General features: G+C 57.0%; 5 protein-coding genes and 1 long non-coding RNA gene across 22 annotated transcripts; 2 read left to right on the plus strand and 4 right to left on the minus strand.

The window, feature by feature from the left end:
* Window positions 1-54,034: 54,034 nt before the first annotated feature.
* Window positions 54,035-69,527, plus strand: Lrpap1 (LDL receptor related protein associated protein 1). The gene is made up of 8 exons (XM_047567257.1): window positions 54,035-54,275; window positions 59,111-59,255; window positions 62,050-62,174; window positions 63,123-63,243; window positions 63,824-63,979; window positions 65,483-65,565; window positions 66,889-67,065; window positions 67,959-69,527. The coding sequence occupies exons 1-8, from the start codon at window positions 54,060-54,062 to the stop codon at window positions 68,019-68,021; spliced, it is 1,086 nt and encodes a 361-aa protein (XP_047423213.1). The 5' UTR covers window positions 54,035-54,059; the 3' UTR covers window positions 68,022-69,527.
* Window positions 69,528-74,179: 4,652 nt separating this feature from the next.
* Window positions 74,180-110,588, minus strand: Dok7 (docking protein 7). 3 transcript variants are annotated; one of them, XM_047566367.1, is made up of 10 exons: window positions 104,359-104,497; window positions 104,243-104,288; window positions 97,397-97,627; window positions 95,485-95,685; window positions 87,108-87,227; window positions 85,229-85,348; window positions 82,834-83,561; window positions 79,304-79,346; window positions 77,099-77,251; window positions 74,180-76,773 (listed from the first exon to the last, which is right to left on the minus strand). In XM_047566367.1, exons 1-10 carry the CDS (start codon window positions 104,410-104,412, stop codon window positions 76,637-76,639), a joined length of 1,833 nt encoding a protein of 610 aa, XP_047422323.1. In that variant the 5' UTR covers window positions 104,413-104,497; the 3' UTR covers window positions 74,180-76,636. The 3 variants fall into 3 exon arrangements, with proteins under 3 accessions (XP_047422323.1, XP_047422325.1, XP_047422326.1); XM_047566369.1 differs by having other exon boundaries at window positions 104,383-104,483; XM_047566370.1 differs by lacking the exons at window positions 104,243-104,288; window positions 104,359-104,497 and adding an exon at window positions 110,365-110,588.
* On the minus strand, window positions 110,495-118,125 carry Hgfac (HGF activator). Of its 4 annotated transcripts, none has more exons than XM_047566363.1 (14): window positions 117,963-118,121; window positions 117,250-117,442; window positions 117,037-117,133; window positions 116,827-116,906; window positions 116,124-116,246; window positions 115,881-116,012; window positions 115,589-115,699; window positions 115,321-115,495; window positions 114,980-115,065; window positions 113,566-113,821; window positions 112,331-112,470; window positions 111,963-112,103; window positions 111,746-111,894; window positions 110,495-110,802 (listed from the first exon to the last, which is right to left on the minus strand). In XM_047566363.1, the coding sequence occupies exons 1-14, from the start codon at window positions 118,068-118,070 to the stop codon at window positions 110,623-110,625; spliced, it is 1,971 nt and encodes a 656-aa protein (XP_047422319.1). In that variant the 5' UTR covers window positions 118,071-118,121; the 3' UTR covers window positions 110,495-110,622. The 4 variants fall into 4 exon arrangements, with proteins under 4 accessions (XP_047422319.1, XP_047422320.1, XP_047422322.1 ...); XM_047566364.1 differs by having other exon boundaries at window positions 110,497-110,802; window positions 117,310-117,442; XM_047566366.1 differs by having other exon boundaries at window positions 110,497-110,802; window positions 117,859-117,964.
* LOC124994451 (uncharacterized) lies at window positions 113,828-114,973 on the minus strand. The gene is made up of 2 exons (XM_047566371.1): window positions 114,762-114,973; window positions 113,828-114,721 (listed from the first exon to the last, which is right to left on the minus strand). The coding sequence occupies exons 1-2, from the start codon at window positions 114,885-114,887 to the stop codon at window positions 113,921-113,923; spliced, it is 927 nt and encodes a 308-aa protein (XP_047422327.1). The 5' UTR covers window positions 114,888-114,973; the 3' UTR covers window positions 113,828-113,920.
* A 1,285-nt stretch (window positions 118,126-119,410) lies between the features above and the next one.
* Window positions 119,411-216,885, minus strand: Rgs12 (regulator of G protein signaling 12). 12 transcript variants are annotated; one of them, XM_047566323.1, is made up of 18 exons: window positions 216,801-216,885; window positions 194,916-196,869; window positions 185,972-186,088; window positions 159,692-159,713; window positions 139,168-139,337; window positions 138,531-138,623; window positions 137,729-137,872; window positions 136,639-136,818; window positions 136,212-136,365; window positions 134,421-134,497; window positions 132,534-132,728; window positions 132,219-132,292; window positions 131,371-131,497; window positions 129,930-130,026; window positions 128,465-128,544; window positions 127,936-128,089; window positions 125,897-126,481; window positions 119,411-119,828 (listed from the first exon to the last, which is right to left on the minus strand). In XM_047566323.1, exons 2-18 carry the CDS (start codon window positions 196,770-196,772, stop codon window positions 119,599-119,601), a joined length of 4,356 nt encoding a protein of 1,451 aa, XP_047422279.1. In that variant the 5' UTR covers window positions 196,773-196,869; window positions 216,801-216,885; the 3' UTR covers window positions 119,411-119,598. The 12 variants fall into 12 exon arrangements, 10 of the variants coding, with proteins under 10 accessions (XP_047422279.1, XP_047422280.1, XP_047422281.1 ...); XM_047566324.1 differs by lacking the exon at window positions 216,801-216,885 and adding an exon at window positions 216,402-216,653; XM_047566325.1 differs by lacking the exon at window positions 216,801-216,885 and adding an exon at window positions 198,361-198,380.
* Window positions 216,886-217,410: 525 nt separating this feature from the next.
* LOC124994439 (uncharacterized) lies at window positions 217,411-222,674 on the plus strand. The gene is made up of 3 exons (XR_007110496.1): window positions 217,411-217,698; window positions 220,087-220,274; window positions 221,791-222,674. It is a non-coding gene; the product is annotated as an uncharacterized LOC124994439 (long non-coding RNA).
* Window positions 222,675-239,000: the final 16,326 nt, after the last annotated feature.

A 239,000-nucleotide genomic window follows, 5' to 3' on the forward strand; every position in this document is an offset into this window, starting at 1 on the left:
ACTAGGCAACCACTGCCCAAAAGCCAGGTCCAGCCCCAGCCTCAGTCTGCACAAGCACATGAGGACCAGTAAGGCCCCAGAAGGTTCCAGGGGCTCCCAGGCCAGGAAGGCAAATGGATAAGGAAAGAGACATTGAGAGCCGCGGTGGCTCAACACTTGGGGCACATTCGTGTCCTAGCCACTTGACAGAGGGTCAGGGGAGATGAGCAGCTCAGGCCTCCAGGGGAATGGGTGGAACGAGGCCATCTCCCCAGCTGGGCCACTGCAGCAGAAGGCCGAGGCGAAGGCCTGGACTGGGGGCAGCTGGAGGCAGATGGCATGCAGAGCACCAGCCACCAAGAGGCCCAGGGCGGCTCTGTCTGGGGCTGGCTGTTCCCCGGCCCCCCACTTCACGTCCTGAAGGTGAGGTGGGGTTTTGCAGGTGGGGAGGTGGCCACTGCGACACTGTGCTGCGGCTGAGGTGGGGGCCGGGCAGGATCCAGTGCCTGGTGGAGAGGGACAGGAGAGAGCGGGGAGAGAGGAGCAGGGTGAGCCCTTGGTCCAGGGGCCAGGGGTCAGAGCTGCACTGACTTGCCAGACTGTCCACTGCAGGGACTTGAGAGAGGCTTCTCCTTGGCTCTTCTGCTTGGCGTTCTAATATTATCGACCCCGCACTCTAGAGTTTACCAACCCCTGCGTGTCCTTTCCAGCCTTGGAGGGATGGGACTTCCCATCTTGGTCACGTGGCTCCAGGCCTCCCTGCCCTGAGCAAGTTCCCCAAGGCAGCTGCAGGGTCCCTCTAAAGTGACTGACCCCCCTCCCCCCCAAGACAAGGGGCTGTGGGCTGGCCCTGAGCCACGTGCCGGTCTGAGTCCTGACGGGTCCCTGTGCCTTTGGTCCTCAGTGCTCTCAGGCAGGCCCAGGGCCTCACTCAGCACAATGGCACAGCCTGCAAGGACAGGGCAGCAAAGCACCAGCCTCTGCCAGGGACCAGCTGGTCACTCTGCTGAGCTCCTCCAGGCTCAGGCCAGGGGCCTCCCCGCCCCCTGCTGGCTCCCCACACCCAGCTGCCCTGGGAACCATCCCTCAGCAGATGCCACGCTTGCCCACGGCAGACTCGTCACTTCATGCCAGGAGCTGAGGGCCCTGCAGCAACTAGAAGTGACAATGGCCTCTGCTTCAGAGACTCCCCAAGACAGGAAGGGGCTGTGAGGAGTCCCGTGCTGGGGCACATGTGGGCACTCACAGGGGACAGCTCCGCACCAGAAGCCCCAGAGAAGCAGGTGCAATCCACACCTCGCACAGAGGCAGGCGGGAGCAGGCTCCCAGGCGCTCGGAGGGAGCGGCAACCTGCCCCACTGGGGTCCACGCCACCATAGAATAGATGTGCTTTAATTGGGGTCCACCTGATGACCTGTCCCTCCTGATCGACTCTGGGCTTCAGACCACACTCCCCAGGCCCCGCAGGGCTGGGCTCCCACCGGCGTCCCTCCCTCCTCTGACTTCTCCTGAGGCAGCCGTGCAGGGCAGCATTTATGGATCTCCTACTGCACACCAAGCCCTGAGCTAGAGGAAAGCAAAGGGGTAACGTGTGAAGTGCTGCTGGTGGCTAAGCTGGACCTGAGTGACCCTGAGCAGGCAGGAGCTACACCTCTGCTCTAGGTCCCCGGAGCTGTCCCTGCAGTGACCCCCCAGCACGTGGGGAGGGGTCCTTCTCAAGCCTTCACACACCAGCCGCCCTCCTGCCTCCCAGAACCTGGCCACGGGAGAGCCCTGAGCGGCCGGGACCCTGCCGCCACGTGCTTGGGAGAGCTGCGCCCACACGCATCTCACACGCGGGCCTACGCCACACACGTGGGCACGTACATGCACTCCTGGGCTCCCTGGCTCCTACACCACAGGCTGTGGAAAGGGATGGGAGCCAGCGCCTCTCTGGCCGGTTTCCTTGGCAACCTCCTGCACGCGTCCTGATGACTCTAGGGGAGGTGGCGCTTTCCATGGGGACCTGGGGCTGATTAGCAGACCCCAGGACGCTGTTGCCTGGAGGACGCGGCCTCCCAGAGCCTCAGCTTCGGGGATCCCAGCTGGGCAGGCTGGGTCAGCCCTGCACGCGCAGAGGGTCGACTGCAGCCTTCCCCCACCTGGAGTGGTGGCTGCGGTCCACACGGGCAGGATGGGAGAGTTTGGCCTGGGGCCCAGAGGAGGGTCCACGCCACACGTCATCGTGGGCAGGGTGCCACGGCAGAGCTGGCACAGGGCCTGTCTGCTTGGGAAGAGTCACGTGGCCCAGTGAGCCTCAGTTTTGCTGGCCACCCCACACCTCGGGCCGGCAGCTCTGGGAACAGGTGTCATTGCTTGGCCAAGGGTGGTTGGGACCAATGTCCCGACCGTGGCCCTGAGCCCCTCCCCTACCCCGATCCATCCGCCCCAGCTCCTCCCTGAGCCCAGACCCTGCCCTGGCCCAGCCGGCTCTGCACCTGCTACAGGGAAGCCCATGTCCACCCACCTCCTGCCACGGGCAGAGATCTCCACTGTGCACAGCAGTAGGGCTCGGCCAGCACCACTCTTGAATGGTCAGCACCTCTGCGCAGGTACTGGCCCTGTGAGGGAACACAGTCCACCTGGCCCTTGGCCTCCTACTGTCTCCAGAGGAGAAGCTCCAAGACAGGGGGCCTCAACTCAGGACGGGTGAGGTTGGCAGGTGTCCCAGGAATGGATTTAAACACATCAGTCAGGGCACAGTCAGGACAGCAAAGACCCCATCAAGGAGCACGTGGGCTCTCTTGAACAGGATGTCTCAGAATCTCCTTCCAGAAGACACTGGTGGGGAGGCATCGGCCTGGTGATCGCGCAGCGATCCCGGGTCTGGCAGTCGGGACCCTCAGGCTGACGCAGCCCCTTTGCTGATCAGTCGACAATGCTGGAAAGGCTCAGGTTATAGGCTTCCCAGAACGCCCTCTCTCTTTGCTTCATCCATTTATTATGTTGGCTAATTAACGATGCCCAGGGCTCCTTTACAAAGCAGGTGGACAAGAGCTCGTGTCCCGGAGCCAGCCTGGGGACCCGTGGGAACCAGGCACGTTAATGGGGTCCTGGAAGCCATGGTGCTCCTCCCAACACCTGGCTCCACTGAGAGGCAGAGGTGCAGCCCCCAGGTGTCCCAGGTGAGCCCCAGGTGGGTGTTCCTGTCTGCAGTGAGATGGGGTAGGCACCCCCTCAGCTGGGGCAGGAACGTCCAAGGTGTCTTGGACCCACCTGCCCTGGGAACAGCCCAGGAACATCCCACGTGGAGTCCAGAGCCCATTCTCTCCCTGCTCATCCAAACTTCCAGTGCCCCAGATGACAGTCAGGGTGGCCCAGCATGCACTGTGGGATGGTGAGCGCTCAGGGACCCGTTCCGTCCCAGGGTCGATGCAGCAGGCACAGAGGAGAGGCTGCTGGGAAGGAAAGTTGCTCCTCGCTGCCCAGGAAGGAGATGCGGGGACAGCGGAACAGCTTCTGCTGAGGACCCGGTCTGCACAAGGTCCAAGGCCTAAGAGGGCTGGTGCTCCTGGGAAGGAGCCTCACCATGGCTGGAAGGAAAGCTCAAGGCCAGCAGGTGACATCAGAGGACCCAGAAGTCTGCCCTGCAGACCCAGCAGGAAGGGCCTCGGCTTCAAGTCCACAAAGAAAGAGCAGGACCACTTCCATTTCTAGAAGCAAGACAGTTTTCTGGAGAAGCCAGAGAATCAGTGAAACTGCCATCAGAAAGCAGCAAGAGAGCTCCAAGAGGAAGGAAGGTGACAACCTGACACTCAGGGCCCTCCGGGTCCAAGAGCCACTAGCAGGACAACACTGCAATTCACCTAGAGAGGTGTGTTAGGAGGTGTCAGAGACAAAGGAACAACCAGTGGGTTTAAAGATCTTGGTTTTGTTTGAGATTCCAGAATCAGGCAGTGCCTCACTCTGTGAAGACCGGACTTACAGACGGGCAGGCTGGAGGGCAGCCCTGGGCTGGACACTTCAGTGTGTTTCATAAAGGTTAAACACCGGAGTTCCTTATTTGGTTGACCCAGGTCACCTGAGATCTGCTCTTTGGAAAAATCAGTCTATTTTTGCAGCTCTCTGCCAATGTCTGAGACCAACTGGCTGATGAAATATATTTCCAATAAGACGTGTCCCGGCAGAGCTAGGGTCAACGTTAGTGAACCTACTGAGGGCCTCGGTTGTCCTGAGAGCATAACAGGACTGTCACCCTCTCCTGGGTGCTTCTCTGACCTTCTCACAACTTACATCTTCTTTACTCCTTCGGTTAGGTGAGCCTTGCACAGCGACCTTGGTGTGCCCTGAAGGACAGGTCCAATTAGGGTCTGCAATTGAGGGGGGCCCCTTGGGCATTCTAGGGCCACATCCTCCAGGAGGTCTGCTTCCTCCTGGACCCTAGGTGAGGGGCGTGGGCATGGAGAGACCTTTGAGTTCTGAGTCCTGGCATAAAACCATGAAGGCCTAGACATAAGGAACTTCCATCCATTGTTCTTCTCTCTTGCAAAAGAGACCCAACTGCAAAAAATTGTTAAAATTTAGGGCCCCATTTTTGGACCAAATTTCCTTACTTCCCAACTTGTACTGAGGCCCTGCAGTGTTACAAAAGAGAATCGACCTCTATTCCGTGGCATCCCAATTATTTAAAATGCAACCCACAGAGGGATGAGCTAGGAAGAAGAGAGCGCTCCCATCTGGGAAGTTTCGTGCTCTTCCACCATGTCTGTGCCCTCTGGTCTGGAGGTAGAAGTGAAAGAGGGAGAGGGAGGGAGAGGGAGGGAGAGAGAAGTGTAGTTTTGATCACCAGGTGTGACTTACGTTACCATAACTGGTGTCCTGCCTCAGAAACCTGACACATCTCACCTCTGACGGACACCTTTGCTTCCGGGTGTCCCAGAGCCCCAGGATCCATCAAGCCTGCTGTAGGTCCCTCATGAGAATGAATAAAAAGACCTGCATAGGGTCAAGAGCTCCGCCGGCAATGGCAAGAGTGACCCCTTGTCCTTGTATCAGCCCAGCTGTCCCTGTTTAAAGTGAGACAAAGGCTAGCCACAAAGCATCTCCCCCCAGGCTACCCCAAACCTGGTGCGCTCTTTGGAAAAATCTGTTTTGCAGCTCTCCACCAATGTCTGAGACCAACTGACTGATGAAAGACATTTCCAACAAGACGTGTCCTTCGGCATAGTTCTAAAGTGGAACCAGATGATTCCTCAAGAGCAGGTGTTCATGGATGAAAAGAAAATGGCTGCCTTTAGGGGCACGGCAGAGGCCTATCTTGGCTGCCTATGTAAAGGGCTGAGCAAAAAAGGAGGGGACAGGGAGGGCTAAGGGAGCTCCGGAGGGCGTCCCTGGTAAACCACATCAACCCACAAACGAGAGCTCGTGGGAAGAGGGTGACAAAGGGGGCGATTAGAGATAGGTGGGGAAAGAATGTGGTGAACATATGGGCACAGTTAGGGAGGGAACCGGCTCTCCAGGCAGAGCTCAGCTCGCCTTGAAAATAGACACGAGGTCGGGATTGCAGCAGAGAAGGAAGAGGGCGAGCAGGAGAAAGTGTTTGTAGGGAAGGATTGCATGCCATTCCTCAGATTGTCTGGTAGTCTGTATGTTTTGGATCCACCTACGGGTGCTGGTTTGGGAGGGGGCCTTCTTACATCCCAAGGCTGGGTCTTGGTCGGGACGCCCATGTTTGATGAAACGTGAGGGTGACCAAGACACTGGTGACCAGCCCCTACGTGTGTTCTGTCTGATGAGCTCGTTGAGTTCCATCTGGCCCGGCAATGCGTTACTTTGTTTGAATTCTTCCCTATGAGGATGTTGCACACCCCAAGTGTTCCCCTGACATCTCCACTCAGTTGGGTTGAAGGGAACAGTGTTCTTACCTTTGGTGTCTTTATGATCAGATGCACATTGTCTCCCTAAGTTGAGGAAGGAATCTGCAGCCAGGCAGGAGCAGAGAAAGAGGGAAAGGAGCCAGTGAGCTCCTACTCAACCTGGGACCAGTCAAACTCTAGGATGATGTCAGTTGTCACCCAGGTGGACCCTGAATTGCTCTGCATAAGGAACTAGTCTTCCACCACCCTCCAAGAAGGGGAGATGTGACCAGGCAGGTAGATTGAGATTGTGTTCTAGAGCCCAGGAGAGAGAAAGAGGACAGAAGAAGTTGCAGTTTCTTATAAGAGTGTGGGAAAGACCCAGCAGATCCCTCGCCAGGGTCTGCTGTCTTCATTTACCTCCTGGTTGGCTCACCAAAGATATCAAGGCACAGGGTGAGGTTGTGTCTAGGAGCAGAGGAGACCTCTACTCAGAACTTCCAGGTTCTTGAACATGTCACAGAAAAGAGTTTAAGGACATATCAGGTGTGTAGAGCAGAGCAAGAGATTTATTATCAAGGGGAAAGCACACTCTGGAGAAAAGGAGTACAGGTAATCAGGGACAGAGAGGGAGAGCGTGTCACCTTGTCTTGGCCTGAGGTTTAGCATTTACAGAGGACAGTGACTGGGGCTGAGCTAGAGGTGGGATTGGTGCCTGGTTACGTAATTTCACATCTTTCTTGCCCTCCTGCCTTGTCCTGGCATGTCCTAATCCTGCTACTTCCTACAGCATGTCTCATTAGCATCCTAAATCCCCTGTGGGGGCGCACATCTTATGATTCTATAATGAGGCTGGGGTCATTTCTCAGCCACTGAAGACTTTAATGTCTTCATGGCTCCCTGATGCCTATGGTTACCTCGCAGATTCGTGGCTTTCTCATCAGCCAGTTGGCAAGCCGTGGGCGAGGCTGCAGGCACCAGGACGTGGGGTGGGCTGCCCAGGAGCCATTTGTTCTGCATTGCAACCATTTATGAACATTTTCCTTCTAAGACTCAGTGTTCTCTCTGTAACCCTAAGTTCCTAGCTCAGGTCATTTCATAGCTCAGTTTGATGAGGTAGCACTTGACAAAAGTGACTCCATTCTGGTTTGGTCTGTTCTCCTGTGACCTCAGTCCAAAACTGTGGCCTCCTGTAAACTCTGTTTTACAGAGGAAAGCTTTTAAAAACTTTTAAAGATGAACAAGGAAGATGGGTATGGTGGCACACACCTGTAATCCCGGCAGCTCAGGAGGCTGAGGCAGGAGGATCGTAAATTCAAAGCCAGCCTCAGCAACTTAGCACAGCCCTAAGCAATTTAGTGAGATTCTGTCTCAAAATAAAAAATGGAAAAGGGGCTTAGATGTGGCTCAGTGGTTACATACTACTGGATTCAAGCACAATTAAAAAAAAAAATACAGATGATCAAGTGAACACAGCAGTTTTGAACAATTAAAAGTACATCCTACGTCTGGCATGGAGAGACTCACGTGGACAAAGTGCAGATCCTCCACAAACCAAGACCTACATTCAACACGATTGCAATTAAAATAGCACCAACTTTTCCTAGACAAGTTCAAAGTTCATTTGTAAAGCAAAGGAGGTGGCCAGAAACCCTGAGGAACGGAACACGGGAGTGGCACAGGTGGAAGAGCATCAGGCACCCCTGGGGTCCTGGAAAAGGGGAGAGAGGGCCACAGGGTACAAGGGTCTCTATCTGCACAGGCCCACTCGGGCACACACCCCACCAAGGCACTGTGTGATCAAGGACTGAAAGCAAAGATCAAAGTAAAATCTTTTTTAAAATTTTTTAAATTTTTAATTATTCTTCATTTGTTCTAATTTGTTACACATGACAGTAGAACGCACTTGACATATCATACATAAATGGGGTACACCTTCTCATTCTTCTGACTGTACATGACATAGGATCACAACAGCCCTTATATATGCACATAGGGCAATAATGTCCGATTCATTCTACTATCCTTCCTACCCCATGCCCCTCCCCGCCTTCACTTTCCTCTGTCCAATCCAAACTACCTCTCTTCTTCCCTAGCCACCCCCCTTGTTGTGAACTAGCACCTGCTCAACAGAGAAAACATTTGACCTTTGGTTCTTTGGGATTGGCTTTTCTTGATTAACATATTCCTCAGTTCCATCCATTTACTGGCAAATGCTATACTTTCATTCTTCTTTAAGGCTGAGTAATATTCCATTGTGTATATACACCACAATTTCTTTATCCATTATTTGTTGAAGAGCATCTAGGTTGGTTCCATAGTTTAGCTATTGTGCATTGAACTGCTGTAAACATTGATCTGGCTGCATCACTGAAGTATGCTGATTTTGAGTCCTCTGGGTATAAACCAAAGAGGGGGATAGCTGGGTCAAATGGTGGTTCCATTCCAAGTTTTCTCAGGGCTCTCCATACTGCTTTCCACAGTGGTTGCACCACTCTGCAGTCCCACCAGCAATGTATGAGTGTACCTTTATCTCCACATCCTCGCCAACACTTATTATTGCTTGTATTCTTGATAATTGCCATTCTGACTGAAGTGAGATAAAATCTTAGAGTAGTTTTAATTTGCATTTCTGTAATTGCAAGAGATGATGAACATTTTTTCATATGTTTGTTGATCAATTGTATTTCTTCTGTGAAGTGTCTGGTCAGTTCCTTAACCCATTCATTGATTGGGTTCTTTGTTTTATTGGCATTAAGTTTTTTGAGTTCTTTATATACCCTGGAGATTAGTGCTCTATCTGAGGTGTGTGTGGTTAAGATTTTCTCCCATTCTGTAGGCTCTCTCTTCATGCTGTTTATTATTTTCTTTGCTGTGAAGAAGTTTTTTAGTTTGATTCCATCCCATTTATTGAATCTTGATTTTGCTTCTTGCACTTTAGGAGTCTTGTTACAAAAGTCAGTTCCTAAGCCGGCATGGTGGAGATTTGGGCCTACTTTTTCTTCTATTAGGTGCAGGGTCTCTGTTCTAGTGCCTAAGTCCTTGATCCACTTCGAGCTGAGTTTTGTGCAGCGTGAGAGACAGGGGTTTAATTTCACTTTGCTACCTATGGATTTCCAGTTTTCCCAGCACCATTTGTTGAAGAGGCTATCTTTTCTCCAGTGTATGTTTTTGGCCCCTTTGCCTAGAATGAAACAACTGTATTTATGTGGGTTCGTCTCTGTGTCTTCTATTCTGTACCATTGGTCTACGTGTCTATTTTGGTGCCAATACCATGCTGTTTTTGTTACTCTTGCTCTGTAGTACAGTTTGAGGTCTGGTGTTGTGATGCCTCCTGCTTCACTCTTCTTGCTAAGATTGCCTTGGCTATCCTGGGTCTCTTATTTTTCCAAGTGAATTTGATGACTGCTTTTTCTATGATGAATGTCATTAGGATTTTAATAGGAGTTGCATTATATCTCTGTAACGCTTTTAGTAGTATGACCATTTTGACAATATTAATTCTGCCTATCCAAGAGCATGGGAGATCTTTCCATCTTCTAAGGTCTTCTTCAATTTCTCTCTTTAGTGTTCTGTAGTTTCCACTGTAGGGGTCTTTCATCTCTTTTGTTAGATTGATTCCCAAGTTTTTTTTTTTTTCAGGCTGTTGCAAATGGGGTAATTTTCCTAATTTCTCTTTTGGTGGATTCATCTGATGTATAAGAACACATTTGATTTATAAGTGTTAAGTTTATATCCTGCTAAATTTGCTGAATTCATTTATGAGTTCTAGAAGTTTTCTGGTGGAATTTTTTGGATCTTCTAAATATAGAATCTTGTCGTCAGCAAATAGTGATAACTTGAGTTCTTCTTTTCCTTCTCATATCCCTTTAATTTATTTCTTTTGTCCAATTGCTCTGGCTAGATTTCCAGGACGATGTTGAATAGAAGTGGTCAAAATAAAATCTGAAGAACAGCCAGAGGAAAATAAAAACTTCACACACAGAGGAGGAAGAAACACGCCCCTCTCTTCTCCCGGGAGACTGCGTAAGACACAAGACAGTGGAGTGACATCTTTGAAGTTCTGAAATAAATTATCACCCTGCAATCTGGCAAAAATACCTTCAAAAATGAAAGAAAAGTTAAACAGAGACTTCCAGTTTCAGCTTGAAGATACAGAGAGCTGAACCAACTGCCTGAGGTCACAGGAAAAACACCAGGCCAAAACTGGGAGAGACTGGAAGGCAGAGAATTCCCCGGGAATCCTGGGAAAGTAGAGAAAAATCAGCACCACGGGCAGAGGTCCCGTCAGGTGGGCGGAGGGGAGAAGAGGGACAGAGCAGGCCCAACTCACAGGGCGGCCCTGGGAAGAGCGGGGACACCAGGTCTCTAGCATGCAGGGCACTGACCAGCCAGGAGAGAGCGCAGGGCTCGGGAGAAAGGGGGAAGAAGTGATTCCGGGTGGACACCAGGTCTCGGCCAGGAAGCCCAGAGACCACTGCAGACGGATGCAGGAGGAAGCCACCCTGGAGAAGGGGCCAGGAGGAGCTGGGGAAGGTCTCAGAGACCCCTGGTGGGAAGCCTGCAGCAAGGGGTGGTGAGGAGATGGCTTGAAAACTGAACGGGAGTGACTCATCCTCGAGCAGACCTGAGGCCCCTTGCCTGGCCTGCCCAGCAAGCCAGGATGCTGAGCGGGGTCCTCAGGCAGAAGGACGTAAGAGGTGCCCGGGACGGGACGGCCGCACGTGAACCCCACGACGTGGATGGTTAGTTCTGCCTGCTCTGCAGGACCACGGGCCGTGGGAGGCCGATCACAGCAAGATGCCTGGCAGAGCAAGGACCCCAGCAGTGGCTCGGAAGGCCCCGGGCTGGCGCTGCCCGCCCGCACGCCACCCCGGGGGGCACCACTCGCAGTATCTGAAGGTAGCTCGGACTGTTTGAAACGGGCTGGACTGTGGGAAAGCCAGCGAAACGCTGGTTACAGAGGCATCAGTGAGCCACGCCGGAGAAAAAACAGAACAATCAAAAATGGCCACGCAGGGGCTGGGGAGATAGCTCAGTTGGTAGAGTGCTTGCCTTGTAAGCATAAGGCCCTGAGTTCGATCCCCAGCACCCAAAAAAAAAAAAAAATGGCCACGCAGAGGGGAAAGCCCAAGAGAAGGCCGTGGGCCCTGCTGCTGCCCGGCACTGCCACCAGGGGAGACCCTCGCCTTCCAAGGCCTCAGTTCCCACTCACAGAGAAGACGGAGGGCGCAGCAGCCGCCGAGCCATGCCACGGGGCAGTGGACCACCCTCAGAACCAACAGCATCAAAGATGGGTGGACCACAGCTGGCCCAGACCTGGAGTCCAGCAGGAAACGCAGCTCCCTGGGTAAAGATGCTGGAGACACGCCAGCGGTGAGTGGAGGACACTGGGGACACCTGGGTCCCCTTAAAGGGCAAGAGGGATTCAGGGTGTTTGGCCACTTGGACTCTGGAGAGGACACTCGGTGACACTCGGCTGTCAGTTTTCCTAGGTGTGGAACGTGGAGCGTCTTGTCCAGCAGGTGCAGGTGAAGGAGTAGGAGTGAGCTTCGCGGAGCCCAGAGCCCGTGGCCAAGGCTCAGCCAGAAGGGAGGGCCAGCAGGGAGGGAGGAGAGGGCCGCCTGGCCACAGGCTGGCGCCTGCTGAGCCCCTCACCCTGCCACTCTCTCATAATTAAGGAAAATCCTCCAATTTTCCCCAGATCAGGTCTCCAGGAGACTCAGCCGTCTGGTGCCGGGCATAGGCCCAGAAGTAAGCAAGAAGGACCGAGGGGCCGCCGGGAGGGCCCAGCCAGCCTCCAGCCGGCAGCTCCCCCTGGGCATCTGTTGTTGGAGCCCGCCATCTGCACCCCTTCCCATCTGCTCTGCTTTCCGCTGGGGGATCTGTGTGGCTTAGGAGACTCCAACCCAATCTGGACATTTCATGCCTCTGACCAGAGATTAAGGACACCCAGGTGACCCAAACCAGTCTCTTGAGAGTGGGAATGAATATGAACACCACAGCCCCCACAGGTGCTGGCACACAGCTCAGGGACATCAGGGACCAAGGACAAAGCCCAGCCTGCAGAAGGGCAGCACGAAACCCCTGGAGCATGCCTCACCTGAAGCCATCACTACCACCAGGTTGATCTGTTGCATTTCTGTCGGTTGAGACCAAAAGATGTGACATCTTAGAGTTCTACAGGACACTCCTCGGCCCTCCCGTATAGGCTCGAAACAGTACTCTTCTAATCTGCATCTTGTTCTCCACAACTCAAGAGTGTGGGCCCTGCAGACCTGAGAGGAGGGGACAGCTGCAGGCAGGCTGGAGCAGGGAGAGCTGACAGCACATGAGCAGATGGCCCCTCACGAGGTCGCCCAGACACCCTGCCTCGCAGCGCAACCAGGGAAATGCAAATTAAAGCCAGACAAGCGTCCTCCTCCCGCCCACCAGGCTGGCAGAAGTTCAAACCCAGGACGGTGTCAAGTGCTGGCAAAGTGTCTGACAGCCACAATGCTCACTCACTGCCGCAGCGTCAGGCGTGGGACACACAGGCCCACTTTGCATGGGTGCGTGCGTGTGCATGGTGTGCGTGGCAGCAGGTGCACGTGCACTGGGCACAAATAAGTGCAGTGCTGACGATCCAAGGGCGGTCCCATCTACAGGGCAAGCAAGGGGCCGGGACTCAGTACTTTCTACTCCTCTGCTGCTTAAAGATCCTCAGACACAGCTGGGAAAAGGAATCCGAAGGACGACAAGAAAGGAAAACATGCGCAGAATCAGGGAACAATAGCACTAAATAAAACAGACCCCTAACCTAAGGGACAGTCGTGGCATCCTGCAAACCAGACGGAGGCTCCAGCTAGAAGCCACCACTGCCAAGAGACTGCGGCCACCTGCAGGAAAGGAGGGCTGAAGGCCAGAAGCCCGCGGCGTGGCGTGCTGCGGGAAGGTCTCCAAAATAGTCAATGCAATGCATTCGCGTGCCGGCGACAGCTGCCGAGGTCATGCCTTGGGTCAGAGTGGCCAGGGCTGACCCAGTGCCCCCTCCGTGGCTGCTCAGCACCGTCCCCTTCGAAGGTCTCCAGGCCTGACCTCTCCAAAACTCCCCACAGGCACCCTGGGTCCGCCTCAAGGGCAGGGCTGGAAAGGGCATACCCATCCCGGGCCAGTGGAGTGCTAGGCCACCATGCTGCCACGCTGCGCAGCCTGAGACAAGCCGTGCAGGCAAGGCAGCCTGGAGCCTGGGTCAGGTGGGACGGTGAGCTGCAGCGGCCAGCGCCCCTCTCCAGGCACAGCAGGACTGGCATCCCCAGTCCTTGGACTCCTGGCTGAATGTGGAGTGGGAAGAGCTCCAGGCAGGTGGCCCTGTCCCCTCTTCCTTCCAATGTCAAATTCTTGCAGGCTCCTCCTCTGCGTCTGTCACCTCCGTGCTGTCTACCCACCCTCCACTCCTCCCCTGACTGTGCTCAGGGTCAAAGGCCACAAAGGCTGGCCGTAGGAGGAGTGGCCTTGGTCCCTCTGCCCACATTCACCTGGGAGCCCCCTGAGCGAGCTGGTGCCGCGGGAGATCTCCCCGACTGGAGTCACGGCTGGCCCCTCAGGTCTGTGCCTAGGCTGCCAGCTCTCATCCCACCCCTGGCAGAGCGCTGAGCCCACGGAAGCTGCCTACTCCAGGTCACACCGGTCACAGGGCCAGGCTTTCTGCCAGCAGTGTGGGCAGCTTTCTGCCCATTGCTAAGGGTCCTGTGCTTTGGGGGACCTCCCTGGACGTGTGCCTCTCTCCTGCCTTGGATTTGGTCCCCACAGGGCCCTAGCTGTCGCTGGAGACCGAGTGGCCAGGCCTGATGGGTGTGGCCACCTTGCTGCCCCAAGCTTTACCCCACTGTCTTGGCGCCTGCACCTTCAGGACGTCGGCAGAGCCTGTGCCTGGGCAGGCGGCTCCGGGCTCGGCGCACACGGAGAATGGGAAGAAGGCGTGGGCAGACACGGAGCTGAGAGTCCTCAGGTCCCTGTGGCTCTGCTGTGGCTACTGCCCAACCCAACGTCCACCTGTGAACGGGAACCTAGGGGACAATGCAGCGATTCTGTTTCCACAGCAATGGCAGCAACACATCTCCATGTCCAGTGATCCCTCAGGGTTTGGGAGTTGTTCCTGGACCCCAACCCACAATCCAAGACGCTCCAGCCCCTGTGCAAAAGGTGCCCCCCATCACACGGCCCCGCCCCTCACAAGGCCCCGCCCCTCCTCACAAGGCCCCGCCCTCCTCACGCGGCCTCCGCCCCCACAACGGTCCCGCCCCCTCACACGGCCCCGCCCTCCTCACGCGGCCCCACCCTCCTCACGCGGCCCCGCCCTCCTCACGTGGCCTCCGCCCCCACAACGGTCCCGCCCCCTCCACACGGCCCCGCCCTCCTCACGCGGCCCCGCCCTCCTCACGCGGCCCCACCCTCCTCACGCGGCCCCACCCTCCTCACGCGGCCCCGCCCCCCTCACTCGGCCTCCGCCCTCCTCCTGCACACTTCCCAGCACGTCTGGACCAGGAGCTGGAGATGCTCTATGAACAGCTGCCAGGCTGGTTTGTTAGAGACGAGGAGGAGAATAAAGCCTCCCCGCTCACTGCCCATGAGACCTCTGCCAGGGGTTTCCGGGCATCGGTCCTTGACTGAGGGTGCAGAACCTGCTAGTGCCTAAGGCTGGCGGGGTTGTCAAAACCTAGAGCCCGCATGGCGCCGCGTCAATCTGCTCGAACTGCCATAACGCTGCAGAAACACTTCCCAGAGTGCTGAAGGCCAGAGGGCGCAGGTGATTTGGTTCCTGATGGGGACTCCTCCCGCCTGCCTTCTCACTGTGTCACCCCAGGGGACAGAGGGACAGAGCTCTTTCCGGTGCCTCGTCCTGCGGGGACACTAGTCCTATCAGATCAGGGTCCAGGCAGCCCCTCTCCAAACACGGTCCCACTGGAGGCTGGTGCGCCAGCTGGTGCATGGGGGTGATGCAAATGTCCAGTGCACGAGAGCCACCAAGAGTGAGCTTCATCGTGTGTGGCCCTTTAAGACCTTGACCATGCTGCCAATCCCCCCACCATTCCATCCCACTGACACCCCACTCCCAGGAGAACAAGGACATGTCAGTGGGCATGGGGAGACCACCACCCAGCACCAGGAACCGCAAGCTCATCCCACAGTGGGTAAGCAGGCTGGACTCCCGAGTTTGATGGTCCTGGAATCCATGGCAGAGCTCAGCAGACACTGGTGGAAGAGAAGCAACACACATCCCTCTGCACCCCAAGGCCTTCACTGTGCCGTAGTGAATGCTCGCGGTGCCCCTGCAGTAGGGCAGTGCGCAGCCCTCACGACCATACAGAGCCCCCTTTGAGTTCGCTTGCTTCTAGGCTTTAAAGGGTTTCCACAAATACAATTTCAATTCTATGAGTGCCTCACCATCAAAAATACCTAAACACACCGGAATTAGTCAACAGAAAGGAAAACACCAATGCCAAGGAAGACCCTCAAGAACTTCAGATAATGGCATTATCACACACAGAGGGCAAGAAACCAAAAGGTCAAAAATAAGTAAAAAATACACCCCCAAAAAAGCCTTCTAGAATGAAAATCCATGACAACTGAAACTGAACTCAAGGAGCACCTTTCACTGCAGACCAGGCACAGCAGAGGAGGGAGCAGGGCACAGCTGAAGACCCCACCTGACCGCAGCACAGAGAGCCCGAGGGGAGAGGGGAGAGGCCTGACGCGATTGCTGGGACCCCCAGAAGGGGTAGAGGATCAGCATGTGACTGTAACTTGTGTCCAGGACAGTTCAGCCGAGCCTGCAGGTGAAGCACAGGCTTCAGAAGAGGTACCGGCCTTTCTGGGTGCAGAGCAAGCATCTGCCTGCTCTGTTAGAAATGGACCTTTTTGGTTTTGAGATGGGCCTCACTAGGTTGCCCAGGCTGGCCTTGAACTCTGGAACCCAAGCAATCCTCCTGCTTCAGCCTCCCAAGTAGCAGGGACGCCAGGTGTGCGCCACCACACTGAGCTAGAAAGTGACATTTAAATAGAGTCTCCCCGCTACCCCGTATCAATAGGAGATGTGTGCCAAGACCCACAGTGGACACCTGAAGGCCCAGGAAGAACCAAACCCTACATGAACTACTGCCATCTCCCTAGTTTCAGTTACAGGTCACTGTAGTCCAAAAATATTAAATAGAAAATTCCAGAAATAAGCAATTGATAATTTTCACTTTGTTCACTGACTGAGCAGCATGTTCTGTGACATCCCACCAGACTTGGAATCATCCTGTACTCCGAGTACCCCTGCTGTGTACTGCACCCACCCTAGGACACTGGTCACACCTCACCTATCAGATCAATTGTTGCAGCCCCTGTCCAAGTGAGCCTTATTTTACCTAATAATGACCCTAAATCTCAAGAGCAAAGATGTTGGCTGTTCAGACATGCCAAAGAGAAGCCAAAAATTGCTTCCTGCAAGTGGAAAGTTGAAAGTTCCTAACTTAATACAGAAAGAAAAAAGACCAAAAACTGAGGTTGCGAAGGTCGACAGTGAGAACCAGTCTGTCTGTGAAACCATGAAGAAGGAAAGAGAAATGTGTGTCAGAGGAAGGCAGGCAGGCAGCCTGATATTTTAGGAAAGGGCACATTCATGTAACTACAATCACAAGATGTTGTTCTGATTGCTGTATTTTATTATTGCTGTTCATCTCAACTGTGCCTAGTTTAAGAATTACACTGTCCTAGGTATGTACAAAACTGTACAAAGTTCAGGATGACTACTCAGGGTTCCCAGAGAAACAGAATCAACAGGATGTGAAGATGATAGATAGGTAGGTAGGTAGGTAGGTAGATAGATGACAGATGAGAGAGGACTGACAGCTAACAGTAGGTGATAGATGATAGACAATAGATAATAGGACAATAGATGATAGAAGATAGATTATAGATGATAGATGATTGGTAGATTGATAATAGAGGATGGATAATAGAGGATAAATGATCGATAGATGATAAATAGATAATAGATGATCGTCAGGCAGACAGGCAGTTGCTTAAGGATCGTGGCGTGGTGGTGAGTCCTGCATGCGCAGGGAAGGCTCGCGGACTGGGGACGCAGGGAACAGTTGCCATGAGCCAAAGCCCTCGTGCTGCAGGATTCTTTCTTCCCTTGGAGAGGTCACCTTGTTCTCTTCAGCCCTTCAGCTGATGTGACCCACCTCTTGACAGACGACCATCTGCTTTGCTCAGAGTTCACAGAAACATCCTGACCAAACGCCAAGCGGCCCATAAACTCCGCCTCAGAGAGCGCACTTCTTCAGTACTGGCGGCGTGAGGGCTCGATGAGACCCACAGCACACGTGCAAGACACGCAGAGAAGAAACACAGATGCGAGTGCGTGTCACCACAGGGAACCCAGGAAAGGGAGCGAGGAGACAGGCGGGCCTGAACAGCGCGGCCGGTAGAACTCCGCGACACCACGGAGACGCCATTTCCCTGGATGGGTAGAGCCAGGGCGAGGCCTTCACAGTGGAGCACACCCACGTGTGCCTAGGCGTGGGCGCGGGTGGGTGTGTGCACGTGTGTGGGATTTGACGATCAGTTCTAAAATTTCTATGGAATTAATTACAAAAAACCAGGCATAACCAGGACGCTCCTGGAAATGAGTGAGAAGGCTTGTCTGCAGGAGCCCAAGACTTGCTTCCGAGCAGGCGCCAGGGCGCCAGGCTGGGTGACCAGCGAGGGCTCGGCACATGGGAGCCTCTGGGTCCCTCCCCAGCACTGCAAAAAAAAATGTCTAATTAAAATAAAACTGTCACAAAACACAGTGTGGCCCAAGTGTATCCTGCACACACATGGAATCAGAACCTTGCCTACTTTCTGGCCAAGAGAGGCAACAATTGGAACAAACACCTAAAATCATTTTGGAGAACTGATCATCCATAGAGAAGGAAAATATCAATTAGACTCTCGCTCACACTGTCCCCAAAAATCAATGCCAGGAAAAAAACAATGAATCAATTAAAAATCAGCACCAGGTGGATTAAAGATAAACGCATAGATCTTCTAGAAAGCATGCAGAAGAAACTCACACGGCCTCAGGGGAGGGCAGCATCACTTAAGCAGAACACAAAGGACCCAAACCAGGGAGGAAAAGAAGAATTAATTGGACGACATTAAAATTTAGTGCTTCTTTCTGATCATCACGGCATCAAAATGAAAAGATAAGCCACAGCTGGGAGACTCTGCGGTGCAGATAATTGGCAAAGACTCATTTAGGAAATATATAAAGAACTCCTAGCTATTCACTATGGAAAAGAACAAAAGCATTTTTTTTAACACGGACAAAATACTTGAGCAGGTGCTTCACAGAGAAGGAAATTCAAATGGCATATCAAAATAAGTGGTTTGCAGAGCCCCGTTGGCACCCAGGGACACACATCAGAACAGGAGCGAGCTCCCTGCACGTGGTCCAGACCTGAGGGTCAGAGCTCAGTGAGCAGGGCTGGCCTAAAGCATGCTGACCCCATTCCTCCCCGGGAAAGAAGTCGCCATCCGGCAAAGGCCAGCGTGGTGCTATCGCACCTCTGGTAGCTGTTAGCCCTTTGTGGGGTGGGGACGTGGCAGCCGCCACTGCAGAATGCAGCCAGTAGCACCGGCAAGTGACCCTGCAAACCCAGCTCCGCCTCGGTGTCTCCAGTGAGCTGCTCTCCACAGTGCGGACGCTGGGAAGAAGCGTTTCTTTCCTTCCCTCTGCTTTGAGAGGGGGCCTCACTCTGCTACCTGGGCTGGGCTGGGCCTCCCGTCCTAGGCTCCCGTGGACCTCTGGCCTTGGCCCCTGAGGAGCTGGGACCTGGAGCAAGCCACCACACCCAGCAGGAGGCCACTGTCAGATTTCATGGTGGTATGGTTTTAAAGGCAGGCCAGGCAAATGATGGCGGACGACCCCCATCAGCAAGAACAAGCGGGCCATAGCCACATGCGTCCAGAGGTCCATTCCCCCAGCCAAGACTGTCCGAGGAAGCGAGTCACAGCAGAACCCCAGACAATCCATGCACACAGAATTCAGAGACGCACCAAGGGTGTGTGCTCGGGGGGTCATAGTGCCACAGGAAGGCAGGAAATTACCATCACTCAGGTCCAGTGCGTGGTTCCGGGCTGGGGAGAAGCCCAGGTTCACACCACCGTCCTCCTGTGTCTGCAATCTACTTCACAACAATAAAATAAAATCAACGTCCACCTTCTCTGCCCATGGACTGGGAGGGACCACCCAGTCCTTATGGCCAGAGAATCCAGGTCCCAGGGGGCCAGCAGAGCAAGTCCGTCCAGGAGGCACTGCTGGGAGGCCAGGAGCACAGAATGCTAACCCAGCCTGACCTCGGCCAGCGGGACAGTGCCCGGGAAGCTCAGGGGGCCAGGCCGTGTCCCTGGGCCAGACACAGAGGCTTCCACCAGTCTGACAGGCCCCTTCCTCCGGTATCTTCTCTTAAAGGGCCGAGGGGGAAGGAGCCCCGACAAGGCACTCCGGCCCGAGGTGTGGCCACGTCCTGACCACAGAAGTGGGAGGGACCCTTTTGTCTTGATTTCTTGTCAGCCAGGCCTGTACCACAAGCTCAGACCCAGGTCCCCTTGGGGGCTTTTCAGTCACTTCCCTTGGCAGAAGCAAGAGCCTGAGGCTCAGTCAGCTCTACACCTGCCCCAGGCACATAGCGGGAGGTCAGGAAGGCGCTGCTGCCCCGCCTCCTGGCCTGGGCCTGGCCCTGTGCTGAGATGCAAGGTGGGAGCAGCCCTGTCCTGCCACCTAAGTGGAGGCACTCGGTGAGGCGGGGCTGGGACGAGGGGCAGGACAGCTCCGCACAGGGCGGACCAGGTCAACAGATCGAAATAGACAAGGACAGCGGGTGTCCCTGCACAGCTGCTGTGCCCTGTAGCCGTTGGGCAGGCCTCAGACTGGCCTCATGCTGGGAAGGCGATATTCACTGTGAGGACTGGAGCCCCAGGGCTGCGGGGCAGGGCAACCAGGCGGAGAAGACGCAGCTTCACAAACCCTGCGGGGACACTCGCCCCTTCCCGAGGCCACAGGGCTGTCCCAGGGACCACATAAGGAGACAAGGGTGCTCCTGCAGGGCGGCCTGGCTGCCTTCTCCTAGGGGCTCTTGAGAGCGCAGACGCAGACTCCTGACGCCTCGCCTCCCTGCCCTCTCAGAGGGACAAGAGCGCCCGGGGGACCAGGAGCAGCAGCCGCCTCACCAGGCCCTGTGCCCTCCACCTGCTCTGCCCCACCTGGCCAGCTCCCCAGCACACAGGGGGCTCCAGGGCTCCTCCTCAGGCAGCTGGTCAGCCACGCACTGTCCTCCACCTGATGGCTGGGCTTCCTGTGGGCCGTTTGCTCTCCTCCTCCTCCTCTCAGCCCCAGGCTTCCCCTGAGGCAGCCCTGGGCCAGCGACTGCAGATCCAGAGGGGAGGGAGACCCCGCCGGGTCGCTCCGGAGCGGCCGCGGTACCACTCAGTGCACATCGTGCCTTCGAGAGCTGCACAGGCGCCCCTCCTCCAGGGGGCCTGCCCAGTGCCCTGCACACTCGCACTTCCCTGGGGACCCCAGCCCGCCCCTCCAGCAGACCCTGGGGCCCCTGGGGAGGCGGGCCCCTCGTCCTGCCCCGTCACAGCAGGTGCGGGCACCTGTGAGCGGCGTCTGCTGCTGTTGCCACTCTTGTGTGGGCAACATTGAACAGACCGGCCCGCTGGCGTGGGACTGGTCTGTGCTGCTGCCCCGGCCTCTCTGGTGCGCACCAGGCACAGGCTGTGGGCAAGGCTGCCTCGCTTGCCTCTGGAGGCCAGCTCATTCATCCTGGGCAAGCCCTGCCCCCAGATCCAGCTCCTGCCCAGCTGCAGGAAGTCCAGTGCTGCAGGGAGAGCCGCCTCTGGATCTGGAGTCTCAGAGCCGCGTGCTCGCCCCCCTACCCCGCATCTCCCCCACAGTCTGGCATTCGCTGTGTCCCTCACCCCGCAGATCAGCCCGTCCAGGACACCTGGCTATGGTCCCAGCATAGCAACAGCCAAGGGCTGTCCCACGGCCTCACCATGAGCCAGGCACACAGGGACCCCAGGGCCTCTTAATCTCCACAGAGCAGTGTCATCCAGGTGGATGGTGGAGAGAAGGGAGGAGAGGAGGGACGGGTGGTGGACAGGAGCCAGAGGGAAGTGAGGGTGAGTGGGCAAGTGGGTGGGTAACGGGTGGGTGGGCGAACGGTGCATATGCGGGCTTTGCATGTCCTCAAAGTTATGTTTTTGTACAAAGAAAAGATTATTCAGAAATACTTTGGATTTTTAAAAATTAAATTTTCATTTATTACTGTTAAAAAGTCAGAAAACTATGGTTTTTCCCCTTGAGCTATTAAGTTGAATCTTCAAATCTTCTTGTATGTATAAATCTAATAAATCTCAAAATTATTTCTAAAGGGTTTTTTCATTAACATTAAGTCCCACTTTCAAACTTACTTAATAAAACACTTTCAAAAAATTAATTACATTAGCAGATCTAATGTGTTATATTTTGCCTGACAAAACTTTCCAAATTAGTTCTCAGAAATCTAAAAATGTAACTATCTAATATGATGGAACTTAGGTTCTCTTAAATGTCCCAGCACCCGTCAGATACCTGATGAAATTTCAACTTAAAATTAAGTCTAGGCGCTGGGGTTGTGGCTCAGTGGTAGAGCACTTGCCTAACCTGTGTGAGGCACTGGGTTCAATTCTCAGCACTTCATATTAATAAATAAAATAAAGGTCCATCAACAACTAATAAATATATTTATATGTGCATGTGTATATATAAATATGTATGTGTGTGTATATATACACATATATACACACACATTTTTTTAAAAATTGAGTCCAACCAGGCGTGGTGTACATGTCTGTGATCCTAGCCACTTGGGAGGCTGAGTCAGGAAGATGGCAAGTTCAAGGCCACGCTCAGCACCTGAGCAAGGCCTAAGCAACTTAGTGAGATCCTATCTCAAAATAAAAAATAAGAAGGGCTGAGGTGTGGCTCAAGTAGAGCATCCTGGGTTCAATTCTCAGTATTGGGGAAAATTCCTAAGTCTAAGTCAAGCAGCTACGTGTATTTTAAAGTCGTGAATAAAAGGTCGACCCGTCTTTCTGACAGCCCAGACTCTCTGGAGCATCTCAGCTGCTTACGGCACCAGACGACCCTTCAACAGACCAGCAGCACCGTGGGGGTGAAGCTTGCCTGTACTGACTGCAAATGGCCTTTTAGGTTAAACCTGCTTCTTCACTAAACGGCCAAGACACCAGGGGGCACATCAGGGTTCTTTGAGGTTGCAAAATACCAGCAGGTGGTATTTCCACCCACCACGCCTGGGACTCCCGAGGGAGGCGACGCTAACGACACCTCATTATGGGGCTTCAGGTCTGGAGGCGGGTCTGGAGCCCTTGGCCACAGGCAGAACACCATCCTGCTCCTCAGGCACGCGGGCCCACCTTCCCAGGGCTCTACTGGACTCGTGTTCAGTGAACTCATCTGTGACTCTCACGACCTTCCCGGTGAGACACACGCTGGAGATGTGAGGTGATGCTTCCTGGACACTGCAGATCCCACAGCTGAGCCGGAATGTGTGGACTGCTGCTGGGTGGGGTGTAGACGGGTGGGTGGGCCGCCTGCAGGTCGGTGAGCTGGGAGCAACTGCATGGATACGCACGCGTGTGGACGCCAGAAGGTCTCTGAGGTGTGTGAGTGGGTGGGGACCGAGTGGTGACAGGCAGGTGGGCAGGCACCCAGGACGTGATGCCGGGTGGGAAGGGACATGAGAGCGTGTGTGGCCGTGTGAACGCAGGAAGGGCAGACGGCCCGTGGTGAGGAAGGGCGGCGGGGGTGTTGGGGGCAGGTGGATAGATGGCTAGGTGGGTAGATGAAGGAGACAGTGGGCCTGAGAAACAGGCAGACAAGCGAGGGACACTTGAGTAAGTGCAGGGACAGACGCTGGCGGGTGGACGGGTGTGGTGGGTAAGTGGACGGACGGGAGGACAGACAGACGGATGGACGATGAGGGCAGCTCTCTCGCGGGCTGTTCCAGAGTTGCTGTGACTTGCTCCCCTCTGGGTTCTGTTTTCCACTGCTCCGAATGCAGGGCCATCTGGTCGGGTTCACGGAGATGGCTCCCCCTCCAGCCCTCGCCAGGGGCCTGGAGTCACACTGGGGACACTTGCCTCCTACTTTTGAGGCCAGGGTCGGCACCCTTGGCCGCCCCAGTCTGGGGTGGGACAAGCTCAGACAGGAAGCCACTCTGTCCCTGCTGCTGGTTGCTATGGAAACCCTTCATGGCTTGTGTTTCTCCCTGGCTGATGAAGGAAGGAGCCTTGTAAAATGACACATCACTGGGCCCTGCCACGGGCCAGCTCTGACTTACCCCGACACTTCCCAAGAGCCAGCTGGCCTTTCCTGCCACAAATAGCTTGATGTGGGTCCCTCAAGGGGATCTAGCCTGGCCAGGGTCCTGTCTCAGAGGAGTCGGGACCCAAGGGAGCCAGATAATGGTCACCAGGCAAGAGAACAAACTGTTCCCTGGACCCCAGGGCACAGTTCCCAGCAGAGCGGCTGGCCGCAGCCACCGGGAGCCGCAAGCACCCACCCTGGACACGGAAGGCAACAGCTCAGCAGCTCCCTCCCAACTCCACGTCTGGGACCCTGATGCTCTTACAGAGTTCTGGATTCTGGGGTCTTTCTGCTTGGGAAGCAGAGAACTAGGCAGCCATTGTCTTGTCAAGGGGTGAGGCAACGAGAGCCGGGGCAGCTGGGAGGGCATCCAGGAGGAGGTGGAATTTCAGAGACCCCTAAAGAATGAGAAGAGGGAATCTAGCAAAGAGCTGAGGGAACAGTATCGAAGGCACAGGGAACAGCATCGTGATGGCCTCAGGCAGGACAAGGTGATAAATTCATAGAGGGGCTGCTGGAGCCCAGTCAGCAAGGGCACGGGGAGCATGGCGGGCCTGCGGGGGCCTGGGCAGTCTGCCCAGGGGAGAAGAACCAAGCGGCAGGCAGCTTCCTGCTGCCAGCCCTGGTCTGTCTCTGATGGTGAGTCTGGCCAGCGGCCGAGCCTGCCCAGTGCCCTACCAGGCCTGACAGCCCAGTCAGGGCCGCAGCTGCTCTTCCCACACACCCAGCTCAGCAGGGCCCTGCCGCCGGGGCTGCCACCCGCTGCTCCTGACGGGGTGAGCAGAGGGCAGATTCAGGCACCTCGCCTCAGAACCAAGGCACTTCTCAGCAAACTCCACCTCACTGAGGGGACAGGGTTCTTCTTGGGGCAGCAGGCGAGCGTGCAGGCCTGACACAGATCACACTGTGTGAGTTGCAGCCCACAGCCCCGGGCCTCCAGGACCACCCTGGCCCACTGTCCAGACTCGGAGCCGAACAGCAGCAGCCGACCCAGGCTCGCCCAGGGTGGAGTTGCTGGGCCCACGTGACAGGAGACGGCTGCCTGTCAGAGGGAAGAGGCCCTGGGGCCCACTGGGAAGCAGGTGGGGCGGTGAAGCTGCCTGGCGGCCCTGGACACTGCAAGGCTCCACAGCTCCCTCTGGGCCCGAGGGCAAGTCAGGGAGTGGGGCCAGGTATCTGGAGGGGCTCAGCAGTCCATGAGATCCAGGATGCAGGGGAACAGCAACCGCCTCCCTCCTGGGCCCCAGGTGCTCCAGCATCAGGCCTTGCTGCAGGGTTAGAAGGGGCTTCCTGGCAGTAAACTGAGGCCTAGGGGCTGTGGGTGACCTCAGAGAGGCTCCACCCTGGGCCAGACCTTGACTGACCCTGCAGCCCACCCAGGGGGCCCATCTGAAGACCCCGCTGCCCTGGCCTTGCTGGAGGCTCACAGACCAGAGATGCAGCCTGCTCCTGCCCGAGGCACCTCCCCCGCCCCTCGGGCTGTAAATCAAGGACGATCACGACAGCGAAGATTAGTGAATGGAGTCAGCTTGAGTCTCCCTCTGGGGCTCTGGTTACAGCCTCAGGACAGAGACTGCAGCCCTGGAAGGCCCGGCATGAGGTCAGGCAAGCAGACCACTGGCTTCTGCCTGGCAAGGGGGGGGAGAGCCCGGGGGCACAGACAGGAAGTCACCAGATGGAGCTGAGTGACCAGAGCTTGCCCTGGTCTGCAGCCAGAAGAGGCAGAGCTGGGACAGAAGCCAGAAGTGCCCGCCTGCCCCAGGTCCCAGCACCACATCACCTGCACTGTGCCCTGTGGTGTTCCCAGGCCAGCAGAGGCTGCCACCAATCAGGGGCTCCGGAAGGCTCACTGCATGTGTGCACAGAGCTCACAAGCTGGGCCTGATCCCTCTCCTTCTTGCTCTGGTTTCAGGTGTTGGCCCCAAAGGTTCATGAGTTGAAGCCTAAATTCCTCAAAGCAATCCATCCGGCAGAGATCTCTTAGATAATACCAAAGGGACAGGCAATAAAACGAACGAACGAACAAATAAATAAACTGAACTTTCTGAAAAGTTAAGAATTTTGTGCCTCAAAAGGTAGTATCAGCTGGATGCAGTGGTGCACACCTGTAATCTCAGCTGCTCAGGGGCCTGGGGGAGAAGGATCACAAGTTCAAGGCCAACCCAGGCAACTTAGCAAGAGCCGGTCTCAAAATAAAATACAAAGGGCTAAAGGGGTAGCTTGGTGGTACAGCACTTGCCCAGCATGCACAAGGCCATGGGTTCCCTCCTCCCAACACGCATGCACCAAAGTAGGGTCCCATTTGTAGAGTGCCCACTTAGCCTGCCTAGGCCCCGGGTCCAGTCCCAGCATAAGAAAGAAAAGGAAGGAAGGAAGGAAGGCTGCACGGAGTCTCTCCACCCTGGATGGAAGCTCGGCTGTGTGGGTCACTGTAGCCAATTAGGTACAGGCAATGTGCCACCCACAAAGCTCGGGAAATGCCAGCACCTGGGCAGGCTCCCTTGCTCCTGGAGCATGCAACCCCTCCCTGGGAGAGAAGATGCCATGGTTGCCCCAGAGGGAGACACCAGCCACACCAACCCCATGTCACCTGCTGACTCAAGCCCAGATACGGGAGGTCATCTAAGCAAGCATCCCAGCCGAGCCATCCGCTGACGGCAGAGACCAGCCAGCCAGTCGGACCAGAGCAGCCTCCCACTTGGTCCAATCACTAGCCGAACAGGTCAGGAGGCCCGTCAGGCCCCCTGGCTGCCCAAGCTTGGGCAGCACTCTGTGCAGCCAGAGCTGCCAGCACCTTTCCTCCGGGCTCACAGGCTGGAACCTGACCTGGAGCCCTGCTCCTGGAGCCGGGCGCTGCAGCCGCCAGCCACCAGCTCAGCTGCTGGCTCCTTGGTGGTGGGACAGAACCAGCTGACGGGCTTGCTTGGTATGAGGAATTCCAAGTGGCTGTAGATGTCTGCCATCTGACATCCCGCCCGCCCTCCAGTCTGAGGAGCAGATGGTGTGGAGGTTTTCATTTCCTTGCTTTTCAATGAAACCTCCGAAGAGGAAGGTCACAGGAACAGCAGGCGGAGAGGGGGCGGCACCCCACAGCCATGCACTCAGAAGAGAGCAGGAGCAGCACGGCCAGGGGCTCAGGCTGGCCAAGCCCGGGGACAAAGACTCAGCCACCCTTCCTCCTCAGGTCGGGGCCCACAGTGCAGGCTGCCGCCTGCCTGGGCCATGGCAGGGTGTGTGGACGCCCAGGCCAGGACAGAGCTCCGCAGCTCAGGAGCACTCCTGCCCCCGTGTGCCTCCTCGTCCTGGCTGTCCTGCCCCAAACCTCCCAGGCTCAGGCCACCGACTCATCCTATGACCATCCCTGGCTGAGGCCAGAACAGGACGAAGGACGAAGCCACTGCGGACAGGGAGGGCCCAGAGGAGAATGCGATGTGCACAGCACGCAGCGCCCACCAGTATCAGCGCCAGTCCCGGGCGCCCGGAGTCTGTGGCAGGGGCTCCCAAGCTCGCTTCCTGAACATTTCAGCCTTACAACCCAGAGAAAAGGGGCAAGAATAGTACAGCGACCACCCGGGCCCCATGCTCTGCCCTTGACCCTTGACACGTGCAGCTGACCCTCATCTGGGGACTCAACAGAGCTTGGTGCAAAAACATGTTGGGAACTAATTTCGCACCTATATTGAACATGCACAGACTTTGCCATATCGTCTGAACAACATGGTGTAACAACTCCTCACACAGCACTTACACTGCCTGGGGTACTACGTAGCCCAGAGTGGTGTGAAGTGTGCAGGAGCGTGCAGGGTGTGTGCACAACCACACCCTTGGGGTAGAGGACTTGAGGATCTGGGCATCCATGGGCTCCTGGACCTCGCGACCCCCAAGGGTGCTGAGAGACCACTGTTTGTGAACAGAGATAGACACACACATAACTTCCCTGGATCATTTTCAAATTTTTTTTAAATGTCCTTCCAGTTACACAAACATAACTTTTTAAAATCTGAACCCCATCAAGGAACATGCACTGTGTTGGAGCATCGGGGCTGGCTGGTCTCCTCCACTTTAGAACAGCTCCTGCCCTTTAAGGACACGGCCAGCTTGGGAGGAGTCAGACCGTGGTTCTGGGAGCACACTGTCCAGTCGGGATGGCCCCACGTGCAACGCAGGTGAAGCACCTTGAGCCACACTGATCCTAAGGGACACCACACCCTTCCCAGCTTATCACTCCCGGGACCCTGGTTTTGGCCTGGTCTGCATGGTGGACACTAAATGACCTCCCAGGGAAGGGCTGCCAGCTGTCCCACCATGAAGTCCCCTGTGCCCTGGTGACCCATGTCCAAGGACAGCAAATACCCTGCCCCCACTCCTTCCCTCAGTGGTCTGAGCGCCTCAGTCAACTCCCTGTGGCTGCCATAACATCACCACCAACTTGGGGCCTGTAGCCAAGGTCCCAGGGAGGGTGTCTCGGGGTCACTCTGGGCTGGGGAGGTGGCAGCAGGTGGCGCCCAGTCCTAGGGAAGCCCTTCCCTCCTGGCTGGGCTGCGGGTCCTGGCAACCTCCCTGCTTCTCCATGGCCTCTCCTCACACCTCTGCTTTGCTCCTGTGCTCCTCTTGGTGGGTCACAACGTCCCTTCGATGACACTGGGCCACTTGGGTAACCTGGGATCACCTCCCGTCTCGAGGTTCTCTGCAGATCGCATCTGTCACATGCGGTGGGGTCAGGATGGGGGCAGGTTGGGCCACCACTGAGCCGACTTCGGCACCCACCGCCGATTCTAGCCTGACTGCCAATCACCAGGCGGGGCTGCCAACGGGGTGTGTCTAACCGTGCTGCCCACCGTTCACCCCTGGCCCTCCGTACAGAAGTCCTCCTCCTGCCCCAAGTCCGGTGGCTCAGGACACGCCATCCAGTGTTCACCTCCAACCCGAATCTGGCCATTGCAAGCCCGGGGCTCGGGCCGGCGTCCTGAGGGTCCCTGCCCATCCTGTGGCACTCCAATACCTTGTGGCGGGCACGCACTCCCCCTGCCCCAGCTCACCCTGTGCTCTCCCCGCGGGGTCTGGAGGTGACCTTCCTGCAAGGAGCCCTGCCCCGAAGAAGGGCAGCTGCAGAAGCCGCGCCGCCCTCCCCTGGGGGACCCTGGCTCGTAGCAGGTTCCCTGCAAGGAGCTGGGAAACAGATCCTTTGGCTGTAAGTTCCTACCACTGCCTCCACTTAGGTGCGGGCCCAGGATCTTTCTGCACCCTGACGCGGGGCGGCAGGACACGGCCCAGCCTCTCACGCAGGGCCGTCCAAAGCCACCACCTCCTGTCCACGTAATTAGCTTCTTGGCTTCTGCTGAATTCAGTGTCAGAGCTTTTGTCCTTGTGATCTCGGTTGATTTTCTGAACAGACAGAGACGGGTCAAAAGTGAGGACAGCCCCAGCTGCTTGGGGTGCTGGGCACCCTTCTCCCCAGGGTTGCGGGCTTCCGCCTGCCTTCCTGTCTGCCCCAGTCTCAGCCCCAGGGCATGCCTGCGTACTGCTGACCTGCACGTGTGTCGTCCACGGGCACGTGCGGCTTGTGTGTGAGGCGTGTGTGGCTGTGTTTCCATAGTTTATGTGTGACTTGTGTGTGGTTTATATGTGGTGGTTGTGTGTGTGCATGTGGTTTGCAAGTGTAGTTTGTATGTAGTCTCTGTGTGACATGTGTGGTTTGCAAATATAGTTTGTTTCTGTGGTTTGTATTGTATTGTTTTTGTGTATATTACTTGTATAGGTGTCATTTGTGTGGGTGCTTTGTGTGTATGATTTGTGTGTTTGTGCTTAGTGTGTATATAGTTTGTGTATGTGGTAAACCTGTGTATTTTGTGTATGTGGATAGCTTATGTGCATGTAGTTTATGTGTTCAATTTTCGTGCACTGGTTTGTGTGTTTGGTTTGTCCGTGTGTGGTTTGTGTATCATTTGTGTGTATCTTTTTTTCCCTGTAGTTTGTGAGTATGGTACATATGTGTAGTGTGTTCGTGGTTTGAGGATGTGGTTCATGTGCGTATTTTGTGGAAAAATATGATTTATGTGTGTGTGGTTTCTGTGTGTAGTGTACGTGTATGGTCTGAGTGTTGTGTGTGTGTGTGTGGTTTGTGTGTGTGTGTGGTGTGTGTAGTGTGCAGTGGGTGTGTGGTGTGTGTATAGTGGGTGTAGTTCAGGTTGTGTGGTATGTGTGTGTGGTATGTAGAGTGTGCGTATGCACACATACACCTGCAGAGGGAACAGGAGGTTAAGGGGACAGTTCTACAAACCGGGTCCCCTGTGCCGACCCCCACAAGCTTTTTTTCCCAAGAAGCAATTTAGCCCTGCCTGGCCTCAGTGGACAGGCTATGCCACATTCCTCAGCAAACTACCTGCTGCCTGCAGGAGAAACGCAGGCCTAGGGTGATGTCAGTCAGAGGAACCCAAGTGACCCCAGCGGGGACTTCCATGACTCTTGACAGACCAGATCCTGAAACTCTGAGCGATAAGGATGTTTCCCCTACCATAAAATCTGTAAGAACAGGTCCAATTACAACTTGCCAGCATGGGCCAAGGTGACCGAGAGAGGTCATAGCAGTGGGGACTTGAAAGTCTGATGTCACCCTGCTGTCAGTCTAAAGCCAAGAGGTGGAACTGGGCAGAATTCTCTGGAAACTTCCCTGGGACCCCAATAAAACTGGAGTGCAGGAGGGGTGTGCCGTCCCTCTCCTGAGAGGCCCCCTCTCTCCCTTGAGAGTGTCCCTCTTCCCTTTCCCATCCTTTCTAACAAGCTCTTGCCCGCTACTCTGGGGGACGTGTCTGAGATCGTTCTGACTTGATGGCAAAAATCAGAGCCTGAAGCAGGACCTTCGCACGGCCCGTGTCCCAGAAGGCCCAGCCTGCGACACCTCTTCCTACCAGAGGGTGGCCCCTCAGATGCTCCTGCCGCTGCCACCGGCCTGAGGGCCTCTGCTGGAGCCTCACCACCTCAGCTCCCAGGTCTCCGCGTCTCGGGCCCCCAGGGCTTCTCCCAGGCAGACCCCGCGTGCCGGGCCTCAGCTGGGATCCTGCAGGCTGCCGTGCCTCGCAGCCTGGCCTCCCTTCCACAGAGAGGCTGCCTGGGAGCTCCCAGCAGGGGAACCCCCTGGCTAAAGGTCGACGCCCATGTGACCGGCAGACGTCTGGGCCTCGGTCCCTCGGGGCTGGAGGGGCCCGTGTCTCGCTGAGGACAGCGCATTTCCCAGAGCCGCCTGCCGTGCTGGTCGCACTCCCGCTGGTTGCCAACTTGGTGGGAGGCAGCTTCCCTCTCGCAGCTTTCTCTGCATCTCTCCATCGTGTCCACGTATTTCCGAGCGATTTGTTTGTATGTGTCTGCAAGTGGTCCGCGTCCTTTCCTGTGGAGTTTCTGGGGTTTGTCCAGTGAGTTTTAATGGGTGGTGCACATCAAGGGCAGTCCGGGCGGCGGGTCCTACGCCCTCCTCGGCTGCACACCCCCGAGGAGGAGTCCTGAGCAGTGCCCAGTTAGGGCAGCTCCCAGGGAACACTGGCGAGGGAGGTGGGGGAGCAGGACAGAAAAGGGGAAGCCAGGCACAGCTGGGATTCCTCAGCCAGATCCTGCAGGAGGCGCCGGAGTGTGAAGCCCACCTTGGCACTGGAACCCAGGGTGGAGCAGTGGCCACTGGTCAGCGGTGATCCTCAGCGGCTTCTCAACAGCCAATGGAAGCCAGAGATGCTGGAGTCCCAACTCGGAGTCCTGGGAAGATAAAGGCCCATCTGGAATTCCAGACTCATGGAAGCTATCAAGAGTACCTAGCACCCACGGACCCTCAGTAAAGGACCAGGGAGGGTTGCCCTTCGGGGAAAAGCAGCACAGCCTGTAAGCTGGCGACGCCCCATCTAGGATCGGGGCAAAGTGGAAGATGCAAGTGAGGGGGCCACCCGGGGAGATCCAGGGTCCCACTGCTTGTCTGCCCCGCTCCCCGCAGGGTTAGGACTGGAGGCCAGAAAACCACATGCCAATCAGATGCCAAAGACAGGAGCAGCCCGAGTCCCCAGGCATGGTCAGCCTCCAGCCATGCTGGGTGCCCAGAGCCTCAAGCCCCCAAGGACACTGGCACCCAGGACATGAACACATCCTGCGCTGTTCCCAGAGGGTCTTGGTTAAGGGAACGACGCGCAGGCACAACCTGGAGGAATCTCAGGCAGAAGACGCCTCAGGGAGCTGGGTCCCAGGCGGGACCGGGAAAAGGCACATTAGGGACAAGAAAGGAAGCCAGGACAAAGCCTGGACCTCAGCTGCAGACATGCAGTGGGATTCGTCTGCATGACCAAAGTGTCATGCTAACAGAAGGTGACGGCGAGGGACAAGCCGGAGCGGGAATGGGGAACTCTGCACCATCTTCACAAGCTCTCCTTGAAATTCTAAGTTTAGAAAGTAGGGTATAAAATAAAACAAAATGGTTTTTTAAAGTAATCTCCTGCTGGAAAGCCCCTGCAGGTCCCCATCCCACGAACAGAGTCCCAGCACGCAGCCTGGACTGCCCCCACCACAGCCCCCACCAGCCCTGCACCCTACTCCATCCCAGGGGCGCCCGGCGCTCACCACAGCAGGCCAGGCCACACCTACAGAGAGCAGATGCCCCTCCCTGCAGCGGGAACACCCGTCTGAACTGGACAGCAGGAAAACCAACCAGGACACCATGGCCAGTCAGCAGACAGCTGCCCCTCCAGAGACTTTGCCTGGTGCGTCAAGGGACACCTGGGAAACACTGGAAGCTGGGACACAGGGGGCTGGTGCATGGTAACAGGCCAGGGGAGCTGGGGCACTCTGCACAGTGCCGTGGTTCCTTCTGCTGCACCTCTGGCCCACCATTTGTGGCCGCCGTGGCCTGGAGGGGTGGCAAACAGGTGGGCTGCACCTGAGCGCCACACTCACTTCCCTCTGCAGCCAGCAGGGGCAGCCCTCCCTGCCTGGGCTCCTCCAGAGCCCCACCTGGGGCCAGCTTGTCCCTCCCACTCTGGAGCTGGGAGGCTGCCAGCCTGGCCTTCGCTCCAAGCTATGACCTCCAACCAGGCTGTTAGGAATGAGGGCTGAGCTGTGTTGTGACCTCCAAGGGCACCTCCCGCTGTGCAAAAACATTAAAAATCATGTTTCACAACTGTGTTGGTACAAAGGTGAATATAATCCAGGCTGTGTTGTATTTTCTTCTGATTTTAAAGGAAATTCAAATGTTTTTGTGGCTCCTAAACGTCTTATGCACCCTAGTGCCAAGCCTCCAGTGCGGATGGGGCAATTGGTCCCAGTAAAGGTGGTGGGGGCTTCCAGCTCTCTGCCTCCTTGCCCTTTCCCCCATGACTGGGGACTCAGAACAGAGCCGTGGGCTGTCTGTTGTCCCCAGAAACTCTCCTTCCCTAGGTCAGGTTCAGCCAAAGTCAGCCCTGCATCACCAGCATCAGGCAGGGCTCCCTGGGAGCCAGAGGGAGCTGAGAGTGGGCAGAGCCAGCCCAGGCCTCAGAGGGATGGAGATGCCCCCTGCCAGCCACCCCTCTCCACCTCCAGCCCTCTGAGCACCACCCAGCCCAGCTTGGAGCTGCCTTCAGGCCACCAACACGGGGTTCCCGTCAGGAGAGATGCAGAGTGAGAAGAGGGCATGCTCCGGTGGCCGACTCACAGCTGCCCCTGTTACCTCCAGGCAGGTGGAACAGCTCTCCAGATGGCCGTTTCCCCTGGGCAGCTGGGCCAGTTCTGGGCCTTCTGACTGTGCTCTCTGCCTCCCCGAGTCCCCCACGAGGCCCAGCTTCTGGACGCCTGGTACCAAGGAGCTCTCAACACAGGAGAGTGAAGGGAATTGTCCAAACAGCTGGAGGCCTCACAGCAGCCACTGCCCTGGGCCACTGCCTGTGCAGGACAAGGAAGAGGGTGCTGTCCGTGGCCACACAGGGCTGCCCAGATGTGTGCCCACAGCATGCAGGTCGGTCTCTTTGCCTTCAGAACAACAATGGAAACGAAGTAACAGAGCCAGTGCCCAAGTGGGCATCCCTGCCCTCCTCCCACTGAGCCCAGGAGGGGACACCAGAGCCACTCTGCCTGCTATGGCTTAGATGTGGTGTCCCCAAAAGCTCACTTGTGAGAAAATGCAAGGTCTGGAGAAGTGGCTGTCATACCCTTGACCTAACCAGTGGATGGATCCCTGGTGGGATTAACTGGGTGCTAACTGGAGGCAGGGTGGGTGTGGCTAGAGGAGGCTGTTCACTGGGGCAGGGCCTTGGGGTATATATTTTATACCTGGAGAGTGCGGTCTCTGCTTCCTGACCACCATGTGAGCTGCTTCCTCTGCCACCCTCTCCCGCCATGATGTCCAGCCTCACCTCTGGCCTTGGGGAATGCAGCCGGCCTTCTATGGACTGGGACCTCTGAAGCCGTGAGCCCTCGGATAAACTCTCCTCCTCTGCAGTGTGCTGGTCGGGTCAGTGAGTCACAGCAGCCAAAAGCTGACTAAAACAGCGCCACAGGGAGCAACCCCCTGCCTCTGACAGCCTGCCTTCCATGCTCCAGAATGGGGGCCAGTTCTCCCGAACCTGAGGATTCACAGGACACTCCACAGTGGCTCTGCCCTCACGGGTCACTGGTGCCAAGCTAGACCCAGAAAAGGGCCGAGGCACAGCCTCCCAGGCCCAGCAACTCCACTGCTCCTGGCCGGGCCCCAGCCCTCACACCACACCACAGTGCCCACCTGGAGGAAGGGGCGAGCACTGGCAGTGGGCAAGGCTGACCCAGGTTTTATAAAAACTACAGAAGCAAAATTAGGCCTAGCAGTGTTTAGAATGAGAAAAATTAAGACAAACGTTTTAAAAAGCTGACAAATACCACAAACATGAAAAATCTAGAAAAACAGCATATTTTCATTAATTAGCAGAATGGCCATCTCCATGACAGTTCTGAGTTTCTGGGGATGAAACCCAGGTCTTGCTCATGCTCGGCAAGCTCCTGGCTCTGAGCTGCACCCAGCCCTACCTCCCTTACAGAAGGCACGGAAGCAGGGTCACCGCCCTCCCCGAACACTGACTGACCCCTTAGTGCTTGTAGTCAGGATGCACCGCAGGTGCCACTCTGAGCACAGCATACACACCATTTGCTGAACAGCGAACAGTCCCTGCACTCTGAACAACAGGAGCCCTGATCGACTCTGTTTACGAGTGTCTCCTTTTAAAAGGCGCCGCGCCTGGCGCACGCTCATGATGCTGCGTGCCATGGCAGAAGCCACTTCCAGTCCCACTGGGTCCTCGGGGGGTTGCAGCCTCTGCTCAGGACCTGCACCTCTGAGGACCGCCGGGGTCCACTGGGGCATCGGGCCCTGTACCTTCCACGTCAGGCTTCCTGTCCTTCCCATTGGTTTACAGTGCCAGGTGCTGCAGGGTGCTGGCCAGCTTTGGCCCTGCACTTTTGGATCATGATGCTACAGAGATGATTTGTGCCTGGTTGTAACCTGTAAGGTGACTGACAGAGGTCAGTGCTATTGAAGGGAAAGTTTAGTGCTCCTCATGGCTCCCCTAAAATGAGAGGCTTGGCCCCACAGGGCTCCAGGGGAAGCAGCAGAGTCCATCAGGAGGTGGGAGGGAGGAGAAAGTACCGGCCAGAGCCTTTATTGGGATTCCTGGGGGAAAGGCAAGGCAGGCGGGAGAAACAGCTCAGATTCATAGCTTGGACCATTCTAGGGGGTGCTGGGTTGTCCCCTGGTTGTCTGGAGGATCTAGGGTGGAGTGAATTGGTGCCGCTGTGTGAGTCGAAGTACATGCTGTGTGGTTCGGGCATGGGCTCTGGGTTGCTGGAGAGATGAGAGCAACTCTGGTCCTGTGCTTAGTGGATATAAAGCAGAGAAACTCCGACTCCAAGAAAACACGGGAGGAGGAAGAGCCAGAGGGGCTGGAGGGGAGGAGGTGACTTGGGTATTTCTTCTTCTCCCTCTCTGGAGTAAACAGTGATCTTCCACCAAAGCCACAAACACTCTCCCGCACTCAGGTCCTGGGAACATTCCAACAGATACAGGACAGCACTTGATGAAACCCCATTTCTCTTCTTAAGAAAAAGTCTCGGGCACCTGGGAAGAGAAGGGCACATTGCTCATTCCATAAAGGCTGGCCAGCAAAACTAAGTGATGGTAGTTAATGAGGAGGTGCTGAAAGCTGGCCTGTGACCTTGGCAAGGAGACAGGTGCACAGCAGCACCACTCTGCTCAGGGTCAGTCGGAGCCCAGCAGAAGCATGGTGAGTGAGCTAGTGGAGTCTGAAGACAGAAGAAGACAGAAAAAAACTCCCTGTATGCAGATGATACGGCTGTGAGTACCACAGTGTACAAAGAATCCATGGAGAAATTACGAGAGTTTACAAGGAGTTTAGCAAAGTTATCAGATTCAAAATCCATATGTATGATTCAGTTCATTCCTATGTATTCTCAATAATGTTAGAAAAATAAAATTTTACAAAAAGACACTTTATAATAGCATAAAATATCAAAGATGTAGGAAAAACACATCTGTTAGTCAGCTTTCCATTGCTGTGACAAAATACCTGAAATAGCCAACTTACAAGGAGCAAACACGTATTTCGGCTCATGGTCATTTGGCCCTGTTGCTTTGGGCCTGTGGTGATGCAATTCACTGTGGCTGGAGTGCATGGCAGAGGAGGCTGCTCACCTCAGGAAACAAAGAGAGACAGGAAGGGACTGAGGTCCCAATGTCCCCTTTGAGGGTGCACCCCAAGTAACCTAACTTCCTCCCACCCCATTCCCCAGTGACTGCACAGGCTGCTGAGCAAGTCTTCAATACATGGCCGTTAGGGGATAGTTAAGACCCAGACCATAACAATGCACAAATCACTATAAGGAAAATTAAAAGATGCTATTAAGAAATACTATAGATGGTTTAAATGAATGGATATACCATGTTCATGGATTAGAAGACTCAACATAGATATTCCCCAAACTATTTTTTTCCAAAATGATTTATCAAACCAAAGAATTTTCAACCTAAACCCCAACCTAGTTTTTGTGTAATTTAAAATTAGTATGGAAGTATGAGTCCAATTAAGTCAACATTGATTGCACACCATGTCCAGTCCTGGGACTGTCAGACCTCAAGTGCCTGAGAGAAGGGTGCAACTGTTCTCTACCTGATGGAGCTCACATTTTCACAAGTGAGACACTCAATGAACAATAAGCAATAAGTAAGCAATCATCCAGTATGGGAGAAAGACTGAGGACACTAGCAGGGTGGGGCAGTTTGCAGAATAAGCAGGTGGCCCACTGAAGTGGGCATTTTCAAAACACAAGATCAGCAAAGGCAGTCTTGAAGAGATAAGAGGTGGGAACGTACCCAGTCAAATACAGAGCATGTCACACTCTTTCCGTAATAAGACAGTGGGGTCAGCACTGGGAAGAAGAAGCAAAAGAGAGAGAGAGTAAAGATCTCAGCAGCAGACCCTCGTCTGCGTGGATGCTGCCTCTGGAGGACAGCACCCGGCAGCAGGAGTCCCTTCTGGGAAGGGACTTTCCAATAGTGGCCATGAGGTGGACAGGCTGTAGATAGGAGGGGAGAATGGAACTGAACCAGTGTCAAGTGCATCAGAGCCTCAACAGGGAAGGCAAGGAGAGCGCTGTCCGAAGACCTGGAGGACACGCTCTACTCCTGAGCTGATTTCTTAAGAGACACGAAGGCACGAGCAATGAGAGGAAGCTGCTGATGTCAAGTATTCTAACAAGTCTGCACTTCAAAGGGCACCTTGGTAAGAGTAAAAAGCAAGCCACCTTGGGAGGAGACGTTTGCAATATGCAACCCACAAACCTTGGCGTTCAGGATGTGTGGAGATCTTCCGGAAGTCGATGGAAGAGGAGGAGCCCTAACAGAGAGCCCGCCAAGGAACTTCACAGAGAACTTCACAGGGGGCAAATCTGAGCCAGTGACACAGATGACAAAGGACTCTGCTGTACTGGTCATTGACTTGGAAACCAGCAACTGCAAATTAACCTACAGTGAAATGCTCTTCCAGACCCCCAGTGGGCAGCAGGCTGGGCAGCAAGGGTGGACAGTTCCACACTCTGCCACTTTGGAAAAAAACATTCAACTATCTGTCAAAGCTGAAGAAATGCAAACCTTACAGCCCAGCAATTCCATTTCTAGGTAAATAAATACCCGAAGAAATTCAAACTCATGTGAACCTGTTCTTAGCAGCATTGCTGACAATTTCCAAAAATCAGAAACAAAGCCAGGTATGGTGGCGCACACCTGTAATCCCAGTGACCTGGGAGGCTGAGGCAGAAGTGCAACTTCAAAGCCAGCCTCAGCAACTAAGCAAGGCCCTAAGCATGAGTGAGACCTGTCTCAAAACAAAAAATAAAAAGGGCTGGGGATGTGGCTCAGTGATTAAGCAGCCCTGGGTTCAGTCCCCAGTACAAAAAATAAAAAAGCCCATCATCAGACCAATGGGTATGTGACTACGGCGTACTCACACAGAGGAACCTGCACAGCTGCAGAGTGCGTGGACCAGAGCTGCACCTAACACAGCTGCCTCACCAGAAAAGCACCGATGGGCGGGGCGGGGAGCCCAAACGCGTCAAGGACACACGCAGAGTGATTCCATTTGTACAAAGTTCCAGCCAAACCATGTGGCTCAGGGAGGCAATCAAAGCTGTTTAAACACAAGGAAATGATACAATAAAAAACTAGAATGGTGACTACTGCTGAGGGAACAGGAGAGTCAGGATTTGGGGGGTTCCTGGGGTGCCAGGGATGCTCTGAGGCTTCACCCGGCTGGCGGGCATGCCGGCACACACCCACTATTTTATCTGTCTGCACGCATGTGCTCTGTGCTTTTCTCTGTGTGCCCGCTTCCAATACCGTGTTCTCCATGGCGTGAATGTACTCTTTGCTATAATAGCACTTCTAGGAGGCCACAGCTGAGCCTCTCCGTGGTCTTCACGTGGTCACCATGGGCTGGACAAGACCTGCTTGAGCCTGGAGGGTCCACCCACCCCTTGCTTCTCGTTGAGGGAATAAATCACTCAAGATTTTTTCAAGACAGATTGAGGGGTGAGCCTGGGGCAGGCCCCTAACCTTCCTCAGAAGACCCTCTGCTGCCTGCTGCCTGCTGGTCCTCCCTGGGCCCAGGTCCCATGCCAGTGCTCTGGGCAAGGAGCCAAACTTCCACCTGGCCACCTCTGTGACCTGATGGAAGGCCCAAGAGACTCTCCCAGTTCACACTGTGTGACGCCCAGAGGTAGAAATAGCTCCTGCAGTTCTGAGCATGAGGAGCCAGACACCCTGCATCCCTGTAGAAGTGAGTTCCCTGGGCACTGCCCACAGCAGCCCACGACAGCTGCAGACACGGCAGGGCTCCCTGGGCTCAGGGCCCTCGGCAGCTGCTTCAGACTCTCAAGGCTGACACCCTGGCAGGGCAGCTGTGCGGACCCCAGCCAGGTGTCCCATCGCCTTTCTGTTTGGGGACTCTTGCTAAACACAAGAGGCTCAAGGGCCAGGCCACACAGGCCGAAGAGAGTCGTGCCAGTGTGCACCTCAGCATTTATAGTTTTTTTTTTTTTAATATTAACGAATATTTTAGTTCAAGAGCATGTCATTTCCTCTCTCAAAATGCAATTCTAACTTAACAGTCACTGTCAGTATTGTGATTATTTGCTAGACCTTGCATGTAGCTCATGGATTTATATAAGCAGGTAGAGTTACTTTCTTTTCTTTTTTTTTTTTTTTTTTTTTTTTTGGTACAGGGGCACTCGGCCACTGAGCCACATTGGCAGCCCTATTTTGTATTTTATTTAGAGACAGGGTCTCACTGAGTTGCTTAAGCACCTCGCTTTTGCTGAGGCTGGTTTTGAACTTGTGATCCTTCTGCCTGAGCCTCCTGAGTCATCCATTGGGATTATAGGCATGCGCCACTGCACCCAGCTTCATGTGTAGTTCCTTTTTTTTAGTTGTTGATGGACCTTTATTTTATTTATTTTTATGTGGTGCTGAGGATGGAACCCAGTGCCTCACACATGCTAGGCAAGTACTCTCCCACTGAGCCACAACCCCAGCCCCATGCATCGTTCTTTAATTCTTGCCCCAAACCAAGAACTGCCCTTTGGAACATATTTTACTAATGTTACCTTCCATCTTGTGATTTACCCTTGGGCCTTTGAAGAGTCTCACCTGCATTAGGAAGCAGGGCTCCACCTGTTCGTAGATTGCTTTTACGTGCAGCCCTGGGTGGTCACAGATGGCCTACAGGTGACCTCAAGCACTCCTGAGGAGAGAGGTGAGATCCCTCTGCTGTGCAGTGGGACATTCTAACCTGCAGCAGACCCACACACAGCGGAAGCAAGCCACAGGGACCGTGAGATGACATCCAGGCCAAGGGAGGCCACTGCTTGGTGGAGTCCTTCATCTGAGTGTTGTCTACACTTACCGTGGCATGTGAGTCCCTGGGGCAGGGCCTTCCTGGTGTTCTGCCTGACACAGCAGGTGCCCGGTAATGTGACCTACAGCCCAACCCCTGAGACATGGAGACAGGCTTAGAAATGGGACCTAAACAGGAGGGCCACACTGCCACGCTGACCCCAGCCTGGTGTTCGCAGCCTCCTGACCCGCAGGAGTGACCTCCCCTCTCAAACCTTAGCTTCCCCCGAGAAGCAGGCGTAGCCCGCCCTCCCCAGATGCTCCTGCAGAGTGCAGACTGCCACAGCTCGGGGCACCTGTCCTTACTCCCATGCCTGCAGACAGAGGGCCTGCTGCAACTGCCACTCAGTAGGGCTGCTAAGCCCATGTGACCTTCCTGCGGCCACAAAACGTCACTCCTGTCATCCAAAAAGGGGCTGCGGAACACCTGGGCTACTCCAGTCCAAAGTGAGGACTTGGGCACTGGCCCCTTAGCAAAGCTTGGGGGCTATGGGCAGCACCAGGGGCTCCAAGGACAGTTCCTGGTGCAACAGCCTGAGAACCCCCCTGCCCGCAGCCAGCAAAGGGCTGCTAGAGCTCATTAAGCTGCAGCTCGCGAAGTCAGACTCAGGAAGGACCCACATACCTGTCTCTGCGGGGGAGGCGAGGGAGCGGAGGAGGATGAACTCTTACAAAGACAGCAACTTTTTTAAAACTGTGTTTTCAGTAATTGCTGTTCCGTGTCAAGTTTCAGCCTGGTGGGAGTTTCACGTCGGAATTACTAAGTAGGAGTTCATAACAGACAAGTTAATCACCTGTGTAGGGGCGAGATACAGAGCCATGGTCCCTGTACCAGGGGAAGGGATGCTGGGCAGGGAGGAGAGCTGCAGCGGGGACCGGGGAGCAGGGGCAGGAGCGTGGGGCTTCCGGGCGAGGGCCACCACAACTTCCTCGCTGCACACCTTGCAGGGAGGCTTCAGGCCCACCCCTGTGCCTTGGCACCTCCATGTCTATCTGCGGAAACACGAGGGAGGGACACCCTCTGACCTGAGAAGCCTGGAGCCACCTCTCCCCCAGCCTCAACTCCAACCCTCTTCAGTGGCAGCAGATTCTACCTGGGTGTCTCCTGGTCCTGTTCCGAATCTGAGGACAGTGTGAGATACTCACCATCTATTCCTCCACCACAATGTCACCAGAGGCTTTGTGGCAGATTCAGCATATACTATGACAGGAAACAGGGAGGAATTCATCATGCACCCCTCTACCTATCCACCCACCGTCCATCCATCTTTCCATCTGTCCACCCACCCACCTATCCACCATTCCTCCACCCACCCATCCACCCACCCATCCACCCATTCTCCTACCTTCCCGTCCATCCATTCCACATATATTCATTGAGCACCAACTCTGAGTCAACCCTGTGCTAGGCAAAGGAGACCCAGATGCAGGAAATACAGTCCTCATTCTCAGAGAAGACACAGTCTAGGGGGAAGAAGACAGGAGCAGAGCACCAGAGAAAGATGCACAGCAATGGCTAGTATGGTGGTGCACATCCAGTGGGGACAACTGAGGGCCAGGAATGTTTGTCTGATGGAGAAAAGACTTGGGGGAATTTGCAGTTGCCACTGAGAGTGTTTGGTGTCTACCATAACAGCAGGAAGGGGAGAGGAAGACCAAGAGGGATCCTCAGTGGGGGTCTAGCAGACCAGTGACTATCAGCCCCAGAAGCTGAAGGACTGCTGAGGTGTGGCATTCAGGACAGTGGAGGGAGGAGGTGTAACTGCTGAGTGGCTGCGTGCAACAGTGTTCCTGGCAGGTTTTATAGTTACAGGCCACAAAGTCTAGCACGTGGTCATGGCTGAGGAGCTTGGAAGCCAAGATTATCAAAGCAGAGCACGCCAGGTTTTAGAGGCTCACCCCAGGACCTGGAGCCACCACGGTGGCAAGAGCGAGTGCTGGGTGCTGTCCTGAAGAAGGCCAAGGGCACATTCAGAGGTTTGGGGTGTGAGGAGGTTGCTCACTGATGGTCACAAGCTCAAGAGGGCACAGTGGGAAGGTTTGGGCACCGAGGGCTTAATCCAGCAAATGGATTAATCCACTGAAGCTGAATGGACTACTGGGTAGTAATTGTAGTCAGGTGGAGCATGACTGGAGGAATGTGTGACCAAGGTAGTGGCCTTGGAGCATATTTGTCCCTGGTCCCTTCCCCCCGCCCGCTCCCCCAGCTGCCATGAGCTGACAACGTTCCTCTACCACACCCTTCTGCCAAGATGTTCTACCTCACCTCAGGCCCAGAGCAAGGTGGTCAGTTGGCCATAGACTGACACCTCTGAAACCATGAGCCAAAATATACTTTTTATGCTCTAAGTTGTTCTTGTCAGGTGTTTTGATCATAACGATGAAAAGCCAACGCAGGAGTGGAGTGCTGGGGAGGGATCAGAGAGGGGAGGTACAGAGCCGGATGAGACGGGGTAACCTGGGGGTTCTGAACTTGACCTGCAGAGCAAGAAGCGTAATGAGACTTGCCCTAGGGTCTGGAGTGGCAGAGTGGTGGGAAGCAGTGGGGGTCTTGGGTTTTGCCTGGGGAGGCCAGCTGAGGGTAGTCCTACTTCAAGAACCCACTTGGGGTGCTGGAAGAAGCATGGAAGCTGGGGTCCTACATGTCTCCCGGTAATGGTGGCTGGCAGAAGAGGGGCGTGTTCTCAGTGCCCACCCAGATGCCCACCCCAGTTGCCAGCTACTCATAGCTGTGTTTGGAGAATTGCCTCGGCCAAAATGGAAACTGCCTGACCCAGGAGGTCAATGCCCACGTAACCCAGTGGCCCACTGACAGAGGGAGGAGAGACTCAGGTGGCCCTGGCCCCAAGGCAGGGGCACTGGCAGATGTGATTCCTACCTTCGGGCTCCCCTTGGATCAAGCTGAGATTGCTGCACCCCTGAAGCACACAAGTGCTCTTCGCCTGGTCCACTCAGCCCACACAATCCCACCTGAGACCCTGCTTCCCAAGACAGAGCGCAGGCTGCTGGACAGGCAGAAGGGAAGCCGTGCACCTGGGCTTCACTCGCCCTGTGGGGCCGGCCCTGCCGTGGCGACTGCTGCTCTCCTCCTGGCTCCCGCACCCGTCTATAGCAGGACTCCTCCAGTGCCCCCTGTCCGGCTGCTGTGAGCTCCACCTCCCTGCCCTCCCTGGCCTGCAGAGCACCCCATCTCACGGTGTCCACTCCCCCATGTGTCCATCTCCTCTCCTCTCCTGACCCCTCTCCTGAGTGCTGAATCTATTTGGCTAATGCCCTGGAGAGCCACACATGTCCTGAGGGACCCCCCTCCTTAAAGTGTGTAGCTCTGGCCTCTCTCTTCCTCCCCAACATGCCCTTTCCCAGTGTTCTCTCGTCTGGGAAATGTCCCCACCCACTGCCTGGCATCAGTTTAGACTTTCATCACTGAATTCTGTCCCTCTGCCCTCATATGGCTGCTCCATCTTCACCACCCTGGGGTGTCTGTCTCATCCAGGTCACCATCAGCTCCCACCTGGCTGACAGCACCGTGTTCTCACTGGTCTCTGTGCCTTCACACGCAGGACGCCCGGTTTCCTGTGAGCAAGGTCTTCTCCGCAGCAGCAGTCTCCACTCGTCCAGGCCTGCCCGCCTCTTACCTGCTCTGCCTTCCTGCACTGTGTTCCCACCTCACGACCTGCCTTGTAGTCACCTGGCGCTCACCTGTTCACTGTGCCTCCCTGCCTTTGCTTGGTGAGAATGACAATCTATATTCCAAACTCAAGGACAAAAAATACTGCTCTTTGGCTGTAGTAGAATGAGATTCAGAGTCAGTTTTCAGCCACCCCAACCAGTGCTGGGAGTTTCCGAGAGCTGCAGATCAGGTGCCCGCTCGCCTGAGCGCCCTTGGACAGCTGGAGTGGCCAGCCCGGACAGGCCTGAGCCGCAGCTTCCCAGGATGAGCAGCGCGCTCCTCCCAGGGACAGGCCGCAGCCCACTCCTCTGCTCCAGCAAGAAACTCTGCTTGCTCGTGACCCTTCCTTCAAAATGGACAGCCTCGCCATCTGCCCCCCAGCACTCCCTGGGGCCGGGCTTGTCTGTTTCACAGCCCCTCACCACTCACAGAGTCTCTGCTCAGGATCCTCGGCATCCAGCAGGGGCTGGGCATGGGGCTGGCTGGGGCCTGGGGATAGTTGACTGAATTGAGAAAGTGAAAATCAACGTTCAGCCCTGTAGGATGAGCCCAGGAAGAGCATGGACCTTCACCTGGACCCCTGCCGTGGGTCAGGCCTCTGTACACATTTTATTAACTAAGGTGATATTTTTAAGATTAAATATATATATATATATATATATATATATATATATATATATATATATAAATGCATACAAATGAATCTATACAATGTGAGCACCCAACTGGAAGAACAGCAGAATGCACACGTGTACCCACCACCCAGGTCAAGAAAGAGAACATGGGCAGGACTTCAGAAGCCTCTCCCCACATGCTCCCCTCACACCTGCCCCTCCCCGGGCCAGGTGACCACTACTCCAACCTGCTTCATGCACATTCTCATCTCTGCCTCCGTGTCTCCTACACAAATTTGCTTAGCTCTGGAAACCTCAGCAGTGCTTGCAAAGGTGGCTGTACCTATAAAGGGTTTGCAGGACCCTACACCACCAGGAGACCCAGTAGCCAAGGAGGTGGCTTTGGTTCCAGTCTGGCTTCCACTTCTCTGTGAGTTTCTAAGGGTCCTTTCTGAAGATAGCAGGAGCAAAGGGAAAACAGGGTCTGTCAAAGCCAGGACACTCCTAAGCTATGGTGCAGACAAGGCACCCAGTGGTCAGCAGGAATGTGCACATGGGGGTGACAATCTGGAGCCTCTTCTCCTGCAGCTCTCAGGGGTACAGTCAAGAAAAGTATCATGCAGGGAGAAAGGGGCAGCCTCTGAGGTCCAACCGTCAGGAACCGGGGAACACAAGTGTGGACAGTGGTGACGTGACCTGGCCTCTGGTGTCTAATGGCTGCTTTCGCGCTGGCAACTTCCTGCACAAAGGTGCAGGTCAAGATGGCCCAGTTGCTCTGGTGGCGCCCGGTCTGAGGAAGCTTCACGCAGGCGCAGAGCTCTGTCAGTCTGAACCCTGAGCTCAGGCACAACTCCCAGGGAAAGAGAATTCTGGGCATAACAAGACAATCTCCATGTCTCGCAAGTTGCACTGCGAACTTCAGGTTTGCCTGCTTTGCCAAAACTCCCACAAATAACCTTTTGATGACAAACCTACGTAATAAACATGCTGAGCTAGCTCTTGGTCATGAGTCCTCCACCAGAGGGTAATGTCCCCTCGAGCCCCAGCTTTTTCTATGTTTGTGTCTTTTCTCACTCCCCCATTGCCCCTTGCTGGTTTTCTAAATTAAGGCCCAGGCTGGTCACAGCACACATGCATGTGAGGGTGTTGGCCAGACCCACTTGAGCATTGTCTTGAGGTTTAAAAATACAAAATAATGATAATGACAGCATTTGGTCTGTCTGTCCCTTGAATAATCTCTGCACAGGTCACCCTTCCATTGCTATCCTGAGGGATTTTTTTTTAATTTATTTTTATTGTAAACAAATGGGATACAGGTTGTTTCTGTTTGTACATGGAGTAACAGCATACCATTTGCGTCATCATACATTTACTTAGGGTAATGGTGTTTGATTCATTCTTTTTTCCTTCCCCCCCTCCCCTCCCACCCCTCTTTTCCCTCTATACCATCCCTCCTTCCTCCAGTCTTGCCTCCCTCCCACCCCCCATTATATGTCATCATCCACTTATCAGCGAGATCATTCGTCCTTTGGTTTTTTGAGATTGGCTTATCTCAGCATGATATTCTCCAATTTCATCCATTTGCCTGCAAATGCCATAATTTTATCATTCTTTATAGCTGAGTAATATTCCATTGTATATATATACCACAGTTTCTTTATCCATTCATCAATTGAAGGACATCTAGGTTGCTTCCACAAACTGGCTATTGTGAATTGAGCAGCTCTGAACATTGATGTGGCTGTATTTCTGTAGTATGCTGATTTTAAGTCCTTTGGGTATAGGCCGAGGAGCTGGGTCAAATGGTGGGTCCATTCCAAGTTTTCTAAGGAATCTCCACACTGCTTTCCAGAGTGGTTGCACTAATTTGCAGCCCTACCAGCAATGTATGAGTGTTCCTTTTTCCCCACATCCTCTCCAACACCTATTGTTGCTTGTATTCTTGATAATCGCCATTCTAATTGGGGTGAGATGGAATCTTAGTGTAGTTTTGATTTGCATTTCTCTTATTACTGAAGATGGTGAACATTTTTTCATATGTTTGTTGATTGCTTGTAGATCTTCTGTGAAGTGTCTGTTCATATCGTTAGCCCATTTGTTGATTGGGTTATTTGTATTCTTGGTGTAGAGTTTTTTGAGTTCTTTATATATTCTGGAAATTAGTGCTCTATCTAAAGTATGAATGGCAAAGATTTTCTCCCACTCTGTAGGCTCTCTCTTTGCATTGCTGATAGTTTCCTTTGCTGAGAGAAAGCTATTTAGTTTGAATCTATCCCAGTTATTGATTCTTGCTTTTATTCCTTGTGCTATGGGAGTCCTGTTAAGGAAATCTGATCCTAAGCCAACAAGTTGAAGATTTGGACCTACTTTTTCTTCTATAAGAAGCAGGGTCTCTGGTCTGATTTCAAGGTCCTTGATCCATTATGAGTTGATTTTTGTGCAGGGTGAGAGACAGGGATTTAGTTTCATTCTGTTACATATGGATTTCCAGTTTTCCAGCACCATTTGTCGAAGAGGCTATCATTTCTCCATTGCATATTTTTGGCACCTTTGTCTAGTATGAGAAAATTGTATTTATTTGGGTTTGTGTCCGTGTCCTCTATTCTGTACCATTGATCTACCTGTCTATTTTGGTGCCAATACCATGCCATTTTTGTTACTATTGCTTTTTAGTGTAGTTGAAGTTCTGGTATTGCAATACCCCCTGCTTCACTCTTCCTGCTAAGGATTGCTTTAGCTATTCTGGGTTTCTTATTCTTCCAGATGAATTTCATGATTGCTTGCTCTATTTCTGTAAGGTACATCATTGGGATTTTAATTGGAATTGCATTGAATCTGTACAGCACTTTTGGTAGTATGGCCATTTTGACAATATTAATTCTGCCTATCCAAGAACATGGGAGATCTTTCCATCTTCTAAGATCTTCCTCAATTTCTTTCTTCAATGTTTTGTAGTTTTCATTGCAGAGACCTTTTACCTCTTTGGTTAGATTGATTCCCAAGTATTTTATTTTTTTTGAGGCTATTGCAAATGGAGTTGTTTTCATTTCCCTTTCAGATGTTTCATCACTTGCATATTAAAAATGCTTTAGATTTATGCAAGTTGATTTTATAGCCTGCTATTTTGCTGAATTCATTGATGAGGTCTAGAAGTTTTCTGGAGGAGGTTTTTGGATTGTCTAAATATAGAATCATGTTATCAGCAAATAGTGACAGCTTGAATTCCTCTTTTCCTGTTCATATCCCTTTAATTTCTTTAGTCTGTCTAATTGCTCTGGCTAGAGCAATTTTGAGGACAATGCTGAATAGAAGTGGTGAAAGAGGAAGTCCATGTCTTGTTCCCGTTTTTAAAGGGAATGCTTTCAGTTTTTCTCCATTAAGAATGATGTTGACCATGGGCTTAGCATAAATAGCCTTTTCAGGTATGTTCCTACTATCCCTGGTTTTTCTAGTGTTTTGAGCATGAAGGGGTGTTGTATTTTGTCAAATGCTTTTTCTGCTCAATGGAAATAACCATATGATTCTTATCCTTAAGTCTATTGACATGATGGATTATGTTTATTGATTTACGGATGTTAAACCATCCTTGCATTCCAGGGATGAACCCCACTTGATCATGGTGCACAATTTTCTTAATATGTTTTTGGATACGGTTTGCCAATATTTTGTTAAGGATCTTCACATCTATATTCAACAAGGATTTTGGTCTAAATTTTTCTTTCCTTGATGTGTCTTTGCCTGGTTTGGGTATGAGGGTGATATTAGCTTCATAGAATAAGTTTGGTAGGGTTCCCTCCTTTTCTATTTCCTGGAATACTTTGAGAAGTATTGGAATGAGTTCTTCTTTGAATGTCTTGTAAAACTTGGCTGAGAATCCGTCTGGTCCTGGGCTTTTCTTGGATGGTAGGTTTTTAAAGGCTTCTTCTATTTCATTGCTTGATATTGATCTGTTTAAATTGTGTATGTCCTCCTGGTTCAGTTTGGGAGGAGCATATGTCTCTAGAAATTTGTCGATATCTTCGGTAGTTTCTATTTTGTTTGAATACAGATTTTTGAAGTAGCTCCTCATTATGATATGTATCTCAGTGGTGTCATATTTCCTTTTTCATCATGAATTTCAGTAATTGGAGTTTTCTCTCTCCTTCTCTTTGTTAGTGTGGCTAAGGGTTTGTCTATTTTGTTTACTTTCTCAAAGAACAAACTTTTTGTTTTGTCAATTTTTTGAATTCTTTTGTTTCAATTTCATTGATTTCAGCTTTGATTTTAGTTATTTCCTGTCTTCTACTACTTTTGCTGTTATTCTGTTCTTCCTTTTTCTAGGGCTTTGAGCTGTAATGTTAGATCATTTAGTTGTTGACTTTTCATTCTTTTCTGGAATGCGCTCCATGCAATGAATTTTCCTCTTAGTACCGCATTCATAGTGTCCCAGAGATTTTGATATGTTGTATCATCGTTCTCATTGATCTCTAAGAATTTTTTTATCTCCTCCCTGATGTTTTCTGTTATCCATGTTTCATTCAATAGCATATTATTTAGTCTCCAGGTGTTGGAGTAATTTTATTTTGTCATTGATTTCTACTCTCAGTCCATTATGATCTGATAGAACACAAGGCAGTATCTCTATTTTTTTGCATTTCCTAAGGGCTGCTTTGTGGCATAACATATGGTCTATTTTTGAGAAGGTTCCATGTGCTACTGAGAAGAAAGTGAATCCGCTCATTGATGGATGGAATATTCTATTTATGTCTATTAAGTCTAGGTTATTGATTGCGTTATTGAGTTCTATGGTTTCTTTGGTTGGTTATGTTTGGAAGATCTATCCAGTGGTGACAGCGGTGTGTTAAAGTCACCCAGAATTATTGTGTTGTGGTCTATTTGATTCCTGAAATTGAGAAGGATTTGTTTGATGTACAGGGATGCACCATTGTTTGGGGCATAAATATTTACTATCGTTAAGTCTTCCTGATTTATGGTTCCCTTAAGCAGTATGAAATGTCCTTCTTTATCCCTTCTAACTTTGACTGGAAGTCCACTTTATCTGATATAAAGATGGAAACCCCCGCTCTTTTACTGAGTCCATGTGCGTGGTAGGTTTTTTCCCATCCTTTCACCTTTAGTCTGTGGATGTCTTTTTCTATGAGATGAGTCTCTTGCAGGTAGCATATTGTTGGGTCTTTCTTTTTAATCCATTCTGCCAGTCTATGTCTTTTGATTGATGAGTTTAGGCCATTAATGTTCAGGGTTATTATTGAGATACGATTTGTATTCCCAGTCATTTGGACTTATTTTTGGTTTTTAATTTGGCTTGGTTTCTCCTTTGAGTGGTTTTTCTCTAAGGTAGTTCCTCCCTTTGCTGACCTCCATTGTTGTTTTTCATTTCCTCCTCATGGAATAGTCTGTTGAGAACATTCTGTAGCGCAGACTTTCTATTTGTAAATTCTTTTAACTTTTGTTTATCATGAAAGGATTTTATTTCATCTTCAAATCTGAAGGTTAGTTTTGCTGGGTATAGGATTCTTGGTTGGCAACCATGTTCTTTCAGAGCTTGAAATATGTTGTTCCAGGCCCTTCTAGCTTTTAGAGTCTGGGTTGAGAAGTTTGCTGCTATCAGTATTGGTTTCCCCCTATATGTAATCTGATGCTTTTCTCTCGTGGCCTTCAAAATCCTATCTTTATTTTGAATGTTAGGCATTTTCATTAAAATGTGCCTTGGTGTGAATCTGTTGTGATTTTGTGCATTTGGTGTTCTGTAAGCCTTTTATATTTGATTTTCCATTTCATTCTTCAGGTTTGGGAAACTTTCTGATATTATTTCATTGAATAGGTTGTTTATTCCTTTGGTTTGTATCTCTGTGCCTTCCTCAATCCCAATAATTCTTAAATTTGCTCTTTTCATGATGTCCCATAGTTCTTGGAGATTCTGTTCATGATTTCTTACCATCTTCTCTGTTTGACCAACTTTATTTTCAAGATTAAGTATTTTGTCTTCATTGTCTGAGGTTCTATCTTCCAAGTGGTCTAGTCTTTTAGTGATGCTTTCCATTGAGTTTTTTATTTGGTTTATTGTTTCTCTCATTTCAAGAATTTCTGTTTGTTTGTTTGTTTTGAATCTCTATCTCTGTACTGAAATGATCTTTTGCTTCCTGAAGTTGCTCTTTCAGCTTATTGGTATTATCATTCATTGCCTGCATTTGCTCTCTTAACTCATCCTTTGCTTCGCGAATCATCTTAATCATGTATAATCTGAAGTCATTTTCTGACATTTCTTCTAACATACTGTCATTGGATTCTATTAATATAGAATCTAGATTTGTTTGGATCATTTTCTTCCCTTGTTTTTTCATGTTGTTCATGTATCTTCCCCTCCAGCAGTGCAGATGTGGGGTATTGCAGATTTCCCCCTATAGGCTTATAGTGGCCCTATAGGTTTCCAAAACCTTTTCTTTAAGGGGAGATCAATATTAGCAGTACCCAATTCATACACTATGCAATCCTAGACCCAATAGCCCCTATGAGGACAAAAACAATATTGTCATAATAAACAGAATGAGTTCAAATATTATCTTCAGTAAAACAAACAGATTTGAAATAAGGTCTGCAGTTTCTAATGGAGGACAAAGAGGATGCAGAGGGATGTAGAATGTGGCTGTTAATGGGATAAGAAAAGAATACACAGAAGTTCTAGATAATAGAAAGGGTGAGAGTGTAATCAAAAGAAATTGGATGTTAGCATGCAAAGAAGGGAGAAAGAGACTCTAAGTGAACAGGTAAACAAAAGGAAAAGAGAGCAAGAAAAGTAAAGAAATAAAAACTTAAAATTTTTCAATAAGGAGAAAAGAAAATCTACAGTATAACAGTCATATAGTAATGAAACCTCCCAGTTCAGTAGCCTGATGCATGAGAGGTACCTGACAATGAGCTTCAGGTCTCCAGCAGGTGTCTCAGGATGGGATTTGCCCCACCTAAAGATGGGAGATATGGCTTCCAGGATTATCCAAGATGGCTTCTCTGGCTTCCAAATGTGTTGGCAAATGGGGAGCTGCAGCTCAGGGTGTGGATGTGGTCAGCTGGAAGTCCTGGAGGCGGGATGCGGTTGGTCAGGCAGGGGTCCTGGAGGTTGGGTATGCTTGGTGGGTTGTGGGATCCTGGAGGCCGAGTGACATCAGTCGGTCTGGGGTCCCAGTGATAGGGCGCAGTCAGTTGGTCTGGGGGTCCTGGCAGCAGGGAGCAGTCAATGTGAGGGCCCCAGAGGCAGGGAGTGATTGGTCGGGCTGAGGGATCCTGGACACGGGGCTCAGTTAATCTGGCCAGGGGTCCTATGGGACCTGGCTGTTGTCTCAAAATGGCGGCAGCCATGTGTAATCAAACCTGCAGGTACTGTAACAGTGAACTTCCAGGCAACAGCAGGCAGCTGGTGCTCCACTGGCGGTCGGCAATCAGTTTGCTGACTGTTGTCGGATGATCGGGAGGTGAACCTCGTGCGTTGGGTGATGGATAGGTGTAAGGCAGGTGATGGACAGGCTAGAGGTAGGCAAATGACGGATGATAGACGCCTGACAGTGAGCAATCTGCAATCAAAAAAGGCGTCGATATGCTGGCAGACTGCAGGTGATCACAGCAGACAAATGGGGTAAACAGCAGGGGATCAATAAGCAGCAAAAACTGCCTTACCAAAAAACAGATATCCTCTGCTTGAAACTGGAGTTACGGAGTGACAAGGAATGCAGCCTCCCTCTAGTCCGCCATCTTGGATCAAAACCCCTGAGGGATTTCTTTTAATCCCTCTCCCACCCCAATATATTCCACATGGGATCTTGTACTTGTATCCATCTTCCTCTTTCTTGGTTTGTTTCCTTTCTTTGGTGGACCATTTGTGTGTGTGAAATGTCTTTTATTGAGAGACTCTCAGTAAGTACTCTCATATTTTCTTGATGGTTTGACTGGGTATAGAATTCTAGATTGGAAGTCATTTTCCTTCCAAATTTTGAAGTTACTACTCTGCTGCTTTCTCACTTCAATTGTTGCTGTTGTGAAGCCTAAAGATATTTCTACCTTTTTCATGTAGTTATTTTTCTCTTTAAGAGCTTATAAAATCTTTTTGCCTCCAATATTCTGAAATTTCACAACAATATGTCCAGGTGTTGGAGGTCTATTTTGGCTCATTGTGAGTCATTTGGTGGGTCCTTTCAACATGACAGCTGCTTATCCTCTTTAGGTCTGGAAATGTCATAATTTATTTATTTGATATTTTATCTCTCTCCATTTTATCTGACCTTTCTTTGTGAAACTTATGTTAATCAAATAATAGTTCTCCTGAAATGGAAATCTAATTTTTTGTCCTTATCTATTCTATCTTATTTACCATCTCATTACTTCAATCCTCTTACTCAGCATTTTCTTCAAATATCTTCCTATCATTATATTTGGTTCTTGTTCTCCAACCTACATATATTATTCTTATATGTTATGCATAACATTATACATTTTATACATATATTTTGTGTGTGTATGTTTTCCATGGGTCTCTGTGAGGATAATAATGATAGTTATTTTTCCCAATTTCTTTACCCTGTGTATATTTTTCATTTAGTTTATTTTTGTTCGTTTGTTTGTTTGTTGTTGTTTTCTGTGGTGCTGGGGGTCCATCCCAGGATCTGTAAAGCAAACACTTCACCACCAAGCTACACCCCCAACCCCCACCTACATGGTTTCTGTTGCTTTTTTGCTGTTGTCTGTCTTGGTTTCTCTCTTTCACACAAGGAGCTTCCCTTAGAATATTAAAATATCCTTAGCTGATCGCTCATGATAAGGAGAGGTTTAAAAAGTTGATGGGAAGCCACCTGCCATAGTATCCTGAACACTTTGGATTAGCTCTTCCGTTAGGCAGTCAAAAATAAAAATAAAAACTAGTCGGTGTGCACACACCCATATCCCTCCCGCTTGGGAGAACAGCTAGACTGTTCGCAGCCTCCTGCATCAGGTGTGGCCCTCTGAGCAGCGGTGACAGGGCTACCCTCAATGCTCCATCCCTCTCGGCCTGTGGGATGGAGTCTTGGAAGCTGCGTGGAAGATGGGGAGGCCTGGATCCCAGAACCACCAACCGGAGCACAACCGCTGCAGATCAGGAATGCCATCTTTCAGACCTAGAGCGGAAACAGAGCGCCCTTCTCCGGAGCTACTGCCAGGGCAGTCGGACGGACCTAGGTGATAAAGCGGCCATGCACTAAGCCCTAAGGAACAGCTGGGAGCACACTCTGGCTAGCGCGGAGTGACGACGACTGAACTTACCCTCTTGCCTGAAACAAATCAACGGCTGGACGAAATAAGCAATGACTCTCAAGACAGGTAAGCCCTTTCCGGAAAGATGCGGGATGCGGCTAACACTACATAAATGATTCCTCCAAAGACAGCCACACTTCGCGCCGCCCTCAGCGTCCCTGCACCCTGAGGCCCTCAGTATCCTCCCTGCCGGCTCTCGGTCAGCACGGCGTTGGCGCCCCTACTAGCTCCTCCGCGCTCGGCCGGTCATCTGCGGCCCCTCCTTCCCTCTGGCCCCCACTCTGCCTCCAGCGCGGCCAAGCCCCGGCGCGCAGGCCGGGCTCGTTTTGCGGGTGGCTCTACTGAAGCGTAGCAGGAGAGGGGACAGGTACACGAATCTGCGGGGAGACTAAGGGCGAGGGACGCAGCCCCGCGACCGCGCTGCGGCAGGTGCCTCAGCCCTGGCCGCCGCGCACCCTCCGCTCTGCGAGGAGAGGACCCCAGGTCCCGCGGTCAGCAGCTACGCCGGGGCCAGGCGGGGACCAGCTTCCGGGTCGGACGAACAACAGGGGGCGCGCCCGACCGCCAGCTCCCCCGCCCTCCAGCAGGCAGCAGCGAAGGACCCCCGCCCAGCCCGGCTCCGCCCCGGCCCGGCCCGCGGCGGGTCGCTAGGAAACGCCCGCGTGTGGCCCAATCAGCGCACTCCCGCCGCTCTGGCAGCTCCCAGGAGGCCGCGCGGGAGGTGGGCGGGGCCTGCAACCCTGATGGGCGGGCACAGGGCGGGGCCTGGCGAGGGCGGGGCCCGGAGCCGCAGAGGAAGATGGCGTCGCGGAGGGAGACGCTCTCCGGGCCGCGCGGGCTCCAGCTGTCCTTGCCGCTACTGCTGGCGCTTCTGCTGCTTCGGCCCTGGCCTGCGGCGGCCCATGGCGGCAAGTACTCGCGGGAGAAGAATGAGCCCGAGCCGCCCGCGCAGCGCGAGCCCGGGGAGGAGTTCCGCATGGAGAAGCTGAAGCAGCTGTGGGAGAAGGCCCGGAGGGTGAGCGGGGATCGGGGCCGGGAGCGGGGAGCAGGGGCGGCGGTGCCTGGCACTGCCCTGGCCGAGTTCCTGCGGCCCGCAGGCACTGCAGCCCCCAGTGTCAGGTGGTCACCCCTACCTTACCTGCAGCAGGAAGGGGACCCGGGGGCAGCGGGACTTGCTGAAGTCCTCGGAGACCTTGTGCGGAGCCTGCGCTGCCTTAGAGCAGCTGAAGGCCCACCCCCCAAGGATACCCATCAGCTTGGCCCCCGCACGCCTGCCTTCTCTGCCCAGCGAGCTAGTTATCCAAAGTGAGGCAGAACTAGGCTTTTGCCTTTTGCAGGACTTTGCCATTTGTCCCACCCTACCTCTCCATTTATGGAGAAACAGGTGATGTTGGACACAGACGTTTTTAGGGACAGCAGAAGTCCCAGAAGCAGGCTGCTGCTGGTTAATTTGGGTGAGGGATATAGAGAGGTGGAGGAGAGGTCAATTTAGAACACAAGACCCAGGGAATGCAAAACTGGGAGTTAGTAGATATCTTATCTGATTCTCTTTATTTTGGAGATAAAGGTACCAAAGCCCAGAGGGGAAAGGGCATCCCAAGGTCAGCCAGCTTCCTAACTGGAATGACCCTGGGCGAGCCACACTCTACATTAACATAATGATTACTTTATTTATTTGGCATGGGCTCGTATTTATGGAAATAGTTATTTACAAATCAAGACCCACCCCTCTGAGTCTCAGTATCTTCATCTTTAAGTAGAACGGAGTCCAATTAACTCTTCCCTTAAGTAGTCCAGTTTTAGCATTTCTGAGTAAATTATTTGCAAAATAAGAGTAAGTTTTGGAAGAGTGCAGAATCTTTGGGGAGTGGTGTCCAGTGAGTATAGCCCTATAAGTCCTTCACAAGGTGCTCCTGTGTCCAGCTTCATTCCCAGCCAGTGTCCTTGAGGTTCTGCTGGAGAGGATCCCAGTATATAATGGTTAGCCTACAGAGATAGAGATGGGACAGGAGACAGCCTGTAGGCTAGAGAGGCAAGGTGGTTTCCTAGAAAAAGGGGCCAGGGGCACAGTTGGGGTCGGATGTGGCAGAATCCTCTGAGCAGCAGGGACCAGGAGTGGTTAGAGCTCAGCACATGTCCTCACTGTCCCCCACTGTCTACTGTGATGGGTGTGCTGAGCCAGCAGCTATTGACCAGGTGGAGTTTCTCCCACAGGGTGAGGTGGGGCAACAGGAAGACACTAGCCTGAGTTGGAGGCAGTATTGGGGAATGTGCTCTGGTGTCCATGAGCCCAGAGGCTCCCCTTGCTTTGGGAACTATCCCAGTCCTTCCCCTTGCCCATCTAAACTTGCCCCTAGGCCAGCCCTCTGCATCTGTCAGGCTGGGCACCTTTCTCAGACCTTTGGCAGTCACCTGCCCGCATTCTGCACTGTACCATCCCTGGTTCTCCTGTGCTCTGTCCACACCTGATCTACTTCAATGTCAGGCCAGTCTGCTTCTCCACTGTCTGTCTGTGGTCACTGCTGGGTGCTGGCTCCCCTAGGCCCTGTCCAGGCCTTGCCTCACATGACCTTTCCAGTCCCTCTAGCCCTGAAGGTCTGCAGTAGTGTGTGCAAGCCTTTTCCACTGAACTGCGTGGGAAGTTCTGCCAGGGTGGGCTTCTCACTTCCAGAGAGCCTCGTAGTTGAGGGCACAGTGACTCTTGCTGGTTTTCCTTCTAGACCTGGAGGCTTGCATGGTGGTGGTAGGAACTGTGACCCAGCTGGGGAGGCATGGCCCCTGGGTGCTGTCCTCTCTATTAGGAATGCTTAAGTGGGATACTTTGTCCAACGTGGGCTTCATGCTTCTGCTCTTGCTACTGAGAGCACTGGATCCTGGGGTGGACAGGGGACAGGTGGGTCTGTGGTCGGCTTGCAGAGGATTGTTGATGTGGACAGAAGCTCATGTCACTTCTTACCTAAAACCTATCTGCTGCTTCAGGTGGGAGCGAGGGGCACTGCAAGGCCCTTCTTGAGTTGGAATCTCTTTGAATAGAACTGTGGCAGAATCCGAGGGAGCTCTAGGGACCAGTGTTCTCAGCCTCATGACCTTCCTTCACAGCCAGGAAGGTTCTGTCCTTTCTGATTTGCTTGACAAAAGCATTTCACATTTTGTTTTCTAAATATATAGTTGTATCATGGCAGACAATACCATATAGTGTGTCTTAGTATCTGAGGGTCAGAGACAGGTGTGACGAAGATGTTTGCCTCCTCCTCATTCTGACCCTCCTCTTGAGGAGGTGAGACCTACTGGGAGACTCCAGTGGGGCAGAGACTGAAAGATGCTGAGACTGTTTCCATCCCGGGAGACAGTCCATCCTGACTTCATACCCTGACTCAAATCACCCCATCCCCGTTTCCCAGCCACACCCAATGTGTTGCAAGATGCAAGACTCCCAGCACCCAAGGAGCCCAGGGCCGTCCTTAGCGTGGGGGAGGGGTGCTTCCGTGGCAGTAGCCACGTGCTCGCAGATACCTGGGGCTTCTCCCTTTTCCTGAGGAGCAGACCCCCTAGGTCTGTGTGACACTCCTGCAGCAAGGGTGCACTGTCACTCTCGACCTGGGAAATGGGTCTTTAAGCTCAGAGTTCCTATTTCTGACCCAGATAAACATCTTTCACCTCTGACATGACAGAAGCAGTTCTTGTCCTTAGAGGTCAGGTGTGCAGAGCAGAGGACACCAGAGACCCATCCCTATTGCCGAGTGTTTCCATTTTCTTGTTCTCTGTGTCCCTAGAAAGACCTGTGTCACGCTTTTCCAGGGACTCTGAGGAAAGGCTGGTCACAGGATCAGCCATGGCCTTCCTGCCTCCACATGGTGCCTGCCACCTACCAGCTAGCCCGTGGCCTCATGGACGCTCAGCCCTGCTCTTGTCCTTGCATTCAGCTGAGTGAAGCTGGGTCACAGTTGCTGCACATTAAGGGTCTGAGTGGCGTGAGACTGACTGCGAGTCGGGGCCATGGCAGCTTGCTGCCTGGCTGGCGACTGCCTCAGTCAGCACTTGGTGAGGCTGCAGCGTGGTCTAGCCAGCCCATGGCCGCACCTGCCACTCTTTGGATCAGTGGTCATGCTCTGCACAGCTCTGCTTGGCCACAGCCCTAACCCCAGGGGCCAAGGTTCAGGTGGACACCAGAGACCACACATTCTGGGTCTGGGTTTCTGGGGGCAGAGGGTTGAGAAAGCAGAGAAGGGTTACTGGAAAGTTCCAGAGTCCCGCTGGCTCCTAGGCGTACAGGGGGTCCTGGGTGTCACTGGGGCTTCCAGGGAGGGTGTCAAGTGGCTAGGCAGCTCCTAGGGTTTGCGCTCACCCTCAGAGCCATTGGAGATGGTGTCTGAAGTGCACGTGCTGTCTTTCCACGCTCTGGGCTACCCCATGCTGCAGACAGGCTTCCCCTCTGTCTGCCTGTCTCCTGGTCGTCAGTGATTTACTTCACTGCTTAATATTTGACAGAGTCTGCTTTGCCTTACTTATTATTTTTGCAGTGCTGGGCATTGAACCCCGGACCTTGTGCATGCTAGGCACATGCTCTACCCCTGCCCTCATAGATTGGTTTTTTCATTTGGCTCTCTTTAACTAGTACTTCTTAACTTGGTGCGTTAACTTCTAACTTAAAAGAGAGAAAGGAATCTGGAAGTGGGAGCCAGGTGCTTGTGCATGACCTGCTTGTCTCCCTCCCAGTAGAGCTGATGGCTGCTGGTTTTGTGGCTCTGGGCTCTGCATCTTCAGCCCTGAGCCTGTAGGCAGCGGTATCTCAGAGGATAGTAGGCATGTCGTGACTTCTGAGAGATATGGGTGGTGGGTTTAGATAGCCAGGTCTGGGCCTGAGAGCAGGTGACTCTGAGGCAGATGGTGGCTCTCCTGTGTGGCTCTACTTTTGCAGTTCACAGCGCACCTTCCCATGTTCACCCACTGACTCTCCCAGGGCTCTGGAAAGGTGGGCAGGGGGCATGAAGGCCACCACAGGTTGCAGGTGAAAGTGCCCTGCTTGAGCCTTGGAGGAAGACTATAGCCATCCTTAGCTCTGCCTTCCAGCGAGGTACCAAGCAGCCATTGGTGAACACCTAGACCCTCCCCAACAGCCCCAGAGAGGGCAGATCTGGGGTGAGGGCACGGCCAGCTCTCACTGCAGAGAGCAAAAACAGAGCCTCAGCCCTTCCCCCGTGTGCTGCCCTGCTGCAGCACAGCCCAGCTGGTGAGACAGTGCCTGTAAGACGCTGTGGGGAAGCAGACCTGTCTGTTGCTCCAGGGTTTTGTGACACAAACAGAAACTAAGTCAGTGCAGGCTTCGGTCATAAGCAGTGCAACCCGGGCGGCCGGGATGCTGTGTGTGGTGGCTGTGTGCCCATCAGAACAGGCAAGTTAAATAAAGATCTTATTTTCTGTAAATTTAGTCTTCTATTCTCTGTGGTCACTTCCAGTTATTATTTTCATAGTGTGTGGCATGTGCAAAATATAATGCACTTCTTTACCAGGCCCGGCCCCTCCTTGGTGCCCAGCATCCACCCTGCCCTGTTTACCTGGCGAGTTTTACCAGGTGCCAGGAGGTGGCTCATAGGATGCCTATCATAGGAGCCCCTGCCTCCAGGAAGCACCACGAGGAGCGGGCTCCCGGGGACTTGGGTTTCTAGAGCACGTCTCCAGGTGTGCCTGGAGCTTGGGCCTGGGTGTAAGACTGGCTGTCTTTGGGAGCTCCTGCCCGTGGCCCCAACTCCACGCCCCGTCTCCAGGGTCTCCTAGTCACCACCAGCCTCCCACGTCAGCCTTGGGCTCTGTCCTCCTTTGGTCACACTTCGCTCTGTTCTTGTTGGGCAGCTCCACCTCTCTCCTGTGAAGCTGGCAGAGCTCCATGCTGATCTGAAGATTCAAGAAAGGGACGAGCTGAACTGGAAGAAACTGAAGATTGAGGGCTTAGACGAGGACGGGGAGAAAGAGGCAAAGCTGGTTCGCAATCTCAATGGTGCTTTTTATTTATTTATTTTCTTTCTTTTAAAAATGGGGAGGCAGCTGCTCAGCCGTGCAGTGCTAGCTTCTTAGTTATTGGCGAGGATGAGGGAGAGGGTGTCGTGTGGCCTGCATGGTGGTCACCCCCAAGGACACGTTGGCCATGTTCTCGCCCTGTCTCCTGAGTGCTGTTGGCATGCTGGAGGAGGACCAGGACCGTAGCTCTAGGCACATAGCTGCCCAGGCACCTGACAGCCCCAGAGCTGCGCAGCCCAGGAACAGGTTGGGGACACAGTACACCCAGTCAGCTGGAGGAGGAAGCAGGTCCCTTCCTGTGTCTGACGCAGGACCATCCCCTTCCTCAGACCTCACTGAAGTGCTGACTCTAGTCCCCACTTGACAGGCTCGGGGGCGAGTAATCTGTGTGGGGTTTTCCGTCCCCAGCCGTCCATTTTCCCTGCTTCAGGCATCCCCTCACAGTGTAGCGTCCAGGTGAGACTTAGGCCCAACCTCACTTCTCCCGTTTTACATGGCCAAGTTCAAATTGTGTGTCAGGAACATAAAACCCACATGCCGTGGCAGAGGGGCACCGCCAGGCTAGAGGAGACGCACCGAGGTGAGCTGGGACACCTGTACCCCATGCAGCATGTTGGGGAGGCCACCCCCATGGACAGGGCAGGAGCCTGTGTGGGGTTCACCCCACCCACCCCACCAGAAGGAACTGGGCTTGTGTAGGATGGAGGGCCCTGCAGCTGCCAGAGGAGTCCAGGTCTCAGAGAAGTGAGCTGGTGACCATCTCCCTCTTGCTGGCCAGTGTCCTCACTGGGAGTGGCTTATTCCAGCCTAGCAAGTCCAGGCCCATGACCCAAGTAAGGCAGAGTTTTCTGCTTGAGTGACACTGGTCTCTGGTGCCTGCAGCAGACTTAGTGGAACTCTGGAAGCTGACCTCCTGAGCACTCCTGGAGAGGGCTGGTCCAGGAGGTGGTGCACGCCGATGCTGGCCACCCACAAAGCTGTACAGGCCCGTTGTCTTCCAGGTGTGGTCTGTGGCCCTCCTCCCCATCCCCTGGGCCATGTCCAGGCACACCCAGGGGGACTGTGTCATACAGACGGGGCTGGGGTGAGAAGGGCAGGACGGCGGGAGCCCTCCGGGCCCTCTACCCCGGCTCTGCCTGGCACCTAAGCACAAGCCTCGCTGATGATGGTGGCTCTTTTGGCAAAGCCCACGTGGTTCCGTCCTGAGAGGAGGGGTCCTGCCTCCGCAGCTCTGTCTGCTCAGGGATGCACCTGTTGCCCTCCCCACACAACCCGTGCCACCTCAGGAGAGGCTGGACTCCATGCTGTGAGCCTCCTCCCCTCGGCATTCTGGGACTCCACCCAAGGCAGAGCCCAAGATCCAGAAACCTCCTCGGTCCTGGTTGCTGAGCTCAGCCCTGGGCCATTCACTGTGGTCAGGAGTCTGGTGCTTCCTGTGCCCTCGGCTCTGAGCCTCCCCCTCTCTGGCTGTGGGCTGCTAGAGCTGTCCAGGTGGGTCAGGAGCGTGAGGCCTGGGTGACTGGGCCCTTCCTGGTATTCGGAGAGTGGGTGGCTCAGGCTGGACCTTGGAGACAGCCAGGCACTGGTCTTCTGCCGCTGGGGTGGCTGCACATCCTTTACTTAAGTCAGCTTTTTGTGTCTTTCTGTTTTAAGAGACAGGCTCTCCCTACCTGTGTTACTCAGGCTGACGCTGAACTCCAAGTCTCAAGTGAGCCTCCCACTTAGCCTCCCAAGTAGTTTGGGCCTGACTTTTAAAGTTGTTTTTTAAGATATAAGTTGCATATAATGAAATCCAAATCTTATCCCAGAGTTTGATGGGCTTTGCTGAGTGTGCACCCACGGGACCCCCACCTGCACCCAGGCCACTCCTGACCACAGCCTGCACTTGAGCGGAGTCTGTAGGCTGTCCCTGACCCTTGAGGGAGGCCAGGAGTGCTCTCGCTGCCCGCGCCAGAGGCCCCGGCAGCCAGGCTTCCAGACACAGTGAGACCTGTGGTCCTGAGGTCCAGAGGGGAAGGGAGTTTCCAGAGTCTTCGTGGGCGAGTGACTGTCCCAAGCCGTTGGACAGCTGAATGATTCCTGGCCTCTGGAGAGCTGCTTCCTGGGACAAGAGACCAGTCCCTGTGCCCCATTTGCTCACGTGCAGAGCACCAAGCCCATCCACAGCAGGGTCAGCTGTTGGGCCTGCCCTGCTGCGTGCTGATGGCCAGAGGAACTGAGTCCTCATGGTGCAGAAGGACTGGTGCACAGGGCCAGCATGTCCCTGGGCTGGGCAGCAGCAGGCTGCTGACTGCCTCCCCTCCCAGCTGCCTCAGTCTGCTGGAAGCCCTGCCACTGCTGTCCCTGACAGATGAGCACGTCAGAATTGTCAGGCTCCCCACCCATCGCCTGACCCCTAGTGGGCTGTCTGTCCTCACTGGGGCTTGTCAGAAACCGGGGCAGCACCATCGGTCCTTGAGAGCCCATGGGATGGCCTATGCAGGCCACACCTGGCGTTCCTACGAGCCACTTCTGCTTTCAGGAGGACACAAGCAGGGTGTGTTCATGGTAGAAACCAGGACTGCCCTTCAGGTCCCTGGGCATGTTCATAAACACTGAGGGGCTGGACTGTATTCTTCCCACTACATCTTGTCTGGGCACCCAGGAAACCAGGGGTAAAAGGAAAATTCTGGAAAGTAAGCAGCAAACCTGTGTCACCCACTTGAGTCTCTGAGATGAGTGGACTCCCAACGGTCCTTCAAAGAACCATGTTCAGTGAAACCTCCCCTCTCTAGTTATCTTGGCCAGGTATGGTCTGGACGGGAGGAAGGAGGCCCAGCTGGTGCACAGCAACTCACTCAGTGACAGCACCCAGGACGACGGGCTGGGGGACCCCAGGCTGGAAAAGCTGTGGCACAAGGTACCCCTCAGTTTTTCCTAACCTCCGGAACTTGTATGTCTAGAGTGAAGGCTTGGGTGGTGGGTATATCAGCTGTCCCCTGCAGGGCCCCCGTTCCCTTGCACGGCATCCACCGTGTGGGAGTCTCTGGTTTCTTGGGACAGTGCTGCTCTTTGGCGATCGTTCTCTCCTTCCGGCAACTCAGCCTCTGCTTCCTGTTAGAACATTCCTGCTTTCTCTACAAAGTGATTTCTTTCGGCTTATAGCTATTAGACCGTCAAATTTTAAGAATGTGCCTAGCAGCATAAGTTCAGTTGCACAGGGTTAAAACAGCCTTCTTTTTATTTATCTATTTATGGTGGTACTGAGAATCGAACCAAGAGCTTCAGCTGCTAGGCAAGCCCTCTACCACCCCGTGGCTGGGTTCTCTGCCTTGTGTCGATGTTTAATTGTGCCTGCAGCCTGGTGTGTGTGAACGTGCCCACGCAAGAGTGTGTTGCGCTCTCGCTGCTGGGTCTGGTCATGCTGGCCTGGCCTGGCCTGGTGTGCTCTTTGGGCTGCAGGCCTCAGAGTGGGGTGCTGGGAGGGTCAGGTGTTGGGATGTGGTGCTTGGCTGGCCTGTGTCAGGCTCCCTCACTTTGGCTCCCCTTGTCTTCCACCTGGTCCAGAGCAGCTTATCTGGATCACGCCAATTCAGGTTGGAGCCTTGGAGCTCTGCACTAGCCCATTGTCCGGGTTGTGGGGAAGGGGGCAGGCGGAAGGTGGGAAGAGGGCCAAGGGAGAGGGTGCTGTGGAGTGGGCCTCGTGTGCTGCCCAGCCCGGGAGGCAGGTGGGACGGCAAGGTGACTGGCCCCGGGTCCCCCAGGAGATGGCCTTGCTGTGCTCGCCTACCGCAGTTGGGAGAAGGATGGAGGGCAGAGGGGTGACGTGCCCCCAGAGGTGTTTGTGGCTAGCCCCCTTCCCTCCTAGGCGAAGACCTCGGGGAAGTTCTCCAGTGAGGAACTGGACAAGCTGTGGAAAGAGTTTCTGCACCACAAAGAGAAGGTGGCCGAGTACAATGTCCTGCTGGAGACGCTGAGCAGGACCGAAGGTGCCTCGCCCAGCTGCCCCTCCCTGGCTGGCGCCACACTGCTCCGTGCAGTGACCTGCCTGGGGGACCACCCAACGCCCTCATCTCAGGTTCCCACCCAGTTTTGCCAGTGGGAACAGGTAGTTTAACTGCACAAACCCACCAGTCAGATGGAACGTTGCTTTGGTAACAGCAGCTCTGTCCTCACCCCTAGTCACCTGCTGCCTTCTGACTGGCAAGGACTTTTGACCACAGACCCTCCCCTAGGTATGGGATCCTGAGAGAGAGCAGGTTGGAGGCTGGAGGAGTGGAGGGGCTGTGCAACCTGGGGTGAGCCTCCAGGGCACGGGGTGCCCTGCCGTCCATCCTGCAGTCACCTGGGAACCCAGGTGTCCTGTTTGAAAGGGCACGTCAGCTGACCATCACTGCCCTCACAGGCGGCCGAGGAGCGGATACTTCCAGGAGAGAATCCTTCAGCTCCAAGGGGTGTGGTTTTAGGCTGTGCCTCGGGCCAGTGGGAGCTCAGGGCACCTTGGCCACGGGGGTCCCGGCACCAGGTCCTCGGGAGGCCCTCATCAGGCGTTCTGCTTCTGGTTCACAGAGTCTTATGAAAACGCCATCAGCCCCGATCTGAGCCAGGTCAAGGACGACGTCCTGTACAGCAAGCACGGGGAGCTGAAGGACAGGCTGCGCAGCATCCACCAGGGCCTGGACCGCCTGAGGAGGGTCAGCCACCAGGGCTACAGCCCCACGGCCGGTAAGCTCCACACGCTGATGGGCGCCTGCCCACGTCTGCTGGGCTGTGGCGGTTGAGAGTGAGACTGGCAGGGTGTGTCCTCAGTGCTTGGGGACGGGCACATGGGACGGGGGCCCTTGTCGTGTGCATTCCTCTGTGCTGGAGAAAGGCTGGCCCAGGGCCCGCTTCCCTGAGCTACTCCATCAGCACTTGGCCCTCTGCCCTGTTAGCCCTGACTCAGGCAGTGGGGCGGTGGCCCCAGGTGACAACCCTCCGGGCAGGTCAAGTGGCCTGTCGCAGCTCCTGGTGGGGTTGTGCCCTCCAGGGTTACAGCAGACCCCAGCAGCTCACCGCCATTCTCTTCGTTCCAAAGAACGAAACCCACAGACAGGGAAGAGTGAGTGCAGAGCAGGATTCCTTCAAGTGGGACGAACAGAGAGGGCTCCCAGGGCGGGGACCAGGCAGGGCTGCCCCTGGGCGTGCTCGCCTGGGGGTTTGTGGAGCGCTTGGCCACTGTTGCTGGTCCAGATTCCTGCTAATCAGGTCTTGGGAACCGCCAGCGCTCTTGGGTGCCCGCGAGTCTGGCGAGTCTGGCGAGTCTGGTCTGCCCCCTCCTGCCTGTTCTTGCTGCTCATTGGCCTGGGGCTGTGGGGCAATAGGTCAGCCACCCTGGTTCACCTTGGCCCTGCTCGCCTCCCATGCTCACCTAGTCTGCCACTCCCAGACAGCACCTGCAGGGCCTCCCGAGACACAGTGGCCCCGTGCCCTGCAGGGCCAGGTCCCAGCTCCCTCGGGTGAGCGTGTCACCCTCCCTCCCCCACCTGAACTCAGCCTCCCGTGGAGGTGACGGCACCACCCGGCAGATTCGGCATTCCTGGGTTGACGGGAGCAGAGAACTTGGCCACAGTGAGCGTGGCGGGTGGCGACTCTGACGCCTGCCATGCGCCCCGTCAGGATGGATGCAGGGCCTTCCGTCCCTTCCCACAGCCAGGGTCCCTAGGTCCTCGGCAGGAAGGTCAGCCGAGAGAGGACTAGCAGGCACCATTGTGGCTCACAGGCAGGCCAGATGGGCAGAGGTCGGTGACCCCCGCTGGGCAGCGTCGCTGCATCCACACGTGAGCCCAGTGGGATCAAGGAGCCCCACGGTCTTCTCAGGAGTGAGACGATGAACAGTGCGACCCCCTCTATGGACCTGTCTGTGATGGACAGCTCTGACCAGGTGCTGAGTACTTCTGCACAGCCACCTACCACGCTGCCCCTCCGGCAGCCAGGAGTAGCTGGTGGTCCTGGTCATGGGTGGGCCCAGGTTCTAAGCCCAGGAGAAGCACCTTCCCCAGGACCATGCCGCCTCGCTCAGGCCACATCCCAGCCGGTTCTGAGAGACAGACCACGCGCACCCAGCTCATGTGCGGCCCTGTCCGCAGCGGCAGCCTGAAGTCCTGTGCGCGGGCACACACCACCCCCTGGGGCTGAGCACATACTGCCCTGCTGCCCATGGAACAGATGGCTCCTGCTTTTCTGCAGAGTTCGAGGAGCCCCGCGTGATTGACCTGTGGGACCTGGCCCAGTCTGCCAACTTCACTGAGAAGGAGCTGGAGGCATTCCGGGTAAGGAGGCCCCAGACCCCACTGCACCCCGCTGTGTGCCTCCTGGGGCCCGTCCAGCTTGGTGTGGGGCAGGCCTGCCGCCTCCCCACCACAGCCCAGGCATGTCTCCATCCCCACCTGCTCCCTCTGGCTGCCTTCCCTGCTGACTTCTGCACGCCCTTGCGTCCTGGTTGGTGGCCAGGTGGGGCTGTGTGCACACATGGACGTGCCTCTCAAGCCAGCGCGGCCCGTCACCCAGGGTGAGCCATATCTGCGCCTGGGCAATCTGCCTGGCTGGCCATGCTGTGAGGAGAGGAACCACTAGGCACTGAGAGGGGAGGTGCTGGGGTCTCCAGTGGGACAGGGGCTGTGGGATGCTGATGGGGCCAGGTGTCCAGAGAGGAGACGGTCAGGCGCTGTTCACCAGGGAAGGGGCTCTGGTTCTCTTGTGCCATGAAAGTTGAGCATTGCCTGGCTCCAGGCCTGTCCTAGCAGAGCCACTGCATGCCAGTGTGTCACCTGACGGGTAGAGGATGGGCCCGGGGAGGAGCAGAGTCTGGGAGTGCTGCTGGTCCTGAACTGGGGAGCGTGAGGATTCAGTGTCCCTCTGCATGCTGGGGACGTGTTTCCTGTGTGCACCAGGGTGAGTGACTGAAGGCCCTCCTGAGCTCCCGGCGAGTGCTGGGCCCAGAGGGAGTGGGTCCTGGCAGGGATGTGAGCAGCGGGAGCCCCGAGGGAGGGCCAATGGCTGGGAGGAGGAGGGGAGCGGCAGGGGTCATGCGTGCCCACTTGTGGCCCTGGGAAGAGTCCTCAGCTCATGCAGGACGAGTCACGGGCTTCCTGTCAGCCCCTGTGTGGGAGTGAGCCAGTGGGGCACTGCAGAACTGGAGAGGGCCTTGGCCAGTCGAAGACAGGGTGAGGGTGACCAGGAGCTGGGACAGCAATGCCAGTGGGGTGCTGTCCCAGAGTGGGCAGGGGCTACAGGGAGGGGGAAAGGCAGGTGCAGAGGCGACTGGTAGAGCCAGAGCTCAGGTGTCGGCCTGCGGTTGGGGCTGGGGGTCGGTGCAGTCAAGAGGCACGGACTCTGGCCAGGGGCCCAGGGCCAACACCCAGGTCCTCTGAGGTCCTCCAAGACCGTTAGGCCCTGGTGGGGCGCCTCTTCCTTTGGAGACCCTTAGCAGTAGCACCGCCATTTGTCCTCAAGCATGCTGCTTTGTGACTATTGGCCACAGTGGCCTGAGCCACTTCTGCACTGGCCTGGCACCTGGCAGGACCATCCCTGCAGAGACAGGCCCTTGGGTGCCCGGGTCACACTGCAGAAGAGTAAGTGCAGAAACCTTCCAGGAGGAGCTCAGACACTTCGAGGCCAAGATCGAGAAGCACAGTCACTACCAGAAGCAGCTGGAGGTCTCGCACCAGAAACTGCAGCACGTGGAGAGCCTCGGGGACAGCGAGCACGTCAGCCGGAGCAGGGAGAGGCACGCGCTGCTGCAGGGGCGGACCCAGGAGCTGGGCTACAAGGTGGGCCGTGTGGAGCCCGGACTCGTGGCCACTGCCCTGTCCTCTAGTGGCCACACCAGGGCTTGACCAGGACAGTGTGGAGGACTGCTGGTGGTGGACCCGCAGAGCGGGCACCTGGCCTCCCCTGGGAGCCATCCCCACGGGGCCACCCGGGCCAGCGCAGTGAGCAGGGGGGCAGGGCGCTGTGGCCGAGGATCCAGCACTGGGCCCACAAGACCTGTGGGCCATCTCCACCTGGTGGGGGCTGGGGCTCGGGCCTGGGAGGGGGCCTTCCCTCCTTCAGCGTGAACCGAGGTCTGGACTGTCCCCTCAAAACTAGGCCAAACCTGACGAGTTGAGTCGTGCAGAAGTGCCAGGAGGAGGGATCCGGGGTCTGTGCCCGCAGGCGGCAGTGGGGGAGCCAGCACCTAGCGGCTGGCGCATGGCTCCTGTCTGAGGGGGGCGTGCAGGCCTCCGAGAGGGTTCACCTGCCCGTGCAGTGCCAGCTTCCCCAGGCCCTGGAGAGCAGTGCAGCGTTGGCTGAGAAAGCCTGTCGCTGGCCAGGCGTGGGGCACACACCCGTGCCTGCCACCCAGCTGCGCAGTCTGAGGCAGGAAGATCACAAGTTCAAGGCCAGCCTGGACACGCAGGCCCTGCCTCTGGAAGGCCGGGGAGGGTCCTGCGGCCCTCCTGCTGGTGGAGGTCCAGGCACACTCACCCTGCCCTGCAGACTCAGCCCGCCAGGGACTCCCGGTCACAGCTTCTAAGAACAGCGTCTCAGTGGACGCTGGGGAGAGCGTCCCCATTTCTGGAGGGGCGCGTCCTAGAGGGCGCCTGCGGCAGCAGGGGAGGCAGGGCACCTGGTTCAGTGCGTCCCCCTGCCAGTGCCCGCTGACCAGTGTCTCCGTCTGCAGGTGAAGAAGCATCTGCAGGACCTGTCCAGCAGGATCTCGAGGGCACGGCACAACGAGCTCTGAGGGCAGAGGCCCCCTGGCGCTGCCCAGGGGCTGCGGTGGTGTCACCTGCGAGGACAGACTGGCCGTGAGGGTGGCAGGGAGCATGTTTCTCAAGCCCATTGGAACCAGCATTCTCAGCCCACCGTCTGGCCTGGCCTCTGGGTGGTGGCTTCCTGTGTCTCAAGCAGAGGTGGCCATCACCATCCTAGTGAGGACTGGAGTCCAGCTGGGTCCACATCAAGGCCCTGTGAATCTTCCCTGGAAACATGGAGTACGGAGCCCAAGAGCCACGGTGTGGTGTCTCAGTGTCCCGTCACTGCCTCGTCTCAGGGTCTGTGGCCACACGCTGACCGGAGCCAGCGCTTTTCCACCAGTAGGCGCTTCCCCTGAGCACCCTTGTCCTCTCCTCTTCTGGCCCCTGATGGCCTCTGCCCCCAGGTCTCTGCAGTCACCCTGTCCACCCCTGTGGCCTGGAGAGTTGAGGTTCCAGGGCAGATCGCAGAGGAGGGCCAGAGGCTGTGGTCAGGGGAGGCTTCTCCTTTCACCTCTGCAGCTTTAGGGACTTGGGAGACCCTGACAGGTCCCCACCCCCAGCCTCAGTATCACTCGCCATCCCAGGAAGCACGGCTGCTGAGGCTTCTCTGCCCCCGGCTGACGGTCAGGCCTGGCACAGGCGGGGTCAGCGTGGCTCCCACACCTGAGCCTGGAAGAGGCCCGCTGGACTTGGCAGCGTCTGGGTCTCGGCTGAGAGCTGAGGTTGCCCCACAGGAGGGTCATCCAGCCTCGATTTGTAAGAAACACCAAGGTCGATGGTCGCACCCTGAGGGGCTCTGTGCCCTGCAGGGCAGAGCATATAGTGCAAGGTCTCCCCACCCACAGAGCATGTGCCACTGTCCAGGCCAGCTGGGTGTGTCCCCCAGCTGGGTGACGGACTACCCAGAGACCGCGGCAGCATCTGAGGCCAGGAAGTGCTTGTGTGCAGTGCCCGGCCACATACTTGGGTACCCAGCAAGGGGCCCATATACAGAGCATGGCCCTCATGGGGTTCACAGTCCAGGGTTTGGGGGTGCAAGGCCTGAGATAGGACTGGACACAGGGCATGGAAGGGACAGAGGACACCAAGGTCAGTCTGCCCTCTGCAGTCAGGGATACACTTTGAAGTGTGCAGGAGAAACATGCTGCTTCTCCAAGGTTTGGTGTCCTATGGCCCTGCCACTGGGGCCAAGGCTGTGTCTGGGTGCTTTTGTAACTCCTGAAGTATTTTGCTGAAGGAAAGCACATGTCCATAAAAGCACTCCAGCGTCACACACACCCAGGGAAGTCTCCTCAGTGGGTGTGTGGAATGTTGCCACTACCCCTTTCCCCAAGCTGTCCACTCCCCTCTCCTTGACCAGGCAGGGTTTCCCGGGTAAAATTACACGTTGTGTGCCTGTGTGTGGTATCACGTCTGGCTTCTTACAGTCAGACTTGGTGAGATTCAACTTTGTTGTCCATTAGCAGGAATATGTTCCTTTTCATTGCCTTGTATTACTCCTTTGTGCGATCTGTCTTGTTGGTTGACATTCGAGCTGTCTCCACTCGGGTAAAACACCCAGCTTTGGACATCAGGGCTTTCTGTGCGCACTGTCTGGCTCCGGGAGTGATGTTGATGGCTCCGGGAGTGATGTTGATGGCTCCTGCAGCGCGTGTTTATTCAAATGGTAGGTGATTCTAAACATCTTTCCGGAGTGGCGGTACAGGTTTCTGCTTCAGCAGCCGGACGGTTTGGGATGTGAGTTGATGCCAAGGCCTGGCAGCCTGTTCGCGGGAGCACCGGTGTGATCAGCAGTATCTGACGGTGGTCTGTCCGTCTTGGGCCTGGGAACAGGGCATGGCAGGGAGTGCAGACCCCCCGGGCCACACGCCCGGGCCGGTGAGCTGGGGTCCTACCCTGCGTGGCCCCCACCCCAGGTGGCTGTGCTCTCCCCACTGCAGGCTCTGCTGGGCCTCTGGCCTCAAGACTGGACTGGCAGGATGGCGCGTGCGGTGGCGTCCAGGCTGCGCCAGGCCAGCGCTGCCCCCACTGCCGCCGCGCTCCTTGTGGCTCCTTGCAGGAGCCGCCCTCAGGAGCACTGGGCCCTGGCGGTGCAGCCCAGGCCCGTTGTTCTGCAGCTTCCCCAGCCACCGTCTGGGGCCGTTGTGTCCTGGGCCCTGCTGGACAGACCTGCCGGGCTTGCCGCAGCCTGGCCCTGCGCCTTCGGCTGCCCTCCCCGGCGCCCACGCCTGTGCGCTTCCTTGTTTCCAGGTGCTCTTCAGGTTCAGTGTTGGGGGCTTGCTGGCATCTCGGCGGGTCGCGCTAACGCCTGCCGTGTCGCCGGGGACGGCCCCGGGCCTCTGCCCGGCTTGTGGAAGTGGACGCGAGGCTGTCCAGGCGATCTCCTCCACTGTCATTCTCGCAGGATTTGCCGGAGTCCATCCCAGGTCTCACAGTGATTGGCCGGGGCAGTGGCGTCACCTGTGGTGGGTCTGTGGACCTGGCCCCTGTCACTCGCTGGGGCTCCCTTCCCTGCTTCCTGCCTGCGCTGGTCCCCTGGCTGCTCTCGAGATGGGAGCTCGGCCCCGTGGTCGGGGTGGAGGGTGGCAGCCTGCCGGGCCCCTGCAGCTCAGGCACAGGGAGCTCTGCACTTGGGGCCCTGGCGGGGCACGTGTGCATGTGAAGTGCAGCGCGAGAGCACGGGTGATGCAGGGCGCGTCCGGCTCTGCTCTGGCCGTCGGGCAGTTAAGGAAGTCTGGAGCGAAACGACGGACACCTTTAGAAACTTAGGAAGACAGCATCTTTGAAAAGAAAAGCGGCTGGTGGAGCACACCGAGGACAGGGGACCTGTGGGGGTATTTGGAGGGAGGCCGCTGACCTCAGAGGCTGCAGGAAGGATCGATGCTGGACAGGTCATGGGGACCGACTCCCACTGGAGAAGCTGTTGGCTACAGCGGGCGATTCACATTCGTGGGGGTGGGGGTGGGGGTCAGCAGGAGCCTGGGCGCCTGCCTCTGGAGATGCTCCCCATCCAAGCATCCTCGGGCTCTGGCCTGGCAGGGTGCACATCGGGTCCCAGCCGACCCAGGTGAGTCCAGGGACAGGCCTGTGTGTAGGAAGCCCAGGCCTTGAGGGTCCATACCAGACCCCTCACCCGCCCCCAAGTGTTGGTGGGAGAAGGCTGTCCCAATAGGTCTGACCAGGGCCAGCCCCCAGCTGCCACCTGGATAAAGGTCACTCATGCGGCCTAGGGGACCTGGACACAAACCCAGCGGAGGTACTCTGCTGGCCGTGCTCTGCCACCTGGAAAAGTGGCCACAGACAGCCCTCCCTGGGAGAATGGTCTGTATCCCGGTTCTCGACTAAACCCCAGAGGAGCTTCTCTCGAATCCTGAGTGGCTGCTCGTTGGAAAGAACAACAGAACAGCCCGGCCCTACCGCGAGATCGGGCGGGAAAGACTGAGCTGCAGGTGACAGGTGGCTCCGAACATGATCTTGCTGACATTTACAGAACAGAGACAGGACATCCTGGAGGGTCTGCAGGCCCAGGTGGCCCCTCTAGACTGCAGAGGGGAGAGAGAGGCCTCTGGGCCGGGGCTTTGGCGTGCCTGGGGAGTTGAACTTCCTCCACACCCAGAAACAATGCAAGAAGGGCACCGCCCAGGGCGAGGACCGCGCTCACAGGAACTTCTGGAAGAAAGCACAGTGGCGTTTCTGGACAGGGTAGGTAGGCAGCCGTCTCAAAAGGCCACGAGAGGAAGCAAGACGGAAACCCAGTCACAAAGGAAATCAAAATGGGTTCATGAGAACTTCAACTCTGCTTATCAAGAGAGATGGCTGAGAAAGTGGGAAACCAGAGAACAAGGACGGCCTCACAGCCTGTCTGAGGGCTCGGCCCCCGGAAGGGTTCTGCTGCCCATGCTCAGGTGGACAGAAGGACCACACAGGCCCTTAACCACATCCATGTGGCCAGCACCGTGTGGAGAGGCACTTGCTGCCGCAGGCGCCGGGCAGACGCGGTGCTTCCAGTCAGCACCACCGCCTGGCTGTGCCCGGACGCTCCCTGGGTGGGGGCACATGCAGCGGCGGGGGTCCACTGCCACGCCAGAGGCCACCGCAGCGGCCTTCTCGTAGCCAGAACTGGGGACAGCCTGCACGTCCATCCAGCCGTCTTTTAAAGTGGATGACCTGCTAGTGCAACGACATGGACAAATCTCTTGAAGTTGCTGTTTGTACGTCACAACCGAGGAGTCCTCTGGTCAGGGCGCCATAGCCAGTGTCCCTAGGGCTGGGACGTGGCTCTGGCAGAGCACGTGCCTGGCACACGGGAGCACCACATAAAAAAATAACGGCATCCTGTCCATCTACAACTACAAAAAAACCTTAAACTGTCACTAAGGGTCGGCTCTTGATATTCAAATGCCTGGAAGAGAAATAAGATGCCCGAGGTTAGAGAGTAAGCAGGCCGTCACACAGGAAGTGCTGCAGACGGGCCAGCCACATGGGAGGTGAAGTCCAGAGGGTGGCCGGCCCGCCATCTGCACAGTGGATTCCAAGTCACCGTGGAAACAAGTTTCCAGAATGCAAGGCCCCAGGTGGCGTGAAGTCACAGCTGTGGGGTCGAGAGCAGTGGAGGCAAAGATGGTTCCCAAACGACACGGGCGGGCGGAGCTCGCGGCAGGGGCGGCAGGCCCTGCAGAGCAGCAACTCCAGGGGCCACGGATGCACGCCAGCCCTCAGCAGTGTCCGGCCAGCGGTCACGGGAGGAGTTGGCTTGTACTTCCCAGTGTGTGCAATCGCAGACTCACGTACAGGAAGTGCTCACTGAAGCAAAGTTTTGGGGACCCACCAAAAAAGGAAGCTGCCCCAGGAGAGGGACCGTGGGCCTCCGGGGCCTGGAGCCGCCGTGAGGCGCCAGGAGACAACAGAAGAGCCGCAGGGCTGCCTGTGGGACTGGCTCTGGGGAGAGCCACGCCAGCATGGGCACCAGAGGGCACAGCGCCCGCCGAGGCGCAGTGAGCACCAGGGCAGGGTGCCACCACAGGGGCAGCGATTGGAACCTGGCCAAGGGGCCAACTGGCCGTGGCATGAGCACGTTTATGTAGTGACAGATGCAAATGCCAGAAGGACCATGAGGCCACCGAGTGCGTGGGTGGGGCCTGGGGAGCGGCCTCTGCCACACCGGGCAGACCTGTGGCTTCCTGGTCCTGAGAAGTACGTCTAGTTAAGAACACTGACGGCCAGCCGTGGCCGAGCCTGTGGTCCGGAATAATGGAAAGGGGGCTGGATGCAGCTCAGTGGCCATGCACCTGGGTTCAGTCCCCAGGCAGGGTGCACAGTGACAAATCACAGTCATCAGTGGGTCGCTCAGTTGGTTTTTAATTTTGTGTCTGGTACAGGGATGGAAAACAAGGATGCTCTACCGCTGACCTACACCCCAGCCCTTCTTATTTTTGGGATTGGCCTCCAACTTGAGGTCCTCCTGCCTCTGCCCTTGAGCTGCCAGGATCACAGATGTGGCCTCGGCCGGCACCAGAGAGCAAGAGCACAGGAGCGGTCATCTGGCCGTGAGTGTTGCACAGTCCTGTTCTGCACACAGGCCGGGCCTCACCAGTCCTGAGGAAGTCAGAGGAACCTAAAGCTGGCGGCAGAAGTCACCCCCCGCCCCCGGCCTCATCTCTGGGAATCTCTTGCATCCTGGCGCTCTCACTTTTACAGTCAACTAGGAATACAGACTTTGGCAAAAATCTAGGAACCTCAAAGATGGGACTCTCCCCAGCCCTGCAGCGCGAGCCGCCTGCCCACACGGGCAGCCGGGAGGAGGCTCCACTCAGCGGCCTTGTCTGCAGCAGGAACCACCTCAGCAGCCAGGCCACAGCTGCAGCCCAGCCACACTAGAGGACAGACCACGGGCCTCCTTTATGACGCCCTCGTGGTGGCTTTCAGCCCGCTGAGGCGATGGCACTGAGGAGCTGCGTGGGGAGGAGCTGCCCGGGTTCAGTCACCGCTGACGGGGCCAGGAGGCAGCCCCTCACTCCCGCCGGCTCTGGGGCCCTGAGCACACGCTTCGGACCTGTCTCTGTTGCTAAGTGCGTTAGAGAAAGCTCCAGGAAAGCTCCCCACCCGCCCCTTGCCTGGCAGCCTCCCCCAAGAGCTGTGGCCCCCATCCCCTCCCAGGGTCTTGACCACGCTCTGCAGCCCTTCCTGGCCATTCCTACAGGCAGCACGTGCCAGCTCCTCAGCCCTGCGGCCTTGGCTGCCCAGAGCCTCAGGTTCCTACTTAGAAAGGAGCAGGAAGCCAGTTTCTGTGCTGCCCAAGGGGTCAGGTAAGAGAGGTTCCAACCAGGCCTGGTGTCTGCAGTGTGGGCCGCCTACCCTCTGTACCTGTACCAGGGGGCAGGCTCGACCACCTGGCCAAGGTGCCACAGGGAGGTCCGGGCACACAAGGCCTCCAGCAGGGACTCCCCCGTGAGGCTGAGCTGTGCAGGGGAGGATGGCCTCCAGCCCAGGCAGCCTTCGGGGTCCTGGGAGTTCTGCCAACCAGGATGGCCGCTTGAGGCCAGAGCCAGTTGGCCAAATGCCTGACCTCCCTTCAGAGCTGGGTGGCGTCTGGAGCCTGACCTCAGGGTCCTCTCTGCAAAGTTCTGGTAGCCAAGAGGAGGTGGTGCCAGGGCTACTAGGTGACCGTAAAGTCTCAGGGCCCTGGCCTTTGTTCTGGTCCTGGGAAGGAGTCACTGATGGGCTCCTGGTCCTGGGCTGAAAGATGTTTCTCTGGCCCCTGGGCTTTGCCAGACGCCTGTCTGACAGTGATGCCCACTTAGCTGCCCTTCCACATTGCCTCCTGTGCTATGTCCCTCTGTGTCACCTTATCCTCATCTTCCTTCCCTAGGTCCCTCCTAAGGCTGCAGACCCAGGCCTGGTCTCTCTGGAGCCTGTGCCATGGGAGGACTGGGTGCTGAGGCCAGGTGCACGCAGACCCCCTGGCGCAGGCCCCAGCTCAGCCCAGAGGTTCACGGGGCCCTGCCTGTGCCTGCACCTGCCCTCCCTGCTGGCTAAGTCCAGGAGTATCAGGGCTGGTGCCTTGCCTTGAAGGGTGAAAGTCAACAACTTTAAAGCAAATGCCCAACGTTCAGTGACCCACCAAACCACTGTGGACCAGGAGGCAGCTCCAACCAGCCCCAGACAAGCAGGGGTTCGCATGGAGGGCCTGGACACCACTGGGACTGGCGGTGACCACACTTTTGGCTTGGAAGAAAATCTGGGAAGGGGGCAAGAGGGGATCTTCTAGGCTAGGCTGGACACCTGTTCCATCTTGGTCTGGTGGGGCAGCCAGAGCCTGTCCTCCCATGGGGGCCTCTGCCCCCACCCCCAGCGGGCTCAGAGTCGAGCTGCTCCCTCTCCTGGGTTTCCACGCAGTCACACTTGATCAGCCTGTCAGCTCATGGGACATGTGGGGCCAGCAGAGCAAGGAGGGCAGGTGTTCTGGAACCTTCCAACACCAGGGACCCCAAAAGAAGAGTAGCACCAGTCTCCTTTGATCCCCATCAGCAGCTAAGCATGGACCCTCTGGACCCTTGGGCTCCTGGGGTGGGGGAGGGAGATGGAAGAAGAAACAGCCAAGATGGTCTGCAGCTGGAGCCTAGGAGAGCCCCCGGCCCCCAACGCCAGCCTTCCTCAGCCCAGGCTGGGGCATGAAGGAAACCCACCACCCCGGAAACCTCCCATCCATTGTCCGAGTCACAGAACTGCCACAGGCTCCCCCAAGGCCAATGCATCTGGAAGAAGTTCCCACATGGAGACCCTGACCTAGCTCCAGCAAGGGCGGCACTCCATCTGCCCCCAGGACCCCCAGCCTCAGGCCCAGCACTGAGACACCAGCCGGACCCAGTCCAGAGGCAGAAAGCGCAGGTGCGTCTGCACCCCTGCAGGGGATCACACACGTTAAACACAGAACAGGGGCGGTTTGCACTTCATGTGACTCCCTGAGTCCTGAGAAGCGGGACTCAGGTAAGCCACGGTTCTGCACAGCAGAGTCACTGGTGGCTGACCGGCGGGACAGCCTGTCCTTGCTGTGGCCTCCAACCCAAGGAACGGGGCACTGTGACCCAGCAGGGGGAGCCCCAGGGGGGCTTGGAGGCCACACTGTGGGGAGGCTGTGGTGTCCCAGCCCAGGCCTCAGGAGTTGCCTGCCCTATCTAAAGACATGCCTTTTGCAAGGACACAGCTGTCACCTGGGTGGTCACACACAGGAGGGGGGGGACAGTTTCATCCCAGGCCGTGGAAACCGCTCTCAAATTCACCCTGGCGACTCAGCCCCAGATGCCAGAGGTGCTGTGTCAGGTGCCTAACGCTGCCTCGGAGGCCTGTGGTCCAGGGAGACGTGATCAGGCCGAAGAAAGGGTCAGCCCTGGGCACCAGTGGGGTGGGAGACCCCGACAGGAGTAGAGAACCGGAATGAACCAGCGTGGGCCCAGAGTCCTCCCGCCGCCGGGGCACGAGACCAGTCGTGCCCTCCCGCAGCTGGGTGGTTAGGAGTCACCCTCGACGCCAGGCCAGCAGAGGATGTGGTGGAGACCACCACAGAGGCCAGGGCCAGACAGTCCAGCTGTGCAGGTCAGGGGCCTCACGGCTGGGCCCCTTTCCTCCGCTGCTCCAGCTCCGACAGCCGCTCCTCCCGGGTCTGCGCGTGCTGGGCCCCCACCCGATGCGCCGTCTCTGTGGCCGCAATGTCGATCTGTGCGTAGTGGGCGGTGCCGGCCCCTGCGAGCAGCCCTCTGTGAGCCCAGCGCAGGAGGTGCTGGCGCCCACCCAGCTCCCAGCCCGCCTGCGGGTGCTCATCTCCCTAGTGACCGGCTGGGCGGTGCTCTGACGCCGACTCCTGTCCCCACCAGTCCCCCAGCCAGACAGCACCTGGCCCTGGGCCTGCAGCCTCAGAGGGGACTCAGTGGATGTCGCTGGGGGTCAGGGGCTGCCTTTGGAGTTCTCACTTGGGCACTAGTAGCAGGAGCTCCCTGACGGGGCTGATGTGCTGGGGTCGAGGCCCTGAGAAGTGGCCCCAGCCCTGTGGGGTCTCCCATGGACCCACCTCGGACGCCCACGCCGGCCTCCTGGAGCTCCAGGCCCATGTAGTGCAGCTGGCGACTGGAGGAGGGGCTGACCGGGATGTTCACGTAGGCAGGCGCGCTGCTGCGCTGTCCGTCCAGCCCTGGGCCCTCAGCTGCCGTGGGCCCCAGCCATCCTGGGGAGAGGGCCATGAGTCCCCAGGGGCAGCCAGGGCTGTGAACCTGAAGGCCGTCCGCAAAGAACTGCCCTCCCACCATGGCCGAGCTCCGCCTCCCACGCCCCACCTCCCCAGTCGTGGACCCTCCCTGACCCCCCAATTCTCCTGGACCATCCACCTCTGGCTGGGCACTGCCCTGTCCTGAGACCACCCATCCTCCATGGATCCCCAAGACCTGCTCTCTGTGGGTCCCTCGGCCTTCACCCCAGCCTCCCAGCCCTCCAAACCCGGCAACCCATCTCCTCCTCTCAGGTCCCTCCCAGGCCAGGATCATGCCCTGTTCTGTCCTCATTGACCCTCCCTTTGATGTCCTCCTAGGTCCTCCTGCCTGCCACAGGCTCCTGGGACCCCTCTGGACGGTGAGTCCCCACAGGGACAGAGGGGCTTCTCCATGCCTGGCAAGGCAGGGCTGTGGTAGAGTCCCAAGTTATCGGGCTTAGCTGCATACTGGCCCCTCTCCACAGGCCAGCGTCCCACAGGATGGACCCCTGGCCACAGAAGACCTGTCCCCAGGGTCCCTGTAGGGCTAGTCAGCCACATGGGGTTGGGGAAGCAACGCACCCCTGAAGGGGTGGTAGGTGAAGCCGCGCCCTCAGCCCATTCCTGGAGGGCAGTGCCCAGAGTCACGGCCAGGCCTGGGACACAGATCACGCCGTGGCTGCCCACAGCACAGCACCACAGGACTCAGGTGGGCACTGGAATTCAGCAGGGGACTGAAAGCCCCCATAGTTGGCCTGTTTCTGACCCCTCTCCCAGAGGGGGCCTGGTTCTGCCGGTCTCTGGCCAGGGATGCTGGAGTCCCCAGTACGCCCCTGAACGTCCACACATGGGTCCTACCCCTCCCCATTACTGCCCCCAGTGAGACAGGCGGAGCGTGTTGTCTCCTCAGAGGGGAGGCTGAGGCAGAGACCCCAGGTCCCCAGGCCACAAAGCCAGTGGCCAAGATGTTGATGCAGGCTGACCACCTCTCAGGATGCCAAGACCCCTTTACGAGGACATGCGAGCCCAGCGCTCCCCCCGACCCTTCCTCCTGACGCAGCCCCCGCCTGGAGGATGTGTGTTCCTGGGGCAGCCCAGGGAGGGGCTGCTTGCACCGGGGCTGGCAGCGGCCGAGGTACGCTGGGCTCCGAGCACCCAGTCCCCACCGGCTTCTTGATCAGACAGACGCAGCCTGTACTGGGCTCCAGGAGAGCAGGGGCTGGGCCTGGCCTCCAGCGAGGACCGGACTCATCACCCTGGGCCAGACCGCAAGGAGGAGATCTGCCCATGGCCCACCCAGGGCCCCAGAGCAGAGAGCAGGAGGACAGAGCGCACAGCAAACTGCACCCTGTGTGTGCAGTGAGCACCAAGCACCTGGGTCAGAACCAGAGGTGGCTGCACTGGGCTGAGCTGGGGCCTCAGCAAGAGAAGGGTGCTCTCTGCTAGTCATGAGGTGGCCACCTCCTGGTCACCAGTGCTAAAACTGGGGAGTCCTGGCCTAAGCAGACTGGTGCCCTGCTGGAGACCTGCTCCAGGGTCCAGGGTGCAGGGAAGGGACGTGCTGGCACTCGCGCTGTCCAGTCGTGGTGACATCCTAGCAGCTGCACGGGGCCTGAGATAAGGAAGCTGGGCCTTAGGACCCCAGGCCTCCTCTGCCCCCAACTACGTGCCCAGGCACATGGCCTCCCCTCAGTCTGTCATTGCTTCCCCATCTGTTCTGTCTGCTTTGTCCACACTCAGGACTTGGGGACCAACTGCCCCAAGGCTGTGAGTCCCAAGCTTCAGACCATGGCCCAGCTGCCCAGTGGCTGCCCCAGTGGATGCTACTGAGAGAGGCTGTCCCCAGCCCTGCCACAGGAGCCACTTACCAGTTCCCATCCACTGGCCCCTGCCCACCTGTGCAAGAGCTCCCCCCTGCCCACTTCACACCCTGTCCAGGGCCACCGAGCCTGACCCTCCAGCTGGCCTGTCGGCTGCCCCGCCTAACTCCCCTTTCCCTGGGAGCAGCTGGACTCCAAAGCCAGTGCCTACCTGGGTGGGTCATCATGGGTCCAGGGGGCGAAGCAGCTGCTCCCTAGGCCAAAGAGAACACGGTCAGTGTGTGCATCTGACTCCTTCATCCTCTCCCTGGGCCCCAAGAACCAGGACGGAAACCCCAAGAGGAGCAGGTCGGGAAATTGGGCCACCTATGGGGGAAACCAGCCTGCGAGCAGCTCCATATCTTCCAGGCCCTGGGATCCAGCTGCCCACAGCCCTGACTGCCCCACGGGCAGTGGCCCCACGTGATAGCCCACAGGAGGCTGGAGGCTTCAGATGCCCAGGGACAGGGGCCTTCTGAGCCGGTTGGCCCGCTAGGGCCCCCAGGCCAAGTGTAGTGCCCACTGCAGGTGACAACTGGGTCACATCAGCCACATGGGATGTGTGCAGAGCTGAGCAGCTGTGGCGCAGGCACAGGGTCCACAGAAGCCTTAGCCCAAGGCTCCTGCTCTCAGCAGTTCCTGGCCTAGAGAGCCCACCTGGAGCCCCTGGTGAGGTGGGCGGCCACCCCGTTCAAAGCCCTGAGCAGTCAGTGCCTGACGGGGAAGAATCTGCGGCAGGTGCACAGGTGGGGCCGGAGGGCCAGGCCCAGCAGGTGCGTCTGCCGCCACACCAGAGGCTCCGCCTGCAACTGCAGACACCCTGAGTCCCCAGGAAGAAGCCCCCTCAGAGTCCAGGGCCCCTGTGGAAGTGGCTGGAAAAGTCCCACAACCCTCGCACCTCTAAGTGGGCAACCTGGTGGCGGGGGCTGGAAAGGGGCCCTAAGCACCCAGCACTGGCCCAGGCCTGTCCAGGTGGGTGGTCATAGGCCCAGGCTGGGGCCAAAGACAAGTGTGCCCCTGACCAAGCCAACTGGCCCGAGCACACCACCTTCTACAGCAGCCTGCTGCGGGCTGGGGTCTCAGGGTGAGAGGTGGACCCAAGCTGGCCTCTGAGGTCACTTCAATGCAGGCCGCTGGCCGCCTGCCCCCAGGGACCCCTCAACGGGCAGGGCCAAGTCCCCAGCAGCACCCAGACATGGTACTTGCTCAGGGGGCCAGTCCTGCAGGGTCCACCCAGACCCCAAGTATGGCAGAGAGCAACTGGGGCAGGCACAGGAAGTCCACCAGCTCCCCACAGCTGGGCCTCAGTGGGGAACCAGTGCAGGGGACCAGTGTCTGCCCCTTGGATGCCCCAGCCCACCCATCCCAGCCCGTAGGGGGTCTGGGCTGCTGCAGGGCAGGGGGCAGGACCTTGGGATGGCTGAGCCAGAGGCCTGCCCATCACACACAGGCAGGGAGTGCATGAAGGTGGCAGTCCCCGCCGCGTCCGGAGACCCCAGCCCGGGCCCCAGGTACCTCCAGGGCAGAGGCCCTGGCCTTGGAGCTCCACTGGTCCCAGGAAGACTGAGGGTCAACAGAAGTGGGCACCTGGGTCCTCCTAGGCCACCCCATCCCATGAGACACTGCAGCCTCCAAGGGCCTCGAGTATCAGCAGCCCCTCCCTCCTTTGAGTGCCCTCCAGCCCAGTACCACCTGCCCAGGTCCTCGACACACACAGGTGTCCTCTGGCCAAGGGTGGACACTGAGGTCCTGGGAGTCGGGTTCCAAACTTCCACTCCCTGCCTACCACCCGCCATGCGTGAAGGGGCTCCAGAGGCAGAGGAGGCCGGATGAGGCTCCGACAGAGGGGCCTCACCCTCCAGGGCCCCAGCGCCCCAGCCCGGGAGCTGCAGTCCAGTTCTTTCTGCAGGAAGACCCCCTGGGGACCTTGGGCACCTGCACCTGTCGTCCCACTGGACCCTCAGTGCAGCCCAGCAGGGCAGGCCCATAAATGGAAGAGGAAACTGAGGCTCAGGGAGGTGCAGTGACTTGTGGAGCCCCCGACAGTGGGTGGCAAGTGGTCTGAGCTCAGCTCCCCATGCCTGTCCTTCCCCAGTGGCCGCGATGCTGGAGCCCAGCCCATGTCCAAAGCAGGGCAGGCCGGACGGACACGGGAGCGGAGGCAGGGCCTGAGGAGCCCCAGAGCCAGCGCCTCCCTCGCCTGGGTGCTGGGTCCCTGAGCCTGAGCCAAGGGGCTGCCGAGGACCCCACTGTGGTTGCCAGGGAACCCGCAGGAACCGGCAGCGCACGCGTGCCACACCCACGCCCACGCCCCAGCTGTCAGACACCGCCTTCCCCGTGGTCCACATGACCCTGGGGCCTCAGGCTGCGCGGCAGGCTTCCATTCCAGCCCCAGGCCTAGCGGGGAGGCGGGAGGGCTGGCCACACGAAGAGAACGAGGCGGTAAGAGAAGAGTTTTATTTCCAGTCTGAGAACATATTACAAAGTGTCAGGTTTCAAACAGCCGAAGAGCAACAGGTCAGCCGACAGGCGGCGCAGGGCCAGGGTTCCAGGCAAGCTGCCCGCAGGACGGAGCCACCAGGGCGTCCAGGAAGGGTGGGCACAGGCAGCCCATGCTGGAGAGTGGAGCTGGGACGGGGAGCCACAGCACCGAGCTGAGGGGCCCACAGGCAAGGCCGCCGTCCGACCACGGCAACGGAGTCCTCGGAGCCCGGCCACCTCTGCCCAGTCCTGGCCGCCAGCTTCCTGGTCCCAGCAAGAGGGCACTGGGGAGCTTTTCTTTTATTTTTGTACTTATTTTTAAGATTTATTTATTGTTTGCTTGTCTTGCAGTACCCGGGGCCCTGCACGTCGGGCAAGTCCTCTAGCACCGAGCTGCACCCCCAGCCCCATGGGGACCTTTAAAAGGGACCCTGTGGTAGGCCGACCTCAAGAGCCTGAGCCAACCGGAAGAACCCAGGGCTCTGCTGGCCTCTGCCTGCCAGGTTTCAGGAAAGACTGGCCGCGGGGAGCAGTGGGGCTGGGCCACAGACTCAGATCCCAGAAGTCAAGGAACCTCCTGAGCGTCAGTTTCCTCCCCGTGGGGTGCGGCCTCGAGCCCGCCCGTGGGTGCTGCGGGGCGAATACGAAAAGCTGATCACGCGAGACAGTGCCCAGGGAAGTTCCCCTGTGGAGGAGGGGCCCCCAGAACTGGGCGTCCACAGGTGCTGCAGGGGTGGACTCTGAGGGAAGTGTGTGCGCCGCAGAGATGACCAGGAGCGGGGGGGCGGTGGTCATCCAGGAGGGCGGGCTGGGCCAGGACGGGTAGCTCTCAGGCGTGGCCCAGCCCTTGGCGACCTGCGGCCCTGTCAGCCCGAGCGGGGGCCCAGCACCCCTACGCCCCCAGCGCTCAGGCCTCGCTCAGGGTGAGACGGCGCCAGAGAAGCCAGGCCTGGGGGCTCTGCTGACCCACCCCGACCTGCCCCCCAGAGCCCCGCTTTCTAGAACGCCCAAGTCAGACCCTCCACCCGCAGCCAGAGCGCCCCTGGGGGAGGGCAGCCTGGGGCTGCTGCCCACCCGGGCCCTCTCCACAGGTCCAGGGCTTCTTGAAACAGCCCAGGGCACTCCATCTGCAAAGAGGCCAACTCCGCCTTCTCTCCTGAGGGGCAAAATCCAGCCGCTTCACGGCAGCGGGGCTGGTCTGCAGTCAGGGCGGGGGTTTACCTTGAGTCCTCCACAGACTGGACATGCCGAAAAGAAAGCCGGAGGCGGCCCAGGGTGGGGCCCGCCTGCTTCCCAGGGCTCGCTGGGGGCTGGGCTGGGCAGTGTGGCCTCACTGCCGAGGACCTCTGTCGCCTGTCCCCGCCTTCTTGTGCCCAGCCAGCCAGAAGGACACCCGGCCGATGTCTGGCTGCCCGAGTCCGTGGCAGCACCATGGTCAGGGCCAGCCTGCGAGGCCGCGCTCTGGTCCCGGGGGGCCTGGCGCAGGCTGCGGGGCGTGTCGTAGTGGTGCCGCAGCGAGGTGGGCACCTGGTACTCGGCCACCCCAGGCGGGCAGGCACACAGGCTGGGCTCAGGTACCCCAGCCGGTGGCGGCAGGCTGAGCAGCGAGCCGAACTCGTCGCCGCCCGCCCGCCACACGTCCAGGCTGCTGTCCGCATAGGACGAGAAGCTGCCCGAGTAGGAGGAGTGGCTGCCCGTGGCGATGCCGCTGTCCGAGGAGCTCTGGCGGCCGACCTCCTGCAGCTGCCGGGGGCGCAGCGGCTTGGCGGGCAGCCTCGAGGCGCCCAGCGCGGCCTCCCCTGGGGCCTGGGCGGCCGCCAGCCCCAGCCCCTCCTGCGACGTGGCTGCCGAGGACAAGGACGGCTCCGGCCACGCGGTGAGCCTGCTGCTGGCGCTGGTGTCCGAGTGGCTGGCCTCGGAGGAGGAGCTGGAGAGGCTGTGGTCGTCCCCTGAGACAGAGTGAGGCTCTGAGGACGCTGGGTGCCGGTCGGCAGAAGCAGCCCGCCAGGCGCCCCTCCCTCACCCTCCCGCCTCCCCGCCTGGACCTCCCCATCACCCTGCCCCTGAGCCCCTGGCACGGCAGGGGTCCTCCACCCTCTGCTAAGGTCCTGCGGCCTGGCCCCTGGCGTCTCTCCTCCTGCCCCCTCTCCTCCTGCCCCCACCCCCAGAGACGTGCCCAGCCACCCTGACCCTTTCCAGCCCCCTGGCCCCGCCCTCCAGCCCTTTTCTGGGACAGCCCACTTCCACCTTCAGCCCAGAGCTTCACAGGTCTGCCCAGCACCTGGCTGACCCCGCTGGCATGCCTCCTTCCTGGCCTCCCCTTCCCACTGGACCAGAAGTCCCCTGAGGACAAGGACATGCCGGGGACTCCCACCCTGCTGCCCTCCTGTACGACCAGCCCCCGTCTCCCCCACTCTGTGCCCCTGGGAAGCCACGTCCGCCTTTGCATTCTGCCATCTCAGCCTGCCCAGCCTGCCTTCCAGGGCTCCAGAGGGGAACCAGCATGCACCCCCAGGAGGGTGGGAAGTTTCCTTGCAAACTTGAGGCTCCCTGCTCCAGGGAAGGGCCCAGACTGGAGGAGAGAGGGCTACTGTCCCTCTGTGAATCCCAGAAGACAGGCAGCAGTGGGTACTGGTAGGACCACCAGAGCTCCCATGCTCTGGCTGGGAAGACTGGTGCAGCCACCAGCTGAGCTGGCCCTCATTGGGCGGCTAACCTCCTCTGTCCTTCTCCTGCCACAGCAGCTGCAGCTTCATCTGCCCCTGAGCCTTTGTCTGAGCACAGACCTCAAGCTGAAGTACAGGAGGCCTGCACGCATGGCTCACAGGCAGGGTGGAATGCACACCTGAAGCATGCGCCCTTCAGCGCCTCTTGCCAGCATTTAATAAGCATCTGTGGGATAGTGAGTGAGTGAGTGAGTGAAAGGAGAGAGAACAAATGATTGAGCAGGAGAAGGCCGGGGTGGATGGACTGATGGATGGACTGATAGATGGGTGGGTGAGTGGGTGGATGGACGGGTGGATGGGTGAATGGATGGGTGGGTGGATGGATAGATGGGCAGTGGATGGATGCATGGGTGGGTAGATAGATGGATGGGTGGGTGGATGGATGGATGGGTGGGTGGGTGGATGGATGGATGGGTGGGTGGGTGGATGGATGGATGGGTGGGTGGGTGGATGGATGGGTGGGTGGATGGATAGATGGGCAGTGGATGGATGCATGGGCGGGTAGATAGATGGATGGGTGGGTGGATGGATGGATGCATGGGCGGGTAGATAGATGGATGGGTGGGTGGATGGATGGATGGGTGGGTGGGTGGATGGATGGATGGGTGGGTGGGTAGATAGATGGATGGGTGGGTGGATGGATGGATGGGTGGGGGGGTGGATGGATGGATGGGTGGGAGGATGGATGGATGGATGGATGGGTGGGTGGATGGGTGCTGGATAAAGGGAGAAGGAAGGGGCAGGAGGGAGACAGTGTGAGTGGAAAGTGAATGAATGGCCAGATGGCTACATGCACAGGACAGAGAAGGAAAGAGGGCTACCTGACCACTGGCTGGAATGGCAGGTTTAGAGCCTGGTCCCCATGACTCGGGTCAGGCCACTGGCCTTACCTCCGCTGCCTGGCCTGCCGGAGTGCGAGAGCATGCTGAGCCGCTTCTCCAGCTGCAGGGCTCCTAGGGCTTCCTGGGCCACTCGCTCCTCCAAGGTCGAGGAACCCCCGGGGCTGGGGTCTATGGCAGAGGGGGGGGTCAGTGCACAGTCCCCACCTCCAGCCCCAGCCCACATGCTGCCAGATGTCACTGGACACCTTTTTGAGGCCACACCCTAATGCAGTGCTGATGCGGAGCTCAGGTGAGTGGTGACCACTGGCCACCCCAGCACTCCGGGCCCCTCAATCCCAGCTCCTGGGCACCACACTCGGAATGCCCCACATGGGTTCCCCGTCGCCCATCCTGCATCCCTGCGGACAGTCCTCCATCTGCCCCTCTTAGGCCACTGTGCCTATGGACGGTCCCAGTCTCCAGCCTGGGTGCCCTGCCCATGAATAGCCTCCTAAGCCAGCTATACCCCTTGCCACCCCCACCAAGGTATCAGGCTCTGTCCCAGATAACTGGACCTCTGGTCCTGCCGTCCCCAGTTCCAGGAGAGGTCTGCTCACCTGGTCTATCGCACCTACTTCCCATGGGGCTCCCCTGTCTGAAACACCACCCCAGCCCCGTCACTGCCAGCCATGCTGGGGTCCTTAGGCTGAGCTTGAGTGGCACCCCAGGCCGGCTGGTCACCTGTGGTCCTCAGCCCCACCCCTCGACATGGCAGCTGCCTCAGGGAGTGCAGCCTCTCTGGCTGTCACCTGCATGTTTTCTAAGCCTGGGAGGTGGGAACCTCTTCCCATCCAGGCAGGGTGTGGTCCCTCGCTGGTCCCATGCAGTTGTCACCCACAGCCACCACCAAAGCCCAAGTCCCTCTCGAACTAGGACCCTAGCAGCCAGAGTCCATGTCCACTGACTTGAGAGCTCTCACAGGCAGACAGCTGGACCCTCTGGGAGAAACGCAAGTCCACTCCCAGGCCCTGAGCACACACTTGGGTCGGCGTGCAGCCTCAGGGCAGGACACCAGCAGGTGGCGCTGCTGCACCGTCTGGGGGTCCGAGCTGCAGGAAGGGCTCTGGCCACTGGGCACCCACCCTGCCCGGCCGCTGCCCACCTGCAGCTGCTCTGGGGTAGGCAGCGGGTGTGGCGGACCTGGTGCTGCACAATGAGCTCCTGGGGAGCCTCCGCCGGCCTGCCCAGGCAAGGAAGCGGCCGTGAGCTCCCTGTCCGCGTGCCCACAGACTGGACAAGCACCGTCCCCGTGGGTGAGGGGAGCTTCAGAGCTCATCTGTGTCCCTGCCCAGGCCCGCCAGGTCCTGGAGGAGCCCAGCCCTCCTCTGGGCGCCTCAGTACCTGGACTACATGGCCACAGGGGCCCAGCCACGTTCCTGGTTAGAGTGCTGAAGCAGGACACCCTGGCAACACAGGGAGCACATGGGACAAGAGGCCTGCTGAGCAGCCCACCCGAGACCCACACACCAGCCAACCCCACGAGGCTGCTCCTGCCCCCACGCAGGGCCTAGAGCCAGGGTCAGGTCAGCTGCCCACAAGTCAGCAACCGTGGAGAGACCCCTGATCCACCATGGGGGAGCCTCGAGACCACAGCCTTGGACCCACAGCCAGGGGCAGCTGTGGCTAACCCACCCCAACCTGAAGGCTTCAGCCCCGAGGGTCCTAGTGGCTCAGACACCACGCAGGAGGGATGTGAGCCAGGCCCCAAGACACACTGGCTGATCCCTCAGAACCCCGGGCTTCCCAGCAGGAGCGTCACAGAACAGACCAGGAAGTGGCAGCCACCTAACTGGTGGATGAGTCAGGGTGGCCACTGGACACCGAGTGGCCCCCATCCCCAAGCATGGCCACCCCACCTGGGCCTCACCAGGCCACACTCTGCACAAACCTGGGAGGGCTGGCCGCAGCCCAAAGGGGCCCTTGGTTGGGGAGATGCCTCGAACGATGCAGTCAAACAGGAAGCTGATCTGCTCCCCCTCGGTGGAAGACAAGAAGAAGACTCCGGCCCCTGAAGGAGGACGGAGACAGGTCAGCCTGGCCAGCACAGGCGAGGCGGGCTCTTGCAGAGTGGGTCGGGGTGCAAATCCAGTTAGAATCCACAGGCCCCAACTCACCTGGCCTGTGAAACCACGTCCCCAGAGTCCTGGACCCTAGGAACCCCACACGCGCTTCAGACATGCATGGGCCGTGGTCACGGGACTGCAGCCACACCAGACGCCCGCGCCAGCCTCCCCGTGGACCATTCCCCGACGCACGGGGGATGCGGCTGCAGCTGAGGATGCCTGAGGACGTGGCAGGGCAGCTCAGGGACAGTTACAGCCTGGGGCCTGTCCAGGCCTCACTGTGTGGCTGGCACATGGAGACCCTGCATCCAACAAGGCCTGCCTGGTCACATGGTCGAAGAGTGCGTCCCGCTGCCAAGGTGGCCCCGCACACACCTCTGCCACAGGCCACCTGCGGTCCCCTCCTGCCTACTGGGCCTCAGTTTCCTCAGGTGCACCAGAAGCCCAGAGGCCCCTTTCCCAAAGGCCCTTCAAGGCGAATGAGGCTGGTACTCTCAGGGTTCCTCAGGTCTCCAGGACTGCGTCACATCCCAGCGTGGCCACCTCAGACCCCCGTCACCCTGGGGCCCTGACCTCAGTTCCTCACCCATACAGATGTTGGTCAGATGTTGGAAGGATGGTATCCACCCCACAAATGGCTACCTTCACTGTGGCCAGCACTGCCCTCCCACAGTAAGCAGCCTCCCTTCTCCTTGGAGTCACCATGCAAAGATGCACCCTGAAGTCACAGGGGCCTCCCGAGCCACCTCCACCCACTGCTGCCCACTCAACAGAAGGAAGGACCTGCATGCCACCAGCCCAGGGTCACTTGGACAGAGGGCTGGGGGTAGGCGCTTCCTCGGGCCTCCACACCCAGGAGAAGCCTGGGCAGTGAGTCAGCAGGGAGGCCCCCAGGCCACGTGCCCCGGCCACGTGCCCCAGCTCAGGCACCCAGCCGGCCAAGGGTGAATGAAATCCCTCCCTGGCCGCGTGAATGGGGAGGCCAGCCTGGGGCACCCACCTGCTGAGCCGGCACGTGGTGCGAACACTCGGCCCCGCGTCAGCACACGAGGAGCCCTCCCTTGGAGCTCCTGCCCACTGCCCAAAGAAAGGCACACAGGGCCATGTAGGCCAGGTCTCAGAGCGTCCAGGAGCAGGCAGAGGAGGGGGGGTCAAGACACCTCCCTCCATGTTAAAGGCTCTGCCTCCCAGTCACGCTCTGCCTTCACGGAATGTGGGCTGTGGGGTCCAGGGAGTCGGCCTGCCCGCCAAGGCTGCTATGCCTCAGGGTGGCCACTCTAGGGTATGCAGGGGAGGGAAGCATGACACCCCCAAACCAGGAGACTTGACAGTATCCATCTTGCTTTAGAGATGAGGCAGCTGAGACCCAAAGAGAGCGAGCTACTTATGCACAGTCACAGTCCAGGTGGACTCAAGGCCAGGTCACTGGGCCCACTGGGCACTACCTGGCACCACGATCTTCTAGTCCTGCTCTGGGCAAGGGGGCTGCCATTGACAAGAAGCAGCGGCAGCGTGGAGTGGAGGTTGGTACCTGATCGACACCCACCCAGGGTACCTGCCTGGCTCAGGAAGGCCCTGATGAATGGGGCCTGCAAGCTGGGCAGCTGGACAGGACGTGCACCTGGAGGGCAGGTGAGCAGGCCACGTGCAGGCCTCTCTGCCGGCCAGCTCACACGAAGCACCTCATCGTGGCTCCTTGTGCCCGCCGCCACCCCACCCAAGGGAAGGGCTCGGCCACCCGGCCAGCTCTGCAAAGGCGCGGCCTCTAATCCCCAGCTTACTGACAGCTGGCAGAGGCCGCAGGACAATCAGTCCCCCAACTATAAAAAGCCACATTACAGAAGGAGCGAGCCGGTCCTGCGTTCCACTAGGCGTCTGCAGTGTCCCGCTCCCAGGAGACGGTCACTGGGCAGACCCTGGGGCACAGCAGCTGCCCATATGGTGCTACTCCACCACCTCAGCAGGGCCGATCTCAGGGCCCTGGAGGACCTCTGTCTCCAAGGCTGGTCAGCCTGCACCCTCAGAGCCCAGGCCGGCCTCGCAGGACAGCTGCCACCACAGGCACCCGCAGGCTCCCTCTCCTCACACGCCCACGGCTCCGGAGCGCCCTCAACAGCTCTCCTGCCACCACCCCCAGGAGGTGGACACTCCCTGACGCCCCTTGGCCTCCTAGACTGCCCCTTGTCTGAGGCCTGCCCCACCCCAGGCTCCTTCTCGGGAAGCCAGCTGGTCACCCCAAGTGCTCTCGGGACCCCACGGTGCTTCCTCCCACAAGGCTCCTCGTCTGTCTGCAGTTCCAGCCCCCAGTCAAGCATCTAGTGGAGAGGACACATCAGAGTGGTATGCGTCCCCCAGCGTCCACCTGTGCTCAGTGCCCAGAGACCCTGCACTCTGCTGGGGAAGGCGCCCGCCCTCCTGGGAGCAGGCTCTGTGCTTCACTTGCTGGGTTATCACAAGGGAGGCAGGACGGAGCCTGGCCTTGAAGTCAACTTTGTACACCTGTGGCCACTGACTTCCTCCGCCCCTGTCCACGACAGCTGCCCATCCCAAGAGGCCAGGCCGTGCCCTCCCCCGCAGTCTGCCAGCCCTGGGTGACATTCTTCCAGTTCTGGGCTGAGGCCTTATGGAGGCCAGCGACTTCCTCTTGCCTCTTGGAACCAGCTGCCCTGCGGAGTAGCTCAGGCTACTGTTGGAGGGGCAGCCCCTCTGGGGAGCTGAGCCAGTCCCACAGTCACCCTGGCCTTCCAGCCACCAGCAGCCAGACGCTACCGCCCAAGTGACTCAGGGACACCAGTGCTGCAGAGCCCTGCCCAGAGCCCTGGCCCGCAGAATCACTGCAGCCATGGAGCAGCCACTGAGTCTGCACCACACAGCGAGGAACGCGGAAGCCAGACGGAGCGAGGAGAGCCCCAGAGACACCCAGCAGAAAGCCAGAGACTCGCCTCCTCAGGAGGGCGCCCAGGGAGCCCAGCGCTCTCTGCTGCAGATCAGGCTCCAGGGCCTCAGGAGCCTGGCTGGCACGCACCCTGTCCCAGTCCTCAGAGGACATGTAGTAATGGCCACCCTCTGTTGACAAAGGTCGGTGTCCCCTCTGAGCGCCAGGCACATCTCACACCCACGGGGACAGTGACTCCTTCTCAGGTGCCTCTTTCCTAGCACAGCCTGGGAGTGCAGCCAAAGACCCAGCCATGCCGCCCGGCTCCATCCCTGAGCAGGGCTCTTCACAATGTCCCTGTCCACCCAGGGACGCCCTGCTCATCCTGCAGGGTCCAGCTGGACCCCTCCTCAGTGGCCCCTCCTCCACCTGCCTCACATGCCTGTTTCCCAGTCCCCGCTGCCCCTCTCCAGGCCCCTGTGGACCCTCTGACTAGGGTGCTGCCCTGGGCCAGGGGTGGGTGCCGCCCTGCAGTGGGACGGAGGCCGTGGGCCTGCCCCGCCATGCTGTGGGAGTGCTGCAGGGGCTCAGACCCCCTCAGCCAGAGGCCGCCGAGGGCCACTCCACAATCACAGGAAGCTGCAAGGTGGCTCTGCAGTGCGAGCAGCCCAGGGCCCGAGTGGACCCAATTCCTGCCCAGGGAGGCTGGCCGGAGGGTTTGCCACACAGCGTAAGGCCAGGACCCCGCGGCTCTTTGTGGGCACAGCTCATTCCCCGCAGGACCCACAACAGAGGCACGGTGAAGCTCGGAGAGGCCAGAGAGCCGGCGGACTTTCAGATCAGCTGCACGACAGCACGGAAGCCAACGCGACGGACGCAAATCCAGCACCTGATTCCCCACACGGGAGATACACACGCCCCTCTCCGGAGGGCAGGGAGGCACTTCGCCTGCCCCTCAGGCTGCCTGCCGCCCAGAGCACACAGACTGCAGCAACCGGTCCCAGGGGAGGCCACTGACAGCTGTCAGGTGTCCGCACTGCCAGCAGCTGGTCCTGCTCCAAGGAGCCCCGGCCTGCTGCCCACTCTGCCCAACAGGGCCTTTTGTTCCTCGAGAGGGACAGGAGGGGCTGGCTTCCCCTGCCAGCACAGGCTCACCACAGACAGGAGCCCCTCTGGGGAAGGGGCAGTAGCTGCAGCCCCTCCTGGGCCCAGGGCCAGCCTCCAGGGCAATCCCAGAGACCTGGGGCAGCCATGGCCCGGCCATGTCAACCAGCACCCCGCACCCTCCAGGGCAGCCCTAGCCTTAGTGTCCTCGTCTGCGCAGTGGGGATGGTCCATGGCCGGCCTGGGCTCCCGCCCTGTAGGACAGCCAGCTCTGAAGAGCTCCCTGGACACTGACAGGCCCACAGCATGTCTGCTAAGGGAGGAAGTTCCGGGCAGGCACAGCCTGGTAGAGGCTTGAGCAGCAGAGAAGTCACGCATGGAGAAACACGGGGTCCAGACCAGGGGCCTGAGTCAGCAGGGGCGAGGAAGCCAGGGTCTACTCTACAAAACTGCAGGGGTTACACAAAGAGCCACAGTTAAGTGTCCCTCCACTGCCAAGTCCAAGGGGACAGGGGACAGGGCTTCGTATGGGGTGTTTGCACAGAACTCCTGTCCCCCACCCAGGAGCAAAGCACCAGAATGGGGCGGGGGTCCCACGGGAACACATGGTCCTCCCCCGGCCCCCATCCTGGACCCACACCTCAGCAAGGGCCCGTCCCCCTCCACCCGCCCTCTCCCTGTCCGTCACGGCCTGGTTAGCGTTCCTGGAACCCATGAGGCCGTCATGCCCAACAGCTGCTGCTGGGGTCAGCCTCACCTGTTCGCTCTGGACCACAACCAGAGCCTTCCTGGCCCCCAACCTCTTCCTCCAGACCTGTCTGCACCCGGGGCCACAGTGAGCGTCCTGAGCAGGCCTGCTGGTGCCACTCCTCAGCCCACCGCGGCCAGCCACCCACCCCTCCAGTCTACCTTCCTCCTGCACTGCCCATGGAGACCACGAAGATGTGCTTTATGTAAGAGTCCCATGTGACCATAGAGCCCAGATCATATCCTTATAACCTGCCACCAAAGGGGCCACAAACCCCCAAGTGACGGTAACCCTAGCAACATGGTGCTCGGCACCAGGTCAATACTTAGAAGTGGAAGTGGGTCAATGTCCTCTTAAAGGTACTCCCTGTCCCATGCCAGAGAACTCATCCGGGGAACCTCTAAGGAGGAGTCAGGTGGCAAGGAGTGTCAGGGTGGCGTCCCCGAGGGGCGGTCACCAAGGTGTCTCTGACAGTGGACTCGGAACAGCCTGGGATCTGCCCGGGTTGATGGATTCTGAACATCGCATCCAAAGATGGCGCTGACTGGCTGGGCGGGGCTCCCGAGGCGTTGAGAGGCGCCCGCAGCCCTCCCGGGGTGGCAGACCAGGAGCAGGGCTCCTGAGCTGGGCCTCTGCAGAAACCTCTCCCCCGCCAGCGCCTGGCTCGCAGGTCCCCTCCTCCCAAGGCCTTCCCCCACTGGTGCACCTCCCCAGGGGCCACCTCTGCTGCCCACCACTAAGCCTGTCCCAGGGGAGTGGCCAGGAACCTCCCACCACCAGGGCACCCCAGTCCCACGGAACAGGTAGACACGTGCAGTGGGAGAAGAGCAGCCTCAGGGTCAGGGTCCCCTCTGCCCTCTGAACTGCTGTCTGGGGTGGGGGTCAGAGGGCATGGTTCTGGGCAGGCACAGGGCCAGGCTGGGACCAGAAGAAGAAGAGGATTAATTATAAACCCCAAGTTCTTCCAGAACCTTCTGATGACTCTTCCTCCCACCTCCCCCACTCTCTATCCTCCAGGGACACAGACAAGAAGATCCAAGTTCTAGAAACATTGTGGCTGAATGGTGGCCCCTGAAAGATGTGAAAGGGTCTTTGCAGATGTCATTAAGGTAAGGATCTTGAGAGGAGATCATCCTGGGTCATCCAGGAGAGCCATAAACCCAGTGACAGTGTCCTTGTAGGAGACAGAGAAGACAAAAGCCAGGTTGATCTGGCCACAATTTTGCTTTAAGCGCTGAGTGTGCTACAGCAGCCCCAGGACTCGGTAGCACTGCCCAGGGACCACCCTCGTCTGGACTTCAGGAGAGCCTAGGTCTGCCCACAGGTGGCAGGTGACCGACCCTCAGCTGCCACCAGCACCCCATGTTGCATCGGTGTCAGGGTTGGGTTGAGGGGCTTTGTGACCAGCTAGACTCAACCCCACCAGCCAGAGCTGTCACCAAGCCTGTCCAGGCAGGAGAAAGGAGTCAGCAGACTTGCAGGGGTGGGGGTGGCCAGCACAGCCAGGCCCTCAGAGCCACCAGCTGGTGAGCTGCTCGCTCCAGCAGTCAGCAGTCAGCCACCATGGGTCTGAGCAAGGCTTGGCGCTGGAGGGAGACAGAATCTCAAGGGTGTCCGAGCCGGGCCCAACTCCCTGGCACCAAGTACCACGGTGGCAGCAGGTCCTGGCAGCCGGAGCTCACCCAGGGCCTTGTGTGGGAGTGTTGCTCCCTCGGAGTTCACCCTGGCTTTCTGGCAGCACACGCCAGGCCTCTGTCCTCCCAGAGGACAGAGGTTAGAGCAGGAAGGAGCCCACCACACCAAGAGATGGGCATCCCGATTCTGAGACCCAGAGGAAAAATGCCCAGTGAGCCCTACTTCCTTCTGTCCAGGCAAAATAAACAGGTCTCCAAGGACACAGGTCGCCTGCGCCGTGTGGGAGGGTGATCTCACCAGCACCACCCCGACATGGGCAGCCTGTGCCTGGGAACTCCACTGAGGAGAAGCAAGGACGCTGTCTCCCTTCTCGGAAGCTTGGAGCAGCTCCAGGAAGCCCCACGTCAAGGAGAGGAGGCCGAGCAGCTGTGGCCTGCAGCGCCTGCCATCCTGAGTCGGAGAACCAGCACCCCACCCACCACCCAGCCGCAGGTCTTGCCTAACTCCCCTGCTCCTGAGACCTGCCACAGAGGAAGGCCAGGCGCTGCTCGGCAGAGGATCGGCACGTCCATCTCCCCTGCCAGCCGGCCCTCCCTCCAAGCCAGAGCTGGCATGGGAGCTGCCATACTCACGACAGGCCACGTCACACTGCCCCCAGCCCCGGCTCACCAGCGGCTCCCCCCCCACCGCCTCACCCACCTCTCTGCCAAACACCTTTGTGGGTCATGACTTGTGGGGCCTCAAAGGCCCCGCAGGACTGGCTCCCACCCCGAGACCCCAGAATCCAAACGGGCTTGTACCCACCACCTACCCCAGCCTACTGCCTCACACGGGGCCCAAACGGGCAGCACCCAGCACCGCCCACATTCACACCTGCATTTGCTCTGCCCATAGCCTGCGGCCTGGTGAACCCGCCCAGGACCCAGCCGGGTATGCAGAGCCTGAGGAGCAGCAGGGGAGGGCAAAGCCCTTCCACCCTCGCCTCACGCCAACCTGCTCCCCACACAGCCGCGGTCAAAGCCCTTGCAAAGAGGCTTCTGAAGTCCCGACTGGTGGCTGGCAGCCTCCAGCCCCTCCTCCACCCCAGAGGATGACACTCGGGCCCTGGAGGCACAGGCAGGCGCCACATGGGGCGCCAGCAGGCCTGCTCCTCCCGCGGAGCTCTGACTGCGGTCACCTAGGCCCCACGGGAGGCCGGGTCCTGGGGCCACGCCTCACAACAGCCAGCGCAGACCAGCAGCCCCTCTGGAGAGGGGCAGGGCCCGTTCCCTCCTGCAGGGCTGCGGGGCCACAGGTGCCAATGTGACTGCACAGCTCGGCCCTGTCCCTGCAGCACCCAGTGGGTACCTTGGGCTCTCCGCAGCACACACAACCCACCGGCTCCCAGACCTGGCAGTTGGACGCTGGCCTCACTTCCCTCCTGGACAGTCACTTGGCGAGGATCTGGGCCCAGGTGTCCCAGTCCTCACACCCCTAGGGCCCAGGACCACAACTGGGCTGTCGGAGGCAGAGGGCAGCTCTGAGTGGCCCAGGGCCAGAGGCTGGTGTGTCCTCACGTCGGCACCCACGGGGGCTCGCTGGCCCTCAAAAACGCGCCTGTTCTTTTTGTCTGTTTTTCATTCCATCTGAGCAGGAGGCGCTGATGCTTGGTGAGCCCCACACAGGCCAGGAACGGCTGTGACCTGGGCCTCGCTCTGGAGACGCTGAGGACCTCTGCTCCCACTCCCGGGCAGCCCCAGGAAGAGGGAGCAGCCCCGGCCAGGTGCCCCAGTGCTGCCCACAGCGTGCAGGCGCATCCTGCGGCTCGAGGGTCAGCGGCCCACACGGCCGGCATACTCACAGTAGCCACACCTGGTCCCGCCTTCGAAGATGAATCCGTTGGGCACGGCCCCGTAGCGCCGGAGGTCGGACAGCTTCCACTGCCCCGTGACGGCCGGAGGGATGTCCCTGGCCAGGACCAGGATGTCGTTGCAGAGGTGGAGGGTGGCCGGGCCACTCTCCAGCTTGGTGCCGGGAGCCACCGTCACATGGAACCTGTGCACTGGGGTGGCAGGGGTGAAGCTCATCACCTGCGATAGGCAGGGCCAGTGGCACCCAGGCTCGGGCTGGGGAGGCCCTGGCAGCTGCTCGCCTGGCCAGTGGGCCACACGGCCACCGTGCTAGGGTGGGGGTGCTGCCTGCCACGGCCCCCACCTCCCCTCCCATCCCTCAGGACTGCCTGGGGGAGGCACCCGCTCCCAGCCCAACCACACTGACAGGGCCTCAGGGGGCTCCAGTGGAGGACAAGGGCTGGTCAGCATTGGGTCAGGACTGCACAGAGCACCTGCCCACCCTGGCAGCCTGGGAGCTCCTTTCATGGACGGGGAAACCGAGGCTCGGCATGTGGAAGGCGGGGCCCCGTCTGAGCACAGCCTGTGCTGGACGGAGATCAGCTTGGCCACAGGGTGCTCGGGAGGCTGTGGACACGCCTCTCTCTGGACGGTGGCTCCCCTGCTCCCCTTGGGGGCAGCTGGGTGCCCCTGGACTCCCACTACCTCGGCTGGGCCCCTTCCCCTGAAAGCCCCTTAGAGGAGGATGGCCGTGAGCACTTCCTGCTTCGATCTCTCCCCAGGTCACCCCACCTCGGGAGGTAGACTGTGCCCTCAGGGCACGGCCCCCTGCCTGCCAGTGCCCACCCCTGCTCCAGCCCACTCCATCTCCACCCCTGTGGCTGCAGGGTCCCCAGCATCTCCAGGCTGTGGCCTTGGCCATCCCCCCTGAATCCACCCCACTGCCCCACCCAGATAAATGGGTCCCAGCATAGCCAAGCCAGAACCTCACTGGAGAACTTTCTGGAAAGGCAGGGCTCATCCTTCCTACCCCCCATTCTCTGATCCCTCAGGTCAGGGAGGGAAGCAGCTCACTCCTGAATCAATTAGCTCAGCAGGTGGGCCATGATGCTCCTTGTGGCATTTTAAAAACAGAGAGAGCCCAGGAAGAACCTCAGGTCAGGCGCGGGCCAGAGCCTGCCATCACCGACCGTCCCACAGTTGGCTCATCCTGGATCGGAGGCACCCATTTTAATGTTTTGGAAAACACAGCAAGAGACCCCGTTGTCCTTACCACTTAGACCTCCAGTGCCCGAGGCTTGGGCCTCATTCCGGCTGAGTCCCAGCCGTGCCATCCCCCGCCTGGCAGCGGGCCCCAGCTCGGGCCTCCGCACCCCTCCACGCTGTGAGCCCCAGGGCCCCAGCCCTGCACTCCGCCCCGGGGTGGCCCGGCTCCGTGAACAACCTCTGTGGGCAGCTGCTGCCTCTGGCACTCGGAGCTCCCTGCTGTCCACTGGCCACTCAGCCGCTACCTCCTCCCTGTCCAGGCATTCTGGCCCTGACTCTCTCCCAGTGGCTGCTGGCTCTGCACGGCCCAGGCCCATGTGGAAGCCACGGGCGGGAACTTGGGAGATGGATGGGCAGCAGCTTGGGCTCCAGGCCCGTTTTAACTAATAGGGCTGAGCTAGGGCTTGCAAGCCCCGTGGCCCAGAGAACCCCGCCCCAATGCTTCGTCCGAACACCCCAGGCAGGGTCCCACTCTCCCTGGCCACTCATCTGGAGCACGGAGTTCAGGGCCCAGCAGGTCACCATCTGGGGAGTCCACTACCTTCTCTTCATTTCTGTGAGGCTCTGGGGTCTCACCTGCCTCTGTGGTCCACATGGGAGAGGGGCCCCAAGACCACCAGGGAGGCCCTCACCCGGGCCTCTGCCCCAGGGACTCACCCTCGCCGAGCGCATAGCGGATGCGGGCGTCCCAGGCACACATGGCCTGGCGGCTGTCGAAGCCCAGCATGACGGCCTGGGACAGGCAGACGATGGCCAGTGTGTGGACCAGACCCTCGTAGGGCAGGCCAGGCTCCAGGCCACAGATGTCCTCCAGGGTCAGGCTGCTGCGCTCCCGGAGGCCCTTGGCACGGTCAGACTTGTCCTTGTAGGCCAGCATGAGCAGGCAATCTGCACAGAAGGCAAGAGGCTGTGCTGCGTCCACCAGGATGCCAGATACTGCCCACTGCCCCCTCCCCAGCACCCTCTGGGAGGACATGGCTGGAGAGAGACTGGAGCTCCAGCTGTGACCCAAGAAAGTCACTCGTCCACCCTGTCTTGTGTGCAAAGTGGGATGTGCGCCCATCCTGGATGACCCACCAGCCACCTGACTACCCTGTGGCGGGGCCGGGACTCCAGCAGGGTGTCCACTCTGCCCAGGCAGGCGAGCCCACCCTGGCCACATTCGGGCTGCAGAAGCTATGGTCCACGGTCAGGTGAGCGGGCACAGTGCCTGCCCAGCAGCTCGGGCCTCCCACCCACCCTGTGGCCTGTGCTGCACCCTCGGGCCTGACACAGCAAGACCTGCTTCACCTCCTGTTCTCCTGGTTCCCAGGCTGGGGCCTGAGCCCCAGCCTTGGGGAGGAAGAGGGATATACTAGGCCTTGGTCCCACTCATGAAGCGTGGCAGGCCCCTCTGCCCCCTGGCTGCAGGGACAAGCCTGAGTCTCACCTCCCGGCCCCTCCAGGACCCTCAGGTCTTCATCCCAAGCTCCTGTTCCCATGGACATGGTCACTGAACACTGCCACCCACTCAGCCCCAGGGGCAGCTTCAGCAGCAAGGTACTGCCCATGCCCCTGGGTTGCCCTGGGCAAATCTCCTGCCCTGAGACAAGACGGGAGGAGGTGCGCCAGTCTCCTGGCCTCCACCCCCTCCACACCGTGGCCAGCCTTGTTGAGCAGGTCCCCCCCCACCCAGGCCCCCTGCAGCTCCAGGACCCCAGGTGCCCTCTCTTGGAGGAGGGTGTAGGCCTGGGGACCTAGTGCAGACACCCAAACACGTTCACGGGTGGCACAACGCCAAATCCCGCATGAAACTGAAGCAGTCAAGACCCCCGTCCACCTGCAAGAGACCGGGAGGGAGGGGTCCCGGCCAGGATGGTGAAGTGAGAGCTCAGCCCTGGCAAGCAGACGTGGCTCTTCCAACAGGCCCAGCAAACCGCACGAGGTCCCAGGCCCCATGGTGGGATGCGCACGCAGCTGTAGCAGGACCCAGGAGAGTCCTGTGCTCTGCCTCCCTCCCACCCCAGTGCCTCGGACCAGAACCAGAGTCCCAGCCCAGAGCGAGAGTTTGGGCTTTGCAGGCCATAAGGTGTCTGTCTCGGCGACTCAGAGGTGCCCTCCTGGTGGGAGAAGAGCCATGGACGGTGCTGGCCAGTGGCAGGCCCTGTGCCACGAGGCCCTGCAGGAGCACAGGGGCCTGTGGGCAGTGGGGCTTCCGCCACCACTTGAAAATCCATGGCTGGGACCTGATGTTCATGACCACAGAAAAGCAAAGGCGTCTGAGGAAGAAGAGCACCCAACCCGCAGACACCCTGCCCCGTGCAGCCCGGGGGAAGCTGCAGACCCACAGGAGGGGCCACGAAGCCCGGTCCGGAGCGACCAGCAAGTTCCCATGGAAACCTCCCCTGCCAGGGCACCAGAGCACCAAGAAATGAAAGGTCAAGGGACAAGCATGGGCACAGACAGGGGCACAGAGGGAGGTCACAGAGGCAAGAACTTGCTGCCCAGTGACAGGCGCTGCTTTGGGTGCTGCTGGCCAGCACAGTGCCACGAGACCGGCTCCTCCTCTGTCCAAAAGAAGTCACGCTCCTAGTCACAGGCCAGAGCGGTGCCCACCCCGCTCCTGCTGTGGGCACCACGGGTGCGCAGCCTCCTCTGGACCGCTCCACTCGAGGTGCGCCTCAGGCATGGGGGCTGCATCCCTGTGCTACTTCAATAAAACTGTGTACAGAAACGGGTGGTGATGGACTTGGCCCGGAGAGGGGCATCTGCCCACTCATGAGTGGAACTTGCCCACACCGCTGGCTGCCAGCAGGTCCACCTCCCCTGGACATCTAAGCTGGCGACACGGGCCGTGGGCTGCACACGGCACCCACACTGCCCAGATCTCGCCCACCTGGTCGGAATCCGCCAGCCTGCAGCTCAGTGGCACTCTGCTGAGGCCAGGGTGGGCCAGGGTCGCCCACACTGGCGTGCACTCATGCTCACAGATGCACGCGCGTGGGGCTGAACATCTGTGTGTCCCCAGGGCACTGGGGGCTGGGCTTTGGGCAGAGCCGAGAACATGAGGGTGGAGCCTCAGGTGGGAGGCCCTCCAGGTGAGGAGCAGCAAGGAGGTGACAGCTAGGAACCAGAGCTGGCCCTGCTGGACACGAGCCTGTGGTGAGGAGGTGGCTTAAGGCACACGCACTCAGCCGGCACACACGCTCGCATGCCCCAAGGACCGAACTCCCATGCCTACCTGGGCATGCACACACCTGCACACTCTTACACACACAAATGCTCACTCGTGTAAGCCCACACTCACCCGTGCTGGCTCCCAGGCCACTGAACCCCATGTGCAGCTGCCAGGTTCCAGCCCCACACCTGCTACCAGGGGCCTCAGCCTCTGAGGTGCCCCAACTTCCCCACCTCAGTGAGCAAAATCATCTTGCTAAAGAACCATTAGTACGAAAAAAAACTTACATTCTTATGCTCAGCAGCACCATGGCCAGGCCTGCGCTGGCACGAAAGCCCGCAGGACACGAGGCTGGAGGGCCAGTGACAGACCCCGGGCCGCACTCCTCACCTCCCGTGACTTCTGCCCTGGGCAGGTGGGACAGGCGGGCTGCCCAGCAGAAGCTGGGAGTGAAGAAAGACCCCCAAGGCTGATGGCAGACCCCTGCCCCCTGGGCCCCAGAGCCCCTCAGGTTCACAGCCCCTCCCACACCTGCAGGGCTCAGCCCCGCCCACACTGCGCCTGCTGCAGCCAGCAGGCGTCCCAGTCGCCCTGGGAGTGACAGACTAGCCGGCAACCGAGACAACCATCAGCAAAGTGTCATAGGAGGAGGGAACAGGGGACCTACGGGTGGGGCAGGGACCACCTGTGCTGGGCTGGTGGTTGTCCCAGGAGGGAACGACTGAAGATCCGGTTCAGCAGTGCACAGGGAACACACTGTATTAGACCCCAGGGCAGGCAACACGAGGGCAGGGGGCAGAGTGGTCTGCATGCAGGCAGCAGGTCAGGCTCCTGTGCCCCAGAGAGTCCCAAGGGTTTTGAGCACAGAGGCTGGGCTGGCCTGTCCTTGAGCCCATGTGGCCACTGTATGGAGGATGGGCATGGAGTGAGTGCAGCCTTGGAGGCTCCTGCCCTTCTGGGCAAGAGGCCTGCACCAGACACAGCACTGGCCATGTCACCCCTGCCCTCTGAGCAGGAGGCCACAGGCCCTCTGGGATGAGAGGAGAGGAGGACACAAATAATCAAGGGGACTCTGTGGATCTGGGTGGCAAGGGATGCCTGGGGAGGCTCCCAGGAGCCAGGGTGGAGGTCTTCCCTGGATGAGAGAGGCAGAGAAACCCACTGGACATGGGGCAGCTGGACAGGCGTCTGGAGATGTAAAAATAACTGGGAGTCATGAGCTCACAGAAGCCTCGCAGCCAGGGCCAAGAGCCCGGGAGGGCAGGGAGAGGCAGGCCGTGGCCTCCCACGGAGAAGAAGCACAGGGACCAGTGGCCAGCAAGAGGCTGTGGCAAGGCAGCAGTGGCCGGACCCGCCCCCAGAGGTCATAGTGACCTTGAGGCAGCGCCCTGGAGGAGCCCAAGGAGAGGCCAGGCGGGGCCGGGGGCTCTGACCTGGCAGACTGGCTGGGGCTTCCCAGGACACGTGGGGCAGGATGAGGGCAGCCCCAGGCCTCGCTCCCTCTGACTCTGGAGGCAGCACCCTGCCTGCATTCCCGGCGGCCACCCACACTGCCGCTCATACCACAGTGAGCATGGACAGTAGCAGCCGCCAGGCCCGCACGCAGGCCCTCAGCCCACAGCCTCGCCCCATCCTCCCTCCTAAGACCTGGGAGCAGGCCAGGTAGGGGCTGGTCCGAGCTGCCAGACAGAGACGAAGATGCGGGGAGGGGTGCGGCTCTCCTGGGCACAGCACACGGGAGCTGAGCAGGCACGGGGCCAGGAGACCCAAGTCCTTGTCCCGAGATGGGGCTTGCAGGAAGTTGGGCCCTGGGTGTGGCCCCATCCCGTGTCGTTGCCATGGGAAAGGAAGACTGGCCACCACCCACTCCGTCCTTAGCCAGAGGCTGAGATGTCACCCCATCCCCACAGGGAAGCAAGCAGAGTGCAGAAGCAAGAGGCACCAACTCCAGAAGGACCCCCAGGGCCCACAGACCCCAACTCCTGGAGGCACTGGTCAGCAGAGCTGCCAACCGCAAGGCTAGGGGTCCCCAGCAGAGCTGCACCGGCAGCCCCAGGGTCACTCGTTCCTGTGCAGGGGTTCGAGGCCATGTAGACAGGTGCCCTCCTGCAGGCAGGCCTTCCCAACCTCTCTGCCCAAGCCCCAGCCCCTGGCAGGCTGCCTGGGTGTGAGGCCAGCTGGGGACCCAGCCCTCCAGGCACTGAGAACAGGGCCCTGGGACACATGGTGCCAAGACCACAGGCAGGTGGATGCTCCAGCAGCCTGGGCAGCCTGGCTGCTTCCACAGGCCCGTGTCTTGGGCCAGATCCTCCAGGTTTCTGGCCCTGAACTTTTCAGTCTTTAATGCCCCCAAGGCCCTGCCAGCTCCAGGACTTGGTTTCCAAGCAGGACAGAACCCCAGGGGCAGCTCAGTGGGCAGCAGGGGAGCCATGCCACTTCAGTCCCATTCTCAGTGAGACCCCAGCCAGGACTGGACCAGATCCCCCTCCCAGAGGCCCAGAGAGGAGATGGACAGCCCCGAGCCAGGATGCAGTCTGGCCTTGAGGAGCACAGCACGCTAGGTGGCAGCAGGGCAGGAGCCGGCTCCTCATCGTCTGTGGAAAACCGTGGCCACAGGCCTGGTGCTGCTGCCTCCTGTGCCCACCCCTCCCTGGGCACCGCTGGACACACCTCTGGTAAGAGGTATTTTCCTTTCTCCTGCCCACAAGCCTCACCACGACAGGGGCAGCCTCAGGGAGAGGCACCCGGGCTGCAGTGCAGAGGCCTGTGCCCCACCACCCCACCTCCTGCCCCTAACCATGGCTCATGGCCTTTCTGATAGGGATGTCACGATTCTAAAAACGAAGGACCCTGGATGTCTTATGGCAGAAAGCAGGGCTGGCCGTCCTCTCCCACCACACCAGGATCAGGGAGTCTGGGACCCTGAGGAAGGGGCCTGGCTGGGGTGGGGAGACCCCAGTCTCCAGTGGGGACTGAGGACTGGACAAGAGTGTAGTGGGCTGGGGTCTGTAGCAGGACACCTGGTGGGATTCAGGGCAGCCATAGAAACCAGAGCAGAAAGTGTCTGAGAGCCGGGCTCCAGAACAATAGGACAGTGGGCAGGGCCAAGGTCCACCAGAGAGGCGCACACCACCTCCCGCCCTGTCCCAGCCGCTCGCTTCTTCCCCAGGCTCCCTCCCCTCCCGCCACGGGGGCCTTCTGCCTCCTGACTGCCGGGCACATGGAAAACCCAGAGATGCCAACCAGCCTGGCAGACTGTGCACACTGGGAGAGCTGGGGAATCCCAGGCACCCTCAGCCCCAGGTACCCCTTCCATGCCGCCGGCCCTGCCTCCTGGGAAGCTCTGTGGCCTGAGGAGGCACGGACAGCGCCCCAGGGATGCTCCTCCGGGAGGGCGCCTGGGACAGGACTTCCTGTCTCTCGGGTGCTCTGCACAGGCACTGGGCAGCCCCGGCCACAGGAGCACCTGTCCCCCCTTGGCCTCAGCTGGCCACGGCCTTCATGCCTGCCCACGTGGCCTTCACCCCATGGCCCTCCACTCCTGGCCTGCCTGCTGGGGGCCCTCACTCCCCCAGACCCCCACCTCCTCCTGAGACAGTGCAGGGTTGGGGCAGAGCCGCGTAGGGCCAGGTCTGGGCTTGAAGGACTGAGGAATGAGCAGCCCACGGAGCTGGGCCCCTTGGAAAGGGGGCTGAGCCCAGGCAGGAATCAAGGGTCCGCAAAAACCAGCTGACCCCCCACGCACACACCCGCGTGCAGGGAGGAGCGAGGCCGCGTCCTGGAAGACACGCTGGCCTCAGGCACACGCCCCGCCCAGCACCCCACAGACCCCGGGGCCTGGGCAGCTCTGGGCACCTGTCTCCCCAGACAGCTGCAGCGTGGCACGCGGCCCTCCAGGGCAGGACCGGGCTCCTGCCGGCTCCACCTCACTGGGGTGCCGCTGCGGGTGGGACCCCTCTGCCCGGAGGCCCGTGCACCCCAAACAAGGTCAACGCCACTTCTCTGGGACACAGCAGCCCTCTTCCACCTGGCCCGCCCTGCCCGCTGGGGCGGGGAAGGGCCCTGGGGACTCCTGCCCTGGCGCTCCCAACGCCGAGGTCCCAGGCACAGGGACCACTGCGCCGAGTGAGGGAGGCCGCGGGCTGTTCCCCGGCTGCCCTGGGCCGGGATGCGGCCTTCCCGGCCACCGGGCTCCCGGGCAGCAGGTCCTGGCCGCCGCGCCGTGCACCACTCTCCGGTTACCGCCAGGCCGGGTTTCAGGGACCGCGACTCGGCTATTTCGGGCCAGTGGCGCCGGCCGGGATGAGGTCGCAGGGCCCGCCGCCCGCTGCCCGCCGCCCGCTCACCTGCCACCGGCGACGGCTTGCGCAGCACCAGCCACCTACTCTTCCACTGCGGGGACAAGGACAGCGTGAGCGACCGCCCGCGCGCGCCCCGCCCCGCGCCCCCACCACGCCCCGACCTTCTTGCCGTCCCGCAGCTTGACCTGGCCCTCCACCAGCGCCGCCTCGGTCATCTTCTGTCATGGTTCCGCCGCCCGCCGCGCCCTCTCCCTGCGCCCTGGGCGCCGGAGCCCAGGGTCACTTTCAAAATAGCTCGGGAGGGCCTGGGCTGGGCCAGGAGGGCGGGCCTCGGCGCCGCGGGCGGGGCGGCCAGGGACCTGGCGGCAGGCGGCGCCCCAGCCCGCGCCCCTGCTGCCAGGTGGGAGCCTGTGGAGCCTGGGCCCGGGCGGCTTCCCCACCCTGCTGGCCACTGCCCCACAGTTCCTGCCTGCTGCCATGTGGCCACCTGCTGCCATGTGGCCACCTGCAGCCATCTGAGGCAGCCTCAAGCCCAGACTGGGGGCTTCCCTTCCAAAAGCAGGGGGGACCTGCCCAACAGAAGGGGTTGTCCGCACTCAGGGAACCTGTTCCCAATTTCAGTTTGTCTTCAGCCACTCTGGCTTCCCCTCTGGTACCTGCTCCTACCCCACCCAGGGCACCACCAGAAACTCCTGAGGGCAGATGAGCCCTGGCTGCCTTGGCCCAGGCCTCCCCACGCCCAGAGAACACTGGCCACACAGTGGCAGGGTAGGGGTGCAGGGCTCTCTGGTTCCGTCCCTCATCACTCATTGCCACACATCAGCTTCAGGCAGTGTGCACCTGGGGCAGGTGAGCGGCACCGGGACCCACTCTGCCACTTCATTGGCCCCAGTCTCCAGGTCTGGTCTCCCCCAATCCCCGTCCAAGAGCTGGGCCTGCCAAAGGCTGCCATGCCCCAACCCAGCATAGGACACGGAGAAGCCCCTGCCTTGTGAGGGCCCTGCCTGCAGCCCTGTCTCAGCGTCTGGATTTCCTGTCCTCAGCCCTACAGCCCCAGCCCAGCAGCTCTCAGGGGCTGGCCTGAGCTCTCCATGCCCACCCAGGTTCTTCTGGAGCCCAAGTTCTTTGGGGACCTGGCAGGTCTACATCATGGGCCCCCCCCTCTATGAGACAGCCAAGGACTTCAGGAGCAGCAGGGAGCCAGGGAACAGCAGTGGAGGGGGACGCTCCCAGACAAGCAGACGCGGGTGCTGGTAGGAGTGAGGGCGAACAGTGGCCTACCACCCCGTGAGTCTTCATCTCGTCCATCCGGGTTGCAGACTGGGTTCTGTCTGCCTCACACAGGGGAGGAGAAATAGGCTCACGGCCAGCAGGGACCCGCTTCCGCCCACCCTGGAGCCGGGCTCAGCCCTGGTGTCCCCTCCCCATTGCCCCTGGGGTCTGAGAGGGCAGGTCTCGGGGGAGCATAGGGCTGGTCCTGAGCCAGCCAGAGGTCTTGCTGGGGCCTCATGCAGGGAGGGGTTGTAGGCCCAGGCAGCAGCCCTGCACCCCCATGGCCTGTGCACCCCCACTCACCAGCGCCCTCCATGGAACAGCTGCTGACCACAGAGCTCCATTCACGTTCCCTGCCCAGCAGGCCCCCAGGGGCTGGCCCAGGACAGCCGTGCAGGCCAGGTGCCAGACGGGGGCTGTAGCCACGGACACATCCGCCCTGGGCGCCTGGCACTTGCTCTTCCCAGCAGGGAGGGGCTGCATTCCCAAGCACTGGCCCTGGCCCAGGTCCAGCCACGCCTGGCCGCTGCACCTGCTGCACGCTGGCCCCCGGAACGCAGGCCCTTGGGGACAGGCGCCCCTCCCCCACTCCTGTGGCCTCGAGGGCAGCTCTGTGGCCGCCGGAGGCTGCTGCCGCGGGGGGAGAGCTCCCTTCCCCGTTGGGCCTACGCGACCCTGACTTGGCTCCTGCCCCAGTTGGCACCTCGGCTCCCAGAGCTGCCAGGGCTGTGGTGCACGTGGTGAGGCCCTCCTGCCCCTGCACAGGCTGGCCGGCCTCGGGCCTCGCGGGGGCAGAGGGCAAGCTGGAGAACTGGGTGCTTCCGGAGGGGCAGAGCCAGAAGACAGGGTCACACTGAGACAGGATGACCGCCCAGCCCGCACGCCAGGGGGGACCCTAGAGTGGCCACCCCGCTGCTGAGCTCATGGCCACAGCGCTGCTGCTGGTCATCAGGGACAGGCACACTGCAGCCGAGACCATGTCAGGGCACTGCCGCCGGGTTGGCTCTGTGGCGTGGAGCCACGCCAGCCCCTGCACCTCCACCCCGCGCGGCCGCGCCTCCCCCTGGGCTGACGTTACCACCAGGAGCCGGGGACCACGTGTGCTCAAGGGTCTTCCACAATCACCATGGCTCCACATATGTGAGGAGGCTCGAGGGACAGGTGGCACCGTGGGCGTCCTGGCTGACCAGGTGCCGTGCCCACTCACCCGTTCGCTTGCCCTCTGCTGCGAGATGCTGCATGAACAGGTCTGACCAGTGGGGAGTGGGCGGGCGTGATGGCTGCAAGACACCCCACGCCTTTGTCCACTCTCCACGGGTCACCTGGCAAGATGAAGGTGACCAGTGTCCCCTCACCGCATCTGTCCGTGCTCTGGCCCCAGCACGAGTGTGAGGGTGCTGAAGGCCAGCGGGGTCCCAAGTGGGCCCTGGCCCACAGCCTGGCCCTCCGGAGGCGACAGGGAGGCGGGAGCTCCCTCCCTCCAGGGCACACGGAAAGGAGGAGCCACACCGCACCCCGACTGTGGGCCTCCAGCCCCGGAACCGTGGGAGGACACACTCCTGCTGTTTTCTGTTATGGCAACTGCCACAGCCCAGGCCTGGATGGTCCCCAAGGCCCATGTGCCGTGTCCTGGTCCCCAGCCTGTGGCACTGTTGGGAGTGGGGCGTCACTGCAGTCGCTCGGTACACACGTGGAGCATGATTCCGCCCTTTTCACTCCCCGGTGCCTCGTGCGGCCCTCCTCCCCTGCCAGGGCCTGGTTTTGCTTCAGGGGGCCCTCCTTTCGCCCTCCAGCTTCCCTGCCACCTTGGGACTCTAAGAGGTGGGGCCCAGGGGCAGGTCTCTGGGTCTCTGGGGTGGGACCCCCGCCCCTCCTCCTCCCCCGCCCGACCAGGAGGCGGGCGGCTCCCCTACACTCTGATGCACCACGTGCCCCCACAGGTCCAAAGCCAAGGGAGGCAGCTGAGCACGGCTCCCCACGGAGCCAGACACCCTCTTCTCTCCGCAGGACATTTTCCCGAGCAGCGCCAGAGCGACGACAAGCTAGCCCGCAGACGAGGCAGGCCGGTGGAGTACTGCTGCCGTGGACAGTGTGCACCAGACGTCCATGTGTGGATGTCCAATCCAGGGTCTTCAGATGGCCATGTTTGGGGCCGGCCTCCAGAGGTAGGGAGGCTGGACAAGGCCCTCAGCACAGGCCACGTGGCCTCGTGACTTCACAGGAGAGAAAGAAGAGAACTGTGGCAGCTTGCCCGTCTCACTGGGGGCCCCGTGCCAGGCTGGGATGCGGCTCTGGCCTCGCCAGCTGCTGAGCTGCTGCCATGAGCTAACAAACCTCTGTTATTCAAAAATGACCTGGTCTCAGGGAATCAGTAATAGCAACAGAAAACTGCCTAAGACAACTATGAACAACCTTATGTAATACATGTGAAAAACGAGACAAATTCATAAAAATCACTTCCTTTAACTGGCTCAAGAAGTTCCCAGCCTGAACTGTTGGATAGTGTCATCGTCCCAGGGAGTTACCATCGTCCTGTAAAGAGAACACCAGGCAGGAGACTGACAGTCACCCCAGGCTCAGACAGAATTGCCCAGTGGATTCTGATTAGAAAAGGAACCTCTCAAACTTATGACATGAGCCGTGGTAACAGTCACTCAAAGAATGTAAGATTGTAGGTCAATCTCACTCACAAAACAAAAATGCAAAATCCTGAACAAAACAAGTAAATTAAAAGTGAGCAAAAAGTGATGCCTCTTGTGTCCACCAGGGTCCCAGTGAGCTGCCCATGTGGAGGGACCATCAGGGACTTCTTCACAAAGGTGTAATCAGGCAAGGCCACAAGGGACCATTTGGTGACCCTGGGTAGCCATGGAAGAGGAGTGGGCACCCCTGCCAGGCTTGAAGTCCGGCTGGTCCAGGACCCCGGAGGAGGCCCTGAGGTCTGGAGCAGCGTGGCCTTCAACAGGGACGCGGCCAGCCTGGGTGCTCATCTGCTGGAGCTACTGCCAGGACGTGTGGGCGGTGGAGGGTCTCACAGGCTTGGAGGCTGGGCTCCGGGTGCTCAGCTGGTCCCTCTGCAGTCCATGGCCTTGGCCTGCAGATAGCCGTCTCCTTCCTGCTTTGTCACATGGTCCCCTCCATACACATCTGTGTCCTGATCCCCTCTTCTTAGGAGGACTCCATGGGCCTGGATCGGGACCCACACTGGTGACCTCATTTGTGTAAAGACTCCACCTCCAAATACAGTCAGAGTCGAGGCCTTGGGACAGAGACCCAGCTCAACCCACAACACCCGGGGGGCCCGGAAACACACCTCCAGCACATCCTCTCCTCTGACCTCCTGCTGGGCTCCCCAGAGACCCCAAGGACACAGAAGGGCACAGAGGCCAGTGGCACTGACCCCAGGTCAGTCCGAAGCACAGCCCGCACAGGAGGCGTGGAGGGAGCCTGAGCTGAGGTGGAGGTGCCAGTCGCCTGCAGCCCCACCCGGCCACTCCAGGGCGACGCTGGCTTGACATGAGGACAACTGTGTACCAGGCACCTCAGGAGAGCAGCAGGAGCACCAGGCAGCCCAGGGGACAGACCCCGTTGCGGCGCTAGGGGCCACTCACCCTCAGCACTGCGGCTGCACCAGGACTGTGGCCAGCACGAGGCTGGGGGGTGGTCAGCAGTAGCACCTGTTCACCAGCCCAGGAGGCCCAGGCCCATGGCTGCCCCGCTGCTGCCCTCCCAGGGCCAGCACTCTCCCTCTGCTCGAACTCTGACTTTCCAGGGCAGCGAATGTCCAGCTCGCTGAGGCCACGGCAGAGGGCAGACCTGGTCCTGTTCCCTGCCTCACTTCCTCTGCAGCCAGCTGTGGCCCCGTGGGCCCTCCAGGCAAGCGGGAGCCAAGCGCCACCTCTGGATGGCCCCCGGCACGAGTGCAGGTCAGGGCCAGCAAGCAGCTACTGCTGGACTCTGCTGTCAGAGCAGGCCAGCCTGTCTTCCTGCTCTGAACGTGGCCTGCCAAGGCAGGGCCAGCGCTGCAGTGCCTGGCAGGGCCTGGGCTCCATCGGACATGCCAGGAGCCTCCTGAGGACCCGGGTGGCCCCAGCGAAGGCACGCAGAAGATGGCCTCCTGCATCTCGGCACCGGGGGACAGAAGCGGGCCCGGCCGAGGAGCAGGGGGCTGGTGGGCTGCAGCACAGGAAGGGCAGGGTTGGCAGAAGCCCCGAGGGGTAGGCGGACCCTGGTGGCAGCCTGGAGAGAGGCCCCCCGTCGCAGGAGGTAGGCGATGGCAGACACCAGCGGGCACTGGCCCAGGTCGAGCCTGAGCCCAGCACCGTCTGCTGCCTTCCCAGGGCTACGGGTGTGGGGCAAGACGCTGGCCTCTCCCTGGCCTCTGGTGCTGTTCCCAGGCATCTGCTGGCCTCAGCCCAGCCTTGGCCACGTGGACGCCACCCTGACTTGCTGCACCACACCTCACGTCCTGCCCCCCCCTCACGGGGGTTTCACACCAAGGACAGACCCAGCCCACAGCCTGGTGCCTTCCCCAGCGCCCCGCCCCCTGCCCGGCCCCGACTCGGGCCCACCTCGCCACTAGGTAAGCCTCCGTGTCCTGCCTGGCTGGAGTCAGGGGCTGGCTCCAGGAACTCTGGACCAGCAGCAGCCCACCAACCATGACACCTGGACAGGGGCCCTTCTCCCCTGCTCCCTCAGAGGGGTCACGGCCAGGGAAAACCCAGGCAGGCTGCCACCTTAAAGCCGAAAGGCACCAGCAGTGTGTCGGTGGCCTGTCTGCTTGAGGGTCTAGCATCTCCCAGCTGGCTCAGGGCCCTGTCCCTGACCTGAGACCAGGACTTACTTTCCACGTCCTGCCCTGGAACAGCCCAGGGTGCCTGGAGCTGACCACATACCTGCCTGTGTCGGACCCTGCCGTGGGCGTGGGTGAGGCTCTGGCCCTGACCCCCGCCTGAGGTGCTGGGCCATGAGTCCACTCCTGGGGGCTGCAGGCTCCCACCTCCACTGAGGAGCCTGCTGGCCGCTGGCCAGGCCACCCCGTCTGCAGCCCCTGGCCCAGGGTGTGGTCTGGGAGGGGCTCCAGGGAGGCGGGTGCTTAGAAACGTCTTTATTGTCAGCGAGGCAATGAGAGAGGCTGGGTGTCCCCGAGGGCTTCAGGAGGGAGCTGCAGGCCGCCTGGAAGGCCGGATCCGGTCACTGATCCAGTCCACATAGTTGGCCACGCGGGTGTAGACGCCTGGCTTGCCTCGTCCGCAGCCGTCGCCCCAGCTGATGATGCCGTACAGGTAGGCCACCCCGTTCTTCTCACAGGCCAGGGGTCCGCCCGAGTCACCCTGGGGCAGAGACACGGCTCAGGGCTCCCCATCCCTCCACCCCAAAACACCTCCAAGGAGAGTGGATCCTGGGCCCCGAGGTGTCTTCTGCCAGTGACAGAACTGCCCAGGCAGGTTGTCGACAGCCGGGGACAGATAGCAAGGGCATGCTGAAGACGAGGCCGCACAGGAAGGCCTCCTCATCCTCTGGCCACCAGGGGCCAGTTGCGCCAGGCCAGGTGAGTGGCCTCACCACAGCCTCCCTGAGCCTCTGGCCGCCCCTCACCTCCACCACAACACTGTCCACTGGCTGCCCTCCTGCCCAGAAGCATACCCACGTGGACTGAGGGTCGCCCTGCATCCTGACAGAGGCCGGTGCAGGTCTCAGGTCAGGGCGAACGCCCCCTCCACCAGGAAGCCCTCCGATTCCCTGACAGCTCTGGGGTCCAGTGTCAAGACCACCCCCCATCTGAGCAGGGCAAACTCGGAAGAGTGATCTGGCCTTGCTTGGGGCGGTTTCCCCACCCATAAAATGGCGTGCACAGCAGTCCTTCCAAGACACTCTGTTGGCAGTGAGGGGTCAGACCCTGTCTGTTGGGATCTGCGGGCTGGCCAACGAGCCCGCCTGAGAGATATCTGGGCAAAGGGGCTCGGCCTTTAGCGCCTGACATGGTGGACAGCCCTAGCCACGGGTTGATACCTGGGCTGTATCGGAGGGGCCTCTCTGAGGTCTCTTTGCCTTGGTTTCCCCATGTTTGAGGAAGGGACTCCGTGAGGATACCTGCCCTCCCTACAGGGGCCAGGCAGCCATCCTGGGGTGCCGGCCACCAACAGGGCGGGTATAAGTTCTGTTCTGGGGTCCCCGGCTGGCCCTGTGGGTCAGGGTCCCCTCCAGCTCTGAGCTCCAGGGGTGAGCGGATCCACTGACCCCACCTGTCCAGCCCACTGGGGCAGCTCAGCTCACCTGGCAAGCGTCCAACTTGCAGTCAAAGTAGCCTGCACAGAGCATGTTGGGGCTGATGTCTGCACCATGGGCCTCGGGGCTGCGGCACTTGTGGTCAGGGACCAGGGGGACCAGAGCCTCCCGCAGGGAGCTGGAGTAGCTGCCCATGTCTGCAGGACACAGCGCAGTCAGCAGGGCCCAGCCTGCTGTGGCCGGCCCTGGGGCTGTCCCCACTCACTCTCATCCACGTGGCCCCAGCCTGCAATCTGGCACTTGTGTCCAGGCGGGAAGGAGACGCCAGGCTCGGGCAGGCAGATGGGCTGGACGAACTGGGAGCGGACGGCACAGCGCTCCCCCTTCTTCTTCAGCCGGATCAGGACTGGGCAGGGGAGAGGTCAGAGGTCAGCCTTGGGAGGGGTCCAGGATAGACCAAGTCTCAGGCCAGGTTCCCTCCAGCCAAAGGAGGCCACACCAGGCCCTCTGGCTGCCCTGCCCCAGACCCGCCTCCTCCCGCCCCCAGGGTCTGCCCGGGCCCTGGCCCCTGCCCTGGCCCTGCTCTGGCTTGGGGTGCACAGGAAGGCCCCGCCCACCGAGTGCCGGGCTCACCGAGGTCATGGTCCCTGGGGCTGAACGCTGAGTACAGGGAGTAGGGGACATACTTCTCGACGCCGAGCGTCTGGGTCACGTCTGTCGTGCGGTTGAAGAGGTGCTGTCCTAGCACCACGGAGATGCTCTCCCTGGGGGGGCTGCGGGGCCGGGTCTGGTGGCAGCACGGACCTGGCCTCTCCTCAGGCCACTCAGTCAGCACCCCACCAGGGACAGGGCCCCACCGGCCACAGCTACTTAGCAAGGGAGCGGCCTATGAGGTGTCCGGTGTGGGCCCCGTCCATTGAAAAGCAGGAAGAAGGGACAGGAGTGGTGGGGTCTCAGCAGCCCCAGGCCCTAGGCCCAGGAGCCAAAGCGCTGTGCCACCTCCAACCACCCCACTAACACCCCAGGGCGCCCAGGCGACTGTGCTGAGACGGGGTCGGGAGGGTGCAGACCTGTCCTCCCGAGGGCCTCTCCCATCGGGGTCTGGCCTGGCCCGAGACAGGCCCTCACTCCTGTAAGCCACAGAGCCCAGGCCCGGGTCAGTCTCTCTGCCCCATCTGGACCTCGGCGTCCCTCTGCAGGGCAGGACTGAGCCAGGGTCTTCCCCTGGGCCCCATTGGCAGAAGATGAGACAGAGGAGGAGAACCGGTGGCTCTCAGGCCCGTCTGCTCCCACCACCCCTCCAGGCTGGGCAGTGTGATCCAGCTTTGCTTCCCAGGCCGTTTGGTCTCAGACCAGGGCTGAGCGTCCCTGGGCAGAAAGCCAAGTCTCCCGGTTGGCAGGAGACTCACGGGCTGCAGGGTGTCTTCCAGTGCCCCTGGTTCCACACCCAGCTGGGTGGCTGAAGACCTTGGCAAGAGGGATGTGTGCCCGTCCTCTCCCTCCTCCCCACCCTGCCGTCTGGAGCTGGGCTCCGGGAGGGCGGTCCACCTGGAGGCCAGGACGTCCCAACCACTGCCTCTGCAGGAGCCCCTCCACTGTCCCAGGGCCCCCCAAATAGAGCCAGGGTTTCTGGAGCCTCAGTGCCTAGCACAGGGCCAAGTGCTCAGTCCCAACGAGGTGAAAGGACACGTGAGACAGTCCACAGAGCCCCAGGATGGGCCATGTGGGATGGCAGCCGGCATGTGCCTGAGGTGGGGCCAGTGGATGGATGGAGGCCAGCGTGGGCGCAGGTGCAGTGCTGGATGGAGTGGGCGTGGGCTGGGGTCCACTGGACCCTGTGGGGTGGGCCCGGGGCCAGGGCCACTCACCTGCTGGAGAAGCAGTGGGCAGCAGACACCACCCAGCAGGTGTGGATGAGGCTTCCAGCGCAGAAGCTGCTCCCTATGTAGATGGCGGCCAGCCACGGGTGGGAGCCAGGCAGGGAGGAGGAGCCGCCCACGATCCGAGGCCGCAGGAACGTCCTCTTCTTGTGCCTCTTGCCACAGGTTGGGCGGCCGGCCGGGGCGGGCTCTGGCAGGGTCACCAGGACCTCAGGGGGCGGGAGCTGGACTCTGACCAAGGATTCTAGGGGCAGAGGTCACCAGGTCACACCACAGGGTTCCACAGGCAGGGAGGGCCTCCTCAGCCCAGCCCTGCTCTGGGCATCTGGCTCACCTCTGAGCCTCAGGGTCGCCCTGCAGGACAGGAAGAGTACCCAGCCACAGGAAGAGAGTACCCAGCCACAGGAAGAGTACCCAGCCACAGGAAGAGAGTACCCAGCCACAGGAAGAGAATACCCAGCCACAGGAAGAGAGTACCCAGCCACAGGAAGAGTACCCAGCCACAGGAAGAGAGTACCCAGCCACAGGAAGAGAGTACCCAGCCACAGGAAGAGAATACCCAGCCACAGGAAGAGAGTACCCAGTCACAGGAAGAGTACCCAGCCACAGGAAGAGAGTACCCAGCCACAGGAAGAGAATACCCAGCCACAGGAAGAGAGTACCCAGCCACAGGAAGAGTACCCAGCCACAGGAAGAGAATACCCAGCCACAGGAAGAGAGTACCCAGCCACAGGAAGAGTACCCAGCCACAGGAAGAGTACCCAGTCACAGGAAGAGTACCCAGCCACAGGAAGAGAGTACCCAGCCACAGGAAGAGTACCCAGCCACAGGAAGAGAGTACCCAGCCACAGGAAGAGAGTACCCAGCCACAGGAAGAGAGTACCCAGCCACAGGAAGAGTACCCAGCCACAGGAAGAGAATACCCAGCCACAGGAAGAGAGTACCCAGCCACAGGAAGAGTACCCAGCCACAGGAAGAGTACCCAGTCACAGGAAGAGTACCCAGCCACAGGAAGAGAGTACCCAGCCACAGGAAGAGAGTACCCAGTCACAGGAAGAGTACCCAGCCACAGGAAGAGAGTACCCAGCCACAGGAAGAGTACCCAGCCACAGGAAGAGAGTACCCAGCCACAGGAAGAGAGTACCCAGCCACAGGAAGAGTACCCAGCCACAGGAAGAGAGTACCCAGCCACAGGAAGAGAGTACCCAGCCACAGGCCCACGACAGCCGAGCCGCCCGCTCGCTTGGGTGTGCCTGCCTTCCCCTGCGGCCCGTGACCCAGCCCACCCCAGGAGTCAGAGACCCCGGCATGAGCGCCTGGGCCACCTGGGGAGCTGCCCCCGGATCTGCTCCCAGGGTCCAGCCCCAGCCCGCTGAGCTCTGCGCCCTCCACGAGCCCACACCGCAGGACGCCAGGCGGCAGTACTCCCAGGAGAGCACACTGTCCTTCACCACGTAGCACCAGGGCCTCTCATCCTTATCCGGGTTCCTGGAGGGGACAGGAAGGTCACACTGCCACTCAGAGAGGGCTGGGAGAGGGGGAGCCCTCGGGAACACAGGGCAGGGGCTCCTCACTCAGAGCCTTGGTGCTTCCTCAGCAGATCCTAGTCAGAGCACCTCAGCCCAGCCTCCTGAGGGCAGCCTCCTGGGCAGAGGCTTCTCTGCCCAGGACTGGCCCCAGCTGGGTCCTGAGAGCCACCCACCCACTCAGAGCGAGGTGCCTGGGGTAGCCTCCAGTGCTGACCGGCAATAGGCGTGGGGGCCCAGGCCCAGCAGGGCGGCGGCGCCCACTGAGTCCACGTGCAGCTCCTGGTAGAGCAGGTCGGAGTTCCAGGCCAGGCAGCCCAGGCCCGAGGCAGCAGTGCTGGCCACGCCCCGGTACTCGGTGCCGTTCCCCAGGAAGCAGCGCTCTGCAGGCACTGAGCACAGGACGGGCGTGAGTCCACTGCTGTGGGGCCACCTCGACGCTGTCCCAGGCTTGCTCAGGAGGCAGGAAGGCCAAACACACTTACCCACATTGCAGAGCCTCCCGGCATAGCCTGGTGGGCAGGCACAGACGCTAGTCCCGGTGCCCACGATCAGGTGGCAGGTGCCCCCGTTCAGGCATGGGCTGCTCGGGCAAGCTGCAGAAGGGCCCAGAAGCTAGGCCCAGCCTCCAGCACCTGCAGGGGCCAGGGCCCAGTCCTTCCTGTGCCCTTGCTGCTGGGTGGCCTCGGGCAAGTCCCTTCTGCTTGGGTGGGGGCTCAGGGGCACGGCTGCCCCTCACCGTGGTGCCCAGGCCTCCCGGAGCTGGCCATGGTGTACCTGTGTGGCGGGTGTCTTCGCACCGGGCCTGGCCGCCCACGCAGTCACATTGCTCCACACGGCCCTGGTGCACACGGGCCCAGCGGTCGCCCACCTCCAGGTACTCGTAGCGGGTCTCGTCGAAGCACTTCTCTGGGGGTCACGCAGTGAGCCCCCGCTCCCCGCACCACAGCCCCATGCAGGAGCCCTGCCTGCCTCCCACCCGCCCGGGCTGGCCCAGCCCACAGCCCCAGAGCCGCTCACCTATGCTGCAGTTCCTGCCAGTGAAGGCCAGGGGGCAAGTGCAATGATAGGACACAGGGTCCTGGGTGCGGGAGCACGTGCCCCCGTGGAGGCAGGGGCCAGAGGCGCAGGGGTCAAGGGCAGCTAGGGTGAAGCAGGAGAGGCAAGAGTCCGCGGGGTCCCTCCATGACTCCCCTGCTTGCCAAGGACCTCCACTGCCCTCCACCTCCCAGTTGCTCCCTCCGGGTTCCTGAGACCCTCCCCTTTCTCCCCAGCCCTCTACCTGGCACCTGGGCAAATGGTCCCACGGCTCTGCACTCAGCAGCCAAGAAGCTGCCAGGCAATGCAGTCCCCCCTGTGTCCCCAGAGCTCCGGGAGGACAAGGCTGCTGCCACCATGCCCCCAGGCCCACAGGCTCACTCCCTGGGCCACCTGGGCCACCTGGCTTGTCTGTGGCCAGAGGGCCGGCTCTCACCACTAGGGGGCGCCCCAGCCCCAGAGAGGGTGAGGCCCTGCTGGAAGGGGCACCCTTGCTGAACCCAGGGTTGATGGCTCCTTTCCCAAAGCCATCTCCAGGGCCAAAGCCCAGCTGCTCCTCCGCTCCAGGCAGGACCTGGCCCAGGTCAGCAGCCTCCCTTGGCCCTACCCCACTCAGCACTTGGACCCCGGCACCCCCAGCTCACACACCTCACCGCAGCCCCACCTAGACACACCCCGCACCCACCTGGGTCCTCCAGAGGCAGGGCAACCTCCACACAGTAGCCCCAGGCCCTGTCCCGGTCATAGTTGTGAGTAGTAGCACACCTGGGAAGCAATGCTGGGAGTGACAAGGGCCAGCCCCAGGCCCCAGGCCCCCTCCCGGCCTCCCACGCAGCTCCAGTCACTCATTCCACCTGCCCTGCAGGCTGGGCAGGGCCCACAGCCAGGGACCCACCACTTCCTGCGGGCGCTTCCCTCCAGGGTGCAGGAGTGCAGCATTCGGCCTCCGTAGCGGAAGGGGAACCTGCAGGGCTGCCCGGCCTCCGTGAGCACTGCAGGGGCAGCAGGGTCAGGCCCCGTTTCCACCCTCCCACCGAGTCACCCACCCCACGCCCATAGGCCCCCTGCATGTCCTCCAGGTGCAGTGCAAAGCTTCCTCCCAACCCACCTTGGCCCCCAGAGCTGCTGCTAGAGGGAGCAACCCTGGCTGGGGAGGGCAGCTCTGCACCTTGGGGTCCCGCCTCCTCCACCTCTGCATCCGGAGCACTCGGTGCTGGGGTCTTGGGAGTCGCAGAGGTCACAGGGATCATGGGGACCCTGGGGCTGGCTGTGGCATTAGGTCCTGGGGGTTCCGTACCATTCTAGGAGGAACCAAATACGCAGGCAGAGTGTAGGTGGGGAAGTCCCAGTCCTGAGCCTGCTCCTGTACTGGGAAGCACCTTGGAGCAGGGTCTGAGGACACTGGACGCCCTGAAGCCTCTGCTGGGCCTGCCTCCTCCCCATCCTGAGCTCAAGCCACAGTCCGGTCCAGGCATACCACCACTGGTCAGTTCTAGGGAGGATGGAGGCAGCCGCAGTCCCTCAGAGGCCCCTCCTCCTCACCACAAACACTGGGACCCACCAAGGCCTAGAGGGGCCAGACCCACAGGGCCCAGGCCAGTCGACACAGCTCCAGGAACAACTCCCAAGGTCCAAGATCAGCGCCCAGGCCAGCCCGTGCTCCACCCCCACCCCCCAGGGCTGATTCTCACCCCCAGGCCACACCCTGGGCCCCTACCCCATTCCTCCTGCCCTGGGAACCGTCTCTCTGGCCTTATCCCAGAAGCCTCGAGTGGACTCAGGGAGCCCTTTGAAACACTGCCTGGGGGCAGCGGTGCTCACCCCACTGGCCTGGGGCTGGGTCCCCCGAGGCACCAGCAGCAGCAGCAGCAGGAAGGTACACAGCCCAGGTGAGGGGCGGGGGCTGGGGACCCAGGCCCAGCGCCCCATGGCTCCTCCTGAGTTGGCGTGAGGGGCTGCAGGAGGCAGAGGCAAAGCCGCCAGGACAGGTGGGGTCAAGGTCATGTGGGAATGATTAACCCTGGCTGCCTCCCATGTGCTGGGCCCTGCAGAGGGAGCCCATGTCCCCACCCCCACCCTGCTGCCAAGTCCCCTGCCTTTGCCTGGGGGCCAGCTGCCCCCACCAGACTCAGCCTGAACTGGTCCTGGACCCCACACTGTCCTTAGGCCTTGGCTTAAGGTCTCTTCCAAGAAGTCATCCCCACAGAGGCAGGTGACCATGAGAGTCCCTGGCCAGCACGGGGCCAGACCTGCATGGAGCTGGCCTCTCCTGTTGGTGAACTCGTCATGAGAGCTGACGCTCACACTGCGCTTTGAGGCCCAGGGCTGTGGCCAGCCCCACACCGCCTGAGGGGCCTGAACACTGTCCCCACACCACAGAAGGCAGAGCACTACCAACAATGACCCCAGAACAGGCCTTTCCTGCCCTCTCCTGGACAGGCTGGGCACTTCCTCCTGGAAGTTGCTCGGCCCCTAGGCTGCCTGCATGACCTGAGCTGGCAGGCTGTCCCTGGGTGTCTCTGGGCCAGGCAAGAGACTGGACAAGCTGGAACCTCTTCTGCAATTCCTGAGCAGCCGGCAGGGCACCTCCAGCTCCCCGAGGGTCAGTGCAGGGCTCCCCCAGGCCACCTGATCCAGGGCACTGCTCCTCTGATTCGACTGCCACCCCTCAGCCAGCCCTCCCGCCTCTCGGGGCCCCTGCCACGTGGGGGTCTCGGTTGTGTGACCAGACTCATCGCGGCCTCGGGCCTCCCACTTGCCCAGCGCCCAGGCTCAGCTGCTTCCCCGCAGCCCCCCAGACCACCCCCAAATGCCACTAAGGGCAGGGAAACTGGGTCAGTGTACCAGGAAGGGAACAAATGTGGTCAGCTGAGCGCAGCCTCCAGAAGAGCCCTGGCTCCACCAGTGGTCACCCTAAAGAGGAGATGGAGGGACAGACACGGAGACCCTGGACCCACAGCGAGGGGCGGTGCAAGGCGCACGGGGTGGGGGCTTGGTGTGGCAGGGCCACTCCTCACTACCCACAGGGTGACCAGGGCCCGGAGATGACATTTCTCTGCACATCAGAGGGCTGAGGGCTTTCCACTCCTCTGGTGCCGGGAGCTCCCTCTCCTCTCCGCCCGCCTCACCGCCCGGCTGCCCCCTTGAGCCCTCTGCCGACCTCCCAGACGTCTCCCACGTATGTTCCTGGAGGCCACGGGAACAAGGCTCCCAGGCCCGGCACCCATGTCCCCAGCACCCAGCACAAAGCCGACACGTGGCAAGTCCTCACGATGCTTTATTGGGCAGAGTGGGGCAGAGGGCTCAGAGCGCTGGTGTGGGCATCTGAGGCCAGCCCCTGTGACAAGGGTGTCCCTGCCCTCTCCCAGGGCAGCTCCGAGGGTGTGGCTGCCAAGGGGCACATGCTCCGGCTGGGCCAGGTGGTGGCCACGCGTGGGAGGCCAGGCCAGGGGCAGCTTCAGACACAGGTGGCTCGGTGTGTGCTAGCCTGGGGCTTGACCGGCTCACCCGGAACAGGGCTCAGGCCAGGGCGTCCTGACACTGGGGCCCCTGAGGTCGGAGGCCCACCAGCCCTCACCCTCCGGGGACCCAGCATGCCACCGCCTAGCCTGGGCGCCACACCAGTGAGGAGGTCCACGTCGATGGTCCTGTTGACTGGGAGGTCTCGGCTGCCGCAGGCCCTGCCTCCTGTCACGGGGAGGAGAGAGGCTGTCACCTGCTGACCTGCCCCACTTCCAGGACCCACTGATGGCCCTGCACAAAGATCCACCCCAGGGGCAGGGGACCTCCAACCATGGGCCTCCGGGCCAGGGGCAGGATTAACTGTCCAGGGTGCCAGGTGCCGCCTGCCAGCACTCTGTACACCAGCCTGACACAAACAGGCCTGAGGCAGGCGGCGCTGTGCAGCACCAGCCGGGCCCGAGGCTGTGCACCATGAGGCTGGTCTGCAAGGAGGGCCCAGGGTGCCGCTGGACCTCGGGCAGTCCTCGGCCACAGGTCCTTCCAACACCCGCATCCCACTCTCGTCTCTGCCAGGCCACGCTGGGCCCTGCCCACACGGCTGAGTGGCCAGGGGATTGTTTCTGCTTGGGACACCTTCCCGAGCTCTGCCTCATTCTCCCAGGGTCCTCGATGCCAGGACTAAGTGGGGAGGTGGGAACAGCCAGTGTGGGCTAGGGTGGCAGGGGAAAAGGCGGCACAACACAGAGGGTGGCGGTGCCCTGGGTCCAGCCAGCCTCCAGCAGCGCGAGGGAGGCGTGTCCGTGAGAAGCCCCGCCCTGACGCGTCTTGCCCGCCCCACTCACACCCCGGCGGCCTGCCCTCCCTTGAGGCAGCTAAGGAAGAGGGCCGGGCCACCTATCGAGGTCCCTGTCACCTTCCCTTGGCTGTCCACCCCCTCCTGGGGCCAGTGTGGTGCCCCAATTCCTCCTGGGGACCTGTCCTTAGGCCTGGGTTGAAGGAGGCTTCACAGCTCAGCTCGAAGCTCTGCAGGCAGCTTACAGGCCAGGGTGGACAGGGACCTTGGCCAGCCCGGTGCCTGGGCTGCCTGCACTCACAGACTCCTCCAGGTCCAGAGTGCCCTCGGCCATTTCCAATGTCTCCAGTCACCTGCCCTCTGCCCGCAGTGTCCCCGTCCCCACGTCATCAGTCCTCCCTGCTGAGATCCTCTTCCAAATTGCTCAGCAAAATCAGCCCCAGCCTGGCCCCTTCCCCCACCCCCGCAGGCTCTGGCTGCCCAATATTGACTTAGAAGCTTCTGGACCCTGAGGTGGGCGGGCCCCATCTCCCTGCCAACCACCTTGCCCTGGGGCTACCCTTTGGCATCTGGCTGGTCCCTCAAAGATAGAGATGTGATCGTTCCAGGATGGGTCTCCAGGCCCAGCAGGTGGACACAGGGCTCATGGGTGAGACTCAGTTTGAGATTGGCATCAGCTCCCTGCACTGAGCACCCCTAGACTGAGAGCAGTGTGGTGCCACATGGGGCAGGGCGCAGGAAGTCCCAACGACCCCCTCATCATCTGAAGGGGGAGCCCCAGCCCTCAGCACGGGAGCCCCCAGGTCCAGGACCCGAGCTGCCCCATTGCACCGTGCCCACCTCACCCTCGCCCCAAGTTTTCTGAAGGCCTCACAGAGCAAGTCCTGGCCTGTGGGCAGAGGGTGTGTCCCTCTGAGGGTGCCCAGCCCTCCTCTCAGACAAGTCGAGGCAGCAGAAGAGGCTCGTCCTGGCCTCTATACATGCCAGCACTGGGACTCCCCCACGGGAGGCAGAGCAGAGACCGGAAGCTTCTCCCAGCCAGTCCTGCCAACACTCCGTTAGGGCCAGCTGGGCTCCAGCCTTGCCCCACCTGTCCCCTGCCTGTCACCGGGACCCCATGGATCTAAATGCCAGGTTACAGGATCAGGAGATGGTCATGGGCATTTGCCTAAAGCACTGCTGGGCTCTGAAAGGGCCTGCAGCCCCACAGAGCAGGAGGCCAGCTCTCCCGTGTGTACCCTGGGAGGACGGGCCCACCAGCCCCGGGCAGTCCTGTGTGCTAGGATGGGAGGACAAGGACAGGCAGCTTCTACAGGGACCGAGGAAGTGTGCACAAGGGCAGTGCCCACCTGAGCCATGCAGCCGTCGCCTGTCACCAGCCTGCGCCAGGGCCTGCCCAGCCTTGGGCTCCTCAGAGGACCCTGGGGCTCGAGGGGCCGCCAGCAGTTGGCCTTGCCTCCGGGGGCCCCTCAGAACCTTTGCCCACACTCCCTCGGCCCAGAGCAAGGCCATGCCAGACCCTCGCCTCCAGCCCTGCAGCCCACCTCCACCTCTCCCTGCCCTGGGCTGGGTCCGCCTGTCGTCCACACAGCCCTCCCCGGGGGTCCCTGGGGAGGTGCTCAGCCCTGGCCCGGGAGCCTGGAAGCCCCATGGGGCAGCCCCCACGCTGTGTCGGCCCGCACCCCTCTGCTCTCCCCGGCACGTGCTGCCCGCGGCTGCCTGGTTGGCCCTGGGTTGCTCCCACCCCCTGTTCTGGGCCCAACGCTGGGGCAGGCCCCTCCTCACAGGGAAAGCAGGCAGCAGGCCAGGCAGGCTTGGGGTGCAGGCTCAGCCTCCACTAGCAGACTCTCCCAGGGTCCAGCTGCACTGCCCATCCGCTGCCCCAGGAGACACTGCCCTCAGCTCCGCCCCCATGCTCCAAATCATCTGTGCAGCCTGGTCCTGCCACCTTCTCTGTCGAGTGCCCCGTGTGCCCCATCAGCCCGAGGGGACAGGAGGCCTGGGCATGGCTGAAGACACTCATGACAAGAAGAGGGGCAAGTGGAGGAAGCGAGGCCAGGCCCTCTCGGGCCCTCCCATGGCAAGCCACTCACTGAGGCCCGCCAACTCCTGCTGTGCCCATGGGAGAGGCCCCACTAAACCCCCACTCTGGCTCAGGACTCCCGAGGTCACCACATGCCCAGGAGGCCCCGCCTCAGGTGGTGACAGTGACGGAGCTGGATGAGAGCTGCTCACTCACAAACCTGCAGGGGCCTCAGCTGTGGCTATGTGGGGGCAAGATCCTACAGGGCAGCGTGCAGAGAGGGCACAGTGTAGCTGAGGGGGGACACCCAGCAGGCTGGCTGCCAGTGGACACTGAGGAGGGGCTACAGACAGGAGCTCTGGCAGGGCCTCCTTCAGGGGGCCGCGGTGGCCAGTTGCAGGGCCAGAAGAGTGTGTCCTGGAGGGCAGGTGGCTTTGTGGGCCGCTGGCAGGTTGGGTCTCTCACTTTGGGATCTGTCCTGGATTTCTGAAAGCAGATGGAGGGGCTACAGTGGGAGCGGCTAGTGGACCAGGTCGTCACAACCCAGGTCAGGGACTGGGGACAGTGGCCCAGCTGGTCAGCCCTCAGAACCCATGGGAAAGCCCCTGGAATGGGCTGGGTGGGCACAGGGTCCTGGTCTGCCACGGGGCAAGGCTCAGGTACAGGAAGTGCTCTGCATCTGTGGTCGGGGGGCCATCTAGGCACCGACCACCTCTCTCTGAGACACAGTGCCTGGGACAGTGGCTGGACAGGGTCTGCCAGGGAGGCACCTCCCTCAGAAGTTCTGAACAGAGCTGGAGCCAGGCAGGGCTGTCCTCATACAGGCCTCAGGGCCAGGGAAGTGACCAGGTGGAGCAAGGGGAGGGCATGACCCCTGAACCTTGACCTCAGGCCTCAGTGCCTGCTGGTGGGTGAGCATACACATGGAGAGTCCTGGTGAGGAGCTTAGCTTAGGCCCAGGATCTGGGGATAAGACCTGGGGCTCTGCCAAGGGCCCGGGGGTCCACCTGGCCACTGGGTCACTAAGAGAGGAGTCACAGCAGTTAGAATCAGTGAGAGCACTTGGTGGAACCTGGACTGCAAGAACTGAGCAAGAGAGTCAGATCTACGAGCAGATCCATGCTGCCCGTGAGTGAGAACGATGACAGTGCTGTCCCTAAGAAGGACAGTACAACACCGTGTTCCTACAGGCCCCTTTCCATTCCCCAGACCTAGTCAAGTTAAGGGAAAAATAAGGGCAAGATATACACCATCTTGAAGGACGTGGCTTATGCACCGGGGCCCAGGGCGAGCAAGTGCCGTCCAGAGAAGGCCACTTTCTCACAAGTTCTCCAGCACAGCCGCTTCCCGGGAAGTCACTCAGACGAGCAGGCGGAGCGAGCTCAGGCTCACTCACCTGACCTACAGAGTCCCTCCCCGAATGGGGATGGCATGGGACTGGGGTGCTGTGGGGGGCACGTGTCACTTGTCAGCCAGCCACCAACTCGGTGAGGGAGAGGAGGCACTGCGTGGAGAAGCCCCGTGGGGGACAGGAGCCGTCAGCCTGTGCCTCGGAACTCCTGGGCAGTCCCTGGCCTCTTGTAAGCTTTCCTGGCAAACTATGACCTTCTTTAGCCTTTCTGCAACCTCCCCCACCAACCCAGCACGACTGGAGAATGATGCCCGGCCGTGAGGCCGAGGACACTGGACCTCCGTCACCAGGGCCGACTTCAGTGTAGTGCACCTCCAGAGCACCCCTGCTGGAGCTGTTCGGGCTCGAAAGGGCTCTCCAGAGAGTGGGCGGCACAGGGGAGTTGAGCCCCAGGCCCCCTGATGGGGGTCGTTGCCCAGGAAGACTGGGCAGGCCATTGGTGCCTACAGCTGACAAGCATCGCTGGGGACAAAGTCCCCCACGCCCTCTCCTGCAGTTGTCACTGCCAGGACTGCTACAGGGTCACCCTGGGTTCCTCTCTCCCCCGGGGCCGGGGACTTGCCCTCTACATGACTGTACACCACTCGCTCTGCCATGAAACACCAGGGACAAGCCGCAGAGCCTCCCAGCCGGGCACCGTGCTATGGCCCCCTGGGGTGGGAAAGCTGCACGCTCTGCTCCTGCACAGCAGCCAGCCATGATCCAGACGCGGGGCGCAGAGCCAGCCCCAGCAGCCAAGCCGTGCGCTGAGGTGCAAGTGGAGGGGAAGAGGCGCCTCCGTCAGCTGGGGTGGATCTGGCTTCTGGCTTCAGGAACAACTGGACAACTTGGCACCCGCCACCGACCAGGCAAGGAGGGCCAGAGGCAGACGTGGGGACCAGGGGCTCTCTGGCAGAGGAACTCTGCCCACCAGGCCACGTGGGGTGGCGGGCTCCTCCCCACCTTCAAGCCCACTCCCACCCCGTCACTGGCTACGTTTGGCAGGCACGCATGAGGGGCTCAGGAACTTGTTCAGTGAATGGTATCTTTTTAAGTCTGTTAAGGTAAATCCACTTAATTTCCTCAAAATGTGCAATACTTTGCCTAGATTAAAATACACCTATAGTGTCCTGAAGTGGAAGCACATTTTCAAGTGAAGAAGAAAGGAAAGTCAAGCCAGTCCAGCGAAGAGACCTAGAGTTTATTACTCCTGGAGGAACAGACACAGGGTGGACCGAGAGACGTCTGCAGCAGAGCAGAGGGAGGGCTGGCGCCCAGAGTGCTGTGGCCCAGCCCCAGCACCCAGGCCTCCCAAGTCCCGCTGTGCGGACGTGGAACCCGCGGAGGCTGCCCCCGGCCCCAGTAGAGGTCGACAGCACCTGATCCTGGGTGTCCCGGCCTGGGCAGTGGGACCCAGAGGACAGACCACGATGGAGGCGTTAGTGTGGGCACACGTCACCACAGCAGGCCCAGCCCGCACTCCCTGCTGGCTCCGGGTGACGGCGGCCTCGCTTCTAGCCTAGTATGTGCAGCTGTGAGCATCTGACCAGCAGGCCGAGCTGCTCACCTCCACACACCTAGCTCCACGCCACGCCTGAGGGATGCCTGGCTGCTGGAGGGCAGCCAGCACCTCGAAGCAGGGTGCCCACATGCAAATGGCTCAGGGCGGTGGTAGGTGCACCCGGCCTGCCCACCAGGCGCCCTTCAGAGCCCTGGTCCTCCTGCATGCCACAGGGCCTTGGCTCACTGGCTCAAGGCCTTCTTCTTTACCTTGAGACTGACACACTAAGAACACTGGCTCTGTAGGCCTTACAAATAACACCCACTCAGAAGTCCCCGCCCAGCTCAGGGTGTCACTGAACGTGGCTGCTGTTCCCGTGGCACCTCTGCAGAGCAGCCCAACACCAGGGGACTGTGTACTCCTCGGTGACCACCCTGTCAGGAGTGGACCCTGGCTGCTGCCCAGTTCCTCCTTTCAGGAGGCATAAGGCTGTGTCCCACCACTGTCTCCCTATTGAACGCTCGAGTGGAACACGGGAGGGAGCAGGCAGGACGGCACCGGGTGCAGGGTCAGAACCTGGAGGTACCTGGTCTCGGAGGTCCGGGTGTGTCCTGGGGACTGGGGGATGGTGGCAGCAGCGTGCAGTTGGGGCTGCTGATGTCCCCCTCCCCCATTAGGGTCAGATCGGCCACATGCTCATCCTCCACAGTCTGGATGCCCCCAGCCTCCGCGTCCCTTGACTGCCTCTTCCAGATCTGTGCAGTGCCCTCCTGACCCTGGGGGGCACAGAGGGGCCCTCCAGGAGGATTCTGCCCAGGTGGGGTGGTCCCACAGCCCCCAGGGGGGCTGTGGGTGGAGCTGGGGCTATGGGTGGAGCTGGGGCTGTGGGCAGAGCTGGGGCTGTGGGCGGAGCCAGGGCTGGTGGTGGGGCTGTCGCTGGAGTCTTGTGCTGGCTCCCAGCTCTCACGAGGCTGGGCTGCTGGCTCCTGGCCACGGCCCGCCACAGGTCTCTTGCTAAAGCCTCTGGCAGGGGCTGGGGTGGAGAGGGCAAGCTCTGCTGAACCAGGAGGTAAGCGAAGGAACTCGGGCAACACCAGGTCTTCCTTCCTCAGCAGCCCACGCTGGTCATCTGCTCGGTTGCTCTGAGCCTTGGAAATGAGCTCAAAAAACTCTATTGGAAGAAAATCCACATTGACCCTCTTTAGAGAGGTTTTCCCAGATGCACACCACAGCACAGCATGCTCAAGGGGGCCCGGAGGCCGACGCAGGCCAGCAGCCCTCCCTGCCTCCCTGCAGGCTGGAGGCCAATGCCTGGCGTGTAGCTGAGCCAGTTTCAGGATGTGGGCCCTGAGCACCACTCAACCAGGCCTGCCCACACGGCCCACACTCCCCAGGGTCAGGCAGCCAGTGCTGCCCTGCTGTGGGTGTCTGGCTAACGTCCAGGCCCTTGGACACCTGCACTCCAGCTCCCTTCTGAGACAAGGCAGAGGTGACGGCCAGAATAGGGCACCACAGAGCCAGAGGCCCCAGCTACAGCTGCACACCCTGAGACCAGCAGGGTGGCTATGAAGGACAGTCCTCCAAGTACCTGCCTCTCAGGGCCACTTCTGCTGAGCAGAGGGTGGGGCTTCTGAGTGTGGGAAAGAAGGCCCTGTAAGGCCTCCCTGTCCCACCGGAAGCTGGCTCAGGGCAAAGATGGTTGCCCTGGGCCTTGCCCCTGCCCCGCTTCTGTGGAGGATCTGTGCACAGCCCTGGCTTGCTCACTGGTTCCTCCAGAACCTTCCTAGTTAGACTGGACTTTTCCCTGTAACTCAAATTCACCTTTCAGAGACAGGGTATCTGAACTGAGCTTTCTCTAGTATTTAAATTACACCCTGCATTTGTGAACTTTAAGACTTAAAGTCCCACATCTCCATCCTTCTCAGAAGTGCACATGTTCAAAGGGCATGAGTCTTCCACTTGGTGGCCATGGAGGCTGAAGGAGTCGTGTTTTGTTGTTTTATTGTGAGGCTGGACTTTACAGCAAGCTGGGACGAGCCACTGACTAGCAAGGACTCCCTAGCCTGCAGTTCAGGCCCCACAGCAGCTGCTGGTGGTGGTCGCTGTCAGCCATCCTCTGCCGGGAGCCCTGGGAGTGAAGACAAGCCCCCCAGGACGCTCATCTCCCAGGCTGCCTTCAGGTGCCTCCTGTGCCTCTCCTGGAGGCCCAGGGTGGAATGGCAGACCTTCCTCGGGGCCTCCAATGGCCAACAGAGGTTAGCAAGCCCTTTGTCCTCCCAACCTGGGACCCCACCTCACTCTCGCTGGCACCCAGCTCTGCCTGGTGACCCTCGGTGACATGGACCCCAATGCCGACTTCTCCACCGCCCGAGCTAGGGCCTGTTCTTGTCAGGGAGCAGGCTGCAGCACAGGCAGTGCTGTTGGGCACAATGGGGCCTCTCTGACGCCTCGGGAGGCCTGGCTCTCAGTCAGAAAACCGGGGTTCTAGCAGAGCTATAGCAAAAGCTCAGTGTGACAGGATCTGCAGTTGTCAGCTGTGGACAGGGCAGAGTGGGTTCCATGGCTGTACTAGAAACTGGTAGTGTGTTTACTAAAAAACGTGCAAGTTTTAAAAAGTACACATACCCTCTGCTTCGTCCAAATTAATTTTCTGATATTTTTTTTTCCCAATCTTTGCAATAGATTCTTCTCTCTTTGAAAGCCGGGGATCCCTAGCATTTTTTCCATTTTCTCCTTTTATTTTAATAGAATTAGACTTGCCTAGTGTTCTTTCCTCTCCCTGCATTAGAAGGAAAGTCAAAGTTCTACTTACATTCCAATACATGACAATACAGCATTCATCAGGTACGGGTAAAGGCTCTGCGACAGTGCGTGGGACATGGCGCGTGTGCACCGCAGGGCCAAGAGCAGGGGCAGAGCACAGAGAGGCAGCGGTGAGGCCCAGTCGCCCACCACAGGGCGGAAACCCAGCCTGCTGCTACAGCATGTGGGCCAGGCTGGCAGGGTGGGAGGAGGCCCCTGAGCACCAGCCTGCGCCAGGGTGACAAGGGGGCTCTGGGAGAGGTGGGGCCGGGTGCGCAGCAGTGGGGTGGGAGCCAAGAGCTGCCCCAAGAGGGGCAGGGGCTGCAGGGATGGACAGCCATGTGGGGATTACCGTAGCCGCGTGGTTCCTGGGACTGGAGTTCACGGCCGTGCTCACTCGGCTAGGCACGCCTTTCTGCTTATCTGCGGACGCTGAACGTCAGAGGTGAGCGTCAGGTGGCACCAGCCACGAGCCCCTGTGCCCGCCCTACTGTCTGCCGCGTCTGTCTCTGAGAGCAAAGCTGCAGAGCCCGGGAGGCACTCGCATCCCTCATGTAAGGGGCAGCCAGGACATGAGGCCCGCCACCACCGGCAGTGGCGGGATGAGGGAGCCGCACAGGCCGCCCCCGCGTGCCACTCAGCAAGCACACTCTCACCTCGGGAGCAGCAGGGCACAGTGGCAGCCAGCATGGCCCAGGTGCCCTGGAGCAGGGCATTCCTGCTCTGTGCACACCGCTCCCCCAAAGGACTTGACTGTGCAATGCCAGGGCCCATGTGGCCCAGCCCCAGAGGGAGGGCAGAGCCTGCCAGGTGAGTCTGGGGTTGCCAGGGGCTACTCACAGCTGGCTCCAGGGCTGGGGCAGGGACATGGCACTCCAGAGCACAGGATGACTGAGGGACCTCTGCAAGGAGGGGACCAGGGCAGGGGCTGGAGCACCCAGCTAAGGCCACAGCACCTCTTCCACCTGGACAGCGTGGGGTGGGGACAAGTGCTCTGCACCAGGCCCTGTGTGACCCACTTCAGATGCAGTCCTTGGGAGTCACCTGGGCCCAAGTCCCAGAGAGGGATGCATAGCCTAGTTGCCTGGAGCAGCTATGGACAAAGTAATCTGCTCCACCCAGATCAGCACCCATGGTTTCCCTACATCTGGACAGTCCTTTGGGCCACACTTCTGCCTGCAGCTGCTACAAGCAGGCCTCGACCACCTGGACTAAGTGGCTTTCATTAACTCCTGCGGTCCAGGAGGGAGGCACCTGGGCGAGGACGTGGCAGTGAGGTGACAGTGAGGAAGAGCTTTGTGAACACCTGCCTCATGGCACATACAGACAGCAGAGCAGGACAAGCCAGAGGGCCAGCCTTAGCCCCTGCTGGGCAGGGTCAGAGGGACAGGCCCCAGATCAGATACTCAGTGAAGGAACGAGAAGCCCAGGCCAGGATGCATGGCCCTCGCCATCCCTGTCTTGGAGTGACTCCCAGGCCTGCCAGGAAGAGCGCAGCCTCTAGCCCTTTCTAGCTAAAGTGCTCTGACACATGAGCATCCTAGGGCGGGGGGCAGGGACCGTCACCCCTTCCTACAGCTGAGAGGACGCACCCAGGCTACAAGCCTTCTTCAGCGGTCCTGTTCCTCCTCCTCAGTGGGTTGAACCAGCCTCAGTTTGGGAGAAGCTGCCATAAGTGTCCTCTGCCGTGTTAGGCTTAGCAGCCCAGGAGGCCTGAGCCTAGGGCCGACCAGGTGGGAGCGTTAAGAGTCGACAGTGTTCAGCAGCTGGGTGGCAGCTGCGGTCCAGTAGGCTGGTGACATGCTGCCCATGCTCACCTTTTCCTCGCAAAGGGTCCTTTTCCTCCAGGACAACTCTCTGTCCATCCAGACTTGATATTGGGGCACCAAGGTCCAGGGGCTCCTTCTCTCCACTCTAGAGGCAGAGATGGTGCATTGGATAATTGACCAGATGGGGGCTTTTGGGGACAGTTGCTTCTGACCCAGACTTGACAGCTTCTTGCTCCAGGAGCCCTGGGGTCAGGGCTGCCCATCAGGGTAGAACATGGGAGCACAGTACCTGAGGAGCTGGCATGTGGCTCTGCCCACCAGTCACTAGAGGGGAGGCAGGAAACCCCTGGCACATGCTGGAACACCTCGTTCCACAGTTGGAGTGTTTGTCAGTACCCGAAAAACACTCTTGACACAGGGCACAGTGGTGCATGCCTGTAATCCCAGCAGCTTGGAAGACTGAGGCAGGAGGATGGTGAGTTTGAAGCCAGGCTCAGCAACTTAGTGAGGCACTAAGCAACTCAGTGAGACCCTGTCTCTAAATTAAAATACAATATAGCACTGGGGATGTGGTTCAGTGGTCTAGTGCCCCTGAGTTCAATCCCACAAAAAAAAAAAAAAGAAAAGAAAAAGAAAAAGAAAGAAAAACAACACAACACTCTTGGCTATTGATCTCGGTTGGCCTGTCTCAACATGACTCACAGCCTGCACGCTGACCTAGAACCACTTGGCTGATCCCCACACACCGCTCTGGGTGCTGAAAGCAGCAAACACTCACTGCAAAGCAGAAAGTGAAGACAGGCAACCACAGGAGCCAACCTGAGAGACCCCAACTCTCGCCTCTGGCCAGGGCTCTTCTCCTCCACCAAGACCACTGCTTACAAGAGGGCGCTTTAGCTTGAAGTTGGGCATTCCCAACTCCCGCAGGCAGGAGAGCACGGAGAGCGCCAAACGCACGATGGGCTAACTGTGAGCCCCGGCCGCAGCCTGGCCTGGAAAATCAGAGGCAGACTCTGCCCCACACCACAGCACTCACCAACATAGCACCCCACAGCCAGCCCACGGACCCTGCTGCTGGCCAGTAAGCGTCCATGGGACAGGACTGGGGAAGGGGTGCTGCTGTCCCCCTGCCCAGTGTTTCCCTTCCTATCCTCCTTCACATAATAATGGGGCAGGTGGAGTTTTCCCTGTCCTAAGGTGCAGACGGGACAAGGACCATGCACTGCCGCCTAGCAGAGGGCTGGTCTCGTGGTCGGGCAAGGCGGAGCCCTCTGCTTTCTGGTCAAACCTGCAGGTGGTTGTGTGTCTCTCTCTCTCATTTGGGTTTCCCTGGAGCAAGACCACAGGGCGAATATCAAACCTTTCCAAAATGACCACGGCAGCACCAGCACCATCCCCCGACTAGGGAAGACAGCTGGAGGCCAGCAGGGCCACTTTGCCCACGTCACCAAGGAGCAATTCCCAGAGGCCACGGCAGGCCTGCACTCACCAGCCTCACCAGCAGGCTGCCGAGGTCCAGGCCGTACTTGGCCACCACTGGCCGCAACACTTCCGTGACGGGCTTGGTGGGCTTGGCCTTGAGTCCCACCGACCGGTTAATTGGAACGAGATCCAGCCTGGGGAAGGAGCATGAAAACATTCTCACAAGACTCACATCTGTCCCTGCTGGGGCATCTCTGGAGCATGAGTGCAGAACCAGGACAGCACGGCAGGTTGACCCCCGGCCACTGGGCCCACAGGACACAGTTCTCTCTCTCTGTTTTATTTTTATTCGCAGATGGACTCAATTTTGTCTCACTTATTTATCTTCACACAGTGCTGAGGGTCGGACCCAGTGCCACGCACATGCTAGGCAAGTGCTCCACAGAGCCCCAGTCCAGCCCACCGTCCTGTTCACAGAGCCAGGCCAGGCGAGGAGCACAGCTCTCGTCCTGCAGAGCCAGCCAGAGCAGCCCATCTGCAGCACAGGAAGGGAGAGCGCCCCCACCCGTACCCACCATCACCCAACTGCAGCAAGGAAGGGAGAGTGCCCCCACCTGTACCCACCATCACCCAACTCTGCAGCAAGGAAGGGAGAGCGCCCCCACCCGTACCCACCATCACCCAACTCTGCAGCAAGGAAGGGAGAGTGCCCCCACCTGTACCCACCATCACCCAACTCTGCAGCAAGGAAGGGAGAGCGCCCCCACCCGTACCCACCATCACCTGATGGTTGTGGCCTGTCAGGACAGCGGCACATCCACTGGGGAGGAGCAGAGGCCAACAGCGTGGCTGGGACTGTGAGGAAAGCCCTGAACGCCAGAGAACTGTGGACATGGCACGCACGTGTTCTCTTACCGAAACAGAGTGCGCTTCTCCAGGCGCAGGTCCCTCGAGGCCAGGATGCTGCTGTCCTGATGCAGCACCAGCGGCTGTGGACAGAGACCAGGTCAGAGTGGGAGCACGTGGGCCCGAAGCACAGAACCATGTGCAGTGGGCTCACAGCTGGGCAGAGCAGAAGAGCAGCTTCAGAAACGGCCCCGCACGGGGTACGTGGCGCTCTCCAGACACCAGCCCGGGTCACGTGCAGCCTTTCCCACACACGCCCAGGGCAGAGCCAACCCGCCACATGCATTGTGCAAGAGAGGAGCCCAGGGTACACGTGGCCTGTACCTTGTCCCCGCCCACCAGGAAGAGGTCCACAGCAGCCCCGTTGATGCCATGTCGCTCACAGAGTCCGGCCAGGACCTCTTTGATGGAGAAGCCTGCCTTGACGGCCAGGGCACAGGATGTCCCATCTGGGAGGTGGACACGGCAGTGCTTGGCAGCCTTGTCTCTCTCGGGGGCAGAGGTCCTGCTGGTCTCCGGCTGCAGGGCAGGGAGACAGGCAGCACCTCCTGGAGCTGACCCAGCCCCCTGTCCATCCCACGTGCAGCTCCAACACATGCAAACTCCAGGATTCACCCCCACTGTGCTACTGGGTTTTCTGGTCACAGGCGGGAAGGACACCAACCTCTCTGAACATGGGTAATGCTCTTCACAGTCTGTCAATCTAAGCAAGACTGTCCTGTGCAGACACAGGGCTCCACACGGATGTGGTCACTGGCCACACCTCATCCTGACCCAGAAGCAGACAGAGCCACATGTGTGGCAACAGTCATGAGGACAGCTGCCTGAGGGCACAGGCCCTCTGCATCAGCGTGCCCCACAGACCCAGTCCAGGTGGCCTGTATCCCTTCGTCGTCACCGTCGAGGCCTCAGGCCCTCCAGTCCCTTTCGCCTAGGCGTTGTGTCAGAACACGGGCTAGCTGGGGTCATTGCTGAGCCACGCCCTTCCCCGTACCCACCCAGCTCCTCCCGTGAAGAGGGCCACCAGCCTGGAACCAGGGCTTGCAGAAGGGGGCAGGACCAACAGCGCCAATCCCATCAAGGTCTCCAGGGCCCTCCCTGCTCAGCTCATTCATGGTCCCGGAAACTCCGCAGGAGGAAGGCTGGGCTGGCTGCTGGATGACCACGAACATAAGCCCCACAGCCAGCCAGGCGCAGAGCGCGGTCATCTGGGATCAGCAGCTCCGGCCAGTAGGCCAGGGGACCAGAGACTTGTGAGGCGAGGCTAGGTCAGCAGGACCACCCAGCTGACCCACAGACACAGCATAGTAATGAACGACTCTTGGTCTGAACCACTGGGTTGGCAGCAACCACTAACTTAAATCGTGTTTAGCATAACTGAAGAAGAAATGATAGTATGTATTAATTAATTCTGCTTGATGATTTTGAATGGTAGGATGCTGGCAACCAATAAGGTTTCCCAAAATTCTTTTTTTTTAATTATTTTTTAATTGTCAATGAACCTTTATGTTTTCATTTATTTATATGTGGTGCTAAGAATCAAACCCAGTGCCTCACACACATGAGACAAGCGCTCTGCCACTGAGCCACAACCCCAGCCCAGGTTTCCCAAAATTCTTATCAGAAGCTAAGAAACTAGCAGGTCCTAACCCCATGCCACACAGCGCCCTCCACAACTGGAACCTGGGGCTAGGCGGAGCACATCAGCAGGGTGTGAGGGACAGTTAGGGTGAGGGGCCCCAGGCTGTGCCTGGTTCCCTGGGTGGGGTGGGGAGCAGAGCCCTGGAGACCCTGTGGGCAGAGGCACAGACGGGCATGATGATGTTAAGGGGGAGGGCAGCAGAGCACCTGGATTCAAAGCAGCTGGCTTGCTCTTTGTGGGAGTTCAAAAAGTGTGAACTAAGTTAGAACGAGAGGACTTGAGAAATAAAACCAAGGCTGACTTTAGTCCTCCAGAAGCCCCCCCCCCCCATCTACCAAAGTGTCCCATGCTGCCTCCAGAAGCCCGAAACTGGGGTTGGAGAACCATGAGGCCTGGAGCCACCCTGTGGGGACCCTGGGCCACCTGCTCTTTGCTGCTGTGTGCCCTGCAGAGGCACAAGCCTCGTGCCTACTCATGAGATGGCTGCTGGGCTTTTCATGAGACACACTTCATCCATTAACTGGTGGGCGCAGCCTGTGTCCCTGCGGCGAGGGGCAGTGGTAACTCACCAGGTCCAGGCTCCCTGACGAGGACACAGAGCCCTGGGACTCGCGGCGGCACAGGCCTCCGTTGGCATGAAGGGCATCTTGACGAGGGAAACAGACTTTGTTTTCCTCACTGAACACAGAAATCCCATTTCCACCCCTTGCCTATAGGCTGTACAGATGACAGCGGGACAGAAGGGGGATACCAGCACTTCCTGATCTCCGATGTGAAAGCCAGGGTCACACAGCCCCCCAGTGGTGTGGGGACACCCCTGTGCCCTGCTCCAGGGCTTATGCCCAGCTCATGGCAGGCACCCTGCAGAGAGGCCAGGTGCGTTCAGTTACATGCGAAATGTAGCTCTGAGCCTGAATGGATCTCCCTGTGGACAGCAGTTCTGCCCACTGACCACCATGTCTCACCAGTGACTCATTTCACATCTTCTGCAAAAGTCCCATGGAGCCAAGAACCGACTGTGGCTAACCTGCACTGACTACATCTTAGACTGACCTGGTGCACCAGGTAAGTAGACAGAGAGGGCTTTCAAAACCTGGCCCTGCACCCAAGTCAGGCTGCTGAGCATAGGTTCTAGGGTTGTCAGGGCTGGAGGTCAGTAAGATAGTGGGTCCCAGAGACCCCTGAGCCACGGCTGACCCCAAAGGAGTGGACTCCCAGGCTCCATTCAGGCCCCGGCAAGGCTGAATCAGAATGTCTGAACTCTGGAGAGTACTAGCCACCAGGATTTTAAAAGCCCTTTCCAGAAGGTTCTACGGCCTGGCAGGTGTGCAATGGACTATATGGGGCACATACTCCCCATATCCCAGGAACCCGGGAGACCCAGCACCACCTACTAACAGCATCTGTCCCCCTTGCTGAGGTCCCACTGCCTTTGCTTTGAAAAGGCCACCTCCCAGCAGGACCAGGAACTTGGGGGTGGCCAGGTCTGCACCCTGCCAGGGTCTTCCAAACAACAGACGTAGGGCAGCTCTGGCAGCTGCTCTGAGGGAAGAGGCAGCGAGTGCACCAGCCACTTGGCACAGCTGCAGAGGACAGGGGCTTCCTGCCGTCTCCCTCGGGCACTCTGTCTTGTCCCTGGGCTCACTCAAAACAGTTACTGCCCAGTTTAGACACAGGATCCGAAGGCTTAGTGCCAGCCCCGTGCCTTCAGGCAGAACCCTCGTTCCTGAAAAATTATCCATTTCTCAAAAAACTCCAGGGAAGGGTCCGGCAGCTCTCTGGGCCTCCCCTGTGCCTGGCACAGATAGCTCCACCTCTCTGCCTCCAGCAGGGGCGTTGCTAGCCTGCCCGTCCATGGTGCTAGGGATGGAGCGTGGCCAGCAGCCAGCAGCAGCCCAGGCTTCTGAGGCCACCCAGCATCAATGAACCTGCCATTCACACTCCAGTGGCCACAGGAATCTCATCGGGTATCAGAAAAGCAAAGGTGAAAGCAATTGGAAGGGGCGAGTTTTAAGGTCCATGATGACCAAGAGCTATGACTGGAAAGTGCTTTGACATTAAACGGCCTCCCGTCCCTAACACACGTGAAAGGCTCTTGCTCAGCGCACCGGCCTAGAGACGGCGGGGCAGGAAGCCTCTGCCACTGGGTGGACAGAGGACAGCACGCCTGGCTTCTCTTCATACGTGATCCTATGTTCTGAATTTCCTACCAAAACACCTATCACTGATAGCAAGAAGCCGCAGGGGAGGGACACAGAACCTTTGTAAATTCCGGAGCTGGAACTGGCCCCCGCTCAGGCGTGCGCCCCCACCCCAGCCCCTCGCTGTGTGGCAGCTGCAGGCCTCAGACATGCACGCACCATTGGCATGGTCCCCCTGCTCTTTCCTCTTCTGGGACCGCCCAGTGCTCCTGTTCCTTGACCAAGAGAAAAAGGCTCCTTTCCGTTTCTTCTCACTGTCCTCGTCCCCCACATCCTCATTCAGGGGTCTTCCCGATTCTGATTTTCCACTTAACTGTCAGCAAATGGAAACTTCAGTTAAAACAATGCAAAGCCATTTTAATATTGCATGAAATGCAAAAGGGGCTAAAGACTGAGCTATAAGCCTGAGGACTCTACGGAGTGGTCTCAGTCCCTCAGCAGGTAAGGTCTGAGCACGACTCAGCCCTGGAAGTCCGTCACCACGTCTCCCGCTGGTGAAGGGTCAGGAGTCATGGCCTCACTCTCGCTTCCTACACAACAGCCCCTCGCAGGACATGTGCCAATGGCTTGAGGCTGGTCTTGGCACCTTTTTCGGCGTAGACACGCTGGAGTGGTCAGAGCTGATGCTATGCTTGGAGGCGGGGCTGCTGGGGACCTGCTGTGAGTCTGGGAGGACACGGCCTTCCACCTCGGCCAGGATGCACTCTTGGTACAGCTGGGATTTCAGAAAGCGAGTGTAGCTATCAAACTTCATCAGGTTGAAAATCTGGGAGCAAATGCATTGTCACACAGTTAAAGAAGGAACTGAATGCTCATCCCTGACCAGGTCCCAGGTGGCCACGAACCCAGACCCACCACCTGCCCGGTCTGGGTAGGGTGGCATCTTAGCCCAAGCGCGCAGGCCCCCAGGGCGCTCCAGGCGGACTCTCCAGCACTCCTGCATAGCTCACTCCTACTCTTACCAAGACAGCTTTTCCTTTCTCACTCTCAAAATAGGCCATGTAAAGCCAGCAGCTGGGGCTCTCACAGAGGGAGAGCTGCCTGGAGAAGACCTGCTTCCTTCTAGTCTCTGACAGGACTCCGGCAACCCCATGCGACGGCGCGAGGGAGCGCACGGCTGGGTCGCCCCGGGGCCCATCGCACACCCTCCCAAGCTGATGAAGGGTGGCCTGGTGACACTGTGATGATGTGAAGGGAGCTGTGTTCCAGGGAGGTGGGCTCAAGCCACCTGCTTCCAGAGTCAAGTGCCTGCAGCGCCATCCTCTCTTGGACGCTGGATGGCAGCAGCAAGCTGCAGTGCCCATCTGCCCCCGCCATCACAGGCCAACGGCCAAGGACCCTCAGTGTGCCCTGCGGCCAAATACAGGCGTTCAGCAGGTGGGGTGCACTGGCTGGTTTTCACTCACATGGGTTTATCAGGCCTCGACCCTGTGGTCAGCCGTGTCTGGCTGCGTCACGCACACACGCCTAAGTGTAAGCACCAGGCCTCTGTGCTGCAGACCTCTTAATTCATGGCCCAAAGGAAATCCGCCACTTCCACCTGTGTTCCTCTGGGGCCAAAGCCACCCACCCACGCCCAGGCCCGTCAGGAGCTCCCCTGGCAAGAGCTGCGGCCCTTGCCTCCGGGCTGGCTGGGATCCTGGCTGGGATTCCAGGACAGGGCCCTGTGGCAGCACCTGGAGCTGCTGCTCCTTGAACATGTCTGGGTGAGGTGCGTTGAGAATGTCGTCAGCTAGCTGGGCCTGGCTGTCGATGTTGACGGGGGTGGTGGCTTTGCTGCACAGGAACTTACTGAAAATCTCCCGGGCCCTGTGGGAAAGCTGAGAAGGCACAGAGCCTGAGCAGGAGGACAGCACTCACCGTGCGTCTCCCACGTTCCCTGTGGCACTTCCGAGGCCTGAGGAGCCCTGGGGACAAGAATCCACGCTCCTGGGCCCCAACAGTATTTCTGGCTTGAGGAAGTAAAGAAAGGGCAGGCAAGGAGAAGCCACAGAACGCACTCCCCTGTAAGCTTCCAGGCTGCCCTCAGGGCGCCAGGCCTCAGTGGCTCCAGGGAGGGACCCACACCCTGAGGACGGCACGCGCGAGTCGCCCAGGAGCTGCTGGCACAGCGGAGCAGGAGGGTGCCAGCGGCAGACACAGGCCTCCAAGTGAGGTGACCCTCACCCATGCGGGAAAGGGCACCAGGGCACAGGTCTGGGCCTGCCCGCAAAGGGCACTGTCCAAAGTGTCCCTTCAAATTCCCCTTTAAAGCACATCCCTTCCTCGCAACCGCCCCACATGGGGTGCAGAGCATCTGTGGCAGGGCTCGCAGCTCAAGGCCTTTGTGCAAAGCGTGTTAAGGCAAATTAAATATCACACATGCTTAAAATCTCATTCTGCAGAAGTGGCCTTTTCCAGATCTTGTGAAAACACTCCCTCCTCAGACGCCAACCCTTGCAGCCCACCCTCGACGAAGCTCCCGGCCTGCGGACCCACCTCTTTCTTGTCATGTGCAGGAACATGATTGAAGTATTCACAGGCCTGCCAGAACAAAATGTTTTCTTCGCTGAATTCCTTCCTTAGGAAATCCTAAGAAAGACAGTGGGGGTGAGCGGGTGGGGGGCACGTGCCGGCCCTCCCCTCAGCGCTGGCCTGGCCTCTCCCACCATCCTCTCGTGCCGACTTCTGCCCTCGCACAGTCGGCAGCACTTCCCGCAACAGACTGGAGGGCCTCGAGAGGAAACTGGGGAGCCCTGGGCACTTTGAGGACCACGCCTCTGGTCCATAGCGACCTTCCGGGGAGCCACGTGTGTCTCTATGGCTGGACCTAGCTACACACGTGGCTTCCAAGCATTCAGATACCCCCACGCCCCTTGCTGCAGACGTCTCAGGCAGGGAGGGGACACCCCAGACCCTGGGGGTCTCGGGGGAGGAGGGCAGAGCAGGAGGGCAGGTGGGCCGGCTTCCTGCATCCAGCCCGCTTTGGGCCAGAATGAGGGGACACATGCAGGAAGGAGGGTGTTCAGGGCCCGCAGGGAGGTGAACTCTCTGGGGTCTGAGGCAACCGGCCGAACCCTGGGTGATGGGTCCCACCCACGCAGCCTCAGCAAAGAGTGCTGACGCCCCTACTCACGGAGAAGTAGCGAACACCGACGGGGTCCTGCAGCAGACGCTCAAATGACACGGCCCAGCTGGCGACCCTCCTCTCCCGCAGGCGCCGGCAGCTCTGCACACTGGGGAGACTGGCATTGCTGCTGAGGCTGTTGTTGCTGACACAGTCCTTCAGGTCGGCGCCCGTCAACTCTGCGAGACCAGCACAGGCGCACCTGCACCCCTGCCCTCTCCTGCCCAGACGCTCCCCACCTGGGTGACCACGGCACCCGCACCAGCTCTGTTCTCCACAACACTCACTCGGTCAGCAACATGCCCCGCACCTGCACACTGGACCCACACGGAGGTGCAGAGCGGGCGTGGCCCCAGGGGCTGCACACTGCCCTCTCACACCTGCACCCTCAACAGCGCAACTGTGAGTGACATAAGGTGCACACACGCCAGGGCACGAGAACGGCAATCAAACACGTGCAGGCAGACCTGAAGGATGCACCATGGAGCAAAAGCTGGGAGGGGATGTGCCAAGTCCACCAGGTGAGGTCCTGGTCAGACGCAGGGCTCCTGCAGCAGAGCCTGACCAGCAGATGCTTGCCACAGCACACCGCTGCCGCTCAAAGAAAACCCTGGAGTTTTCACAACGTCCAGATTTGCGTGTTCAGTTTCATGTCACTTGACATCTCACTGACTGGTGATACCAAGCGGAAGGTGCCCAGGAAGCCCCCATCCATCCCCTTGGTCCCCCTTGGAGCAGCCTCGCACACTCTGCCACAGCAAGTGCCCCTCCTACAGGCAAGGTGCGTTCCGCAGGGAGCTGTCCTAAACGTGGGCAAGCCCAGCCCTGAGCCATGTCCAGTAGCCACAGGCACCAGGCGGCAGACACCACCGCACTGCGTTTCTGGGAGGCCTGGGCTGCAGCGCAGCGACGCCCACTAACTCAGGAACCCTCCTCGGTATTCTCACAGTCCAGCGAAACGTTGTCCTTCACACATGGCTCCTCATCTGTTCTGAACAGCAAGTCTGGATGCAGGACAGGCCATCTAGGCTGGCCTGCCACGCAGTCAAGGCCACCGGATGAATTCCTTGGGATTAGTTAATGGACTTCAGCTCCAAGGCCACACTGACATGCCCTCGCTGGGGAGGACAGGCCAGAGGTGGGAGGAGGAGCGGGACGTGGGGAAAGCAGGGGCGGCAGTGACGCCAACCTCTGAACTGTCCTCTGCAGCCCCAGGGAGAACACCTGCCACGCCTGCAGCCCGCTGGGCACTCAGCCCAGGGCCTGGGGGCCTGAGAAGACCATGCCGTGGATGCAGTTCAGAGGAAACAACTCCAGGGCAGGAGCAAAGCCGGGGTTTGTCAGCGAAGCTCAACCAACAGCGAGATGAGAAAAGAAAAGAAAAAGTCAAAGAGGAGTCATGTAATTTATACTGCTACAGAAAAGGCTCAAAAGAAGTTATGAAATAGGATCAGCATTCACACAATTTTAGTTTTTTTAACCACCATGTTGTCTGTGCTATTTTTGAGATAAATATCCATGTAGCATTGGCCACCGGAGCTCCCAAGGACACGAGGGAAGGCCTGCGGCAGGGACGTGGCACGTGAGCCGGGCTCACCACAAGGGACACTGTGGCAGGGTGGCGCCGTCAGTGTTGGCGGCGAGGGCGAGCAGGCTGTGGCTGTGCTCCACTCTCTGCCTCACTCCAAGGGTCCCAACGCCAAGGCTCCCACGCGGAGGCTCTGCCCGCACACGTGTGCACAAGCACATGCACTGGCTTCAGCTCACTCGCACACCACCCTTCTCTGGGGCTGGGGTCCTGGCAGGGCTGGCCCACTACGTGCGGCCCGTGTCCAGCAAATGCAGGTGTGATCTCCCAAACTTCCTAACGGATGTGGTATCAGTAAGGACAGGCTGTGTGTGCCCACGCCTGTGCCGGACTGCACGTGGACAGCTGGAGGCACAAAGCAGGCAGGGCCAGGAGGCAGGCCAGCTCCACCGGCCACGGCACATGCCACGACCCCTGGGGCCAGCAGGAGGGCCAGGTCCTGGGGAACAGTCCACATCTGAGGTACTCAAGCTGGATTCCGTCCTTCCAAGGCCCTGAAGCCAACCCACATGACCCAGCAACTTGGATGCAAAGGATGGACTCAGAGAGGGAGCGCCTGGGAGACGAAATACCCGGCTGGGAAGAGCCCTGAAGGGAAGGCAGGGTGCCCAGTCGGACAAGACCCAGCTACGGTGCTGCGCTGGCATCTGAGTCTGCACGAGCAGAGCCACAAGCTCAGACGGAGGACGGTGCAAAGCTGCGGGGGACGGTGGGCTCCCCCACACTGCGGACTCGCTCCTTTCCCCATAAGGACACCTAGGGGCAGGGAGAGGAGACGGGAGAGCAGCTGGCTGCTCAGCAGGCAAAGAAAGACTCCTGGACAAGTGGACACAGGCCCGGCCTCATGGCGGTTTACGAAGGTGGATCACGTTAGACCTGGCTGGCCAAGGGCAGAGCTCAGCAAGGCCGTGCACGGAAGCCCAGCCTGCGTGCTGGGGGAGCAGCAGCCGATAGCCGGGGGCCGTTCATTCAGGGTAACAGAAGCAATGTCCCCACACCCCAGTCAGCATTTAAGCCAGAGGCACTCGCAGGGCATCCAAAGATGAAGGCTTCAGACTGCTGGCCAGGGGGCATGACAGAGGGGCAGCCTGGACTGCACGCCCAGGGACAGAAATGACACTAGCACCCTGCCACAGGAACCCTGCCGTGTACATCCTGACCTGTGGGCACAGACTACTTTTTAAACAAAATAAGATTGGCAAAAACCACACAAAGGACTAGGGGTCAGGGGTGTCCAGGCTCTACCGGGCTCCATGAGCACCAACCCAGGAAGAGAAGTGACCAGAACCCAAAAGACAAAGGCCCTGGAGGAGGACTGGAGCTCACACACTGAGGGCATGTGGCCTGCGGCAGCTCAGCTTCCCCAGTAGAATGGGGGTGATGGCATCGCCCGCTTTCTCTATTCTGTGCTGATCAAAGAGGTAACCCTCACAAAATGCACTGTTTTTAAAACCCTCTGTGCTGTGTGAGTGGCCCGACACTTTCTCTCCAGCCTGCTTCCCTTAGACCATAAAGGTTGAACTGAGAATAGAGGCGGGCACAGAGTGCCAGGAAGAGCCCCCTGTCCCAGGGTGCACGTGTGCAGAACTGTGTGGCAGAAGAAACTGATACATGATTTCCACCAGGTCCCAGAGGCCAGCGCTCCAGGAGCAGAGCACAGGTAGCACCAGTCACCTAGGCAGTGGGGTGTCACCCAGACAAGAGTTCCACAAGGAGCTTGGTGTTCACCACAGGCTCCTCTGGCTCCCCTGGAGGGTGAGCTGGAGGGTGAGCTAGGGGCTGCCCAGGCACAGGCCCAGCTGAGGTGCTGGGGACCTGGACAGGAAGGCAGGGGAAGCGTGGGGGTGGGCTGGCCCACCGGAGGGCAGCTGAGCCTCTACTGGAGAACTGCGGTCCTTCCCCGTTGCCTGCCGGAGCTCAGCACCCATCACTTCCTCATCTGTCCGGGCTCCTGTCCTCGCTCCTCAACACGAGTACAGCTAGCTGGGGTGTGCTGGCCATAGCCCAGTGCTGAGTGCATGATGTGCTGTTTGGGAATGAGTGAACACAGGCCGATTCATACCGAGGTCAAAGAGAACCCCATCTTGACTCACCTCACTTTCATGAGATTTGGCAAATACTAGTATCTGTCTATGACTCACAAATCAATACTGACACTTTGCAAGCTTAACTGAGAAAGAAGGTAACATTTTTGAAAAAGCAAACTACTCATCACCTGGTGTACTGGGCTTCACGTTCACCAAGGGACCCCACAGTGTGGAACACGCAGGGACGCTTGAGTGCAACTATCCTTGCCCTTGGGGTCTCCCGAGCTCAGATATGGTGCAAGAGGGGTGCAGGCAGCATCCTGTTCGAGGGTGCAGACACACGAGGCTGGGCACCTGCCCAGGTGAGCAGTCACTGAGCTGCACAACCACAACCAGGACCAGGAGGGCTGGGGAGGGCTGCGGAGCCCTGGCAGGTGCCCCCAGTGCTGCTGGAGGGCAGAGCAGGCACTGGCTCACCGGGCAACCACTTCTATAAATCCCCCTGATGTGAGAGTTCGACAGGGCACCGGCCTCAAGTCCAGCATCACAGCCTCAGGGGAGACGGTCAGAAGGGAGCCGGGCAAGAGCCTGGCCACTTTGTGCTGACAGCGCCTCTCCAGGATCCCACACACGCGTGGAGTGCAAAGTCAGAGAGAGTTACCACCCCAATGAAAAGATTCCTGCAGAGCTCCTGTAATCATAAGAGCTCACACTGAAATTTTTTATTCTATTTGGACAAAATGTGTACCTGTGACTTACAGAAGAATGCAAGAGCCCCGGGTAAAAGCAGAGCCCCACCACCAGCACCTACGCACCACGTGCTCGGCCACACATGCCAAGCTCCTCGCTGATACCTACTGCCATTGTGAATTCAGTCCACAACTGTCCTCATCCCTGGGAAGGGATGCAAGGCCTGGACTGGGGCACCAAGCAGCACTTGGGCACGAGGACACCAGGCTTCCCCCTCACACAAGACCAGGAGCTCTCACACCACGCCCAGTGGTACCTGCTGGGCCTGTGGGCTGAGCCAGGGAGAGGCACCGCTTGCTCTCTGAGCCAGGGAGAGCACGCCTGCATGGCACAGGCATGCTGCAGCCTCTGGTGTCTGTTACCTCTGTGGGCTTCTCTTTCTATTGGCAGTCTGGTAAAGAAATGCTCTCCTGGTAACAAAGTTTTACAGCCTGCTTCAGATCTATCAAAACCAAAAAAGCCACCACATTCATATTGGGGGTTAAACACACAGGTTACATGTTACAAATTCCAGTAACACCTTGAGATTCAAATTTATACTTAATCCTACAACTCGTGCCTTAGCCCATCACGATCTCGCCGGGGATCACCCAAACCATAACTGAAACTCCGCGAATGTTCAGATCTCAACTCCAAGCCCATCACCACACAGGTGCACCTGCAGGCCCCTGCACCAGCCAACGTGACCCCCTCCCCCACAGCAAACATACCTGAAAACTGAAGGTCAGCCTGCCCTGACAGCCATGACAAGGTGACAGACGGATGAGGGACTTTACCTGGGTAGAGCTGATAAGAGCCACTGTGATGCCATTTAACCAAATACTTCCAACCATTCACTGTAAACCACCCCTCTGAATCCATACCAGGGTCAGCCGGCACAGCCCCTGAGGCCCAGGGCAAAGACTCGGGCCACACGTGGGGACATTGCTCCTTAGCTCAGCTTCCCGGGAGGGCAAGTTACTGCAGCTTCTCCAGGGATCCAGGCAGCCGCTTGACAAAGGCAGTGCTGGCCCTTCCCGGGCTCCTGAGAGGAGGCCGAGCCGGCCACACAAAGCCTCAGAAACCTGCATGCATAATTCACACCAGGCCTCACCGCTGCCAGCCCCGCCTGAATTATTTAGGTTGGCAGAGCACAGGGACAGTGACCGTGCAGTCAGCGTACGCGCCGAGGATGGAACCCCCTTCTGCAATTTTTTCTCCATGAAATGCGCAGCAAAGAAGGAGAAAGAGGAGCACTTGGAGCTGCTCAAGGTGGGTGTGTCAAACTCATTCCTGGACGTATGCTTCCTAATATAGCTTGATCCCACCATTACAAGACCATCTTTTCCACGAGAAGGCCATGCCCACGCCCTCCTGAAGAGCATGTGTTCGCTTAGGTAGGAAGCACCTGCACCAAAGGGACACTCTCCAAGCACCATATGCGGAGTGGTGGCACAGCTCAAAGGTCAGTCTGCAGGGCCAGTGCTCCCCAGGGTGCCTCTGGTGCATCTGTCCCCACTGCCCAGGGCCCCGTCCACCCCTGTGAGGACCTCTGGGGTCTTCGAGTCAGAACTCGCCCTACAACACCGCAGGCAAGGGCATGGTGACATTCTTCTGTGAAGGGTCAGGCAAGAACCATCTCCCGTTCTCTGGGCTGAGGTCTCTGCAGTCCCACCCACTCCAGAGACGGGTGACTGTGCTCCAATCCGGCTTTACTGTCCAGAGTGGCACTGGCCTGGATCGGACCATGGCAGACGCCGACCCGCCCGCTGCCTGCCAGCTCCACAAACACAGCTCTGTGTCGGCGTCGAGAGCTGCTGAGCCGATCTCCACACTGCGGGCCTCCTTTCCTGTGGACGCGCTTCTCGGCTGCAGCTTCTGACTGCTCGCGGGGATCCAAGGTTGCCCCCTCTAGGGCTGGCCCATGCTGGCTGTGGGACCTCACACTCTGTCCCAAAGTCCCCAGAGGTCTTGTGGGTCTGGGGGGACCACACGAGTGAAGCACAAGTCACCTGTCCCAGTCGGTGCAAGAGGGACACAGAGGCAGAGTTAAGAAGCCAGGGCGGTGCCGGGGACAGCAGCCCCCACAGAGGAACTGGCCCTTGCTCAGGCAGTCTGTGCCATGCTTTCAGGGGCAACTTTGTATGCTGAGACAAGCTCTAACTTATAGCTCAGTGAGAAGAGTGGTGGAAGGAACCCGTCACCCCCACAGGCCTGCTGTGCCCACGGCTGGCACTGCTGGCCCCGTGCTTCTCAGCCCACCTCCCCACACACCCACAGGTGCAAGCATCCCAAGCTGCCTGGGAACTGCGTGTCTCTTCACCCCTGAATCCCTGTGTGCACTGCCTACGAGCTAGCACAGGATCCAGGCCAGGCCAGCGAACAGAGTCCTCCAGTCTCCCCAAGCCTCCAGTCTCCAGCTGCCTTCGTGACGGGGCTCCCAGCCCTTCTCTGTTCCAGACCTCAGGGGGAGCCAGTGATCTTTCAAGAAGGTCTCGATTTGGACTTGCCCGGTGCTTCCCTGTGATTTGGCGGGAGCACCCAGAAGCGAGGCGGAGCGAGCTCCCACCTCTCCTGGGAGGAGGCTGAGGTCAGTTTATCGCCCTGGTGGCCACTGCTCCAGCATGCGGCTAGTGGTCCCGGCTTGGGCACCCTCATTTTCTCCCCTTGTATTATAGGTCGAGCATCCTTAATTCCCAAATCTGAAATGGGAAACAATTCAAAATCCAAACTTTCTGACCATGGACATGACATCACAGCAGAAAATGTTATGCCTGACGTCATGTGACGGGTCACACTCAGACACTGATGCACTGATACACTGTATAACATCACCTCTAGGCTCATCCCCACGCTATCTTGTTATGGACATGCAAATATTCCAGATTTTAAAATTATCTGAAATCTAAAAGACTTGTGTCCCAAGTGTGAAGGCCTGCCACAGGCAACACTCAGCTCTGGGAGAGCCCCACAGAGCCCAGGCCCCAGGTCCTCCTGGCCCTGACCCTTCACACCACATCACACGTCTTGATGCCTTGGTTTTCTCATCAGGGAGAGACCAACACTCTGGGGGCTCGGAGCTGGAGTACAGAGGAGGACCCCTTACCAACATCTCGACGCAGCACCACAGCAGATCCTTCCCCTCCCCATCACACACCAGCTGGCCAGCGGGGATGTGGATCTGGACCTTGCCCGGGCTCTGCATGGAAACCTGGAGGTGTAGGGAGGGCAGTCCTGGCTGCCCAGTCCCCTGAGCTTCCCCCGGGCTCCAAGTTCACCAATTCATATCCAATCTCATCACATACTCCCCCAACATCACCCTCTGGGGCTAAGAGTACCCACTTCACTCCCCAGTTACTGACTGGGGATGCCTTTCATATCTAAAGCAGAGAGACCTTCCCCCCGAAAATCTTCCAGGAATTCTGGTGAGGGCACTGGTGTAGGCTCACCCAGGCAGAAGGAGGGCACGGGATGGAAACTGGAGCAAAGCCCACAGGCCCCAGCTCCCCGCCAGTCAGGGCAGGCCCAAGAGGTCACCCAGCTCCTCACCTGAACAAAACTCTGCCAATAATTACAGAGCCCACAGAGTAACTAAAAAGAAGTGTTTCTGAACACTACAGCACCTCTTTAGAACACAGCGTAGAAACCATAGGTCGAATTCAACCTGTCCATTTTCCAGGTGAAGCTGCTGAGGTCTTCGGAAACCCTCCGACCTGCCTGAGGTGGAGACAGTGACGGAATGGAGCAGGGCAGCCCCACACTCCCCTGGGGGCTTCACTCAGCCCTGGACCGGCCAGCCTTCACAGCCTACGGGAAGACATACGACCAGACACACTTATGAAACCTCCGCAGGCCCAGGTAGGGGACTCTATCCTGGGTCTGTCCTGAGCCAGCACCAGAGCGTCTGATCTATAACCGTCTGGCAGAGCCCAGCGGAACAAACCCTGTGCTGACGCCACACCAAGCCCTTCTGGAGAGTGAAATGGCAAGCAGATGGGCGAACGCCGTGGGCTTGGGGCCGCCAGAGTGGGCAGAGCGGGAACTGAGAAGGGTCAGTGTGGGAAGTGTCGTGCAGGGAAGTGACAGATCTGTCACTTGTCACACCACATTTTTGGGATTCCAGGCTCGGAGCCAACAACTGTGACCATGACCATGCGTGCTGGCAGACCGAGTGGCATCTGACCACAGGGCACTGGACGCACACAGAGGAGGCGGAACACTTCAAAGACGAGCCCTGACCAGATTCACTTCTGCCAGTGAACAGAAAAGAACTACGTGATTCGCTGACCAGGTGGTTCCTCTATGAAATTGACTTCTTTTGTCTCCATGAATGAAATGGCTTTGACACGGGAAGACACCCTCCTTTCATTCCCTCTCCTTGGCCACACATGAAGTTGAGCTCTGCAGGCACAACCTGCCCCATGGGGGACACCGTCCAGTGCAGAAGCCCAGGAGTCCAAATTCTAGCTCACCAGGAAGACTGACAGTGGTCTCGACCCTGCCCAGAACCAAGGGTGGCCAAGCACAGGCGACTAAGCACGCGGCATGAGACCTGCCCTTCACGGCACAACTGGCAAGAGGGAGGGGAGGTGTGTCCCCACAGGGAAGGGAGGACAGGCCACGAAGCCACCAGCCTGTGAGGGAGGGACTCCTATATCAGGGCCACTCTCAGAGGCCACAACTTTAAGATGAAAGAGGTGATGATGGGGGACAGAGACCCTCCTGCATATCTGGTCAACTCTGGCACCTTTAGCGATGGCCTTCCTGGGCCTAAATTTTCTGGGTGGTTATGACTTCGTACATTAGGTGTGAAACAAGACTGAAATGTGAGCCTCGTGCCTGTTTTCCTTTTGAGACATGGTCTTGCCATGTGGCCCAGGCTGGTCAACCTCAAGACCCTCCTGCCTCAGCCTCCCAAGTAGCTGGGACTAAAGGCCTGAGCTCCTGCACTCGGCTGTTGGCACATTTCATATGGCTCCCAATATCAAACATCAAATGTAAGTCATTTGTCCTAAATGGGGGTTCCAAAACTCTAATTGTCTGCCAGTCCTGTGTCACCTGGCCCAGGGTACTGGTGACTTTTCCCTACCCAGGTTCTGCTGCCTGAGTCTGATGGCTCCCGGAAGCCTGGCTCTCTCTCCCTACCTGTGCCTCTCGTGAGGAGCTGCAAAGCCTTGGACTCTGGAGTGGGCATCTGTGGCAGCTGCACAGGTGGGGGAGCCAGCCACTCCGTCCTTTTTCTCCCAGTGCTGGTGGGAAACATGAGAGGAGTGAGCAGCAGGCCTTATCTCCGGAACCACCGAGTGAACGTCTACCCCATGGTCAGCACTGTGCAAAGCACTGGGTTCTCCTGCCCTGTTCCCCTGGCCCAGCAGGTGGTCATCATGTGGGCTCTGAGTCCCTTGATCCTCCTTTCCAGGTGTGGGGGGGGTCACGCCACCTTCCTATGGAACATGGTCATAATGGACACTGACCCGCAGGGCTCCGTAAGGACCGAGTGGTAATAACAGCATGCTGACCTCCAGGACATGGCGGGAACGCTGCTGCTTGCTAGGCTGCGAGTGAGCTACGTGGCCTCCTGTAAAACCTGCCGTGACCACACTGAAGACGGCATCCACATGCAGAGGGCACTCAATCATGTCAGCTAACAAGCAGGTCATTTGTCCCAAACACCAGCTAGCAAGACAGAGCAAGCCTAAGGCACAACTTCAAATTACCTATGTCTTGCAGCTTTGATACACATTCAAAAAACATTTTCTCCTTTTAAAAAGTTAACACTGGGCTGGAAATACAGCTCAGTTGGTAGAGTGCTTGCCTCACAAGCACAAGGTCCTGGGTTCGATCCTCAGCACCACTATAAATAAATAAATAAATAAAAATAAAAAGTTAACTTAAATCTAAAATCTATATTGATCACTATCTAAAATCCCCAGAGAAAACCAGCTTATTAATCTGGTGCTGATCTTCCCCAGTGTCTTTTCACACTGCAACTCATCCGCTTCCAGAAGCCGGCATCAGGAGAGCCACTTCGGTCTGCACGAGGGCCCTGCCGGCTTGACTCTGGGGGCTGGAGGATAACATTGCAGGTGGACAGTGATGGCTGTTTCTCCCCTTCCAAGCTCAGAGTCCACCTGCCTACACTGGTCCTTACCCGTGGTGCAGGGTGCTAGTCACTGAGACCACGACAGTCTTGTTCCTGACTCTCACAGCAGTGCTTCCAACCTCCCACCGAGGGCCCAAGTTCACGGCCCCTGAGAATCACTCAGCCTGCCCCCTCGCTATGTGGGGACCTGCTCACCCTGCAGCGAGGCTCCCCGAGACAGGACTCAGGTTTGTCCCCCATCTGCCCCGGGGTCTACAGCAGTTTTCAGAACGAAGTAGGAACAACTGTTGAACGAACTCATGAAGACAAAAAGGAGGACTTCCTAACGCGAGCTGCACTCGCCTTCTTTATGGGACCCACGGCTCTGAGGAATGTGCTTCTTAAAACACTGGTGGGGTCGATTTGCCAATATTTTATTCAGAAATTTTCCATATTTGTTTGTAGTGAAACTGGCAGGAACTTGATTTTCTTGTGCCATCGCCATCGAGTTTTAGTCCAAGCACCAGCAAACTTGTGGAATGAGCCGAGCTCCCGGCCTTCCATGTGAGGCGAAGCTCAAGGCGTCTGCTGGTCCTCAGTGGGCCTCACCCTGCCCTCTGCCCCAAGGCCAGGCTGCACACCACGTACTTTGTCACACCATGTGCTCCTGCAGAGCAGCAGTTTTGGGGACCCTCGTCTTGTTCTGCCACGTCACCCCAAGACCCACGTATCCCATCCAGACAGGCTCGACAGTGGGGCTCCTCAAGGGGAAACCCTGGAAGAAAAGGAAAACCAAGTCGCACTAGGCTTCTGTCTGGAGCACAGGTTGGGACGGCTGCTTACTGCAATGTCGCGTGCCACAGCCGACCTGGGCAGGGAGCCTTGGAGAGGGCCTGTGCCCGCCGTGCTGCCTGCTGCCGCAGGGTCAGGTCTGCGTCCCGGGCCAGCTGACAAGCTGCTTTCCTATAAGCAGCTGACGGTCTGGGCCTCGGTGTGTCAGCATGAGGTTGCTCACAGAATTTCCTGATCTCCTCACCCGTCCTGAGGACGGTTAGTACTGTCTTTGTCTTCTCCCTGATTTTCATACTCCTAACTGCCAAAGACATAGCTTTTGGCTATGTTTTGTTCTCTTCACGTCATTCTTTCCTTTTCTTTGGAGCCTGGGGATGGAACCTGGGCATGGAACCTGGGCCTTGTGTATGCAGGCAAGTGCCTTTTCCCTAGGCCACGTCCGCTTCTCGCTGGTCCTTGTGAGACAAGGTCTCTCTAGGTTTCCCAGGCTGGCTTCACCTTGCACCTCCAGCCTCAGCCTCCTGAGGAGCTGGGGTTAGAGGTGTGGCCACAACGCCTGGCTTCCTGCCTCCTTTTGTTGAATGCTTATTTCCAGTATTCTCAAGCTTTTCCCCTAATATATACAATTAATGCTACAAAATTTTCTCTGAAAACCACTTTGGCTATATTCCACTGGTGTGGATATGAAGTGCTATGATTCCCAAGCAATTCTAATTGCACTAGAATTTCCATTTTAATTTGTCCTTGACCATGGATTACCTAGATGTGTGGGTTATAAACTTTCAAACGCATGGATCTTTTTTGATGTCTTTTTGTAGCTGGTATCTATGTAATCACACTGCTATCAAAAGATGTGATCTGCATGCTCTAAATATTCTTTAAATCTGGTAAGTGTCCCATTTGCCTTTAAACACACTGTGTTCTCCACTGGGAGGGAAGTCCGCTGCCTGCTGCTGCCTCGCAGGTGCCTGCTGCACCCCAACCCCCACCAGTGCCAGTGCCCTCCGGCACCCCTGGTCAGGTGGGGCCCCACAGGTCCCTCTGTTCTTTGCTCGGCTCTTTGCTCTGCTCATTCACTCTGGATGATTCTGTCTGATATTAATACTTCTTGAACTTGCCATCCTCCTGGATCAGCCTCCCAAAGCGCTAGGATTACATGCGTGTGCCAACACACCCAGAAGACTTCTCACCAGCTAATGAGCCTGTCTCTTGCCTGTGACCTCTGCCCTGCTGCTGACCTTGTCATCCTTTTTCAGGCCCCGTCTTAGGCTCTCTTTGACACCCACCATGCTCTCTAGGCAATGGTTTCCCCATCCCAGGTCAACTATTTTGGAATGAACTAAAACAACAATGGTAACGCTGAGAGCCATGCCTACACAGCTGTCGGCACCAGGGGTGTTTCCAAGCACCTTGCATGTATCCTCACAGGTGAGTAGGACAGTAGAATCCCATAACCCGTGTTACAGAGGCAGGGACTGAAGCATGCACCAGCAAGCAGCAGAGCTGGGGTTCCATCATCTTACTCTCTAATCTGCCCTCTGGCTTCTGCTGGTTTCCCGTGCCTTGGAGGAGCCCAGACGAGCCCTCCGCCACTGAACCACATCCTGGCTCTCCAAGTGCCTCACCTTTTCCCACACTCACAAGCACATTCCATCTCATTGGCATTTGATGACCCTCAGCCTACACCTCCAGGCAGAGACTGCAGCCGGTCTCCAGCCTCCACACAGACGGACAAGCATCTAAGACTGACAAATCAGAGGCAGAGTCCTCGTGGCTGCCACGTCCAGCTCTCCCCTGCTGGTCCTGGTCCTTGTCATTTCTGCAAACATGGTGACCTAGCAGACCCCCACTCACCTGGCATTTCCAAAAGGCTGAGACCCAACTGGGGACTCTCCTGCCTGGCCCCAGCTGCCTGTCCGACCACAGACACTCGGCCGATCTTGCCCAGGCTCCTCTGGCACTCCTGTTCCTCCCATCTCCGCACTCAGGCGGGGTTGGCCTGGCTCTCGGCTCTGCTTGTAGCTCCACTGGGCCACGCTGCCTTGCCCTCACTGTGGTTCACTCCCGTTCTTCTACTAAAACCAGCACCACCTACCACCGGCCTCTGCTTCAGTCACCCAGATGCCTGCGAGGCCTCTCCCGGACCTCTCCCGGACGTGACAGGTCCCCTTAAAGCAAGTCCTTGCAGAGTCTGGTCCACTGCTGGCTTTCCTCTCACTCCACAGCCAGAGTCTACCAGAGGGTGACACCTGGCCTGAAATATATTCAGTTCATGCTGGTTTCAGGTTTTTACAGAGGTTGTTCATCTTGAAGAGATTTTTTTTTTTTTTAACAGGAAAAAACGAATTCAAATTTAGTATTTATTCCTAGGGGACAGGCCTCAGGATTTGCAGAGGGTAAGATGGTGAGTGGCTATATAGTGAAGATTATGGATGTACCATTACACAATTTTAGAAACCCATTTGTCCTACGTCAGTGGCTGCCTGCGGCTTGTGATGACATTTCTGGTAAATGCAACACACATATATTCCAAAAGGACTATGCCCTAACCAGCTCATAGAAGCAGATGACTCCAGAGGCTGCCAGAGACTCAAAAACAGAATCCACAATCTGTAATGAGAAGCATGAGCCGGGAGTGGCCCAAGTGATCCAAAGCTCCACTCCAGGTAGCCAGGTGTAGCACAGAGTGACAGTGATCATGAAGGAAGTCCTGACCCAGCAACAGACAGGACACCAGCCAAACGAACCAGGAAGGCCAGACAGACCCACAGAAAGATCACCTGAGCAAGGTGTGGCTTCAGGTCAGCAGGGAAGACCACCATCTTTTCAATAAAGGGAGCTAACTGGGCAACTGGTGGCACATGAAAAAACGATCCTTCCCTGCCTCACACCAGGCACAGAATCCACTGCGGGAGGATCCACAGCTTATGCTTGAACGAGGAAGCAGTAAGAGTTTTACCTTTGTGCTCTTGGGAAGCCAAAGAATGCTGCAGAAGGGCACACCAGCTCTGCTTGGAGGGAGAACCCTCGGGGTTATTTAGGAACTTCTGGTCATGAAAAGAACACTCACCAAGAGAACAGAAGGTAAGCTGAAGAACAGCTTTTAACCCCAATGCAGGGCTTACCCACCTATGTGAACCGGACACAAAAATCTTTTCCAGAATTTATATTTTTTAATTTTCTACAAATCACTAAGACAGACAGTCTGCAAGAAAACTAGCAAAAGTCTTGAATGGGGGGCTTTCAATGGCCAGAGACATGTGGAAATGGACTAGTCTTCAGAGAACTGCAAATCTAAAAAGCACTTCAAGGCCCATACTCACATTTGAAGGGCCACAGTGCACACAGACAATGCCAAGACTCAGGGAGACGCGGCTCGCCCAGAATCCAGTTGCTCCACATGACCCCGTGGCTCAGCCGACCACAGAGAAAATGCCAAAGATGACCACCAAGACCCGCGCAGTGCAGAGCCACCAGGAGGTACGTGCACAGTTGACTGCTTGCGCAGTGGGCAGGGCATAAGCACAGGCGCCAACGGCCTCTCTCATGCACGCGCACACGGCCCAGGAGCCTAATGCTAAGTGAAGGAAGCCACACCCCAGAGAGCATGCAACGCATCATTTTTTTAAGTTAAAAAATAGGCGAAAACTAGCTCTGGTGTCAGCACTCAGGCCAGCAATCTGCTGAAGGAGCGGGGTCCCGGGGGCCCCTGCCTCTTGTCGGGGGCTGCAATGCAGGTGTGCTCATTGAGAGTGTGTGCACTTTGCAGTAGGTGAACTACTCTTCACTGCTTGAAGGGAAGTTCTAACAAGAATGCATCTGGAGTGTCTAAACAGGGCAGCACCATGAACACAAGAGGAGGAGAAAGGCCTTCCTAAATCAGTGTCACTTACGTGAGGTGTAATTTGCATAATGACATAAATTAAGGGTTCTAATTAGACATTTGTCATCCACGTTCCTTCCCAGATGGTATCTACACTTGACATATTCAAATTGGCCAAGACTCAGGGAGGACTGTCACTGGAAAAACCCTAGGGCTAGCCTGCTGGGGGACGTCCAGCACTGGGGACGGAGGCCGGTGCGCCCAGGCAGGGGAGTGGAGAGCAAGGCCGGGACCTGTGCCTTCATGTTACCCAGCACCTGGGAGAGCGATCACCACAGAACAAAGTCTCAGGTGAGTGACAGAAACTCAGGGGATGGAGACGCCCAGCGCAGCACAGGCTGGCGGGCAGCAGTTGTTCTGGAGTCTGTGCCTCCTGTCCTGGCCCAGAGCTGGAGGCCCTGAGGAGTCGGCCAAGGCCAGGGGCCTGAGCACCTCCTCTCCGACCACTCCAAAGTAGGTCCTCTCAGCTGATGTCCCCTGGAAGCCCCTCTCCACCTCTAACGCCAGGATCGCTGGGCAAGGACTCGACTTTCTCATGCCTAAGGCTTCGTGAAGGAGGGCTTTGTTTTGTCTTCCCTAAGAAGTCACTCACAAATTCCCTTGGAAAAGGGAGGGTGCACACTGCATCCAGGTGGGGCCTCTGGGAGGAGGTTGAGGAAAGAAGCCAGGAGGGACTCCACAGTCACTCTAGTGTTGTACAACAAAGTCCGGAAGCACTCCTGCCCCAAGAGCAGACAAGACGTCTGGAAGGGAGGGAAGGAGGGACGTGTTCACTGGCTTTATTACTCTTGAAAAAAAAAGTCTCATGATATCTACTAATAAAAACTCTCTTCAAAATCTTGTAGAACTAGAAACAAACGAAACGCCGGAGGCCTCCACACTTCACTGAGAAACCCAGCCGGATGCACTGTGGGGACCAAGCCACTGCGAGCTGAGTGCTGAGCCAGTCAAGTCCAGAAGCAAAGCATGAGGAGTGCACACACCAGGCGCAGGGCTCTGGGGAAACAAGGCTTCCACATGGCACGTTACAAAGTAACAGTCCACCTCCGCTACTTAGCAGACATTTTTGAAAAGTGTGTAATTAGGCTATACTGTTTTTCTAATGAGAAAATAATGTTAATTCACTAAATAATGCTATATACACAGCCGTGGTGCTGCTCTCAAACTTTTTACATCTCCCTTTGTCTTTCATAATTCGACAGAACGTAAAGTCACTTGCCCAAAATATCAACAACTTCAATACTCTATGTTTTAAAGATGAAAAGATGAACGTGGCTCAATTCCTCAAAATCACTCCACAATAGGAGCCACCCTGCACCACCAGGCAGCCATCTCCATGGCACACGGGCCTACAGCAGCAGGGTGCTGCACTGCAAGAGCCCGCAGGAGCCTGCCGGGAGGGTTTCACCAGCCCTGGGCGCAGAGGAAGGTACAGCCAGAACGAGATGATCCCGGAGATGAGCCCGTAGCTGTGGATTCTGGGGAGCCCAGATCTTCAGCCCACAGCCTGGCATTAAACTGCAGTCCAGGAGCTCAGGGCCAGCATAAAGCTGGCAGATCACTCCAAGGACAACCAAGGGCCACAAGGAGGCTGTCTGGGTATAGGGACAGAAGTTAAGGGGGAGACCTCCAAATCTCAAACCCGTGACAGATGAGTCACTTCTAAAACCAAAGTTGAACAGGAGACATGGAGCAGTTGGTAAACAGCCTCAGCCTTGGGCGGGAGGGCCAGAGACAGGGCTGGGCTGCCCTTCAGGAGGAGGAGGGGAGCCAGGCCTGGGCATAGGAAGTGCACATTCCCACACCTGGCCAAAGCCTGACCCCTACCGTCACAGGCACCTGACGGGGGTCACCAGGGCTGAGACCAGGAGTGTGACCTGCTTGGGAGCTTGGAGCAAAGCCCTGGCCGAGCCCAGGGAGCAGCTTCTCATGGGGTACAGCAGGAGTAGGTGAGATGAGGAAGGACAGTGAGCCCATTATTGTCCTTTCTCCATTCCAGCTAACCTTCCATTCCAAAACTAAACCAAACAAGTCCTGTCCCACAGCCACACAGCCCTAGCCAGGGAGCAGGCCCGTCCTGACTGCAGATGAGGAAGCCACACTCCAGGTAAGACCAGGGCAAAAGCAGGGAGAGCCAAGAGTGGAAACGAAGGTCCGACAGGTGTCCCCAGCCAACTGAGCCCCAGCAGCCAGCCCCGGAGGAAGATGGGCGCCATGACCAGGAGGGCCAGGGGAGGCCCCGGCTCTACCCAACCAGAGGAACTGCGCCTGTCCTCTTGAGAGCCAGCGCCAACCCCAGGCACCAGGCTGCCTGGCTGACTGCAGTGCAGCAGTCCTCAAGCTCAGCTCTCCTGCCTCCCTTGCTCAGCTGTGGCCAGCCCTGACCTGCCTCATCAAGGTCGCTCTCCTGAGGGCCACAGACAGTGGTGCTAGGAGGACGACAAGTGTGGGCCACCACTCAGAGCAAGGGGCAGTTGGCAGGAGCAGGAACCAGGGACAGAAAGGGTAGGGGCTGCCTGGGGGCCAGTGGAGAGGAGAGCAGGGCAACAGCACCCCAGCAAGAAAATGCCAATGTCTTAGGGAGACTGCCGAGGGACGGGCCAGGTGGAGGGGCTGCCAGGACCGCGAGGCAGAGTCCGGGCTCAAATACGCGGGGGCTGGGAGACTGCGGGGCCGCAGGCTCAGAGGGAGAGCCGAGGGACAAGCTCAGGCAGCAAGGAGAGCTTAGGAAAAGATGTCCCACGGTCCCCTGAAAGCCACATCCACCTACTGACTCCCAGCCCTTGGGGTTAACTGAGCTCCATGGCAATCCAGCACTGTGAGCTAAAACCCAGAACCAGAGAATCAAAGTTTCTCTTTGGCATCAACATCAGGCGGCCCTCCACCTCCCCTCCCCACGCTTTCTTCCTCTCTTCCTCCTCCTTCCCTGCAGAGCTGGGGTCCAACCCAGAGCCCAGCATGAGCTAGGCAAGGCACTGCCCCGCACACCGGGTCACACACCGGATGTTTCTTAACAACTTAAGATCTCCTTCCAGGTCGACTTCACCTCGTGTCTGGATAATTTCTCATAAGGCAGATCCCTGGGAAGCGTCTGAATGCTAGAATGTTCTTCCTTCTCTGAGCCAGAATGTGCCGTTCTTTTCCCTAACCACCTTCCTCTCCTACCTCCCCAGGGTGGTCTCTGCCCGCAGGGGTGAACTTTATAGACCCCTTTCCATCTGAGAAGGTAGAACACACCCTTGCTGACAAGACGGTAGGGAAAGCCTTGTCCACCTTCCTAGAAGGGAGCCGCAGAGCTGTGGGGAGTGGGGTGGGGCCCATGGGACGCACCACAGGACAAGGCCCACGGGAGCAGAGCCAAGGTCTCTCTCTGGCCTGGCTGGCACTCCACTAATCACCACAGCCAGTGGTGAGGAGGCAGCGGTGCCCTGCCCTGCCCTGCCCTGCCACGTGAGCAGGGCACTGCACAGCTGGTCCTGGCCCTACCGGCATGTGGAGCACATTTTTCCCACAGAAGCAGTGTGGTACTATGGTTCCCAGGCCCCCTGCATGAGCCTCAATCTACCACTGACCAGGACTGTAAAAATATCTCAGCACTTCCATGTGGCCCTCTCAGCAAGCGCCTGGGCGCGCCTGTGGGGGGCCTTGGGATTATGCAGCAAGGCGACTGGGGTAAACCCAGGCCGGGGAGGAGGATGAGAAGGACCAGGGCGGGGAAGGCAGAGAGCTGACTGCCTGCAGCACTCCTCCAGGCCTGAGCCCCAACAGGGTCCCCAGTGTCTGAACCCCCATCAACTGCTTGCTCCGCCCCAGTGTCCCTGCCTGTAACAGTGGCAGGTACTAAGGCCTTCTGGAATTCACAAGCACTCTAAACCAGGCAACTTTGTTTTTACTCTTATAATCAGAAAAGTAAGTGAAGGTGGAAAAATAATTGCATTTTTGAGAAGTGATGAAATAAAACCCATGGATGAGTGGCATTGCTGTTGAAGCCCAGGCACCTCCACCAAAGAGCAGGGCCGTTCTGACAGCCCAGGGCCTGTGGTAGAGAAGGAGCAGGGGGCAGCAGGAGGGCCATCACCAGCTAGGAGCAATGGGGCTGCGAGCCAGGGACTTCCCACACTTGGGAAGGGAAGCTTCTAAAAGCTATAGCAAGGGTGCCCCAGCAAGACTCCCAGGGTTCCTGTCTGCAGGAACGAGCATCAGTATGATTCAACTGGACGTGCTCGGGAGGCCCCTCAAGTTCATACACGTCCTGCAAAGATGAACGCCTTCCACCAGAAGAAGCAAAGCAGAGCAGAGCAGAGCCCAGGTGGAGGACCCCATAGGCTGTATGTGCAGCCTGAGTCTGTCTCACACCCTGCCTCTCTTCTGTCATTGAGGAAGTTCCCACTCCCAGCTTGAGGCTGCCTGAGTGGCCAGATCCTCCCTGTACGGAACACGGGACACGCTTCCTTTCCTGAGCTGCAGGTCCACCTGGCCTGGCTCCAACGTCAGCACCTTTGCCATTCCAGACACCCGCCGTAGGCTGGGGCACCAGCACCACACAGGGGCGGCCTCGGAGCCTTACCTCTGCCTGCCAGCCCTTTCTGAGGCCGAGGACTGGAGCCAGCAGCTGTGGGACACCCGGAAGTCGCCATGAAATGGCACATTAGCTCCTCTGTGATTCCCATCCTCACTGCTGCACCCGCCCCAGAGTGGGCAGCTCATGCTGTCATCGTGCCCAGCACAGAGACGAACATAAAATGTAGACACCTTTGGGGACATCAGCAACCCAACTCTCAAAGGCCAAGGATTAGATCAGAACCACAGAAAACAGCAGCAGATGTGAGCAGGAGGGTTTCTGTAGGTACTGCAGGAAGCAAGGGGGCCTGGGGTTATGCTCTCCAGGCGATTTTGGAGAGTTTTTTAAAAAATCACTGAACTAAAATGATAAGATTATCTGGGAGGAATCTTAAATGAAACAAGACATTTCTGGCTATTTCCTTTTTGGACCAGTCACACTGAAAGAATCCCACTTCAAGACAGAAAGCGAGTGCCCAATTCCTCTCCTCTCCACCCAGGCTCCCGGTGCATCCACTAAACTTCTCAGAAGGAGGTTTAGCGACTGAGTCTCCCTCAAGTTTCCAGAATTGCTCAAATTCAACCCTAACTGGCTGAAACGCTAACTGGCTGGTTTAACAGCTGGTTGTACAACCAGGAGGCAGCAGGGCATGCTTCAACCTGTCGCACACAGACGCCTGCTGCCTGCGGCCAGTCACTCCCGGAACACAGGCACGGCCACCTAAAAGCTCCCCCCAGCCCGACAAACAGCCTCCCACAAGCAGACTAGGAAAGGTAAAGAAAACATCTTTCTTGAGTGCAGCAAATGGCAAATACATTTTAAAATTTGAAATGTTCAGTTAAAAGAATATACATCAGAAATCGTGACTTACCACCATCAGACACAGTTGCAGACTGAAAGAAAAGAGAGAGAGACATGAGTTAATGAGGCCGCACAACAGCACTCGGGAGCGAGCGCGACCAGGGAGGGACTCAGGATGGCTCCCAGAGGCCTGTCCCAGAGGTGTGGAGACCAGCCCAGCAGCCGCCAGTCAGGCCTGGCGGCTCCCACCTCCCCAGCCAACTCCGCCCCAGCCTGACTCCAGCAGGGGGAAGTCACCGTCATTTCCATTTGTGAAAGAACAAATCCCAGCATGTCTGACATCACAGTCCGGGTAAAGGCCTCCTCAGTGACCACAATTTGCACTTCAGTGTGGAGCTCTGTAATCGACACACCCTGGAGGAGGCTCCAAGGGCCCCGCTGGCCTCCAGGTCCACTCTCGAAGGGTGGGGTCTTCCCCCTCCAGACCCAGCAGAACCATCTCCCCGTGGGACAGGACCTGGGCCGAAGGGGGCAGGGCCCCCCAGGTGACAGCTGGGAGGGAGGCGTGTCCAGTCCCCCCTCCCCCAGGACAAAGGAGAGTGGCCGCCTCAGGCAGGAGGGAGAAGCCTCCACGGAGGGAGTGTGGGAGGGAACGTGGGAGAGTGTGAGGCTGCAGCAAGGAGGACTGCTTTAAAGAGACAGGGACAAAGACAGCTGGGCAGGAGAGCTGGTCCTGCGGGGAGGCTGTCGTGCCAGCAGGGTGCTGCAGGAAGGGCAGACATCAAAAAACAGAAGCCACAAATGGTTCTCTGAGGGAAGGTGGCCAGCCAGGCAGGCACCTCTGAGGAAGCTGGTGCTCTAGAAGACCATCAGGACACCAGGCCCAAGGGTGCTGGTCAGGGAGGCAGTGATAGCCCAGACTGGGACAGAGGGAGAGGAGAAGAGCCCGGAGAGGGGTCTGGCTGAGGCAGGTGGCATCAGGGGGACACGGATACAGGGACACAGGAAGGTCCCTGTGGAGGGAAGGAGCTGGGAGGACAGCAGGTAGGGCCTTGCCCCTGGGTAGGTGTCCGGTCCCAACACTGGCCCCGGGTCTGGGAGTGGGCAGGAAGCAGAATGCAGGGGGCATGGGCAGAGGCCCAGGGAGCCAGGCTGTCCCGCAGGGTCTGCCACACCCAGCACACCACTGCCCCCACCTGCAGCACCCGCCCCCCAGGCTCCAGCCATCCCTGCTGCAGGGCTTGACTGGGAAGGGTGGGCACTGAGGGCAAATGTCCAGAGAGCAGCAAGCAGGGCTGCGGGCAAGAAGACCCAGACTCAACAGTTCAGCCCAAAACAGAGCAGGGCCTCTTCCTCCATCCTGGGCCACCCCAATCAGTGGAAGCTATTAGGGTTTTAAGACCCCTCAGGCCAAAACCCAAACAAGTGAAGCCTGAGGACCCCCACTGGGGTGGGGAGGGAGGTCAGACCAAAGAAAAACAGGAGGAGCCCCCACCCACGGCACTACAGGGACCAAAGGGTACACATGCCGCTTAAACTTTAAAGCAAGTGCCACACATCGACTGGTGCTTTCCATTTCCTATTTGACCCCAAACCCTGCCTCTGGCCCTGCATGGAAAACAGCCTGCCAGGCCTTCAAACCATCATGCTTCAAGCCATCACAGGTCCTGATTCAGAAACATAAAAACCCAGGTTCCGAGAGTCCTGGGCCCTGACTGCAAGCAGCAGGTGTCTGCTTCTAGCTTTCCTCTTGTCAGATGGAAAGGAGGAAGAACAGACGCCCAGCAAGCAGTGGGGCCACTGTGGGGTGGCCTCCTCCACAGGCACCTACACATGCTCTGAAACCTGGCCCTCTCCATGCCCACTATGGGCCACCTACTCCCACAGCATAAGCCTGCACGACACCCGAAGCCAGCTGCTTCTGCGGGACGGAGAGCAGCTCTGCAGCACCGTGCACAGACAGCAACACCGTCGACAACTGAAAGACAAATCTGCAAATGTAAACTTCCCAAATAAGGGACTCTTCCTGTCCCTTGTATCAAAACTAGGTTCTGAGATTCTGGTAGACTAAACAGAGTGCACTGGAAAACCTGCACATGCTCAGAGTCGGAGGGCACTCGGAAGCCCAGGAGAGGCAAGGGACAGGGTGGGAGGGGCAATGGGGTGTGCTGTCTAAGAGGCCTGGGAGAGGGCAGAGTGGCACTGTGTTGCCTGACAGCACGGGCAGACAGAGCCTCCAGGAGGCGCTCAAAGCAGGGCCACAGAGGCAGGTGACGATACACAGGCACTTTTGTAAACTGTGTTTTTTCAAATGGTTCTCGGTTTATAGAAAGAGAGAAAAAAGGCAATGCAGAGACAAACAAGTTTTTAACAGACTACTGCTCCAAAAAAAGTCAGGGTGATCCCTGAGGGCGGTGAGGACAGGGGACTGGGAGCAGGTATAAAGGAGGTGAGTCCAGAAGGACCCTGAGGGTGTGGACCAGGCAGGGACCACGGCTCCAGGCAGCAGCACACACAAGCCCTCCGGCAGGAAAGCCCCAGTCCACGGAAGCAGGCCGCCTGGGAGCCCACAGGGAAGGCAGGAGAGCAGTCATGCAGCCCAGACGCTGGGGAGATCATGCGGCCGTCAGACAACCACAACTACAGAAAGGAGAAGTGCCACCAAAGGGGAAGCGAGGGCAGGACTGAAGGAGCCGGCCACTCAGGCGTCTGACGAGGGACGTGCGGCTGCCGAGGGGGCAGCCTCAGCAGAGGCTGAACGGGAGGAAGGTCCAGGAGAGGGCAGGGGAATCAGAAGACAGTGCTGGAAACCCAAGCGCTGGCAGCAGTGACGAGGCCCACGGGCAAGAACAGAGCGTGAGCAGCAGAGCGCAGAGGCAGCAAGTCGCAGCCCGTCCAAGCAGGAGGAGCCCCAGGCAAGGGAGGCCGTGGGAGGGAGCAGCAGCAGGGCTTGGCTCCAGTGACAGCTCCTGAGGACAGCCCACCACCCTGAGAGCCCTCGGGAACACCAAGGACGCTCCCAGAGAGGCTTCGGGTCACTGTGCCTTGTTAGCAATGTGCAGGAGACTGGAAGTCTCTGAGCCCTGCCTCTGCCCTCCCCCAGCTTGTGTGGATATTCTAGAATCACCTTCCAAGACCACCTCCGTGGAGCCACAGGCTGGTGGACTCTGTGTGGGCAGTGAGAACTCGAGGTCACGAGAACCCCGTGCCCTGAGGCAGTCTGCTTGGGGTCCCTGAAGACTGCATCCAGCAGCTGACTCTGCAGGAACTGCTGCTAAGGCACACAAACAAGCAGCAGGGCCTCTGGGGTCAGTGGCTGGCCCTCTTCTCCCAGCTTCCTACTTCCCTGCTCACCCCTGGACCTGACACCTATTTACATCCCAACCAAGACTTCACCTGGAAGGAAAACTCATGGGGACATATTCCAGTACCACCTGGAAGACCACTGTGCCCTCCAGGCTCACATACGCCCAGAAGAGCAGGTGGTAGCTCTCCCTGATGAGGTGGATCTGCAGAAGCTAGTTAGACTCATCATCCATCCTCCTGCTTTCTGTTCTCCTTATGGGAAGGCACCCGGAGAGGCAGAACGCACCCTGCACCACACCAGCCAGCACCCAGGTCCCTGCACAAGAAGTGCCAGAGTGGCTTCACGTGCCAGCGCCCGTGACTAGGACAGGGAAAGCAGCTCAGGAACATCTCAGGGGCTGCATGTAAACGTGGGCAAGAAGTGATATGGATGAAATATTCAGTGCCCACAAGGGGACAGAGCAGGCAGGAGGCACCTCAACTGGGGGAGGACGGCAGCTCGGAGCAGGAAGCAAGTGCCGAGAGCAGCGTGGGACAGGGGAGCGGAGGCAGCAGCCCAGCCACTCCTGTCAGCAGCAACACACCGTGAACACTTCCCCCGGCCTGGCTGGCAGGGGACGCGTACAGAGCGGCAGAGATGCGGGACTCCACGAGCTTCTAAAACACATCATTCAGAAGGATAAGTGAGCCCCGCTGCAGTCCAACATGACTTCTTATTATGTGGCGGCTGGAATACCCTGCTCCTCAGTGCCACCCCCAGGACGGCACAGCACTTAACCATCAGCCTCGGGTCCCGGCCAGGACTGGATTTGCCTCCCTTGGGGAGAGGAGGTTAGGAGCAGCCAGAATGACTGAGGCTGGCCTCCTGCACCTGGAGGGGCAGGAGAGGGCACCCCGCAGTTCTGCGTCTAATTTGGAAGAGATACACTTTGCTGATGAGCAATTTTAAAAGTTACACCAACAATGTCACCGGGAAATAATTTCTAGAGTTGATCACAAATACATAAATTTGAAAAAAAAAAAATTGCAAAATGTGGAAAAAACACTCTCAATTACTAAAAAGATACGCTACCTACAGAAGAACGGCATCAGAGGATGACAGCAGTCCACCGTCCTTGGTGTTGAGGCTGTAACCTGAAGTGTGTAGCGACTGTTCTGATGTGTCTGATGTACACAGTGATACATCTGCAGTCAGGCGGCGACACGCGCCTCGCCTCAGTGCTGGCTGTGTGTGTGAGCATGAGATCCTCCGAGCATGTTCCCACGGCCTGGAGTGCGCCAGCCCCTCTCCCTGCCACACGCTGGATCTCTACGACTCCACCGCCCCCAAGCCCGGGACCCCTGCGGGCCAGCAGCCACCTATGGCCCTCTGCCTTGACTGTGTGTGAGACCGTGCAGCCTCCGCTTCCTGCCCGGGCTTCCTTCTCTTGGCATGCTGCCCTCGGGGCTGTCACCAACCAGGGCCCCACCTTCTTCAAGGCAGAATGCCGTCCCCCGTGCACACACCGCATTTTACCACCCGCCCCTGTCAACAGACACTTAGGATGTCGCCGTCCTCGGCTAGTGCAGGACGCCGAGGCAAAAGCGCAGCCGCAGGTGACCTGGAGGTGTTGACTCACGTCCTCTGGGTCCCAGCCCAGCGCTGGGACTGCTGGCCACTTAGTAGTTCTAGACTTCCTTTTTCAAGGAGTCTCCCCGCTCTTTTCCACGGGGCCCCGCCTGTCCCTCCACGGACAGTGGTGAGGGCTTGCCCTTCTCCCCTCTTGCTAGCACGCTTGCCTCTGTGAGAGTAGACGCGCCGTCGCAGCGGGTGCAAGGGGTCACCATTGGGGCGTGGACTGTACGTCCCCAGGGCCACGGTTTTGAGTCCCGGTTGGGCGGTGCGTCTCCTGTGGCAGCATGTCCACTCGGGCCTTCGCCGGCTTGGGATCTGGTGGTTTTGCTAGTTTCCTGGGTGGCTGTTGGTTTTGCCATCCAACTGGGCGAGTTCCTTAGGTATCGGGGGAACTACCCGTACTGGAGTTGTGTCAGCAAACGCTCTCTGCCTTCTCAGACAGCCCGCTGTGGCAGAATCCTTGCTAACTGGTGCAACCCCACTTACTTACTTTTACGTTTGTCGCCTGGACTTTTTGGCGCCCCACGGTTCGCAGCCCTCCCTCAGGCATTCTTCCGGAGTCACCGCCTTCAATCTAACGTCGAAGTCTTTCATCCGTTCTCAGTTGACTGCTGTGTACAGTGTGATAAGGCCGGACTCCTCAATGTGACTTTAAGAGTTAGATATTCCCAAGTCTCTTGGCCTACCTGGACCACTATAAACATTTTTATGAACTGAAACACACCATTCCTAATGTTTTTCTGATACCTAGGACAATTGGCATTAGCAACTTGTTTCCCTTATACTATACTTATTTAATACTTCCTAAATTTCCTTATCTACATTTTACTTAGAAAAAATGTATAGCCACAAAAACAAAAGCACCAATGAAAAGCATCCCAATAAGTTAGCATGTTTTGGTGCTTATGATTTAAACACAGACCATAATCAAACAGTCCTCAAAATTTTCCAAGATTGGAACTTTAGCAAATAAACTTCTGTTTTAATGAGTGATGTTGAGCACTATCAATTGATTGACCAATATATTATTGACACACACAGACAGAGATGTGTATTTTCATCCAAGGTTGCCCAGTGCAGCTATAGAAACCCCAGTCTTGCCCTGCCTTTAGCTGCTCATAAAGAAACTCTCCACTCCACCTTATCTAATATGCCATAAGACCCTCCTCATTTCAGAGGGTCCTGACCCACACCCGCAGAGAGGACAAGAAGAACTGAGCAGACAGGCCTTGCTGGGTTCCCCTCCCAGTCTATTAGCCTCAGCAATGCAGTGAAGTCCTCATAAAAACCCAAGAGGGTTGGCTTTGGGGAGCTTCCAGACAGCTAGACACATGGATGCAGCAGGAGGGTGGCCCAGGAGAGGGTGTGGAGGCTCTGTGTCCCTCCCCACATGTTATGCCCTAGGGCTCATGTGCATCCTAAAAATAATAAACACATATATTTCGCATGCACAAGGCCCTCGGTCTTACCCCCAGCACACAGAAAATAAAACAAACAAAACTCCACTAAATGTGTTTTCCTGAGTTGTGTGAGTCACTCAAGCAAATTAAATGAATTCAAGGAGGGAAGTTGTAGAAACCTCAGCTGTAGCTGGTCAGTTAGAAGTACAAGGGACCTGTGGGATCTGATGCTATCTCCAGCCAGGCAGTGTCAGAACTGGACTGGACAGAGGACACTCAGCTGGTGTCCACTACAGAACTGCTTGCTGGCGATAGGGAGAAACCCACATTGCTAAGGTCACAGAGCTGCTCCGTGGCCACGGAGAAGAAGGAGGGTCTGCTTGTCCGGCACCGTGTTTTACATGTCTTAATTTAAGCTTAGGCTCCACTCCTTGGAGTCAGTCTCCTAAACTCGGTAGTTCAGTGGAGACTCAACTGGATTTACCCTTGGCAGGAAATCTGTGTGGACCACACACGCTCCATGGACATCTTTTATTTTGAATGAACGTTCTGAACGTTTTCCATGACTTACATGAAGACTGTTAGATGATGAAGCTAACCTTTGCCAAGGTTTATCCTGTAATATCAGATAAAGACAATTAGAAAGTATAAAATTATTTGGTATATAATAATATAAAGTAATACAAATTTTCCATTTTTAGCCACTGACAAAATTTCTTATCTTGAACAGTAAATATTTAAATAACCACATAATATTCCTGAAGAAGAGACCAAAGGCCTGCAAGTTGCCCAGGTGTAGGGAAGATTTTGACAAAGAGAAGAAATGAAATACAAGTGATCTAAGTGATAAAGGCCTTAAGAACTGAACGGTACAACTTGTGTCTAACACGTATCTTTAGCCTTTTTTTTTTTGGTACTGGGATTAAACTCAGGGGCACTTGACCCCTGAGCCACATCCCCAATCCTTTTTTGAGTTTTATTTAGACAGGGTATCACTGAGTTGCTTAGCACCTTGCTTTTGCTGAGGCTGGCTTTGAACTCGAGATCCTCCTGCCTCAGTTTCCCAAGTCGCTGGGTTTACAGGGGTGCGCCACCTCGCCTGGGTATCTTTCGCCTTTTAACCCTTCACAACTTATAGTCAAGGCAATTCCTCGCTGGCTTCTGGGGGCCTTCTGAGGAGGCCAGGAGGCTGGGCTGAGGCTGCTAGGAGGCACTCTCCTTGCCCTCTCAGCCAGCCAGCTCTGAGCACCGGCTCTGCACAGGGCTTGCTCCTGGCTCTGTGAGTACGCATCTTCAGCTCCAGCCACATTTCTCTAAGAGCTGCCAATCAGTTTGATGGGTCTTGACCAGCATATCAAATAATCAAATAATCCAGAAGGAAAGTACAAAGGCTATCCCAGGGTGTGGGCTGTTTTTGGATCCTGATTCCAAGCTTGGGTCTATGTGCACATCATGTGCACCTGTCCTACAGGGTGTATGACTCCAACTGTGGGTGACAGTCCAAGGACTCTGATGGCCATGGCAGGGAAGGACCCAGCCCTCTCTGCAGTCCACATCTTTCCCACCTCGGCATGGAGCACCCTAGCCTGGGCCCAGGTCCACTGATGTCCTCTGTAAAGCTTTCTTTGCCACCCTCTAGCCATGCCTGGTCACTGGGTTCTCTCCACCACCGATGTGAAGACTGTCCCCACAGAGCAGCTCTGGTGTTGCTTAGCAGTGGTATCCAGGAAGGGCCAGTCCGCAGACCTCACAGGAGCCTGGCAGAGGGCTGCACTTTGTAGCTAAGCCGGCACCAGGACACTCAAGGTTTTCAGCCCACAACGCACAGTCAACGCCAGCTCCTTCCCGTTTGCTCCCCACACTTGCACATGCGCATGCACACACACACAATTTCTTTTTTAACAAGCAAAGACACAACTGGAGAATAGTTAGGTAAGGAGCAGGCTGGAGGAGGTGACACATCGAGGCTCAAGCCTGAAGGTTCACAGTGAAGAACTTCTGCAGCCCCAGAGACGCCAGACACCCACTTCTGTCTAGGGCCACCCAGTGTCAAGCATCACCATGAGACAGAGCTGTGAAGGTGCAGTCGGCACTGCAGTGGCCAGTACAGCCTGGCCATCACGGCACTCGGAGAGGGAAGAGATCTAAAGTGTGTGCGCACGACCTCAGAGCTTTCAACCTTCAGTAAGACCACAAGAAACTAGTCAGGGCAAAACCCACATTGACAGCATCTTTCAAAGAACTTGACATGGACTATCCCTCCTGTGCCCTTGGTGAAGTGTCAGCTGATTCACTGAGAAACTTTTAAAAGTCCAAAGGACACTGTGACATGGTAGCACCTGCCACCACAAGGAGGCTAGGGGTTCAGTGTAAACATCTTGGCTTTGAAATGTTGTTCTCATTATGATAATTCTTGGTTGAAACAAAGAGTGCAGTCTTTTTTCCTGATGGGCTTGCCTAGTTTAAGATGAGAGTTGGCAGAGGGAGGACGGGGCAGTGAGCTGCAGCAGAGCCTAGGGACTTTTGCAACAGCGTCTCAGCACAAGGCTGCTCTCCCAAAGGCAGGGCTCCAGAGACCGCCACCTACAGCCTTTGTGCAGGAAGCAACACTGAGCACGCTCCCAGCTGGAAAGTGCAAATGGCACTTGCCGTGCAGGGACCCAAAGTGCAAGGCTGTGCTCCTGAGGGTGAGGCCTGGCCAGGATCCCGCACCTGTTCCAACCTCCCAGCACAGTTAGCCTCGTCAGGCAGGCCTCTGATCCCTCCCCAGCGCTCTGGCTGGGTCCAGGTGTGACCCAGGGTTCTGGAGGTGGCAGGATGCAGGATGCAAGAAGGCCTTCATGCATAGGGATGGGCAGAGGGGGGATGTTTCCCTCACACACAAGGGAAGCCCTCCAGACTCGGGATACACACAGCCAAAGCTGCAGCCCAGCAGGGGCAGCCCACCCAGGATCTGGGAGGCAGGCAGGAAGCCCTCCCAGGAGCAACGCCTCCAGGGATAAGGTGGGCACTCAGAGTGTGGGCGAGGCTGGCGCAAAGCACTGAGAAAGTGTAAATGTGGAGTAGATTCTGAAGGTCGAACCCACAGTTTGCTGATGCAGAGCATCAGGGAGTTTGGGCCAGCGCCAAAGGACCAGGGCTGCCCTTTTCTGAGATGGGGGAGGAATCAAACTGAGATCCAGACACATCCAGCCTCTGGGATGTTCAAGGGAAGATGGCGAGAAGACACATGGACAGGTCTGGGGTCCAGGGCAGGAGTGCCCGCTGCAGAAGCTGAGGAGGAGCAGCAAGCAGGTGACCTGGTTTCAGTGTCAACAGAGACCTGAGACAAACTCTGTGCTGACGATAGGTAGTTGGGGTGATAGCTGCATGGGAGGCTGCACCCACCAGGCCAGGGAGACAGACAATGGGGGCAGAGTGCACCCTCAGACATGGTGCTCTGGCCTCAGCTCAGCACTGGTCAGGCCACAGCAGCCCAAGCAGGAAAGCAAAGGGAGAGGCAGCCAGTGACCTGCCATGATCCAGCTCAGCCTCCGAAGGATCGAGGAGAGTGGGGAAGAGGTGTCACAGACATGTCAGCCCCTAAGGGCACCTGCCCTGCTGCTCTCACGTCCCATGGCCACCACCTGCTACAGACGCTCAGTCACCATGGGCATGACATTGCTCCATGGCACCCGGCACTGATGCCAGCCTCAGTCCTCATGCAGAGCTGGCACCCTCTGCAAGGAGGGCGCCTGGCTCCTGGAGGGAACCCTGCTGCCCTCAGCAAACCCATGAAAGGAGATGGGTGGAAGGTTCCAATGGAATGATGCAGGGAAGCTGGAGGTCGGAGCCAGAGCTGCCACACGCGTCACAGCAGCCCTGCATCTCCTGGCCACCCTTCCACCGTCCCTAGCACCTTTTCAATCCCCAGGCCCCACTCGGCCCCACCCTTCCCAAGGCCAACCCTCTGCCTTCCCCGAGCCCCAAAGCTCCCTTTCTGGGTTGTGGGCATGGCCGTGGCTGCACAGAGGACTCAGCATCCCCAGCTCCAGGTGGGAGCCCTGAGGTAGCTACCGCCACAGGTCAGCCCACACAGTCCTGCCCGCCAGCCCTGAGGAGACAAGACTCCATGCTGCCTCCAAAAGAACAGCCAGTCTGTCTTTCACACCATGACTCCTCTTTATTTCCAAACTATCACAGAACCCCAAAGCTTAAAAGGGGAAAGCTTGTGGCCTCTAGGAAGTTCTTTTCCTGACACTCTAGCTACCCGAGGCACTTCCCAACCCAACAGACACACTGATATTTTGCCTGATAAGCCTCAAAACACTGAGAGACTCTGCCCTGAAAACAAACCTCTGCCCAGCGTCCAACGCCGCAGGGTTTATATTTCATGAGTGAGGAAGAAAAGGACAATTTGAGGCACCAATGAACCACGCCTAGAGACCAGCCACCCATCCTGGTGCCGACTGCACACCTCAGACCACTGCCCCACTTCTGGGGATGCTAAGGAGTCCCTGGTGAGAACAGGAGGACAGGCTGGAAGCCCGGATCCCCCAGGGCTGCGCCTGCCTTGGGCCCACTTAGCTGCTGAGCCTTGAGCCCTGCCACACCCCTACCTCTCCTAGACAGCCAGCCACAGCAGGACTGCTGGGAGAAGGGCTCAGGGGTGCTGGAAGGGTGCATGCAGGCTTTCTTGTGACAATTCAGATTTCTTTTGGGCCGTGGGTATTAATGTCCCCTCCAGCAGTTCTTCCCAGGGGCCAAGACTGTGACAGCTAATCCTGATGGGTCACATTCCTCTAAAGGAGCACGTATGTCTTCAGTCTACATAAGGTGGGAAGCCATGGCCAGTGTGTCTGACCAGCGAGACCTGGCCCCCAGCTTCAAAGGTGAGCCACCTGGGGCAAGGAGGCAGGAGACACTCACGCAGGACCACAGAGCAGTCGTCAGGAGCTACTCTAACACAGTCCTTCCCATCTTACTTCCTTGCACCTGCAGTCACTCAGGAACAAAAGGGCCAGAGCAGCGGATGGCCCCTTCCCTACGCCCAGTCAGGCCCCATGGCAGCCGCCCTTATCCCACGACTGACTGCAGCAGGGGGCTACTGTCTGCTGCTTAAAACAGGACCCTAGCAGCCAGATCTTCACACACTCACGTGAACAGCTCATTTGCTGGTTTTAAGCATTTGCAAAAATTTGAAAAGGCAGTCCAAATCATTTACATAGGCAAATACTAAAGTAGATTTTCAGTGACTGTTTTTTTCTTAACTAAAAATAAAAAACAAACTTGCATAGAATTTGTCTTAATGTACTATTGAAATGAAAGTGCTATCTACATGTGTTCAAACAGCTCACTAGTAACTAGTCCAGTAAGGACGGTCCAACTACAAGCCTCGTTTCCCACCCAGGTGTGCAGGGACTCACAGGAGCACCTCCTCCTGCCCAGGAACCAGCCTGGAAGGCAGCTTGACTGGTGCGGGGCACTCAGAGCCCACAGGAGCCCGTATACTGTCACCTGGCTGACCTGCACCCTGTCCAGCAGACCCACTCTGCACCTAAGGGAAGTGGCCAGTTCATTTCCCTACACCCGACACCCACACTGGTCCCTTTTGAACTAGGAGTTTCTCCTTCAGATCGCTGCAGAAGACCTGAATCAGAAGTTAGGGGGAAAGATCAAGATTAAGCAATTCCCAGAAAAGAATGAATTTAAAACTAGTACCCAGTAAGTGGTGAAAATCTACACATGAATTAATTTTTACCTTTACATCAACAAGGCACAGTCACAAAAGGAAAATAAAAATTACTCTTCTTATCTTTTATTTGCTCTCAAGCCCTATAAAACCCTTATACCACACTAACTTCACAAAGCACATATGCTGATTAATCGTTAAATAGGCGTGCTGATAGTTTCGAATGCATGGCACACAGCAACTCGATACATTAAAAACCCAAGCTACAGAGTAGTAATTTAAAGAGTAGGATGACTTCCATGTATTTATCTAGTTGGAATTTAACACCTCAACAAAATTAACTCACTGGAATCTTTCAAATCTATTACAGGGAAAGAGACACTGACCCTCTGCAGGCTGATGAGAGCGCTGGCAGCCAGGCTCCGGGGCTTGAGGCTGGACCCCACCAAGCAGCCCAGCTCTGCCAGTGCCACCAGGGACCTCGAGCCCTGCACAGGCTCCCCAGGGTTCTCTCCAATCTCCACAATGCAGACGTGAGAAAAGTGTTGCAAATTTGTACTTAAAAGCACTGAGAAATTCCACAGCTACTGTTCACAAAACAGGCTGAAATAAAGCAGAACCAGGCTGCCAAGCCTTCTTACCACAATCCTGTTTAAATGGCAAGAAACAGCCGGAATAACTTACCTGCTGGGCAGTAGAAATGTCTGCTTCATGTGACAACCCCTTTTCCAAATTCATTGCAAGACAAGAAAACTTCCGTAACGAGTCAGGCACCCGGATCTAAAATACACCCCTGGACACGGCAGCATGCCTGTGCACGTCAGTAAAGTTCAGACGTCTCTGCTGAAGTTCCATGTGCTCCCCCCGTAACCCATAGCAACGGGACACGGAGGAAGCTGTGGTCTGCAAGGACTCAGACGCTATCTCAATTGTCTCATGCACAGAAAAAAGGCCGTTTATATAAATCACGCTGTGAGATCATTTTTAAAGTATTTCCTCTACCAAATCAGAAGAATAGCACATTGGCCAATAGGGGTAATTTCTCAGTCAGCACAACAGCTGCAGAGAATTTGTTTTTTAGCAGCGCGGTGCGGCTCGCAACCTTAATCACCGCTGCCACAGAGTCTATTATGAGCCTGCACCACGTGCACTGGCTTCCTCAGTGATGGCCAGCGGAATCGGCACATTCCTGAAAACCCTCAGCGATCTGCTTTGTCTGCCTTCCCAACAGCTCAACAACCTAAAAGCCATGATGGAAAAAGGAAGGAGTAAAGAAAAAACACTGCTTCTAGAACCTGGGTGTCCCTGCAAATTTCCTGTTCTCCTGGGACTTGGGGTGAGGTGCTTGCCAAGGGCCTCCTCACTGCCCACCCTCACCACGCAGGGCCTGAGGGTCTGCTCAGGACAGGCTCTAGGAATGCCCCAGTCCCAGACTGTTCTGTGGGAGCACCCTGAGGAGTGGCCAGGCAGTGCCACTGGCCTATGGGCTGGGACAGGGCCTTGGGTGCAAGTTAAGCCACCAGCCAGGTGTGCTCTGCGCCCACCTCAGCACACCTGTGCTTTGCCGTGAGCAAAATGCTCAACCCCAACAGGAATATTTAGGGAGTGAACCACACCACAGTGCAGAAACCTGCAGCGGCTGCCTGCCAGGTAACCACAACAGACCCCCGCAGCCAGCGCTCCAGTGGACACAGGAGCAGCAGGGGCACTCACTGAGCGCAGGAGGAGGGGACGGTGCAGGGCCTGGGCTCGCGGGGAGAGCAGGGCCCGGCTCCCACAGCCAGCGCTCCTCGCCACACCCAGGGGGCCGTGGGCAGGAATGGCCCACCCTTCCCTCCGCAGAGCTGCTCCCTTCTCACAGGGGCCCAGCTGGCCTGGAGTGGCCTACAGTCCTCCTCCCTGGCAGGGCCTCACCTGTAAATGCCATGAGCCAGAGCCTATGTCCCACACAGCAGTCGGGTGACGAAAGCCTCGTCTCATACAGTTCCCAGGCCCTTGGCAATGTCACCTCCCCTGCCCACAAGGCAGCCTCCCATGGTAAAAGGCAGTCCACACTGCACCCCCCCCCCAAAGGAGTCCCAAGGCTGAGCTATGACCTGCAGAGTCCATGCACGACCGTCCCTCCAGGGCCCAGGCCCCTGCAGCTGCCCTGCCCAGGGCACACGTGAGTGTTCACACACGCACACACACAGGTAAAGAAAGCTGGAGGTCTGGAATGGCAGTGTTGGTTCTCCTGGGGTCAGCAGAGCCCGTGACCTGATTTCTGACAGGCCTGTAGAGTTCTGGAGGAGACAGAGGCCTGCAGGCCAGAGCAGCGACAGCAGCATCCTGACGCCGCAGGCCCACCAGCCCCTGGTGACGGCCACCAGTGACCAACACCCGCTGGGCCAGAGCAGCGAGGGAGCACAGGGAGCCTTCTGCTCGGACCTCAGGAGTGAGCCTCCTGGGGAGTCACTTGAGTGCCAAGCTTAACTCATTTGAATCATTTCAGACAGAAAACCTGCGTCCAGGCACGTTAATCAAGGGCTGAAAAGCAGGAAACGGGATCTCATCTTTGCCCTTAGACAGCCTCAGGATCAGGTCCCTCTCCTCTCCTCCCCTGCTGCCCGGGCCTCCTCCTCCTCTTCTGGGTGAGGACAGTCTTGGGAGAGAGGGAGGTGATACCACAGCCCCAAGCCATCCTGCTCACTTCCTGGCCCCAGAGATTCGCAGCCCGCTGGATCTCACGCCCAGGAGAAACTGCTACCAGACCGCTGGGCCTCCCTCCTGCCCCCGATGGGGAGGCTGTGTTTCCTGGTGCAGGTGGGCTTCAGACCCTGAGCCCTGGGAGGCAGCAGGGCACCTCATAGTCACAAACCCACTGCAGTTCAGGCACAGAACCCCAGAAGGCAGCACCAGTGGGCCTGGACCAGAAGGGGAGGTGTTCAGAAAGCGGGCTAGGTGCCAGCCAGAGAGCATGAGTCATCCTCCCCTGGGCTCAGCCTGCCGCCTCCCACTCGGCTACCTGGAAGCCGAGGAGTAAAAGCCACCATATGGCAGACTCCGCAAGCACGTGGGGGCCTGGCACCAGCCGCCAGCACCTACAACACGCACAGCGAGGAGGCACCTGCCGAGCACCAGGGGGCTAGAGAGGCCGTTGATGCCCACACCCGCCCCCCAGGGGTCTGCCCTGAGCCAGGAAATCCAGGGCAAGCATTTGGGAATGAGGGGGCTGGAGAAGCTGGGGATGTGGGCAAAGGGTCAAGCCAGCACCACAGGGACGGGGGAAGTGGCGGCATCACAAGTGGGAAGGGGATGAGCACAGACGTGAGAACCTACGAGAAGCGTCCAAAGCCAGCCGGAGGCCTGGCCAGAAGCAGGGCCAGCCAGAGGTTCTAGTGAAGACAGGAGTCCTGTGAGCATGGGGTCTCCAGGCCTGCCAAGGAGCACCTCCTCAATTCTGGGCTTTGTGCAGTGGTCCCATCTCCCCCTGCCCCTAGCCTTGGACAGAGGGCCTGGCCCCTTAGTGCCCTGGCCTCGCTGAGATTTCTTGGGCCCTCCACCCAATCCCGGGCACAGCTCTACTCAAGATTTCCAAACAAAAGGAAAGAGGAGCCAAGCGCTGTAATCCCAGCGACTCCAGAGGCTGAGGCAGGAAGATTACAAGTTTGAGGCCAGACTCAGCAACTTAGCGAGGCCCTACCACAAAATAAAAGGGCTGGGAGTGTGGCTCAGTGGTAGAGCACACACCCTTGGATTCAAACCCCCGCACTGCAAGAAAAGGTGGGGAGATGAGCCCAGAGCAGCAGATGCAGGGACACACAGGTGGCCCCAGACACAGGCTCACCTCCTGGTGAGGACATCAGACCTCAACACACTCAGCTGTGCCCAAGACATGCCCAGGGCTCACAAAGTGGATGTGAGGCCTGAACTGGGGGAGGCTGCCAAGGCCTGGAGCAGAAGATGCTCGGGAAGCACTGCCTGCAGGTTACATGCAGGTCCTGGACCCCCTCTGCTCTGATGCCAGGAAGCCGCCAGCAGTTCAGCCCAGCACTTGTGCTGTGACTCCCCTATGGCTGCTGTGGCCCCCAAGTCTCCCCAGCGTCCCACCTTCCATCCCTCATCTGAGTGTCACCAACTGGACAACTGGCAAGAGGAAAGTCCGTCTAACACTTCACCATTGCACGGCCAGTGATGCTGAACCCCTGCCTGCCTGCCCAGTGGCAGCCCAGCATGACAGAGGCCACCCCATCACTCGCCCAGCATGATGCTGCTCCAAAGCTGGCACCTCCACCTCCCGCTCCTACAACCTGACCAGGAGGCCAGCTCCATGAGGCAGGGGTCACAGGTGTTCTGCTCACTGCTGTGTCCCCAGGCCCAGAGTAATGCCTGGCATGCAGCAGATGCCCAGCAGAGTCACTGCACGAGAAAACACTCAGAGCAGTGAGAAATCCTACCCCGTGCCTCTGGGTCAACAGACTAGAGAAAATCAGGATGCCCTCCGGTGTAAGAGCAGACTGCAGGTAACGTCTAAGGTAAACTCTCCCGAGTAGCAGAGCATAAATTCAAGAAAAAAGGGAAGAAGAGTTCATTTTGAAATGTCCGTACAGATTCGTCCCCGAAGAAGGTAATGGGCTGCTAAATGCCCAGAGCCCCGGAGGTGAACAAGCAACAGGGACAGAAGGAACCAGAGCGGCCAGGGGGCAGAAAAGCAACTGCATCTCATGTGGAGTTGTTGTTCTCTCTGCTTTGTGCTAGGGTTTCTGATTGTGGGCAGGAAGAGCAGGCGAGATGGTGTCAAAGCCATCTGCGTAGGACGTCCTCCCTCCGTCCCCACCTCTCTACCTGCAGGTTCCCCAACTGCTCCTGACACGCAGCCAGCACTAGACAAGTTCTGACCTAGGCACGCACAAGGCCCGGGCGCCCCCTGCTGCCCACTGCCTGCCACTGCCAGTCCCAGTGCACAGCACCTGGCCCACACACTCCCCGTCAGCAGCAGCCCAGTTCCTCCAGCATAATGCTCTAGGGGCCACATCTACCAGTGAACATAAAGTCCCAGGTCACAAAGGGCCAAGACAGCGAGGGCTGGGTGTATCGGGTCTGGGATGTGGGCTTCTCCTAGGGACAGGAGGCTTGGCCAATGGGTTGTGTCTCAAGCCAAGGGAGCATCTCAGCCAGCAAGAGAGGGGCCAGGTGGTCACTGAACAGTTCAGAGCAGTCAGGGGAGGGGAGGGCCGGGGTCCTTCCAGGCTCTGCCTCCTGCCGCCCAGCCTCCTGCAGAAGCAATGGGGGCTGAGACTGGGACAGGCGAACCTCTGAGGAGAGACCCAAGAGAGACCCCTTCAGCTGTGCAGGCAATCCCATGCTCTGCCTTAACCACTCAACTGCCACGCCGCAGGGAAGGGCAGCAGCCCTGCCTGGCAGTTCAGCTCATCCTGAGGCCTTGCTCTCGGCATGGAGGGCTGGGTGTAACCTGCTGCCCAGCAGGGCTGCCCCTGCTCCTGGATGCACCCTGCTCTCCCCACTGCCACTGCAGGAGGACACCTTCCTGTGAGGTGTTAGCACATTCATCTCACACAGCTGGGGAGCAAGCTCCCTGGGCCCTCTGCCCAGCCCTTGCTGCCATGCCCAGGAACAGCATGTGATGCAGGATGCTGGGAGCAGCAGGACCAGCCTGGCCCTGGCTAGTCTAGTCTGCCATCCACATGCTGGGTGGCCTTGGATGCTTCCCGCAGTAAAACAAAACCCCATGCGGTGTCTGCTCTGCAGGGGGTTCTTTCATCTGCAGCAGGGTACTCTCAGGACATGGCTTGACCAACTCCCAGGAGCCCAGGAGACCTCGAGGGGAGCCAGGCCTGAGAGGTAAGTACGACCCGAGCTTCTTATTTCCCTGGTGAGTGCACAGACCACCACTGTTAATAGGCTATGGTTGCTGTCTGTCACAGGGTGCTTGGCAGAATCCGAGAGGGCCACATTTCAAACCATGGGCAATATGATCAGGGGTTGGAGAGCCCTGGCTTGTTCCAGCCCCAGTGGGGCACGGGCCTGCATGGCTGAGCCCAGGCTGAACTGCAGTCCCCAAGCCTCCAGGCCTGCGCAGGCCCCTGTGTTCCTCCCTCACTCCATTCTGAGCACCAGCTCCCTCAGAGCCACCACCAGCCTTCAAGATGGCTCCTGCCAAGCCTGCATCAACTGGCAGGGCCTGAAGGGAGCCAGTGGCCTCCCGCAGGACTCACAGCCACGGCTGGGCTTCTTTTCCTCCGTGGCCACCAGTGCCCAGACTGAACCTCGCCCCGTGGCACGTGCCAAGGCAGGCGTCAGGAGCGGCTCTGCGGCCCGTGTCTGTGCGTGTCCCCATCCGCCTCCCTCAGGCTCTCCGCCCACTCCAGAAAGCAGAGCCACCTGAATGCATCTTCAAGGCATCATAGAGGTGCATCCTGGAGGCTACGGTGTCTGCAGCACTCAGGGAGAACCCCCCAATGTCACCTGTGTCCCTCCCTCTTGGCCACAGAGCCCACAGAGTCCAAGTTGGGACCCCGCAGCCATGGTCACAGTCACAGGTTGGTGTCCCAGGCTGACCCTCCCTCCTACACGCAGGACATCTGCTGCCACACTGTCACGCACTCGTGCTTCTCACTGATCAGCAAGCTGCGTCCAGCCTTGGGAGGTTCTGACCAGGAGGCCATGCCTGGCAAGACTCTGGGCTCCTGGGACTTAGCCTCAAAACAGTTCAAAGGAAGAGAAACCCTGAAGCCGATCTTAGCAAGAAAAACCTTGAGCTGTTCTCTCTGTGGACCAGCTGCTGCTCCCTGACAAGGGAAGGAGCAGGAACTAACAACAACTGGCCTTCCCTTCCATCCACCCCGGGATGTGGGAGCAGGCGGGAGCTGGAGGGAGCCCGGCTGCGGCACCAGCCGCTCAGGATAGCCAGGGCCCCAGGGCCACAGACCCACTCTGCCTGTGCCAGCCCAGTCTGAACCCTGCACCCGTCTGCTCACCCGCCTGCTCACCCGCCTCATCTCCGTGCAGGAGCCCAGGAGGCGCAGGGCCACAGCTGCCAGCCCAGTCCCACCCAAGTTCACATCTGGTCAGACTCATCTCTCCAAGCTTCATCCAGAACATGCCGAGAGCTTCTGCAGGACGACCCAATTAAAAATGGGCAGAGGCTTTCTCCAAGAGGATATTCAAATGGCCAATAAGCACAAGGAAAGATGCCCAACATCACTGATCTTAGGGAACTGCAGATCAAAACGAGAGGCCATCCGCACACATGAGGGCAGCTACTAGCACACAGTAGGAAATGACCAGCGCTGGCCAGGCGTGACCTGACCATAACCTTGTGAACTGTGAAAGGGGACTCAAGTGGCAGAACCCCGGTGGGAAACAGGATGGAGGTCCCTCAGAAATTTCCAATGCGATTATCATATGATGTAGCAATTCCACTTCTAGAATAGACCCCAAAGAACCGGAAGCAGGGACATTTGTTTCTTTGTTTTAAAATTTTTTTATTTGTTCTTTTTAGATACACATGACAGTAGAGCATATTCTGACATATTACACATGCACGGAGAACAACTTGCCATTCTTAGGATATGGAGTTACACTGGTTGCATATTCATGTATGAACATAGAAAGTTATGTCCAACTGGTCTACTGTCTTTCCTGTTTCCATGCCCCCTTACCTGCATTCCCCTTTGTCTAATCCAATGAACTTCTACTCTTCCTCTTCCCTACCGCCCCCTCTTATTGTGTGTTATCATCTGCCTATCAGAAAGAACATTTGGCCTTTTGGTTTTGGGGATTGGCTTATTTCACTTAGTGTGATATTTTCCAGTTCCATACATTTTCTGGCAAATGCCATAATTTCATTCTTCTTTAAGGTTAAATAATATTCCATTGCGTATATATATATCACATTTTCTTTATCCATTCACCTGTTGAAGGGCACCTAGGCTGGTTCCATAGCTTAGTTATTGTGAATTGAACTGCTATAAACATTGATGTGGCTGTGTCACTGTCGTAAGCTGATTTTAAGTCCTTTGGGTATATGCTGAGGAGTGAGATAACTGGGTCAAGTGGTGGTTCCATTCCAAGTTTTCTGAGGAATCTCCATGTTGCTTTCCAGGGTGGTTGCACCGATTTGCAGTCCCACTAGCAACGTAGGAGTTGTACCTTTTCCCCCACGTCCTTGCCAACATTCATTGTTACTTGTATTCTTGATAATTGCCATTCTGACTGAAGTGAGATGAAATCTCCACTGTTTTTTGCTTTTTGTTTTTGCTTTAGTTGTGGATGGACACAATACCTCTATTTTGTTTATTTACCTTTATGCAGTGCTAAGAATCGAACCCAGTGACTCACACATGCTAGGCAAGCACTCTACCACTCAGCCACAACCCCAGCCCTCTCAATATAGTTTTAATTTGCATTTCCCTACTTGCTAGAGATGTTGAACATTTTTTGCATTTATTCGTTGACTGTATTTCTTCTGTGAAGTATCTGTTCAGTTCCTTAGCCCATATATTGATTGGATCATTTGTTTTTTTGGTGTGAGGTGTTTTGAGTTCTTTATATATCCTGGAGATTAGTGCTCTATCTGAGGTGCAGGAGGTAAAGATTTTCTCCCACTCTGTAGGCTTTCTCTTCACACTCCTGATTGTTTCCTGTACTGTGAAAAAGTTTTTTTAGTTTGCTACCATCCCATTTATTGATTCTTTCCTTTTTTGGTACTGGGGATTGAATTCAGGGACACTTAACCACTGAGTCATATCCCCAGGCCTTTTGGTATTTTATTTAGAGACAAGGTCTTGCTGAGTTGCTAAGGGTTTCATTAAATTACTAAGGCTGGCTTTGAACTCACAATCTTCCTGTCTCACCCTCCCAAGTCACTGGGATTAACAGGTGTGCACTGCCACACCTGGCCCGTGTATTGACTCTTGATTTTGCTTTTTTTTTTTTTTTTTCGTTGTACTGGGGATTGAACCCAGGGCTTTGTGCTTGCAAGGCAAGCACTCTACCAACTTAGCTGTATCCCCAGCCCCTTGATTTTGCTTCTTGAGCTTTAGGAGTCTTGTTGAGGAAGTCAGTTTCTAAATCGACATGATCGAGAGTTTCTTCCAGTAAGCACAGGGTCTCTGGTCTAATGCCTAGGTCCTTGATCCACTTAAGTGTTGTTTTGTGCAGGGTGAGAGATAGAGGTTTAATTTCATTTTGCTACAGAGGGACTTCTAGTTTTCCCAGCACCATTTGTTGAAGAGGTTATCTTTCCTCCAATGTATGTTTTTGGCCCCTTTGTCTAGTATGAGGTAACTGTATTTATGTGGATTTGTCTCTGTGTCTTCTATTCTGTACCATTGGTCTACATGTCTGTTTTGGTGCCAATATCATGCCATTTTTGTTACTATGGCTCTGTAGTATAATTTAAGTTCTGGTATTGTGATGCCTCCTGCTTCACTTTTCTCACTAAGGATGACTTTGTCTAATCTGGACCTCTTATTTTTCCAAATGAATTTCGTGACTGCTTTTTTTATTTCTACAAGAACATCATTGCAATTTTAATAGGAATTGCATTAAATCCATATAGCACTTTTGGTAGTATGGCCATACTGACAATATTAATTCTGCCTATCCAAGAACATTGGCGATTTTTCCATCTTCTAAGGTCTTCTTCAATTTCTTTCTTTAGTGTTCTATAGTTTTCATTGTAGAGGTCTTTCACCTCTTTAGACAGACTGATTCCAAAATGTTTTATTGTTGTTGAGGCTATTGTGAATGGGGTAGTTTTCCTAATATCTCTTTCAGCTGATTCATCACTTTTGTATAGGAACAGAATTTCTTTATGGGTGTTCATTTTATATCCTGATACTTTGCTGAATTCATTTATGAGTTCTGCTGTAAGTTTTCCAGTGGTTTTTGGGTCTTATAAATATAGAATCATGTCATTGGCAATCATTTCAGTTCTTCTTTTCCTCTTCAATTCCCTTTAATTTCTTTCTTCTAATTGCTCTGGCTACAGTTTCAAGGATTATATTGAATAGGAGTGGTGAGAGCAAGCATCCCTGTCTTATTTCAGTTTTTAGAGGGAATGCTTTCAATTTTTCTCCATTTAGAATGATATTGGCCTTGGGTTTATTATAAATAACTTTTACAATGTTGAGGTATGTTCCTACTATCTCTAGTGTTTTGAACATGAATGCATGCTGTATTTTGTCAAATGTTTTTTCTTCAGCTCTTGAGATAATCATGTGATTCTTGTCTTTAAGTCTGTTGATGTAATGTATCACATTTATTGATTCCTGTATATTGAAACAACCTTGCATCCCTGAGATGAACCCACCTGATCTTGGTGCACTATCTTTTTTATATGTTTTTGGATGCTTCGCCAGGATTGCATTAAGAACTTTTGCATCTATATTCATCAGGGATGTTTGTCTAAAGTCTTTTTTCCTTGATGTGTCTTTGTCTGGTTTGGGTATCATGGTGATAATAGCTTCATAGAATCAGTTTGGAAGGGTTCCCTCATTTTCTATTTCATGGAATAATTTGAGAACTAATGGTGTTAATTCTCTTGGGTGAAAATCCATCAGGTCCTGGGCTTTTCTTGGTTGGTAGGCTTTTGATGGTGTCTTCAATTTCATTGCTTGAATTTGAACTGTTTAATTTTCTGTGTCCTCCGATTCAATCTGGGTAGATCATATGTCTCTAGAAATTTGTCGGTGTCTTCAAGATTTTGTATTTTATTAGAATATACATTTTCAAAATAGTTTCTGATTATTGTCTTTATTTCAGTAGTATCCATTGTGATATTTCCTTTTTCATCATGAACTTTAGTAATCTGAGTTTTTGCTCTCCTTCACTAGTTTGGCTAACGGTTCATCAATTTTTTTTTTTTTTCCAAAGAATCAAATTTTTGTTGATTTTTAAAATTTTTTTTTTGTTTCAATTTCACTGATTTTTGGTTCTTATTTTAATTATTTCCTGCCTTCTACTGCTTTTGGTTTTGATTTGTTCTTTTTCTAGGGCCTTGAGATGTAATGTTAGGTTATTTATTTGTTGACTTTCGATTCTTTTAATGTATGAGCTCAATGCAATGAACTTTCCTCTTAGTACTGACTTCATAGAGTCCCAGAGATTTTGATATGTTGTATTGCTATTCTCATTTCCTCTAAGTATTTTTTATTTCATCCCTGATTTCTTCTGCTATGTCTTCATATTTGCTAAGAGTTGGAAAGCAGGGATATCTGGACACCCAAGTTCACGGCAATGCCAGGGCTCCCTCAGCAGACGAATGGATGAGCAAAGTGAGGTCTGCACTGCAGAGGAATATCACCAGCCACAGGAAGAGATCTGTATTCACTGGGAACTCTGACACACGCCACAACATGGATGCTAAGTGAAATAAGCCAGTCACAAAAAGGTGAATACCGCAGGACTGTTCTCATGGTCGAAATCCCTGCTTACAGAAAGTAGAGGGCTTGTCAGGTGCCAGGGAGAGGGCTGGGGAGTTCCTGTGTACGGGGCTGAGTTCCAGTTCAGCAAGATGGAAACAGCACTAGGGATGGATGGAGAGGGGGGTGCACACTGTGAAGTGCTCCGTAACACTGAGTTGACACCTAAGGTGGTAAAAATGGCAATTCCGGTCATGCGTACCTCACCACAGTCAGAAATGGAAAAAACTACTTGGCTCAGCTTTTTGCACTTCCATGAATTTTTTTTTATTTTTATTTTTTTTTTACTTCCATGAAAATTTTAGAGTCATTTTCTTAATTTCCACAAAACACCTGTTGGCATTTTGATTAAAATGCATACAGTCATTCTCTAACTGTGTCCATACCGACTGTGCGTTGCCACAGCTCCAGGACACGATGCAGCTGAGTGGAGGAGTGTGTGCGCAGCACCAACGAGGCCCTGGGCTCCTCCCAGCACCACCAGCACCTGTCCATCAACCTGCTCAATTCACTCGTGCTCGTGTTTGGACTGTCTAGGTTGCAATCATATCATCTGAGAAAAACATTCTCATTTCTTCTTTGCAATCTTTTTAGGCTTCTACTGTTTTCACCTCCTTAGTACATTAACTAGGACTTCCAGTAAAAATTTAAATTGAAAAGTAAGAGCAGACGCCTTCCTCTTGCTCCAGATCTCCAAGGACAAACTGACACAGGATGCAGGCCATGGGGTTTCCCATACATTTATCAGATTAAGAAAGGGCCCTTTATTCTTGCTGTGTTCAGTTTTGTTTGTTTTACCATAAAGGGGTTCTGAATTTTACCAAATGTCTTTCCTGCCTCTGTTGACATTAACGTACACCTTTTCTACCTTACTCTGCTAATGTGGTAAGTTATATTGACTGATATTCAAATATTAAAAAATACTATATCCTTGTAATAAACACTGTGTTTGTTACCCTTTTTATAAACTGCTGAACTCCACTTGCTAATGTGTGGTTTAGGGTTCTCATGGCTATTGTTGGTGAGCTTGCTTGTAACTTTCCTTCCTTCTAAAGTCTCAGTCAGATTTTTGGTACCAAGATTATGGTGACCTCCTGAGGCGAGCTGGGAAGTAATCCTCTATCTGTTTTGAGTTGAGTTGGCTCGTTTTCTGTTGCATAAGCTGCTGTTCTGACCAGTTACTGTCTAGTCATTACTCTGGCCCTTGTCCATGCTTGTGATGACTTCTGCCTCCTTTCCTCAGTAATCTAGGCACCATGAAGCTATAAGCATGGCTGTGCCAAGTCCCACAAATTTGGACAGGTGGTATTTTCATTATTATTTGGTTCAAAATATCTTTTAACTTCTCAGAATTTCCTCTCTGAACTTGGGGTTAGTGCACACTGCGCTGCTCACTGAGCAAGCCTGTGGAGAGCTGCCTGCAGCTGCCTCTCATCCACTCGTGCTGAGGCAGAGAAGACTGCACGATCCCAGACTTCAGCACCAAAAAACAAACAAACACACAAACAAACAAAAAAAAACTGCATGGCTGAGCCAGGAGGACCCAAGTTCACAGCCAGCCTCAGCAACTTGGCAAAGCCCTAAGTAATTTAGTGAAATCCTCTCTCAAAATAAAAAATTAAAAGGGCGGGAATGTGGTTCAGTGGTAGAGCACCCCTGGGTTCAAATCCCCCTTTCCCCCTAAGAAAGAGGAGGCACAGGCAGGAGAGCCTGGATTTGCGCAGCCTGGGTTTGCCACACCTGAGGCGTGGAACGAGGACGGAAGCCCCAACTGGGATTTTCCCAAGACTGGAGGCAAGAGACCCGCACCAGCTAGCTAGCTTCCTTCTAGCGCTGAGGATGTCAGGGCCCAGGTGACCACCTCTGAGGCACAGCGACCTGTGACCTCCCCGCTGCACAAAGCTTTGCACGCAGGCTTCCCTCTCCTGGGGACGGACCTGCGAGGACGTCTTGCAGACAAACCAGACAGCCTCCCTGGCAGAAGCCTCACCCGAGGACAGGAGACCACCCACTCGGCTGGGTGCCTTCAGCAACAGCCCTGCCCTCAAGTCGGAGCTGCCAGGCAGGCCGTGGCCAGCCCCTCATGCGGCCCTTCCTTTCAGTCCTACTGTGTGCTCGGGGAGCCAGGCAGGAGTGGAGAGCATGTGCTCCTACTCCCCAAGTGTCCACCACTGCAGGGTGGACCAAACACTGGGCACACTCCAAACGGAGTGCCGCACTAGCCCACAATAACCCTCAGAGCTGCAGCCACGCCGGAAGTCCTGAACACTCAGGCCCATGTTTGGACAGTGGCAGGACGAGGCCCGTAGCATGGCTGCGTTTACTAGCATTCAAACACACGAAGTGGACTGTGAAAGGGGATGTGCCAGGCCAGGGCAGGAGATGGGAGAGCAGGCAGACCCCGGGCCTGTCCTGCCCCTGCCGCCAGGTGGGGGTGCGACGTCCATCCATCCACACGCCCAAGGCACGACCGGCTCCCCACACCCCTGTCAAGAGCACTGCCTCTGCACGCGCCTCGGCTGCGACACATGTCCCTGCCATGTAAGGATGACAACCGGTGGCCTGAGGGCAGGCGCAGGGTGGGGGTGGGGGCTTTGTGACTTCCACTCAAGTTTTCTGTAAAACTGAAATTTCTCTCAAAAAATAAATTCACTATTTTTTTAAAAAGAAATAAAAGATAAAAGAGGCCCCAGGAGGATACGCCCTCAGGGCCAACACCACTCCTCCAGGAAGCTCCCTGGGATCCGGCGAGCCCTGTCTACACGGCACCGCTATGCTGAGGGGCAGGGGTGCCCACAGGCGCGTCCAGGGCGGCAAAGGTAAAGCAGCGTGTGGGGAGCTCCCTGGGAAGCCACGCTCCATGAGGAGCAGGAAGCTTCTCTAGGGCAACTTTCAGCGTTGGCACCTTGAGCAGAGGAACGCACCCACCTACCTCTAGGTCATCGAGGGAACGCGTGATGCTGACCCTCTTGGATCTTCCGAATGACCTCCGTGATGAGGCGCGTTGAGAAGTCTGGGCAAACCCAGCTCCTCGTCCGAACTTGGAGCCCTAGACAGAAAGAAAAAGGCGTGTCAGGAGGTCCTCCCAGAGAGCCGTCAGCTCTTCCCGGGGGCTGCAGGAGAGTAGAGGAGCGCGTGGCCAGGAGGCACAACCAGACGGGGCGCCACCCAGGGCGAGCTTCGCCATACGTTTTACACCCGCAGAAACACAAAGCTGGGGAAGAGGCGTCTCAGGACTTCCAGATATTGCTCTGCCAGTTACCAGTTGTCTGTGCCCGATGACGCCTCCCAGCCCCACTCTCTAACTCCAAGATGGCACAGGACCGCCTGCCCCAAAAGAGCCAAAGGAAGAGCACGGGGACGCGTGGCGAGTGGGAAGCACGGGGCAGAGGCCACACTTTCCAGAGCTTCCGACATTTCAGGACACGCCACCGACCCAGGGACCAACCAGCACTGACGTGTGACACAGCAGCTGGCGAGACCGCAGTTCCTCCTCTCGTGGCCTCAGACGTCTTCCTGGTGCTCAGCACGCCAGACACTTCCAGCATGGAAGCCGGCGGTGCCAACAACGAAAGTCGCACAAGGGGATTCCCCAAACACCTTGGAACCTGAGGCCCCTCTCTGGCAGGAGGAGGGTGCCAAGTTGTTTCTGGGTCACCTGAAGATGGTGCCCACCCATGGGAACCCCTGCAGCAATTCCCTGTAAACCTCTAGCGGTTGAACTCTGGTGCACTGCTGCCTTGCTCTGAGCCACACAGGAGTGACATCCTGGCCACGAACTGGCCCTCTCACCCCCACCTGTGACAGAGGCAGCAAAGGAGCAAGGCTCTGGCCTCCAGAGTCCTCCAAGTACAGCCTCGGTCCACCTGCCCTGACCCATGTGCCCGGCCCACCTCCTGCTGCTCCCCCAGCCCCAACGCTCGTCCTGGCTCCAGGTCTCTAGAGATCCAAACGCCCTGCACAGACCCCACCCTCGGCCCCTCCATCATCCTCAGCGTCAGGATACATCCTTTTCCCACATGGCCACCCAGCCCCACTCTTGTCCCCGCCCTCCTCGGTCATCTCAATGCCAAATTCCCCCGAGCCACCAGCCTCTGCCTTCCCACCCTCTTCCCCTAGCACCTCACCCAACACTCCTTATCAGGACCTCCAGTCCACCAATGCCTGGAGTCTCAGAGTCCCTGCCCCTACTCCCATCCTCTCATCCCCTCAGCCAGCACAGGGCCACAGGCCACCACAGACCTTGCACACAAAGTCCCCCTGTCCCCCTCTAAGAAATACAAAGTCTGATGGTCCACATTCAGACATCAGTGTTCAGCCTTACCTGTGAAACAGGAATGTAATGAGGGAGTCGGAGGGGAGATAGTGAGATTGGAAAGTTACAGCAGTTTTTAGCACCAGCCTATGGATGTGGCGGGTCCAAAGCCTATGCCCCTGAACCAGCCCTTGACAAACAGGAGGTAAGCAGGAAGGCCTGACCAACAGAGAGGACCTCTCCATTAAGAAACAGTAACTGAGGTACAGAAGTAAGAGCTGTGTCCGTGCCAAGGGCACTCGATCCAGGAAGACTCTCACCAGGAGAACAGGGAGGTGGGAACAACCAAAGGTACATTTCTTTAAATAACCCAATAGGAGACAGTAAGCCCCAGGCAACATCGGGAAGACTGTGTGCCCCATAGTACTCAGTCAATGAGGAACCAGGGAGGGACTTCGCACACGAGGAGACAGCTGGATATAACGGCTCTGGGTGTCCTGCATCCCTGGACACAGTTCTTGCAAGACCGTCAAGCCTTGATTTTTGCTATAGCTCATGCCTCTCGGTCCACTCTGTGGATTGGGTTTGGACAGGGAGTCCATTTCTCACATCCCCAACCCCACACGCACTGGTAAAACCCTAGCAGCAGTCAGGCAGGCTGTAGAGCCGGGGACAGGCAAAGCAAGGCCACGCTGTGGGGGCACTTGACGAAGGTCATCAGAACACACAGCTGGATGGACAGGCAGTTGGGGATCTGTGAGCAAAGGAAAGCTGAAGGGAGGGTGGAGTTGGAAAGGGGAAGTGAGAATAGCTGCAGAGAACAGCGGGGCCTGAAGGGGGTGGCCAAGGCCCTCCTCTCAGAAGATGTTAACGCCACCAGGAATGGGGTCCTGGGACAGGGGCAAGTCCACCTCTGCCCACAGAATCCCACTGCCCAACAGAGTGAACACCCTTTCACCTGGGGGTGCAGAGCAAGCACCCCACCATGCTATCACCTGCCAATACCCACAACCAGCAGGTCCTGAGCACACAATAGCCTCCCACTAGGGGGACACACATGAGTGCCACCCACGGAAAGGGTGGCAGAATGTGCTGGGCGCATAGAAAGGAGCCAGACTGGACACCCTCTCCTGTGCCAGGTGTGACAAGAACACAGAGGACAGCCACCACATCCCGTGGTGGAGCCCACTGGGGAAGCAGAGGCAGCAGCTTCCTGGGAAGTCAGTGCAGTTCTGGTACAGAGCAGGCAAAGGGCAGCCCTGGATGGCAGGTGGAGCTGGTGGCACCATCTTTGGGGCAGGCAAGGGGCCCCACGCCCCAAGGCTGCAGCTGCCATGTGGAGAGGCACCCTCTTTGCATCCACCACAGCCAGACCCCAAGGAAAGCCCCCCAGAGGGCTTCCGGTTACAGGCAGCACAAAAGCAAGACCAGCAGGGGCCAGGGTGGAGCTAAGCATCACAGGGCCTCTCCAGAGCCATGGCCACTCAGGTTCACTCCAAGACAGCTGTGCGGGAAGACCTGCTTATCCCCAGCTGAGGAGGGCACATCTGCACAGGCAGCATCTCTGAGGCTTGAGCCTGGGCACCCATCCCGCCAGGTGATCAGAGGCCAGGCATCCAGACCAACATGGGTTCCTGCCTCCTGCTGGGGGTGGTGAGCGTCTGGCTTATCATGTGTCTCGTCCCTGATGGCACAGGCCTGGCTGTGACGACCAAGAAAGCTCTGCTGTTGACATGACACTCCTGGCTCCAGGGAACCTGCACTCCCTGGTGCAGGCTGTGAGCTGCGGGCAGGCTCAGGTCCACACCTCACCCCGCACTCACACTGGAACAGCCGCGTCAGGTCACCTCACTGGGGTCCTTGCTATCAAGTAAAGAACGTGAGATTCTCAAGACACAATTGTCAGAGAAATTCATTGTTCAAAAACTTGCCCAAAGCTGAGCTGGGGTCATGGCTCAGTGGTAGAGCGCTTGCCTAGTATGTGTGAGGCAATGGTTCAATTCTCAGCACCACATAAAAGCAAACAAACAAATAAATAAATATCCATTGACAACTAAAAAAAAAAAAAAAAAAAAAAAACTTGCTCAAAGCTGATTCTAACTCTAAAAATAAATCTGGTCTGAGGGACCAGCATCTCGGGACTGGCCTCTCCCCCCTGGCTGCCTGCTCACACCCTCAGGGTCTCCAGCAATGCTCTGCTGTTGCTGAAGCTGTGGGGCCTGTCCTGCCACACAGACTCTGGGCTCCCAGCTCAGGCCCTCAACCTCGTCCCCTCCTGCACTAGGTCAGGCCCTGACCGAGGCAGACTCCCCAGGGTCCCTCCCCTGCCTTCCTGCCACCACCAAGACTGCACACTGCCGGCATCTGCACCTACCCGCTGTGGACCAGCACATCCATAAGGGCAGCAGGGACCTCTGGCTTCGGCTTCTGTCTGTTCCCTTCTCATACCTGCCGCCCAGCACAGTGCTCAGCACCCAGGACTTGCTGAGAGGACCAAGGAGAAGGTGCTCAGTGGTGTTTAGGAAGCCAAACAACGTGGGGGCTGACTGCTAATAGCGGGGGCGAGTCACCCCAGCCCAAGGTCGGCCGAGCAGCCATGCAGATGGCCTTGTCACAGCACAAGTGGAACACAGGAAACGTCCACAGTCTACCGCTCACCAGAAGGTCAAAACCTTGTATGAAATGACTCCATTTTGTACAAATTATACAACAGTCAGTACTTTCCACATTTAGGGGAGTGGGTAATGAACCCATGGCTTTGTGATAAGAAAAAGCTTAATTCATGAAACTCAGGTGACTGCACAGGAAACTCTGCACAGGACAGCATGGCCACACCTGCCAAGCTGCCCCGCTGCAATTGGCTTGAGAACCTGTACCCCAGGGCAGGCAGGGGGAAGCCTGCACCCAGTTACACACAGACAGGTTGTGAGACTTGGAAATGGAAAGAAGAAAGACAAATCTAACAGTCCAGCAAAGAGAAAGACATTCCTGCAAAGAACTAAATCAACTCCGGGAATGAATGCAAGTGCCTGAAGTGACATTAACCAACAGAGGAAACCAGCATGATTCGTTGTTTTCTCAAATTGAGAGTCCATCATCCTGGCAGAAGGAGACGGAGGTGTGAACTTCCACAGATAGGTGGGCATCCCCTGCTGGTCCTGCACAGTCCAGACTCTCCCCTGAGGGCTAAACAGTAGACAGCACTTCCTGTAAAGCAGCCTCAGGACCCTGGCTCCTCTGCAAACACTGACTAAGGTGGGAAGGCCCAGAGGCCAGCAGGGCCCACAGGAGTAGCAGCAGCATCTGCAGTCACCCTGAGGCAGACGCGTGGGGCAGCCACATCACCTCACTGCCCAGATCCACACAAGGCCCGAGCCCAAGTGCCCAAGTTGGCAGGAGGACAGCCAGCTTCAAGGATTGCCGAAGGACCCCAGGAGGAATCACCCATTTGGTGCAAAGGTGCCATCTCAAAGTGCAAAGGTGCTGGCTGGGCTCCCAAGGAGGGCTCCTCTCTGCTGTTGCCAACCACACAGGAGGCCCACAAGGCACAGGCCCCCCATAGAAAACAGCTAGAAATGAGGTAAGGGTGGAACCTAGTCTGCTGACGCCTGCCCACTGCCCTGAGGCCGAACCATCAACCCCTCTCTGTGCCAACAACACATTCTCCCCTGGGACCCCCAATGCAGGGCAAGAAGTGACCAGGTAACTAGCTAGTCCAATCTTTAGGCGACAGATGAGAACAGAAGCCACAGAGGACTGTCCAAGGTCAGAGCAGGGTGGCTGGTCTGAAGTCCAGATCCTTTTTTTTTCAGTGGGAGAGACAAGGGATTGAACCCAGGGGTTCTTTATAAACACTGAGCCACATCCCCAGCCCTTTCTATTTCTTATTTAGAGACAGGGTCTTGCTAACTTGCTGAGGGTGGCTTTGAACTTGGGATCCTCCTGCCTCAGTCCCCAGAGTCACTAGGATTACAGGTGAGCGCCACCACAGCTGGCTCCTGAGTCTTGTTCTACTACTGCACTGTGCTTTTGGGATACTTTTGTAACTCTGCCATGTAATGAATATAACACAAAATGTGCCATCTTGACCACTGGGGTAGCACCAGGCCTCTCATGGTGCTGCTCAACCACCACACTGTCTCCAGAGCTTTCTGTCTTCCCAGTGGAAGCTCCATCCCATGAACACCAGCGCCCACCACCTCCCCTGTGCATGGGCTCAAGGACTCCGGGTCCTGGGTGTGTGGAAGCGGCTCATCCTGCTCGGTGAAGGCCTCAGGGCCCATCCTGCCAGCATGCCTCAGGATCTCCTTCTGAGGACCATGGTGCTCCAGGTAGGGTGGCTGCTCTGAGTAGGGTGGCTGCTCTACACTGCTCCTTCCCCTGGGTGGACGCCGGGCACCTCCCTGTCCCACCTGTAGTGCTAATGCTGCTGTGTCCCTGGCCCATCAAGTCTGCTTCAGGTTCCAGGTACACGTCAGAAGTGGGAACGCTGGATCACTTGGTGATCTACTCTGAATTTCTTAGGGAACCACCACACTGGGGTGGCCACACCACTGACACGTCCAACAGTGCTTCCTCCCACTGCTGTCACTCTCCTGCTGGGCGTGCACTGCACTGGTCCGGGCTGGTCCTCTACTGGTGGCCTGCGAGGCCAGCGTGTGTCCACATGCTGCTGCCACGTGAACACCTTCTCTGAGCAACGTCTGTCTGGGTCCTGTCCCCCCTTTCTAGCTGGGTGCTTGCCACTGGCACGGAGTAGGGTTTTCCTACGTCACCTGGGCTAACCGGCACCCGCTGTGCTGTCCACGAGTGCGCCGCCCACCCTGTGCCGCTTTCCACTCGGGTGGTGAGCCTTTCGATAAACGCGACTTTCAGATGGTTGATGTAATGTGATTTCTGTATACTTTTTCTTTTGTTGCCTCCACTGCTAGAATTCAAAATCTCTAATCCAACCTAGATTACAGCCCCTGCAGGGCCAGGCTATGTCTGTCCTGACCACACTGCCCCCACCCCTCCCCAGTGCTGGGTACATAAAACACCCATTGGAATTTACTTGGCAAATAAACTCTAAGCAGAGACAATTTAGCCAAGGCTGGCTCGAGATAAAGCTGGGGAATAAGACACCCTGGAAGTTAAGAAGCCCCAACATATTCCTGGGTATCTAGAAGCCACATGTTCGAGAATGCCTGAGAAGGCCCCAAGTTCTCACCTCTGACCTTGAGAAGGAAGTGACAGAAGGGCAGAGTGCTAAAGGTACACCCCTGCACGCACACCAAGCCCCCAGCTGGCCTGGGAGACTGTCAGCTTCTAAGGACACATCTGTCCAGTCACTAGCTGATCACAAGGCTAGCCAACCTTGTGGACACATAACAGAATACACTTCACAGAATCAGTTCAGAGAAGTCACACGACAAACCACAACAACCAGCAACCAACTGCTGGGACTGAGCTGAAAGAAGCAAGCATCCTCACCATGAGGGTCCTGTCTGGGGGTCCACCTGGGCCACTCTTGTGGTATAGGAGACCCAGTATGGGCAGAAGGGGGTATGCGTGCCATGTGGCCAAACAGAGGGTTGTGCCAGTCACGACTGCCCGGCCTCCCTTCCTTGCCCAGCCTCTGATCCTGGAGCCAGCCCAGCTGGTCACCTGGTCAGTCCCCTCCCCTGGCGCAGCCTTACTCCAGGAAGCCTGACTGGCCAGGGGTACCTACCTTTTGGACTATAGGTCAGTTCCCCTGGGAAGTGCCTGCCCACTCAAGGCTAGAGAGCCAGTTCTTTCCCATTATGCACTTTGCTTCTGAAAACGTGCTTCCTGCTAGAAACCTGTGCACAACCACGTATCAGGCGGACTAGAAAGTTTATGATGCTACAGAGATAGCCGATGAATGTTGTAAGAAACTGTGGGTGGGAGCTCAAATTTTGGACTTTGTATTCCTCTGGGCCTGTCCAAGTTCTCCTCTCAGAGTGCTGCTTGCTGCTTCTCCACCAGTCTGTTTCCCACAACAGGACACTTGGGCTGTGGCCAGGTCAACTGGTCCTGTTGCCTCACAGTAGGATAGTCCCTGGGGGCCGACTTGCCAGTACTGACTTGCCACCTGGCTGTGGGCAAGGCTCTTGACATTCATGAAGCTTCACTTCCTTGCCAGGAAAACAGAAATAAAGTCACCTGTCTGGTGGCATGGAGAACTCCCGTAAAGTCACCTGCCTGGTGGCATGGAGAACTCCCGCAAAGTCACCTGCCTGGTGGCATGGAGAACTCCCGTAAAGCCACCTGCCTGGTGGCATGGAGAACTCCCGTAAAGTCACCTGCCTGGTGGCATGGAGAACTCCCGTAAAGTCACCTGGCTGGTGGCATGGAGAAGTCCCGTAAAGTCACCTGCCTGGTGGCGTGGAGAACTCCTGCCAAGGTGAGGTCGGGCACTGGCGCTGCATAAAGCAGCGGTGCTTGCCTTTGTCCAGCACTGATGCCCCAGCTCCCCAGGGGCACTCCATCCTCCTGCCCCGCTCCAGCCTGGCTGTGGCTGTAAATGCCCCTCAGTGGAGACAGCACTACAAAGAGCCCCAGGAGCAGCTCAGGACCCGCTGATTCCCAACAGGTTGAACTTCCCACATCACCAACCCTCAAGAGTCAGTCAGTTCACTTGCTAACCAGACAAGGGTACTGTAGGCCTCCCAGGCGTCCTGAGGACTGTAACCCAGCACCGTAAATCATGCAAAGCACAACACTGTACAGTGCCCAGGCCACCACACTTCAAGGGATATGGGTAAGGGCCCCACAGTCCCGAAGAGCCAGGAGGATCCAGATATTTCTCTTACTTACATAAGGACAATGGAGAGAACACATTCTTAAATATGTGCTCAAGAGACCACAAATGTCCTATCTCAAGTAACAGTTTCCAGCCCATTACCCCCTGACTAGCCCAATGAAAACAGCCCCCAGGCTACAGCTGAGAGTGCTCCTGACCCCTCCACAGGGTGGGCTCCACAGGGAAGGAAGAGGACCCCTCCTTGAGAAGCCCAGTTGGGGTTTAGAACTGCCAGGAACATGAAAAATAAAAGTGAGACCCTACTAGAACAACCTATTAAACATACATTTCATTTTACTTTTAGAAAATAAAAAGAAAAGAATCAGGTTGGAAATCCATGGAATTACAACTGCTTTTCTTTAAAAAAAAAAGTCTGTCCTCAGATATATCAGCACTTGCAGGGTCACTCTGGAGAGATGGAACTGCAGACCTGTCCTTTCCCTCTCGGAAGCACTTTATAACAAGGAAGCCCCAAGAGCTGGAGGGGCCTCAGGTGAGAGCACACCACAGGCAGCCCAGCCAGGGCTTCTGCTCTATCCTGCCCTGGCCGCAAGCAGCCAGGAGCCCACCATGGGGAGGAGCAGGAGGAGGACCTGGCCCAGGCTGAGAGTCACCTTCCCTCTCACCCCACCTGCCCACCCAGACGTCAGGGCCACGCACGGCAGCAGGAGAATGAGAGCCATGGAGAGCCAGGGCTTCCAGGCAAGGCAGTCTGCAGCATGGGGCAGAGCAGATACCCTGTGGCACCCACCAGGAGCCTCGGCCAAGGCCACGCCACCAAGTGCATCTGCCCTGCATTACTGCCAGCAGGCTTACCTTCTTGTCGTCTTTGCTCTTTCTAACATTTCGATGGGGCCCAAAAATGTTTTGCATCCCAAAAGCTTTCCTGGCCCAGTCCCTCTTCTGGGAGCTCAATGGGGCCTGCGTGAAGCTGCCTTCTACCCGGTAGCGGTCTGCGGGGATCTTGCTCATGGGAGGGGGCAGCGTGCCGCAGTTGACGCTGGACCAGCCGTCGGTGGAATCCGTGTACGATTCCTGGTCGCTGGCATGCCCACACTGCCACTCCTGGAGCACGTGGACCGGGAGCCACCGCTGGCTCAGACCACAGCCAGCACCCACAGCACCCCTTTTGGAAGGAGGGACGGAACTCCGCAAGGAGGCCGGGGGCACCTCCATGTGAGAGGGTGGGCCTAGATGCTTGTTTAAGTCCAAGAACCTGTCCATCTGGGAGCCAGCCTCAAGTGGGGAGACTGCCTCAGGGTCCCGACAGAAGGCCCCATTCCAGGGCACACCCCAGGGCTGGGAGCCCCTCCCGCCCACACCCTCCCACCCAGGGCCGCTACCCAGGCCATGCCTGCTGGAGCTGGCACCCAAGTCAACCACCAGCACCCGGTTACTCTTCTCTTCCTGGTTGAAATTCCCAATGCCGCTGTCACTGTTGCTGCTGGTGCTATTATTCTGGTGGGCATCGGCATCCCCGTCCAGGAAAGCGCGGGCCCGCACACCCTCGATCAGCTCACCCATGTCTCGGTACAGGACAGAGATGAACTGAAGCACAGGAAGTGAGGATGCTGGGAACTCCAAACAGCCGCTGGTGTCAGGGTCGGCTGTGCAGGCAAACCCAAAACGCCGCGCGATGCCTTGGTGGATCTTGTGATGAAACAAGTCTGGGTCCACCATGAACACGTGGCAGGACGTGCGCAGGGTGCCCTCCTCCTCCTGCACCAGGCTCCCATCATCACTGGTCTGCATGGTCACCAGCCCAAAGAACCGCCTGTCGTCTGGGCACACAGCACTGAACGCCAGCTTCTCAGCCGGGTACTCGGCCACCACACCAGCCTTGTCCGCGCACAGCTGCACACAGTCATGCATGATCTTCATTGTCACCAGCGAGTGGATCTTCTGTTCTGCCCGCAGGCGCCGCATGCAGCCGCGGATGGCCTGCAAGCTGTCGCACTCCAGGTTGGAGCTCGTGGAAGGGAGCTCGATGGAGCCCAGGTAGCCCACCACCATGGCAACGTTCAGAATACTCGCATCCAGTCCAAAGTCATCGTGACTCTCTAGCCCCACGCTGAAAACTGAATCCTCGTTGATGACCTTTGACACTTCCTCCTTGGAAAGCACTCCAGGATGTGGCGCACTCAGCCCCTCCAGGCCCAGGTCAAATCGTGGGGCAGCAGACTCCGACAGGGATCTCTGCTTCAGCTTTAAGGGCTCTGAACCACTCACACAAAGACCTGGGTTTTCAAAAATCATATTGAGAATCCCACCCGACTGCATTTCCTCCACGACTCTCTCTGCCCTGTTTATACCCAATGCCTTCGAGTCGAGTTTGGGCTTTAGCCAGCCTTTTCCCTCATAAAGTCCACCTTCCTCATCACTGGAGCAGGACTCCAGGTGGCCGACACCCTCTCCAACCACCATGCGCAGGACACCAGAGCACTTCCCGATCAACTTCACCACGTCCTCATGAGAGGCTTTTCTCACGTTGATCTCATTGACAGCAAATATCTGGTCTCCGGCTCGGAGGCCAACGAAGTCAGCGGGGCTGCCCCTCATGACGCAGCTGAGCACGCAAGGTGCCTGTCCAGAGAGGGTAAACCCGTAGCCAGCTCTGCCGCGGGCGACTTCCACACTCCGCACGCACCTCCCTGGCTCGCCAGCCCTGTACATCCTGAGGCGCTCCCAAGATAGACAGCATGTCGCTAAGCCAGGGGATCCATGCTTCAGGGGTGCTCGAGGCTACCACAGTTCCTCTTGAAACAAGGCCCTAAGGAGGAAAGACAAAACAGCTTGTCACCGATAGGCCCATCTCCACCACTGACAGGTATACTACCCAAACATAAAAAGATGATTCTCAAGGAACGCCACCCCAGCTGCCACGTAAATGCCCATGGGAGGGAGAGCAGAGTCTGCATCCGCCGCACCTCAAAGTGGAAAGAGAACCCTCCCTTCAAGCAGAAAGCACCTCTCAGGGATGAGGCCACCTCAGCCCTGGGGAGGCGTGAGCAGGACTCCACGGAGCAGCCCCATGTGCAGCTGTGGGGACAGCAACAGGCCCCACTGAGCATTCCCAGGAGTCACTACAGGTCACGAGTATCCAGGGGTGCCCCTCAAGTGGCAGAGCCCAGCTGAACAGCAGGGCTGTCCTGGGGTCAAAGGCCCTGAAGATCATTTCATCCAATACTTGATTTGGTCACAAATCCCCTTGAAGCATTTCCCTCAGGAGACAGGGTCACTTTATGTTCTCTCATATCCCGCAATCCTCCCACAATTAATTTTTTTGAACAAAGTGTTGTGTGCAGAAAACATATTAGTTTGAACACAACCTCAATTTATAAAGCTACAGAGGTCACGCAACAGGATAGATAAAACAATGACCCAAAACAGCAAGGAAATATAATTCTCATTAATTATTCCAGGGCAAGACTTTATCATTTAAAGTACTTACTGCATGTCACTGAAAACAGACCTGTGTCAGGGTCCCCAGGCCCACCCCTGGGCCCGCGACCCAGGACTCAGCACAAGGCACACTCACAGCCTGGCTCATCACAGCCCAGGCGGGTGTCCAGAGCCCCTCCTGGTGGAGGCTGGGGACGCACTTGACTCCCCAGCAAGGAGCCCTGGCAGCACGTGTGGCAGTGCCAACCAGGGAGCCCAGGAGGGACTCTGTGTCCAGGGCGTTCACTGGGGCTGGTCCCCTGGGCACCTTGGAGGGTCCGTGCTGAATCTCCAGACTCCCAGAGGCGGGGCAGGCGTCTACACAGACCTCACCGTCTACACAGACCCCTGAGGCGCAGGGGCCTCCCCTCAGTCAGGGGCCAAGCCGGCACACAGCCTGTCCCAGACGGGTCTCGACCGCCCTGAGAACTCTCCACTGCACCAGACCCTTTAAAAAGCAATACAGCCAGTGGCTATGTTGTGAAGATCCAGAAAACAATAAGGAACATGATTTTTAAATAACTGTAGTTAGAAGGGATTCTCGTGTCTTGGGATAAAGTTTCCGGAAACAGTCATAGACAGAGTCAGAATAATTTTCAGACACACACACAGAGAAGCTGGGGCAGGGTGAGGTGGGAAGCGCATGACCAGACACCTCCAAGAGCAGCCCCTGGTGACAACACTCTGCTTTGAGACGTGTGTGAAAACAGCAATCTATTTATAAATACTGTATTACTTAATATCAAAGTGGTGCTAAATCAGTAATTTAAATGTTAGGACCAAACTTTTAATGGATTCATATTCATCAGTAAGAACGTACCTACTGGGGCTGGGGGTGTGGTTCAGTGGCAGAGAACTCATTTAGCAGGCACAAGACCCTAGGTTCCATCCCCAGAAGCAGAAAAAAAGAAAAAGAGAGAAAATAGAAGAAAAAATTAAAAAGGTAACATATACTAAAGTTATCAAGAAATGTTTTTAGGACCTCCTCGCTGGATCTTTTTAGCAGTGTGATAGCTGAATAATGTTCCCTAATAGGTCCATACCCTAATGGCCTGTGCCCAAAAACATCCCCTCCCATGGCCACAGGACTTTGCAGATGCCATCAAGTGACCATCTGAGATGGGGAGACTACCCTGGTTATTCTATTCAGGAGGCCAGTGTAATCCAAGGGTCTCTGTGAGGGGGAGCTGGAGGGTCCATCAGAGGTGATGGCCACTGAGGCAGGCGGAGGGACCCAAGGATGGGCCCCAGCCCAGGGATGCAGAAGCCCAGCACTGCCCAGACCAACTAGGGCCTGGTCAGACTGAGGTGGGCCCTGGAGGAGAGCAGATCTGGGCTTCAGCCACCAACTAAGGGGCTGTCTCAGCACCTGATGGGGCAGGAGCAGAGTATACAAGACCCAAAACACCCAGAATCCAGTCGGCTCAGCAGTCATGATTTACCAAAGTACTGCCACTCCTGCTGGTCCGCAGGACAGTCACTATTGCACACTGGTCCAGGCCTTGACCCCTTCCTCTAGGGGCAGGAGGCCTGTTGCTTCTCTACCAGGTCGTAAGAGTCAACTGAGCAGAGAAGCCAGGGGACCTGAGACACAGGGTGCCGTCAGCTTCCGTGGTCTCTCCCCTCAGCCTGGCCAGTCAGCACAGGTGCCATGAAGTCACTATCTCCAACTGGGACCCACATCCCAACCACCACCCAGCAATGCTCAGGGCTGCTGAACATCCACCTGGCCATCTCCCCAACACCCACACGGCAACACACACACAGGAAGACATACACCTGACCCCTGGTGCCCCACATGAAAGGCACTGACCATCCCTGTGTCCAGCCGTCTTGCCACCTACCACCCCCTCTAGCAGCCGGATCACAACCCCAGGTCTCTGGGCCGTCCTGAAGAGCATTGTTGAGGCCCCAGCCTCTCTTCCCACCTGTCCTGTGGCCCAGACAGACCTGGCCACGCCTTCCAAGACACAACACGACATGGTGCCAAAGGGGATGATCTGGCAGATCCTGAAATCATCAAGGCCACTTCCGGGCCATTAAACTGCCATCAGCAATCGATGCCTCCTGCACACTTTTATCCCTACAGACACAAACACCTGCAGTGGAGAGTCCTCTTCAATCTCCCAGGGCCCAGCTCCTTGGTCACACATTCCTGTCAGCAGGCCCGCCGCCTACCATTCGATGGTGTTGCCGAGCCAGGCCTGGGGCTGCAATGCAAAGAAAACGCTGCCTTCCTGCCAAGACCTCTCAGCCCAGCCAGGAAAACCTGGAGGCAAGTGACACCCTTGACCCTGAAAGCAGCAACAGCCTGCCCCGCCTGCTCCCAACCCTCCTGAAGGTCAGCAGAAGCCCCAGGACCCAGGCCCAGGACAGCCCAGTCATTCTCAGCCCTCACTCAACCCCCAAGGACCACCTCCCCCAGGCCTAAGAGCTCCTCCTGAGCTCTAAAGCCCAGCCCTGAGCTCTCCCCACTGCTGCCCACCTTGCTGCTGCTCATCCAGGCAGCTACACCCAAGGCCTCCTGCCAGAAGCATCCCCGCCCCTGGCCGAGGCCCTAACTTACAGCCCACCCTACCCAGACAGCTGCCTCCTCACCCCAGGAAACTCCCCATCTCTAGACCTGTCTTCTGCTCATGGTCACATAGCTCTCTCTGACCACAGCCTCTGCCCCCTACCCCATGGGCTTTCTGGTGACCACCCCGGGGACCCTCACTAACCCTTTTACTTCTCCCACGCTAAGGCCCCTCTTTGCCCAGCCCCAGTATGTCAGGCATCCGCTAAGAACACTGCCCTCCACCCCATGTCCCTTGCGCCCACCCAGGGCACCCACCCTGTAGGAACTGGCCGTGACTGCCCAGTGCTGCGCTGGGCACAGATATGCTGCAGGGCATCCTGCCAGTGGCCCAGTTCCCTCTGAAGTCACTCTCATCAGTCCGTCAGTCTTGAGACCTTTCTCTGGTCACTCACAGCAACCTGAACCCTGCCAGTCTCCTCAATGCAGTCACCTGCCCTTCCCATGCTGACCTGCAGCCACCTCCTCCCCTGGCTTGCTGCTGCTCCTTCTCTGCTGGTTTCTAGCATGGGGCCCAGCTCTCTCCTTGCTCTGGGGATCTTGGCATCCAAGGCCAGGTCTCCCTTAGCTTCTCTCCTACCAGCTCACAGCACAAATGACTCCAAATGCTCCCTCCCCATGCCACCTGTGGGTGATGGACATCTCCCCAGACAGAGGAGGCACCAGCCCCTGGGTGGTCCCAGACAGCACTCCCCAGTCTGGGACATACTGATGTGAGAGGACACAGCCTCCAGAAGAGGCCATCCTGGGCTGGGGATGAACCTCAATGGTAGAGTACTTGCCTAGCATGCCTGAGGTCAAGTTCAATTCCCAGAACCAGTCAAACACACACACACACACACACACACACACACACACACACACACACATGAGAGAAAGAGAGAGAGAGAAACAAAAAGAAAAAAAGCATTGCTGGGCGTATTGGCACACACCTGTAATCCCAGCAACTCAGGAAATGAGTTGAAGGCCAGCCTTAGCAATTTAGTGAGGCCCTAAGCAACTTAGTGACTCTATCCCAAAGTTAAAAATAAAAAGGGCTGGGGGTGTGGCTCAGTGGTAGAGCACCCTAGGTTCAGTCCCCAGCACCAAAAAAAAATCCAGAGGCCCTCCAAACAAGAAGCAGGTGCAGCACAGATCTACCTGATCCAGACATGGGGCAGGAAGGTAAAGGGCACAGTACAGAGCCGGCAGTAGGGGGACATCACAGAAAGTCAGGAGAACAAGAGGACCAGCCTGGGCATTACTGAGGTGGAAGGTATCTGTTCACCTGCAAAGGCAGGAGGAGGGCTCCCAACCTGGGAAGGGATGTGTAGGGTTGTCTGATTTAAACTGCAGCTTATGTGGTGAACACAAAATTCTCCCTGAGTAAACCTGGCAGCAGCTGAGATTGAAGCCAGTTTCTAGCAATTGGCAGGAAGTTTGACTTCATTTGACTTAAAAGAAAGAGACAGAGAGAGAGAGAGAGAGAGAGAGAGAGAGAGAAAGAAAGAGAGAGAGAGAAGGGCTGAGAGGAAGAAAAACCCAAGAAGTGCTGGAGGAATTTTGTAGCCACCAAAACAAAGGGGCTCCCTGACCCTACCCTGCTATTCAAGGGACACAGGCCACTGCATGAAGGCCCCAGGGACAGAAAAGCAGCAGAAGCCACCAGTTACACCAGGCCTCCAACAGCAGGTTGCTCATGAGGAACGGGTTGTGCAGCTGCAGGGAACAGAGGGGCCACTGTCTGCTGAACTTATGAATGACAGTTAGTGTTTGCCCAATAACACCTGCCTGACTAGTTGCTCCAAAAAGTAGCAGCCTATCTCCCAGCACTAAGGACAGACAAGACCGTCCACATACAAAGGGCAAAGTGCTGGGCAGGGAATTTCAGCAGGGGCATGCCCTGCACATCCCAAACACCAGGTCCAGGCCACAGTACCCACAGTGTGGCCTGGCCACACTTCCCTAGGCACTTCACACCTGGGCCACCAGGGTAACAGTGCAGATGGAGCCGGGCTGCTCCTCACGCCCGCACCTGTCCTCCTCAGATTACTGATAGTGCATTAGATCGCTCCCATCCTGAAGCGCACTGATGCCACTTGTTCCTTATTCATCCACGCTGAACTGTGTCTGGCCCTGTCGGCACAGGGCTGGGCCCTGCAGCAGTTGGGAGGCGGGGTGCCAGTGCCCACCCCATCCCATGAGCCTCACAGATGAGCAGATGAAGCGTCAGCAGATGAAGCAGAACCAATTCTTCAACCAGGTCACAGGCCCCTCCTTTAGAAGCCACAGACGGGTGCCCGCACACACTGTCTCCAGGACAGCCCTCCTGCCGATTCATGATCACACCAACCAATCCCCAGGTATTCAGGCAAGGGGTGCAACTCCAAGAACCTGATCGACACCCACAGCACGCGGAGCTCCGGGTACCCCAGCAAGCCAGTGGGGCTGGGCTGGGGCCCAGATCCTGCAGGGAGGGAAAATACCACCTGCCTCTCTGAAGGCCTGGAACTGTGGGGTGAAGGAAGAGGCTTCTAAAGAGCCTCTTGTCAGGCAGTGCTTCTGGGTCTAAATGCAGCAGCCTCGCCCTAGCGTCCAGGAACACTTCAGAGGGTTCCAATGACGGAGCCAGCTGTGGTGCCCACATCCACCCCACATCGCTGTGAGCACCTCCTCTGTGCCAGGCACTGTTCCAGGCACATGGGAAACAACAGGTACACAGCCCGCCCTGGGGAGCCTGCCCTGAGGGCCCTTGCCATGGAGCACATGGCTGTGGACAGTGAGAACCAGGCCACGGGCAAGGCAGAGCACATGGGTTCACGCCATCACCAGTGCCTCCGCACTCACCTCTGCAACCTTCCCCACCCGACCGCACGGTCTCCACCACAAGCCCAAACCACAGCACCCTGCTTCCCAACCCTGGCGCGCAGACGTGTGGTCCCTCGGGGTTTCTAGAGGCCTGCTCTAGTTTGAATGCAGTTTGTCCCCACTGGAACTCATGTTAAGGCTCAACTCCCCAGGGCAATGGTATTGAAAGGTGGTGGATCTTTTAAGGGGTGGGGGGCCAAGCAGGAGGTGATGGGTTACAGGCAGGAGTGAGCTAGTTATAACCCTGGGAGCAGGTTGTCATAAGAGCTAGCCTAGTCCCCACTCCTGTTTCCTCTCTTGCCATATACTGTCATCTGTTATGTTATGACAGTCAAAAGATCTTAACCAGAGGCTGATCAGACGGGGCCACTCGAACTTGGACTTTCAGACTCCACCAAAACTGTGAGCTACATAAAACTCTTAAAATTATAAAGCTTAAAAAAATATTATAAAGCTCCCAGCCTCAGGTATTTTTGTTATTACAGGAGAAAAGGGACTGAGATAGAGCCCCACAGCAGTGTATGATCCTGAGAGGGCCAAGCAAATCCCTGCACTGAGCAAGCACTTTATCTGCAGCTACTGAGCCAGGGATGAAGGGATGTTCCAAGAACCAGTTCAGCCGCAATGTTCTTAGACTTCTCTAAGTGTCTGAACTTATTGTTTTTGTTCATGTTATAGTTTGGATCTTGAATGTGCCCCAAAGGCCCATGTGGTAAAGGCCTGACCGCCAGCCCATGGTACTATTGGGAGGTGGCAGAACTTTCAGGAAGTGGGTCATTGGGTTGTGTCCTCAGAGGGGACTCTGGGACCTCAGTCCTTTCCTGTCTCTCTCTCTCTGATTCCCAGATGTGTAAGGTGGAAGCTGTGCTCTAACACACTCCCTGCCATGATGTGCTGCCTCACCACAGGTTCGAAAGCAGTGGAGCCAGATAACCATGGACCGAAACCTCCAAAACTGTGAGCCACAATAAAACTCAGTTGTATTCCCACCCCACACAGGAGGCTCACAAAAGGCCAAGGCCCAGTACTGAAGGTTGGGCAGGGACAATGTGGCCACCATGGGGGTGCCCAAGCCTTATGGGTGTGAGGCTGGAAGCAGGGAGCATAGGGCTCACCCCACATGCTCATGTCAGTCCACAGCAGCCCTGACCAGCACACTCAGAAGACAGAAGGATGGAGGAGGAACTAAACACGAGAAGACTGACATGAAAACCAACCAGGGCACATTTTCCAGGAGACTACAGTAACAGGAACCTTTAACCTCCAAGAAAGGAACTAGGACCCACCCTCACTCCCTATCCTTGAACCCCACCCATCACCCATCATCCCTCTACCTAGCTGGACCCAAATGGCCCATGAACACTGCCAGCCCACCTGCCAGGATAACCAGCCAGCGAGGCGTGGCTCCTATCCACCTGCACCCCCAGGATGCTCCCAGCCAGCGCATAAGTGCTGGGGCGGACAACCAGACCACTCCCTACCCCCACCAGGTCACCCACACTGCTTGGCTATGTGTGACCCACATGTGCAGACAGCAGTGCCTTCCCAGTAACTGAGGAGCATGTGAGGCCACAAGTATATAAGCAAGGCAGGGCAGAAGCCCCAATCATACAAAAGGAATCTAAAGGGCACAGGAGAGGGGACAGTGGGGACCCTGAATGAGGATGACCTGTTATCAGACCTGTTTTCCATCCCCCAGGAAGCTCACCTGCACGTCTCCTCCTGTCCACACCCTTCTCCAGATGCATGGTACTATCATCGACTTCTGCCACCAACCCTGCTGAGCCGTCCACCACCCCAATGGTCCCTTGTGCTCCAGCAGGCCTGGTCCAAGGTGGCAAAAGCACCATGTGAGCACAAGCTGAGGAGATGGTCATGCCTTGAGAGGGGCCCAGTGTGCCTCACAGTCTTCTCGGCACAACTCCTCCCTGCAGGAGGCCACGTGGTGAGAGTTTATCTGGAGGAGATTCCAGGGCATGGCTCAGTCTGATTAGAGCGAGGCCAAGGAGATCTGGGGGAGGCCCATAAGGCTGTTGAGAAAACTGTCTGCAGAAAGACCATCAGCTGTGAGTGAAGGGTCACAAGTGGCACAAGAGGAAAGTGGCCCCTGGATCCTGAAAATCCTCCTGGCAGAGAGTCAGCTGGGAAAACAGCTTAGTTGCAAACAGGTACTCTCTTTGAGGAGGAGGGCAGGAGGCTAGGAGGCTGAGTGGAGGCCACTGTTCACAAAGCTTGAGGCCTAAGCGACTGCCAACATGCCAGTCTGGATTTCAGGATCCCTGTACCCTGACTGCTGTCGGTCTCCCACTGTGCCTCACTTAAGCCTCACGGTCACAGCAGTGACTGTGTCCTGGGCATGGGTGGGTGGGCTGATAGCTCACCTCAGTTTCATCTACAGATCAAAATACAGTGCTCTCCAGGAGCCAGGCACCCGTCCACCCCTGAGCAGACTCAGATGCAGAGAGGGAGAGATATGAGTGGTAGGGCCCAGTCGTGGAGAGGGTTGCCCTGTGATCCAGTCTCCTGGTTGTCCTGCCCTTGGCATTCCTCCTAGTGGGTGCGGCCGACCTAGCAACAGGCTGAATGCTGCAAAAGTGATAAGATGTCCCTCACAAGATCAGCTTACAGGAGGACTGTGGCTTTTGTCTTGCTCACCCTCTCCCGCACCCAAAGGTCTATGAGTCGCCTTGATAAGACACCTGCATGATGAAGAACGGATGCCTTTGCCAGGATGCCTGCCAACAGCGATGCTAGCGACCTTGGAGGCAGGTCTCCTGCCAATGCCAACAAGCCCCAGAGTGAGCTTGGAAGGGCTCCTGTCCACTGCAGCCTAGCCGACACCTAGATCCTAGCCTCACTGAGGCTTCACCGAGATCCCTGACCACGACCGTGAGATCATGAGCAGGAGCTGCTAGAAGGTGCTGTCAGTGGCCATCTGTTGTGTAGAAGAGATCATCCAGTTTGCAGTGCAAAGTACGAATACCACCATTGGATATGCTACCATTCCTACTACAAACACATACAAATAGCAGTGTATTCCTTTCTAGGTGGCAATGCATAATTGGGTGTTTTCAAAAGCGTTTTCCCTGGGAAGGGAAAGGGGGATCATGAGCTGAGATTGAACTCGACGCATGTAGGAGTTTGTTGGGATGAACCCAACTACTATGTATAACTATACAGCTCTAATTAAAAAAAAAAAAAAAAAAAAAAAAAAAGCATTCCCCAAAATCAAGTCTGTAATAGGATGACACCGCATGCATGCACCAGAAACAAACCAACTACGGAGTGGAAGAACTAGCCCCAGAAGTGCTACTGGCTAGCTGCCTGGTCCATTCCAACACCAGTCTCACCAGCTGAGAGTATGCATCCCATTCGGCCAAGGAGAAAACCAACGCACAGCGCAGTTCAGAACAGGCCTGAAGGTAGCACGTGGGCAAACGCACCAAGTTCCCTGAGAATCTCCACCAACAAGAACCGCTCCCTGTGCCTCTGGGTCTGGCTAAACTCCTTGGCAAATCTGCGTCTCCAAGCAGAACACAAGTGACCAAGTCTGGGAGCAGGCAGGCTCCAGCACAGCACGTTCACCACGCAGGGCCACCATGGGCCTTTTGAAACTGTCCGTTCTGAGGCTTTGATATTCCAGGCCAAGCGTCAGGGACATGTGCATTAGATGCCTCAAGCCTGGTCTCCCAGAGCAAACCCCTTCCGCCCTGCTCCCAGTCAGTCTCAGTCTCAATCAGAAAGACTCCCTTCACAGCTAAACAGCAACACGGAGACTCATGTTTACAGAGAACTCACCCAGACAGTAAGCAGTTCGCAGAACCACAAGCATGGAAAACATGAATTTAAAAAGGAGAAAGAGATGACAGAGGCAGAGAAGCTAAAGACAGGCCACCTTAAGCAGGTCTCGCTTCTCAGGGAACATTTCACCATCCTTACAGCCCAGTGACTTTCAGGGCAGTGGGATTCAGAAAAGGGCAGAGTGAGGAAGAAGCAGTTACACTGAGGTCACACTCATCCGCACAGAAAGTGGGAGGCACCGGCCAAGCCTCGCCAGCCCCTCTGACCTCGGAGACAGCACATCTCGTGGCTTTCACCTGTTCCTCAGGGGCGTTCAGTTCCCCCAAGTGCAAGTCAAGCCGCACAGGACCCAAAGCAAGGAGGAGCCAACTCCTGAGTGGCAGCCCCCTCTGGAGACCCGGCATGCAGGGTCTCTGGAGGAAGGGCCCCAACGCTCTCCTGGTGCCGTGTCCAGCTCCGCACCTCCCTTTGGGTGGAGGCGAGATTCCAGATTGAGCAGAAAAGACTATCTTCAATTACTAAGTCTTGTTTTTCTGATTCAAAAAAATTTAAATATTGTATCTCTCCAAGTGATTCTAGTCCTTTATAATGTGAAGTTCACATCAAACAAGATCCAAAGGCTAACCAATTCACGGAAACAAATGCACCCGAGCTCCCCATCCAACAGAAAGAGGTGCAAATGCAAGGTCACTGGTGACTGGAGAAACAAAAGGCCTGGACAGGCGGCCACATTGGACTAGGTTCACACACACACGCAGTCAGACGGCAACACCATCGGGAACAGACCACACGTAGGGGTAAACCAGGCCTTCCTGCCACATGCCAGCCTGACGCTCTCAGTCACTGCAGCACCCTGCAGTGTGCCAGGTCCCAAAGATACCGAGGCAAGAGAGCCAAATGATATACTTGGTTAGTAACATTAGTTACTAACACCGCTGTGCAGACCAAGGACTCACAAAGGGTCCCTTAAGGCAAGAAAAGCAACTCACAGGAAGACAGCAGCCAAATTTCTAACAGGAGATGGCATGGGCCAGAACCGGGGAGGAGGCAAGTGGGAGAGGACCGGTGGGCCCCTGGCAATCAGCACTCACTGTCACCCAGGGGGTCTGGTCCTCAACCCGTCACCTTGAGTGTGGCCACACCTGATGCCACCTACACCTGCCCTCACCTTCCCTCTGGTGAACAGCCACTGCTTATTGTCCCTCCCCAGAGCCCCTCCCCCTTGGACCACCTCCACCCTCTGCATACCTCCCAGGCCCCCCATGGGGACTCTCTCCTCATGGCCTGTGACTTACCTGCCCAACCACTGAGTCAAACTGTTGAGTGGCTTCTGTGTCCATGCCAGGCAAACCACCAGGGATGACCCACCCCAGGACCAGTCACCACTGGGAATCTCAGAGAACAGGCCAAGACCATAATGCCCAGTGATCTCGGGCAAGGATGTGCAGGAGGGCATCATCTGCATAATGACTTCTGAAACTGCCCTTCCCCTCCTCCCCCAGCACCCCAGCGCAGCAGCACCCCCTCCTGGAGACCCTTCCACCCGTGCTGAGCACCTGCCTGCAGAGCAGGGCCTGCACTGTGCTGCGCTGTGCGTGGCTTGGAACCATTGCCTCCAGGGCTCTCTATCAGTGCTGTGGGCACACAGGTACCCTCAAGGGTAGGAGGACCCCTAGGAGGACCCGTTCCTGTGGGCAGGGACAGGAGCCGTCAGCCACAAGAAAGCAGAGGAACTGGTCACATCAGGATACCAGCCACAAAGGTCCCAAGGCTCAGAATCTCAAAGTGCAGAAGGTCCCACCCGCAGAAGCTGCGGCACACAGACCTGGATCACGAAGGCCGCAGCAGGCCCCAACTCCACTGCAGACAGCCGGGCCGTGCTGGCGCTGACCCCGCAGCCCCTCACACTTGCCTGGGCCCCAGCCTGGCAACTGCTGAGCTCCGGGACAGCAGACAGACATGAAGCCATTGCTTTTCAGGACTTGGTCTTTACAGCGGAGGGCACTGCAGTGCTTTTTTTTTTTTTTTTTTTTAAGATGAAAGTGGTTTGGATTTTTCTTTTAAAATGGTAGGCGCAAACTGCAAGTTGAGGATATTTACAAAAAATATGCCTAAAATTATAGACGCAATGCTACTTTTGATCCCAGAAACAAATACTGCTTTGAAAATCTTTGAAATACTAAAAAGTGAACCATTCAACTTTTCCATTCGTTTTTATTTCATTTTCCCCTTTTTATGTCCATTCATTCTTTATTTCTATTTGTGATTTTCAGACCTGTGAAAAAAATGGGACTATAAGTGGAGTTGATGGATTTAGCAAACAAAAACACAGGACATGCTATCACATTTGATTTCAGATTGACGACTAGTAGCCCTTTAGTGTAAATGCGAGTGGCAGGATGTCACCCCCAAGTCCAGCTACAAAGGTCAAGGCTGTGCTCCAGTGCACGGTGCCTCCCCAGGTCACCCTCTCTCCTGTCACCCGTCTGGGAATCTCACCACTTACCTCACACTGCTTCCTTGCACAAAGGGCATAGTGGCCAGCAAAGGACAGGAGAGGGGTAGGCAAAGCCACCACCCAGCCTCCTCTCCTCAGCCCAAATGTCCAGGAGAGACTCCAATCAGTTGTGCTCATCAACACAAGGGTCTCATGTCAGGCCTCCTACCACCTAGTGATTCACCTGTTTGCCTGCACCTGGTCACCCCTAACACCCAGGGGAAAGACGGGGTGCTGCCCCTATTCATCGGGGGCCTTCAGGAGGCCAAGGGGCTCGTCCAGCTCTCAGCATCTTACTCTCAGGACAGCAACAAAATCTTTGCAAACATACAAAGCACCACGTGCCTCTTAGGCATCACGAGTGTGCAGGATAAGCTGTGAGTCTGTCCAGCCACCCAGCCAGGGGCAGACCCCATGGAAGCAAGAGACATGGGTGGCCAGAGGAGGCTCCTTAGGCAGGAGGCATGTCCCACTCTGATCCAGTCCAGGCAGGATAGTGGGATAAACTGTGGCATTATTTGGAAAGAGTCTTTCAGGTGGGCTTAAGATATGGCAATGACCGTGGATTACCAGGGTGGCCCTAAATACAATCACAAGTATATTAAAAGAGGCGGCAGAGGGGAGACCACACTGAAAATGCCACATGGAGACAGGCAGGGATTGAAAAAGTGCAAGCACAAGCCAAAGGACACCTAGAAGCACTCAGAGCTGGAAGAGGCAGGGAGGGTCCTCCCTCGAGCCTTCAGAGAGAACACGACCCTGGGGACACCTTGGTTTCAGCCTTTGGCCTTCAGAACTAGGGTGAGTTTCTACTGATTAAGCCTCCAGTTCCTGATACCTCCTAACAGCAGATGCAGGACACTCAGGGGGGTGCCCTTCCTCCCAGGACCAAGTGCACACCCCCACGGTAAGGAAGCCACCCAGCTGCTAACTGCTAAGTCCACAGCAGTGGCCTGTGGTGTGGCTCTGACTCTCCCCAGGGCTGGACTCCAGGTGCCTAGGACAGTAGGGGCTCTGGCTAGTGGCAGTCTGGCACCTCATCCTGCCCAAGTCCTTCCCTGGGAAAATGCTCCCTGGGCTGCAGCTCAGGACAGCCCATACTCACTGCCATCTCCCACAGCCTGCGCCTAGTAGGGACTCGACACCAGTGAGCTCAGCAAAGGCCCAGGCACCCTGGAGGTACATGCCCACTTCCAGTGTGGGCACCACAGCAGAAACCTTCCAAGAGCTCCCCAGGTGTCAGCCACCGCCCCTGGCCATCTTCCATTCAATCCCCACTACCCATTCAATCCCCACTGCAACCTTATTATTAACCCTCTCTTCCCCAGCCCCTTGAAACAGGGTCTTGCTTTGTTGCTGGGCTGGCCTCAAGTTCCTGGGCTCAAAAGTTCCTCCTGCCTCTGCCTTCCAAGTAGCTGGGACCTCAGGAGTGCAACACCATGCCTGTCCTCTTTTCTAGGTAGACACTGTGGCATGGGACAGTAGCTTGCCCAAGGTAATACAGGCGACGGAGGCCGGGGTACACATGGTATCTGAAGGTAGCAACCGTGCCTCCCCAGCAGTCTCAGCAAGCCTGGACAGAGTCAAAGCCAGGGGCTGTCTGTGTCCGGAAAGGCAAAGAACCACCCACAGTCCCTATCCTGAAGGACTTTGTGTCCAAGGAAGACAAGAACACACAGTGCCACTAGTCAGATCCACCCACACCCAGGAAGGCACTCTGACCCCACTGAGGACCTGGAAGTCAGCTCTGCGGGGGAGTGCTCTCTTCAAGGCAAGAGCAGCATAGTCACCGGTCATGTGGCTTTCCAGGTAAGAAACAAGAAAACTGCCAAAGACCAAGGCCTGCCTACAAACCAAAGTGCCAAAAGGTCTGTCAGTAAATTCACAAGTTTTATGCATTCTCCCAGGTTCAAAACCAATTTCAAACCAGGGACAAAATATATAAACCAATCGCAATCACACACTGCATACAACGTCTCAGTCAGCACAAGGTTATACAACAGCAGTTCATAAGATCACAACACCAAGTGACACAGCAGCTGTCTGAGTCAATGTAGGTATACTCCGTTTGCAGTACACGTCACCCAACAACCTGCTTCTCAGAACAGATCCCATTAAGTGACACGAAGCTGTACTTAAAGGTCCGAGAACACTATGAAATTGGACTAGAAGGGAGTATCTCCAAATGAGGACTGCCCAGGTAAGATGTGTGTTTGTACCAACAACTGGAGCCCAGGTAAAAGGCCACAATCGCCCCTAGCTTGAAGAGTTAGAGACTGGAGTTTGGGATGGTAGGGCAGCCAGAGAGTGAGAAGTACCTCAGAAAGGAGGTAGCTGGGGGAGGGGAGATGTCCCCTGAAATCTGTATGCAAATTCTGCCTAGGTCCTCAGGCAGTCCTAAACTGTCCGTGCAAAGGGAGCCTCCAAGGCCAGGAGGCAGGTGAAAGGCTGCAGGTGGAAAGCCGAGGTCACCCAGAGAAACTGCAACAGAATTTCAGTTTAAGCCCTACTTAACTCCAAGAACAAAAATCAATACTCTTCAGGAAAAAAGAGTAAGTCACTTCATTGATCATCCACAACATCCAATATATAATCGAATAGTATTAGATATTCAGGAAGATGTAGCCCATCATCAAAAGAAGCCAATATAAATTGACCCAGATGTCAGAATTAGCAGATAAGAACTTCAAAGCAGCTAACATAAAGGAGAACAAATAATACAAAAACTTCAGTCCTCAGACTGAAATGCCCCGTTCAATGAAGGAAAACAGATGCAACCATTGGATTTCAGGATGCTGGGTAATAGATGCTCCCATGAGCATGGAGAGGTGGAAGGGAGGGGGAAAGGTCACATACAAAGAAGTGGAGTGGCTTCAGACTTCCCAGCAACACTACAACTAATACAGTGAAGCAACACTTTCAAAATTCTTAGAGATAGCCTTCCATCTAGAATTCTATACCCAGCTAAACTAAAAGGTAACTGGACAGTCAAATAAAGATGTTTTCAAAATCAAGGGAAAAAAATCTATGTGGTGTTTCTTAGGCATCAAAAGAGCAGAACTTTAGCAAAACAATGAGTGAGCCAAGACAGAAAAGAGGATCTCAGGACACTGAGACCCAACACAGAGGAAGAGAGCACAGGGCAACCCTGGATGACAGCTGGGAACAGACTGCAGCAGGAAGGGTCTCCAACAATACAGGCAGTGGTGGGCGAGTGTGGGGATATGATGAAACAGCTGGGTGAGAAGAGACTGCTCCTGCTCAGTGATGAGAGTCCTTAAGAGTCATGAAAATGTGGTGACGGTGGTTGACTTGACCAAAAGAGGTGATAAGATAAAGGCAGGACACGGGAAAGGAGGGTGGGCAGAGAGCCAATGTCTCCCTCCACCTTTGAGAGGAATCAAAAGATAATGCCTCAAGTAAGTTCTAAAAGGGCAACTCAAACCCCAGCAGATATCCAAGGAAACAAAACACAGGATGGCACCTCTGGGGGCTGGGGCAAGTGACACAGAACATTCGATTTTCAATTCATGAACTTGGCCTTCTGCCAAGTGTCCTGGACGAATAACCAAAACTGCTACTCCATGACACATAGAAAACAGAAAACTACGTAGGTAGCACACAGTGTGTGCACATGCGTGAGCATGTCTCTCGAGGACTGCATGAAGGAGAGAAAGATGGCAAAGGGTGCACATCAGAATGCCCCTGTGAGTACAGGATTGGAGATGTGGAAAAGGAAAAGAGGAAAGAGAAATAGAAAGGTCGAACCACACACTCCTTTTCTCATTCATGTAACCACAGACCTTAAAAACTGCGGGGAAAGGGCCTCTAACACAGGTTTCCTGGCGGAGCCAGCACCAGAGCTCCACAGATGAGGCTGGGAAGCTTCTGAAATAGTGCTCCCCGAAAATCATGGGTCAAGTTGCAAGTGCCCATGGGCAGACCCTATTTCTGAAGAAAGACTGTTGTTTTCATTAGCTTGCCAAAGGAGATGGTCCCTGCCACCTTCCAAAAGAGTAGAACAGACCTTCACAGTTGGAACCTGCATTCCAAGCAAGGTTTATCTTCCCAGGACACCAGTGTCCATGAAGTCTCCAGCTTCCCCTCAAAGGCAGGACAGAGCAGGAGCAGGAGGGCCCTTGACAGACCCACTCATCTGGAGAAGGCAAGTGAGGTCACACACCCTCCGCACAGAATGAGGAAAACTGCAGAAACCTTCAAAATGACATCGGGAGCCATGAGTGGAGCTAAACAGCAGCCTTTAAAGTTACCCAGGTCCTTGGGCTAGGGTATAGTGCTTGCCTAGCACGTGTGAGGCCCTGGGTTCAATCCTCAGCAACACATAAAAATAAATAAATAAAATAAAGGTATAAAATTGGTTATTTTAAAAAATACCCAGGTACTGATTCCCTGAGACTGGGAATGTTCCCTCTTAAAACAAGAGAGACCTTGCAAATGTGAATAAATTAAGGATCCTGAGATGGGGAGAGGATCCTGGATTATCCAGGTGGCCCTAAATGTAATCCCTAGCATCCTTCCAGGACCAAGGCAGAGGGAAAGCTGAAAACAGAAGAAAAGGTCATGTGACACAAAGCAGCCATGAGCCCAGAAATGAGGCCGGCCTCCAACAGTGAAGAGGAAAGAAGGGATTCCGTCAGTGTCAGGGAGTGGCCCGGGAATATGCTCCAGACTCCAACAAAATCTAAGAGAAAAAGTTTCTGTTGTGTTAAGCAACTAAGTTTGTGGTGCTTTGCTATAGCAACAGCAAACTAATACAAGTGCTAATTATAAAGTCAATAAAATGTTTACAGGAATTCCATCAAATTCAAACAAAACACAAAACGCCCTCCACTGCACCATGCCCAGAAAGCACCAGGTAACTAACAACTAACACAGCCTTTCCCTCTCAGCAGGCCAGTTTGCTTGGCCCTCTCTAGATGCCTGGCACCAATAAACAATAAACGTCAAAAGACAATGGATCAGAAACCCACAGGCGCAACCTTCCCAGCAGGTAAGCTGAGACTCAGCGCCCTTTGCTTCCTTCCTTTACCCTGAGAGCTGAGCCTCACCCAGCCTTGACTCCCTCAATCCCCACCTCCAGAGTTCCCATAGGTCCCTGCCTGTGGCAGCCAGGCTTGCTGGGACCCAGCCAATGCCTCCAGGCCCTCAGCGTCCAGGACCAAACTGTCTCAACATCCAACCCCACAGTCTCTCAACCTGGCAATAGCCCCTCCTTCTGTGGGACCCTACTCTAAAATAAAGGGCAAAAAGTGAGCCAACCTTGGTCCCTGGGTCCCCTACCCACCACAGGACCGGTACAGTGCCTCCCTCCTCACCTGCTGACCCTCCTCATGAGAATGCACCTCGGCGTCCTCAGGCACCCAAGCCTTGCCCTCTCCCAACCCCCTACTCCTCCAGTCCAAGTGAAGAACCTTTCCTGATCCCTCTCTTTGCCAACCTCGCTGCCCTGTCTCACCTGCCTCCGCTCCTCCCTGTCACAGAAGCTTCCTGCTTATCCTCAGTCACCTTCCCTAGTCTGAGCCTGCCTGAGGGCAGGTTCCAGCCTCAAGAGATATCACAGCAAAGTCTGGACTTGCAGCTTTTAAAGAAAAAGACCCAGACCCATAGGCACCTGCCCTGGCCATCTGCAGGTGTCCCTGCACACCTGCCCTTGCCTAAGCCCTGCCCTCAGTCAGCACAGCCTCCCCATTTAAAGAGTCCCTGAAACCCAGGTCCTGTGCCAGGGCTGTGCACCTGACACCCATCATCTAGTCCCCCAAACCACTGGGAAAGGTGCACATTTTTATTCTGATTTTTCAGGGGAGAAAGTTCTCACTGTGACAGCAATGTTTCTAAAGATGCAAACACAGTCCCTCCAGCTTAGAATTGGTTTTGCCCTCCCCACATCGCTTCTGGGTACAAGTCTCAACTCCCTTCAGGGTTTCTAAAACTCTTCCCAAGGTGGGCTCCTGCCACCAGCACCCGCACTGCCACCAGGCACCACAGCCTGCCCTGTACATGAGTCTTTTCTTTGTGAACTGCCAACTGCCAGCCAACTGCCAGCTGCCACCAACCTGGGAAGGACTGCAAGGCCAATGTGGAAGGGAGCCCAGTGCAGGTCCCTCCCACAGGTTCCCACGCCTCAGAGCTGCAAGGTGCTGCCATGAAAATATATGACAGGACCATGCTGCAGGCAGGACAGCCCCTCCACACTTGCAGCAGCCCCACAGGCAGGCCAAAGAGGAAACTGAGGTACACAAGAGGTGGCCAGGCAGGTGAGAGGCCGATGGTCCAACAGCTGGCCAGCGCCTCAGCTACACTCCAAAAGTCTGGGACTAACTCTACTCCACAACTCTGAGCACCATCTGTCTACAGTGCACAGGTCTGAGCTCCTCTCTGTCTACATTCCACAACTCTGAGTCCTCTCTGCCGATAGGACACAGATCTGAGCCCCAGGTCTACAAGGCACAACTGTGAGCCCCTTCTGTCTTCACTGCACAACTCTGAGCCCCCTCTGTCTACAGTGCACAACTCTGAGCTCCCTCTGCCTACACTGCACAACTCTGTGCTCCCTCTGTCTGCACTGCACAACTGAGCCCCCTGTCTGCACTGCACAACTCTGAGCCCCCTGTCTGCACTGCACAACTGTGAGCCCCTTCTGTCTTCACTGCACAACTCTGAGCCCCCTGTCTACAGTGCACAACTCTGAGCTCCCTCTGCCTACACTGCACAACTCTGTGCCCCCCTGTCCGCACTGCACAACTCTGTGCCCCCCTGTCCGCACTGCACAACTCTGAGCCCCCTCTGTCTATACTCCACAACTGTGAGCTCTCTGTCTACAATGCACAACTCTGAGCTCCCTCTGCCTACACTGCACAACTCTGTGCCCCCCTCTGTCTGCAGTGCACAACTATGAGCTCCCTGTCTACACTGCACAACTCTGAGCCCCCTGTCTACACTGCACAACTCTGAGCCCCTCTTGTCTGCACTACACAACTCTGAGGCCCATTTGTCTACACTGCAAAACTGTGAGCTCCCTGTCTACAGTGCACAACTTTGAGCACCCTCTGCCTACACTGCACAGTCTGAGCCCCCTCTGTGTACACGCCACAGTTCCCAGACATCGCCGGCCGCGGCTGACCTGCGTTCCTGCAGTGCACTTCCAGAGTTGGGTCCCTGGAGACGGCCGCTGCCCAAACAATGCGGCCGCTCACTAAGTCCGACAGAGAATCCAGACCCCATCGCTCCGGACCGGCCAGCTCCCGGCCGCGTTCCGACCCCGCCCGGCCCAGTCCCGGCCCCCCACCCTGGTCCAGCCCCAACTCGAAGCCGCCCCGGACCGGTGGTGCGAGACCCCCAACTCAGGCCCGCGGCCGCCGCCCCGGCCTCGCGCGCCCAGACCCGTGCGAGTTCCCGGAGTCGCGGGAACAAAGGAGGCGCGGGTAGCGGCCCCGGAACGGCCGAGCGGGCGGCGGCAGGGACCCGAGCGCGCGCCGGGAAAGATAGGAGGGCCGAGGCGGCGCGCCGGCCCCACACCTACCGGGCCGCGCCGCTCGCTCCCGCTCGGGCGCCGGGCCGAAAGCGCCAACGGTCGCCGCCGCGAGGGGCGGGGCCCGGGAGGGCGGGGCCCCGGGAAGGGGCGGGGCTCCGGGACGGGAGGTGGGAGGTGCCCGAGAGGGGGCGGAGCTCCGGAGGGTCCGTGAGGGTGGAGCTCCAGGGAGGCGGGGCTCCGGGACGGGAGGTGGGAGGTGCCCGAGGGGGGCGGGGCTCCGGAGGGTCCGTGAGGGTGGAGCTCCAGGGAGGCGGGGCTCCGGGACGGGAGGTGGGAGGTGCCCGAGGGGGGCAGGGCTCCGGAGGGTCCGTGAGGGTGGAGCTCCAGGGAGGCGGGGCTCCGGTGCAGGAATCCTCAGGAGGAGGGGACGGGGCGGGGCGGGGAGGAACTGACGGACAGCGGGCCCCGGGGGGGCGGGGTTAGAGGGAAGGGCCCGCTGGGGGGCGGGCCCTCTGAGCAGGGGTGGGACTTCCGCCCTGCGGAGGCGGAGCGCTTTCCCGGCTGCGAAGCGTTCACCTTCCCGGGCCTCCAGCCTGGTTCTGCTGGTCTTCTCTGCCCCGACGCGCGCGCCCCGGAAACGACGGGGATCCCTCTAGTTTTTAGTGAGGGCAGCGGAACGTAAAGCGTGGTTTCTTCCTCGGCCAGAAGCGTGGCGATTGCCCCGTCCTTCGGGGGACGGGGGCGACGCTGGGTGCACCCGCCGAGGCGGTGCCCCCGGCTGGGGAGGGAGCATGCACCTGACTAGGGAGCGGGTGGGCAGCTGCCCAGGCCACCAGCACCGCTGGGGCTGAGTTCTCAGCTCTCTCCCTGACCTGTCCAGGACAACGTGGCCTCGTTCACCCAAAGATCTAGAAGGGAAAGTGAGTCCAAAGATCTAGAAGGGAAAGTGAGTATGATGATACCCCTATCCCCACTTCCGCTTGTCTTCTTCCTCTACTATCACAGGTTTTTTGGAAATTCTGTTCCCATTTAGTTGTAGTGACTGCTCAAAGTATTTTCAGGAAACAGTCCTCTGGGCCTTTTATTGTAATATCTAAATGTGGGGAAAAATCAGGTCCAGGATCCTTAGTGGCTGGGTCCTGATCTTTTCAGTTAGTCAAACGACACTCCAACCTGGCTAGATAGAACCTTCTGGACTGTATATTAAATCATCACCACCAAGCCACAGCCATGACTTCAGTTCCCACTGACTGTATACAATCAATGAGTGTAAGTTAGGTTTCATATTTCCCTCCCATGCTTCCAGATGACCACCAAGGGCAGCTCTTCAAATGCCTGACTTCTTGTCATATGCATCTTTGCACATCAGCCGTGATTACCAAAAGCCATGCCTGCATTGGCAGATGTGCTGGGCATGTTGTGCTCTGCTGAGCCCTGAGGCGCTGGGGCCAGCTGTCTACAGAAGAACCCAATCTGTCCCCTGAAATCTGAGGGCAAGGGCAGGAGAGCAGGTTGGCAGCACCTACCCAGTCTGAGACCACAACCCCTTCCTAGTTACATCACTGGCCACCACCCACCTCTCCTGAAACTCTCTAGCTTATCTCAGCCACCATCTTTGACCTCCTCATTATCTTGCTTGTTTCAGTCAATGCTTGACCTCTGGCCCCTCCCTTCTTGCCCTTGTCTCCTTATCTCCTGCCATCTCTCCACACTCACTGCTTGTCCACTCTGCAAACCTGCTGCCCACCCCAAACACTTAGTGCAGCCTCTCCTGTTACCTTCCTCTTTCAAGTATGTCACCTGCCTCATTTGGCTTACATATCAGTATGTGTGTCTTTTCTCTGTCTTCCCGTAGCCACCTGTCCTTGTCTTTCAGCCCTAGAGATAGTAACAGTCCCCTGCATGCCATTAGCTGCCCTGGACACCACCATTTCACACATTGCTGGACTGCTCAGAATGATTCACATTGCTGAGCAGAAGGCCAGGAAACTGGGGACAGGTCAAGAGGACAGCCACCCTGTGCTTAACCTGTCTAGCTGTCAGGCAGGGACTTCAGAGTTGGGGTGGTGATGTAGGTGTGAAATGAGTTTGCAAAGACCCCTTTGGTGTTACGGGGCGCAACTTAAGAACAGACTGATCGCCACTGAGAATCCAAATTTGAGAGTCTTTATTAAGCCAGTCGCTGACTGTCTCACACAATGCCCCAAAAAAAGGCTATTGGAAGAACAGCCCCGACCATAGGGTTGCAGGGGTTCTTATACCAAAAATCACATCAATCGTGTGTCTGTTGTTATGATCCGAAATTTCAAACTAACATCATGAGATCATCAACAGAGGGAGAAGTGGGTCAAAATGACCCTTACCTAGGTACAAACTAAAGAATGGTTACTAACATCCACACAATCACCTTTCACATGTTACATTGTTTAGGAGCAATAGGAATCAAAAGAGAGCAATTTTTCTTTACATAGGAATTGTCATTCTGTATTGTTAAACATGTCACACTAAGTAATTGGTGATGGATACAGAGGCAGGGTGTTCCCATGGGAGAAACTTAACATGGAGTCTCAGAGCAAAATGGAGTCTGGCCTGTAACATTCTCATGGAGCCAGATCTGTCAGCCCATCACACTGGTTGCTGAGATGAGGTGCAGGTAGGAGGCAGTGTCAGGAGCCGAGGGGCAGCCCGTAAAGCCTGGCACACTGGTAACTGGAGCAGACAAGCTACCCTGCCCTGGGTGGTAGGAGGGCTTGACACACAGGGACGAGATGTGCCGGGTGGACTTACCAGGCAGCTGGAACCCCACCACAGTAACTTGGAGGTCTCAATCATCACTCTGTCCCCACTAGGTCAGGAGGGGACTCAGATCCTGCCCTGCTTGGTGCAGCCCACTCTGCTGTCCCTCCAGGAGGGGTCCCATTTGAGCAATGAGGTATATGGCCACCTGGCATGAAGAAATGTTCTCTGAGGAGGATGCTGGGTCACAAAAGGACACACACAGCATGCCTGCACTTTCCTGAGCACTCAGTGGAGTTCACAGAGGCAGAAGAGGACGGTGGGTGCCAGGGCTGGGGGATGGGGTGGTGTGTCATGGGGCAGTTTCAGTTAGGGAAGATGAAAAAATTCTGGAGGTGGACAGTGGTGACGGTCCCATAACTCTGTGTGCCTCACCATGAACTGTGCACTGGAAAATGATTAAGGTACAGCTATTATGGAAAACAGTATGGGGGTTCCTCAAAAAATTGAAAACAGAATTAGTATACACTCCAGCACCCCCTGCTCTGGTGGCTCGTCAAGGCACCTGCTCTCCATGCTCACACACTGCTGTTCACAGAAAACAGGATGTGGAACCAACCCTGGCGGCCACCACTGATGAGTGGATCAAGAAAATGTGGTGTGTTCACAGCGAGGCATGCCGCTCAGCCCGAAGCAGAGTGCAGGCCTGTCCTTGAAACCACATGGCTGGAACTGGAGGACTTTGTGCCCAGTGAAGCCAGCCAGGCACAGAAAGACAGCTTCCAGGTGATCTCTCTCAGGAACCCAAGAGAGGAGCTCCAAGAGGGCAGAGGATGGTTGTCCAGGACTGGGCAGGGACGGGCTGCATGGCCATCACCACCAGCATTGGTCACCTGTGCCACCAGAACTTAGTTGCTGGGTGGCCCAGGAGATGACTCCAGGGCTCTGGGCCCTTCTTCCTGCCTCTGACGTGGGGAGTGACACGTGCACACCTCTGGGTATAAGGCTTGTGGCCTTCAGACCAACGCTCCTAGTCAGCGCCAAGCTGCACGGCCTCAGAGCCACTGCCTGCATTTAAGTCTTCATTCTGTCCCCACGAGGGTGTTAGCCTGGGCTAGGCTCTGCCTCAGCTTCCTCTCCTCTAAAGCAGAAGTGGAAATAGTACCCCAAGGTGCACAAGTGTCGTGAGAGCCCAGTACATGTGTGCCCTGTGGGGCCCACACCTGGATCTGAGCAGTGCCAAACTGCGCCTGGTGCCCACCCTCCCCCTGGGATGAGGCGGCCCACACACAGGGCCTCCTGCACCCCACTGTGCATGCACAGAAAGGGGTTCGCTTAACAGGGAGCAGGAGCCGCAGGCAGCAGGCAGCAGGCAGCAGTCAGTTCTTTTCATTGAGGCTGGTTAATCTCTCCTCATCCTCCTGAAGGGCTTGCGGTGGAGCCCCAGTAGTGTTTGGAGACCACAATGCCCTCATCACCCAGACCCTTGAAGCAGAAAGCAGAACAGGGACAGATCCCCTGGTGGTCCGCGTGTGACCAGGTGGGGAGGCAGTCCCTCCTGCAGTCCCACACACCGACCTCCTGGCTCTACTCCTCTGGTGCCAGTTGACCCATCACTGCACTGCCTGCCCAGCTCCTGCCTGTGACAGCTTTGCCCCAGCTGCCTGGCCGCACCGTCCATGCTGGCTCACATCCTGAGGGCCAGGTCAGCCAGCTCTGCCCCACAGCGCGGCTGCTTCCCTGGGTCTGCCCCGTCAGTCCAGGCCACGCCACCCCCAGTCCAACAGCATTCTGTCCCTGACCCTGCTCAGCCATCTCCCTCCCTGTCCCACGTGTCTCTGGGGCCCCGAGCCAGCACCCTAGCTCCAGCCTCACTTGCAGGACACCCAGGAGGCACATCCCCTGGTGCCTCCAGCCCAGCCCCCAGTGCCCCCTCCTCCTCTCTGCACCTCCAGTGCTGGTGGTCCCAACCTCAGCCCCAGGCTTCTCACCCTCCCAGGGCCAGTCTGCAGCCACCGACAGCTCTGGCTCCCCCAGAGAAGCTCGCAGGGTGGCAGGCAGGGCTCGCCAGCTCACAGAGTGTGCAAATGCCTTCGAGGTGGGTGTGTTAGCATCAGAGCAGGGGTGTGCCTTGAGCAGAGCGTTCAGGCCACCACGAGGTCAGGGAGGGGGACTGGGAGGTGACTCCTCGGCTGGGGCAGCCTCTGAGATGACCCATGTCCCCAGTGTGGGCCACGGGGGAGGAGGGCCTCAGGACCCTGCCATCCCCACCTACGCCATATCACCATCCCACCCTCTGCAGGAAGAAGTCCAAGTCCCCAAGGCCCCTCCACGAAGCAGAGGAGACCCCAAAGCCTGCAGCCCCAGACTCCTCCACAGAAGCAGAGGAGACCCCAAAGCCTGCAGCCCCGGCCTCAGTGCTGTCAGAGGACAGAATTGCCGTACGGTTAGCTTAAAGATCTAACTGCTGGGGCTGGGGCTGGGGCTCAGTGGTAGAGCACTTGCCTGGCGTGTGCAAGGCCCTGGGTTCAATCCTCAACACTACATATAAATAAATAAAGTAAAAGACCCATTGACAACTAAAAAAATTCAAAACATAAAAAAAATTAAAAAGATCTAATTGCTTTTCACCCCTGCCCATTTTGCTGGGGATGGAACTAGGGCCACACACACCAAGACTTGCTCCTCCCTGGGCTCCAGACTCCGCAAGCTGCAGCGTAAGCTTCTGGAAAGGGGATTCTGGACGAGCTCTTGGCTGTGGAATGAGCAGAGGGCATTGCACTGATGCTGGGCAGGGGCGAGCAGGACCCCGCGCCGCCCCCGGAGCAGCCACAGGGACAGGGGCTATTTGGGACCCAGTGAGTTTGAGGGCAGGGATGGCGGCTGGGGACATCAGGGAGTTAGAAGTGGTTGCTGAGTCCTCCCAGGTGTCTCTCCCCGTCCCCATCTGAAATGTTGGACCCCCTCGCTCTGGCTCCAGACCTCTGGCCACCTCCCTCTACAAGGCCCTCCGGGTGCTTCAGGGTGGGAGCAAGTGGCCCTGCCTATCGTCTGTGGGACCCACCAGCTGCACCCGTGTGTTGTGGAATTCATGACCAGTGAACAGAACTAAATGAAGCAGAATGTTTTTAACCAGAACATACAGAATTAATTAAATAGGACATTGTTACTAAATGGAGCTCACATTAATTAGGGACATTGTTACCAAATTGAATATGCATCAGCCACTAGACCACATTGTTCCCACATGGCACTCCCTCTATTTCTCCTGCTTCCAAGAAGATCACTCGGGGTCGCTGTGGGCTGGGGACAAGAAGGTCCTGCAGGCCACCAGCCTTGGGTAGTCTCATGGAGCAAGAAGGCCTTTGCCAGGCAGTCGGATGTGCCCTGTGTGGTGGGAACAGCAGAGGCTCACTGAAAGGCACTGGAGGCCACATCCACCTCCTGTGCTCCCAACCTTGAAATGCCTCTGCTGGCCAAGGGACTTAAGCAGCCGTGACGGACCTGTTCACGCTGTAAAATCGGCACCTTGGAGGGAAAGCCCCTCGCTTCCTTCAGGGAAGATGAGTACGAGCAGATCGGAAAGCACTGCCTCGAGACGGGAAAAGGCCCGCCCCATACGTGTCTCCACCGTGGCTCAGGCCCCTCCAAGGACCCTGCAGGTCATGGTGTCCCTGGCACGCTTGGCACCAGGGCATGTAGGCGTCGCATGGCTGACTCTGCGTCATTCAGGACTCACTGCAGGTGAGGATCTTAAGGCGATTGTATTTGGCTTTTCTGGTAACTTCTAATTTGTGCACAAGGTCGATGCCACCAACTCTGTCCCAGGTCATAGCACTTCCCGGGAAGCCTCCTGGCCTCAAGAGGGGAGCCCAGCCAGCAGGGACTTCTGCATGCAGGATAAGCACCGACAGGTGCCACTGGTTAGGTCCTTACCGGGCGCCTCTCTCCCCTCATCTTCCCACATGTGCCACTTACAACGTGGAAGCTGAGGCCTGAAGGATGAAACGCCCCAGACCGGCTCTGCCCGGCCTCGTAGGCCTGACCTGGCCTGGCCGCCTTGCTCAGCTGTGCCTCTGGCCTTCTAGGTGGGCTGCCCTCCTGCCTCCCTGAGCAGGCCTACAACTCCAGGGGCACAGCTGAGCAGGGCCACGGAGCACACCGTGGTTCAGGGAGGGCGGGAAGTGACCACAGGGCTGGTCGAGGGGCCACCCTGTTACCAGCATCCACATGGCCTCCCGTCAGCCCTGTGGAGCCTCATGTCCAGTGGGGAGACAGGCGTGTGCCTGTGACCCCGGGGTGGCCAGCTCAGAAATTGGTGCTCAGGGGCTGCTGTGATTGAAGGTGTCACCCAAAGTTCACGGATGGAAACTCAGTCCCAGTGCAGCAGTGTTGGGAGGGGACCTAATGAGACATAGCGCCCCTCCCAGAATTCAGAGGATGTCCTGGACAGTCCGGCAGCCCAGGAGACGACAGCCTCCTCAGGCAATGCCCCCAGGAGCCACAGGGGTCGCCCGACACCCCAGCATACGCCCCAGCCTGGCCCTGCTGCAGGCCTGAGCCTCCTCCCCAGAGTTGCCCAGAGCTGCCACCAGGCTGCCCAGCTGTCAGAGCAGAGGAGAAGTGAGCCAGTCACTACGTGGACACTGCAGGATGCTCAGGAGCTGCCCAGGCCAGGGGGCACATCCCTTATCACAGCTAGCTGCCCCAGCCTCAGATTCTGCCAAGGAAGTCAGCAACAGACGGAAACCAGGTGGCCCTCCTGGGGCTGGGTTCCTGGTGGCAGCAGGTCAAGTCCAAGCTGAAGTGGACACAGCTAACCCTGGAGCCCACGCCAGACCCCGACAAGGCCTGAAAAGCCTGTCCTTGGGAGGCAGAGGGCTGGGCAAAGCTCGGTGGACTCGCAATCAGAGGCGGCCTCATCCCAGGGGTGCTGGGTGCCGAGCCCCCCGCCCTCACCAGGAGAGGCTGGGCTTTCCATGGGAAAAAGCCAAGCCAAGCCAAGACAGCCTCGTGCGCCTTGGTCCCCACTGTTCACCTTCATCCAGCTCTGGCACTGAACGCCACGTCACAAGACATGCAAAGAATCAGAGAAAACCGACCCGAGATCCAATCAACTCAGTGAGACCCTGTCTCTAAATAAAATACAAAATAGGGCTGGGGGTATGGATCAGTGGTCGAGTGCCCCTGAGTTCAATCCCGGTACCAAAAAAATTTTCTTTATTGGAGAGTATTCTGCTGTCACTTTACTCTTCCACAACTTCAAGAATATTATATAGATTACATCTAATTACTCTTCAACATTTACTTGACATTCTTTCTATGGTTCCAGGGTGACACTAAGGTCAAATATGATACATGTTGTATCAGGATACTGTGTCTAGCTGGGGCATGGTGGCACATAGCTGTTATCCCAGTGACTCAGGAGGCTGAGGCAGGAGGATCACACATTTGAGGCTAGCCTCAGCAACTCAGTGAGATCCTCAGCACCTTAGGGAGGCCCTGTCTCAAAATAAAAAATTATAATGGGCTGGAATGCAGCTCCAATGGTACAGCACTCTGGGTTCCAACTCTAGGACCACCGCCACCCACGCACAAAAAGGTGACTGAGTTCTTATCAGAAACAATGAAGCCCAGAAGACAAAAGGACATCTCAGAAGGGTGAGGGAAAGCTGTCCACTGGGAACTGTACACCTAGGGAAAACACCCACGAAAGACGCAGGAGAGGTCCTCACACAAAACACAAGGAGGACAGGCTGAGAGGGGCGAGGGCTAAGGGGAGACAGAGGAAGGGCCCCGCGGGAGCCTGGAAAGCCTGCTGCTCCCACTGCCAACTGTCTTTAAGGAACAGCTGAACACGTGAGGCACAGACCACATGCTCCGGAGGGTGGGAGCCCAGACACTGCACGCACGCGCGCCCAGCCCAGGGAGGACGGGGGCGCTGGAAGGTATCCAGGTAGCACGTCCAGCGTCAGAGCGACCCGGGCAGCAGCGGACAGTGTGTCAGACTCCCCAGAGCAGCTGCCGAGGAGCAAGAGTGCCGTCGCCAAAACACCCGCGGAGGAGATGCAATGTCAAAGATTTCAGGTGGTTTAGTCCAGAGGAAGGAAGGAAAGAAGGGGAAAGTGCAGAGAAAACAGGACAAGGGAAAGTTCGAAGGTGCCGGCCGAGCGCAGCTGAGGGACAGGTGACCTCGGCCGTCAGAGCCCGGCCTCCTCAGGCCTGTTCAACACATTTAGGCTAAAACCGAAAGGATGAAAAGAGAAATGCCACGTGAAAAGGGAGGAGAAATAGAACTCTGGAGAGGCTATCCCTTTTTACTTCTTCAGGTTTTAAACATTAGTTTATTTCTATATTTTGATTTTTTCATACACATATATAAAGTAATAATGTCTGTCTCATCCTACTGTCCTTCCCATCCCCACCACCCATCCCTCCCCTCATTCCCCTCTGTACAATCCAAAGTTCCTTCACTCTTCCCTACCCACCCCCACTACGGATCAGCATCCACTTATCAGAGAAAACATTTGGCCTATGGTTTTTGGGGATTGGCTTATTTCACTTAGCATGATTTTCTCCAGCTCCATCCATTTACCTGCAAATGCCATAATATCATTCTTCTTTAAGGCTGAGTAATATTCCAGTGTGTATGTGGACCACATTTTCTTTATCCATTCATCTGTTGAAGGGCACCTAGGCTGGTTCCATAGCTTAGCTATTATGAATTGAGCTGCTATGAACATTGATGGAGCTGCATCAATGAAGTATGCTTATTTTAAGTTCTTTGGGTATAAGCTGAGGAGTGGGATAGCTGGGTCAAATGGTGGTTCATTCCAAGTTTTCTTAGGCATCTCCACGCTGCTTTCCAAAGTGGTTGTACCAATCTGCAGTCCTACCAGCATTGTATGAGTGTTCCTTTATCTCCACATCCTTGCCAACACTTATTATTGCTTGTACTCTTGATAATTGCCATTCTGACTGGAGTGAGATGAAATCTTAGAGCAGTTTTGATTTTCATTTCTCTAAGTGCAAGAGATGATGAACACTTTTTCATGTTTGTTGACTGATTGTATTTCTTCTTTGAAGTGTGCGTTAGCCCATTTATAGATTGAGTTATTTGGTTTTTTTTGGTGTGAGGTGTTTTGAGTTCTTTATATATCCTGGAGATTAGTGCTCTATCTGAGGTGCAGGTGGTAAAGATTTTCTCCCATTCTGTAGGCTCTCTCTTCACATTTTGGATTGTTTCCTTTGCTGAGAAGCAGCCTTTTAGTTTGAATCCATTCCCATTTATTGATTCTTGATTTTTACTTCTTGCGCGTTATGAGTCTTGTTAAGAAAGTCAGGTCCTAGGCTGACATGATGAAGATTTGGGCCTACTTTTTCTTCTATTAGGCGCTGGGTCTCTGGTCTAATGCCTAGGTCCTTGGTCCACTTTGAGTTGAGTTTTGTGTAGGGTGAGAGATAGGGGTTTGATTTCATTTTGCTACGTATGGATTTCCTGTTTTCCCAGCACCATTTGTTGAACAGACTGTCTTTCCTCCAGTGTATGTTTTTGGCGCCTTTGTGTAGGTAGCTGTATTTCTGTGGGTTTGTCCTTGTGTCTTCTATTCTGTACCACTGATCTACATGCTGTTTTGGTGCCGATACCGTGCCATTTTTGTTACTCTTGCTCTGTAGTACAATTTGAGGTCTGGTATTGTGATGCTGGAGAGGATGTCTCCTCAAATATTTGAGGCAGAAATTCTGAGAACTAAGAGAAGAAAAATAATAACAGACAAAACCAGACTTTGAGTTGAATATGTTAACATTATTGTATCATAAATTACTGGGAAAACCCAGTAAAATAATCAGTGAGGATATAAAGACTTGCATACTGCCACCCAACAATTCAGGTTCATCCATGTGCACGAGCCAGACACCAGCCGCCACAGGTGTGCTGTCTCCAAGGGCACATTTACCAAGAGAACGTGCTGGGCTGTAGGGTCCATCTGACTAACCCTAAAGGACTAAGCCACACACATGTTCTCTGACAACAGAAACCAATCATGATGTCTGGACAAGTACTCCACTTCTGGTAATGAATACCCTTTTAAATAATTCATAGGTCAAAGGAGAAATGATAGAGAAGTTAGGACATAGTTACATATGGACAGAGAAAAGATGGTTTGAAATGAGTGGCACAAGCTTCTGCATTAAGCCAGAAAATGAAAAACAAATTAAACCTAAAGTAGATAGAAGGAAGGGAACAATAAAAATAACAGTGGAAATAACTGAAAGAGAAAACAACCAAACCACAGAAAAAAAACAAAATATCAAAAATTGGTCTTCCAAAACTATTAACAAAATTTACCAACCTCCAAGAGACAAATGAGAAGCAGGGAGAACCCAAGTTGCCAACCTGGAAGGTCCCAGCCCAGCAGAGGAGACCCCACCACAGCTTACAGAGACCACACCAAGACCAGTCGAGAGGGGGGAAGGCTGAGCGAGGGGTTCAGCAGCTCCACAGAGATGCAGATCAAGACCCGCAACTTATTCAGCAAGGCGTCACACAAGGTGGTGACAGATGACAATGGACAGGTGCCTGAGAAGTACTGTGGACTGTCGGCCCAGGAAACCAGCACAGCTGGTCATTATGCAATCCTGTCTGTTTTTTTCTGAGAGGTTGAAATTTTGGAAAAAAATCTAGCATTTTCCACAAAGAAACTTCCCCAGGTGTAAAACCCCAGGTTGGACTGAGTCAACCATTTAAGTAAGAAATAATACCCTTTTTACGTGATTCTTTTTTTTTTTTTTTTCCAGAAAATAGAGAAAGATGGGATAGTCTTGGACTTATTTTTCCTAAAGTAAACCTGACAAAGACATCTTGAGGAAAGGGACTTCCGGCCCAGGGGGCCTTGAGCACGCACAGATCCCCGGCACGCCACACTGCGAACAGGCATGTCGGTGTACCCGAGGAGAATGAGGCTGGTTAGCATTCGGAAAGCAGCTCCTGAGCTCGGAGGCAAGCGCACGGGTACCCGCAGACACTGCAGTCACCAGCACAGGACTCGCCACTCCTGGGGCCGGCGCGGGGGGCGGGGGGGTGTCAGGAATGCCGCAGGGGCACTGCTCAACCCTCCCTCCACCATTCTGGAGCCAGCCAGGGAACAAGGTGAGGAAACGACAGATTAGGAAGGAGGAAAGGATCACAGATGATGTGACGGAGAACACAGAAGATGCTAAGCAATTACCAAGGGAAGAAAGACAGCCAGGCCTGGGGCACCGCCCAGCAGGGAGAGGGCCTGCCTCCATGCACAAGGCCCTGGGTTCCAGCCCCAGCACCGCGAAAAGGACTAATGAGTGACTTTAGCAGGCTTGCAGGCCACATACAAAAGTCAGGGGTGTTTCTAGATACTTGCGACAAATAATTAGAAAATTAACATATTAAGGAACAAGTTTAATAAAGCCTGCTCTAGACCCCCAGAAGGGAGAGGCATGCCATGTTCATAAGCCATGACTCAGGGGTCTCAGCTCGCCAGGCTCTTTCAAGTCAATCTTCGGATGCAATGCCATCCCAGTCAAAATCTCAGGTTTTTTTCTTGGGAGGGAGCTAGAAAATAAATAAGCTGATTGAAAATTTTTATGGAAATGCAAAAGATATGGAATAGACAAAGCACATTTTTTAAAGAGCAAGGTTGGAAACTTTCACAATGTGCCCTTCAGACAGTCTATAAAGAAATTGAGGTCACAGACACACACAGAAAATGGGACCCCACAGAGTCTGGAAATGAGCCCACTCTTGTACTGTGATTTCAACAAAGGAACCAGAAAAACTTAATGGAGAAGGACAGATTTTTTAACAAGTGATTCTGCAACAGGACAATCCTACGGAAGAAACGACTCTTGATGCCCAAGTCGTACAGACGCCATTAACCTGAGTGGCTCAGACCCCCAGTGTAATGCAGCTTCCAGAATAGCTTCATGACCTCAGGAAGATTTCTTAGGACACAGAACTTGAGCCACAAGCGAAAAATAAATGACAGCATTAACTCCCTCTCTGCAGCAGAAATGGAGCTACAAGGTCTGGGCGCATCTCCCCCCGCCACATACTTCAGCCCCCCGGGAAGGGCAGGGGCAGGGGCGCCTGAGGCCCAGTGTTGCCTTGGGCCCCTCAGACTTGCCTGGGGTACTCCAGGCTGCCAGGCCTGGCGTGGGGTGGGCTCCCACAGGGCACCACCAGGGGCCACAGGCTCAGATCCAAGCACAGAGCTGTGGGGTCAGGTGGGCGTGGGACGAAGCTGCATCTTCAGGGGGGAGATACCTGTGGGATCCCAAGTCCCAGATACAGTCCTTCACCTCACCAGGCTGGTCCCATCTCCCAAGTTGCCTTTCCCACCCTACAGACCATCCCCAGGTGTCCTGACTCCCAGGATGGAGCTCCCTGGAACAGCCAGTGTCCCCTCAGGGCCTGGCTCCAAATGCTAGTGCAGTGTTACTATTCCTGGCTGTAACCTAAGCAGCTGCCCATTAAAATTCCATTAGTTTCGAAGGCTTGAGCTGCAGTTGATATTTCTAATTATTGTGGAATTAAAATTGTCCCTGTAATTTAAAGATAATTGCACAAAATGCCAGCTGGCGCCCTGGGGAGCTGCCCTGTTCCCCAGCAGAACTTGGAAAGTCTCTTCAAAGTTCTGTGAACAGGAAGAGACGAAGGCATTTTGGGAAATGAGGGAGAGGGGTCAGGCACACAGTTGGAATCTGAATTTGGAGCATGAATGGGCTCTCAGCTGGGCCTCTCTGGAGGCAGTCTGGTTGGAGGAGGCAGGTGGGTCTGCCCAGGAGAATGGTTCCTGACGCCCCCCGACCCCTGGGAGGCAGGACTGAACACAAGGGTGAGCACTCCGAACGTGGACATCAGAAACACAGCGCTGTGCGGATGAAGCGCCACGGCAGACGCGACACTGGGGAGAGCTGGAGAGGCGGGCAGAAGCCCTTTTCAGGACAGGGCCTGCGTTGAGCTTTGTGGATGCCACAGGACGGCAGCTGGGTCTGGGCGCCAGCCCTCTCTGTCCCCTGACTCCCTGTCGCAGGTGAGACCAAGCTCTGAGGGGCACCCCCGGGAGCCAGCTCTGCGGGCCCTGCCCCCCTGGAAGTGAAGCCTGGAGAGACAGGGCCTTGCTAGCACACGCCTGGCCACCCTCCCAACCCAGGGCCGGTGCTACCTTTGCACATGGCGAAAGGGGGGCCCACCTGGCACCCTGAACTCACCCCACCATCCTGCAGACCTGGATCTGAGGCCCAAGCCCCACACCCACTGGTTCTGAGTCCTCCCACCTCTCCGGATGCTGTACCCTGTGCTGTGCTCGGGCCTGGCCACCCTCCCAGGCCATGACGTGGGTCCCCCACTCCGCAGCCCCGGTGGAGCCAGCTGAAACTGCCGTTTTCAACTTTCCCTTTTTGTTGGTCTGGGAAAGGCCCCCAGCATCCCTGGAGGGGAGCTGCAGCGACAATGCATACCAGCCACCTGCGCTGCTGATGGAGCCTCAGGCTGCCTGACATCCGGGTGAGGCTTGACTCCAGGGTCTGGAAGCACCAGGATGGGCAGGCGCCAGTGTGGGTCAACGGGGCCAGCCTTCAGGAAGGAGGTGGGAGGCTGGGGTGAGTCAGACATGCCGGCACTTGCTAATGCATCTGTGCCATCTCCAGATGCCTCTAACCAACAACAGCTTCTAATATCCTGCCTCCCAAATCCTTCATTATCTCGTCTTTGACCCTGTCTACCCTAGAATATACAGGGTAGGGCTTCTAGTCAGGTGTGGTGGCACAGGCCTGTAATCCCAGTGACTGGGGAGGCTGAGACAGGAGGACTGCAAGTTCAAGGTTGAGGCCAACCTCAGCAACTTAGTAAGGCATTAAGCAACTTAGCAAGACCATGTCTCAAAAAAATAAAATAAAATAAAAAGGGCTGGGGATGTGGTTCAGTAGTTAAGCGCCCTGGATTTAATCCCTGGTACCAAAAAAAGAAACAAAACAAAACCAAGTAGGGCTTCTCAGGTAGTGGCAGCTAGAATATTTGCAGAACCTACTGAACAGCATCAGACCCACCTGGACCTTCAGGAGCAGCACCTACTTAGAGAGGGAGTAGTAGGTCCCTGCAGTGTCCGAGGGAAGGGGGCTCCCAGGAAGGTGACATGTCACCTCTCTTGCAGGGGGAAGGAGGCCTCCTGCTCCAGGAGGTCCCCAGCAGCCTCCCCGAGCTGGGGGCTCACACACCCAGCCCTTTAAAGTGCCACCTTGGAGTCAGAGTGGCAGAGGACTCACCTGTATGTGCAGCCCTGGGGTCCCTCCCCAGCTCCGCAAGAAGAACGAAGACTGAAACCCCACCTTTTACACGCACGCTCTGCCTGTGTGCAGCAGTGTTGTAATGCCTAAGGAATCTTTCAACTTTTTAAAGCTCTTAGCCATAAAAGTGTTAGAACTGTACTCATCAATGAGACTGTTTTCCCTTTCACGAACTGCGTCTCTCAGAACAGACTCAGACCCCAGGGTTACAGGGCCTTCTGAAATTTCTTCCGGAAGTTCTCCACGCTTAGCACTGAGACCTTTGGTTCATCAGAAGCCGACTCTGCTCACGACACAGTGCAGCTGCTCAGTGAGTGCGGGCGACCTGTCACTCCAGCTGAATGCCAAGGCCCTGGACAGCCTCTTTCCCTTCCACTCCAGGCCACTCGGCGGTGCGCTGGACCCGGCTGGGCGGGGTACTGGGGGTCTCCCCGTGGCAGGTGTGCCGCAGCTGCTGCTCCTCCCCCACTCCCCTCTGCACAGCGCGCACTCATTTCATCCCACCTTTCTGACACTCAGTCCCCTGGGCTCATGTCTGCCCGCTGATTCAGCTCCACATGCCCTTCCTGTCCTGCGTGGGAGCGAGTGTCCTCCGTGGGCCCAGCTTGCCTGAAGACTCCCCGCTGGGTCATGGTGTTGGGCTCTGCAAGTTGCTCACTTAGAATTTTCACATTTATTCTTCTGTTCTGTACTTTTTAAAAACCAGACATTGGTACTAAGGCTTGGATTGGCTCATAATGTGAATGGGTGCACTTTTATCTTTTTAAAGATGTGAGATAGTTTGTTATTTTAACTTGTTATTTTCAGTAACGAGGGTTGAACTCAGGGGAGTTATACCACCGAGCTATAACCGCCCCCCCATCTCTTTTATTTTGAGAGTCTCACTAAGTTGCTGAGGCTGGCCTGGAACTTGCAACCCTTCTGCCCCTGCCTCCCAAGTTGCTGGGATTACAGGTGTGACCACTGCTCCTGCCTTAGGATCCAAGGTAATTTAAAGAATATCTTGGGCTGGGGTCGTGGCTCAGTGGCAGAGCACTTGCCTAGCATGTGTGAGGTCCTGGGTTCGATTCTCAGCACCACATAAATATAAATAAATAAAGGTATGCTGTCCACCTACAACTATAAAAACTTTTTTTTTTTTAAAAAAAGGAATATCTTGAGGGCTGGGGATATGGCTCAGTTGGTAGAGCGCCTGCTTCACATGCATAAGGCCCTGAGTTCAATCCCCAGCAAAAAAAAAAAAAAAAAAAAGATCTTGAAAAAATGAACAAATAAAGAGTACCTCAGGAAGGCATTTTGACAACATCCATTAAAATCTGAATGCATCTTATTTTTTTCTATAATATTTTTAGTTGTAGATGGAACAATACCTTTATTTTATTTTTTTTATGTGGTGCTGAGGTCCATCCCAGTATCTCACACGAGGCAAGGGCTCTACCACTGAGCCCCGGCCCCTGCATCTTCTTTTCCATACAGCAATTCTCTATGCTGAATTCAAGGCATAAAAACATTTGCAATAGATTCCTCAAAAAAAATCAAACCTAGAATTACCATATGATCTAACAACCGTGGATGTACCCAAAATACTGAAAGCAGGGACCCAAAAGATATTTGCACACCACGTTCATGGCAGTGTGGCTTAATTAACCAGAGCTAGACCTGGAAGCAGCCATGCCACGTGCAGGGATGGATGAGCAAGGCTGGACTAACCACGGGGTGGAGTGGTGTCCGGCCTCCAAAGGGCCCAGGAGACACCAGCCTGGACGAACCTGAGGGAGCCCTGCTGTGAACCCCGCACCTCCCACTCACAAACTCCCAGGGCAGCCACGTCTGGAGACAGAAGGCAGACTGGCAGGCAGCAGCGCTGCGAGCAGAGGGAGGCAGCCAGTGAGGCCGGAGGAGGGCGGGGGCGGCGCGAGGGGCTGTGCTCAGGGCTGTGAACAGTGGGCGCACTTAGTGGTTTCACAGTCGGTTTTTATTGTATGTGTTTTATCAAAGTAAAAAAACGTGAAAATGCTTAGGTCTTAGGACACCAAAACAATTCTTAAAAAGAAAAACACCACTGAAAGATTGATCATGCCTGACCTCAAGGTTTGGTCATGCAGATGGGTGGGTGCTGGCACAGCGCAGGCAGACTTCACCCGCGGGCACAGACTGGGTGCAGGCTTCCATGCTGAAGGGCAAACCATCTTCTAGAAAGCGTCCAAGACCATCCAACAGTGAAGGGAGAGCCGTGTCTACAACAGCCCTGGGCTGGATGGGTGAGAAGTCCACCCCAGCGCAGGGCCAGGAGCCGCCGTCCAGATGGACCTTCCCTTTCCTGAGCTTCGTGTTTCCTGCCAGTTAATGGCTATGCGGTTCTGAAAGGCCCTCGCCACTGCATGCGAGTCCCCCGCGACACCCCTGCCCCGCTCTGCTGCACAGAAAGCCCGAAGGCCTCTCCATGGGCTGTGAAACGGGCTTCCCAGCAGAGGAGGCAGAGGAGGTGAAGCGGCAAGCCCAGCCCTGTGAGGCCGGGTGCTGTGCCGTGCTGGGCTCCAGAGGAAGGGCGTCGGGCAGGCAGGAGCACCACCATCAGGGGACCCAAGCCCAGGCTCAGCTGTACACAGGCCAAACTCTGTTTTCCAGAGAATGGGCTTGCCAAAGAGGATGCAGCTTAGTTCACAGCCGCAGGTTTCTCTGTGGTCCCATGGTGAGGGCCGTCGGGGACGGCAGGAGTCACCCCTCTGGCCAGCATTGTGAGTGCCTAGCTCCCCAGGCCAAGAGCAGCCCAGAGCCACTGTGGTCTGCTTTTGCCCTGGGTTCCTCAGCGGAGGCCTGACGGCCACATGGAGAAAGGGTCAGAGGAGCTGTCTGAACAAGGTCTCTGGGGCTGCCCAAATATTGCCAGCCCTTTTCTCGAGTGCAGAGGGCAAATCCTAAGGTGACAAGCACTGCCCTTCTAACACCCCAGGTCACTGGCTCCACCTTTTCGCAGCTTTCTCTCGCCTCATGTGTGGAAGTCCTGCCTCGTCACCCAGGGAGCTGCTCCCCGTCCCCCAAGTCTGACCTGCTGGGGAAACACAGTTCGGGTGGGAGCTGAGTCGGTGCTCCCCAAGGATGTCCACGGAGAACGAAGCCGAGAGAGCGCCTGGGAAGACAACCCGAGGGCAGGGTGGGCACAGGCAGGGCACAGGCAGGGCACAGGCAGCCCGGCGCTGGAGTGGGGGCTGCTCCAGAAAGCCAGCCTCCCTGAGCTGATGGGGCCCCCCAGTGCCCAAGGCACCCACGGCCCCAGGCACAGGCGTGGCACTGCTGCACTCTGAGTCTGGCCCCTTAGGCTAGCAGAGCCAGCACCCGTGTGGGGGTGCTCCTCCATCCCTGGCTGTGCCAGGACCACCCTTCTCACGCACAGTGCCTCCCACAGAAGCCTCGCCACCTGGGGCTTCGGCTGTCACCTGGCTGTGGACCCTGTAGCTCCATCACCCTGGTGGAGACCTGGGGCCCATTCAAGGCTCAGCCCCCTGCTTCCACGGCACCCTCCACCTCCAAACTCAGCGCTGAGGCCAGGCGGCCCTCCCCACCCCCAATCTGCTCAGAAGTCACATGAGGGCGGCCGCCTCCCACTGTACTCCAGAACACAAAGGGCTCCCCCAGCCGCTTCCTGTGGCCCTAGGGCTCTGACCTGCTAAAGTGCTAAACGGGTTACTCATGGTCACTGCCAGTGGAGCCCACACCGACTAGGAACTCCAAGGAGAGGATTTTATGTGCTCTGCACCTGACCATGTCCCCAGTGCCTAGGACATGGCAGGACAGCCATCGGAACGGTGTGGGGTGGAGGAGAAGGAGCCATCTGGGCGCCTCCACAGCCCTCATGAGGAAAACACGTCCACACACTGTGTAGGGGTCCTTGTGGGCCCCTGCCAAGGAGGCAGCGCCGGGCATCTGGCTCGATCAAGGCCGCAACGGGGACTCCTGCCCAGACTGTCCTGTGCACACGTAGGTTTCTCTAGTCTTGGCCCAAGGACCCCAGAGGGTCACCAAATCCACAGCTGTCTTGGTAAAAATCTGAACTGCCCCCTCCTGATCTTCCCTGTGTGGCTCCTGAAGGCCCGAAGCCTGGGAGCCTTGCAGACCTTGCCTCGGGGTGTCCCGCAGACGCCTTCTTGAAAATGGACCCGTCCCCCAAGGGAAACAACTGGCGGCATTTACCAGTGATGAAATCCAAACTTCCACGCGACAATCAGAATTCTGAAAAACCTGCCCCACCAGGAGCTCAGAACGTCCCCACCCAGGTTCCTCTGCAGAACCCTGGTGACATTGCATGCGCTATTGACGCTGACTGATGAACCGCGTTGGCATGAGGAAGATGCCCGTGACAGTGAGTTACACAGCCACAGGGACAGTGGCCTCACCGCAGTGGGATGAATGCAGAGCCTAAGGAGACAGAAGGCAGGTTGTGGTGGTGGACGCCTCACCCAGGACGAGAAGCGGCCATGCTCCTCGAGTCTCTGCCTCGGTGCATCCTCGCCATCTGCAAAGGTTGTTAGACTGGTCCTGTCTTCTCCAGTGCGCCCGCCTGAGGCTGGGTTTGAGTCACTCCCAGACTCACAGCCTAACAGTGCCCACAGCAGGTGGAGCAGGTGGCCCAGGTGCCACAGGGGTCCAGCTGCTTCCTTGAACAGGGCCACTCTTCTCTTCTCACCAAAACCTTTTTGTTTGCAGAAATATTTTTACAGAATCGTTACCAGTGTTAACATGTCATGGTTTACTGTTATCTTGAAGTGTTTTTCAAATGTCTAGTTTAACTTCTAATAAGGTCCCCTGACAGGCATCGGCTTTGGTAGTTGGAACCCGCAGGCGAAGTCCTCTGGAGTCTCTGATCCTTTTCCAAGTTGCAAGGGGTCCACACCGGGCACCCTGGTCAGGAGGGAGCTGCTGGGCCGAGGTAAGGTCTTCAGCTCAGGACGCTGCCAAGGGCTCCCCTCCTTGATGCTCCTCCGGTCCCCTAGTCAGGCTCTGGTCAGGCCCTGAGCGTGTGGTGGTGCTCCCAGGCCAGGTCTGCAGGTCTGCAGTCCTCAGGCGGCTGAGCAGGCCTCACACACAGCTCATCCTCTGACCTAGGGCCCCCTCTTTTCTCATATGAATTTAAACATTTCAAAACAGCAGTGTGGCTGTGCATATGCAGCTGGAATCGCATCAGGGAAGCGACCCGTGTGCGGAGCTGGGCCCGAGCAACCACACGGGGCCTCCGCACTGCCGCTTAGACCCGCTTCAGGCTGCCACGGCTTTGAAGGACTCCGAATGCAACGTTCTTCTCATTAATAGGTTTGAGCTGGTCTAAAGGCTCTTGATCTTTTTTGTACTCTTAGTTTCCTGGGTCTACAAAAATATTAGATGAAAATAAAGGTGATTTTCACTTCAGTCCATCTCTCCTCCTGCTTATTCTGTTTACTCATCTTCATTCGTTTGCTGTAAATGTCACGGCAACATTCAATAGCAAAGGTGGGAGTGAGGACTTCTGCCTGGCTCCTGATCATGCAGTGTTGCCCTGCAGTGTTGCTGAACCTTACTGAACACTGTAGCATTCACTGACAGACGTCTTCTTAGTGGACCAACAACCAAAGAAGACTGACATGTCATGGGCATGCTGTGGACAGTACAGCCCTGGGTACTGGACAGTTAAGTCCTGCATACCTTGAAGGACTCTGCTCCAGCTACGGGAAGGCGGCAGCACTTGGTGCAACTGAGTAGGAGCCTCAGACTCTGCTCAGATAGCAGGAAGAAGGATGCAGAGACTCCTTCTGAACATCAGTCCAAGGATGTTAATACAGCCCTGGAACCAAGCCAGCAGGGACTGAAACAACAACGTGCAGGGCCCAGGGTTCGAGACACGCAGAGGGGTCTGGTGACAGTGGCAGCCGCCTGGCAGAGGCTGCCTCCACTCCTGACTCTAACAGAGAAGGTTAACCTGTCACCTCCTCCAGGAGTTTCTGGGCTTAGCCACTCTGCAACCACAGCAGGGCAGGGCTTGGTCTCAGCACCTCGTTGGCACTGTCCCCTCCTGAAGGCTCGGAGCTGCTCCTATTGTAGTGAGGCTCAGGAACCATGGCCAGTTGTGGAAGCTGCAGGTCAGCCTCAGTGGTCAGCAGCTGGAGGGCAGGCAGGTGCACATGGGTAGGTCACTGGTGACCACAGGTAGATCCCCAGCACCAAGGGCTACATAAGCACCTAGCAGGAACCCAGAATGTTTATTTCATGAATTCTTGGAGTTGTGTCTTACAGACTGGTACCTGAGCTACAAGAGAGCCAGGGCAGGCTCCCAAATCCAGGTCTCCAGCTAGACATCTGAGCTCTCCATCTTCGAGGGCCACCACTGTTTTCCAGGAAAGAGCTGCTGTGCTGGCCCACAAGAGCCAACGGCAAGCACCTCTCCATGGCTGCGGAGCAGCGACAACACATTTGCAGCTGGGAGAGAGCTCAGGTGGGAACACTTAACACTACAGCGACAGCAAGTGCCGTCCTGCCTCTGGAGCAGGGCCAGACTCCCTGGAGTACAGCTCAAGCCCACAGCGGACGGCCAGGAACTGCTCATCCACTCTGCACAGAACCTGAGCTGGCCTCTGTACCACCTGACTATTGGCTGGTACCAAACCTGCCGGAGACCCCGCCACCACTCCCTTGCCTGCACGACCTCCAGGTCCATGGGAGGGCCAGGAAAGCTGGCGGTGTCACCCTGAGAGGACAGGGGCAGCCGCCTGGTAGCCGGCCTCCGCTCCTGTCTCTGCCAGTCTGCTCACCAAAAGCCAGAGAGACTTTTTTTTTTTTTTTTTTGAGTACTAGAAATTGGACCCAGGGACTCTCCACCACTGAGCTACGCCCTGACCCTTTTTATTTTGAGAAAGGGCCTCACCAAATTGCTGAGCCTGTCCTCAAATTTGTGATGCTCTTGCCTCAGACTCCCAAGCTGCTGGGCTCACTGGCACGTGCCACTGCACCTAGCCAAGGAACCCTTTTCTAAACGACAAGGCAAATCCCGTCACTTGCCTGCTGACCCACCACCACAGAACCTTGTCCTGTCTGAGGACAGGGAAGCAATCTGCCTAGTTCCAGGGCATGAATCAGATAGGCTTGGTCCTATGCTCCTGTGCAGCCATGATGACCAAAGCCAAGTCATAGCAAATGACAGGATAATTCAGTCGAGGCTTTCTA

This window comes from Sciurus carolinensis, chromosome 10 (genome assembly GCF_902686445.1).
Source record: "Sciurus carolinensis chromosome 10, mSciCar1.2, whole genome shotgun sequence".
Lineage (NCBI taxonomy): Eukaryota > Metazoa > Chordata > Mammalia > Rodentia > Sciuridae > Sciurus > Sciurus carolinensis.

Bases quoted from the DNA above. Each gene is read 5' to 3' on its own strand.
- Lrpap1 (XM_047567257.1), top strand. From the start codon at position 54,060: ATGGCGTCGCGGAGGGAGACGCTCTCCGGGCCGCGCGGGCTCCAGCTG. The intron at 62,175-63,122 runs GTACCCCTCAGT...CTTCCCTCCTAG, and splicing joins TGGAAAAGCTGTGGCACAAG to GCGAAGACCTCGGGGAAGTT. The intron at 63,980-65,482 runs GTAAGCTCCACA...GCTTTTCTGCAG, and splicing joins GGGCTACAGCCCCACGGCCG to AGTTCGAGGAGCCCCGCGTG.
- Dok7 (XM_047566367.1), bottom strand. From the start codon at position 104,412: ATGACCGAGGCGGCGCTGGTGGAGGGCCAGGTCAAGCTGCGGGACGGC. The intron at 104,289-104,358 runs GTCGGGGCGTGG...TTGTCCCCGCAG, and splicing joins AGCTGCGGGACGGCAAGAAG to TGGAAGAGTAGGTGGCTGGT. The intron at 76,774-77,098 runs GTGGGTCCATGG...GGCTGCTCGCAG, and splicing joins GGCCGGCGTGGGCGTCCGAG to GGGCCGGCACCGCCCACTAC.
- LOC124994451 (XM_047566371.1), bottom strand. From the start codon at position 114,887: ATGCCGGGGTCTCTGACTCCTGGGGTGGGCTGGGTCACGGGCCGCAGG. The intron at 114,722-114,761 runs GTACTCTCTTCC...TCCTGTGGCTGG, and splicing joins TACTCTCTTCCTGTGGCTGG to GTACTCTCTTCCTGTGGCTG.
- Rgs12 (XM_047566323.1), bottom strand. From the start codon at position 196,772: ATGTACAGGGCTGGCGAGCCAGGGAGGTGCGTGCGGAGTGTGGAAGTC. The intron at 138,624-139,167 runs GTGAGTAGGGGC...TGTCTTTCTTAG, and splicing joins TCGGTGTTCGCTACTTCTCC to GATTTCCTAAGGAAGGAATT. The intron at 130,027-131,370 runs GTGAGTGCAGGC...CTCTGCCTCTAG, and splicing joins GCAGCCTGCTGGTGAGGCTG to AGTGGAGAGAAGGAGCCCCT.
- Hgfac (XM_047566363.1), bottom strand. From the start codon at position 118,070: ATGGGGCGCTGGGCCTGGGTCCCCAGCCCCCGCCCCTCACCTGGGCTG. The intron at 115,700-115,880 runs GTACACCATGGC...GCCCTTCTGCAG, and splicing joins CGAAGACACCCGCCACACAG to CTTGCCCGAGCAGCCCATGC. The intron at 112,104-112,330 runs GTGAGCCCGGCA...TCCCCTGCCCAG, and splicing joins CCCCAGGGACCATGACCTCG to TCCTGATCCGGCTGAAGAAG.